The sequence below is a fragment of the Astatotilapia calliptera genome, chromosome 22 (assembly GCF_964374335.1).
Source record: "Astatotilapia calliptera chromosome 22, fAstCal68.1, whole genome shotgun sequence".
Classification (NCBI taxonomy): Eukaryota; Metazoa; Chordata; class Actinopteri; order Cichliformes; family Cichlidae; genus Astatotilapia; species Astatotilapia calliptera.
In genome coordinates, this window is record NC_137442.1 from 11,574,048 (window position 1) to 11,817,385 (window position 243,338).

The 243,338-nt window shown below is 41.8% G+C and overlaps 8 protein-coding genes across 10 annotated transcripts; 4 read left to right on the forward strand and 4 right to left on the reverse strand.

Moving 5' to 3' along the window:
• Window positions 1–3,028: 3,028 nt before the first annotated feature.
• On the forward strand, window positions 3,029–129,577 carry ext1b (exostosin glycosyltransferase 1b). The gene is made up of 12 exons (XM_080296401.1): window positions 3,029–3,180; window positions 3,249–4,197; window positions 91,151–91,244; window positions 94,395–94,502; window positions 96,415–96,534; window positions 103,074–103,206; window positions 107,396–107,514; window positions 113,738–113,833; window positions 123,883–123,972; window positions 126,114–126,274; window positions 126,959–127,130; window positions 128,828–129,577. The coding sequence occupies exons 1-12, from the start codon at window positions 3,162–3,164 to the stop codon at window positions 129,011–129,013; spliced, it is 2,247 nt and encodes a 748-aa protein (XP_080152527.1). The 5' UTR covers window positions 3,029–3,161; the 3' UTR covers window positions 129,014–129,577.
• An 8,826-nt stretch (window positions 129,578–138,403) lies between these two features.
• med30 (mediator complex subunit 30) lies at window positions 138,404–184,431 on the reverse strand. 2 transcript variants are annotated; one of them, XM_080296402.1, is made up of 6 exons: window positions 184,326–184,431; window positions 183,491–183,774; window positions 181,525–181,683; window positions 175,763–175,870; window positions 139,656–139,739; window positions 138,404–138,810 (listed from the first exon to the last, which is right to left on the reverse strand). In XM_080296402.1, the coding sequence occupies exons 2-6, from the start codon at window positions 183,674–183,676 to the stop codon at window positions 138,739–138,741; spliced, it is 609 nt and encodes a 202-aa protein (XP_080152528.1). In that variant the 5' UTR covers window positions 183,677–183,774; window positions 184,326–184,431; the 3' UTR covers window positions 138,404–138,738. The 2 variants fall into 2 exon arrangements, with proteins under 2 accessions (XP_080152528.1, XP_080152529.1); XM_080296403.1 differs by lacking the exon at window positions 184,326–184,431 and adding an exon at window positions 184,059–184,171.
• A 5,090-nt stretch (window positions 184,432–189,521) lies between these two features.
• Window positions 189,522–199,666, reverse strand: slc30a8 (solute carrier family 30 member 8). Its single transcript, XM_080295811.1, has 10 exons — window positions 199,530–199,666; window positions 199,277–199,388; window positions 194,457–194,623; window positions 193,945–194,091; window positions 192,353–192,506; window positions 192,073–192,239; window positions 191,842–191,954; window positions 190,976–191,081; window positions 190,748–190,882; window positions 189,522–190,259 (listed from the first exon to the last, which is right to left on the reverse strand). The coding sequence occupies exons 2-10, from the start codon at window positions 199,348–199,350 to the stop codon at window positions 190,114–190,116; spliced, it is 1,209 nt and encodes a 402-aa protein (XP_080151937.1). The 5' UTR covers window positions 199,351–199,388; window positions 199,530–199,666; the 3' UTR covers window positions 189,522–190,113.
• Window positions 199,667–205,310: 5,644 nt separating this feature from the next.
• LOC145423407 (uncharacterized) lies at window positions 205,311–211,278 on the forward strand. The gene is made up of 2 exons (XM_080295812.1): window positions 205,311–205,763; window positions 209,397–211,278. Exons 1-2 carry the CDS (start codon window positions 205,566–205,568, stop codon window positions 209,682–209,684), a joined length of 486 nt encoding a protein of 161 aa, XP_080151938.1. The 5' UTR covers window positions 205,311–205,565; the 3' UTR covers window positions 209,685–211,278.
• On the reverse strand, window positions 211,276–212,494 carry aard (alanine and arginine rich domain containing protein). The gene is made up of 2 exons (XM_080295813.1): window positions 211,913–212,494; window positions 211,276–211,713 (listed from the first exon to the last, which is right to left on the reverse strand). The coding sequence occupies exons 1-2, from the start codon at window positions 212,135–212,137 to the stop codon at window positions 211,591–211,593; spliced, it is 348 nt and encodes a 115-aa protein (XP_080151939.1). The 5' UTR covers window positions 212,138–212,494; the 3' UTR covers window positions 211,276–211,590.
• Window positions 212,495–217,512: 5,018 nt separating this feature from the next.
• On the forward strand, window positions 217,513–228,061 carry rad21b (RAD21 cohesin complex component b). Of its 2 annotated transcripts, XM_080295819.1 has the most exons (15): window positions 217,620–217,670; window positions 217,915–217,989; window positions 219,840–220,037; window positions 220,851–220,980; window positions 221,151–221,250; window positions 221,485–221,591; window positions 221,747–221,956; window positions 222,084–222,206; window positions 222,357–222,485; window positions 223,295–223,518; window positions 223,613–223,769; window positions 224,229–224,374; window positions 224,456–224,653; window positions 224,793–224,876; window positions 225,885–226,702. In XM_080295819.1, the coding sequence occupies exons 3-15, from the start codon at window positions 219,894–219,896 to the stop codon at window positions 226,074–226,076; spliced, it is 1,944 nt and encodes a 647-aa protein (XP_080151945.1). In that variant the 5' UTR covers window positions 217,620–217,670; window positions 217,915–217,989; window positions 219,840–219,893; the 3' UTR covers window positions 226,077–226,702. The 2 variants fall into 2 exon arrangements, with proteins under 2 accessions (XP_080151943.1, XP_080151945.1); XM_080295817.1 differs by lacking the exon at window positions 217,915–217,989 and having other exon boundaries at window positions 217,513–217,670; window positions 225,885–228,061.
• On the reverse strand, window positions 226,898–229,614 carry utp23 (UTP23 small subunit processome component). Its single transcript, XM_080295827.1, has 3 exons — window positions 229,274–229,614; window positions 228,982–229,156; window positions 226,898–228,577 (listed from the first exon to the last, which is right to left on the reverse strand). Exons 1-3 carry the CDS (start codon window positions 229,459–229,461, stop codon window positions 228,176–228,178), a joined length of 765 nt encoding a protein of 254 aa, XP_080151953.1. The 5' UTR covers window positions 229,462–229,614; the 3' UTR covers window positions 226,898–228,175.
• Window positions 229,615–230,526: 912 nt separating this feature from the next.
• On the forward strand, window positions 230,527–241,046 carry rnf5 (ring finger protein 5). The gene is made up of 6 exons (XM_080295828.1): window positions 230,527–230,881; window positions 237,212–237,230; window positions 237,938–238,050; window positions 238,130–238,187; window positions 238,282–238,393; window positions 239,585–241,046. The coding sequence occupies exons 1-6, from the start codon at window positions 230,673–230,675 to the stop codon at window positions 239,707–239,709; spliced, it is 636 nt and encodes a 211-aa protein (XP_080151954.1). The 5' UTR covers window positions 230,527–230,672; the 3' UTR covers window positions 239,710–241,046.
• The last annotated feature ends 2,292 nt before the right edge of the window (window positions 241,047–243,338 follow it).

Genomic DNA, 243,338 nt, shown 5'->3' on the forward strand with positions numbered 1-243,338 from the left:
TCCAGTGTCATTTAGCAACCAGTGTCATTTAGTCTCATTAGAGTTCCAAGCAATTAAGAGAGAAAAGTCCCCCCAGGCATAAACAAAGGCAAGAGCGGCATTGCAAGTATGGCAACTGTAAGACGCTCTAAGGGTGCAGGAACTGCTGCAAGAAGACACTATTGGAGTTAAACCGGGGGTGCAGAACAACCACATTTTGCATAAAGGAAAATGTGAAGCATTTTTGGACTGCTGGACATCAGATTAAGCGGGACAACTTTGAAGACAAGAGCAGCCCTCTGGAACAGCACCCAGGCCTCTTCATCACCAACATATTCTGACGATGAGCACTGGCCAACCTCAGGATCCTGGCCTGTCTCCCAGCCAGCCCTGCTAATTACTCCCCCTCTTCTGAGCTAATTGGCCGATAAAAAATGAGGATGGCCTCTTCACCCAGCCCAAATGTTGTGCCACCATACGGCAGTAGGGAGGATTATGCGGGCTTATGAGGCATGGTGACACTCGGCGAGAACCACTCCTCTGCTATTAATTTCCCTGTCAAGCGGGTCGCCTCTGCTGTGTCACTTTGGTTTGTAAGCGGATGCGAGAAAACTTTGGCCCGGGGTTGACTTCCGACAACTTCTTCTCATTTAGCGCCCTGGTACAAATGAACAATGAGATCACTCATTTGAGCAGATGTTGAGTCCTGGGTGATATCGGTGTTACAACTTGTTACAGGCAAATTACAAAGGGCTTATCTTACTTGAGTGGATTTTCCTTCTCTTTGCACAGTCAGGACTGCGGGTAGGTGATTTGGGATTTCCATGAAAACCCGTCTAACAATAGACCATGCATCAAGTTAATAGAGCTAATGTTTAAGAAAATAAATGCCTTGGACCGGCTGTCCTGGTGGTCTGGCTGTTGAGACACAACACAATGTGACTGCAGCAGATTTTTTGTTTACAGCCATAAATCTCCATATAATTAGGAGGCTATTTGCTGAGCAATTATGATATTAATTTATTCAAACACAGCTATATTTGTGGACTTTGCAGGTAATATTATTAAGTCTGTGAGAAATACAAATACTGAATAACAAGCCGTGCTCAAAGCCAGCAGCCTGTTAACAGCACTGGCAAAGGTCAGTGTTGGAGGTTGATGAGAACCAGGCGAATATTTGCCTGCAGAGTTGCATTCATGTTCTTGGGGTCTTAGCCCCTAATAATAACCCTACACTTTGGAATCCTGTCCAGCATGTGCAGCCAAACTACTATCAAACAGGATGGAGCAGCTGTGCACAGAGTCACGTCTATCTGTGACTGACTAAATGTGGCCTCTTCTGAAGAAGCATTTCTCAGAGGTGGATGCATTGACGTAAATATCGATAGCATTGAAGCAATCGATACTGGACCGATATTAGTGCAATAGGATCAGTAAGCTCAGTATGTAGCCCACTAAACTTTGCTAAATTAATAATAATTATTATTATTATTACTACTACTACTGGAAATGTAAAAACTATGCATCAAACACTACAAAAAATGTCTGAATCTTTTTGTGCTTACTGTCACGTCTATTTTATTTATATTTTAACAACATAATTTGACCCCCAAAAAGTATCGGTATTAGTATCGGCAATACTGACACTATATTTACTTGGCATCGGATTAATAAAAAATGTGCAGTATCGCACACTGATCAAGCAAAAACCTGGCGGACTTCTCATTAACTTCTTTTGTCAGCTATTAATAATCACAGTTGACAAATGACACACAGACAGTCACAAAAACATCCGTCTCTAAAACGGGAATAATGTCAGAAGAAAGAAGAAGTGAAACTGTATGTAATTTAGCAGGAACTGATTTCAATAATATTTGATTACTGTTGCTTTGTTCAGTTACTGTCTGTCGTTTTCCCTTCAGTCTTTCCCTGTCTACAGCATCAAAGTTGGGCACATTCAGGTTAAAGGATAAACAGGCCACGGAGAATACTGTGGGAGAAATGCAGAAAAGACAACTGAATATAACACGCGCGGGTAAAACAGAAAACGTTTGATCCAGCCGCAAACAGCACGAGCATCTCCGCGAGATTTTGACGGGCCGCTCCTCCCGAACGCTATCAGCTTCTGTTAAACTGAGAGTGTTTTGCTCTCTGGCAAAGCTCCAGTTTCCATATAGGCTTACAATTAGATAATTTGCACATGCGGAAGACTCCGGTTATGAATGGGTGCATTCCGCTAGTCCCGCCTCTTCCGTTCCCACAGTCTGACCAATCGGCGGCGTCTTTGAGCCGATGGGGCGTCGCGTCGGCTGCCGTCGTGTCGGGATTGGAATGTTAGCGACCAACAATCGGAACAACTGAGCACTCGGTAATTGGACACTAGGATCAAGGAATCCCGTCTTTTTGAACATTTTCTCAGCTATTTAGTCAGTCTGAGGTCACCGTTTGTTACCCGCGTGTCTTCCGGATAACTTCGCCTGCCGTGCGGCTCTTCGCCGACGAGCTTTTTATTGAATAAGAGCGCGTATGTGGGGAGGTTGTAATAAATAAGAGAAATGCAGGGATTCGTCAGGTTACAGTTGTGCCGCTGAGCTTCCTCCTGCGCTACGACGAGTCCCCGGTTTTTTTTCTCCGCTTCTCCTCACACGGGACCATGGAGCAATAAAAAGGGGAAAAGGAGGGGGTGTGTGGGAGAATCGGACGAATTCACCCAGAGGTATTTGGATACACGCGTGGTGGCCGTACCGATGTGTTTTTACACTGCCCGGTCAGCGTGTTGCCGAGTTTAACATCCAATCCGGGCTGTACCTTTACGTCTGGGAGAGCCTCGGGGACCCCAGCCGCTGTTTATCCGGGAGGACGGAGTTCCCAGGCGGCTGTCTGACAGTTTTCCATTTCAATAGCCCCCCACCCTCCGTGCAGCCAGGCTGAATGAGGGTGAGAAGAAGTGCAGGAGAGAAGAGTGGCTGCATATGATTGTGTCCGAGAGGGTCCGGTGAGCGCTGATCTTTGTAGGTGCACCAGAGCCCGGCTGCTAGGCGTTGTGCGATATGGTGAAACTCTACAGAAGAGGGAGAAAGGGACAAGACTTCTAAAATCGCCCACATGCACTGGATCAATTGCTGGATTTGGGAACCGAATACGCAGAAGGGGGGTTGGGGATCCTTGGAGGCTGCCGGAGGATGGAGCGGTGTAGTCAGGGTTAGTGAGAGCCTAACTTCGGGCCACTTTACATTTCTTATTCCTGAACAACTCGCCCTTGTTTTCAGGACACATGCAGGCCAAAAAACGTTACCTGATCCTGCTCTCCGCCGGTGCGTGTCTAGTGCTTCTCTTCTACCTCGGAGGGGTTCAACTTCCAGCGGCGAGCAGGAGTCGGCATGACCGCAGCAGAAACGGGCACCGGCCCGAGCAGCCCTGGCCTCACTTCTCGGACCCTTTACATCTTTTCCTGCCCTGGGATCAGACCGACACCGAGGACTACAACCTGCACATATCTCCGAGGCAGAAGAGGGACATCAACACAAGTGTTTACAAAGGCAAAAGGTGTCGCATGGATTCCTGCTTTGACTTTTCTCTGTGTCGAAAGAACGGATTCAAAGTTTATGTTTACCCCCAGCAGAAGGGGGAGAAGATCTCAGAGAGTTACCAGAATATTTTATCGACCATCGAGGGGTCCAGGTTTTACACCTCGGACCCTGGACAGGCATGTTTGTTCGTTCTAAGTTTGGACACTCTGGACCGGGACCAGCTGTCCCCTCAATACGTCCACAACCTGAAGACCAAGGTCCAGAACCTGCCCCTGTGGAACGACGGCAGGAACCACCTTATATTTAACTTGTACTCGGGGACGTGGCCGGACTATACGGAAGATTTGGGCTTCGACATCGGTCAAGCCATGCTGGCCAAAGCCAGCATCAGCACCGAGAACTTCAGGCCCAACTTTGACGTGTCCATCCCCCTCTTCTCCAAGGAGCACCCGCGTACGGGTGGAGAGAGGGGGTACCTCAAGTACAACTCCATCCCGCCTTTCAGAAAATACATGCTGGTGTTCAAGGGGAAGCGCTACCTGACCGGCATCGGCTCGGACACAAGGAATGCCTTATATCACGTTCACAACGCCGAGGACGTGGTGCTGCTCACCACCTGCAAGCACGGCAAAGACTGGCAGAAGCACAAAGACGCACGGTGCGACAAGGACAACGCAGAGTATGACAAGTAAGTTGGAGCAAGTAGAGGGGAAAGTGATTATCTGTTGGTTATTATTTTTAATCAGTGCTTACATTTTTTTTTAAATGTTATTATTTATTTATTTATTTGCGCTGTCATCACTCCAAACTGCGCAGCAGGAGCGCATCATCCACAGTTCTCACGCTGTGGCACAGAGTGAGTGAGTGAGTGAGTGAGTGAGTGAGTGAGTGAGTGAGTGTGTGTGTGTGTGTGTGTGTGTGTGTGTGTGTGTGTGTGTGTGTATACTTCAAATGAACTCATTAAGTGTCCTTCAGAACTGAAAATAGACACTGATCAGCAACATTCACAAGTTTGCTTTCCATTGAATTCATTACCTTTTTAAAACCCGAACCTCTTTGAACCCACCCACCCCTCTAAAACTCCAGGTCATAGTTTATATCTGACTGCTTTACCCCTCCACCCCAGCTCCTTTCTCCCTCTCCTACCTGAGGTAAAAGATCTCCAGCCAGGCTGTTGGCTCTCTGGACACCCCTCCCTCCTCTCCTCCCTCCCCTCACTTCTTCCCTTCCTATGAAGGAATCCCACCACCACCACCACCACCACCTCCCTACTGAAGCCTTTTAAAAGGACATGCATGGGCATGTTTGATTTGCACCCTGTACTTAGTGCAAATTAAGTGAAAGTTGGACCATGGGAGTTTTGGGCTCTGAAATTAGAGGTAAAAATGACCCAGCCATGACAAAAAATACAGCTTCCTACAGTTGAAGGTGCATGCAGTGTAGTTTACGTTGGCTGCCGTGCCTAACATGTTTGGTTGAACGCGAGTGTGAATAAATCAGTCAAAATGGGTTAATTACACTTTCATTTCTGGGAGTTAGTGGCGTGGTTTCCATTTAGCCCCCGGGGACAGTTGATTACCTCTAATTCTGGAGGTATCAGGTTTTGTCGAAGTGGTAATTAATGATTCCCCCTTGGGATCAGCAGCTGTACTCGAGTGTTTGGTATGTTTTAATATAGGGGGCAATGTTTTCTCAGGTTCACATATTTGGATTAAGCGGTGAACTCGACTGCTCAGGTTCACTTGTGTGTGAGTAGCATCTGCTTGATTTGCATTTATCAACCTGTGGATCCTAGCGTTTGCAAAGAATCCAGAGTAAACTCCAGGCGTGTGGTAACACACAGCGTGTGTGTGTGTGTGTGTGTGTGTGTGTGTGTGTGTGTGTGTGTGTGTGTGTGTGTGTGTGTGTACCTGGTGTCAGGGTTAAGGGAAAGAACAGATGGGCAGCATATGGGAAGTTAACACAGACGTATTCGCTTTCTGTTAATCAGAAAGATGGAGAAAAAGGAGCTGCTGGGAAAGATGGCATTTGCTTGGTTGAGAGACAAAGTGACTTTCCTTGAACTTGTAGTGAACTCAGGAACCAGTGTGTATGCACTCAGGAACCTCTTACCAGACGTTTTGGTAATGCAAAAAAAAAGCTCTAACAAAACTTCACAAGCATGCACTTGTCCATCCATTCATCATCCCCTTTTCCTTCTCCTTCCAACATTCCCCTCTTCTCCATCTCCCTGGATGCCTTGGGCTCGGTGTCACCTGGAGAGATATGCCATCCATTATCTGACATTCCAGTCGGCTCTGGACAGCCTACCTCTGCTCCTCTCGTGGCTCTGTTTGCTAAAGGATCAGGCCTCATTCTCGCAAAGGCGGCTTTGCCTCTGGAAGATCTCAGCACCGTAATCGGATGATTGATCCGGCTTGATGGCAGTGGTTCAGGGAAACCTGAGTCTTCACTGCCCATTCTTTCTGCCATAGCGCGTTTCACAGTCGAGTTAATTTTGATCAATATTGCTACATCTCAGTCATTTCATTTCCAGCTGCAATGCTGTATTTGATTTTTGTTCCCACTAAAACTCAATAAATCCAATCACATTTTTACACAGCACATTTACAGTGGAGCTAGATTTGGGCTGTCAATCCGTACATCTCTCTGTGGCTTTAGTCTTCTTTGTTTTTGTTTTGTTTTTTTCCCCAGGTTATCGAAGTTCTCGGGTTTCTAGTTTTCTCTGGTATTTGGCACAAACGAGGCAACGCATAAATTTTGCTCTTGTTGTGATTTAGCAACCTGTTTAAATTTAATCAAACTGATGCCTCCCTCTTAATCAAATTTAAAGCCCTTTGGGTGCCAAAAACCCTGACGTAGCTCTCCAAGGTAAATGGATCTATATGCAGCTGACCCTCTGGTGTTTGCCAGTGCTTCATTTCCAGAGGCTGAGGGCGGACAGGCGATGCCATGCGGGGACGCTGCAGTGCAGGAACTTAGGAATGCACACACGTGTCACAGCAGCTGTTAGCAGCTGAAGCAAGACCGCTGCCAAAGCAGAGTGTCTGCACAGCGCATGTACCTGGATGTACCTGTGAGCAGTACCTGGATGCTTTTAATGTACAGTGTAATTCAAAGTTTGATCCCAAAGAATAAATCATATGATGGAACACAGACTTTAAATAGATGGAGGCAATCAGTGCAATCAAAGCCAGGATAGTGTTGGTTCTAAGTTAGCCAATCACTCGCTTCTCTTTTCCGTGTGACAGGAAGTTGTAAACAACCAAGTCCTATAAAGTCGGACAAGTGCAGTTCGGCAGTATTTAAAAAATGAAAGTGAATGATCGTACATGTGATGCGTCAGAATAAACTGGCACATGACCAGTCATAGCTTCACTTTGCAAACTAATCTGACGTGTTTTAGCAACATTTGAAATCCATTAATCGCACTGAAGAATGCGATTCTTAGTTTTAAATGGCTCTTAAATGCACACGGTATTTTGTGCGGACAGTGGTTGATCCTACACCTGAAGGAAATCGGTCACCGTTCCACATACCTACATGCATACATACACGGTGCCACGGTTGGTGTTGCATCCAAATTCATGTTCTTCTTTTTTTCCGACCTTTGACCTTGCAGCCTTCTAGAGGAATGCTGCTCTACAAAGGTATGCAGCAGGAGGGCAGAGTGGAAGCCGGTATATAAGTACCAAAACTGATTCCCACCCACCCACACTCATCACACGCAGACACAAACGCACCACGCTCCACACATTTATTCAATTGATTTTCTTAGCCGCAATAGCTTTCAATTGGAGTCACTCTGGTCCACTTCCATGGCCAGGCGCTGATGAAAGGAGCCATTCACTGCTACATTATCCACTGAGTTTCAGGGCTGCTGACAATAATCCAGGGAGAGGACAGTGAAAGGCTATTACGGCTCCGCAGTTGAAAAAAGTTGATGTTGGGAGGAATTCTGCAGCAGTGCTTTGCTTTGTAGAGGAATACGTCAAACTGGGGATTATTATTATAATTTTTTTTGTTCTTCGTGACTTGAGGAGTTCAAAATAAAGTTCCCGATTCTGTTAAATGGTAAGCATGTGTCATGCCCAACGGTTTTTCAGGTGTGAGCTTTTTCCGTTGTGTTATGTGACAAAACAAGGGCTGAAGAATCATTTTAACACACCTCATACTTTTGCATTTGTCTCTGTGCAGTAGCATGCATAGTTTGTGTGTGTGTGTGTGTGTAGGCAAGCAGTGAATCAACCGTGTAAGTACTGTAATTGCTCTCTGTTTCACTATCAAGCAGATTATCCTGCAGAAACCAAACGTATAGTCTCATCTAATGTCAGTGGAGTGAATTGCTGAAAGTACATCATTATTATCATTGAGTGTTCCATTAAAGTCTGACTGAGCATGTCCTTTTTTCTTTTTTTATTTATTTTTTCCCCTTCGTTGAAGCCTTTCTCCGGCTAACTGCAGCGTCATCATCCCCCCATTTAATACTTAACCAGCTTTGTTGACTCGTATTGACTTTGTACTTTAGCTACTTCACTGGCAGCTGCCGCTCAAGGTCACCCGGGGGACTTGAAAACCCCGACGAGAGAGGGAGGGCAGCGACGAGGAGAGGTAGAGGGAAAGATTTACAGAACGAGAATGTCAAGAGGAGCTACGGGAAACGCGTCCGTGTTTGCAAATGCCCGTGCTCGAAACGGCGCAAGGGGAAGAAGATGAGCAAGTGGGTGTGATATCGAGTGATAATAATGGCAGCAATGTCGGAATGAAAGAAACGGAGAGTCCAGAAAATTGCGCGTGTAGTGGGATTTTTCCCATTAGGAGTCAATGACGGTAACATCAGCCAGGCACTGTGGCATTTTCATTTCCACAACTGTGTCATCAGCAGAAATTTTTCCCACTTGAGAAAATTATCTTGGAAGCATGAGAGGCTGAGAGGGAGAAATGGGGAGAGAGGCCGGCCTCTGGCCCTCTTGCATCCCCCTCCCCACCCTTGTTGTCTCTGTTTTACTTTCCATTCTTACCTTCTCTCCTTTTACTCTGGTTATCTTCATTTTTCTCTTTCTCCCCCCTCTTCTGCTTCTGTCTTCGAGCAACACTGAACTGAAGCAATGATGTGATTTGTCTCCCTGCCACAGTTTCATTTTCATAGGATATTTTTCCCCTTCTTCGTCTTTTTTTTTTTTTAAAATTCAAAGCAACGTGGCGTCTGACACATTGTTGACAGAGCGCCACAGAGTGAGAGACAGTAGCTGATCTGGGCCAAGTGAAGAAAACCAGCAACATTTCCTTTCCACCTTATCTCGGTTAAACACAGGTTTTTTAAAAAAACAAAAAAACAAAAACGAGAGAACAAAAATTGTGAGTGGGAATAACGACATTCACCTGAATGTCAGCTCGGCGGCGTCGCCTGATAGCGGCCTCCTGTTGGAGAGCGGAGCGAGTAGCAGACACAGTCGTGTTGCTTACCTCGGTGTTTGGCAGGAGAGGGTGTCACACTCCCCGGGTTGCCATTGTTTGTTTTTCTGTAGTCAGATTAATAAATCATGAATATTTCATGATTGCCTGCTCTCTCTTAGATAAAGTACTCGGCTCGTGATGGGGAATGTTAATGATGTGGAGAATAATTAGTCTGAATGTGGTGCAGCTTAATTGGGACTCTTTGATATTTTTTTGTGTGTGCATGTGTGTAAGAGACATATTTAAGCCTATAACTACATAAAACCCTCTGTTTGTTGTGTTGCGTTATCTTATCCGTCTTAAATCCCCTCTACTTTCACTATCTGTCTTTCTCTCCTCTCATTCCAACCATCTTCCTGTGTGTTTGAGTGGATCCAGCCCCTCTTTGGGACACGCAGGGCAAGTCGCTAAAAGAAAAAAGCTCTTTCCAACTTTCCATCTCATGTTTTCTTTGCAGCAAACAGTCAGAAATGTAAAGATATTCATTTTCCAGCAGTATAAACCAGAGGAAGCTAGCACATCCACACAGTTTTGTGATGGAGCACTTGTGAAAACTGTTAGGAGCTGAACCTCTGCTGTCAGACATTACAAGCCTTTGTAATCAGTTGACCAGGTTTTTGAATATGCTAGCTAGACTTGCTACTAATGATCATCCTTTAATCAACCAGTTATTGATCTCAAGTATCCAGTGCCCAAAGCAACAGCTTCAAATGTAGTTTTGTCTAATCAATAGTCAAAACCCCCCCAAATTAAGGCTAATAAAGCTAGAAGATAACTGAGATGAAAGGGTTGAGTTACTCATCATCCTGATTTTCTTTTTTAAAAAGTCTTTACTAAAATAGAAGGTCACCTGTTGTAAAAAGCGTTACCAGTTTACTTCCTCTTTTAACTCAATTAATTCCCTAATCATTTGATTTCTGCTCATCTCCATTTGTGTGTCTTTCACATTCTACTCGTTCTCATCGGTGCAGTTTTGCTGGTGTGTGGCAGCTCATCTATTCACGCCAGTGTGTGCGTGCGCACCCCTTTGGGCCCTTTGTCTGAATGTGTGTGTATTTGCGAGTGCGCACAGGATGGCTGGGGTCACGACCCTGCTGTCTGTCCCCTTGCTGAGTGACGAAGGCAAAGCCCCACTCGCTGACCCACATTCATTGAGGGATTATCAGGGCAGCCAAGCCGCCCCTGGCCTCAGATGAGGTGGCAGGGGTGGAGGGGTGGGAAGCAAGTGAGGGGAAGAATCGAGGGGGGTTGGATGGACATGAACTCGGCACATACACACACACACACACACACACGCACACATCGGATCAGACGGCGCAGTCCAAGTGCAACACCCCGCACCCCCTCCCAGGCCAGCAGCTGGCTAGGTGGTGGAGAGAGATTGATCAGCTGGGCGGGTTCCCCCCCAAAATGAAAATCGATGGGAGAATTAGCACAGCAGTGGGCCAGCCCCTGGCGTCATTTTCTCTATTAAAAACTGCTCACTTCCACTCTGGAGGAAAGAAAGAGGTCCAAGGGCTTGTTGTGCTCGTGGTAACTGTAATTGAAAGAGTGAGAAATAACAAGGCATCAAAACGCCTTCCCTTCCCAGGACTGTCAGGAAGTGTTTAAGAGGAATGAATTAATAAGAGACACAGGCACAGCGGTAAAAGTTAACTCTCTATTCTCCTTCCTGTCACAACTGAAGCGTGCTCAGGCTTAACTAGTGCCGATGCAGTGATGTAAAAAGTTTGCAGGCAGACAGGTAAGTGAGTAGCTGCGCGTCTTTCTGACAAGCCCAGAACAGAAAGGGAAGAGGAGCAAGAGAACGAAGCTGATTGGATCCCTGTGAACTCAATTAAAGTAGACAGGTATGTGACTGGCTGAGGCAAAAAGCGATGATCAGGACAGACGCGTGATTGGCTTCTCATTAAAATCTCCGCAGTGAAGGAATGAAAGGAAGATACGGCTGCTGTCTGCACGTTCGGCTCGCACAACGGAGACTGAGTTCTGACATCTGTCTTTTCTTTTCTCCCCCTTTTTTTTTTTTTTTTTTTTTTGGTCGACTAAGTTTTTGAGAAATTCTCACATCTCGGTTTTCTCTGCGTAGCGTGGGGGCATGCCGAGACAGGACAACTCCGCTGTGAGCGCACACTCCCGTCTCCATCATTCCAACATTCCCACCGTTAGTCGCTGTAGTCTTTCTCGCCACGTGTCCTTGGATTTAAATTTCTCTAACCCATAAATATCTATCATTCGTTGAGTACGTCTGACACACATTTGCTGCACTTTATCGCTAACTGCCAGTTTCTTGCAGCAGTGCATGGGGGTTACATTTATTTAGGGTTGCTTTACGGAGCGTTTTATGAGTGTTTAGGCTGTGGGACTCCCAAGTTTATTGTTAGGATTCAGCGGCATTGCTTTCGTATCAACTGTGGTCATCAAAAAAAGATCTCCTTTAAAGTCACAACTGAACAGAGAGACAGTTATTCCCTCATTCTTCTCTCCTTTTCTTGCTCTAGTCTGGACTAGTTAAGTAGACGCAGGTTTCACTTTGAGTAAGTTAGGCTGTAATTGTAGAGCTGTTATCGTTTTGCTATAAAACTGTATAGGGTGTGTTTGTGTGGAGGTGGCTGGATTTCCGGCAGCCCAGTGATCCTGGGGATTTGCCTTTTGGGCTGAATGACTGCCTGGTTCCCAATCTGTGGATCACCCAACCACTGTTCTATTATCAGTGATCATCAGTGGGCAGAAACCATGACCTTTAGATGCACTCACACAGACCTCTAGTAGAAATATAAACATTTCCTTCCAGGGGGAACCCCCCCCCCCCCCCCCCCCACACTGATTACACCGTAAGTCCATCAATATTTGTTACAGGTTTCCCCTCCTGGGAGCTCTGTGCCTCCCTTGAGACACTACAACAACTCCGCAGGGGAGAGTGGAGGAGGTGGGGTGTTAGCTAGTTTTTATGGCCTTGCAGAATGGCAGCTTTTACGGCCCCGAGAGACTGTTCGGCAAACACCTACTGACGGCACATCAATGGGACAGCGGACTGTTTGACGTCAACTTATACGTTGGCGTCCTTCCTTCACTTCTCTGTCGCAAGAGTAAAAACAAACACTTAACCCTTCTCCTGGTATTCATATTCAAATAGTAATGGCAAAGGGAGGAAATCTGAGTAAGAGCAAAGAGAAGGAGAATGGGGAGGAGGTGGTGATGTTGGAGTGGGGGGAGTTTAAGAGGGCAATAGCTTAAAAAAGCATTATGTCACTGAAGAATGTGTGCATGGCTCAGTGTTTAAGGGGCCAAGGCTTCAAGGAGAGAAAGAAGGTTTTGTTGGAGCAGCTCGGGCTGCCTGGCAGACTGATGGAAGGGCTCTTATCCCTGTTTGGTTCATCTTGCTTTATGACTTCCACTCTTAGGGTGTAAAAGTTGGGGCTGCCCCTAGAGGGGTTCCATTGTGCCGAAGTTTGCTCTCTTTCCAGAGGGAACCCCCGGGCCTCGTTGACACCAATGCCTCCCCTTTCACTCCCTCGTTTTCACAGCTCTCCATTAAGCCTCCCTCTCCCGCCGCGGTGGCCTCTCCTCCTGTCTGCATCTCTTTCCTTTTGGTTTTAAATCCTGGGCGACAACTGGCAACAGCGGCCGCTCGCACAGCTCCAGCCATCGACAACCAGGCTCTGGTTTGGCAGATTTCACAACACTTCACGGTTCAGTGGCTTAGCCAAATCTAACAGGGAGGAGGAGGTGGCTGTGGAGGATGAGAGGATATGGTTACAAGGAAAGAAGGCATCTGGTCTCACCAAGGAGAGTCCCAGTATGCCCAGAGCGTGGGTGTGTGATTGACCGAGAGGAAGGAAGGAATTATGGTGGTTTATCGCTGTTTCTCCCAGTTTCCCTGGCAGCTTGTTTGCCGGTGCTGTTGCGTGGTGTTTATTCATGAGTTTGATAGGGCCTCCTTTTCAGATCAAGCAAAGGAGTGCATGCTTGTCTTTGAGAGGCGATGTAGGACAAAGTGCAGCTGCTGGTGGTAATGCTGGATATTTCAAATTGACACCCACTCGTATTCTCTGCAATTTCTTTCTTCTCCTTCCTCTCTTACGTAGTCATTTCCTCTGTCTCACACTTCCACAGCCTAACAAGCCCACATGGGCAATATTCATGTCTGAATGCGTGCGAAAAGTTAGGAAAATGGATTACTTCTCATGAAGTTTTGGCACTTCAAATAATAAGTGGCTTGGTGAAATTTTTCCACAGGTTGATGTGAAGTTGGTCTGCAGATCAAGTGCAAATTCCTGTAAGTCAGTGCTCTGCTGCTTTATCTGCAGCTCTTTCTGTGGCTGTATTGCCAAGCTGTAGGATGCTTTTTCCTGTTCAGTGGCTTCATTTTTGCCCTGCTGCGTCATGACTGGTGGTGCCTATCCAACTGCATCCTTTCCATACAAGCAGACCTAAAAAAAAAAAAAAAAAAAAAAGTCAGTAAAGGATGGGTAACTCGAGTGGGGAAAGCCAGTGACTCTGAATGTGAGCCACTGAGGTGAAAATAGGAAAGCAGAAAAATGAGGTGTGGGGGGGAAAAGCAAGAAAGTGTGCGGCAGAAAGAACAGCAGAGCATCCTGCTTAGTTTAGCAGCTCGACAAGGTGTGTTTTCCTTGTGGGAGTGAATTGAAGTGCTTATTTCCCCAGAAAGTTGGGACATGGCAGCGCTTTGTTTTCAAAGTGTCTTTTTTTAGGTCGCTTGCAAGTCGTGCCTTTATCTGAAGAGGGACTAATGAGCGGAACTATGGATCCTTCGCCTTATGCAACATTTGGATCCTGTAATAAGATGGGAATGTGGATGGCAGCAGTGAAAACGTTTGGTAAATGGGCCAGTTAGTACTGAGTGTGAAAATCAGGGAACACGATTTGAACAGCAGTATCAGGTATCAGCCCGAGGTGAGATACACTTGACTTGAATACCCGCTGCTCTGCTGGAATCTGTTGAGTGGCCATCAGTTTAAGACTTCCTGTACCTTCGCTGTGCACGTCTACAAATATGTGATTTTTAAGGGAAAGGGCTTAGGAGACAGATGCACTACACGCGCATGAGGTTGAGTTCATGTTGCACATGTTGAGCGGCTGCATACATGGATGTGTTCTTTCCGGCTGTTGGTGGCTTTAGGCTTATTCATCTTTGCCTGCTTAAGGAAAGTATGTAACTGTATGACCTTTTTCCTCATTTTCCCACTCACTTCCCACACACTAATTATGTTTGTTGGAAAAACACAACATCAATTTGAGGTCTTCTACCTTTTCCCACTACCTGGATGCACATTCGGAACTGCCCACTGGGAAGCTCCACCGAGAACTACATACCTTTTAAGGGCTTTTTTTCCTCCTTGCACTTGCATTGCCAAAAGAAATGCAAGTGATATCAAGCTTGGTGTACAAGCTTAGCTTGGGTTGTAATTCCGTTGACATATAGATTCAACAAAGCCTGAACTTCATAGTATGTACATTAGTGTCATGTACAGACTGGCTAACACTTTAGCAGTTTGGCATGTGTGCTATGTATTCAACCAATCAACATGTTCTAATGCCCGGATCATTCACTCTTATATTGGATTTATGCCACTGTTAAACTCTAACCCTGTTGAAACTCTACGCCCTAACCTGATGTTCACCTTTCCCAGAAATGCAACTACATGACACGTCAGCGCAGCCCGTAGAGGTATAAATGCTGGCGGGCGGCAGTGTTGGTCGCTTCAATGCAAATTTGGAAATTACACTTTGGTTAATATTTAGTGTTAGGTACTCAACAAACGAGGACCATTTAGCTATCTTAGAGCAGGAACTAAAAACATCCTACAACGAAGCTCTAAGTTCATTTTAGTTCAAACTGCATCTCAGAGCATCTTCTGTGGAAAGTTACAGAAATAGCCCGACATGATACTCCTTTGACTTTCGAAATGCTAATTTGAACTTGGTTAAATGATCTAAATGTTTTGATGTGAGCTCAGATCTTTTCATATACTTGGAAAAAAAGAACAAAAAAATTGTTTGAAAAGTGCTTTTCCAACACTTTTCAAACATGAGACTCCAGCCTGCAGAGTGTTTTTTCTTTTTTGTATCATTGCCTCTTTATTGAGCTTATAGGCCAAAGTTTGAGGTCCTGCATGTGTGTCTGTGTGAAAGAAAGCACATGTATTAGCTAGTGAGTCCAGTCAGGAGTTTGTGGAGTATCTGGTGACTACAGAGTATTTGCCCATAGCTACATAGCTGACAGTCTATAAATACACAAGTATACTACTGGGATCACTGAGTTTTCAGGAGCTTAAGGAAAGCATGAGCTAGTAAAGTCCGAATATACCTGCTATCTTTCTGTGTATCATGTGGCCTAGACAGCCGAGGATTGCTCACCTCTTGTGAAGTGTTTGCACTGTAGCCCACAAGGGGACAGACAGAAATCCAGACAAGTATGTGCTACGTTTACACTGCAGTCTGAGCTGTATGTGTGTTAAATTGTGTATCTGCATATGCATATGTGCATGGCTGTGTATGCTTCTAGGCCTGTGTGTGTGTGTGTGTGTGTGTGTGTGTGTGTGTGTGTGTGTGTGTGTTTTCCCTTTAGCAAAGTAGTGCTGATTCAATAGTGTCTTTCCATTCCCACTCTTTTTTTCTCCCCCTGCTTTCCTCTGTGAATGTTCTCCTTTTAAGCCTTCAGGCGAACCTCCTGCCCGGCCTCTTCCATCCCTGTCCGCACGCAGACATACAAGCGCACCCCACTCCCACCCTCCCACCCTCCCACGTACTGTGCAGCATCTTGTTTGGCTGAAACCCGGTGCTAACTCTAACTGTGGCCACTCATGTGGAACCCCTAGAAGCTACAAACATGAATAATGTATCAGCAAAGGAGTTTTTATTCATGTTTTTTTTTTTCTTTTTTTTTTCCTTTCCATATTAACTAGCATGTCTGCACAGACACATCCAGTCACACAGCACAGCCCAACCTCCTCGTCTTCTCAAGGGTATGGGCAACCTCTGGATTTCACAAATATTTCCTCTAAGCTGCATGGGGGGGGATCTGACTTCCTGTACACTCTCTTTTGACCAACAAGATAAATTCCATTTAAATTTTACCCACTATCTGAGAGTGACCTTTAAGGTCTTGTAGCCACATAATTCCCTACCAGCCAGTTGTTACCAGGGGTTTGCTGACCAGTCTGCATGACTTTGGCTTAGCAATCAATTTCACAGCGCCTGCTTGCAACCTCACAGAAACGATCTGGTAATGCTAAATGTTCCCTAGCAGCTGGTTGTTGCCATCCAGTTGCCAATCAGTCTCTAGGCCATTGCACAGTTTCAAGCAATGTGCGATACATACAAAGGTTTAGACAGTACTGAGTTAAATTTTAAGTTATGAGGTAGTGAAACCCTAAAGATGATGTAACAAGCATAGACCCTTGTGTTGTTGTATACAGATAACATAGATTTAAGCTAAGCTGCTATGAGCATTGATCATAGTCTCTGCTCTGAGTGTTTTAGCAGGTGCTTGGACACCGAAGAGGAAAAGGCTGCAATCATCTTTATAACATGTTTGAGGAGGTTTGAGGCTTGGTGTTAGGTTTGTATTGTTGATTGTCATTTATGCTTAGAAATATTTACTTATATATGCTTAGAGTTTTGTAATTAGTTGTAGATTGGTAGAGGTTTTGATCCTTGATAGTCTGCAAACTTTGTGTGTATTAGACAGCACTTTGGGAGCATGAGAGGTCATACCGTGTCTTATTGTTTTATGGTAGGATTAACGTAGTTGCGTCTGTTCTAGTCTAAGTGCTCTTTGTTTAGATGAACTGCAGGACTTCCTCACCGTGTTATCTAGGATGAACCATCTAGGGTGAGGGGGAGGCTACCCTCTTCCTGACCAAGGATGTTTGACCCTTTGATCAGCAGTCCACACACACACACACACACACACACACACACACACACACACACACACACACACACACACACACACACACACACACACACACACACACACACACACAGGCAAGGTACTCTTTGTGTGTATGTAGACGTCATATGTTAATGAACTTATGCATATTCATGTAACCTCAATAAAAGAACAGTGGTACGGGAGAACGGACGAGAGCAACTGGGGTCAAGCGAAGGAACGGTGCCGTGCACGAGAAACATGAAGAAGCTTGCCTACTTGTGTCTTGCTTTGCAGTGTAATTATGTTGTCTTCAACGTTCCAGCGGATGGGTTCAAGCTACAAACCTATCACTTGGCCACACTGTAGAAAGCTTCCACGCCTTCTCATTTCACCATTCACTAAACTGTGTGACTCTTCTATTCATCTTTTTTAATCTCACAGTTTAAAACGGAGATCTTTCAGAATTCTTTTAGGTTAAAATTAAATTTTTCTGTTTAATTTTTGTGCCTATTTGCTCTCTTTTTTCTTGCTTTTTCGGAGACTTTAAAACAGTTCAATACCCTGTTGCAGTAATATGGCTAAAAGTTACTGATATACAGTATATTTCAGTTTTTCCATGTCTGTTTGCTCTTTAATGCTGAATGGATGACAAATAGTAACTAAAAGTCCAATGCTGGCCACTTAAAATTTCTGTGCAGCTTAAAAATTTAAGCGTGGTTTGTAAATTTGAGTGAAAGATTAGAAATTCTGTCAAATCCCATCAGATCCTTAATGGATTAATAGATGGAGACAATATTGGTGCCTCATCCTGTCCCGTACTATGGGTGTAACTACCCACTATTTTATCCTTTCATTATGGGCTCATGGAGCAGTAGCAGAGCCAAGTTTGGATTACCTTCGCTTTCCAAGCTAATCAGAGCGCTAGGGTGGGATTAGCATCCACTAGCCATGTTATCTTCTAATCACTTCAAAGCTGTCACCTGCCTCTTTGGTGCCAGCGTATTATACTGTTTAACTCATACATGAACCTTTTGTTAAATAATTTAAGCCTATTTTCAGTTAATTAGCATGTGGGACTTTTGACTTAATGTTTTGTGAAGTGTTTTGTTTTATGTGATGTAAATGCGTGTTTTCAGATTAAATAAACTTCACTCAAAGTATTTAATGTGGAATCCTTCATACTGGATGATCAGCCAGGCACCGGCGCTGGCTAATTTCTAACTTTCCCAGCCCTGACAGGCAACCCAGAGGCCATCCTGCGCCTACGTCCAATTTACAAGGAAGTCCATTTCACACTTGGCTGATGTTTGCACAGTGGCACAAGTAAATGGTCGCGCGCATACTCGCAACCAAACACTAATACGTCATTAGCGTGGAACCTCCTCACAGGTAGTAAAGATCTAAAATTTTCCACAGTGAATTGTGGAGGGACCACCACAAAAAACTTACCTACAAATTATCCTCACCCAGCCAAACATGGACAGAGCTCACAAGCTAGCAGCCTCGGTATGAGCAATGAATCTAACTAGCTACAGGAAAACTATGGAGACAAGTGAAAAAGGAAAAAAATATAATAATAATGCTCTGTTATCAGGTGAGGTACCTGGCATTTATTTTGTTATCTTACTCTGCTGCACCTGCCTTTTGTTTGGTGAGATAAAATATGTCAGCAGGTAATGGAGGGTGTACAGCGGCACATTTTCAGTTAATTATTTGTGCCCGTTTCCAGTGGCAGAGCACTTTGATTTGAGTTGTTTCAGTGAGAGAAAATCCTGTAACTTATGGCAGTTTGAGAGAAATTGTTCAATAATTTCTTTTATTAGGAAATTAATAGATTGCATTAAAAATAGTTTTTTAAATATGCATCAGTTATAGCTCTCAGAAAGAAAATCAGAGCTGATAAAAATCGATATGAGCAGGTCGCATTTAGAAAATCTGAAACTACAGTCTCTTAATCTCTTTTTTTTTTTTTTTAATAGCAGAAATGTTTATTTACTAGTCAGTTAACTTGGAACAAACACTTCAGGGTGATGTATAGATATCGGTGATGTGTGAAAGTGTAATAATAGGTTGTAAATGTTTTCATTCACAAGGAGCCATTGTTTTTTTTTCTTTTCTTTTTTTTCGTTTTCCCGGGTTCTGCACGGTTTAGTTTATGATTTTAGTGTATTTTCACTTTTGTTTCCGGGAGCTTTTTATGATCAGATCCCGAAGCGTTTCTACCCTCTAAGGTCACTCTGGTAGTGCAGCAACTGCACTGTCTAGTTAATAATTGTCAGATTACATTACCCAACATAACCTTATCAAGGCCATAATGTGTCAGGCTGTCACTCCTTATCAGTCTGTTACCGCACGGATGGATGCACATGTGCATACATACAAAATAAACATGGATGTGGAGAGGGGGAAATCTGACCCGCAAACCAATGAGCCAGTTTATTGTACCGAGCTCGGCGGTGAAAGGCGTGCGGGCGGCCACCAACGACCTTTTTTAAGGTGTGTTGTGTTTATAACTCCTCTCTTCTAATTCATGCTCATTTACTGTCATGATGATGTGCAGCCTGAACCGACATAGTAGAGTCAGGATCCGCGAGCATGCATGAACACTGCGCTCACAGGGTTGGGTGTGTTTGGTCACTGAGCCGTGCAGCAGGGAAGGATTATTTTAACTGTATATGAAACACTGCTGTCAGTTTGGAGTAGAGAGCAAATCATATGAAATCCCCTGATGTTGCTAAGAACGTATTCAGAAAGCTTTATGCATGTGTTTTGTTTTTATGGAGGTTTCTTCTGTGGCAAAGTAGCTGCTAGGATCAGAGTGTATTCTGTTAATGGGTCAGTTAATAGCTAGTAGTAGCACATCCGTCATTTCTGAATCAATATGGCTGTAAGAAAGCACATATATCTGTGGTCACTAAGAGCATAAAAGGCCAATGTTCTGTGTTAATTCCCGCCTTGCTGTCCATCTGTGCGCATATGTTAGTTACTGTGTTGGTAAAGCAGAGTCCCTTTAGTCAAAGGAGCTTGCAAAGAAAAGAGTCCCTTTAGCAGCGCAGTGAGGACTGCTATAATCAAAAGACTGTAATAGCATTTGCAGCCATTTCTAATTGATGGTAGAGATCTGTGTGGGTACCTCTCCAGCCTTACTTCCCATGATACAGCAGTAGCAAGACACTTGAGCACAGAGCACGGCACGGCAAACATCAGTAACAGCACACATGATATCGAGGAGATGATAAGATAGGAGCTCGGGCAGAGGTGGGTTGCAAGACAGCAGCCATTGTGAGCAGGCTAAAGTAAAAAGCATGTTCCTTAACTGAAACTAAAGCTAAATTAATCGATTTCATTAACGAAAACTAACATGGAAACAAATAAAAAGGAAACAAAAGCATTGCACTGCATGCCGAGGCTGGTCAGAATTAACGCTGTTCTCACTTGATCATATTAGCATAGACATTAGTTGGGTTATTGATTAGTTAACAGAAAATTTGCTGTCTCCTCTTATTAGAAATTAAACATCTTAGAATTTTGGATCGTTTTGCACATTTTATCCCTTTGTTTCTGACTGGTGGTATTCTGTGGTTTATTATGAATACTCCTTATTCCTTACGTCCCTCAAATTCCCGTTGTTGCTGAAAATGGAAAGTACTATTTAAACTTAAAGTTCAACCTCTTTTGTTTCTCCCAGCATTAGCCGATGAAATGCTAAGGTAACATTATGATAATCAGTTCAGATTGATGATCAGCAATCACCCCCACTCACTGACTATGTAGCCATTGTTGTTTAATGCACTCAAACGGCTTGATTCCTCACAGCGTAATAAGCCTGATGGTGAATTTCATGAATAAGTTATAATTTCTTATGACAGTAGGAGCAGTGACCTTTACTTCAGGGAAGGTGAGACAGGTTGAATGGCAGTATAAAGTTTAAATGCCCCACGATGCTCTCGACAGCGTGTCAGTGATTTACTTTGGCGTAGTCATCAAGACACTCGTGATGGATTTTGAAACTCTTAATGCCAGCGTTAAGTTTCCTCGCCCTGCTTGTCTGTGCTGCATGTCATGGCAGCTTACAACAAGACCCACAAATGTTCCATCTAAAAATAGCACGCAGCCTCAGAAATCCACATCGTTAGAATTTTTTATTCGTATTTCTTGCGAGGAGTTCACAAGATATCTGACTCTGGCAGTCGTACGTCTTTTCCAGCCAATGTGATACGGGTGCGGCTTCAGCTTCTCCCGGTGATGAATGGCTGGGTTTGAGGCGATCTGAACAGGAGGCGCAAAGTGAATGGCCTTCACAGACAATAGGTGTTTGTGGCTGCTGGCAGGAAGGTGAAATCCCAGAGGAGGAGGCGCTGCAGATCTTGCAAACAAAACAGCTTTAACTGTCTGCTGCATTTTCTCGCACGAATCCTGTGATCAAGTGCGGGGAAGTAAACATGAGCTGGACTCATGATGGTTGCCTTTGACATAAGACTTTGGTCTGGAGCTGGAGATCCCATATAAATCACAGAGAAACCTTTTAGTCTGTCAGACTTTAAATGCTGAGGATAGTTGTGGAATTTGAGCTTCTTTATAGAGACTCGTTTTTCAAATCCTTTATACAAGATGTGCATGTTGTTTGACTTTTATAGAGTTATTTTGAGGAAACCCACCTATATGACACCATGGTTGCAGTCTGACAGCAACGAGCAAACTGAAAACCAAAGCAATTTTGATTCATTTTTGGGTATAGTGGCAATCTCAATCTTCTATCAACCTCATCCCACCTTTAACTGGAGCATTACTTGTTGGATGCTCTTGGTCAAGGCGCAATTATGTAACGGGAAAAAAAGAAAGCGAGTTGAGGCTCGGGATAGCTGAATGGTCCTGATGGGCCTGCCGCAGCATGATGGGAGAACATTTGTGGCAGTAATTTAGCACATGGGTGCTTCCGCCGCAGGGGTTATTGCATCCGTCACGCTCGGCTGCGACCACGCCGACCCCTCGTTTATGTTTTCAGGGCCGGCCGGCAACCCCGTAAACTCACTGGCTTCCAACAATAGAGCGCAGAATGAGATGCAGCAGACAGCGAGTTGGGGAAAAGGTGGAAAGGAGAGAAAGCCAGGGAATCCAACAGGCATGAATAAAGCACATAAATACACACAATCCAAAAAACAGACCCCCAAAGAGTGGTTATCTCCGCCGTCCATCCAAATATAAACAGAACTTATTTTGGGGTTATAATCAATACGCTGAAGCTTGGAGAAAAGGAAGTAAGAAATGACTTTAAAAGTACAGCCTGACGGGTGAAGTAAGGCAGGAAAGAAGTTACAGACGATGAGAAATGTTGTGCTCAGATTGCAGATTACGTCGGGCCGGAGCGGCTCAGACCACAGGAAGCCTGAGAGCACAACATAAACAGAGAGCATGTGTGTTGCTGAACCCTACCCGACCACAGACCCGCGACCAAAACAGAGAAACAGACCCGCTCTGTGCGTGCGCGTGTATAAATATGTATGTATATGTACACACGTGTGACAGTGTTTGTTTAAAACCACAACATAACGGAGGCAAACAGCTGCTCCGACCAGTGTGGTCAGCGCTAACCTCTGCTGCGCCCAGAGCTCATTTAACATCATATTTTCAGTCTCTAGGGTGTTTTCTGAGTGGAGGCAGACACCTCTGCTCTGCCCATATTAATTAATGACTTCTCTAAAGAGTATTGTTGACGTAAAGGCCGTGCTGTATGAGTGTGTAGTGTATGTATACACTACTGCCTTCAGCAAGGACGGAGGCAAGGGGAGCGCTTTGCAAGTGGGGTAAAATGCATGTGGATAATCAACTAGGCCATGAGGAGCATAAGTGATAAGAGTAAACTGTGCTGGCTTCAGTTGTGCATCCTCTTTGAAATGTTACTAATGCATCGTGGCCTCAGGATGTGATATATCATCTGCCTTCTCTAGGGTGGAAGTCTAAAGAGGAAATTGAGCTTTATAAAGATACAAATGATTCGATATCAGCAGATCATTCTAAACACGATAAATGCATGCACTGTGCAAAAGTCCCGAGCCACCTCTCATCTGTTTTTTGCATGAACAAAAGGTTTCAATAAATTGATGTGTTAAGTACAAACATACATGAAATACATTATGTAAAAGTCTGTACAGTTCTAATGAGCTTGAAACTAAAATATCTGGCATGGTCACCTTATTCTGTAGTAGAGCCTGAATGCTCAAAGGCATTCTTTTTAAAAATGTATATTTAAGCGCTCCTCAGGAATAGTTCTCCAGGCTTCTTTAAGGACCTTCAAAGCTCCTCTTTGGATGTTGGCTGGCCTTTACTCTGCTCTCTCTCAAGATGTTCCCACACTGAAAAATGAAGCACATTCCAATCAGACTCTTTTCAGATGGTATTGCATCATGGATCATATCTGCATCAGTTTTAACAAGATCAAAGTCATGATTTAGAAAACGCCTATAGATGACTGTAGACACTCGCTGCTCTGCCATGATCTGACTGTACATATTAATGGTAATTTGAACCAAAAATGTCAACTTTTGGCTCTGTTGTCTTTCACCACTCATTTTCAGTCCAGTTCAGGTGTAATTTGGTGTGTTTCCCAGTTTCCCTGCCTTTAAAAATGGATTCTCAGTAGCGACCCTTTGATAGTAGGGCTGTGTGATATGACCAAAATCTCATATCCCGATATAAGAATTCTATCGTCCGATAACGATATAAATCACAAAAATGTAACATTTTCTGTAAATTATGTGAATCTCGGGCAGCTCGACTTGCGGGAAGTGTTTCCAGCTGCGCGTCATGTAGCTGGAGTCCATGAAACTACACATTTTTAGACAAAAGTTGTAAAGGCCGCAGTTTTCTTTGTGAGTATTTATTACACGGCGTGCTGCGGGGAAAAGCCTGTTCTAACGTTTGAGTCTAAGGTTTATTTTCTAGCACCTGGCGGCTCTTTTTTACTTCTCATCCGTAAATAATCTGCTCTTTCACGTGATTCAGTTTATTTTGAAAAGTCTCAACAGGATCTTGAGCTTTATTGTGAAAGGTTTATGTGGAACATAAACAAGCGGACACGCGATGCTGTTACCGTCGTTGTTGCTAACCACAATGCATAAAAACAGGCGCTTGTCCGTCTGTAGTGTGGTTATATTAAATATAAGAGAAAGAGAGAACTTTAAGAAATTAATATAGCCACTACAGTGACCACCAAAACGATGAAAAAATATTGCCGTAAACAGTTTATTTTGCGACACCACGAACGATAGACGTTTTTATATCGTTATATCGAACAGCCTTATTTGATAGAGACCATTTGTGATGAGAGTTCAGTAAACAGTAGATGGATCAGCTGAAGGGCAAGATGCATATCTCAAGTCCTGCCTGTGAAAATGTTTGGGGATGATAAATTTTCAACTTATTCTGATCCCATCATTGTTGTTTTCAGCAACTGGAGGGGAATTTTAGTTTTATCAACACAGTGATGCAACATAATGAAGTAAAATCTGTGTAATCCTGTCCTAATCATTCTTAGATGAAAAGTAATTTCGCTCAAGTAAATGGAAAAAAAAACAACTGTGAAAATGGAAAAAGCTACTTAGCTACAAAACATAGGAGCACCATGAAAGTATATGAAGATAATAATAACATGTTGACTGACTGTTGGAGCAGACGGCACAGAGTAAAAAGAAACCTAGACCGTTTTCATTCAGGCATAAGATGCTGCATCGTTTCATGTGCAGATTAGTTCCATCATCTAATTGCAGAAAGGATAAATAAGTCCTCAGTAAATGAAAGCAAATGTTTTAGTTATGCCAAGCTGCCAGTCTTAATGATGATGAAAAGGGGGAGGGGGAGATGCAGTTTATTTTTTATTTTTTTTAAACCGCCTTGATCTGTTGGTTCCCAGCCTCTTATCCCTCCATCTTTCTGGCGGGGATGAGCAGACAGCCAGGGGTGAACCATGGTGCCAGGGGAAAATTAGTTTGCCGTCTCAAGGGGAAACCCGAGGTGTGGACTTTGCCCCGATTGTTTAGCATTTCAAAGGATGGCCGCTGAGAAAGGAAATGAAGGGTGTGGAGGGATGGTGGGACTGGAGAGCAAGAGTGAAACTGGCCGGGAGAGATGGAGTCTGCCACATCAAGAGCCCTGACCCTGTCCCCAAGTTGGAGCTTTCTCATATCGATTAGTTATGCCATGTCACCGCCATTGTTCCCCGCTTGTCCGGGAATCTATCTCCTCCCGTCTCTGATACAGTACTTCCTGCAAAAGCCCCTGGAGACCGCAGACGAGTCTTAGCCCTTCACATCCCCTCTGTATCACATTGAGAAAAGCTTTATAGCCAACAGTTGCCAAGAAAGAAATGACTTGGTGGCGGTGGGGTAAAAGAAAGGAGTTTGAAAACGAGCATATGCGGTGCCATTTCGACCCCCACCCCCTTCCCTTGTTCCGCTTCTCCCTCCCACGCATACACACACTTACACACAGACACATGCACAATGCCTTTCTGCCATAGTAACCACCCGGCTTTTCCCAGTCCCGACCCTTTTTCGCAGGCCCGTCACTCAGTGTGCCGGAAAATCCGACTTTCTCTTCAGTGAGGGATCAAAGCTCAAAGCTCAGTCCAGCCGGTGTTTGAGAAGTCACATTCTTGGGCTTTCCGCTGATCCACACGGACCTGACTCGCCGCCCGGTAGCGGAAAAATGTTGCAGTCATTTGTCCGGTAGAAAACACATCTCACATTTTGCCTGTTCTTTTATTCCCTTGCCCTCCCTCCCGGCTTCCGTGTAGATCATGAGTCATGCACACGCTGGCACACCTTAGTGGTTTCCAATGTATGCAGAGCCGTGTGTTTGTGTGTCGACAGAAGGATTACTCCTCACAGGATCACACATGGGGTGGGTAAGGATGAACTGAATTTACCTTGACCCCCTTGGCAAGGGACAGAGGGAACTTAGTGGCCTGTAAAAAGACCGAAATAGGAAAAAAGAGACAGTGGAATATGTTGGTCGAGAGGGATTTAATGGGAAGGATGATTAATACGAGGCATTTGTTATGATCCATGCGAGAGGGGATGACTCTTCTTTTCTTGTTCCACAGCCTCTGTTAACTCCAAAGCTGGTGGCATTGATCAAATGTGGGACAGCTGGAGTTGAGTTTCCAAGGTTAAAAGCAAGAAACGGGAAGAAAGAACAAAAAATGAGGGGATGGGGGGGCGGTCATGTCTGAAGTAAATCTTCCTGAACTGTTTGATTTACATGAGAGGCTTTAGTGGCTTAAAGCTTTAAAAACTAACCCCCTAAAAATGCCTTTTTCTGCAACTCTTACTCTGCAATTCAATTCAGCTTTATTAATATGGCGCCAAATCACAACACCAGTTGCCTCAATGCGCTTTATATTGTAAGGTAGGTAACGTAGTAATCATATGACCCCCTATGAGCAAGCACTTTGGTGACAGTGGGAAGAAAAAACTCACCTTTTAACAGGAAGAAAGCTCCGGCAGAGCCGGGCTCAGGGAGGGGCGGACATCTGCTGCAACCAGAGAAATTCCCTTTCCCCTTCCCTTCCTGCTCTTCTCCCCACAGTGACTCAGACTTTCCATCAGACTAACAAGGAAACATTTTTAAATGTCACAAGAAATGAAAATGAAAATCAGGTGCTCCTCCATTAGCGTAGCTGCAAAGAATACATTTTCTTTCCGAATACAAAACACAGCTCCATCAGGAAAAATGAAATCCTTTTTTCATTCCTGCAGTACTTTTCAAAAAAAGTGTAAAAACATTTTAAAACCTGCATGCATGCATGCATGCATCCCACGGCGCCGGTAATTGGCAAGTTCCCAAAAACAGTTTAGGAGGAAGAGAAAGACGACTGAGAGAAGCACCTTGGCTGAGCAAGCGGCGTATTAAACATAAAAATGAAACATACCGGGTATCTTTATGAAACGCGTATCCGTGGCCTTTATCCATTTAAAGCTCCATTTCAAAAATCAATTTGTTAAACGTTATCAGGTTCAGTTATCGATCGGACTACAAGCAGCCGTGGACTCGCTATAATACAGTCAGTGGCTTCCTAAAGCTCAGTGTGGGATATGAGGAATGGTTATGGTGTTTTAGTTCCATTTAGTGTCAGTGTGCGCGCCCGGCGAGCTGTGCTTTAGTGTCACACTGTCCTTTTTGTTGAGTGTCACATTTTATTTTTATTTATTTATTTATTTATTCTTGAATAAAACGGTTTAAGTTTCCTCGATCCTTAAGCCGCTGGGAAATATCTCTCTTTCTCTCGCTCTGTTTTTAATCTTATTTCTCTGATCCACAGCATGACATCCAGAAATAGACCTGGACAAAACAGTCTGCTTGCTAACTGCGTGAGTCAGAGACAGAGACAGAGAGGAGAAAGCGAGACAGAAGCCAGATAGAGAGGGAGGAGTGAAGCGGGAGAGACGCAGCAGGAGAACGTGAGCGAAATAAAGCGAAGGGCAAGCACAACAGAACGAACCTGACCCATCACGATGCACTCGATATCCTCAAGAAGTGCCCGTTAAGCTCATCAGAGTCAGACCTTTACTGCTCGGGGAGGGGAAAAAGAAAGAAAGACCACAGTATTCCCAACTCTCCATCAAGGTAGACTTTATTATCCAATTACCGGCATATTGTTGGAAAGAGAGCGCAGCTAAACATCTTTGCTGTTCAATTCAGGAACGGCCGAGCCAATATTTTCTCATTAAGCTTTTTGCCAGCAGCGGCAAGTCATTCAGCGGTTGCTCCATGTAGTCATCTGCCAGATTTTGGTATGAATGCAATGACGGCGTTTCACATTTGGATTTACGTCGCGAATTTTGGTGCAATGTGCTGCTCTCGTCTGGCTGTCAACATGAATTTTTCCCCATCCAGCTTTTTGGACATTTAAATGTTACTTTTTTTTCTCTCTTTCTTTTAATGCCGGGTTTGCAGCTTCTCAGACACAAAGTAACCTCGAGTTAGAACAACGCCACGGCGTGCATTGATAGGTTGCTCTATTGAGAAAGAGAGAGACAGGAAACCTGATCCAGGAAGTGCATTCATTTGTTGGGGCATGAGTTTCCAGGCTTATCCGATGCTAATAAAGTGTCACAGGATGTTGTAGGTCTGGAAAGTTATCCCAGCAATGGGTACTGTGTTTTAGTTTTGTTTTGTGGGGCGAAGGCTATGAATATAGATGCTCTCAAGGATGCAGAGATTAAATTAGAAAAATAAAACCACAAAATTTGCACAACCAACAAAACAGCAGGTGATGGATTTGAACAAAAGAGGCCATGTGTTTGCGTAGTCACCCCGCCCATATTGCTTATTGCATCATTTGGAAAATCAAGTGTATTTAACGTTGGATGGTGCAGTGCAGGTATCATTGCAGAACGAACAACATGTCGCTTTGCACGTGACAAATAAAAGGCTTGATTAATTGATCATAAGGAGAATCCCGGCAATTTAGCTGCCCCGTGTGAGCGTGCACTTGGCGAGAGTGTGGAGGAAAAGCTCTCTTTTGTTATCAGGAAGAAACCACTGGCAGAACCAGGCTCAGGGTGGGCCAGCCATCTGCCACCACCAGCTGCAGGGATGGTGCAAAAATGCTTGCCAGCAGTGCACTTCAAAAGTCAAAATAAAATAGTAAAAAATGAAATTAGGCAGTTAATTTTAACCACATTGCTTAATTTTAAAATTACAAAAGAGTTGGATGATCAATTCAGGGGGAAAATAGCCAGATATGACATAATTAGTCTTGCTTGAGTTATGGATCATGGATCAACTTAGTCAATGCATTAGTGTAAGCATTGACTCGTATATAAATCACAAAACTACAGTCCAGCATGACTTAAAAGCATTTCCTCAACTTAAGGTGGCTGTGCCTTTTCAACAAGCTAGAGCACTACACGCTATACATGGTAAAACAGCATGTGCATGCTTGTATCATCGCATGCTCACATATGTTCATCCTTTCTAAATTAATGCACGAAGTAATGCGCACGCATGCATACTAACTCGAAAAAACAGTGTGTCCTAAAGTGCATGGCTGCCCGCTTGTTTTTTGCGTTCGCGTGCGTGCGTGCACGAATGCCGGAGCAGCTAGGCCATATGGTCCACGCTGCAGACAATCCGTTCCAGCAGCTCCTAAGAAACGAGAGAGCGAACAGGTCTATCTTCAGTGAGGGAACCAGAGAGCATTCCCACGGAGCCTCATTAGGGAATCTGGCAGAGAGGAGGAGTAGGAGGAAGTGGCCACAAAGGCAGGTGGTGGAGGAGAGCTAGAAGAGGGCGTAGGGGTATTTTACAGGGACAGAGGAACGGTAGAGAAAAATGCGTCTCTGGGGATAATCAAATGATGAGCATCCAGCGCTGCTTTTTGCTGCATTAAAAGCTGCTGGGTTTTGCTGGCCGACTGGGAGAGGGTAACTGGCGGAAGACGGTAAAAGCACACCTCTGGGCCTTCGACACTTTACATTTCGTACATTTTTTAACTCTCCTTTCTCCATTCCTGCCCCATTTGCTGCCTGTGTTCCTGCCGCTCCTCTGTTTTGAAGCCGTGTGATTTGATGGCCTGCTCGGCACTGTGGGATACCGCCTGATGCCCGGGCACTCTGCGAGATCTCACAGCATCTTGCAAGCAGTAGGCCGCCACTCCTCTTAAAGGGGCAGAGGAGATCAAAGTCAAAGCCTGAGAGTACGGTGATTTACTGCTCAAAGTAAGATGGAGACAGAAGTGAGGCTTATAATGATAAGTAGATAGATGGGCCTCGATGTTCACGTGTGGCTGGGCACAGAAAAGACGATGATGTGGAGTCCTCACAGTGTTTGTGGTGAGCGGTACAACTGCTACAAGTTTGGCAAAACCAGACTTTGTCACATTTTTTGTAACCGTGAGGTCTATAAGTTCCCTCCCTCCATATACGCATAGACGCATATTGTTTGTCAAGTTTCTTTTATGATTTGACTCAAATCACGCGTTGTAAAAAAAGAGAAAAAACCCCATCACAGCACTAAACGAGGGAAAAAAGCGGAAATGTTTTTCAGGAGGCAGCACAATCTGCACATTATTTGTAATTTAATAAATTGTTTAGTTATATAAGCAACAAAACAGGAAAAGGTTCTCTGAGGGGATCTGTAATCAGCCGATGACTTCCTCTTCAGCCTTATTAACTGATAGCTGCCTTCATGGAATATGATATCCTGGTATTTCAAACCCTTTGTCCGCCAGTAACAAGAAGTAAGCATTCGAGCTGAATGAAAAGGGCTGTAACGTGATTTCTTATCTGTTTACACATTATGAGAGAGAAAACTACCATTTTAAAAAGGCAAACTCTGTTAGGTTAATAGACTACATGAGGAAATGATCATCTGTGCAGCTTGTTTTTATACAACACCCTCGTGCATGTACTTTCAGCAAGCTGGTGACGAATGCTCCAGGTACAAGTTTGCAGAACTGTCACTTCCTGAGTTTCAAAACTTTGAATAACTTTACCAAAACCTGAAAGTTTTCAGAACAGCCAAAAAAAGGCCCAATTTGATTGATGCAAAGGCTGCATCTTTTTCCCCCCTCTTTTGAACAGCCATTCTGATCATTTCCTGTTTAGGGTGAATTCATACTGCTGCAGTCTCCTCCTCGTTGTCTTACACGCCTTAACCTTTTCAGTGTTAAGTGCTTCTTCACCTTTGGAGATTTCTCCATCCAGAGCCAGAGAGCCTTAGGCAAAATAGATTTATTCTCTCTGTTCGCTCTGGTTTTTGTGCATGTAGAAGCACTTCAGGGAGGACATTGTGTGTTTTAGAGAAACACTAGAGGAAACTGCAGGGAAGCCTATCTCTTAATGTTATGAGAAACTCACTGCCGCCGCTGCTGTTAGCTATTCCTCCTAGACCTGAACAGCATGAGGCCAGATGCCTTGTGTGCGTGCTGTGTATTTCCTAGCGCGTATCTCTGCTACGGAGCTGGTTTGGACTCTGTGGATATTTTTGCTTAGGAAGTCCTGGTGGGCCGAAAAAGGCTGTTTGTGCTTGCGTGCGCCCGTGAAAGTGCACGAAACCAACCACACTTCTATAAAGCGAAGGGAAGCTCTGTGCCTTCCAGCCCATCAACCACTGCCAATTTTTTCAAACACACGTGCACCCATACACACACACTCGGACTAATCCTCTAAAGGCAAAGTGGCCAGCGAGACGCAGTCGGGGAAAACATGGTCAGTATCCTGAAAGGACGCATCCTGGTCTCTGCTTCCTCTCCATCTCCTCCTCTGTACTTTATGCCTCTCTCGCTAGAAACAAAGTAAATGCAATCCCCCCTTTATGTGTAACATCTTTATGAAGCCTGAGCTAAACAGCTCGGGCAATCACCTTATTGTCCAGTCGATAGGAAACCACAGCACAGCACCGCCTGTCTCACGTGGATGTAAACAGAAGGTGCGAGGTTGACAATCACGGTAAAACAATAGGGGAAAGAAAAGCCTCGAGGAAAGAAAAAAAACGTCTACTGAAAAATAAGCAGTCCTAGCGATCCCAGGACTCGTGGCTTTCTTTGAATTGCTTGCTTCAATCTGCAAGTGTTTTCCTGTGGAAAAGGTTGAAAATGTCAGGTTTCAGATTGATTATTTGTGTGGGCGTTGGAGTGAAGGAGAGGATGCAACACATAACAAGAAGACATTTTCTGTTATGCTGCAAAACATGCTTGTTTTGGGAGTGATTTTAATGATTTTACTTCACTTGACGTGTGGGGGAAGAGGGCCACTGTATCGCTGACACACTGACCTCTTTCATAAACCCACCAATGCTAAAATGCAATTTTGCAGATATAAACCACAGTCGTTTATATAAAGCTGTTTACTTTGACATGGCTAGATGTGTTGTCAAAAGAGACCAGTAAAAGCGATGAACTCACAGAACATTACACCCAGTCTTGCAGTTTCACTGAGCCCTGTGATCCATTTTAGTGCCTTACAGCTTTTTGTTTGGCTTTACAGCCTGCAGTTAAGTGTTATGGTTCACTTTAACAGTTACATAACGAACACACATAAAGCCAACTCCCCAACAGAGCTCGGGAATCGTTGCGTCAGCGAGGGTTCAGACTGCAGGATCATCATGTGGTACATGTAGACTTTGGATAGTTCCCGGAAGTGCTTAGTGGAGAATTGGAATATGTGAACACAGAGAGACAGAAGTCCCTTTCCCAGTAATTGGTAATCAATAAAGGCATTGATCTACAGTTGTTTTAATACCACATTGAAGTGGATGCAGCATAAGTAAAATATTTAACGATTAGTGTTAACAGCAGGTGTTATATTTAAGGCTGCTGTTGGTTTGTTTTATTGGTTTTTGTTATTATTGTTATTTTTAATTAATATTGTTGTTTTTTTTCTACCTGCCTTCTTCTTCTGTGTTTTCAGCAATCTCATGATAACTCAGACTGAAATTAATTTTAATAATTCTATTTTTCATTCTATTCTATCGAAACAGGATAGAATGAGTGTGACAGGTGACTATCAATGATGTCAAGTAGCATAATGAGTCAGTACACCAGCACGAGGAGGTGTTTTTCCTGTGCACTGAGGTGTGGTTTTATAAGCCAACTTACATTTATGGAATTTAATTATTTGTTAAAGTTAAAGTATTAGTTACTAGATACTAATAATACTTTAAGTATTTATTATTAGTAGTATTTATTATTTTTCCCCTATACACATACAACATGGGCAGGTAAATACTCGTGCTACATGCTATTCTTGTCATTAGCATAGAGGTCACAGCGAGTATCAACACATCACTGCCTAAGTTGGCCGTGGGAGGAACCACTGCAAACACGTTTTTAATAACAAATCTAATCAGGCACTTAACTCGCCTTCACCGAGCTGAACACGGACATTTTTAAAGAATGTAACAAAGGCAACGTGGCTAAAGCTCAGCGCTTTATGGAGAGTGCAGTAATAAACAAGTGTCAGCATCCTGTTATCTGGTAAAGTGATATACAAAAATGAAAATCTGAATCAGAAAAAAATTGGTTTTGGAAGATCAAACAATATTTCCTCACTAGACCTTTTTTTTTTTATAATGCAAATTATTTTGCGAGAACACAGTTCAGGAGGCGGGTTTATACCTTGCACATTAATAAACTTTAAAGCTTTGCCAAATACAATCATTCTGATTGAACCTGATAACTAAATACCAGTGAACAAATATCCAAATAGGACTGTAATGGAATATATATTACTATTTATTTCTAGCTCTATTGGCACTTGGCAGCAATAATCCTCTAAGCTCGTACACGTCACAAAACTGGTGGTGTCCCAGTTTAAAATGCTATATTGTACTTTTTAGGCGCAGTGGATGAAAGCACATTAAAATTGATGGATGTAAATTAGAGAGAAAGCAAGAAGAATCACTTTTCTCGGAAGCCTCCCCGTTGATTACGTTTATTTTTGTATTCCTGTGTGTGATAATCACGTGTTTGCACATCAGTCCCCATTGTGTCTACACTCTGGAGTGGGTGTGTAGCAAAGCAGCAAAGCTTTTGTATGTAAACCAGTCTCTGCATCACATTTATCTGTGTTTATTCTCATGCCCGCTGACAGCCAACAGCTCCCAAACAGTCGAACAAGGGACTGACTATGAAACACCCCCTTTGATCTCCCCGTGTTCCCCCTCTGAACTCTCTCCCTCTCTGTCTCTCCCCATCCTTTCTGTCCTCCTGCAAATCGGCAGAGCCTCGCCCTTTCATCGCATCGATATTTAAAGCCGTCGTCCGTGGCTGTCGCTCTGTGTTTTTATGTTCGTCTGTGCACGGCAGCACGTGTTGTTAAATGCGTGCATGTGTGTTTATATATCTGCGTCTGAGTTAAGGGCTTTAATATTGGTGCTGACAGGTAGTGTCGGCAAGTCCAAATGTGTTGCCATGCTCGGGTGTCTAATGCAGAGGCTGACAGCCCGGTGACACCAGAGGGACCCTTAGATCTGTGTGAGTTTGTGTGAATGTCAGAAGATTTTTTCTTTTTTATTAAGTTAAAGTCAGTTTGACACCTCTTTGTGTGTTTTTATGTCTCTTTACTTTTCTTCTTGGTTTGTACCTCTGTGGCCCTCAGTCTGCTTTCAGACATTCGTAAAGCGGCCTTAAAGTGACTTGTTGCTTTTTTTATTTCACCTGCTAAATCTCCAAAAGCTCTTTTAAAGCCCCGATCAAAACTCGGTGCACGGTATCAGAATTCAGAATATGGACTCAAACATGCTGTGAGTGTTGAGGCTTTGATGTACTGTGCTGTTAAGAGAGAAATTTTTTTTAAAACATTTTAAACAGCATAGTAATTTAATTTTTTCCCCTCTTGGAAACTAATTCAGTTTTTGAGTATTTCATAGGATGTCAGCCTCAGTCTTTGCTTCTGCCTTTCCTACATCCATATCAGGATACTGTTTATCCAAACCCAACAAGGCTTACTTCACCTTGGTGGTGTTCAACTGCTGAAACCCCAGGTAACTTCACAAAAACGGGTATTTTATAGAGCTCAGCATTGACCACAATAATTGTAATCGTCTGAACAAGTAATCCGCCTGTAATTATGCACAACATGTAGGCGAGAGGCAGGATTTATCGTGCTGGAAGTTTTCTGCTGTCCACTAGTACTCCAAGTAGGGCTGGGCCATATTATACCGTTCACGGTAATACCGGTATAATGTTAGGCAACGATAGGAAAATGAAATATCGCGATAGAATGGGAGTAAAACGCGCATGCGCAGTGCCTTTGTTTTCATACGCACATGGCCGATTGTTGAGTGAAACAGATGAACCAGAATTGGTTTGTAAAAATGGTGCAACTTCAGTGATGTGGAACTGGTTTGGTGTTTGTCCGTCAGATACACGACAAAGCACATTTTTTTGCAGAACATGCAAGCGGCCGTTGTTATTGTCATATTTGTCGGACTAAGATGCTCTTAAATCTGGGAGTAATCTGGGTCCTAAACTCCGTATACTTCAGGTCAAACAACACTGCAGCATCACTTAGAGTTAAAAACTGTCTAAATTCTTTCATCTTTAATAAAACGATCAGCACTGCTGCTTTACCAGGTGTAACTATAAAGTTTAACTTCCAGGCATCCATGAAAACAAAAGTTATTACATTTAACGGAGTTAGAAGTTAGCAGGAAGCTAGCGGAAGTTAGCTCGCTAGTTTCGCTAGTTACCTAAGCATGATATTGCATGTTCTGACTAAGAGATTTCTGAAAAAAATCAAACGTGCAGCTCTGCTATCACTTCCAACATAAATGAAGACAGGAAACTAAACAGCAGTGACGTTTGTAGGGTTACTGAAGTTGGGCTAGCTGGTATATAATGATGTGCTACGTGATCGCTAGCGACACAGCTATGTTAGCATAACATAAACAGTGAAGCTGGAGGACGAACACTAACACTTTTCCACTTATAAAAGTTAACGTGAAGGTTCTTCATGGTTGGAGACAAATGCAATCGCATGGCAGGATACTGTAAACGGACCGAACTTCAGTCAGGAGAACAACTGAGATAATCCATCCACAATACGAGGTTAGTCATTAATATACTGCAACAACATGGGAATAGAGCAGCTGCCAGAGAATTCAACATTAATGAATCAATGGTACAGAAGTGGAGGAAGCAAGAAGAATGAGTTTAATAAAGTTTGATTTATCTGACTGCTTTGTTTCGCTTAATGTGCCTTATAATCCTGTGCACCTTATGGTCCGAAAAATACGTACTGCACACTGCAGTTTAATGTTGCAAAGCACCTCTTTTTAACTTCAGTGGATATTATACATGGTTATGCTCAGGATATGTCAGCCCATTTCTACTGGAAATGCCTTTTGGTTAAACTTTCAGCAAGGAATTTGCATTTGCACTGTTACATTTTTATAAAGCTTTAATGTACATAAAAACCAGCTTCTTGTTTAAGTGAAAATAAATGGAAGGTTGTCTTTTTGCGCTAGTAATGTTGTGGAGTTGTATTTTGTCTCGCATCAATTATATCGTCGGTTATATCGTTATCGCAAATTTTCAAATATATATCGTGATAAATATTTTTGGCCATATCGCCCTGCTCTAACTCCAAGGTCTTGGGTGCAGACCGTGTGGAGAGCAAAAGAGTGATTGCATTTGACATCATAGATAATTTAGCTTTTTATAAATAGCTTTTTATCTGAATTAATAAACGATCACATCGGTACAAAGAGAAGAAAGTCTTGGGGCTGGGTATCAGCTGGCTACACTGATAGCCTATAAGTAATGGATGTTGATGATGACTAACATACTGACCAAAAAGGGGAAAAAAGTTTCTTTATTGTTAATTTTTCTACAGCAACAGGCTATACAGCTCCAAAGCAGCAGCAAGGTAAGAATTTCAGTGTGTTTTGTTGGTGTTTAGAAATAATTCATATATTGCTATTGCATGTAGTTAGCACAGACAGTATAAAAGAGGTTACTGTATACAAATGAGAGGGTGGAGTGTTAATTTAACAGCGAAAGAGGGCAAGCTGCATTCATACACTTTCAAGGTCCAATGCACAGCCATGCATACCGGCTAATTAGTGCTAAGTAAAGGGATCAGACTTTCCACATCCAGGAGTATACTAGGGTCTCCTCAGGTCCAAGCGACTTGAATTTTCTCATCAGACGGTTAGCGACTGAACATTACACAAAACACTGCTCATCTGTTGAAGTGCATGTAAAGCACCACTTTAAATACTGGAAGTATTTAAAGGTGACACAGTTAACATATGTTGAGGTTTAGGCAGAATTCTCAGTAAAGTTAAATGTGAAAGGTAAAGCGCTGCATTTCTGTGCGAAACCTAAATCTTCAAGAGTTTTAAGCATCTCACCTGCAACGAAGCGACCCACAAAAACATCACGTTACACTGGTAAATTAAATCAACCGCACCTTAAGCAGTTTAGCCCATTTTCAAGCACATCTTTTATTTTCCTGCATGCTCGCTGCTTATGTGACTGTGGTCTGACCTTGTTTGAAAGCCTGTTACTCACTGTGGGCCATTGTCAGTCTAATCCCAGTCAGGTTTATTTGTGGGAGCATGTGTATGGCCTCCGTCTAGGCTTAACGTGACTTAATGCCGCCGAGAGCCAAGCCACTTCTCTGCCTTTGATCCATGGTGGGAGAGACTGCACGGTTAAGACACTCAAAGACCACACCGTCATCTTTAGGAAGTCTCCTCCCCCACCCCACCCGCCACATGGTTTAGTCTCCTCTCTTTCCGACAAGGCTTGCATGTTTTAATTCACCGGATAGTAAAAGCCATCCTTCCTAGCTCTCCTTACCCATTTTTTCCATTTCCCTTTCCCTCTTAGGGTTTTTTTTGGGGAGGGGCAGTGACAAAACCTTTCACATGCTGCTAAAGCCATGTCTCAGTGTCTGAGTGCGCTGAACCGTCACGGCTAATGCTATGTGGTCGGGTAGTTTTCATGACATAAGCAGACAGTGACAGAGAGATCTATAATTTTCTCCCTCTTGCGCTCGTTTTTGAGGCTTCCTCTCTGTTTCTATTCGGTCGGCAGAAACTGCAGCCAGGGGCGATGAGGGAATACCCTGTGTTTATCCCCTCCTTTCACAAAGATTGTATTTACTGGTGTTGTCTACGTGCTTCTCCGTGTGCTGAATCGACTCTTTTTTCTTTCTTTTTTTTTAACTTCTCTTTAAGTAACAGCATCATGTTCACAACACACATTCACACCTGTGCAGCTATACATCCACTCGCACAGCTGTTTGCACTCCGTCGAGCATAACATTACAGCCGGGGTCCTTCACTCTCTGGGTCTCTGTTGGAAATGCCAGAACTGAAGTTAGGAAAGGAAGCGCTGTCATCGTCTCAGATTGCACCTCAACTCCGTCTAAAGCAGCACCAGTGCATGCTTTCTCTATTTTCATCTGCATTCCTCTTTAATTTCACCCCCTGCTTCTCATCTTTCCTCTTTCACGTCCACTTGCATGGATGCATACATATGTATAGATGTCATCTGCCATGTATTTGCCTTACCTCATTGCTTTCCCTGTTTTTGCTCTCTGCCACCTGCGCTCAAACAGCCATCCCTTATTTATCTCTGACACTGTCTCGTATTTATATCCTGTTTCTCTTTTCCCATACGCTCCTCATACTTCTTTTTATTTGTCCCTCTGTGCATATATATCTTCAGACTTGGCATGGCACCCATAAAAGCCCTTTTCAGTCTGCTTACTTCAGCCATGCTCTAGAATTTTTTTTCTCCCCCCTTCGGTCACGCTGCCCAGCTTAACCCTCTGCACGATTACTCATTCTGTGTTTTACTGCTCCACGTTTATTTTTAAAAATGCTTCCAAGTTCCCTTCATGCTGGCACTGCCGGCCGCTCTCGCCCATGCCAAGCGGCTGAGGTTAGCACAGGCCAGATGATGTAATGATGCAGATTTTTCCAGCGTTCCTGCCTCGCGAGTTGGTCACATGGGAATGGGTTATGGTAGAAGGAAAAACATACATTCAGAGGCACTCTTCCAGGTTTCAGATTTACACAGGTTGATGGGGTTAAAGGGGTGTTATGTATAGCTACCAGGGACATATCTGGTAGCACAGGACATATCTACATGCACGTAGCGTGTAGCCTGTTTTTATGAGGCTTTTATCCATGAACACACAGGTAGTTACTCAGGTGCTGTTCTTCTGTACTGTGCATATGTGTATTTGCTCCCTCTGTGGAACAGGCGGCTCAGCGTGTGTTGACATGTGCAGTCAGCCTTTAGCTTGTGTGTTTACCCAGGACCACAGAGCATGACTCTATCCATAGGCTGACATGCACATGCAGCTAAAGTTAGATGCATGGGCAAAACAGGGAATGAGTTTGTGAGCTAGTGTTGTTATAACCAGGAGAAAATATGTCTCGTTGCCTCCAATATATATCAATCTTACTCTAGATATTTCCTTCTATGGTTTAATAATCATAGCGTTATTTATTCATATTCATCTCATACTCTAAAATTGTAGTGTGAGATATAAAACATAGATATTGATGGTCACCGCTTGCTTTACCCTCAGTAGCCCCCCAGCTCTTCTTCTATGGAGCCAAAGCTCCCTTGTTTTGGAGTAGCAAGGGTCAAAGGTGAGACCAGGAAGAGGCTCCCAACTCAAGAGTCAGACATTCCAGCATTCCTTTGGTCTAAATCGGAGCGAACACAACCTCTCCCCGAAGATCAATGGGCAACCGTGTTATTAAAATGCAAGGCGACCACGGGGGGGAAGGACTGGATGGCTCGGTGGGTGGGAGGCGGCGCACAACAGCCGCACTTCTGATGGGAGTGACGAGAAGACTGCCTTTTTTATCTTGAAATTTGACCCCTAGCCCACCCCATCCACATAAACTTCCATTTATTTCAGTCCCAACTGATCTTTAAACGGAGCTGATGAATAATTCACTGTTATCCACTTGGCTCCCCATAAAGTCCCAATCAGGCAAATGTAATTCTTAATTCTTTATCTCTCGTTGAGATGGATCTTTAACCCTTCGTATCCATCCCTTCTTGCCTTTAACCGAGATTTTTTTCCATTTTTCCAGCTATTATAGGATTTCCACGGGTTAAAATGAAAAGTCAGTAAGGACAGAGTGAGCATAGGGACTCAAAAGCAGTTGAAAACAAGATCTCAGGAAGCTCATGATCTCGTAAATTACACGTTAAGCCACCTTTTAGACTTAATTTGATGCATTTGATCAGGTCTGTATAAGCACGGCGGTCACTTTTCTGTAAAAGTTGCGATGCCAACACGTAACATTTGTGCATCACTTTTACCACAGGAGTCTGAACTGGTTACAGTTGCAGTAAAGGGTGTGCAGTTGCAAGCTCAATGCTTTTATTTTGCTCTCTTCTCTGTTATTTGCTCGACCACAGGAGCTAATGATGCTAATATAAACTGTGAAGCTCTCCTTTCAAACTGCAGCTGCTGATGAAACTTTAATGCGCATTACTTCACTACAGTGCAGGGTTTTTATAACGTTGGAGCTTTAATGCATATGCTCAACAACAAAAATAACATGAATTAGGTTTATTAAGTCTGAATTTTTATGTAATTAAAAAAAAAACAGGCATAATTTACGTCTAATTTTTGGAATATTATGGATTTTTACTTCAATTGAATGTCGGTCTGTTCGATGTAGGTCGTAGAGCTCTGCAGGGCAGGCTATTTCAGGTCTCATCTCTCTCTTCGAAAATTTTTTTTTTTTTTTTTTTTAACGTTTAGCTTCCGTTACAGTCACATCTTGTTTTCATGCTCGTGGTTCAACATAGTGATGGCAAAGCACTGCAAGGGAAAAAGGAGGAACAGGACTGAGTTGTGTGCACTTGTGTGTCCTCGCGGTGTTTACGTGTGGAGGTCAGAGCAGGAGAAGTGAATGATTTATAAAGATTGATGGCTCGCTGTGCCCAGCTAAAGCAGCCGTGCATCGTTGCTGGAGAATGTCACCTGGTCCTGGAGGACCTTACAGAGCCTGAGCGACCATCCCGTATTTCTGATTTTAGTGCGCGCACGTTGCATATTTTGTGAATTTGACATTGTCCTGTTTGGACTGCTGGTGAATAGAATGTCATGTGGCTCGAAAGCTTTAAAGCAGCTGCTTAATGAACTCAGACTGTTTTGTCAGCTGCTATTGCTGAAGTCAATAGTGACAAAAAAACAACTAGTTATTTTTAGGTGCTGTTCATGCTCCCCGACATAGTTAAAAGCTGCCAGTTCATTAGTTAATTCATTTGGCAGAGTTGCAGAAACGCAAATTTTCTACTGAAGTGAAGTGAGTTTTGTGGTGTTTTTGTTACTTTGTTGTTATCTTTGAATTTTCATAGTGTTGATCAAGGATATTACTTTGCTCTTTAACTCTTCTTTCATTAACTGAGAAAAAATTATCTGCATTAACAAAACTCTAGGATCTGCACAGACCGCGGCACTGAAATGTTTCAAACCACAGAGCTCAAACTCAGGGGCTCTGAAACATTTGATAAACTCAACCAACCAAGACGGGCCATATGTTGCTCCTGCTGTCCTCCACTTGGCTTTATTAGCAATGTTCTTTTGGATGAGTTGCACTGTGAATTTTTGCCCGGGTCCAGACCTTTGAATCGGTCCGCTCCACCGAGTTCACTGATTCATCTGGCATCGTGGCATGAGACATCATTTTCTCGGCTGGAACAGTCCAATGAGCACCGTAGGAAGACCAACTGGGAGCCAATGTGCTTGGAGCATTTTGAAGCTGTATGCAGGAACTAAAGAAGAAGAAGATTGAGGTGGACCACCCAAAAATTGCACCGATCATTGATAAGCTTGACGGCATTGATTCTTACATTATGTTTGCCTGACTCTTAAAGAGCAACAGATATTCCAGATTTGCTAGGACATCTTTTCGTTTGGGATCGGTTAGGAAACATCAGATCCCTCAGAATCGGTACGAGCGGATGTGATGCCCCACCGAAAATAGAATCAGACTCTGAGTTAAGTCTGTCTGTTATCAGGCAAATGAGAATTAAGACAGGATGACACTGCAGTCACTGACAGTTAGTCCCAAACACTTCTGATCACTCGTCCATTTCCAAGAGAAAAACTGTATCTGCATAATTAAAGCAAAATGATAAAATCAGCAGCTCATGTTAATGCATGAAGATTGTGTCTCTAAAGTGACTCTGATCATTAATATTAACAATCGCAGCAATTCACCCCAATTCGAAGAACAGTTGCGCTTTTGCATCAGATATCGGGGATGATTATTTTGACCTACAGCAGGGAAACTTGATATTTCACTCTCAGGCATTCCACATTGTGGAAACTAGTAATGATTAGAGGCAGTTTGCCAAGTGAGCACAAAAACCTGCTGTTTGATAAGAAAGGGAAAAACTGATGAGAAACCACCATATGAAGCTGTATAATGGAGCATGGAAGCAGGAACCAGTGATGAGTGACTTAGTTCCTGCCCATTTGATTTTGTATCTGCTGGCAGGCATTTGGTTGTGTTTTGTTTTTTGTGGGTGTGTGTGTGTATGTGGTGGTAGTGGTTGTTTTATATATTTAGTTTCATGTGGATCCATTCATCTGTTGGCTGTGCTGATGCCGAGTCTGATCATGCTCATGGGGTCTGTGAAGTTGATATGTTGCAGGGCAAGAAGTGGATAGCTCAGCGAGGCATTTCATGTCAGAGAGACTTAATGCAGAGGCATACGGGTGAGGGATGAAATAAGTTTAACAGATAGCGTCTTGCAAACCAGGCATGTAGAACATCTAATTTCAGAAGGAAGGGAGGGAGAAGAGACGGGAGTGTTGAGGAGACAGAAGTTGTGAGAAGTTCATCCTCATCATAAGGCAGGGGTAGGCAACGCCAGGCCTCGAGTGCCGGTGTCCTGCAGGTTTTAGATCGCACCCTGGGTTAACACACCTGAATCAAATGATTAGTTCATTACCAGGCCTCTGGAGAACTTCAAGAAATGCTGAGGAGCCATTTAGCCCTTTAAATCAGCCGTGATGGATCATGGACACATCTAAAACCTCCAGGACACCGGCACTCGAGGCCTGGAGTTACCTACCCCTGTCATAAGGCAAGGCAACACAGGCTGTACTAAACAGTCAAAAGTCCAAATATGTGAATCTCGTGTCCTTCTTCCCCTCACTAAATCTCTGTCTTAACACACACACACACACACACACACACACACACACACACACACACACACACACACACACACACACACACACACACACTGGCACCTTGGGCAATGAAGATGAATGATGAGCACCTTGCTAAGCAGGGCTGCAAGAAGCTTTGGAGATAATGTGGGCACTCACATACACCAACGTTTCCAGCCGTCTTTTGGCGGCAAAGACATTTTGCAAATCTCACAGTGCCTTGTCATGCTTGTCATGCAAAATAGATGTTTGTAGCATTGTAGCATTGCTTTGTGGTCACATTAAACCATTTGGCTCATTACAGCCGGAAGCTTTAAGCGTACTGGCGTCCTGTAGAGAAAGACAACACCGATGCAAAGCTTATTAGACAGGCAGGAGGAGAAGAATCACAGTGGCTGGCAGAGTATAGAGCCATAAACAGTAAGAGCTACTGTAATGTACTCCCTTTCATTAATGTTTACTTGAGCTTTTCCATAAGCCTCTACAGGCACATTCACTTATGCAACAAAGAGGAAACACATGCACAAAATAGCAAGAGCCCAAGAACAAATGCTGGATTTTTGAATTAATTGATATTTGAATTTAAGATCTGATCTTGATGACAGAGAAGTCCTGTGAGTATAAAGGGAACTATAGGAAGTAAGTGGGCGGTGAGTTAAACTACTTAAGATGAATGATTGACGCTGCAACCGATGGGAGCAAAAGATGCTGGTGATTGAGGTGAGCGCAAGATGTAGTCAGTAAATGTGCAGCAGGGTTACCTGTGCAACACAGTCATTGACCAAGTTGTCATATAGCCTTTCAGTTAGCCTGAGCTTAAGGTTATTTAATAGAAACATGTTTTTCTTATAAATACGAGGTGATTAGTGTGTAATTAGATCTTTCAACAAATTGATGCATTTTGTCATAAACTTATATTTAACCCATTAAAAATACATAGAAGTGGACCACCTATGTAGTACACAAAGGCAGAGGAGACTAGTTGTAGGTGTTAGCATGCTGTGGAGGGACATGTCTGTACCTTCAGACTCAAGATATGAAGGCTCATACCTTTGTTTTATCATCAACTCTAAGGAACAAGACAACGCCAGCGGCATCTTAATAAAATCTCGTCCTTTTCCAACCTCACCTCAAGCCTCATCTCCTGAACTGAGATCTTGGCTCTAACACACAAAAATGTGCATTGACATGTTTATTTGTTCCTGATATTGTTACAGTTACTTATAGTTAGCAGGTTAGACATGCAACCCTCCCGTCTCTGGATCAATGCCACCTAAACCACAATAACAACAGCTGGTTTGAAGCTAACGTTATCCCGGCTAATGTTGGGCTCGAGTGTTCACTTTCATTCTGATAAACAATTTGAAGCTGTTTGATAAACAGAAGCCTTCTCACATCGTGTAAGAGTTTATTTACTAAGCTTCAGAGCCCAACAATGTTATATGCACTTTAAGGACAGATTTACTACTGCTGGCTAACAGCAGCTAACAGAGGCAAACAGCAGCACTTACCAACAGGAAAGTTCAGCACAGCAAAGTTCCTCAACAACTCTCATCAGTGTCGCTGTCGCCGGACAGAAGTGAGCTTCACTGACTCGATTTGTATCAGACTTGTTTCACAAAGATTTAAAGCTTCTTTCAGAGCAGAGGCGAACACTCGTCACCTGACATTGACAGCTGAGGTAAACAATGCGCTAACGGCCCTCCAAAATTCGGGGAAAACGCCGCGGTAAGAAAACAGAATTCAGTTGAGTGTAATTTGCAATCTATTGATTTCTGACGGTGAAAATTTTACAAAATGTAGTGTACATTTGAAAATCAAATATAACACAAACACTAATGCTGGCATGAGGAAGACAGGAAAGGTCGATACCAGACTCAATACTCAGACTAATAGGCAGATTGGGGATGAGCTCATTTGTGTGTCACTGTCATAGGAACCTCTTCCCTAATTTTCCCTGTGTAGTAAATTAGGGAGAAAGTGGTGTTGAATGGGTCGGGATATATAATTGGTAACAAAAGATGAAAGGAAAAGTTTGCACATCCCTAAAGGAAAACAAAAAAGACCCAAACATCAAATAATGCACACTGCAGAACTAGTTCAAAAAGATGAACGGTCCTGTATAATCATTGAAATTAAATGAAGTAGTGTTTTGTCTGAGCAAATACATCAACATGATGGAATTGGCGTGCGATATCAGTGTGATCAATGCATCAGGCGGGCTCTAATAAGCTCTCACAAAACACATACGTAATTGCATCATATGTTGTGCGTGCACACAAAAATACACACATGCTCACACACACAAGGGAAGCAAGGCAGTTATTAATCACGTTAGGGGCTTGTTGTACTGACAGAGCTCTGCAGAGAGAAATGCTTCATTAATATCAGCCCTCAAGCCCCGTAGAAGTACTAAACACACACACATTAAGCAGCTATAGACGCACTGTGCATGTATGTAAAGGAACACGCACATTTGGTTTGTTTGGATGTTTGTTTGTTTGTTTTTTTTATCTTATTTGTATATTGATCTTGACCTGACTAGCATATTCCCACTTGTGTATCAATCAAAGATATTTGCACTGATAATCATCTGTCTCTCACACACAAACACACACACACAGAGGCATGAGGGCTCTGTGAATGTGGAAGACTTATTTATTTATTCACCGCTTCCTCTATCCAGGTCAGGTCATCTCCGACAGCTTAATGCACACAAGGCACTGCTTTGAAAACATCAGCCAGCCTCTCCCTCTCTGGGTATTTGAGGACTGACAGCTAAACAGAGAACACGCACACACACACAGCTTCAGGTGGTCGTGGTGGTACTGTCTGTTGCCCCCGCTAAGGCAAAGCTTTGATTTCCTCCCAATTCCTTTCTCGTTGGGGTGGAAGCGCTCCTCCTTCTGACGACAGTTTGTCTGCTGCTGCCGCTTGATGTTTTTATAGCAACTTGCCGTCTCTCCGCGGACTCCCTAAGTGACCCCCTGCAGGATTCAAGCAGCACCCACAGTGACACAAACACACACACTCAAAATTAGGTCTGAAAGGAAGCGCCTTGATTGGAAGAACCACAGGAAGTCTCCAGCTTAGCTTCCTGTTTCCATAGGCTATTGTATTCCAAAATGGCAGCAGTAGCACAATCAGGATGTACGTACACGCAGACATAAACACTTAAACATGCACATGAGATCTGCGTCTCCCTTCTAAGCTCCTGCTCGCAAATAAACAAATATAAATAAGACAATCATTGAGTGCAGTTTATTTCCAACCAGTTGTCTTTTCTAATGGGAGTCAGACATCCAAACATTTGCTTGTTATATTATATTTCAGTTTTTAAAATGCATACAGACAAGTACTGCTAATAAGGGTTTGTTTTTATATTATACTTATATCTTTTTTTATATCTACTGTCTGGTAAAGTCAAACAACAATCAGTTGAAAGTAGCCGAAGATAGACCATGACTAGCTGAGTCTATCTATTTATCCCCTGCCGGTATCAGTTTTATCTACTTCCACCAGTTATCTTAATCTTACAGCTATTTCAAATATCTGTTGATTCTTATGGGTTAGTTGCTGCAGTCATGTGTTGATTGTAACATCTGAAATTTTAACCACTTGCCCATGTTACAAAATGTAACCATTCCCATTGCATTTTAGTGAGTTCTCCAGTGCTTTTAGCTGCAAACATGCTCTTCATTATTTTCTAACGATTTGACTGTTAGTTTTAGTGAAACCTGCCATTCAGCAGTTGCTCTGCATGTCACGATTTCCCCTGCTCTGGTTTCTTTCTGATCGGTTTTCTCAAGAGATTTGTGACATTCAAATGTTACATCTTGCACAATGTGTGGATATTACTGTGACTGTTTTTTGTTTTGTTTTTTCAAATAAAATTGTAATCTCTATTTCTCTAAATGCATGGAGCCGGGCCATAATCCTTCTCCATATCCCCTGCATAAGTGCCCCTTGGATCCATGGGAATCGCTCTCCAACCTGCCCATCAAAGAGCTCGTACAGTAGTTAGTCCTGCTTCTTACCACACTGACTCTGTCTGCCGCTCCCTTATTCACGACTCTGCGATGGCTAACACCTTCACACATGACACAACAGAAATCATGTCTTCACACGTTATATCACCCTAATTTTTTTTTTTTCCATCTGTTAATAATGAAATTATTCTACAGTTACGCGTCTCTAACAGGAACTAGCAAACTTGTGAGGAAGTCAGAACTTCCCCACAAGCGTTACTGCTACAACATCCTCCTTTTGCGGAGGATGTTGTGTTCCTGTGTGTGTGTGTGTGTTTGTTTTTTTTAAAGATCGATTTTCATACTTGGTCTATAGCTTTAACAACTGCTTTCTTGCAGAGAAAATCCAGTAAAAGGTTCAAATGTAGTTAAAAATGAGAATCTGAATGTATGGGACGGCAGTTGTAGTTGTTTTTCTGCCCCAACCTACTTTTTGAGATAAGATGAAAGTATCGGAACCTCTAATGCGGTAATTTCACCCTAGATTTAGATAAAATGAAAAGCAAATCTGCCCCAAGAATGTGCTAACAGGAAGGTGAAAGGGAAAACTAGTTAATTGGCAACCTCATTATTCATGCTGATGCAGATCGCTGTAGATATCAAAGTCATAGTCCATTTGTACAGGCGGACAACAAAAATAAACAAAGGCCCAAAACAAGATTACGTTATGGAAAGTTGTGAAGATTAAACAGAAATGTGCATTTTAGTTGTACAATATAGAACAGTTAGGGGAGAAAATCATTTAAGTTTACCACAATTTGTTGACCACATGCACATATTTAAAGTTCTTTAAAGTTCATTTGATAGCAGTTGCAATTTATTCTATCAGCAAATCTGGCTTGTGCACTTTGTTAAATCCTGCGTGGTGTGTGGTAAACGGATTGGTACTTATATATATATAGTGCCTTTCTATTCAGTGAAGCACTTAAAGTGCTTTCTTACTGCAAGTCTCACTCATGCAGCACTTTTATTTATGCCTTAGGGTTGCCGACACATAACACAGTCCTTGCTCAATAGTACTTTGGCACATAGACTGGTAGGAGTTTTCCCTGGTATCAGTACAACAGCCTAAATGTGTAACATATTAAACAGTCTCTTAGACTGACTGAAGCATACTGCCTCAAAAATGCTGCTCATGGTGCTTTTTTTAAAGAACTATAAAAACTATACCGCACCATATTAAACATTAAATCAAGTTTAATATCTCTTGCGGGAAAACCTGTTAATAACCAACATATAATACTATAAGCTATAGTCTCTTATAAGGGCTCACAAAGCGCACACATCCACACAGACTCTGTAAGATGCTAGGCTCCTGTACGTCTGTCGTATCATTTGTAGCCAAACTACTTAGAAAAAAATCAACTTTTCACGACTCTTCCCAGTATTTCTTCACCACCGAGCATATGCGAAAACACACGTTTTGTGCGTTTTTGTTTTGTTCTCGTTGACATTTCACACAGATGTGTTGCGACCTCATGGCTGAACGAGGCCTGTGATGTTTTACTGCACGCAAAAAAAAGAAACACAACAAAAAAACAGACCGGCAGTGTCGATGAAAGGGCACGAGATTGTGGTTATGATAATTTCATGCTGATGTGCAACTACAGTGAAAAATCCCCATAATCTCACTATAATCTAATTATACAGTGTCACAGTGGCAAAGGGAAAATATTAGGCTAATCTGATAACGCTTGCAATAATTAATTGAAAATGTGCCTAATGGGCCTCTGAGAACACCTGGCAGTGTTTGTGCTTCCACTTGTTCCAGTTTCTGAGAACAGCGCTCTAATCTGGGCATTACTGGGAGGCATGTATGGGAGATGTGTTATTGAGGATTACTTCCCTTCCATCTTTTCTCTCCCTCTCTCTCTCTCTCTCTCTCTCATTCTGCAGCCCACGCAGACTTTTCTCTGCGGTTTGACACCTGAGTGTGTGCAGGTTTCGTGTCTTACATTATCTAAAGAAAGTGGTGGGTGGAAGGAAGCACACAGCAGCACACCAGCTTTTGAACAGGCACATATGAAGCCACACACACACACACACACACACACACACTGGCAGGAACAGACACACTCTCTTCATGCCGAGAAGAAGACAAAATGTCAGGGCTGGTTCTGGGAGACAACTGCTGGTGCTGCTGTCGGCATGGAGACCGCTGTGGTGTAGGGTTGCAGCAGAAGACTGCCGTGCTTAAATTCACTTAAAATGTCAAAACACCTGAGGGGGGTGTGGGCTGTGCCTGGACCTGACAACTATCAACCTTTCTCTGCCTCACGCGCTCTGACAAAAACTGGTTGGAAACCTCAGTGATAACTGTGTAACCTTTCCAGTAAGCACTCTGCCCTTTATTTGTTTTCAAATCATATTCTTTTTTGTTTTGCTTTACACCAACATGAATTTTAGGCGCCGCTTATATTCCCCTTCAGGACACGTGAGGTGATTTGCTGGAGCGCATAGAGCGACTGGTTCACCTCTTTACCTCCGCCTTAACTTACGACCAAAGAGCCTAATAAACACCGCATGTGCATGTTTAAAAAGAGCAAGACTATTACGGATCCCATTAGGGCTGCTTTAGGCTCTCTTCCGTCTAATTTATTCCCTGCATGTTAATTGACACAACCTTGCTTGATATTTAGTGGCCATGAATTTCCTACAATGCGCGCTGTGGCATTTAACAAAGCCTTAAAGGGGAAGGAGAGCGTTGCTGTTCAGCCGTCAGTATTCGGTACAGCTGTTACCGGCTCTGCAAAGATTTATGGGAAGCCTAATCCAGGAGGCTGCTCCACTTGTGTGCAATTTTTGTCTCAGTGGGAATAATGTGCAATTTGTCCTAAGTTTGGTGCTTTGCCAGAAGGGAGATGCCAGCCGTGTGATTTGTCAGGCAAGTGGCCTTCTAGCCAGATGTTGGGCGGTCAGCTGACCAGAAATTAATTCAAAATTTCGACCATGCAGGCAGTAAAACTTCTGGATGTTGGAGCTTAACAAAACAGAAGAAACAGAAGACGCAATTTAGCAAAAAATTTAATGGGCAACCACTTTGATGGATGATTAATTATTTATAAGAACATATTTTATGGTTGAATTTCTCAAATGAGATTTCTATTAAACCTGAGTCTTTGTAGACATTAGAACAGATAGACATCAATCAGTTGAGGTAAAACAAATCTGCTAATAACTGTTACATTCAGCCCTAAACTGCTCATTAATATGGAGATACATTTTTTTTTAACAATCAGCTAATCTTTCTCCTTAATGCACAGTCTGAAAGACTATTCATTGCAACAACTAATATGCAGATTGGGGAAAAAGTACATCCCATGATTCAGTTGTCTGTTGAACCACTTTTAGCAGAAATCACTTTGATTGTTTTCTGTATGACTATCAGTCTCTCACATTGCCAACACATTAGTTTATTGAGGTTTTCAGCCATTCGTTCATGCACAGCTCTCGTAATATCCATAGTATTTTAATAGGTTTGAGGTCTGAGCTTTGACTGGGCCCTTTGCAACGCCTCAGCCAGGTCATTGTACATTTTCTGCTGCTTTTGTTTGGCATCGTTGTCCTGTTGTGTGACCCAGTTTCATTCAAGCTTTAGTCAGCCTTCCATTTGGCTCTATAATATCTTAGTATACCGAGGGTTCATGGTTGACTCAATGACCTCAAGGTGCTCAGGTCCTGTGGCTGCAAAACGAGCCCAAATCATCACCCCTGTGGCTGACAGCTGGTACGAGGTGTTTGTGCTGATATGCTGTGTTTGTTTTTTGCCAAACACGGAGCTGTGCATGATGGCCAAATCTCTCCAAAGGACATTCTTGTTGTTTTTGTTCAAATGAAACTTTGCAAACCTAAGCATACTTGTTCTAATTGGGCTTTCATTAACTTTAGCTATTAACATCAACTTTTGGGCTTTTGTGCCAGGAACTCTGCTGGAAAGATCGTCATCGTGCTAACACTCACCTGTTTTTATAGAAGTGCTCACACTTGCTGATGATCACTTAATCAAGTCCATTTGATTCGCAGCACTTGTTTGGTACTTATATTCTTAATTAAGAGTGCATGTTTTTTCCCAGAACTAGAAAGAGTCCAGTAAAAACATTGTAAATGAGATTAATTTTAATTATCCCTGTGTCTGCTACTCTTTAGCATTTTCCAAAGGCCTAAAAAAACACCCTCAGGTATCTTTAAATTGTTTGTTTCTTTTCAACCAACTCTGCCAACCACAAAGATATTGTAATTACAATGATACAAAGCAGAAACTAGCAAATTCTAGTTTTAGAGTTGACTGCAAATTAGACCCACTTATTATATTTTTGCACATAATTTCTCCCCTGGCTTTAAGTGGAAAGTCATTCCCAGCTTTTGATTGGCTGCTTGCCCAACACTGTACCAACAGTTTTTGCATACAGAAGCCGAAGTGCACTTGGTTTAAATGTACACATACACTCCTGCTGTGTGGCAGCAACTAAAAATGCTGTCTTCTCTGTCATGCCCTGTTGCCTGATGGGTTTGTCGTAAGCCACATGAGGCCATGTTCGCCTCCTCAGCAAGCTGACTTTCTTTCTTTCTTCCTGTTTTAACCGCAGGAAATTTTCCCGTCGCCGCAGGCTGTATGAACAGCTGACTGAATGTCTGACTGAACGGCTGCCTGGCTGACTTAAAAGGGACTTTCAGGCCATAGGCTGCCGTTAAGTGTCCTCAACTTACAGTAATTGGTAGGCTTAGGGCTCATCAGAAAAAAGCTTGTCATGCCAGAACCAGCGCCCAAAAAAACATTCAAGAAATATTTACAGTAAGGAGCGAGTGGTTCCTTGAGCCACTGTTTAGGAGTGCGTGTGGGTGTGGTTGAGAGCAAGCCGGAGCGGTGATGCAGCTCTCTTGCCACTTTAAAACCTGTCAAATAAAACCACAATTATTGTCACACTTGGTTAAAAAACAAAGGGAAATCTTACACAAATGAAGTTTTGCATGCGAGTTTCAACTCTGCATTTCCCATCATCATCAGACTGTTTCACAGGAAATCTGGTACATTGCTTATGACAAAAAAGAGACAATGTCTGCACTGTGTTAGATCAGAGTAATACTAAACTAATATGCCACTCTGCTATTGTTGCACCCATCTGTTTATCTTGTTGAAATGCCCGTGGACTGTTATCAAAAGCAGTGAGGAATCTGTTGTCTTATAATCAGCATAAGCTTATTTAGTGTGATTGCTCGAAAACCACAGTTTACATTAAGCTGCTGCCACTTTAACCCTGTGGATCCTTAAGCGCAGTTTTTGTTTCGCAACTGTATTAAATCCCTTGCTTCATAAACAGTTGGTACTGTAAGATTTAAGCAAATATGTTTTTTGCACTGCTTTGGCTGGGTTCAAAGCCATGCAGCACACTTCCACTTCGAGTTTGCATAGTGCAGCCATGCTTGCGCAGGTTTTCTCCAGACACTCCAGTTTCTCCTGCCACTGTAAAACATTTGATATTTATGCTCCCCAGAGGATAAATTAGAATTGCTTGGTGGTCTGCCAGGAGCTTTGATGATAATATATATAATAATCTTGCAGCAAAATGTACAATTGACCAGAGTGGCTGAATATTATACACTTGGAATTTGTGGTATTTGCACCCTGACTCGTGAACTCAGAACATTACAGACTGAACCATTTTTTTTCTTGTGCTCAAGTGGATGTTTGAATTTCTCAAATAGCTCTAATATATAGCCAGAGTACTTCATTTGATCGGTTTCCCTTAATTACTTGACCCAAAAAAAGGGGGAAAAAAACAGAAGAGGAAATCCAGCTTCCAGCTAACATGTTTCTGAAATCAGGTTACCACTAAAAGCTGGGAATAATGACATTGCTATAGTGCAGATAACCTCACTCTGCTGCTTTGGGCATGTAGCAACATCCTCTTTATAATAGGATGGAACATGCTATACGGGGTAATTCCAGAATTTTATTTCTCTTGGTTACCACCTCAGGATTTTTTAGCTCTGTGCACAGCTTTCCATCCAGCCCATTCCCAATCTACCTTCATATTTGACCTGCGCCTCTAGGTTTCTGATGTCTTTTCCCCAAGGGGTAGTATGAGGAGGAGTGAGTATGTACCACTGTAAGGCTGCAGACAGGAAAGGGAGGAAATAAAATGATGTAACTTGTAGTGAATGGTCACCTTTGTCAAGTGGAGCAGTTGCAAGATGGCCCACCTGCTGGTTTCACTGCTTCTAATTGGGGTTTTCATCAGTTCCTGGCTTCCCACGGGGGGTGTTTCTGTCGGTTTGGTACAAGTGGTAAGAGAGCAGAAAATGGGAGACTGAAAAGCTCGAAGAGAAGAAGGGGTTATAAGCGGAGAAGTCCTGTAGAAGATTAGAGGAGAAAATGAGAGGGTGAAATGGGTGTAGGGTAATTGAAGGTAAGAGGAAAGCAAAGAGGAAGAGGAGAGAATAGCAATGTGAGAAGTGTAGCACTGAAGGAATCAAAAAGGAAGACCTGAATACGGCCTCTTCTCTGTCAAGAAGGGGAACCTGCGAAAAGGAGGCGAATGAGAAAAAGCAGAGGAAAGAGCGTTTCACCCTCAGGAGTGCACGGCGGATTTGTTAAGGCGTACTCTTGGCATCAACCTGTTTGAGCCGAACAAGAGAGAGCAGCTTAACTCGCTGTAGGAGAGGTTACAAGTGTTGAACTCGCACACTAATCAAGCTTTCTCCTTGTGTTTTCTCCCCCCCACCCCCTTCTCTTCTCTCTCCTCTCTCTGCCTCCCTGCACTGCCCGTCATCCACATCGATCTACACCATCTAGGTAAGAAAACTTTTTCTCCTTCTCCTTGTGAGCTTGTGTGTGCATGGCGTGTAAATGTGTGGGAGGCTGGGTGGGGCGTGAGAACTGGCAGGGTGGCAGGGGGAACATGCCCAGCATATTAACGATGCCCGAATTCTGCACGCAAGCAGCTCTCAAACATATAGCTCACGTGTAAATAAGAGGCAGGATTGCTGTCAAAGGGCCAGCTTTGTGGACCGCTTTCAACTGACTGAATAAAGAGACACTTTCTTCTTCTTCTGTTGCCTGCCAGAAAGAGAGATTATCTGCTGAAATGTAATGAAGGAAAGAACAGTAGAAGAAGGGAAACTGGATAAAAAATTCTAAAAGACAAATAGAAACTTGAATTTTGCAGAATTTTTTTTCCTTCTGAAATGGAATTAGTCTTAGCATTGGCTCCAGATTTTTAAAGGTTCTGGCATAGAAGCCAGAAAATCATTGTTAATGACACCCATGGCCTCTATAAGTGAACTGTAGTCACTTTTAGGGATGAAATACATGGCTTAGAATTCATCCACCAGGAGACAAAAACACAGCCTCAGGGGGTCACAAGCTATTGCTGGTCCCAAGCCTGGATAAATGAGAAGGATGTTTCTGTGCCAAATCAAATATGTGGATCCAACCACACTGGCGATCCTTTGGGAAATAAGGGAGCAGTTGACAGTAGCTTAGCAGCCAAGCTAGTGCTTGCTAACGTTAGCCAAAAAAAGCTTGGGTGCAGACTTTTCCTGATATTGATCCTAGTCTAGTTTTGCTATCATTGGTATGAATTTATGTTTAAAGAGGCAGGCGTCTGGGTGCTGGTTTAGCTCCCTGAGTTGAGCCAGTAACCCTTATGGCGCAAAGCTAATGCAGCTGCCCGAGTTAAAATCTGCCCCATGTCCGTTTACTGTGGGGCTTCCCCTGCTCTTCTTTCCACTGTTCTATTAAACAAAGTCTAAAAATCATAAAAAGTACAACTGAAAAGATGAAACTTAGACCAGCTTTAGATGAAACTGGCATTTTCTGGCTAATCTTAGCTAACATTTTTACCTGCGTATCAGCTAGCTGGCTTTCTTAAAGTTGCGTCATCCCTAATGTTATCACTAGCCTGTTTGGGTTTTTTGTCCTTTGCCATTTTGCTGAAGTTATAGGACAAACAGCATAATTGCTAGGCTAATTGGTTGAGCAAATTGCTTCAAATTTGTTGCTTTATCTATACGATGTAATTTCTCCTCGCCTAGCAAACCAGTGATTGAGGATGGCTGCCCCTACTTGATCCTGGTTTTGGCAGAGGTTTCTTCCTGATAAAGAGAGTTTTTCTTTCTCGCTTTAATCAAGGGTTACATGATTGTTGGTTTTTTTTTAATTTTTTTTATCAGTATTTCACCTTACAGTAAAAAGCGCCTTGAGGTGACTGTTGCCAATTGGCGCCAATTTGTATACTTTGTGCACCCGTTCTCCCTGTGATTCCTTGTTTCTATTGGTGTTGCAAATGTATAACACAGAACACCAAAGTTTAGCACAGTTGAACTGGGTGCGGCTGATGCAGGGATAAACTCAATGAGCGGTGTGAGCCATAGGAAACGTGCAGCCATGTTGTCGTGTTGCATTCGAGTGATTACTGGACTCCATTTCTGGCCTAACATTAACTGGCGCCCCTCACTGTTGGCATCACAGGGCAAACATTTCCTCAGGAATAATGCATTATAATCTGTTTTATGCATGTTAAAAAAAATGTCTAAAAACCCATAAATTAACAGTTTTTAGGATTTATTGCCGCAAGCCAACTGTAAATAGGTACTTTAAACTCTAGTGGTTACAAATACTGGGACAAGAAGGTTTTAACTTTTTTTTAGTAAGCTGACAGAACCTCTGTGATTTACTTAATTACATTCTGGTTCTTGTTATTTTTACACTTGCTTCTCTCCCTTCACATTTTATGTATAAAAGAGAAATATCTTGCTCTGCTTGCATGAGAGGGCTCAACTCACAGGTGGGACTAATAGCAAAAAGCACTTATTTGATTCACAGTTCAATCACATTATTTAAACAGTATTACTGTGGCAATTTCAGTATAGCCTTCTGAATCTCACAACTGTCATGACCGCTTCCTCGTACAATGCCGCTCAGCTTGCTCCTGTGAGACTGCGCCCATGTGTCATTCCTCGCACTGTGTGGTAGCTGACAGTTGACTGTCTGAGCTGGCTGCTAGTTCACTGGGTCACTTTCTCTTTTATATATTTTTACTGCTGCAGGGAATTAATAATTCAAAGCAATATTAAAGCTTTTTCTTTGTTTTTCCTTTGCTGTGGGTTTCGAATTGATTGCTGCTGAAAACATGTCAGGCCGCAGCGATGCTCCTGCGATTCGCCGGGAAATCCCAAACCTGAATACGTGCTGAGGGAAACAAAAAGTGTGTGTTTGTGTTTGTTTTTAGCTTGTGTGCTTGTGTGATTTCACCCGTAAATGTGGCTTGTAAATTAAAACCCTTTATAGGTCACACAGTCCACAATTAGCATACACATTTGCTTACATCCCCACACAGTGGTAATAATATATGGTGCATTACTGTGTATTATACTCATGCATGGTTGCCTTACTCCCACTTGTTAGGGTGAACAGGTTTAGTATACATTTGCATATAAACTGAATGCAAAGGGCAACAGTTTCCCTGCCTGGAGTTAAGATTTCAGAGGAGCTACCATAACAGGTCAAAAGATCAAAACACCTCCTTCCTTCTAACATTTCTTACAACCATCCTGTCCTTCCTCCAGAACACTAACTGCCCTTTTTTTCCTCCCTTCCTTCTCCCCTCTCCCGTGTGAGGTCTCTCGGTTGTTTATAGCAGCCGGTGGGAGGGTGTTTGGTCTGCTCTCTGAGGACTGTTTGCAGACAAACAAAGCTTTGAAGTTCTGCTTTACTCTCTCCCACGCCAGTTGCTGGAAACGATGTGGTCACGGTGTCCTCTGTTTTGACTGGAACGGGGTGACTGACCCGAGCACGGAGGGGGAAGAGGAAAGAGGATGTGTGCGTTTGTGGGATATCTTCATGTGTTCGGCTTCCACAGCCAATTAGCATTTTCTTGAACATCTTCCTCACAGAGACGATCAAATGAGCCCACAAGATGAGACACGCGTGTCCGACATGCACCACCAGAGCAATTTAAGCTTGTATTCTAACGAAGGTTATCAGTGAAGAACATTACACAACTGTCCTTTTGGAAAAATCATTACAACTAACCACATGGGCCATTTGCTAAATGGCTTTCAGATTTTTGCAGTTCAGCTGGCACAGTTCAACATCACTGGAATAAACAGATGACAAATCTCATTTTAAATCAATTCTTCAATAATCACTGACCTACAGTGCAGTGTAACCTCTTAATGAGCATTGTAGTATCAGTTCAAACAGCCGGTGCAGCAGCAAAAACAGACAATGTAGTCCTAGCATTCGCACTGGAACCCCGTGCAAGTCATTGAGCTCCTCCTTCACCTGCTCCTCCACCTCTTTCGTTCTTTCCTTTCCTTCTTTCATACTGGAGAATAATGAATTTTTCCCTCATTCTTTATCTCCCGCTCGCACTCTTTCTCCCCCTCCCTGCCCTCCTTCCCTTGCTCTCCTCCACCCCTTCTCAGTCCCTCCTTCCCTGTTCAATAAACTCAGACTTCATTTGCCACAGTGTTGCAGCCGGCTGTTTGGCAGACCTGACGGCCCTGTCGCACAGTGCCGACGGTTGAATGCGGCGCACCGAGCACACTGGCTGCATTGTGCTTTTGATGAGGCCCTACATCTTAGTCCCTCGAGAGCAGGCGTGCGTGACTGTGTGTATGTGTAGCTGATGGCGAGGTCATGCTTGTGTGGCCACATTGCGGACTTTCACACGCACGCAGATGCAAACACACCACATTGTGTACATTCCAACACCTTGGGACTTCAAATTGGCCTCCCGGCAGCTGTCAAAGGGGTGTGGGAATGCTTATTAACAACCAGCACGGTAACATGGTGAATGATAAACGGGAAGAGCCAGGTTCTGATCAATTAGCTACTCTCCGTCTCCATCGTTCCCTCTCACTCTCCGCTGAAAAGCCTTAAATCTTTGGCCACTCTCCACTTGGTATGCCTGCCAAAACTCTCTGCGGAATAACTCTTCTTTCGCCGTTTAATGGTTTAACTACGTTAAAGAAAAGGGCAAGCCTTGCTATTGTCTTTCACTCTTTAATCATATTAAGTGCTGGGCAAGAATGACAGCTTCATTTTTTGATGCACCTTAAAACAAACTTCATATCTCGAGTGCTTGAGTGCCCACTCATCATCCGGTGCCCTGTCGTACAGAAGATGCTCATTGAAGGACTAGTTTTACCTGTAATTTCAGACAGATACACAAGCACTCCTCCTCTTGCATGCCTGCAGTGCATGGACTATGTTCTACATGCTCTTTTATTGTCTCATTTCTCTTTGTAGTTCTCTGTTTCTCTCACACACACCAGCACACACAGAAAACCTTCTTCCCACCTGATTGCTTTCCCATTTTTCTTGCAGGGAGATTTATGGTTAGGGGAATGTTGGAGACAGGCTATTACCATGTCCTGTTTGAACTCATCAGTCAGACGAAGTGGTCGAGGTGGAAGCGGCGACATTCGCGTGCCTTTACCGAGACACACTCCCTCCTTCGCACCTCCCCTGCTCTCGCCTATGTTAACGCTGCTTCAATGGCTGCTCCCACACTCCCTTGTTTTTCATCAACATTAGGCAGCAGCACACGGTCTCAGACACACTTTGTTTTTACTCTAGTTGAGGCTGGATGCAACGCATGGTCTCCCCTGGAGGGACTCACAATTTCACTGATTATTTGAAATAAACATTTTAAGTCTTCAGTCTAATATAGAGTAATAACTTTGGTGGTGTTGACGCTAAGGCATCTTGACAGTTTATGTATGAAAACTCAGAATCCAGCAGCATATTGATTAATTATTAATTTTTTCTATTTTTTTGAAAGAGCATAACTTTAAAATTTTGTGCTGTAAGTAATAACTTCAGGAAGGAGACTAGAGCCGAGATTAATCATTTAAGATCATATAGACCTGGAGATTGTTCTCTCTGGAAAAATTTATAGTCCCCAACTGGTTGCTGAGTGGTTGTTGAAGGTTGCTTCAGTTGCTAAAGCCCTAGGTGAGGGGTTGCTAAAATTTGCTGGCAGTTGCTAGGTAAAAAACCTTCTTGCAATTGCTTTGGTTGCTAGTAGTGTGTGTGAAAGACACACACTACTAGCAGACTTATCTGCAAACACTTGCCAACTGCTTGATGACTGGTAGCAAAACTGATACAAACCAGAAACGGAGACCATTTGCTTTTATAGTAAAAGTTGCGTTTTCTTTTTGTTCCCTAGTGACATCGCTGACGGGTCTCTTATCTTCTGTCACAGATTAGATTTTCGTAGATTTCCTGGTTTGTATATAGGATCTTGTCTAGAAAATATAATTACATTTTAAAAACCTGTCAACAGACACTGGACGGTTTTGCTTTTCTTAATTGAGGAATCAATATTAAGAACAATCCTAATAGAGATCAAGTTCTTAAATAAACCTAAAGCTTGGTAGTTGTAGGTTGGCAAGTTTGTTGTTTTTCCTCTTTTTTTTATATTATTTGAAACTAGAAATTTCCAAATTTTTTTTGATTGAATGTTTATAAATGAATATTTAGTTGTTATTTTTCTTAATCTGGGCAGCTTGAATAGACATGAGTCTGTCAGTGTCAGTGTTAGTACCACATGTATGAGCCAGACCACATATGTAGAGCAGACAGCCATGATGGCTGGGGGGGGAAACACTCACAATTTAATCAAATTTAATTTAGAAAAAAAAACAGCCTACGATAAAAAAGAAACGACTGTGAGGTCTTATTTTTGGCAAAGCTGTCAAAGAGGCCTGAAATTTTAGTGTAGGGGAATAAAAGTGAATTAGAGCCTGAAAGGCCGATGACATTTTGCTTCTACACTTCATTTTTGGCAGCTTTCTTACACCTTTTTTCATTTTCTCCCGTAGGATTATGTACGGCACCTTTTTAGGAGTTGTGGTGGTCTTTTTCCACTTTTCTGAACAGCGTTGGCCTTCATCCCTGTGTCGTGTAGCTCACTTTGAATTCACGAAACCCCCCCAAAACCAGCTTTTCCGTTGTTATTGCAGGATCCTGATGAGGAAAAATGATGCGAGTCCATTGTAAGATGAGTCAGAAAGCCTGAAAGCTTTTCAAATGCTCTGTAAATAAACAGACGATGATTAATTTGTCCCTGTCTCTGGAATTATGCCTATAGTAGAGATGTAATGTCATTACTGTTTCCTGTCGCAGAGACTGAAGAAATAAGGACGAGTCCGTAGCGCTGCTTTAAATGGTTTATTATTTATATAAAGGTACAGAGACCATCTTTCTTTTCTCAGTGTGTCTGAACTTCCTCAGTCAACTCCATTGCTGAGGGACAAGGACTGTCAGATCCTTTCACTTGTGTGTTAATTTGTCTTCTTTCCCACTCTACCACACACACCAACACACACACAGTCTTACATTGTACTGTCAAGCCATTCTATCCTATTCCTATAAATTTAATTAGAAGTGACTGTGCTTTGCTTTCAGATGTATAGAGAGGAGACAGCAGTCAGCGGTGCTCGCCGCATTGTGTTCGGTAGCCGCGGGATATCTCACTAGCGCTGGCACGGCCACTTCAAGTAATGAAGCCCACACAGCTCACTGGGTCATCCTGACATTGTTGAAGCACGTATATTTCATTTGCCTTGTGTAGTTCACAATAGGTGGCTGGTTTTCTGCCCATGCCTGTCATATGAATGTTAATATTGTTTTCATAAGCTTCCATACTCTGTGTGTGCTGGCAGGCTTCAGTTCTGGCCTGCCGTCGGTTATCAGCGCCGGCTCGCCCGAGCTGTAGCCATAGCATCCGTTTCACCTCGGCACGCCTGCCACCAAGCTTGAATTCCACACTTATCTCCAGGCAGCAGAATGGGTCTCACAGGGACAGGAGAGAGTGAGGAATTTACTCCCCAATGCTCAGAAGCTGGCCCCCCTCCCGCCCCACACACAGATGTGTTTAGGGAGTGCAGCATTAGCCGCTGAAGTAGCCATGTATGTTCTTCAGTATATATATCAAAACGTTTCAGAGAGCCTCTTTCCCTGCCTCGTCCTTTCACTCCCCTCATCTTTTCTCTTCAACTTACACTCCTAAGCTCACAGTGCATCGGTGCACGGGCGCTGATAGGGGTGTGTGCCCACTGATAAGTAAACACTCTCAAGGGGCTTATGGAGAAAACGCTGCAGAATATTCCCTCCATTGTATTCTAAAACTAACTCTGGCAAAAACCATCTGTCAGCTGGTCGACGTAAACAGATAACTAAACCAATCCCACGGCCGTGTTGACTGTTAAATAGTCGAGCGCTGTAAGTGGATATTAAGCTCTCCTGTTTAGCAACCATGGCAGAGCTGAAGGCTTGTTTTGCTTCAGTCAACACGAGTGCTGTCTGTCATCCCTTAGGAGGTCTCATCTAAGAATCACGGCTTCCTGACAAGTCGCAGTGACTGAGATAGTGGAAGAAGGGTGGCGAGCGATGCCAGATTGGCTTTCCACTGCTCCTCAAAAAAGCTTGATAAGTACTGCATGGCGACAGAGAGGCTGTTAACAGCAGTGTTACAGGTGTCATTCATTCAAACGGGGGTTCGTTTTCTCTCACAGTGACGCTTCAGAATGCTATTGCAGCTCTAATCCTGTCCTGCTTTGGACCAAAGAAAACCAAGCGTATGAATAGGGGAGTTTATATGAGATGCAGGTGTGCTTTTTTAGAAATTTGGACTTGAATTCATGAAGTGTGAAAGAAGGAACTCTGATATATTTGCTTTTCTAATATTTGTGTCACATAAACACACTAATGTGGTGGTTGTTGGTGCTCTACCAGCTATGTTAATAGCCAGTATTTACTATTTAGTAACCAGAATAATACATGTGAGTTTTGTATTTCAAACAGTTATTCACTTAAGAAATCATGATTTTTATTAATTCAGTATCAGCCTACCAGCCTGCCTGTTGGGGTACAGAAATCTTCTGGTTTGACATTTTTTGTATCTGTAATTGTTTTGATAAATGAAGTGCAGTTCCAGGCTTTTCTAACCAAAAAATGGGTCAGACTGATGGATCCAGCATTCTTCTGCTGATATGGATTCCTTTGCATAGGAACAGATGTTTGACCTCTGGGTTTATGGGTAGCATAAGTACTAGAATGTACAAGTACTATAACTGGGATAGCATATTGAGTCATCTGCCTATTTAGTATAAGTGATGAATGTATGACTGATACCTAAACCTCTTAGGGCAACAGTCCCCAACCTTTTTTGCGCCAGGACCAGTTTATGTCCGACAATATTTTCACGGACCGGCCTTTAAGGTGTCCCGGATAAATACAACAAATAAAACCAGTACCAGTTCCAAAGTAGGGAAGATTTATTCATAACACACGGGAAAGGAGTTACCGATAAAAACGATGAAAAAAATAACGATAAAAACTAGGGCTGGGCGATATGACCCAAAATTCATATCTCGATATTTTTTAGCTGGATGGCGATATAAGATATATATCTCGATTTTTTTTTTTTTAAGCCATAAAGTAAGAACAAAAAGAGAGGTCTTAGTCAAAGCTGTGTCCCAGATGTCATACAGGCACTTTTATTAACATACAGCACAGATGTACATGAAAAATTACTCAAAATTAAATTATGAGCATTCATTAAATAATCATGCTCCATAAATAAAAGAAAACAAGGTTGTTTTTGTGCTAAACAAAGAGCTCACAATTGTGCAGTCAAAATATAAACTAAAAGACGCTGAGCGTAATAACAAAGACAGATTTCACAGCTGCTCTGTTCCCAAGTTTTGCTGTGTGACTGACAGCCTGGAGTTTGAAATCCGCTTCATAACCACGTCTCTTACAGGTGCCATTTATGGTCCTTATACACACACAATACGGTAATATTACGTTGATGCACAGTACGTATCACTCCGCGAAGCTCCTCGGTAGCCGTAATGCGCCGACAACCTATCAAGCGGTGCAGCTCCGTAGCTGACCAAAGTCGTACTCAAACATTTTGACAGATTGCTGAGCGCCGTGTACCACATAAAATCGGTTCGCAGCCATCAAGCACAAGCAGAATTCATACATAAGGCGCGCTATCAACCTTTGAGAGAATGAAAGGATTTTAGGGTTAGCGCTGTTAGCTCGTTAGCGCGGTTAGCTCGTTAGCATGTTTAGCTCGTTAGCACGTTGACGCCGTCCAGCCCCACGCATGGGGCGATGCGCAGTAACTCGTTAACGGAGATTTGCCGTGTCCGTCTTGTCGCTGCCTGCACGTGAAGCGATGGGGTAGGAGGGGGAGTTGTCTTCAGTGAAGGCGAGGCGGAGTAACGTTGCGTAGAGACAAAAGTGGACGAAAGAGAGGCAAACTTGCGGCTCCACAACTATAATTATAACGTAACATAGACTATATCGATATAAAGGATATTGTCACATCTTATATCTCGTATAAAAATATATCGATATGTTTTAAAAACTCGATATATCGCCCAGCTCTAATAAAAACCCTGAAAACCATAAATTTCACACCCGAGCCTCAACTCTTGCAGCCCGGTACCAGATCATGGCCCGGGGGTTGGGGGCCACTGTCTTAGGGTTTTTCTGAGATGCAGTAAATTGGTACGTTCCTACCCACAACATGCCTATTTAAGCCCAGAAGGTGCATTTGAATACAGTTTCTGGTTTCTTTAACGGCTCCATGAACTGAAGATGAGGATGGATGGTCACAGAAACTGTCCAACAAACAGCTCACAAAAATCTTCAACTCTGCATTTCCAGTACCCACAAAAGTACCTTGAATGCAAAGCCATTTTTCCCGCTTTCCTGCACTGCTGGTGTGAAAGTTACCCGATATCGTCACAGGTGATCGTACTCTGTTATTGATAATCCATTCAAGAGTCCCGATGCATTTTTTTTCTTGCACCAGGACCAAATGCATAGCTGCTATTCTTAATCACGTCGTGCCTCCCAGTGAGTACATTGAGATACATGGCACAAATGTCTATAGGATGCAATTAACAAATGTCGAATAGGTCCCCAAGGACCCCATGTTGAGCTTGTGTGTCGGTGTATGTTAATTCGTCTTTGTCCTCTGTTTTCCTCTCTTCCTTGTTTATTCCCCCCTGCTCTCTGCTCTGTGTCCGTCTCCTTGACCGCCCTGCCCGCTCTTTCCTTGTACAAAAGTGTTCATTCGGCCGTTTCCCAGCGGAGGTCTGCGGGCTGAGGAATCCCCTTCAGAGTGGGCCTTTATCTGGAGCTGTGCCAGCGGTAGGAGAGGCTTGATTTAAAAAGGGCCCTCTGTAGACTTGCTGTCAAGCACAGAGCGAGGCAAACCTGATGGATATCTGAGCTTCCAAGAGGGGCTGGCACAGTAGGGCCAACAAAAACCTCCAGCCTCTATCACAGTCTCCCACTCTTATTTATTCATTTCCGCTCCCGGTCTCTCTGATTCCATCTCCCTCACTCATCTGTTTCCTGTTTCTCGCGCTGTGTTGTTCGTGGACTGTACTGTGAATTAACCTGCATGTTTATTTTTAATACATGGGCAGCAGTGATTTAAAAAAAAAAAAAAGAACCCACACGCAAGCCTTGAGCCCTCCCTTTCTACTTTTTAATTTTGAAGGTGATGCAGAAAGTTCCCATGGGTTTACAAGGTTGAGCTAGATGAGGCGATAGAATGAAATCAGTTCTCAGTAATAGGTTTTCCTTTTGGTTTGTGGTCAACGCTGCTGTTCTCAGAATTGCACATGTGGAGCTGAAGGTTATTAGGCCTCTCAAGTGTCTTTGGGGTTCTCTGTCATACAGCAGAGGGGGAATATTTTCTAACAGAGGTGCTTTATACGGTGGCCCTGAGAGGCCAAATGGACTGCAACTTAAGAAGAAACCAGCAATAAGAAAAATGCTGCAAAAGCACACAAAACACAACGGAAATAGGAAAAATGGAAATGGGGAAAAAACACGTTTCCAAAAGCACAAGGGAAGTGTTTCTAGGGAGACAATAACCCGACGGACCACTTGCAGGAACCAAAACATGCTAAGAATTGTGGGAGACACTTAAACAAAGTGGAGGATCTATTGGTTTTGTGAGGAAAGAAAAGATGAGAGGTAAGTGTGTTAGCCTAACTGTTAGCCTAAAAATCCGTCATCAGTATTATATGAAGCATGAGATTAAAACACACTTACCTAACATGTTTTGATTCCTGCAACTGGTGCGTCGGGTTATTGTCTCCCCAGAAACACTTCCCTTGTGCTTTTGGAAATGTGTTTTTTCCTATTTCCTTTTTTTTCTATTTCTGTTTTCTTTTTTCCTATTTCTGTTGTGTTTTGTGTGCTTTTGCGGTATTTTTCTTATTGCTGTTGTTTTCTTAAGTTGCAGTCCGTGGCCTCTCAGGGCCACCGTAGCTTTAGCATTCTGTAGCTCTGGTTAAAACACGAGCAGTATAACAGTCTCCTTGATGACTGCAATATCCTTATCATGTTGTTCTTTTTTTCTTGCTTTGACCCAGATTCAATGTCGCCTTGTTCCAAATCAGAAAAGACACGTCAAGGAAACAGCTCTTCTCTATGTTTTGTTTTTGCTGTTTCAAGCAGCGGAGAAATGACAGGAGTCCTGTCTATTTTAATGTGCGCGGAGTGAGTGTCGGCTGAGTGATGAGCCAATTAAGCCAAGCTGCCAAGGTAGTCTGATTACTGGAGCTTACCGCGACGACACGGCCTAATTCGGCTGTAATGAGCATGGCTGAGGAGACTGGCATTACTCACTTTAAAACCCTCCTTCAAAGATGAGCTCATTCTGTGTACTGTTTTAGGAAAACCTGGGCTTTTCAGATATCTGCCAAGTCCATACAAAGTCATTGTTCATCCCCAAAAGTCGGTGTTATTGTCATAACACGGTGATTCATGAATCCTGCGGCACCCACTGCGTCATGTTCAAAGTACATCTGGAAAAGATGACTAGGGGCTTTGTTTAAGGCGGCGACGGCACACACAGGAAATCGGATGTGTGCCCTCAGATACGGACACTGTCTGTACACGCAAACGCACGCTTGACACAGGTTGGCAACTTTTTTGTGTTATATTAAACAGTAAGTAATGAGTTAATTGTGAAACTTTAAAAAAATGGTATAAAGCTGTTAGATAAAGTGACAATGATAAATAGCTCTGTCCTTCTTAGACTGTGTGTTCTTGTAATCCACTGTACAGAAGCAAAAAGTACCTGGGATGAACCTTTACAAGCCTCTTTATGTAATTTTATTTAGCTCTTAGAGTGTCACTGATGTCACTCTGTGTCTTCTTGTTGCATTTAAGCTGTATTTAAGTTGATTAGTGAGTTAATTAATTCCCAAATAGCATTAGCATGTAATGGAATTACCGTGTAATCTGTTTTATACACGAGAATTTGCACTAATCGCATCCCTTGTTGCTGAGTTACCTTAGATGAACTATATGTTATCTGCTCAACCTTATAAATAGCTGATGCACTTTATTTAAATTAATATTACTGAGACTGTATTTGTTATTGCTGCATTTTTAAAGCTCTGTTTGTTATTTATTATATTCAGTCAAGACTCCAGGCTGTCTGTAAAAAAAGCATCTCATTTCAGATGTTTTTTTTGGTGCTTGGCAATAAACTTGACGGTGAACTACACCGAATCAGCATTAGCCAATATCCTCTACAGCTCCTCAGGTGTCCATATACAACAGAGCTCAGAAGCTTACAAATATTGAAGCACGGATTAATTTCCTTTGCCATTCCTGTATATTCACACTCCAGCCCCATGGTGCCAGTAAGATGAAACTCCCCTGCCTATCAGCAGAGACTCCTTCATTCTATAAAAGACAGCAAACAGATGGTGCTTTTGACAGGGTTAGTGCTCCACGAGCGTCCTGTGACTGATATCAAGTGATGTGTTGCCTTGCCCGAAGTGTTTGGGAGGTGGAATACCTCCTCTGACTTATTAGAGGTGAATCATCGCGGCTCAATCACAGGTTAAAAGTTTGCCCCTTCGGATCTTAAGCAGAGGAGAGGCCCAGTAGCAAGTCTTAAGCATTAATCACAGTCTGTCTGCTAGGCCTTCAGTGGAGAGATAGCAAAGAAGACCTCTGTGCCTCTCGAAGCAGAAGAGGAAAGTGAGGCCTCGTGGGCACCCTGGGGTGTTTTCATGCACCCTAATTAGTCCTGTATTTGCCTGAAATGTTCCCTGACTTTCTCTTCACTCTGGTCCCTGTGGTATCAGCTCCATTCTCCTTCTGCATATTTACCATATATTTTTCCCACGCTCAAGTATCCGAGCGTTCCGAAGGGAATTGGATTTCCAACACAAATAGTCATAAAAAAGATTGATGAGATCTCAGCTTGTCTTTTTTCCTGTCTGATGATCCTCATAGCTAATGTTAGTGCACCTACAGCTAAACAAGGCTTTAATGCCAGTAATCAGATTCAAACCTAACATTACTCCTAGCACAGAGTAAAAGGTAATGTGCAGGGGTGTACTTTTAGCGATGCTTAATGTAACAGTTTACCCGATGCTTCTACTTTAGCTGCTGTTGTGCCTGGAAAAGAATTAATTAATAACTGAACGCTTTCAAAGTTTTTCAAACTCTTTGCTATGCAATCGTTAGCCATTATTTACCCAGCACAAAACTGATACCACATAAACATTATATAATTCACAGCCAATACTTACAATTTTGTCGCCATCTTCAATTCTTTTTGGTTTGTTTTCTCAATTTCTCACACTTTTATGTTTCTGGTCCAATCAAACACATTTTAATGCGAGGCAAAGTTAACCAGAGTATATACAAAATTCAGTTTCTAAATTATGATTTTATTTATAAAGGAAGGAAAGCTATACATAGCACATTTCCCAAAAACCTGACACCCTCCCCGCAAGGGAAATGAGATTATAATTTTAAAACTGTCTTTTGTATTTACTCATTTTGAAACATGAATGTATGACAAATATGAGAGAAATAGGAAATCAGGAAAGGGGTAAGTATTTTTCACAGCACTGTATGTCACATTAAAGGATGGATGGATTCAGTAAATTACCTTAGATGTGTTTCATAGTTGTTGTTGGGGGTTTTTGGGTTTTTTTTTTCAAGGATAAATTCACCCTTAAAGGCTTTAAAGGAGGACATTAACATTTTTTAAATATTTTCTGCAGAGAGGATTGAAACAGTTGCATATGGTAATTATAGCTGCTTAGCTTAGCGTAAAGACAGGAAACAGGAGAAAACAACTAGTGTGGCTCAGCCTAAGCTAACAAAATCTGTAATAAATGCCTCTAACGCTCAAGACATTGTTTAATCTAACAACTTGTTTACATAATAGGCAAAAAACCACCTTGTTTTTATTTTTACCTTAGTGCTAGATTGGGCTAAGGTAAATGTTTAAGCTAGGGCTAATGTAAAGGTTTACGCCAAGCTAAACAAATGGTGTTGTTAAATTTTACTTTTTTTTTAAATTTTACATAAGACTCCTGCTTTCACTGTAAAACACCCGAAGCAGTCAGAAACCTCACTGCTGCTTCCTTGTCTGAGAACATATTAAAATATCAAAGCTAGCATGTGTTTAGCTCACCAGAGTATACTTTATACCCATGTCACACTGCTAGCGGAAACAAAACTAGCAGCTATTAACCGTGCAGTGAGCTGCCATTAATGCTTCATTAATCTGGTTCTCCGTCGCAGGCCATTGTTAGCTTGCGGGTACAGTGCTCAGTGTAGAAACATATTTCTCCCTGTGGCATCTAAATATAAATCCGTGTGACCTTTTTATTTCCCCAGATGTTTCACTGCAAAGTAGATTGCATCAGCTTTCAAACAAAGCACCGCTGCTTTATTTTCTCTCATCTTGTCTAGTAGATTGCTCTTTTCTCTTCAAAAATTAGAGGCGATTTGTGTCCTGCTCTGTATTTTTTACAACCTTTTTTATTATTATTGTTATTATTATTATGTTTTTTCTTTCAGATATAACTTAAAATGCTTGGAGAAATCCTCATAGAGCAGCACTTTTTTCTTTCTTTCTTTTTTTTAGTGAAATTGGTGTTGTTTTTGGAACCTTTTTTGGATTATGATGAAATTGGAAAAAGGAACTTTAACTCTTAAGAGTTAACCTGTTTTATTGTTTTACTAAGCACTTCTATTTATCATTATACTGTGCCACAAACTGCCTTATTTATGTTTTTGAATGTCCTATTTTTCAAGGTTTAAGATTCACAGCTCCTTTGTCATTGCACAATACACTGTACAGTGACATTTATTACACTACTGCTTAAAAAGAAATCCTGCATATGATGTATCCTTCCTGTGAAACCTGAAATTACGCTAGCAGTTATGAGCTTTACAAGAATTTTTAGAAAAATATATAGAATCTATTGATGCATAAAAGAAAGCCTGAGCTACATGATTTCCCAAACTGTTCATTTTTAATGTCACGGTCACAAAATCGCGTCGCAGTATGGCTTTAAAAGAGCTACTCCAAAAAATTCAAATAAAAGGAAAAGAAACCAAGATGTAGTTCATAGTGGAGGCATTCTCCAAAACTAGCAGAAGCCATGTTTCATTGTGAAATGATAGCGAGTTTTGTGAATCTACTCCTTTTATACTCCACTTTTTCATTTTCCAGACTTTTTATAAAAGGAATTTAAATCTCAACCTGAATGTCTGCTTTAGCACTGTAAAAGAGATACAGCTGTTTCTGTGAGCTAAGGAGGGCTCCTTGTGATTAAGCTTCATGTGTAAAACCCCTAGAGTGCCACTCGACGTTAGAAAACCTATTCCTTTCTAATGGTGAGCGCTGCTTCTCGCTTTACCACAAACACCCCCTTGTTGGGAGACCGCACATACTCCACTCATTACCATTAAAGGGTCTAACCTGTTATATTGTGTTTTCATGTACCTACAAGGACCTCTGTATTCTTTATCACCTTCTCTTTGCAGTTCATTAGCGGGAAGCCGGGCACACGGGGCCTCCCGTGCCTTTCAATATTCTCTGTAAGCATATTGCAGCTCCTCTCCAGATAACCTCTCGCTGTCAGAAACATGAAAGACCACCATGTTTGTATATGCGTATAGAAACTCCTGGCCAATGCTGTGTCAAACATGTTGCTGTTGTGTCTTGGCTCAGCAGAAACTTGACAGGGCTGCGTGTTTCAAAGCAAGTGGCTCCATTGTGGCTCACTGTAATCTGAGGAATGAAGGAGGACTTGAGGTTGGCGAGAAGAGAGTGCTCTTACAATGTTCTCTGTGTGTATGTGCGCGTTTGTTTTTAGTGCTACAAGACCTTGGCCCAGACCAGTGTAATTATCAAGCCTGAGGAGAGTGTGTTTGCCCATGTGAAATCTGACATCACCTACGAAACTACCATCAGCCCACACACACAAACGCACATGCACGCGCTCACACACTTGATGTAGTCGCACACATGCTGCACTAGCTGCCTGGTCCAGGGGCGCATCTCTAAGCTGCCAGTAGGAGGGGGCGTGCAGATCCTGTGAGCGCTAATTAAATGTGTTTAACCCAAGGTCATGTACAGAGCTGAGTGAAAGAAATGTACAAGACTCAAAGTCCAGACAGCACAGCGAATCACGGGAGGGAGAGAGAGGGCGATGGAGAAGGGAGGATACACAACAAGCCAAAGAAGCAGACCGAGAGAAGCGGGGGAAGAAAAAGGCTTAACCGTGTTGTAAATGTTTTATTGGGCTTCTTTGAACTACTCCGAGTGTGTGTGCGTGTGCGTGTGTGTGTCTGCGCGCACACGTGTGTCTCAGGAGAGCACCATGCCTCTCCCACAGATGACCCAGTTAACAGCGAGGATGGGAGGTGAGCCAGAGAGATCTAGGCTGAATAAATGACCAGGCAGATATTTCCCGGGGTTACTTTGCTGGTCTTTTTTCCTGTCTGATGATCCTCATTTTTTTTTAACCAAGAATAATTAAAGCATTATTATTAGTATTAGTATTATATGTCATTAAGGCTTTAATCATATAACCTTGTCCCCTGTAATCAGTAGTATTGGTCCAGATTTCTGTTTTTTTGTTTTTTAATTACACTTGTGTTGAAAAAATAAGACTTCAACCATTGCATTTCTTTTGTGTAATTATTACGATATGAATCCTGTAAAGGAATAAGGGACTTGGCAAGTAATAGAAATTATAGGTATTAAAACTACTATGGTATATAATGAGACAATGACTGGCTTTGACTGGAAAAAGAAATAAGTACTGCCATTGGAAAGCTCCACTGATGCATAATTTTTGTGTTACATCTGATTGTTGGAGTTTTTTCGCTGTATTATTGTACAGACTTTACAGTACACTCTAGCGGACAGAAACAGTGCCTTTTTATATGTATGCAAATGCACATTGCAACTTCTTATCTGGTGCGCGTCTTTTATTTTGACAGCGAATGCGCACCCGCAGACCACTTATGTGCACCCCTGGCTATACCACCAAATATAAGTGACTGCAGATGGAAATAACAATCTTTGACTGTACTAGTCCTGACTGAATTGAGAAATTGGAAGATTCACTTTCAAATTTCTTTAATAAAGAACATTTGAACATGAAAGGTGGTGTTGATTCTGAGCTTTTTGACAGGTTTGTATGAGTAAGTCAATTGGAAAACAAAGAAAAACTTAAAACAGCCAGTTCAGCAGCAACAGACAAAGAGAGCCAATGTCTAACTTCTGCATGAACTGGATTGTTTATAGTCAGCAGTTAAAAATCAATTTATTTCTCAGGACATGGGGGGGAAAAAACCCAAAACAACATTTGCCAAAAAGGAATACAAATATTGAACTTTACAATTTTCATGTTGCTCTAAATACACTTCAGAATAAAAGCTTACACTGGTTTCTAACTCCAATAGAGTGTCAGCTGTTGGTTAACACAACGTCTTTATCAAGCAGTATGTCAACATTATGTTTACAGCTTGTTTTACTGCCCTTTGGAATCCCCCCAAAAATCAATAATGAAGTTAAACCGTCATTATTGATTTTTGGACTTTTAAAGAGCAGAATTTGGAAAACGAGATAAAAAAGTAAGTGAGTGAATTTCAAACACGTTTAAGGGCAGAAAGTGATGAGAACGGAGCGATAACGGATTAAATCAGCTGGAGCCGCCTGCTTTATGTGTTTGGGTGTAATTGCGCTGCGCAGTTGCCGAGGCGAACCAAGGACCGTGTCGTAAGTAGTAGTTTTAAACCATGATGCCATTGTTATGATTAGCACTGCCATTAGCGGTTATAGCTTTGGTAATTGGACTCTCAGTTGGAGGTAAATCCATTACTGTGGGATTAAATTTCCCCCCACATCTCCTCAACTGATGTGTGTGTATAATAAATTCCCTATGCATGAAATTATTTACTGCATGAATATACAGTGTTTTAAACCAAGGCAATCTCATAAGAGCCCTATGTGTGCATGCACACTAACGAAATTGCTGCCAGAGCTGAGTCAGTGTGACATGTGTCAAACCTTACTGTGTGTGTGTGTGTGTGTGTGTGTGTGTGTGTGTGTGTGTGTGTGTGTGTGTGTGTGTGTTTCTGACTGGTTTGCCAGACATGGGTCCATTTGTCGCGGATGGTTAATGCAGCAGCAGTGGTGGAATTGTTATGACTTTCAGGAAGTGGAAAGTGTGCCATTGCTGGAGCGGGGTGACTAACAACACAAAGCTGGTACCGCAGCATACCGTTAGAGGGAATTACATGCCTCGTATCGAAGATGACATTCTCTCACCGAGTTAGATCAAAGCAACCAGATTATTCTCCTCGGCTCTGTTCGGTCGGTGGAATAGACGACTTTTGTCGAATTTAAAAGAAGCGACGCCTCTCGGCTTTTTTGTCGTTGTCAGCTCTCACAAAATATCTTGCTTGTGCCCGTCTGCCCCACTGCACTTCAATAATCTCTTCCAAGATGCAAGTTGAGAAAGTCACTTGGTAATTGGCAATAATATTTTATCCCCCGTGCTCCTCTTCCTGCTTTCTGCGCCTGCTTATTTTGTACCTACTTGTCCTCTCTCTCTCCCACCTCACATTACCTTTTAGCATTTCTGTCTTTGAAATGAAGAGGCAGGAATGCTCGGTAACTGAAGGCATGGTTCTGTGGCAACAATATCCCTCTGTTACAGGTACGGGGGGAGAAGGCTGGCTCTCTGCTCCACTGCACTGAAGAAATGCCTGAGATGGCTGCTTCTTGATAGAAAAGAGAATAAGGAGAGGGGGGGAAAAGAAGAAAAAAGAAACGAGGCCGGGGGCCCTTTCGCACCTCGCATTAACATTTGCCTGGTGCCCAGATTGTATCCAGATACGATTAATCTGGCAGCCCATTTTCTGCCTGGCATTAAAAATGTTTCTGCGCCTTCACATTAAGCGTGGCGTGCTCTTTACCTGAGAATGCCACATCTAAAATGAGACAGGAGGAAGGATTTTCCTTTTCTTTCCCCGTAGTCTTCGAAGGGTTTTTCTCGGGCACAATGCACCTATTCAAAGCTGTCAAAAGTTTCCCATGTCTTTTAGTTGTCGTTCACCTCTGTTGTCCTCAGCACATCCTTGACAGACAGACAGATAAAAACACAGCTGCGGAGGAAAATACTCACCCTGAGATTAGAAAAATGCACGTAGTAAGATGGCAAGCAAGAGAGCCGGAGATCACCGAAAAACATCAAGGAATGTCTCAAAGGCATGTATTGTTGAGTTTCGAGTGCTGAGCTAGAGATTCTCACCGAGAACTGCCTCTTCATGTTTTCTCTTGCATCGTTCACTTTTTATTAAAAAGAAGACTTTTGTTAAGAATATTGCTTTTGTTCAAAGGACGTGAACTTTTCTCTACATTACAAAAGCTGCTGGAATTATTTTTATGTGAGAAGCAGAAGGTCTGAGATTATAGTCAAATATCCTGATAATATTAAAAAAAAATGTTTCTTTTAAACTTGGAGCTCGGACAAAATAGCATTTTTTGACGACACAGCTTCAAGCCTAAATCACTGAATAGTGGGGGATGAGTAGCAAGAGCAAGAACTGTTGTGTGGCAGTCCTTTGGTAAGCTTTGACTTCTAAATGTGCACTGCTGACTGGTTGCGAGCCATCTTGACAGTGCTGACCTTTAAGGGAACAGAGAGAATTGCATGGCAACACAAACTTTAATCTGCGCAACTTTAGGCCTTCTCTCTGTGGGCAGAAGTGAAGCGATGTCGGTAAATACGAGGAAAGAAAATTGATACGACTGCAACTCATAGACGCATGCCCACTAAGTTTAACCAAACGCAACCACTAAGAAAAACAGTGGTTAGAGACCGCTTCCTGAACCGCTATTTACAATGACGTGTGCGATCTTTTTTCTTGTGAAACGGTTGCCTTATAGACTGTGACCTAGTGTTTGAGCACTTGCAGACAGTTCATATCAACGAAGCGACTTTAGTGCGTCAAAACGGCAATAAGACAGTCGGCCTGCTGTCAGTTTGTGACTGAATGTGGTCATGTTGGCGTTTACGTGCAATCTTCTTGTGATAATTAGGCAATTAACTGTGATGAATTGGCAGAAATTGCAACTTTATTGCTGTTTACATTAACTACTTACATTTAGAGTCCAGCCACAGCATCATAGATCATTATATCCTCAAAAAATAGTGTAGTTACAACAGGATGGTGATTAAACTGTAAATTGCAGACGAGTCACGCGTATCAGCACAGACGGGCTCAGACTGATTGCAGAGTGTTGGCAATCCGTCTGATTTCCAATATTAAACAGCAGTTATTGCAATTACTTGCAGTCTGTCTGAGACAGGTTGCAGTCACTCCCAGTTAGACTGTTGTAGACCGGTTGCTTTGCACCAGGTAACGACCTGCGCAATTGCTTTACAATTGAATGACATGCATTAGGTTATCCAATCTGCGGTGCATTAAGAGCAGAATTAGTTGGCTTTCTAGAACTTCTTGACATCCTGACAGATAAATCCCAAGTTCACGGAGCCACCTCGACAACAAACATGTCATGACTGTGACACTGCCTGCAGATATGAGACAGCTCAAGGATAACAGCCGCCTCATGCACATCTGTCTTTGTACTGTTCTTGTATAAAGACCTGAGTAAAGGTAAAACCTCTCTGGGTGAAAAAAAGTGACACCTACATCCTGTTTTTGTTTGTGAGTTACTGTCAGCAGCATATACAGTGCTTTTGTGTATTGAAAATACGTGACTATTGCTTATCAGTTACAGGAAATCAGAGCACTGACACGTCAGAGCACCTTCCTCCCAGTGACACCACTGGCTGAAATTAACCCTCTTAAACAACACTTGATGGCTGCCATCTCAAACAGCTCAGTCTCTTATGTCATATGCATGATATGATAGAAAAAGATGCAGACAGAAACAGCACAGGAAACTGCTACTTTCCAGTCTGGCAAGCAATTTGTTATCCGTTACATCTAGTTCAGTCAGTTTACTTCCTATCAAAGCTCACAGTCAAACCACTTGCCATGAAGGTCATCTCTGACACTCATCTCCGAGAACTCGCTTCATTCCGTTTTCTTATCTTTTTCGTCTTTTCCCTCGTTCCTTTATTCAATTTTTTTCCGCCCACGACTGCTTTTAATCTTTTTAGACTTTTAATGATTTTAGGTTCAGTAGCCTCGCAGATGGCAATCGGCAGTGTTTAATTGAGGCTTGCGAGTGAGTGGATGAGAGGATTTTAAGTAGCACCTTGGACCGCTCTCACTCTTTTTTACTTTTTTGGGGGGTTCCACAAAAGCCATAAATTGGCTTTTGGCCTAGTTCCATCTCATGCTCTACTCCCTGGCATTCTTATATAATGTAGGCTGCAAATATTATTCTTGCCTCAGATATTATTCTTTTGCTGAATCTGTCGGGCAGAAGGGATTTACTGTTGGGTTTCAGCATAGATGAGGTGCTTTTTTTTTTTTTTTTTTTTTTTTGTTCTTGGAAATGGTGTACAACAGTTCCAATAGTTTTTCTTGGTGCCACAGAGAGATGAGCCTATTTCTCTCCCGTTGCACAGGGCTTATTAGTTTTCACTGTCAGTCCCCTTCCCTCTGCCACTAGTTTCTCTCTGTTGTAGGAGCTCCGCTCTCAACAGCAGCTCATGATTGTCTGTGCAAAACTGTAAAGTGATTTCTCAGACTTATCACATTATGTGCTGTCCTGAAATAAGCATTATCTCCAACAGTGGGTCTTTATTCGAGTTACTCTGCAATCTTGGCCAGCAGGCTACCAGGAAAGTCAAGTTGTTTATGAGCCTTATAGCCGTGATTAATTTTCTTACAGTTAAGAGCTTTTCTGGGAATGCTAAGTGACTGTGGTTGATGGCTCTGGATCAGCTCGTTGGATAAGAGCCCACTGTCTACGTGTTTCTAATCCCATGTCTCTCTGCAGTGACCTTGTGGCCAAATTATGCCGCGGTCCACGTCGCCTGCTGGTCTCTGTGGCTTTTCCTGCTTCAGAGCACTCCGACACAGAGGGACATATTCTTTTCTCTGGTGTCTTCTCTTCTCGCTGCCATGTGTTCTCTCTTCATTTGGCCATCTCATCTTGTCTCAGCTTGTAAACGCTTCTTTTCCCAGTGAATCTCTTCTCTTCCTCTCTCGTCCTTCCTCTTGCCCCTGATTCTCTTCCCACATTGTTCAAGCCACAGTTCCCACAAGCCCCAGGGCCACAGCTGTAGTTCGTCTGTGTCTCCCCCCTGACCCTCCCCATGTAGTACTGGAGAACAGCTGTTCCATACACACACATACACACACCAACCAGCCAAGTGCAACGCTTCAGGGGAGGCCTGCAGTAGGGGCAGTAGGTTCACTCTTTGGCTTCATCACAGTTACCACACACACAGACGTGCACATACACACACAGATGCACACACACATTTGTTTTCTGACACGAGTGTGAATCTCAGCACTCTGCACTTGGACCACAAGACATAAGCTACAGATCATACGGTAAAAATGTATGCACACACTCCACGCACACTGACAGATTTCGACTATACACACACACACTTTCCCAAGACACACACACACGAACACAATGACCCAGACAGACACCACAACCCCCCCAGTCTAAGCCAACAAGATCCTCACTGAAAGGCTTACTCCTCGCTTTTGTTCCTCAGGGTGGGGACTACTGTGACCTTTGACCCAGGTTTCCTGACCCCACCCAGCTAGAGAGCCTAAGCGCAGTCATATGAGACCAGGTTAGTGCATCAAGATGTCACGACTGAGATGCATCGGTTGTAGCTGCAGGGGCTCTTCTCAGTGGTGACATGACAGAGGTATAAAGGAATGCATACAATGCAGTTGTAATAAAGCATCGGCATTCATTACTATCAGTCATTTTTAATACAGCAACATTGTTTGACTGGACTCTTTTCATCATTTGAATGGAGTTTTTTTATGCTTTGTTCAAAGTTTGCAATTAATGTTTAACATATTTTTTAAAACATGCAGAATTGCTGCACGTTTTAAAAAAGCTGTTCTGAAGGCATTTCTTGTTTTCACTTATTGAATGCCTCCTTGTTTAAACGCACACTATGTGATTTCTGCACCAAGGTATCTCTCAATCAAAACAATGGCTGGGAAACTTGAGGTTTCATGACTTTGCAGAGGTTTTCACAGTTTCAATTTAACTTATTAAGCTGCTGTATCTTTACGCTAGCCTGGATTTTTAGGCAGACTGGCCTTAATTTCCTTCATTTTAGGGCAGAGAACCCTGGACACAACCTTTGGATCTGTGCTATGCTGTAAATTGGGCTGAATCTAGACACTTTTTTTTTTTTTTTAGTCGATCACATTAACTTCATCCCTGCCAGCATCCATGCTCCAGCGGTTGCCACTGATAACTATCTGCCTGTATCAGGAACAAACTGTTCTCATGTTTTGTTCTTTTGGCACAGTGAGCGTGTTCTTCTCGGAGGGAAGTCTTTGGGACAGGTTGTGTTCAGGGCGCGATGGGTCTGCAGTGATGTTTCCTGTTCATTTCCTGAATCTGGATGAGTGAAGGTCCTGAAAGGATTGGAAGCTGGCACCAGTTTTCTCTGCAGCCCCGACTGTCCGTTATAGTCTCTCTGTGTTCGGTGGCCGATCCAATTCAGACAGTGATGGATGAAGAGAGAACGGACTGGATTATTGCAGAGTAGAACTGAATCAGCATTGCCTGAGGCAGGCTGAACTTCCTGAGCTGGTGCAGGATGTACATCCTCAGCTGGGCATGTGCAATGACAGAGTCTATGCAACTTTAAGCACTTGGAGATGGTGCACTCTTAAAACCTGAATTGTACCAATGGTGCTGGTGAGTTTGGTGGTAGAGGCAGTGCTGCAACATTAACCACTAATCACAGTGCAGTTTTGTAGGATTTGGACATAAGCTGCTGAAACTAATAAGGTAAAATATTGATCTGATGATGGAACTAGATGGAAAACAGATGGCTGTGACAGTCAGTTGAAAATGTCATGAGGATCCATTAAGTAGCTCTCAAGACATTTCAGTCTGAGACTGGCTAAGATATAGGAAGCTGTTATGTATTGAAAGCTGCACTCAAGGCTTTATCATATTCCCATTATTTTCATCATAATCGTCTCATTTTAGACTGCGCTTTGTGGCACTTTTGTTGGCCATGAAAAAGGATTTCTACAAAAGCATGCATTCATAAATGCTCAGTACAGACAGACTGCATCAGGTATTGTATTGCCATCTTTTACTGAAGAAAATCCAAACCTCACCAATCCCCCCAGGTCTAATTTTTCGGGCTCGGGCCCAGTTTATGGCATCCATTCACTATTTCCCAGCAGATTTCCTGCCAGGAACACCACAGCAGCATGTGTCAATTGTCATGCACAGACTCAAAGTTGATGGGTCACAGTTCAGCACTAACACACAAAGCTACATAGCAATGCATAGACCGATAAGCAGACTAAGATGAGCTCTCACAGATACACACAGACATATGTAGACATGCCTTTGCTGGTGGAGCCTTGGGGGCGCTGGCTGAATATGAATGTAGACCTCCAGCTGACATCTATCCATGATTAATGAGAGAGTATGGGTTAAGTTTTGGCTCCCTAATGAATACGGCTTGAAAAGTTGAAGAGCCTATCAATATTTGACATGTCTCTTGAATATGTTTGCATAATTGATGCGGGAATCTAAATTGAATCATAATTGCATCATTGTGGATATTTCGTCCTCTTTCTCTTATTATTTTTCTCACCCTTTGTATTCCACTGCCCTCTGTAATTCTCTCAAGGCCAAATATGGCCCCTTCACTCAAACACATGCGGTGCACACACACACACACACACACACACACACACACACACACACACACACACACACACACTCAGATGGGTGCCGACAGACAATCAATGTGATCTCAGGGTGTGACTGACACATGGCACTGATGAACCCACTGGGTAGCGTATCGCTCTGCTTGCCTCTGCGCTGTGATTGACAGCTGTACCTCCTTTCTCACTTTCTCACGCACACACGTGCACACCCTCTGAGCTCCGACTGTCTCAGGCGTCATGCTGCTCTCCAGTGTCATGCAGGGATGACATACTCTGTGTTTGATGCTGATGTCAAACTCACTATCAAATGATTTTGTGTGTGTGTGTGTGTTGAGGGAAAAAAAGAGATCTGTTTTTAATTAAAAATATTGGCTCATATGCAAGAACGAAAAAGCATATATTTTTTACTCTTTACTTTTTTTTGTTTCCTTATGTGGGACATTCACAGTGAACTAACAACAGGGATCGCAAAATCGCTAGCCCGACGTCCTGGAGCTAGTGATATCTCCCGTCAGGCGACCAAAATCTATCTCAGCACTGCCCGTCGGGCTATATGATAACCCGACGGGCGGGGCTGAAATAGTAACATAATATAATGTTTAAAGCAGCGGTCTCCAACCTTTTTGGCGCCACGGACCGGTTTATGCCCGACAATATTTTCACGGACCGGCCTTTAAGGTGTCGCGGATAAATACAACAAAATAAAACTAGTACCGGTACCAGAAAAAGGAGATTTATTCATAACACACGTGAAAAGACCCAGGAAAACAGAGTTAACGATAAAAACGCTAACAAAATAACGCTGAAAACCGATAAAAACCCTGAAAACCATACATTTCACACCTGAGCCTCAACTCTCGCGGCCCGGTACCAAACGACTCACGGACCGGTACCGGTCCGAGGCCCGGGGGTTGGGGACCGCTGGTTTAAAGCACTTCTCAATGTATTGATTAAATCATAGAATACTCACCTCCTTTCGTCAAAATTACATATTTAGAAGTTCTTTCAATGAAAAATATCCATTCGCCACTTGCAAGCTCACACCACTCCACTCTTCCCTTGCGTTTGCGAACCCCAGTTCTCCTACTGCATATAGGGGTTCCATTTGAAGTTCCCAGTCAGAATTTTTAACTGGAACGCCCCCCACACTAAGCAGTAAGTTACACTAACAAAAATGGTGCCAGTCTGCCAAAGTAAATAAGGAGGGCGTGAGAGAGGAGAGGAGATAAAAACCTTTTGTTACCTTTACAGTCAGATAACATATCGTCGTTGGGACGAACTGAGACTCCAGAAGCATTGTCTTAGCTTCACCCGTCTGCTTCACTTCACTCCACCCTGTGAATGCCTGCTTCACAGTGGTACATGGTGGGAAGAGAGCAGTGAAATGGGGAGCAGTCAAAGCAGGAGGAAGGACTCGTACTGCTGAGCTGAAATGAAACAAGCGTGAGCGCAAGCAGATAGCATGACTTCATTGTCGCGGCTAACAATAGGCTGGTAATGCTAGATAAACCTTAGCCCCACACTGAATGTTGACAGGATTAATTTCTTAAGCTGGCGACCTGTCCAGGGTGTATCCCAGCTCTTAGGCCTAACAATAGCTGAGATAGACTTCAGTCCCAACATAAGTGGAGAAGAATGGAGGGATCGATGGTTTTTAGCCTGCTAAAAATCCCAATTTGAACATGAACATTAAAAACGTTATTGTCGTCCCCGAATAGCTGCAACTTTGTAGCTTGGTCAGTTAAATTCCAACATAAACAGTCGGTGATGTCACCGCTGCTTCTCTAAAGTTTTCCAAAGCTGACATTTCAAAGAGGGGCAGACGTGACCGACGACAGCACATCTCTCCGTGTGAGTCCACGTGCAGAGCCGTCCATTTACTCATGGTGATGCTCTGGTGGGGTCTTAGCATTCTATGATTGGCGGTGTTGTGCTGAGGGGACCCAGGTGGCTCCGAGACTGGGTTTAAATTCTGATTTAGAGAAGTCTTCAGAGGGATTGCATTAGGATGTATTTGTAGACAAGAAATTAGGTGTGATTAAATTTCTGCTCACCTATTGGAGGAGAGTCGGACCAGCCTTTGCTGGCAGATGGGACCATGATAATGGTCGATGGCGCTTTGAAAATAAGGGGGTTAGTGTCTGTGTAGTACATGCATATTAACGTGGAGGGAAGAGTGACTGAATGTGTGTGCGAGTAACTCAGTGTGGGTTTTTGTGTGTGTGTAGTCTTTAGGCTCTTCAGGATTTTGGATAATGATTTGCCAGGAAAGAGCCTGCAGCGACCATAATGTGGACTGAAGGAATTGAAATATTTGTCTCCCTCTCTCTCCCCGAGTCTGTGTACGTCAGATGAAAGGACATCTCGGTGAGGGGTAGCTCCAGACTCCTCCGCGCTCCTCACTTTGGCGGCTCTGATGACAAAACGTGTCAGTGTTTTTAAAAAGAGGCCCGCCGCAAAGCACGCGCTGACATGTCTAAATCCAATAGTGTCTCACGCACATAGATCTGCACACATGTACACACAAGCCACCGCGGCACAGCGAGGCATCCCGAGGGCCATCTGGAAGAGCGGAGCGAGGCACAGCTGGTCTCCGGTGAACATCCACGGAGTCCGAGCCCCTCCCTCATCCACGAGATCACACAGCGAAGCGCCGGCCGCTGACGTGAAGCACGTCTGCGTGCAAGTGTGAAGTGCAATTGTTGCGGTCATCTTGCACCCCTCACCCCAGAGCAGCCCTGCGTACGTGTGAGGAGCAGGCATCGCCTAGTTTGAAATCCACCTCACTTCCATCCCCCGGAGAGTTGAGAGTGTGTGCATGCAGTTTGGGACTTTGACTACTGTGCAGACACTAAATGTAACTGAAAAATTGCCTCCATCTGTTGGCAGTGGAAAAAATCTGAGAGGACAAATTGAAAAGATTGCAAGGATAAAGCTGTCATACTGAATTAGTGTCGTGGCAGGAAGACTTCTTGTTATCGGGGTATTTGTAAAATATTCAGGCTTACACGTGCGGTGGGGGTGGAGGGGGGTTTGAAGGGGACCGTAGCTGAAGGGAAAGAACAGACTGCTGACTTGAACTGATTCAGGAGTGCATACCAAGTGTGAGTCTGCATGTATATGAGCCCCGTCTTTATGTGTGGATGTTTTTTTTTGGTTTTTTTTAATGTATTTAGACTAATTTGACACCCAGCACCTACAGCTATACTCACTTCCAAGATCTCATTTGAATAGTGACATGGATCCAGTACAGCTGTGCAAACTAGCATAACATCTTAGAAACTCCTGATGCCTTGTTATGAGTTGAGTTCAAAATTTGGCTGCCTGGAGACATGCTCACACACAGCGAGATGGTCTATGTGAAGCCTGCACACACATTTTATTTATGCATGCAACACAGCATTCGGTAGCTATGAAGAGACGTGTCCAGAAGTGTTTCGGGGGTTGTTTGTGTGACTGTAGGCGCTCTGTATTCACACAGTTTAAGAGGGACGGAGAGATAGAGACAAAAGGAGCAACAGAAATATTACCTTGGATCTGTCGGTCAGCAGTTCCCCCTCAAGAAATAGCTCTTGACGGGTCAGGAAGGCCTGTCACATCGTGGCCCTGCTCAGATCTTCTACATATTCAGGTGAAATCTGCTCAAGATGGACTTTGGTGTCATTTATCAGAATGCACGCTGAGATCGGGGACTTCTTTGTTTTGTTAGCTCCCACATGTGGGCTAACAGATGTCCTCTTGTGATGCAGTCCTCATCTCCCTAATAACAATATTTGCTGTATTACAAACTGGATGTGTTTGTCTGGTTAATTTCTAGTTTAATGGGGTTAAACTCTTGTTGTTAAATATCTTTGATTTTTGGCCCATCGTGCTCCTTTCGTGTCAGTGATTTGTACCGAGGACGTTAGAAATGAGTTTCGTTAAAGCTGGGGTCACTGGACTGACAGGAAACACCGAGACTTCTACATGTTTTCTGGGCTCTGTTTCTAGGCTTTTATTTGTAAATTCAAAATGGACAGTACTGAACGGGCCTATCGCTTCTTTGATATGACCTGTAGTTGCATTTCCAGGGAGCTGCACTTCAGGTTACGGCATAGATCATGTAGGGGTTCAGAGAGGTTTGTGGTTATGACGTAGCTACAGAGCAGATTAACACAAAAGTATGAATCCCTTGTTATTCTGATCTAGTAACACGTTTGATGTTTTTTATCCTTTGTTGGTAGACTGTTACCATGTGTTGCTGGGAAAATTAGATTCTTAAACTCACTGACTGATCATCGATGGTCAGTAAAGTTACAGACGATGGCCAGTAAGTGCTGAAAACCCATTTAAAATCAGAACGACCCCTTTGCACTCTCCTCTTCTTATCTTGTGCCACGGTAGTTCAGCAAAAAAACCTTCAGTCAGTCCATATTACAGCACCAGAACTGCTGGCATTTCAGCCTCAGTGGTTTTTTGGGGGGTTTTCTTTATGCTGCCATATATGTTTGCGTACATCTCTCACGTGTGGCCAGCACTAAATCTGCTGCCCTTGAAGGCGGACCTCACCATCATCATGGTTGGTTGTCCACAGAAAGCTCGTATGTTTGGCCATGCGGACTCTGGGGTCATGCCACGCTAGAAAGCTAATAGGAAGTAGCATAAGCTGGCTAATGAGCTCTAATTAGGCTAATGAATTAGATGCACAGTGTACTGTAGGCGTTAAAAGAGCAGATGAAGGGGAAGATGGGAAAGAATGGACAAGCACAGATCAGGATGCGCACATACAGTTGCTGACACATGCTTTTTCCGTATTGCCACAGGGTAAATAAAAAGCAACGATTAAGAGGGGGAGGACATAACACACGCAGGTGCTCTCAAGCTCATATCTCTCACTATATGCATGTACGCACATTATAATCCTTAACTAAACACACGACATATGTAGATAAACACAGCCAACACACACACACACACTCCCCCTCACCAAACACACTCTATCTCAGTTAGTCAAGAGCCAACAACGTCCCCTTTTCTCCATAAGCTCACTTAGCCTGCACATCTGTCGTATTCTCGTGGGAACACACACCACAATATGCTTCAACTTAGACACTCGCACTTTTACGGGGAGTACGAGGCTCCTGTTTAATTACTGCTGGAATCTGTCCTTAGTCTGTTTGGTAGTTATTTACCAGACAAATGGGCACATCTGTGAGATGGTATTCATAAATCTAAATAACTTTTCATATCCCCTGATTTTTGACTGCTATATTTGGAGGTTCACTTCTATTCTTATGCGCCAAAAGGGGCCAAGTTGCAAGACACCAGAGCTTTTTTTTAATCATGAATTATTAATCAGATGAGTCAGAGGTCTTTATTAGATCATTTTCCCTTTAACAAAACCTCAAGCGCATACTCTCAAACCCGACTACAGTAGAGTAGAAAAAAGAAGGAGAAAAAACTTTCCAGGATTGTGTTCCAGCCATCATCAGACCTCCAGACACCTATTCTTCCACAGACTCTCGCAAGACTCGCACAGAAACCCACTTTGGAAGACAATTAGAAATTATCCAGAGAGTGGCAGAGGGAGACAAGAGAGAGGTCCGGGAGGCTAATGTAACAACAGTCTCAATAAGCAGTAAATTGGATCTCTTTCTCTCTGCTCTTTGCAAGACACTGAGGTTTTGTGTTTTCGTCACCCTGGAGCTCCATGTTTAGGCAGTGGACAGTATAATCGACTGGTGGGTGCCTGCACGGCCACAACGGCAGGAAAATAACCAAGAATGAGTCCACTGTGTGCTCTTATAGATTTGTGGTCGTTGCATAGGCTACTAATACAATCTGGCTGTTGGTAGTGCATCACCCGCAGCATAATACTGTATGGAAGTAAACAGCAAGCAGAAGTCATTTATAAGTCGTTGCGCCGTGGAAGCCAGTGATTTTTGTGAGCAGATGGCAACAATGATGAGGAGAAAAGCAGACGAATTTTTAATTATAGGTGCGTGGATGCGCTGCTATTAGTGCTGGGGTTGTGACAAGCTACTTTCAACTATATCTGTCACTGCCTCTCTGCAAGGCTCTCGCAGCCGGCTCTCAGGTCACACACAGAAAAGTCGTATTCATTTCTCTGACTGTTTCCAGGTTGCAAAAAATACAAACTGCATCTCACTTAGGAAGACACGTGGAAATGAAATGCATGTTTGGATGTTCTTCCTTCATTCATCTTTCACCTTATTTACATACGTAAGATTTCTTTATTAATCTAGCCATATTTTACAAATCCAACTGGCTACATGATTATTTGGGTTACTTAAAAAAAAAGACTACAGCTGTCTGTCCTTAATTTAGTTTAGGCCTGTGGGAAATCCTGCCTTCCTAATTTCTTATGTTTCCCAAATTTATTGGTTAGTTTTCATGCTTAAATTATTTCCCGTCATGTAAGTAAACCATATCGGTTTATTAGACCAACAAGGAGGCATAAATCTGTGCAGGGTTATATTTTAGGCAAAGAATTGATCATCTATTTTGAAATCTGAAGCCGGCATGTGTCCGCTTTATTTGTGAAATTAAATGGCTAATGAGGGTGTCGTGGTAACAAGAAAGGGAAGCTATGGATTTACTGGTCATTATGCCTTAGCCTGTGGCCACCAACTATGAGTAGTGACCTGAAAGAATAACATGGCTGATACAAGCTTGGAATCAGCTTCCTCTGTGGGGTGTTCAGGCTTAGTCTTAGAGACAGGGTGAGGGGTTCGGAGTAGAGCGGCTACTCGGCCACTGCATCTGCCTCCTGGATGCCTCCTGCATGCCTAGGTGAGTTGTTTAGGGCATGCCCTATCAGGAGAAGGCCCAGGGACAGAGATGGGACATGCTGGAGACATTATATGTCCTGGAAGAGCTGGGAAGGTGGAGAGGGAGGTCAGGGCATTACTGCTTAGGCGACTGCCCCCATGACCGAGATAAGAAGCAGAAGATGTTGTACCAGCTGATTATACCTTAGTGGAATGGAGGGGTAAGCAGATTTCAGTTTCCCTCTCCACTTTCACCTTGTACCCCCCATCTGTCTGAAAGACGCACCTTTTCCATGTAATTACGTTGCTACAAATAAAGGCACTTAATGACAGGTTGCCATGGTGAGTGTGTGTAGGCTCTTGACATTGGGGTTGGTGAAGAAATGTTACTTAACTGCTTTACACTTGTTGTACATTGGGGAAAACGCACACACTCAAAAAATCTTGTTTTCTGGACACTTTCTGTTTCCCGCTCCCCGAATTGTTGGCTGCAAATGTGGCGGCTCGCGCAAGTGTCTGAAAAACATAAACACACGATCACAGCCTGCAGGCATGCAGCTAGGAGGTGTTTTTTTTTTTCCCCCACCGCTAACTCAAGGACACAAAGAGGAGAGAGAGCCGGCAAGAAAATAAAAGAGAGACAGAGAGAGCGAGAGGGGGGTGGGATAGAAGGAGATGATGGTAAAGGAAGGCTGTGCAAACAAACAGGACATTTAAAGGAAGGAGGAACGTGGGTTTGTCCACCAGGAACTCGCCTCCTAGAGGTCTCGTCATGAAACCTCATCACATCATCTAAAACCACCAGAACTCTCGTGAAAAGAAAATTATCGGTTTTAGGCACAATCCCAGTCGTACGATTAAGGTGCAGAGCAGGTGGATCATGTGGGAGGGAGCCAGCTGTCACATCCTACCTAAAATCTGCATCCAATAAGCCAGTGATTTCCTCGACACTTTCTTATAGTGGTCTTAAGATATCCCAAAACCTGGTGCTAAAAAAGTTCTTTCCATGTCCGGCTGTGTCGGATAAATGGCAAACATTTGTGTCGCATTAAACATGTGACAAAGAAAAGTGCAATGGCTGGATAAAACATGCTATAGGGCTGTTGCGTGTTAAATCCCACATTGATATTCAGTGCCATCAGCTGCTGGTCTGTTTTGTGGGCTGTTGCGTGCACGCACACACATACGCACACGCGGGGACACACACACAGATTGTCCAGAGAGACAGCTGGTGTGAAAATATGGGCTAATATAGCTTCTTCGTCTCCATCGACAGGTGACGGAACGTCAATGTGAGGGCGTGCAGCTGTCGCTTGTTCTTGCGGCGCGCGCGTCTGCGAGTCTGTGTGTGCGATAACTGTGTTATGTGCTGTGCAGAACGCTGCGCCTGTAGGTGTGAATGAGGGTGGGATTTTTATCACAGGCTGTCATGTCGCCGCACTTTATTAGAGCTCGGCTGGAGAAGGGACAAGGCATCATCAGCAGTCGCCCATCAGTGTGTATGTGTGTGAACAAGAAAGAGGGAGAGAATTGACTGGCTTCTACCTTTGACCTGTCAGCGTGGGCCATAGTCAGAGAAACACACCAAAGGCAGCATCAGCAATCACCTTCACACTTCCTTACGTGCTACAGCACAGCCGCTCTGTTATCAGTAGAGTAGAAGATACATGTAAAAGTAATCATGCAAATGCATTACGGGCACCAGGCTACTGCTAATTAAAATGATCGTGTTTATGCTTTATGCCAGTTTATCTCCTTCTTATCTTCTTAATGCTAAAACACGCTATCAGATCTGTCATTGTTGCAGGAAGATTTAGTTTACATTGTTTTGATTATTGTCTTCATCACATGTGGTGTCATGAAAATATGTCTGAAGATCATTTATGAAGGATGCTTCCTTTCTAATGCGCCACTGGCTGGTAATTTACCTTTGACTATACATTGTCTGGGAGAAAATGCCTTGTTGATGTTAGAGGTCAGAGAAGAATAGCCAAACTGCTTTTAGCTGGTAGGAAGGCAACAGTAACTCAAAGAACCAGTCGCGAAACACCCTCGCTGCAGGAAGGAGCGCTTTCACAGATCATTCATCCCAACAGCAGTTAGACTCTATAACTCCTCAATCACGATGTCATAAGTCACTGGGCATTGTGGACATCCACAGTCACCACTTCATGCATAATGCACCTTCTATGTGTATGGACGTGTGTATGCATATGTATATTTAGTGTGTACCTGTGTGTGTGTACGTGTACATGTCTATACTTATAGATATCTATTACTTACATAGGAATAGTAGTGTCTTGCATATTTCCACAACCATATCCATAATCACATACTTTGTATGCTACCGTTGTATATAGTGTATTATCTTACTTATTTTATATTTGTTTGTATTTTATTTGAGTTTTTGTATTTTCCTTCTGCTATCTGTACCTGAGCTGAGGTAAAGCAAAACTTTCCCATCAATAAAGTCTTATCTTATCTTGTTACAACCAACGCAGAAGAGCGTCTCTGTCAAAACTTGCCACAGATGGGCTACATGTTCGGGTTTTAGGCTCAGAATTTGGCGTAAACAACACAAAAGCATATCAGGCTGCTGGTGGTTGTGTAATGGGGCATATCTTCTTGGAACACCTGTTAGTATTGTTGAACATCTTTTAAACAGCACAGAGTAACCGACTATTATTGTTGACCGTGCCCGTGTCTTTATGACCACAGTTTACCCGTCTTCTGATGGCTGCTTCCAGGCAGATTGTAACATGTCACAAAGCTCAAATAACCTCAAACTGGTTTCTTGAGCATAGCGATGAGTTCACTGCAGTTAGATGGCTTCTACAGTCACCAGATCTCAATCCAATACAGCACTTTTGGGATTTGGTGGAACAGGAGATTCTCATCATTGAAGTGTATTCGACAAATCTGGAGCAACTGTCTGATGCTATCATGTTAATATGGACCAAAATCACTGACGGGTGTTACCAACACCTTGTTGACTCTGCCACAAAGGCAGCTGTGAAGTCAAAATGGGGTCCAACCTGGTGTAACTAACGCATTAACATCAGCATTTCCGTGTCAGGGTCAATTATGGGGACATTATAGCAAAAAAGTCATGAATTACCTCTTATTTTTATTTTATAAAAAGTAATAAATTACTCCTTGAAAGATATAACATTACTTCCGCATTATTGGGCAAGATTGCCTGAAATGCATGATCGCATAATAACCAGCTGACGATGCAAGTCCTAAACTGGGATTATTCTTTCCTGTACTGCTGGTGATGGACTTCACGTGGACTGTTAAAGAAGTACAGCAGTGATGTCTGCTCAAGCTTCAGCTGTCTGTGTCCGTGTCTGCAGCAGAGTTTAATCTAGGCCTTAGAATACGTGCCCACACACTGGAAGAAATCCCTGTCCTAATGAGGCCAGAATAATAACAAGATATTTCTTTTGGAGAGACAGGTATGGGTAGAAATGGAGGCCACAATTCTACAAACCTGACTGCTCATCACAGCTTCTCCTACCCGTTGAAAATCAAGCTTTGGCTCCTTGACTGAGGTCAACATCACTCTGGGTCCAGAGTTCTTCGTTACTGGCTTTGCAGATGCTCAGAAAGAGTTAATGTTGTGTTAGATGCTGCTGTTTCTGGCCCGGAAAGTCATTTGTGCTTCACCATTACATTCTCATCCTTTTTTGCAATAAAGATTAACGTTCATATCTCCATTGCTCAAAAGTTGAAGACGCTTCGTCCTCCTGTTGTGCAGAGAGTTTAAAAACTTACCAGCGTAGCAGTTTGAGTAAGTTTAGTGTGATTATAGAATTACAACCTATTACAGTGTTAAGGAAAAAAGTGTCATTACAGCCAACGCTGGTCTGAACACACAACCTGTCAAAATATGAGAAAGCACCGAGCATGCAAACATGAACGCATAGACTGATGCACAATTTGTCTATTTCTGATGCACACACATGCACGCGCAGAGCCAGCTGTGTGGTGGAAGCAGGTGTCACTCTCAGCTCATTACCCCTGGCTGGGTTGATCACCCTGTTTGGAAAGCAATAAGATACACCTCACTGGAGAAATAGAGGGATGAGCAGGGGAAAGCAGAGAGAGGAAGATGGGGAGGGTGGGAGCTTCGGCCTCCTGCTCCGAGAGATAAAAAGAACCGGGACAGGTAGCAGACAGAAGAGGGGAGGTGTGCACAGGTGGATGTGAATCTTGAGATTGGGGGAAAGAGAAGAAAAAGGAAAAAGATGTAGAAAAGCTGTGAGAAATAAATGACAGGAAGTGGAGGACAACATAGGTGGAAGGAAAAAGCAGAAAAGAGGAGGCTCGGTGGAAAAAGGCAAAAGCAAAATCAGACACTCTGGGGACCTTAAATAATAAAATAATAATAAAATCAACTCGTGGTTTTGTTCTTGCTGTGATTTCGCACATACACCTTGTTTTCCAGGAACAAGGGATTATTAGCCAGCTGCTGACTTGTTAAACCCACTTTACAATACACAAAAAGCAACGCTTTAAATGTGAGAACTCCCCTTTCTCTTGAAATCCCTCAGATAATTATTGTATTTTACCTTGTTAAAAAAGTTGTTTGAGCCCTCCTGATATAACTGTTTGGTTTTTATGTCATTAAATGTGTGGGAGTGTGTGGAAAACTACATGCATAACAGTAGCGCTGCAAAAGAGCAACATTGTGATGCATCATCTTCTTGCAATCATTCAAAATATTGTAATATGAATCAAATTCTGCTTTTTGGCTCTTTAGGACAGTTTTGTTGATGTTGTTAGTTACACAGATTTCATACTCTCATAGATACTAAATAATTGCAGTATGATAATCACTGTGTCATGATAACAGCATTATCATGGGCGATGATTCCAGATAGCATCGTATCCAGAGTCACATCACAATTTCCACCCTAATACCTGTTGTGGCAAAGATTTCATCCCTTCATCAAACAATCAAACAATTGTCTAACTGACTGATGAGAACTAGCTCATACAGCATGCAATCGTCTAATCTGTAAACCGGTGACACGTGACTAGAGACACCACTCTGACTACCACAGGTTGCTAGAGAAAGATGGGCAGTCCCAAACCAGATGGTGAGTGGTTGCTGGCAGTTGCTAGGTGCAACCTTTTCCAATTGCAATTGCGTCTTCTTCGGTCAGTAACAGATGCAGTCGACAGTAATGTGCATGCAAGACGGCGACTTGTCTGATGACGCTCCCCAACAGCTCACTAAGTGGTGGCGGTGAACCTGGAAACGGACGAGTAACAGTTGCACCTTCTGCAGCTTTTTGGTTGCACTGGCAAGGCAACGTGTTCTGTTTCTAACCATTCAGAACCCTTACAGAGAGCTAGTGAAACTGTGGCTACAGGGAGATCTTTAGGTGCAGCTCTCTCTTTGAGACTGATGGTGACAACTGGTTGGGAATACACATTTTCCGTTAGCCTCCCGTGGTTGTCCATGGGAGGATGACTTGTCTCCAGGCCTGTGTGGCTGATGATCACTCACATGTTTTTCTAAGCCCGTTCCTTTAGTGTCATTTTCACATCAGTGAACTCACAACACGTCTGTGTGTGTGTGTGTCCCTGCAGGTACGACTACAAGGAGATGCTCCACAATTCCACTTTCTGTTTGGTGCCCCGCGGCAGACGGCTGGGCTCCTTCCGCTTCCTTGAGGCGCTGCAGGTAAACAAGCAACACACACATCCACAGCACTGCGAGAGAGCATTGCTCACTGCTCTAAATTCAAGCTAACCAGCAAATATCACTATGAAGAAAAATAATCACTACCTACACTCAACCTTCCACTTAGCATTTGTTTTAATGGTGCTACCTCTAGCATTAAAGGATCACTAGATCATTACCACCTTAATTTTCAGACTAATAGTGTAATTAATATAAACAAACGAGACCTTCGCTGAGAGGATTAGCTGCTGCTTCCTGCCTCTAAACACTGATATTCATTTTGCAGATACACTGTTAAATTGTTGCCTGACTTCATGAAAAAAAATAAATAAAGATGGTTTGTTTTTTTTATGCATTTGCATAGACATGCAGAGACCGTTTGCTAGCTTTTTGCTGCCCAGGTTTATATTAAGCTGGATTACGGGTGAAACTGCTGCACATAATAAACATAAGTCATCATAGTAATTTCCTAACACTGGCTCTGGATTCACCTCCAGTTTGCCTCTTCCTGCCTCCTTTTATTTACATGCGCCAATCGTTTTCTTTTTTCCTCCTCTCTGTTCATCCATTTCTGTAACTGCGCAGCACTCTGCATTACTACTGCACTGTCCTTTACCTCTCCTTACCGTACGCCGCTGTCCACAGAGTGCACTCACATAAGTGTGCTTATCTCACTATCAGCTGACACACACACACATGCACGCGCAGAGAACACTTCACTCAGGAGGCAAATTTGCCCTCTCCTCTCCTTTCTCCATTTGTCACACTCACTCCAACCATCGAATTCAAACCGTGACGACAAAGAGAGAGTATTTGCCAGCTTTGGTCTTTGCATGAAAAAGCAATTCTTCATAGAGGTCAGCGTGTGTGTGTGTGTGTGTGTGTGTGTGTGTGTGTGTGTGTGTGTGTGTGTGTGTGTGTGAGACAGCAGCAGCAGAGCCTGAGGGCCAGTTCTGGTTTAGCTGACACCTTTATGACCTGGGAGCGACAGGGCCGTCATTGACATCAAACCACAGACACACACGCACACACCAGCTGTTCCCCTGTACCTCTCCTCTCACCCCTCCATCCTTCTGCCATTCCTTTGCCAAAGGTCATCTGCGGCTTTACTAACTCCCCACCTCTCATATCATTCATATCTGTTTATCCGCGTTCATCTGCCTTTTCATCTTTTATGAATTCCCTTCATCCCTTCATCGTTCCTCGAGCTCACCTCCTTTTGAGTAATTAACACACCCGCTCCTAATGTCATCATTTTTAAACGTTGATGTGAAGACATGAAGTGAATAAAACAGCCAGAGCGGCCTGGTTCCTTTCTTTGATTTTCCAGACTTGTGAATGATTCAGACATTTTCAGAAATCAAATAAACTGAAACAGGGCGAGTAATTAAGGAATTCTTTTTGTGAACGTTTCACCTCTTGTAGTTCTTGTCGCAGCAGTGTGAGAAAATGTTTTTATGAATCTGGCTTTTTAAAATTTTTTCCACACATCTGTGGTTGAGTCTGGACTCCTGTGCTTTCAGTTCATAATGAGATATAGTTGGTAAATGGCCTGTATTTGTATAGCGCTTTACTTAGTCCCTAAGGACCCCAAAGCGCTTTACACCACATCCAGTCATCCACCCATTCACACACACATTCACACACTGGTGATGGCAAGCTACATTGGAGCCACAGCTGCCCTGGGTCGCACTGACAGAGGCGAGGCTGCCGGACACTGGCGCCACCGGACCCTCTGACCACCACCAGTAGGCAGTAGGGTGAAGTGTCTTGCCCAAGGACACAACGACCGAGGCTGTCGGAGCCGGGGCTCGAACCGGCAACTTTTCGATTCCGAGACGAACTCCCAACTCTTGAGCCACGATCGCCCCCCAATAGTTGTCTTGCTGTCTTTGCATATAGCCTGTCTATTAGCATGCAAATCTAGAAATGTTACGTCATACGCTCCTAAGATCCCAACAGGTTCATATTAACCACTTTTGCAACTATGAGCCAGTCAACATGGGTTTAAGTCCAAATGTGTCACATTGTTCTGTCAGAGTGAATGCAAAAGGAAAAAAGGCCGGTCGTGTCCTGTAGGATTTAAGCTGCTCTAATCAATATTAATCAGTATATTAATAGGTCACAGAACAGGTGCTGCACCTGTTGTTAGTAAACCTACATGAGCACCGACTCGCCCAATTAAATGCTTTTGTAAGCCATTTCTTCTTAAGGGCGTTTGGTTGGAATAGCACTTAATGTCACAGACCCTTCACAAGCTGAATGAGGGCAGTGGTGTAGTGAGAGGGTGGAGGGACCCGTTTGAAACTTATTAAAGAATAGCTGGTGTGCACATGGCGTCATTTAGAGGCTCAAGTCAAATAGATAGATTAGCTAGATTTAACATGTCAGATAATCCAGTAAAAAGTAGTCCAAAAGCAGCTGTACGTGCAATATTTGCTGAAACTAAGTAGTCGCCACCTTTCAAGGTGCACAGAGATGTTTAAATAACAACCACATCCACAGGCCTGTGGTTTTCCCCAGAGGAATCCATCATGAGTCATATCTGCAAATTTATAATTGAAAAGATGTTTGCTAAATATTTGAAATTTCCATCAAAAGTGTATTATTTAGAGGAAACTGTGGCTTATTTGTCAGGATTCGTATTTCTCATATCTTGGAAAAAATAAATAGGAGTGAATAAACTCCATGAAAGTTCAGGATCTAGTCTTAAGCTGGTACAGTTGACTGAGCAAAAAAAGGTATGTCTGCTTGGATCGTGGTTTCTTTCCTTCCATTGGTGTTTTTTTATCCACTGTATGTCCAAACCTAAGGGGGGCTTAATGGCTGAATAGTTAGGAATCTACAAGGCTCTTAACCTCCACCTGAACTTTTATTCTTTCTCTCTTCACGTTTCCTTTTCTATTCTTCTACCGGTCACATTGTCAAATAACGGGAAAAACACTAAAAGTAAACTCTTTCAATTCAAAGAAACTCAAACACAGATAATAACAGAGTGATCGATTATTATGAAGTCCAGTTATCACAGCTTTATATAAACAGAGCTGCGTATTGTCGCTGTAATGACGAGGATCAATATCCAGTAAATCAGCCGAGATTAGGCAGGTAGCAATGATTCCAGGCCTCACTCTCTGTATGTGTGTGTCTCAGGCTGCATGTGTACCAGTGATGCTGAGTAACGGCTGGGAGCTGCCTTTCTCCGAGATCATCGACTGGAACACGGCCGCAGTCATCGGCGACGAGAGGCTCCTGCTGCAGGTAACGGCCCGTAGACGCGCTCGCACAACAATCACATGCTCTGTATATCACCTGAAAGTGACACGGCGAAGAGAAACCGCAGCATTCCCACAACTGAAATCAGACTCTCTCTCTGACTCTCGATACCCTCGGCACACGCTTGGTCTTCACCATCTTCACCATGTTTGGTTTTCTAGCGACATGGCTGTTAACTAAACAAAATTCAAGCGGCATACCAAGTCCCAGACTGCTTACAAAGCCCCACATTGTTTTGTGAGAGGGCAAATAAATAAAACCACCAAATGGATTTCGTTGGAACGGCTTGAACTTCATAGGGGGAAAAGTAATTATACGCCCATTAAACCTTAATTTGAATGAAGTGTGTAATAATATTGTTTGACTTTGAGTTTTATAATGCAGGAGCTCCATCTCGGCTTTCTCTGTGCAGCTACAAACAGGTCTGAGACGTCCTGGATTGTTCTCCAGATTTATGTATTTTGCTGCAGTACAATGGGGCAAGGTGCACACAACACCCACTTAATATGTGTGTTTTTCACTAAATGTGAGATGCCTGTACTCTTTATTAGAGGTATTTATCGGAACCACAGAAATATCTAGAAAATATTGCTCGTACAGTGGATCTACCTCTCCAATAAACATGCTAACAGATAGAGGAATGTACTCTTTACTAGAGTGGATAAATACCGTTTATTGGCCATTATCTCCCCTTTACTGTGACAAATGGTCACAACAGAAACTACACATCTATTGGAACAAAGGTGTAAAACTGTCCATTAAATTCCAGCTGAAGCATTTAAAGCTTCTCTCTCGTAATATTGTTTGACTGATAGAGGCCGTTAACTTTATTCCTTCTTTCATGTGCTTTGTTTCCTTCATGAACGGCACATATTTGTCTCCTGTAAATGCTGCCGGTTTAAAACAAAACATTTTTTAAACCTACCTTGAGTTTGTGATGTCTTCCTCCCCTCATTCCCAGCCAGTCACGGCAGATGGTCGCCCCCTCCCTCAGCCTGGTTCTGCTGGAGGTTTCTTCCTGTTTAAAAGGGAGTTTTTCCTTCCCACTGTCACCAAGTGCTTACTCAAAAGGGGTTGTTTGAATATTGGGGTTTTCTGTGTTATCGTAGGGGCTCTATCTTAGAATGGAAAGAATCTTATTTGATGCTTTATGAATAAAACTGAATTGAACTGAGTTACACAAATAGGACTTCATTCTTGATTGGGACTAAATTCTGCCAGGTTAAAAAGAGACAGACAGAAAACACAAATCTTCTGATGTTGCTGCTATTTTTTACTAAAACTTGCTCTGAAGTCTTGAAGTTTTTGAAAAGATCTAAATCCTGGACCTAATCACTAAAAGTTCAGCAGCTCACTGCTCTCTGTGAAGGCAAAGAAAAAGTACACAAAAGAAGAAAACGAACAAAAGGTAGACCTGGGTCACAGGTATCATAACTTACCTCAGGTGACCTCAGCAGGTCACATGACAGGGTGGGGCAAGGTCTCACAGTGGTTTCACTCGTGGTGATGGTAATGATCCAGGCCCCCTTCTTACACCTTGGCTCACATGACAGCTTGCATGAATAATCCGTTGTAGTAGCAGTAGTACTCAGTAGTGGGTCCCAGCAAAGGGGGAAACCCCCACAAGGGTTAAGATTACATATCTGGAACTCCAGTTTTGTTTTTAGAATGAAGGAGACATAATTCCAGCTGCACTTTTTTTCCCCAAGCTCTAAAAGTTAGCATGACCTGGATGACTAAGAACCTACATGTACATGTAGTTCACATCTACATGCATATGTCTATGACTAGACAGTAGAAGCAGGTGCATATCCACAGCAAAACGTTTTCATGCCCAGATCAATCGTTCTTCAACAGCGATGTGCAATACTGATCGAATGCCGTTTGTTCTTTGCAGATTCCCACAACGGTGCGCTCCATCCACCAGGACAAGATCCTGTCCCTCAGACAGCAGACTCAGTTCCTCTGGGAAGCCTACTTCTCCTCTGTGGAAAAGATTGTTCTGACCACCCTGGAGGTGAGGAGTCAAGACGCACATGCACAGTTGTACAAACTCTCCTTCGTCCATTATCAGCCTTTCTCTCCGAGGGCTGCAGTGTCACTGCAGACTCCATAATCGCTGCGCTCTCTGTTTGGTCTGTTTGGTGTGAGGCTAAAAGTAAAAACAGAATTTTTCTGTGTTTTTTGACAGAGAGCAAAGAAAAAATGGAAATTGCGGAACGTGTTCATGTAGAATTTCTCACAGGCCGCTTTTTGTTTTTATTAAATGCTATTTTATGATATATCAATAGTAGTTGCAGCAATTGGCGGGGTAGTACTATTTATAATGCCACCAGTAGAGACAGTTACAGTGGCTTGCAAAAGTATTCGGCCCCCTTGAACTTTTCCACATTTTGTCCCATTACAGCCACAAACATGAATCAGTTTTATTGGAATTCCACGTGAAAGACCAACACAAAGTGGTGCACACGTGAGAAGTGGAACGAAAATCATACATGAGTCCAAACATTTTTTTTACAATCAAATAACTGAAAAGTGGGGTGTGCGTAATTATTCAGCCACCTGAGTCAATACTTTGTAGAACCACCTTTGGTGCAATTACAGCTGCCAGTCTTTTAGGGTATGTCTCTACCAGCTTTGCACATCTACAGACTGAAATCCTTGCCCATTCTTCTTTGCAAAACAGCTCCAGCTCAGTCAGATTAGATGGACAGCGTTTGTGAACAGCAGTTTTCAGATCTTGTCACAGATTCTGTGGGTGAAGTTTCTGAGGTCCTTTTAGGTCCATGGAAAGTTCTCACACATCCCTTTTAGCGTGTTTCACATCAGTGTAGTCTGCATCTGTGTTCAACTCTGAATATGACAAAAAGGCCAGAGGGTGTTTGAAACAATCTAGTTTATACAACATGTCATCCAAACACGTCTAAAAGCAAAAGTGTTTATGGTTGTTTCAAATGACCCCGCTCAAAGGCAAGGCAGTATGCCTGCTGGCAAACGCTGGAGCATGATGCGATGACAGAGGGATTTGGAATAACAGTGTGCTCATCTGAAGTCACTTAAAGTGACTGTAAGACTGTAGCTGTAAATAATTTAAAAATAAGAGCATCAGAGAAGTATTCAAAAGAAACCCTGCATACTTCCGCGTCTCGGCCAGACACAGCTAAATCATTCTCTAGACTGCTTGGTTCAAAAGGTCATAAAATGATGGGACTATGTTGGAAGCTAGAAATAAACAACTTAGGTCTGTAGGTCGTCACGATATTTTGTAGTTGGGAGGCAGAAGTGTGCATATTTATATGAGACGGTGGAAATACTGAGTTATTCTTGTTGGCAAGGTGCATCCTTAAACAAGATTTCACACACACAGATAACTGTTAATTAGTGCTTGTACAGTATATAAATGTCATACTAGAGTTTTACTCACCAGTAAAACCACAGCGCAGACTTCTCAGACGGTCAGTTAATACAAGCGTACAGGAAGCCATGTTATTTATCAGATAGTTAAATATCCTGAGGCACCGACATTACAAACGGCATTGACAGGTCCTCCTAACATGTCATAAGTATACGAGCCTGTGCTGATAACAGAGATGACGTAGAACAAGGATGTACCTTCAAGTTTCAGCTCTGGAAGCTGCTAAAATGAAGCCAGTGCACCTGCATTATTTCCAGTGACCAGCAGGGGGCTACTCTTGTGGTCCTGATGAGATTGTTTTCTAATTTGCTAATTTCTGGTCTTATTAAATAAAATATGAGGTTTGATTTCTACATTCTGATCACCATTAGAGTGCAAAAGGAGCATACATTAAGATGTCAGAGCGTTGCCCCTCGGTTTCTCTAGCAGATCCCTCAGTCTCTTCATGTGTGGTTTTAAAACGGCAAGGTAATGACGTCGACCACAATGCTCAGTTTGTGGATTCAAAACAGGCCTCGGTAAATCAGTGGGTGGCATCACAGTGGCTACAACCGTCTTTTATATGCAGCCACAGCTTTAATTATTCATATCTTTCAGACTTTAATAAAATTTGAATTGGTGAGATATAAAAATCACCCATCATAGTGGTTAAAAACTGGGGAATAGGCTTATTTCTGTAGTAAATTTGGGCATTTTAACATCGGAGTCTACGGGGAGCAGTCGCTTTTCTAAGAACTGCTGTTGTTCAGTTAGATTTTGCTCCTGCTCTTTCTTTTCTTAAAATAACTTAACAAGCAATGCACATAGCTACATGCAGGCTTGATTAGCAGCATGCACATGGATTAGTAAGATGAAAGCAGTATAGGTAGTCATGCTATGGTAGACGTATTAGTCATTTAAGAGGTTTTAAAGGATGGGTTAATAAATCCATGCAATCCAAACCAAACGTCAACCACAGGAGGCACAAAACTGAAAACTACTCAAAAGTGCCAGAGCCTCCTCCCAACCCCATATTATCATGCACATTGACTTTGTTAACAATAACCCAGTTTAAGGAATCTGCGAGTGGAAAAACAATTTATCCACTCAATCCTCCTCCATCCCTTATTATTCATTTTAAACAAATTGTTTATGGATGCAGGGATAACACCGGGGCTTACTGCTAGTTTCATGCTGCGGTTGCAAATGTCTCCTCCTTCCTGCGTGCTCCCTCATTCAAGCACCCCATCACGCTTTTAATTTCCTTTCTTACTGCATTGCTGAAGCAAGATTCCCCTCTCAATGCTACAATCTCACTGACACTATAACCTACCAGATCTTACACACACACACACACACACACACAGTGCACGTAATCTGTCGTGACTTCAGTGTCTAGAGTTGTCTGATTTCAGCTAGCTCTACATCTCTAGTCTGTTTTCTATCTAGCCATGTCTCACTGTGAGCTATTACACACACACACAGACACACACACGCAGTCAGAAACACATCTCCATATGTCAAGATGTGTCAGGCCAGATACACACGGCACCACCCAGGCATAACCTTGCTGACATGTTGTCACTCCACGCTGAAGTGCAAGGTGACACGGCCTGTGACTCAGCGTGCGTCTGTGAGGGTGTGCGCGTAGTTTGCCTGCATGTTTGTGTGTGTGTGTGTGTGTGTGCTGAATGGGGCAGTGGCTAAACGTTTAATCCTGACTGACTGTCCTGTTAAAAGAGCAGAGTGGGGAGAGAAGGGGTGAAGAGGAGTGGGGGTGACATATGTAAATGGCGTTGCAGTGGCAGGCCCCCAGATAACGAGCGACATGGTTTATTCATCCTGTTGGGCCTGCACTTGCACACACACACACCCAACTCTACTGCAGATCTGTAAGGATACACACATGCTCAAAACACATATACACTCTGATATCTTGACAGATTGAATCAGCTTGCGCGCATTTAAAAAACACACTTGCCTGTTTTATTGACTACCTGTGTGTGTGTGTGTGTGTGTGTGTGTGTGTGTGTGTGTGTGTATGCAGCGAGCAAGCAGGAAACACAAGTTCAACCTATCATGCGCTCTTTCCTGTCAGGAAGCAGCCACATTTCGACCAATCACAAGGTCAATATCGCCGGATTCCGTGCTGCTGGTACACCTATTAAACTCACCTATTAAAAGCGAGTTCACAGTGTGCTCCCACGGAGGCAGGATTTATCTATCATGCTCTAATTGGTTGATTGTGGCTGTTCTGAGGTGAGATTGAGTCGTCCATCATGTCCCGACTGAGGGCTGCCGACGGGGGAGGAGCAGCAGCCAAGCGAGCAAAATTGCCCCTCATAAGGTGTAAAGGGCTTGAGGGTGTTAAGGTGGCAGGCAGTGTTTTTATAGAGAAGTTAACGGATTCCGAGTTAATCTGTTTTTCTGAGGCAAATGGTTATCGACTGCCCTCGGGGACAAAGCTCGGAAAAGTAAAAGAGACTCACACGGGGCTGATTTTTTTTTTCTCCCCCTTTCTTTCTTCACATCCCCGCCTCACTATGATGAATTTTTATGCCGCTTTGTCAATATTATTACAGTAAGGCCCTCGAGCTATGTTATTAGCTTTTCTTTTTTTTCTTTTTTTTTACAATTTGAACAGCTATCAGCAGCTCAGCCATCGCCCCACCTGACTCTCTCTACTTCTTTCCATGCTATGTATCCATCCTTTGAGTTGCCAAGCCAAGCAGCCAGCACCTTCCCGCTCAATAGCGGCCATAAAACACGGCCGCAAACCCATGTCTGTTTTACTGAAGCAATTTAGCATGGCTCAAGGGCACAGCAGCAATATCTCTTTCTCCTGTCTGCCTGTTCAGCAGAGGCCCGGTGCGAGCTGCAGCTGGGGGGAAATAGTGCCCATTCTCACGTCCGACCCGTTTGACTGACTGCTCTATTTGGGCGCAGAAAGGATTGGGGCAGGCCTGACTGACTGGTGCTTAGATGCAGCTGATGACTTTGTCCGTGTCCACCGTTTGGCTCTTATACCCACCCTCCCCCCACTGTCTGTGTGACTGACCGGCACAGATGCTTTTTGGCTTGAGGAAAGAAAAAAGAAGGGGAAGGGGAAAAAAACAGTTTGGGTTGTCAGCGGAGAAAATATTGCACAATAACATAGATTTCTTTCAGCTTCGCTTTGTGCCAGTGCGATTCACTCTTGACAGAATCAATGGCTGCTATTGAGGTGATACAAAGCAAACATTTGCAAAGCTCAGCTAGCTTTTTGCTTTCATCTAACGCCCGCAGACTTACTTTTATACCAGTTTTTTTTCTTGCTTTCACCTCTAATACACCGACTGAGTTTTGAATAATACTCGAGTATTATTCAGAGCTGAAAGGAAGGAAGGGGGGGGGTTATTGTAAGTTGGTGCATTAGCCGTGTTGATTCTCATTCACATTTACGACTGTCTTCTTCTTGGCACTTTTTGTGAGAAAACTCATTTCTCAGTGTGAGATATTTTATAGACGTGATTACAAGGCTCATTGATCAAATCCTTCATTCAGCATAATCTGAAAGGCTTACGAATGTTCGCTCATCTACACAAATATTTCTGATTGTTATGAGTCCTTTGTGATCTAAGAAGTGTTATTTAAAGGTAATCTTTGTTGGGTTCATGCTGCTTTTTTTGTGTGTTTCTTCTGAGTTTGAATTAATGAAAAAGCGGCACAAACGACAGAGTGGCCCGAGGTATACATAGACCCTGCTGTAATTAAAGCAGTACAGTTTTAATCCTGTAAAACAGACTCTGGATTCATATGCACTGAAACTTTGAGCGGCCTAGCAAAAAGTCAGAGTAATGTCCAACTGCACTCAAGTGAGAATAGCGAAGGTAATTAACCGTCCCGGTGGATTCGCAGCCAGCGAGGCGATGGCGTGTGTCCCGAGTCCTGTGCGCTCCACAAAGGCCGAGCATTTCCAGTGAGAACATGTCTGAAGTGCATTTGCAAGAGGACATGCCTTGACTTAACTCTCCCAACTCTGTCCAGAGTGAAAGCTGCCGTTCAAAGTCCTCACAGATAAACGCACCATTTTAAGTTCATTACTTTGCAGGTATTTTTGGTATTTTTAACCCTTTAAATTTCGTACAACTTTTAAACTAAGCGCTAGAACCCCGATGATCTATCGTCTATTTTCAAATAAACTGGGATCAGCTTTTATAATAGCTGATAAATTAAAATAAAAAAAAGTAAAGACTATACAGAAGAAACACCCTGAGTGCTGACTGGCAACACATATATGGAACAAAGTTGTTAGGCTTTTAAAAATATATTTTCTAATTAGTTTTTAATTTTCATCTAATTTCTAGCTTTTAATTAGGTTTAGTTTTTGTTAGTTTCCAGATTGGGTTTTCTAGTTTTAGTTTAGTTTGTATTAGTTTCTGGGTTTAATTGTTTTTGATAGATAGATAGATAGAACTGCAGTACTTTTTGAGGGCAGTTAACTCGTTGTCATGTAAACATCTAACAATTCAGTAAACACATCAAAATGTCATCAAGACGACCTGTGATAACAATTTTTTACCAAACTGGCAGAGACATATTTGTATCATTTTTCCTCTACATCTTTACTTTGGTTACTTGAGTCACAAAATCCTTTCAGTTAGCTTTCATTATTTCAGGAATCTAAATTTCATTTTTGTTTTATTTAATTAAAATTGTTTTTTTTCCTTTCACATCTAGTTTTAGTTTAGCTGACTTTTACTTTAATTTTGGTAACCTTGTTTGAAATGCCACAAACAACAACTTGTTGTGATAATAAAACCAGATTCTTTTTAAGCCACATTGTCATATTATCTTAGTAAGAACTTAGATTACATTTTAAATGTGTAGCTATTTCTATTTTTTTATTTGTTGTGTCTGAAAAGAAAAATAATTATATATATATTAGATTGTTAATTCACCAAATATTTGTACTGGTATTGATATCGGCCTTAAAAGCCTAATATTGGCAGGGCTCTACAAAGTCCCCGCAGCAGCACAAAATAAAATTAATTGTGGAAATAAAGATCCATCTCATATCTCTCATATGAGACTTGTCTTAATTTATACAGGCTTTATTTAGGCTTTATTTTGTTTTTTTACGTTGTAATCTAACCTGTGTGTGGTTTTGTTCCTGTGTGCAGATCATTCAGGACCGTGTACTAGAGCACGCCTCCAGGAGTAGCCTGATGTGGAACAGTCACCCTGGGGGCCTGTTCGCTCTGCCGCAGTACTCTGGATACCTGGGAGACTTCCCCTTCTACTACGACACACTGGGTCAGTAGCCTTCACACACACACACACACACTCTCACTGTAAAGTGCTGTTACGCTTCTCCCACCCTGCATAGCCATTAAATTGTCACAGACTTTTTGAATAAAGACAGTAGATTTGTGTGCAGCTGTGGTTGTGGACTTTGCACAAACACTAGAAAAACAGCCTTGGTCTACTGCCCTCCTCGAACGGCTGTGAATAGCAGCAAGTGGAGTGGACGAACAGGCCTTTGACGGATGTTTGTATTAGCGCTGCTGACACATCGCCGCGTCCATCATTGGTTTATGAGTCAGCATTGCTACAGCTTCTGCCGCTGCCCGCTACGGTTCAGCAGTGTTGATTCCCCCCCCCCCCCCCCCCCCCGCAATCCGCGACCCGGGAGCTGCTCCATCCCTCGCTTCTCCACTCCATCATCATCCGCTGCAAACGTCCCCACGTGCACAAAGTCATAGACGCCCAGAAAGCAACAGTGCGAATGCAAAAATGTGTCGATGTAGCACCCGAGGTGGAGCGGATATTAAAATGGATGGGCGCGGTGACAGGCATGGATTACAACACTGGCAAGTTTATTTGTTTGTCAAAGAGGAAGCAATTAAACACGGATGGGTTTTTAGGAGACAAGGTGGCTTGTCGCTGACGGGTAAATGAGTGAAATCAAAGAATGTGAGTTTGCTTCTAAGAGATATTTCTTCTTGTTGTCCAAGAGCCAATAACAAGACACACACAGACTCTTTTTCATGCAGCATATTAACACTCAGACTCACACAGCAGGAGAAGAGTTTGTTTTGATTGCTTTAGCAGAATATTCTTTTTAATAAGAAGCAGAAATAAGTTTGGGTTTTTTTAGGATGATCATAACATACATCTTTAAGAATAGTAATAATAATACCCTGAGTAAAAATACTCATCCATCTCTAAAAATTAAAATATCATTAAAAAAAAGTTTCCTTTTTCATAATTTAACTAAAAAAATGTAATTAAAAAAAAGTAAACTTTCATATGCTCTGTGTTCATATTCAGCACATGTAAAGTGGGTGTTTTTCGTGTTTATTCCAATGACTTTCTTTAAAGAAATCCAGTATCTAATATTATTAGAATGTTTAATTTTGGGTTTAACTAAACTAAATAAACTAAATACTGTTGATCTCTGAGTACATGTAACAACAATCATGGGGAAAAGTTCATTTAAGAATTTGGGAGCTCTTCACAAGGACTGGGTGGATGCTGATGCTGGTGTTGAGTATCGATTAATTTGTGTTAAGACAGAGAGACAATGTCAGATGATCTTACCTGGTCCTCTGTGTTTTATCAGGTCCAAAGTCAATGCAGCCATCTACTGGGATAGTTTAGAGCACTTCCAGCCTCCATCTGCTGACAGGCTTTATGGAGATTTCTTTTTCCAGCAGGAGTCCTGCCCACAGCACCAAAACGATTTACATGTACTTTTTACTCACCATATTACTGCTTTACTGAATTGACACAGCAGAAAGAAAAGCATATTTATTATATTTATTTATTTTTCATTAGCTCACCTATTATAATTTTATTAAGGCTGAGTTCGTCATAGTATCGCCGTTGTGTCCGTTTGCGTATGTATTTGCCTAGGAGAGAGGGATTTTCAGCCAACCGAAACTCCAAAATCCTAACAGGATGTTCCTTCACACGGATGACACTGTGCGTCAGTCTAATGTTGATTTGTATACAAGTGTACTCAAACAGGGGAGGGAGGGGCAGCAGAGTTCACCCAGAATGCAAGAAGTGTAACTGTAACAGTAAAAATAACAAAGTGAATATAAAACATTACCTCAGATACTTTGTTAGAATTGACGCGATTGCGCGAAACCTCAGTCGAGAAAAAAATAGTCACAGTCAATAGTTTTTATCTCTCCAGCTCGCTGCTTTGTCTCTCACTTTGGGTCCGGTAAAACTTCTGTATTGAGACGCACCGAAACACATCAATAATGTTTGAGCATCTCATTCATAAAAATATCAGCAGTAAAATTAAAATGGGCTTTTCTCTTCTGGGAAAGCTTTGGAAAGTGGCTGCAAGGATTTCCTCTCATCAGTATTATTAATGTCAGCCACAGATGTTGGTCTGGCTGTCAACCCTCATGTTTTGGATGGGGTTGAGGTCAGGGCCAAGACTCAGAAGCCAAACCAAAGTGGGACTGATGGGGCTTGACTTTCCACTCTGGGTAACAGGATAAACCTTAAAGTGTCACAAGATGATTGTTGGAGTAATGATAAAATTATGCAACAAAACATTAGTTGTTGTTGTTTTTTATTTGGGCTTTTTCTGTTTTGTTGTGAAATTTTGGCCAGTTTTGCTTTTTATGTCTTCAAATGTTTTATTTTAGTGGTTCTCAACACTTAAAGTGGGACAAAGATGACCACAGTTTGGAGTGAAACTTATGGTCTCAGTCATACAGGCAAGAGACTGGGTGGTGACTGCCTGGCAACCTCCAGTCACTAGTGAAAATGTGTCATCTCTGACCAGCTGGTGTGTGTCTGCCGAGAGCAAACTGAATCAATAACTTCCTGATTTCTTTGGTCGCTTGCAGATTGCCCCCATTGCCTGCATGAAAGACAACTTCAAACATTTGCTAACTAATCAATGTGCGGCACACACTGGAAACTGAGAACATTGCATATTACAGCTGCAACAAACACATTTCAGTAGCAACTTTTAATTTGAAGGGGAGCGATCTCCATTTACGGTTTGTTCAGTTTCACAAACACGAGAAGTTGGTGAGGTTTTACAAACAACGAGCTACCACGGCAACTTATAGTGACCAAAGCTATCGCGATGAGGTTTTCACCTAGCAACAGCCAGCAACCACTTGCCAACCAGTCAGGGAATACACAATTTTTTTGCCAAGTGTCCATAGTTGGGGTTCACAGACCAATCTCTAGGCCTGCTTGACTTGGGAGTAGCACTTGGTTTCGCAGCGACTGCCACAACAACCATCAGCAACCACTCGCAGCTGACCAGAGAATACTGATGGTTGCCAGGTGGTCTCCAACTGGTCTCTGAGTCCCACATGCGATTTATGTAGGAGAAAAACACAAACAAGAGTTTGCAGGAGCAGTCGTCTTGCATTTCTTTTTCTATAACATTCAAGTATATGTATATTTGTTTTTTTGCAAATAAAAGCCAAAGAAATTATGAATTACAGGCCTCATGCTGTTGTATTAAAACAATCCATAATTGGTAATTAGTTTAAAGTCTCGACTCTATCTAGTATACAGTCCATGCAGTATTTCTTAGACGAGGAGGGTCATTGTAAGTAGGAAACTGCCTCAAATTGCTGAATCAGTCTTTAATCTGCCTGGTGTACTGCTTTAAAGTTTTAGCCAAAGAAATGTGTAATGTGCTGATGCCGGATGAGATAAAAGCCACTGAGCATCATGTGCTAAGAGGCAGAAAACAGCATGCACATTCAAAATACAGAATATGCTGCGTGATAATAATCCTGCTCCTTGTTTTCTTCAATGTTTCATGAAAGTCTGTTTATGAGCTTGTTACAGTTTTACATCCCTAGGTGTTAAAAAAGTCGGCAGTCTCTCTACTTTTTATTACAAATCTAAAGGATAGTTTACCAAGTTTGAACTATATTCCTCTTCATAAAAGTTGCTCAGTGGCGGAAAGGAGACTCATCTAATGCTGTCTCCTCCCCGCCATGCTTTGCTGCCTTGGATTAGATTAGATTTAAATTAGGAAAACTTGGACGTCCTCTATGATCCGTCTTGCTCAATATCTTATTTCCTCCTCATTTTCAGCCTCAATTACTCTATCAAGTCAGACTGAATTTAAAGTCACATCAGCAGTTAGCAGTCGTGTGTTTATTGGGTTGCTGATACAGCTGAGGAGTTTTTAAAATGAAATATTCAGTGATCAAAAGATCTGGCATTTTCAAAACACATTAACAATGTTGAATATTTTAAGAGGGGTTTGAAAAACTTCCATCGCTGACAATTATGTAATCTGTGCCACTGAAATGCTGACATACTGGTTTTAAGGAACAGCTTTCACTGAATATAGATATGAGGTGTTTGGAAATGCAGAGCTCTGGTTCTCACTCGGCTTTGCTCTTTTCAAAAGCCTGAAATTGCATTGATGGGTTGACAGTCTGCTCTTTTTGCTGTTTTTGTTCAGAAATACATTGAGTGTTTTCTGTCTGTTGCGTTTCAGGTATTAGACCGTACCCGAAGTTCACAGCTGTCATCCATGCCGTCTCCCCTCTGGTGTCCCAATCCCAGCCCATACTCAAGCTCCTGGCGGCCGTGGCCAAGTCCCAGTACTGTGCACAGGTACACCATTTGTGTGTTTGTGTGTGTGATTGTGTGATTGTTCACTCATTATCTCAAGAATCCTCCACTCGTCTCCACCGCGCATCTGCTAAATTGTGCCGTGTTATGCGGCTCGCTCGTACGGCTATTTTGCAATCGTATTTTCCAACCAGGGCAGCAGCAGAGCTCATCCTCCATCACCGTGTGCTTGTGTGTTAACTCCGGTGGATTGAATTAGAGCAGCAGTTTGTAGCGGTGCTACATCTGTCTCCATGGCAGCCAAACCCCCTTCAGCACAGCTGGAGATGGCATGTATCGATTCCCCTGCTTGCTCCTTACTAAAGCGGGAAATGAAATGGAATTTGCTCCCTGATGGCTGGTTTTTGTGTTTGCCTGAGTGTGTGGGTGTATATATGTGTGTGTGTGTGTGTTTTTTGTTTGTTTCTGCGACCAGCAGAATGTATGACCAAGTGAGTTTGTATTTTGTGTAGGAGGAATGCATTTTGGATAGTAGTACATGTGTTGGTACAGGATTGCAGGGCATGTTAATTGCATCTTTTTGTTTACTTGCCATCTTTAAGGCACTTGTTGTTTGTAATTATAAAGCCCACTTGCATACATGCTGTAGTTAAGGCATGATCTAGCCTGGATCACGGTTATTTTCTCCTGGAAATATCGCTCATCGTGAATCACTCTCTTTCATCTAAACATGTTGATTCTACATCTGACCTTATTCACTGATGCCTTATGGCCATTTTTGCCCGTATCTGTTACTGTGATCACTGCCCCACTGATGGACACAACAGCTTGTCTAAAATAAATAACAGTTTATTAAAATCAGGATTTCTTAGCTTGTCCATCCATCTTCTTATATTTATCCAATTCAGGGTCATGGTGAGACTGGAGTCTATCCCAGCTGTCATAGGGTGAGAGGTGTGATATACCCTGGACAGGTTGCCAGTCTGCTGCAGGGTTAGGGAGGCCATTAAGCTTGCTGTTCTCACCCTGGCAAACGGCACCGTAAAACAAAAGATGTGTCAGATCCATCAGCACAAGCCGGCCGGTAGTGCATCTCTTGATTTTTGAAACCTCACTCGTCGTGCCGCCGCAGCCAGGTTGAAGACGTGAGTGTTTACAGCCGTGTCGGTTTTTACAGCTGTTTTAATGATACATGGGTACAGAAGCTCTGAGTTTGAAACTCTGAGCTTTTGTACCCATGCATCATTAAAACAGAGGAAGATGTCGCACCAGTTTCAAAAGATGAAACTTTTTGGAACAAAGTTTTGAAAGACTTTCAAAATAAGTCTAATTTCTTTTCCTTTGTTTCTCTGCTCTAAATTCCATTTAGCCCACAAAATTGTACAAATATTTTTCTTTAATATTTTTGTAAATGAAAAATACACCTTGAACATATACTGTGAAAAACGTTGATTGTCATGTGTATTTATTTATAGCCTGTACCACAGAAAAATTACAGAAGCTGAGCCCAAGTGCTTAAGAGTCGGGCACGTTTACATTCAAGGTGGCCAAAAAACACAGAATACATGAACAAAAACTCAAAGGTGTCTTTTGTTGTGTTAACTAATTATCATGAAAAGTTAAAATCTCAGTGATGTAGTGCAAAGTGTCCAATTTGCAAACTGGACACTGCTCTCCCCTACATAAGCTGCCTTTATAGGTGAGAAGTATCAGTATTGGCAATATTGGCCCAATATTTGCAGCTGAGCTGACAACCATTCACTCACACATTCACACCTGTGGCTAAGTTAGCTGGAGAACTTGGGGAGAACATGCAGAAAGGCTCTGAAAACACAAGTAGGGCTGTGCGATATGACCAAAATCTCATATCCCGATATAAGAATTCTACCGATATAAATCACAAAAATGTAACATTTTCTGTAAATTCTGTGAATCTCGGGCAGCTCGACTTGCGGGAAGTGCTTCCAGCTGCGCGTCATGTAGCTGGAGTCGAGTGTTTTAACCGATGCATGAAACTACACATTTTTAGACATAAGTTGTAAAGGCCGCCGTTTTCTTTGAGTATTTATTACACGGCGTGCTGCGGGGAAAAGCCTGTTCTAACGTTTGAGTCTAAGGTTTATTTTCTAGCACCTGGCGGCTCTTTTTTACTTCTCATCCGTAAACAATCTGCTCTTTCACGTGATTCAGTTTATTTTGAAAAGTCTCAACAGGATATTGAGCTTTATTGTGAAAGGTTTATGTGGAACATAAACAAGCGGACACGCGATGCTGTTACCGTCTTTGTTGCTAACCACAACGCATAAAAACAGGCGCTTGTCCGTCCTTAGTGTGGTTATATTAAATATAAGAGAAAGAGAGAACTTTAAGAAATTAATATAGCCACTACAGTGACCACCAAAACGATTAAAAAATATTGCCGTAAACAGTTTATTTTGCGACACCACGAAACAAACGATAGCGTAAAAGGAAACGATAGACGTTTTTATATCGTCATCCGATATATATCATTATATCGAACAGCCCTAAACACAAACACTGTTTTATCAAGAAATATACTTTCAACATAAATAACTGAAGGAAAAAAGAATAAACCTTACAAAAAACAATGTTTTATAATACTATAAAATATATATTTAGTGAAAATGCTAGATGAGCCTTGTTTTAATCCAGAGGCATCACTGGTATGACTTCAGACCAAATAATTTAAAAAACCTCCTTCTCTTTCTAAGTCAACATTAATAATTTTTATAATAACAACTACACTGACAGAAGAGAAGTGCCACTAGAAAAGCTTGAAAGTTGGAGACTGTGGTTAATGATATTTAAATGTTGCCCCTGCTGCCTTATGTCAGCAGTGTGGCTTCAACAAATAAGCAAAGTTAAGATTTAGATTTCCAGACTGTGTAACTCAGAGGGGGCGGTATTATTTTTAACGGCACTGAAATGTAAAATTGGTGAAGTCACTTAAAACTGTTGAAAAAGCAAAAGTAAAAAAAATTGACCTGGATTATAAAAAATATTTATGTGTGTTATGAATATTATAAATCTGAGCCCAGCAGTCAATGCTGCCTCTCCTGAACATTTCATTGTTTTAGTGAGAAGAATGGGTGTTTAATATTCAGCCCTTCCTCGGTGTGGTGTAACCCAGCTGCACGTCCTATCGTCGACAAGCTTTCACAGACGCATCCTCTCATAGCAGCTGGCTGAATGAGTAGATGCTCCCCTCCTATTATTTTTATGGAGGTGCTTTTGTGTTTGCGTTCCTCTGGCTGTGCATGCAGAGTGGAGAGCCAGGTACGCAGCCGGAGTATTTTCTTCCACTCTCAGCGTGAGGAGAGAAGGAGAGGAGAGGAAGAGCAGGGCTGCTGGGCTATGAGGGGATGAGCAAAGGGATATAAATAAATGAATGGAGGGGACAGAATGAAAGAACAGAGAGGGTGGAGGAGGCTAAATTGGACACAAGAAAGCTTTTGAAGCACATTCTGACAGCCTCCCGCTGTGTGTGTGTGTGTGAGTGCTCATGTGTGAATGTGTTCACGCACATTCTTGTGGGAAGCGTTTCTTCCTCTCGCGCTGCAGACACACAACAGCTCCTTCACCATTTCTCCTGCAGTCATATAGGCGCACACATACAGAGCCTCCACCAGCACCCCTTGGGAGCTGGTGAGCTGACAGAGACACCATCTGTCTTTCTAATCAAACAGGAATAGAAGGCTGTAACAGCTCAGCTCTGTGTGTGTGCGGGTGCGTGCACATGCATGCAGACTGCATACCTGTTGTTGTTGTCTAACAATGACGGGCATTTTCTCCGTCCAGATTTGGCATCACGAGTGTTTTTGTTCGCTGATAATGTTGAGATGATTTTGCAATTCATCAAACAGCTGAACATCATCTTCTTTCTCTTCACACAGCTGCCGTAGACACATGGAAACACCTTAGCTCAGATATCTGAATAGCTACCAGCGCATAATTTGGCAGGTCCAGTCAGGGTGCAGAGACCCCGAGGGGAACCGCTGCGTGTGACACAGTTAATGTCAGGATAATGTGAAACTTTATTGATCCCTGCAGGGAAATTCTTATGGGTTGCCTCCATCAGGGACGCCTGAGCACGGTGTCAGCCGCAGCTCTGCACACTGGAACTGGGATGGATTAATTTGCTCACTCGTTCAAGGACATTCCAGCAGGGCAGATGTTAGCTGGCACACAGCAACTGGATGTTGATGATGGGGCCCTATCAGTTTCTTCTTTACCAGCTGGGTATTAACTACACACTGCAGGCTATGGTTTCATCATCTTAAAGGGAAAATCTAAAAAACAAAGGATTTAACTTGCAAGTCACAGACAAAAAGTCAATGTCTCTGACGCTTGATGGTGCATGCAAATAAAAGTCTCAAGAGTTCAGAGTACAGGAAAGAGAAACAAGCATCTGCCCCAGGTTCACAGGAAGTTTGATAGATGCTAAATGGACTGATTTTTATATGTATGTATAGCCCTTTTCCTCTCATTCACGCATTCACACGCATATAGGCACTTTTATTTACACCCAAGTGCTTTCTATCTAACATTTACACTCAGATGAACGCGCCAACGCAGAGTTCGGTATCTCGCCCAACGATATTCCGGCATACAGACTGCACCAGCTGGGGGTCGGACCACCAACCTTCCAATTTGTAGATGACCTGCTCCAATTCCTGAGCTACAACCACAACCACCCCTAGACCAAAACAAAATATCTCGAAAAAACCAATCAAAATACAAAGGTTCAGTGCAAACACTGAAAGACAGCATACTATCAAGGAAATTGCTTCCTGTTAAATCAACTGCTGATTTCAGTGTAAACCTTTTAGCTTAAATGATAGCATTTTTTGGAGGCACGAGGACGCGTTTTGTGATGAGAGCGGTGAAGAACCAAGTTGCAGCAAATGCAAACCACATCTACAGAGTGTACTGTGCACTGCACAGACACAGGTTTCTGCTAATTAGCTTTTATATATAAATAATAATAATAATGCTGGAATTGCACTCATTCGTGGCACTCACAGCAGGCTGTACTATTTGCCAAATAATTTTTTTTAATCCTCAAAAGGCACCAACACCAACAATAAAGGTCTCCATTTTCTCCTTGGAGGTTACAGAAGTTGTGCTACTTAACCTTTAACTGCACAACCACTTTACTTGCTTTTGTTGGAAGACACTGACTTGTCTGCAAACACCTCGCCAACTACTCACTAAGCCGTAGTTAAACTGGATAAAGGGTGACGCAAACCACCCTTCAAAGTAAAAGCTGCGCCTTTTAAACACGTTGGCACAAGTTTCACTGCCACGCTGTGGTTAGTTGGCAAGTGTTTGCAAAAAAGATGCAATTTTTTAATGCAACTGCAAGAAACCAAAGCAATGACAAGGAGATTTGTGCTGCACCACCCAGTAACCACACATGATCCGATCAGTCCTCAGTGACTGGAAGTTGCGTGGGGTTAGTATGATTGAAGCCTTAGGCAGCATATGTTGCATCTAGTTTATGCAACAGTTGTAGCTTAGAGCAGAGATGAGCAGGTTGTTCTTTACTCATTTGCTGTTTTGAAATGCAGAGAAAACCTTCCAAAGTCTTTAAGTCCAGAGTAACATAACCATGTTTGGCTTACCGCAGTTCCACGGCACCATCCAAAGTTTGACAGGCACGCCACGTCCAGCTAGAGGAGTTTAGCAAGCTTGTGTCGCCACATTATTCCACATCAAATTTAAGATGCATGAGAAGAATGGTTCGAGATATAGGGATGTAACTGTGTGTGTAAATGTGTGTATAAGGTCAGCTAGGATCGTGTCATATTTGGGTGTGTGTGTATTTTTCATCAAATATTAATGAGGCCCGCCGTCGTCGTGCAGCGAATCGGCTGACCTGCAGGTCATATAAAACATGATGTGACTGTGGCTGGGAACATGACTTTTTAATCTGAAAACATCATCTAAAGGGAGGTGGAGCATCACAGGGATGTAGCATTAAGAAGGACAACCTGATAATGCAACGAGATCGGCTACAGACCGAAATGTAAAAAGCACGCTGGGGACATAATTGGAAATATTTTATCACTTCAGCTGCCCTTTTGTCTCTTAAACGTTTAATCAGCTTGTAATAAGGTGACATTTGCTGGCTGCGGAGCACATAAATGTCGCCTGCTTAGGCCAGTTCATTTTGTTTGGGTTTGAGGAGCTGAATTAGATTCAGCGCACAAATAAAACTTCCTTTGTTTGTTCTCTCTTTCAGATCATCGTCCTGTGGAACTGTGACAAGCCTCTCCCCGCAAAGCACCGCTGGCCCGCCACCTCAGTGCCCGTCATCGTGATAGAGGGAGAGAATAAGGTGAGCCGCGCACGCTCGGCCTCTCGGTTACCTCAAAGCTGTGATCCCGATCATTTCTAATTACCTAGCTCGTCTTACACATATATTCTCTGTAAAGCTACTGAATCTTCAGACATTTTATTCAGTCTGAGAGTTTCGGGGAGTTAATGAGTTTCGATTTGTGTCGCAATGATTCCATTAGAGGACAGTTTGTGTGGTTTTAATTAAAGCTCAGTAATGAGAATAATATACACTGAAAACAGAAGGCCTGAAAGGCTAATGCATATTGTGTATTGGAATGATAAGGTGGTAATAATGGCTAAGTGCACAGGCAGAGTAGCTCTACTTTGATCGGAACCAAATATCCAATTAGCTAAAGAAAGTGACAAAATCATTGCAGAGTAACAATTGAGCCATAATCTGCAACATAAATGCACTTGGAGCATTTACGTTTCTTCATCGTTCATCCATTTAAAACTTTTTAGGACTGTAAATATAGGCTATTTATAAAAGATGGAGCCTGAGTCTGTAAATCTGTATTCTTTTTAGCAGCCAACAGGGGGCAACACCTCTGGTTGCAGCTTTAAATCAGATTGGATACAAATGTATGAGGACATGCTCAACCACTCATTTTATATATGATTAAATATGATCTCAGTAAACATTTCCCTGATGAGTTTGGGTTCTTAATCTCTGGTTTTTAGTGATTGTAATTTTTGAAAGTGCTCTTGAGCAATAGTGCTCTAGTCTTTCTTTGAACATTTGCTGTTTTTTCAGTCCAGTCTCTGTACCTGACCATTTTCTTTGTTTGGTAAGCATTAACATTAACCGGTCAAGCATAAACACGGCACTTAGCACAATGGATAAACCAGCGTTGTGTCCACACATAACAGACAACCTAGCAAAGAGCCTGTCTTAAATTGTATCTTTAGCCACTTTGTTACTTGTAACCTGTCACAATAACACGTTATTTGTCCAGTTTCTTTAGTTATACCATTGAAAAATAACACGCGCCGTTTTGACAGGCATAAATCGTTCCATTTTTGCACCACTGAGGTGATTCCCAAAGAGATATTAGCCAAAAACTTGGCATATCTCTGCACTGCATGCAGGGTGTCCTGAAAAGATTTGAGGAAAGTGCACAAATGGAGAACAAAAGAAGAAGAAACTATAAAAGACCTGACGCAGGACCCAAGAGATGCAACTGGCCCTTCATTCAATCCAGCTACAGTTCACTGAAGCCTCATCAGAAATGTATGGAAGCCCGTTTCTGCCACACAAAAAAAGATCCATAACTCAAAATTTTGAGTTATTTTCTCAAAATTTCGACTTATTAACTCGAAAATTCAATCTATTAACTCAAAATTTCAAGTTAGCGCTGCCAATCAGCAATCTACATGAGTGACGTCATTTCCTTGTTACCCAGAAGCTGAAGCCCTCAGGTACAAATGCTACAGCATTACAGTCAGTATTACAGTCAGTCATGAACACACAGATTGCTGAGTATTTTCAATGTGGCTTCACAAATGATGAAATCCTTGTGCTGTTAGCTGAATCACATGGCGTTACTATCAGCAAACCTACTCTCGAAAGCGTCAATTTGTACATCCCTCTGCGCCATAACCTTCTGGGTAACAAGAAAGAGACGTTATTCACGTAGATTGCTGATTGGCAGCGCTAGCTCGAAATTTCGAGTTACTTCTCTCAAAACTTCAAGTTAATAAGTCAAAATTTCAAGAAAATAACTAGAAGGCAGTGTCCTCGATTTCTCAGTCAGATCAACATCCTCCTCAGGAGTTCTCATTGGATGTGTCCATCATTTATATACAGTATATGACTAAAACTGAAAATGGTTTTTTCGTGATAGATTGAGGTATAGAGATGGTGATTAGAAAATAGGGACAACTGCCTGTAAAAACACTTATATGAAACCATGAAAAGAAACAAACCCTTGCCTCTGATATTTTTCTTGAAAGAAGAATAATCGCCTAAATAAAATATAAAAGATTCTATTTAATCGGTTAAATAAATCAACAGCTCAGTTCCCTTAAATTGACAAGCCGTTAGAAGTGACAAATTTGTTTAATTCTGAAATCTTCTCTTCGAAAATGTTTCCACACAGACAGTAAGAAAAAGCTTTCGACGATGGGTAATGTGCATAAAAGCTATGTTTTCGAGTGGGCGTCAATTTTCTCAGCATGTCAGCTTAGAGACATTTTTCCCTCTGTTATGACTGGCGGTGTCATAAAATGCATGTTTTTCCTGGTTTTTAAGTAAACCCTCCAGCGAGACCCAGAGCATGCCTCAGTGGCATTTATTATGACATCCGCATTAGGCTTTTATGCTGAAGGTACTGTCCTGTGAAAAGCATTGCTATGTTTACCTTAACCTCCCTCTGACCTCTAATTGTACGAGTCAAAGGTCAAACGCGGACATTTGACATTTGAATTGTTTCTTTTTCAAAGAGGGTCCTAGAGGTGTTTTTTGAGAGGGTTAGGGTAAGCGGGATCTGTTGCTCGGCTGTATTCCTGGACATCAGACCCATCCGGAGCCCTCCTTTCCCCTTCTTCATCTGAGGACTTAACTTCAACTGCCAATCAGGGAAAGTGGCTTTCACATCAGTGTCAGTCACTCAGCGGTAGGCTGGGTTTATGGTTTACCTCTCCCCGTGGCTCTGAGTGGTTTCTCCCAAGCTGTCAATCACAGTGGGAAGCCTCTGCGTGTAGCTGTGTTGCTTGTGAAAAGCGAGCAGAACGGGCTTAGTGCACTGCTGTTGTGTGTGTTTATGTGCGTGCGCCAGGCAGCCTGTGGTTTGTTGTGGTTGTGGCGTTTTATGTGTTTACCGTGGCGAGCCAAGCTGTGTTCCTCCACCCCACAGAGCGCGAGCGAGAGAGAGAGTTTGTCATCCCTCTCGCCTTTTCCCTGCCACTTTCCCCCCCTTATCCCATCTCTGCTTCATTCCTTCCCTCACTCACACATCCACTGTTTTTATCATTACTCTTTCTTTTATCTTGCTTTTGCTTCTGTCTATCTCTGCATCTCTTTCTCCCACCTTCTTTTCTCGCTTGTTGTCCCGGATGTTACCAGGAGTGTAGAAATACTGACGTCATGAGTCGTGGTTGGAATAATCGCCAAATTCGCTTCCTTTTTGTGGTTTTTACGTCTTCTCACTTATTTGCGTATGCGTGGATGAATTGTGGCATGTTGTTTTTCTGCAGAAAAGAAATCTAGCAGTTTTAGCAGATCCAATTTTCCCCTCAAAAAATGAGCCACTTTATTAGGTACAGCCTAATAACGTGGACCTTCTTTTGCCCCAATTCCTGCCGGTGCCGCAGACATTCCTCAGACATTTGTTGAGCGTAAACGATGTGAATCTCCTCTTGCACCACATCAATTAGACTTTGATCTGGGCTTGGAGCTTATTTGAGTGCATTGAACTGATTGGTGTGGTTAAGAAACCAGTTTGAGGTCATTTTGAGCTTTGTGACATGGTGAGTTATCCTGCTGAAAGCAGCTATCTGAAGATAGTACACAAAGGATGGGCGGAGACCAAACAGCGGAAAATGTACCAAGAAAATCCCACACCATTACATAACCAGGATGGATCCAGGCTTTAATGTTATCTGCGTCTAATTCTGATCTCACTATTTGAGGTTGCCGTAGAAACGGAGACTCATCAGACCGGGAAACATTGTTCAAATCTTGTGTTGTGCAGTTTTGGTGACCCCGTGTGAACTGTGGCCTTGGGTTCCTGTTTTTAGCTGACACGAAGGTTCAACGTGTTGTGTTTTCAGAGATGCTCTTCTGCATACCTTGGCTGTAGTGAGTGATTATTTGAGTTTTCTTCTTATCAGCTTGAAGCAGTCTGGCCATTTTCCTCTGACCTCTGACATCAACAAGGCGTTTCCTACAGATTAGTGGAAATTTCTTTTCTTTTTAGCGCCAGAGATGCTTTTGTGGGATAATCCCAGTGGATGAGCAGTTTCCGAAACAGACCAGCCCAACCAGTGCCAACAACTATGCCACATTCAGAGTCAATTAAATCACCTTTTCCCCATTCTGATGCTCACCTTGACCTCACCTACATGTCCAAGACAATTAATTTCCTGCCATGTGATTGCACAAAATGAGCAGTTGTACCTAATAGAGTGGCTGTCGAGTCCGCAGTATTTCTCTATTAAATGAGTCCAAACAAACTGTTGTAACTTTCCACTTCTTATTCTGTTGTGGGCAATTAAACTCCTGTTAAACACCATGCAAGACAAGCACAAGCCTCCTAAAGCTGAACAAATCAGCTTACCAAAACTCACTGGAAATGCTTTTCCATCTGAAGAAAAGGGGAAGAGAGAAAATTTTGCTTACTGGCAGCTTTTTCTGTTTACACGTGAGGGCCCGTGGGTCAGCACTTGATAAGGTGAAGATAATTTAAAGTCTGAAGCCCCGAAGAAGAAAATTACAGGATGCACAGTGTGCAGTTTCCATTGCAGTTTAATGAAAACTGTGGATAGGTGCTGCACAAACTAAGTGTAACACCCAGGAAAACAAGGACTACGTTTCTTTTTTCCCCCCCCTTTCTTAGCGCTTCGCCCAGCGCCGCCTCCTCATGCAGTGTCGGTAGTTAAAAGTTAAGTCCAAGAAAAATAAAACAAATGAGTCGATCCTTCTTCAGCTTTGTATTTATTCTTCTATCGGCGGCATTATATAAACACGTCAGTGAATCACACTAATGCACTGGATGGCATGTTTTGGCATTAAAGTGAACACGGCCGCTGCGATAATCCCACACACTCCTGCTGCTGCAAATAAACACCAGAGCCTTGAATAGTTATTAATGCGAGCCGTTCCGAACCGTTCCAAACAAGTCCAGTGCCCAGCTGTTTCAGGAAATTGCTTTTTTCCTTTAATAATATTAAATTATGGATTTGGTATTGTATTTTTTTTTTTTTTAGGGTGTATGCCTTCATTTGAAAGCTTGGCTCTTAGTAACAGACATGTGGTTGCATTGTTGGTTTTGGTTTGTTTGAGGGATTTGTCGACAGCGCGGAAAAAAACACAGAATAATACAGATTTTATCCTTCAACCACATCCTGTCTTTCCCTCCCTCTGTTGTCTTCTCACGGCGGCCAACAAAATCTGGTTTGTGACTGTTGGTTTAGGCCGTGTGAGGATCCCGGCGGCACTTGATATGGTTTACATGCACTGGTGGTCCTCCCTTCCGACGTTCCCTACGTCTCTCTCCTCTGCTGCTGTCCTTTAGAGAGGAGGTGAAGTGCTGCAGGCAGATTCCTGCTGCAAGAGCTCACATTCCTGGAGAGAAGCAGGAAGCCCCAGGCTAATATGTCTCACTTCTAACATTACAAACCATCTGGGGCCTGGAAACATCAGCTTCTCATCCTCTCTTTGTCTCTTTTCGTCTCTTTCAGTATTCGCTGCTTGTCTCACTGTCACTTCCTCACCTCCTGTCTCCTATCCCTGGTCTTTCACCTCTTTTTGGTCTTTTCTGGTATCCTCTATGTGTCTTTCTGGTGGGAAAACAGGTGGGGGGGGCGGAGAGAAGGGGTTGTTTTGTTTCTCGCTTTATGCCCGCAGGACATCATGGCAGTAATGACGACAATGAAATGAGAGGGAGGGTACCGCTTCTCATCTTTCTTCTCATTTTCTCTCCAGCGTTTTTTCATCTTTCGCTGTCACTCACGCACCTCGGCTCTTCCACCCCGTTCGAATGTGAGCGACAGCTGAGATTTTCATCTGCTCTTGTTGCCGCCGCTGGAGTATTTTCGGGAAGACGGGAACACCGCGGCACTTGGCCGGACAGGCCGTTCCCATCTCTGTCGGGCTCCACCGTGTGAGCGGGAGTGTGATGAATTTTAGAATTGCTGTGTGAGCAACATGTGAAGCATTATAAGAATTTAAAGAATCTCAGTTCGCATTCCCATAGGAATAAACACAAATGCTGTGTTTATTCCCATGAGATGTTCTGCCAGGCCTCTACTGCAGCCACCTTCAGTTGCTGCGTGTTTTGGGTCTCTCTGCCTCCAGTTTGGTGTTTAATAACTGAAAAACATGCTCTGAGGTCAAATGACTTAAAAAGCAAAGAATATCTTTGCCTTGAGAAACTCTTGGGTTGCTTTTGGAGTTTGCTTTGGGTTGTGATCCATTTGCAGTGTGAAGCGTTGTCTGCTCAGTTCTGCAGTGTTCGGCTGAAGCTGAGCAGAGAGTATAGCTCAGTTCATCCCGCTGCTTCTATCAGCAGTCACATTATCAATAAAGTGGCCCAGTTCCACTGGCAGCCATACACGTCTATGCCATAACACTACCTCCACCGTGCTTGACAGATGATGTGCTTTGGTTCCTGGGCTGTTTCTGGTTCAAGGTAATATTGGCTTCATCTTATTGTTATGAAATTTAGCAAGGGGTTGATTTTCCTGCAAGCTCACAGGGTAGCAACTCCTGAATCCCAAAGAAGTACATCAGAAGAAACTTTGCTCATTGTCTTTGACTGTAAAAGGGACCACGACTGACAAAAGACCCTAAACCCACCAGGAAGGGCGTTGCTCTAGCTCACCTGGTTTAGCAGGCGGCCCATATGCAACAGGCTCCGAGCATTTCCTGCATGTCCTTCCCACACACTCTGCTTTCCTGTCTGCATATAATAAGCAGGTTTAAGGTATTCCACTTGTCATAACCAGATGCTACATCTGCCTGTGTCTGCGGTTTTAGAGCAGTTTGTTAACAATTTAGATTCCCCTTAGCCTGAAAATGGGGTCATTAACATTATTTTTCTCTACACTCATAAAAATTAACTCATAAAGTTTAAGTCAAGACATCAAGAGTTCAACCACAGACTTGTAATCTTTTCATTACAGCACACCTGCATGTCTTAGCATATATATTTAAAACAAATTCAAATAAAGAGCATATATCAGGTCTTCACTTTTTCGCCTGCAGAAGTGATAAAGACCTGTTGAGAGTGAGGTCAGCAGTGACGCTCGGCAGGCAGACAATGGCAGGTGTTTACAGGGAAACGAGGTCAGCTTTGACCACTCTTAAATGTAAATGTAATGGCTTTTCTGTGCAGGCGGTGCTTTAAAAGAACAAGAATCCTCAGAGAGGCCTGACCTTCAGAGCCGTGCTGAATAACTAAACAACGGTGCGTGAGAGTGTTTACATATATGGGACGTGTATCTCGATATGTCCGCGCGCATTGAAGCTGTGCGTTTCTCTGCAGTTTTCTAATTGCGTGGGAGGCGGTTCGAGTTCGAGCGCACATCCAGATTACGACACGCACGCTCTTTGTCACCGAGAAACCGCTGTTTTCTCATCTGAATGCCTTTCATCACAGCCAAAGACCAAACAAGTCTAAATATCCTCAAGATGTTGATCTTTCCATCCACCCACCAAACCCCCATCCACGAACACTCTCTCTGCCTCCAGTAAATATTCAAGGACCGTCATGCATTATACAGTTGGGTTTCATCCACTGTTAAATATACATATTGTGTTTTCAACACAGATAAAGTAAATTTGGGCCACATGTAAGACACATGACTCACACTAGGTGTCTGACTACATTTGTGTGTTTTTATTGATTTAAAAGAGCGAGTTGACCCTGCAGCAGTAATGGAAACTAGTATCAGCACTCTATCTCTGTAGCAAACGACAGGGTGCAGCCTGCAGTAAAGCGTAGGATATTGGCTTTTCTCTCATTCGCTGTGCACGGCTATTTGTTGATGTCATGGCTTGTTGTCTCCTCTGAATCTCATGAATTTGTGAGGGATCATTAAAAATGCATGTGGCAGATATTGAGAGCAAAAAGGAATTTTTATTCCAAGATTTATCTCAAGGTGAAACTCTGCATTTAGCACTGGGGTCTAGTGAGCCGTGGGTAGCGATTCAGAGTGGGTGGGCTCGTCTGCAGTGCTCCAGGTACACGAGGGGAAACAATGACTGGAGGTTGCACCACGAGCAAAATGATTGCGACTGTTTGTGATAAACTTGGGATGTTGTTGCCCTGGAAGTAGTTGACTTCAAAGATGTGATCACTTGCTGACTTGATGATGATCACATGGCAGTAAGACGGACGTAAAGTTGGCAATTAAGTGCAATCTTTTTGTGGTAGTTAGGTGATTAACTTAACTGTGATATATCTGGGATAAATCGGCAGCAATTGCAAATCTTTTTCCATCTACATGCAAGAAATTCACATTTATTGCTTCCTCTCAGACTCCAGCCAGAACCCACGAGATTTGCAACAGCACTTCAGAAATTCCTCCACAAATAGTGACGTAGATGCTGCAGGATATCAAGTTAACTCCATAATGACATAAGCCCTCAGCAGCCTTAATTGCATGTAAGAATATAACCAGAATCCAACCAGTTGGCAACCAGTTCAGTCCCCTATTGCAAAGAGATACATCGTTGCTTTAACATCAGCACAGACTGATTCTGTTTGAGTGCAACGTGTTGGCAGTTATTTGCCATCAGACAAGTTTCCCACCAGGTGACCTGTGCAGTGGCCTTGCAATCAAACGTGGTCAGCTAGAGGATGTTGCAAACACAGTTGCAAAAGCAAGAAAGTTTAAAGCAATCATCAGGCAAGCACCAATTTATTTATTTAGGTGTTTTTTCTAGTCCCAAGGAGGTTGCCATCCTGTTTTTACTGTATTGTGACTGAGCTATACAGCAGCTATAAGTGCTATTTTTAGAATAATAACTACTTGCATGTAATTTTCATGAGCTCTACTTTCAGCTTTTTAGCAACTTTCAGCAGATTTGGGAGTTACTAGCCTCAATTTTACTGTTTTACTTTAGTGTCAACATGTGCAGTCTCACTTTGAAGCCATTTTCTGCTACAGTAAAACCTCTAATCATCAACTTTAGTCTGATGCTTGTTACTGAGGTTGGTAGCACAAACCAAGCAAATAGCTGCCAGCTTTATCTGTCAGTAAGCAGCTAGCTGGTGAAACAACAAAGCAGCATCTGCCGGGAGTAATCTAACAATCAACTAAACAGAGAATGAATAGTGAACGTGTATTGATCGGGTGGGCAGGAATACACCTCCACCTGTACGCTCTGTGTGTAAATAAGCAGCTGTTTGTTGTCTACTCTGAATCTCATGAAATTATGAGGAATTGTTAAAAATGAACGTGGTAGACTTCAGGAGCAAACGGAGTTGTTATTCTAAAATGTGTCTCTTGTTTTAAGCTCTCCGTTTATGTTTTGTTCTCAGCTCCACTGAGCACTCCTTAGCATCTTTCAGCTCAATTTTCGGGGGGGGGGAGACTCTTGCCTTGATTTAACAATTTTAATTCAGTCTCGACACTCTCACTGCAGCCATTTTCAGCGAGATAAAACGGACAAAAATGCAAATTGTCTGTCTGTTAGTCGGTGAATAACGGAGCATGTAGGAGCTAAAGAGAGACACATTTCTGCCAGGAGTTGATATAAATCTAACAAACAGCTAAAAGGAGAGTGAACAGTGAACTCGCTTTGATCAGGCAGACGGAAACACAATTCCAGCTAAACGCTGTAACACACCAACATAAAAGGGGGGTTGTCATACCGATGTAAAAAGGGGGATATTATCTCATTGTTTATGAAAATTGCTTCCCCAAAGTGCCAAAGAAAACCAGTTACAGCAGGTTTACAGACTGTGCAGGCGGTTCTCCGTTTGTAAATGAAAGTTTTGATCCTGGGAGGTGACCCTAAAGCTGCAGTTTGCCTGGCAAGGGAAAAAAAGACAGCTCGGTTATGCCGTGTTTAAGTTTTCTCGTACCATCAGCGCCAAAAAAGCAGCAGAAACCAGCTCACGTGATTTTGTCTTTAAAGTGCAACAATTCCCTGAAATGCATTATCTCAAAATTGAAAACGTCTTGTTCAGTCAAGTTTGATTAAAACTCTTGTCTGCACGAGTGCTGTTTAATAAGAGCATGAATGTCAGAGAGGTTTACTTTATTATTTCCCGCTGTGCTCGGATCTAGATTTGCTATTAGTGTAGTTTGAAGATGGGATCCCAGCTTATGTCACTCCAATGATTTTTAACCCTCTGTGCTCTGTGTCTCCCCCTGCAGGTGATGAGCAGCCGCTTTTTGCCCTACGAGATCATTGTGACCGACGCTGTCCTCAGCCTGGATGAAGACACAGTTTTGTCCACCACTGAGGTATCCTCTAATAAACACAGCAACTCTCCTTTGTATCGCCGTCTCCTCCACTTGAGTTGTAAAGTTCGACACTCCCTTATTGCATTTCCTTTTTTTAGCTTTTAGCTTCTTTCTGTTTGTCCCTGCTGCTTTCAAGTTGGCCCCCCAAAATTTGTGGCCTGGTTCTTTAATCTTTTAAAGTCTAACTTTCATTCCCGAGGCCTTGCTTGCTTTTCTCTCTTCTCGTGCGCTTTTCTGCCTCTTTTTCCTTCCCTCTCCTTTTCTTCCTATCGCCCACCTCCTGTTTTTGGCTCTACCTCTCCTATCCCCTATTCGACGGCAGCACTGTTATGGGCATTTTTGTTCCACATGCTGGCGGGGCTGTTCCTGTTTTTCTTTTTTTCTTTTCCTGGGGATACGTTTTGGCGCGGCATCATGGGAAGCCAGAACATAGCAGAAAGAAATGAGTTTATGTGGCAGATCAAGATGGCAAGACAGAAGGGAAAATCCATCCCCGACAACTGAATCGACCTGCGTTACTCCCAGGAAGACGGTTGGATCACGAGAGCAAACACTTCTCAAAGGTTCTGAGCTCAGGGAATGTCCATGCCAGGAAACTTGAGAAAAGGGGGGGAAAAAATGAAGGGTAAAATCTCCCCATCCACCCACTCCTTCTTTTAAACAAATGATTCAAAGTGCAGTTTCTGGCCCCGGCGTCTTTGTTTTCTCATTTTTATCCGACTCTCTCCACCCTTAAGTGAAGATGGCGACGACGAGAGCTGTCTTTAACAATGATACTCACTCCTTTGAATATGACTCCCGGTTCAGTCGGAAAGTAGGCAGAATTATGAAAGTCTGTGAAATATTTTCCTTGTGATTGTAACATCATTCAGCTTCCATCTCTTTTATTTTGAACTGCAGGCAGGAGCAGAAGAAAGTCATTATTTTCCTTCAGGGCTTTTTCATATGTACAAATTTTGGCAGGAAGAGCAGATAGATACTGTTTTATGGTGGATTTTAAATTTTTTCTCTTCTTTTTTAATATTCAACAACATAAGCAGCCTCACAGCGTAGTATAGTGATGTGCGGTGTAATGCAGAGCAGGCTGTTTGAGGAGCCGCTGAGACCTTTCTGATGTTTTTGTCTAATTATTTGATTGAGCGCTTTGATCGTCGCTGCAGTCGTTTGCTACAAGCAGCTGCTTAGGAAAGACTGCTTTGTGTTTCATGAGGCTTTGCCTCAGTTGTATTTTCACTCGAGTGCGTTTTGAACGTGTTGTTCCTTTGTTGGGTTTCATTGTAGTCTCTTTCATTTCCTCTTTATCTTTTTTTCCCTCACACAACACACCGTAAATAGATAAATTTTTTACACCTTTGATTAATGAAAACAACAACTTCACTTTATTTGTCTTTTGTAAGAAAATATTTAACACAGCTCATTCCAACAGGGGTTTATAATGACGTTAATGGTGTGAATAATTTTGATGCACTTATCCAACCTTTTTTTAGAGGACCGTTCTGACGCCATTGAAATATTGTTTTGCTGATATCCAAGAATACAAATTGACTGATTTGCTATTTATTGGTAAATAACAAGAAACTGGACCAACATAAGTTAAAAGATTTAGGGTCAACTTTGACCTTGGGCGCTAACAATTGAGGTCAAGATCCATAAAGTTTTTACTGATTTGGTGTGACCTTGACGTCGACCTCCTTGGCGTCCATGCTGGATTTGCTTTACTCCACTAATGATCTAGAAGATGTAGAACAACAAAGAACAAGACTGAAGAGATTGACCCTTGGAACTGGATTACAATCTGATCCAGACATTGGATCGGTGCATCCCGAGTAGCTGGAAAACATCTGCTGAGCTGTGAAAATTCCCCCTTATTTATCCTTCTCTCCCCCAAAAATACCAAAGCAAAAGCAGCTTTTTACAGTACCAGGCTGTCGTGCTTTTTTTTGCACAGTTACATAGTAAGGGTTATTGTATGTGAAAAGTGCTGAACAGTAACTTTTCATTTTGATCAGCTGAAGTTGATTAAAAATAAGAAAAAAATGTGTACATTTTTGCCACAAAGGTGTCCAGAGGGTACTAAATTAGAGTTTGTTATTAGAAATGATTAATGTTCTGATTTTTTAAATGTTTTAATCTCTGTCTAGGTGGACTTTGCCTTCACTGTCTGGCAGAGTTTTCCAGAGCGAATCGTCGGTTACCCCGCCCGCAGCCACTTCTGGGACAGCAACAAGGAGCGCTGGGGCTACACCTCCAAATGGACCAACGACTATTCGATGGTCCTGACTGGGGCTGCCATCTATCACAGGTGCACTTCAGGCTGTTAAACTAAAGCCTCCCTTCTCAAGCAGCTGTTTACCTCCATGTCCTTTGATTCTCCTCACTCCTGCTCCGTTCTCCTTCCGTTACACGAGGCTCGCTGTTGCTCCGCTCTGCTCTCCAGTGTTCGGTTGTCTTTCTTTTGATGCGGCGCTTTGATGCGGTGATCTGTAGATTATGAAAGTAGATGTGATGTTCAGTGTGGCACAGCCTCGGGAAACCAGTGTTTTGACACGGAGTATGTTTTATCCCCAAAAAATGTCAATTTGTCTGCCGCGCAGCCCTCGATAGTTCCCGCGTTTAGTTCGACTACAGTCCTGTCAGCTTCAATATGGCTTCACTCAGCTGTGATGGGAGCAGTCCATTAAGCTTAAGTCAGCCAATCACCGCAGCCGAACGCTTAATCACTTTCAATAAGTCACTCGTTCAATCCATCCAAGAGCTTTAACAGCGATGGTGTGGCCTTTAATGTGAAATATTCACTTTTTATATTTAATTTAAGCTGTCAGCACAACCGGCTTTAAACCTTTGAAGCTCTAACACTGTTTATTTAGAAGTTTTTAAAGCATTACTTTCAAAATAAGAGCTTCAGTAGAATTAAGACTATTAAGGATTTAAGTGCCACTGGTTTCAATCTGGGAGCCTCTAAATACTCTTCTTCCTGTCCTCTCAGGTATTATCACTTCCTGTACACCAACTACTTGCCCACCAGCCTGAAGAGCATGGTGGACCAGTTAGCCAACTGTGAGGACATCCTGATGAACTTCCTGGTCTCTGCTGTCACCAAGCTGCCGCCCATCAAGGTCACACAGAAGAAACAGTACAAGGAGACCATGATGGGACAGGTAAGAGGGCAGCAGCTGTGACCACTACACCACACCGCATGTGGAAGTATGAATACTTATAATGCTTAGATCCATCTCTTTGTTGCACTTGGAGAGCTTATTAGCGTTGGGGTTCTTTTAAAAAGAAGAGGATAACGGCCGGTCGAGAAAACTGGTTTGCATCTCATTACTGGATGTGACTGAGCCCGTAACAATTTACAATGCTGGATACAGAGCAGCCTTATTATACGGACCTCTTTGAATTTGTCCTTCTTTTCATGAGCCGTGATTCATGCTGAAGCCAGTGTTGTTTTCTTCCCTTCATGAGTGTGTCATGGCCTTTCAGCTGGAGCGAAGCCGTGCTGCTTTATGAACAGCATGAATTATTCTCTTTAAAAATCCTCTGGTATGGGCCACGGAAAAAAACAAAGAAAAAAAAAACAGGGCAAGTCATAACGGCACACACACAAAAGCAGGGAAAGGAGTCGTGTCGGTCCCGAAGCCTTGCGTCACGCTTTCTCATCGGGCTCCGGCCTGTCAAATATGGCGGAGCTGACGATTTATTGAGAGAAGTTGACATCAGCCATCGTTCAGTGATGGCTTTCTCTTGTTACTACGATGAAAGTTTGACCATGATTGAGTCAAAGAGCTTCTTTTTGTTTAGTACACGTCTAAAATCCCTGCTTGTTAATGATCGTGGTCCGAATACGCTGACTGAAAAGTGGATTGAAACTAGCATAACATAAGAGTTTCAGTATTGGAGTATTTAGTCAGTTATGGACAGATACTTGGTGCCTTTCTACTCTTTTGGAGCACTCAACACACTTTTAACCTTCACATATTCAAACCCCAGCAAATGAGGATCTGACCCGCCAACCTTCCGACTGGTGGCCAACCACGCTACTTCCTGAGCCACGGCTACCCCAGTTAGCTTTTTACTCTTTTAGCGGTCAATCAAAAAATTTGGGTGGGAAGCTCATCTTGTAACCGGAAGGTTGCCGGTTTGATCCCCAGCTCTGTCTGTCTTAGTCGTTGTGTCCTTCGGCAAGACACTTCACCTACCGCGCTGCATAGTATAAATATAACATGTGCATGTCCACATGAGATTATAATCCCGGCTTTATTCGCCATGCTTGCTATAATGGAATAATGCAGACATAAGAGAAATGCAGCCCTCCTCGGTCATGCTCATGCATATGACATGAACTGTGGCAAAATGAAAAAGTAAAGTAGTTCCTTCTTTCTCTGCCTCACTCATACATCATAGATTTGGTCTCATAAACTCTTGCACACTTGCAAAATATTGTTTTAAAGGGGTCCTACTGCGGTCATTTCCATACTTTTCGTCTTTGCTTGGAATGATTTACAGTTAAAATATTCCACATTTATAGGATTTAGAGGAGTTTGACGTCTATGCTTTTGGCTCACAGGGATTACCCGAACGTATTCTGAGCTCATTATTTGAAAATGTGGCCATGTTTAATATAATTATTCACTGCTGTAACAGGATACATATGACAGAAACTAAGGAAAAGCATCTGAGGCTCTTTTAAGACGTTACCACTGATATTTTATAAAGATCTGCAAAACTGGATTTTGTTCCAAAACACAGTCGACTTGTAATTAGTTTTTTCATGTTCCCCCAGGATCTGCATCTGTTATTGAAAACTCTAACTTTTCTTCTTTTTGTTTTTCCTCCTCTTCTCCATTCCCTCCAGTCTTCAAGGGCTTCTCGCTGGGCTGACCCAGACCACTTCGCCCAGCGGCAGACCTGCATGAACAAGTTCGCCAGCTGGTTTGGCGCCATGCCACTGGTCCATTCCCAGATGAGACTGGACCCCGTCCTGTTTAAGGACCAGGTCTCTATCCTCCGCAAGAAATACAGGGACATCGAGAGGCTCTGACAAGACCGCCGCCCCCTCGGGGGAGACCCTACGCAGGGGGAAAGAGACTCTGTGGAGATTAGGAGTCATCAGAGTACAGGGGGATGGACAGGGAGAGACACAGGTCTGTCTTCCACTCAGCACATTGCCAATGACCAGAGCGCCGCTGCTGGAAAGACTCGATGAGGAAAGGGATAAACGGGAAACGAGCGTAGGCCGTTTGGGTGTGAAAAAAGCAAAGAGAGTACACAAACTGACGGGCTTACCAAACAGTACTGTGTTTCACACATGTGCAAACACGCAGCACGCACTACTGACGACAAGAACTCTTGGATAGAATATTTTTTGTATGACACGGACGAGGACGACATCGTCTTTCCTGCTCTTTCGGCACTCGTGCGGGGGCGATGGTAGAAGACAGGAAGGTGTTTGTGATCTCAAACCTGGCAACCCAACCTGTCATCCCAAGCAACCTTCCCTACTCTGGATCAGGACATAATACTGGACTCATTACCAAACTCCTGCTTTGTAAACCCATGAATATTTTGTTGCCTCAAGTTAAAAAACAAAGATTGTCCAACCTGTCCTTTTTTCTTTTTTTTTTTAGCAGCCATTACTTCCTAATATTCTCAGCAGTTGACAAACACCCCGCGTCTCCTGCCCTTGGCTCGTTCCTTTATGAGTTGATCTGGCTTTTATAATGGTCTATCTGCTCCCGTGTTATCACAAAGATAAGTTAGGAAAACATCTCATTTCATGTCCCATTTTCCTCTCGTACTCGCCACAGCAGTTGTACTTTTCTCATCTTTTTTCCCCACTTACTTTCATCATCTTTTATCCCCTCCCTCCCTTCAGACTCTCTGCTCTCCCTCTTGTCCGTGTGTGTGTTGTGTGTGCAGACCCTTGAAAAGTTGGCTCATCCAACCATAAGCCCGAGCGGAGTACATTTTCCCTCCGTTGGAATGAGCGAAATGAACATTTCTGGATGAAATGGAGCAGAACGTTGCATTCTAACCCAAACTTTTTTTTTTTCTCCTCCCCCTCTTCTCTCTCCCTCCCACCCCTCTTCCTGCATGGTCTCTGAGCACCAACCTTACTGTGGAGGGGGGGGCCATAGCAGGTCTTTGGTGACCAGCATCATTTCAGAGGACAGATTTTTAACGCTGAGCGCATCAGTGCCATTCTGACATCAGGGTCTGCCTTTAAAGTTGTTTATTGCACATCACGTTGCCTACATCCGTTTGAGATGCTCTTGTGTTGAAATATTGTAATCGTCACTTTTATGTGTCTCTCCTGGCGCCCTGATTATTTTTATTTCCCCCCCCCCCCCCCCCCGCTGTGACATATCCAAGGACCTCGGAGCCATTAAATTGACAAAAGGTTTTCTCCTCCATTTGTCAGGCAGAGATACGTTTAGGCTTCAATTAGGTATTTCGTTTGAAGTGCTGTTTTATTCCCAGGGGACACGCTGTTGATGAAACACCGAACATTATGGAGCATAGCGTTTGCGAAAACAGTGACCGGCAAACACTACCTGCTGTCTAATGCGATCCTTGGGATGACAGCTTTTCCCCCCTTGGCACACACTACCTGCATCAGTGTGTGTGTGAGAGAGACGGTGGCCACGCTCGGTGTCTTTTCTACGGCTGACACTTTTTTGCACCTTAAATGATCTTATTGGTATCGGACAACCAGATCAAAATGCTTAAATAACTAGATATCTTGACCTTTAATTGATCATTTTTAAAGACAGGCTGTCAGGGGAAGAAAAAATAAAGGTGGCTGGCTCATAGCTGAGCTGCTATATGCTGTCATTAGGTCTGCATGCAGCGTGCAGGCGGGAGCACAGGCGGTCCAGTCACACATTTAGTTTGCAGACACTTGAATGAAAGCAGCATGCTTTTAGTGGCCTTTTCTGTCAGACAGGCATTCAGCATAATGTCTCAGCCAAAGCTGCTCAGCGTGTTAATCAGTTAGCTGTCACTGACATCGTCAACATCAGTGTCACACATTCAGTGGCTGCTTTAGATTCATTTTTTTTTTTCTTTCTTCACACTTTGTTTTTATTTTCGCTTGACAAAGAGTCGATGTAAAATGTATCGTAAAGCCTTCGCTGTTTCAACAAAGGGGACAGACGTGCTTTGAAGTGCCATATCCAAATGCTACTATAGCAGAGCTGCTCTGTTTCCGCGAGTCATATCAAACCCAGCAGGACTAACTTGTGTTGTTTTGTTTTTTTGTTCGTTTTTTTTGCCCCAATCATGTCACTGTTTTGAATATCGCTGTTTGTGCTTGTACTCTGAAACTTTGAAACTTGGAGTCGTTTCCCGGGAGATTCGTCGTCAGTGTAACAACATCGATACGTTGCGATTCTGGGAAACTCATGCTCTTCGCACGGTCTGCATCTGGCCTCTATTTCATCTTCAAAAGAATCATATTGTTTCAATCCATATCAAGCCTTTTATGTCTGATTGTCAGAGTTACTGTTGTTGATCGTCTCAAGACAACCACATTCCCCAGCTTTGCAGATAATCCACACACACTAAAAAAAAAAAACCACCACCTATTTCAAATCCCTGGTCTCAGCACTGTACATAGACATATTTATTTTTTGAAAAGGAAAAAAAACAAGACTGTGTACGATTTGAGATGACGCGGCGAGAACATTGAGACCGATCCTGCGTCGCTGAGGGGAGTAAGTGGTATTTATTCAGTTTATTTTCTACACGCTGTGCACATTAATCCACACAGATGCCGATATGCAGCTCGTATTATGTCGCACTCTGCATCGGTTTTCCAGGGGAAGCATCTATCACACTCTTTCTAATACAGAGCTCCCCAAGTGAGATAACATTTCCAGAGTCGCCGTAGTGGAGTTTTAACTCCTGGAAAAGATTGCATACACCAGTGATCCAGAATTGGATTGGGCCGCTCCATCTTGGCTCTCTGCGGGAGTGAAATTGTAAAGTCCCAATAAAGACTACGCCAACTGACACGTGGAAAATAATAAGCAGCTGGGGCCCCCCAGCCCTCTCTCTCCTGCACCAGATGGAAACATTTTCACATTCTGCCGCAACATCTTCCCCTCATGCATTACAGTAATGCGTCTGAGGCTGTGACACAGTGGTTTAAATTGTCTTTGTCGCAGCTTGGGGCTCAAGTCGTAGCTCGCAAAACAGAAACGGAAGTGTATCTACAGTCTTTCAATTCCAGAGCTCAGTCAGAGTGTGATGGATGTGAGTCGGGGCCCTCGGAAAAGAAACGGCAACTAAACTTCGTATCCCCTTAAAATGCCTCCGTCATTTGATCAGGGAAACATTATGCAAGTTATCATCTTGAGCTTCAACACAGATGGAAGAAGGTTTACCCAAAACGTGCCAGGCGGTTGGCGTGTGCGCTGGAAACTGGTCTGCTCTCGATTTGATTTGTGCCTTTTTATCAACATGCGAGTTCCTGACATGCTGAGCACTGTCTGTCCCAGACTTGTTATTTCCAGTAGACGGGCAGCAATAGCACCATGTGCGGAGGACTCATATCCCTGCCTTCATACACTGGATGAGTCACAGTTTCCATTCTCTTGTTTTGACGCCCCATTTTCATTGTTGTGTTCGGACACTGTTGCTAAGGCGACAACGCATGACCACTTCCTGTTTCTGATTATTTATCAGTGATTGACTGTATTATGCGAGCAATCAGCAGTAGTGTCTGTTGATCTGTAAGGACTTGGTCAAGCCCAGCTGTCCTGATGCCTTCTCCTCCCTCCTACCTTGTAATTAAGAGAAGACTTTTATAGAGGTCACAGATTAAATAGAATAAATTCCAATTTTGTAAGAATGATTTATAAAAAAATAAACTCATATTTGATGGTAACCGCATCTCTGTGCCTTTATTTTTGTTTCATTTTTAATTTTTCTTTAAAGAACGTGATGATTTGCCTCACATGGACCAGTTCTGTTTTCAAATCTTCACCTGGAAGTGCAACAGGGAAAAGCATACAGTACATGACAGACTAAGCAAATGACATGTACTAAAAGAGAAAAAATGTGTGAGGCTATTAGGAAAAACTGGATATAAGTAGGAAAGTGTTGACAGTTGTCACAATCCGGTAGGTGAAAGAGGCAGCAAACTGAAATGTCAACCAATGCCAACGCCTCCAACAACCATGATGGTTGAACTATCTACTATCACAGAGGGCAAAATGCAACACAATGAGATCCACATACCAGAAACTCAAGCAAGGACAGATAAGGAACTAGAAACTGGCAGTATGGTGGTTCCACTCCCACCAAGGCCACCCAAATCACCAGACTCAACACCAAAACACACAGTGGTGATGAACCCACATGAACCCAGAATTCCAGAGTGGCCACAACCTACAGCAAAGACCAAAATGCAGTGGGCACCAACTAGAAACATAGAAGAAGGCCTCCACCAGAGCCTGAAGCACAAACCAAAACCCAACAGAGGCCAGGCAGCTCATCCTAGACTTCAAGCGAGTGCACAAAATGGTGACAAATTATTTCGAAAAGCCTCCTATGAAGAAGATCTGATAGCTTTGTTATACCGAGGTTCTACTTTTCCAGTTACACGAGGTGCTGACTCCTCCCTACAGGCTCCTTCAAGCAAAGTTGGGGTTAAAAAAGCATCAGTCTTTATCCATGGTATCCAAATGTAACAATAAGGCTTAACTAAGCATAATCCTGTATTTTATACTGGAAGAGTCACTCTGAATCAATACAAAGCTGTTCTGAGTGGTCACCTTTACCCTATGACGAAACACTTCAATCAGCCAGAGAATAGTACATAAAGAAAAAATGTAACTTATAATTTATGGCCTACACAAAAAATATGGGATTATCTTTTGAATTAATGTTCATTGCACCAGTTAAATTCCCGGGACTTGGGAGAAACAATGCCAATACGGCGTGATCCAAAACGTACCACAAAATAGCCGAGTCTAAAGTTGGAGCCACAGATGTGGGCTAACACAAGAAATTCCTCACAAATTTCTTCCAGAGGAATGTATCCCAACTTCTGCTCATTAAGCTAAGCAAAGTTCAGTCTTAAAACATTTTGAAATGTGGGATGGGTCCCCAAAGGCATGACGGAAGAAATGAAATGGCTGTGGATCAGTATCAAATCCACTGAAAATGATATGACATTTTCAGTGATCCTTGACCTTTTTGAGTGGAAGTGGAAAGAAGGAAACGTTGGGTTTTTCTTTAATATGTCATCCATCTGCAGTTGAAAACCCAAATAGAGTCGTGTGCAGTTCTCACAGGACCGTATGCAGTTTAGTTCACTGAGGTTTACTTTTGTTTATGCGCAGCTCTCTAAAGTGCCAACCACAGCATTTCATTCGGGTTGACATCTGGACTTTGGACCATTGCAACTCCTTGATTTTCTTTTTGAGCTGTTCTTTTGTACCCAAAAAGTTGATTCTGTTCATTTTTGGGGGGGATTTCCTTACCTGGATGATTGAGCACATATCAAGACTGTTCTGTTGTAGATTCCATGCTGTGTTTGGGCCCATTGTCCTGTTACATTACACAATTTGGACAAAACTGTCAGGAAAGATTGCCTCAACTTCGACTGTGGATCGCTGTGGGATACAGAGGAGTTCATGGTCGACTCAGTGGCTGTAAAGGTGCCCAGATCATCAGCTCTCCACCTCAGTGCTTCACAGCTTATATGAGGTGTTTGTGCTGATATGTTCTTTGGCTTTAACTACTGACAATGCTGTGCTTTGGGGCCAAACGGCTCCATTTAAGTCTTGTCTTTCCAAATGACATCATTTTAGAGAGAACCCTTCCAAACTAGCCATACTTTTTTGAATTGTACTGTCATGACCTTAGCATCTAACATGTTCACTGAGGCCTGTGGCTTTTGTTGTCTCTCAGCATTGTATGGTCTGACCTTGGGGTGAATTTGCTGCAACCTCCACTGGGAATCCTGTGGTGTTGTGTTAACACACACCTGAATGCTTTAGACCCGCAAACTTCCAAAACTTCTTTTACAGAGGTGCTCACAGTTAGTCAAGTCATTTTGATTAGCAGCACCTTGATGCTTTAATTCCTCTGGAAGACAAAAAGGTTTACTTTTCATCTTCCAGACAGGAAGGACGTAATAAAGGATATTACATGTCCCAGTATCTGAGGATTACTTTTTCCCGAACAGACGCTGCAACAACACTGATGATTTGTTTGTGCTTGCTTTTGTGCACACGTTGTCAACAGCCGAGTGCAACCCTGCACATTTTTTTTTATTAATTTCATCATCTGTGACAGAGTGTGCACGGACAAGTACTCAGCCCCTGACCTCTGCCTCAGCTGAATGTGAACACACTCCATTTGTACAGTAATAATAGTCCCTCAATGCTGCGTTGCCCTCTGCGATATAATAACCACCCCAGTATTAGACCACTGAGGAGGGGTTTATTAGTCACTACTCAGAGCATTGATTTCCCCCCACAATGCTGAAAGCCTTCTCACTGCTCCAAAGCTGCATCTGTCCCTCTGCGTCTCCCTGAGGACAATAGCCTCATAACACATCTAAGATACGACCCCAGCTTTGTTCTGAATTATTAAAAGCACCCATATCAGACACTGATATTCTCATGCATATCTGTGACCTGACAGCAGTGCCGTATTTGTGCGTGTGTGTGTGTGTGTGGATTTGTTGCCACGAACATGTACTCAGATTTAAGCTCATGTTTCATGTTTGGTTGAATAAGGCCCTTTGTGAGTTCTTCTCACTGCTTCTTTCTTTTCTGATCTATAAATGAGGCTTTTTTAAACTGAGGCTGGAATCACAGGACACCAACAGAGACCAAAAAGCTCTGACGAGTTGATCTGGCGCTCCTCTTATCAGAGCAGGGCCTTTATTTATCAAGCATCTCACAGTAAGAAATCACTTCTAATTGGCCGAAGGTTTTTAAGAGTGACGTGCTTTAAGCTTCTAAGAAGAAAAACCCACATTATATGAAATGGCTCTTATCTTCTCTAATATTTATGAGAGATTGAGACATGTGCAAACATGTTTGGAGTCACAAGCAGATGGTGTTCAGGCTGAAACGTGCGTTTGAAGCACATGTCATTAATGACTTAAAGCTTATTAAAATGAGGAATTATTTTATGGACTTTGTGGGAGATTCAGCAGGGTGAATGCAGCTTTGATTCGATTCCAATCACAACCGGTGTTTTTGTTATTTTCCTGGTGCAGCTTTGCGGATATTTTTGTTATTTCCAAACTCTTTGGAGTGAATTAACGAAAAACGAGCTGCATGATTTTTTTAAGAGTGGTGATGTTAAACTTGTTTTACATACAGCTCACTGTGATCTTAAGTGGGCCGGAACAGTGAAACTCCCCTTTCAGTCAGCGTAAAGAAGTTTAACGAAATCAAATTACACTGAGATATTGTAAGAAAAGAAAAAGAAGTGCAATTTCAACTTCACAAAAATGCTGCTCTATTACCAGAATGGGAAAAAAATCTATCAGCACTGTAAGAAATACTGTAATTGAGTTAAAACACTAAAATGTATGCCCTTGTTCGCATTTTCCAAAGATGTGCGCACGTGCAGAGGGCCGGATTGGACTCTTATACGGGCTGATTCTGGTCCCTGGGCCTTTTGTTTGAGACCTCTGGTTTAGAGTTACTGACAGCTGACCTTTACCTAAGATGTAGTTATATTGAGTGACATTTTTCCAACAGTGGGTAGATGAGCTATAATTGGCCTCACCTGTAATAATACACCAGATGATTTGAAATATCAACTGGACTTTTATGAAGAGGAGAAATTCTGTCTTCAATAAAGACACACTCACGCACAGTAAAAGCACGCTGCGGTCCAGTGATTGGACCAGACTGCATATAAAAAGAAGTGATGTAGCCTCCGGGTCTGATAAGTGAAGCAAATGCCTAAGTGCCTTTGGATCTGCATTCCTCCTAATGACAGGCAAAGGATGGAGCGGTTAGCACTGCCGCCTCACAGCAAGAAGGTCCCAAGTTTGATTCCACTGGTCGACCGGGTCATTTCTATGTGCTTAGATGTTCTTCCTGTTTCTGCGTGATTCCCTTTAGTTTCCTCACATGTATGTTAGGTTAACTGGTGAATCTTAATCAGCTGTAGGTGTGAATAATTCCTTTTTCTGTGTTAAACCTTTGATGAACTGGTGACCTAAGAGCTGAGAGTGGTCTCCTGGAAGATCTCATCATACTAAGAGATCTTTGAGATTCAACAGGGTTTGATTATTTAAGACTTTGTATATGATAAGAAGGATTCTAAATTCAATCCTGGATTTAACAGGGAGCCAGTGAAACTGGGCAAAACAGTGCAGATGAAAGAAAGCAGTCTTACATACTTGTTATATATGTATTGAATGACATCTCCTGATTACTGGAGGCAAAGGTAATGCTATCCATAGCAAGCATCTTATTACATACACCATATTTCTAAGGTTTTAGGGCCAAATATAATGACCTCACTCTTGTCTGAACTGTAAAGGTGGTTAGCGCTGTTGCCTCACAGTAAGAAGGTACTGGGTTCAAATCCACCATCTGGCCGGGGCCTTCCTACGTCAAGTTGTCTGTGCTCTGGCTTCCTCACCCAGTTCAAAGACATGCAGTTTGTAGGATTAGGTTAACTGGTGGTTCTAAATTACCTACAGGTGTGAATGGCTGTCTGTCTCTCTGTGACAGCCCTACAGGCAGTGTATCCTGCTTCTTACTCCATGGCAGCTGGGGCTGACTTCAACAATGCACGAAATTAGAGCTCACCCAGGCCTTTAAGAAATGCCTTTAGTTTAACCAACTGATTTGAGTGACTGCATGGATAAATAAAGCTGGGATTCATCTGATTAGCCATGAAAATGGATGTTGTGTTTTGTAATACTACCACTTAAGAGAAGTGTGTACAATATAAAAATTAAAGGTCCCGGCACAGAACCCTGAGGAACTCCATGACTCGCTGTGTGAGAAAGATTCCTCATTTACATCCACAAACTGGTATCAAATGCTGAACTGAGGTCTAGCAGAAGAACACAAATGAATTTACCATCAGAGAGTATAAGGAGGGTCCATTAGTACCCTTCAGTTGTGCTTCCCTCAGTGTTAAAACAGCAACACTGTGGGAAATGCTTAATGAAAATACAGATTAAATAAACCAAAAAAAAAAGAGTGATTCAAAAAATAAAATCACAGGAAGATTTAGTTCAGTTGTTATAGGATTACGGATGTAAATAAGCTGTTTTACTAAAATCTTGTTTGTACACTTGGCATACTAATGTTCTTGAACATGTGTTGTCCCCATTACTTACAAGAAAATGAAAATTGGAACCAGATAATCGGTTGGATTAAAATACAAGCTAACATCCACTTTAAAAAGATCAACATATTCACAATAAGTCTCGTGATTTTGCCACAGTGTTTTTTCTTATTGAAGTTCTCAAGTACAATATACATTTGTAACATAGGCATGTAACAGAATATAAGGATTAAATAGAATATATCAATTTCTCTACAGGCATAAACCCTCTATTGAGCTAGCAGCTACAGACAGATAAAACATTAACTCTTCAGATTAACTGAGAAGGAAAAAAATGCTGATTGTAATGTTGAATGTCGAGGTAGACAGAATATTTTCTGCCATGCTGATGACACCGGTGCCCTCCATCCCCTGGCTCCTCCATGGGATGTCTTGGCCTCATTTGTCTCCTCTCGTGTATCCTCTGTTCTTTAATGTCTTCTTTTAGAAGCCTTTTGATATTGCTAGAGTACCAATTCCTTCTGTGAAGCACTGCTTCAGCCAGTCTGTGGTAACCTGTCATAGATCCAGTTTAAGAACCCATCACCAATCCATTATCTGTAGTCCATGTGTACCTGTGGATGTCCTACATACAAGGTGCAATCAAAAAAAATCTGAGCTTGTGCCTGTTGAGAAAGAATCGACTGAGACATTGATTATGTGAATGTGAACGGGTGATTAAATTAACTTTTGTGAGTCAGGGGTCATTGATATTTTTGTATCCACGTGCAGGTGCACATTTATGCTGTGAAACAGGCACAGTGTCTCAGAGTCTGCAAGCAGATCTATCAACAGACTCCAGAATGAGCCAAAATCTGTCTCGCAGATCATCGATTTTAGTTGGCTGTTTTGCTTTGCCTTAACAACTAAACAGGTTGTTTTTGCAGGAGAAGAACCTAAAGTGCCAAAGCATGAAGTGCAGAACAAAGAGCATGCTTTGCATTGTTTTCTTCAACATTCAGTGTGTGCACTGTGAATTCATCCACAGTGTCAAACTGTCAATGAGGTCTGCAGCAACGTCCTGAGGGAGAAGATTCAACCAACACAAACTTTGGCACGACGGCAGCTCGGTGGTTCGTGGTGACATTGCACAGGTTCTTTGGCCACACTGACACACCCACTACCCACCCTATGCCTCGTGTTGTTGCTGAACAAGTAAGTCCCTACAAGCTGTTTGCTTAGATCATCCTTGCTCACAAAATGAGCTTCATATTAAGCAACAGCTGTTATTTGGAAGCTGTGGATGAGATGCAGCCTGTCGTAAAGACTACTTTACTTTTAAAGATTTTATAGATACCGTCTCTAAACTTTCTGATTGCACCTTGTACACGTGTGTTTGTGTGTGTGGCTCAGCTCCTGACAGCCAGCATGGAGTTGATCTCCCAGATGAGGTTGCGGAGTTGGTCCATGATCTGTTTCAGGTGCTGGTTCTTCTGCTTCAGCTTCTGTAGGAAAAACATAGAAAAGAGATGGGAAAAAGCATGTTTTAGATACAAAAGCAATAAAAACTACAAATGTGAGAGCAGTTTGGTTACTGAAAAAAAAAAAAAAGGCCTGCTTAAACAGTGTAAAACCAACAAAGCAATTATATACACACACAAATAATTACAGATTTGTTTGCAGCTACTACCCACAACAACACAAACGCTGATTCATACCATTTACTATAACACTGTAAATCCTTGTAACATAAATTACTTAACAAACGCTACTGAAGAAAAATAAATTCCAGATGTGATCTCGCTCCTAATGACGCTGCCACTTTGCCGCTCCCATTAGAAAACAAGCAGGTTCTAACCACAAAGTCTGGCTCGACAAATATTTTCAAAATTAGTATTAGTCAGTTATTCTGAAGGCAAATAAAATGTTAAAATACGCACACACACAACTTTTGACTGGGAAAGGCTTTTAGTGGGGACACTGCTGATACTTGGGCTGGTGTCAAAAATCACTGCCAGATTTGGGAGTGGTTTAGAAAAACGTCACGGTAAAAGGCGCAGGATTACGTCACTTATTCCTCCGTTCTACAGGGCTCAATTGTTCCTACAAAATGAGTCACATGGTGGCAATGTGCAGCTTGTTCCTTAATTAAGATAAACAACCCACTTTAACCCTCGAGGGGCTTAGTTTGTATTTAACTGGTTCCTCCAAAAATCTGCACCGTAAGACACAAGCAGGTTGCGGATATAATTTTTTTAAGCACGCCATGCTTCGGTAAACTCAAAATAACATTATCAATAATTTAAATGGTAGAAAGTGAATTTCCAATATTTTATTCATTTTTCAATGAAATAAAGTGTTTTGTTTCTTCAAACTTGGCCTCTGACAAACAAAAGTACAGCTGAGTGCTTTTCTGGTTGTTTGTGTGTGGTGAAACCCTAGAGGGTTAATTCGAGTCAATCGTTCATCCACCATCCTGCTGCTATAAATGATCGGCAAAATAAAAAATGTGCATTTCTCTGCAGCTGAAGATTGTCTCCAACAATGAACCATTTAATCCCAGTCTGTCATAAACTACGGAGCCCCCACCTTTTGGTTAAAAATGATCCTTGCTGTACTTAAACATTTTGGTGGTTTTAATCTTATTGCTAAGAAAAACAGTGCCAATATCTAGCAGGCATCACGTTTACCTTGTTCAACATCTTACTTTACTGTATTAACATGCTCACATTTACTAATTAGCATCAGTTCCTTTGTGAAGCTGAGTGGTGTAGGTAATCAACATCTGATTGTGAGAATTCGTCCTGGATTGTGGAGAAAAATCAGCACTAAATGCAACTGCCTGTTTCCTGAGCTGCGCAGAATAAGAAGCTTGTTTTTCACCTGAAAAGCTGTTAAGTCTGTGGAAACAGAAGAGCTGTGTAGGTGCTGCTCTCTCTAATTCAGACTTTAGATGTACAGCTGCTCAAGTGGTGATTATAACTGTCAGCTGAACAATTCATAATCAACCGCATTAAGTGAAGAATTGAATAAAATACATTAGGAAATGTAAGGTTAGTAGCTGATGTCAAAAAACATATTCAAAATACAAACTGCCCATTGCTTAGACCAGGGGTAGGCAACGCCAGGCCTCGAGTGCCGGTGTCCTGGAGGTTTTAGATGTGTCCATGATACATCACAGCTGATTTAAAGGGCTAAATGACTCCTCAGCATTTCTTGAAGTTCTCCAGAGGCCTGGTAATGAACTAATCATTTGATTCAGGTGTGTTAACCCAGGGTGTGATCTAAAACCTCCAGGACACCGGCACTCGAGGCCTGGAGTTGCCTACCCCTGGCTTAGACCCAGCAGGGCGTCGGTTTAAGCCGAGTGAGCTACCGGGCTGAAAATATACTGGCAGAAAACCTAAGAAAAAATCAAAACTCACAAAATGTCACTTTCATTGAGTGAAACTAAGACTGTGGTCAAGATGAAATCAACAAATAATTCAACAACCATGTAACGGAAGCGAATTCACAAACCAACTTATGTTTAGGACAGGGGTGTCCAACTCCAGGCCTCAAGGGCCGGAGTCCTGCAGGTTTTAGATCTCACCCTGGGTCAAACACACCTGAATCAAATGATTAGTTCATTACCAGGCCTCTGGAGAACTTCAAGACATGTTGAGGAGGTAATTTAGCCATTTAAATCATTTATCTCACTGGCTTGATCTAGAACTCAAATATTCAAAAGGTTTCAACAAAGCTGTGAGGCTGAAAAATGAAGCCAAAAAGTGCAGTCTCTGTAACGGCTGGCTCCAGTCCTCACAGACTCCCATGTTAAAGCTTCCAGCAGTAATGCCATTTCATTTTTGACTTTCTGCTTTTCTTCAGATTAGTTTCCTGTCAGAGGCCAGACTGGAAAATCAACACAGGGTTGGACCATCAGAGGTGGACAAATATTAATAATATTCCCAAGGGGCTACAAGGGAAACTGGGACTCTTGCGGAGGGCCATCCCAACGAACTAAATTCATCTTAATATTAATTTTTATCTCTTTATCTTTTTCTGAACTGCTACTGGTAAATGTTGGAATTAGACCCCAGTTGAGGTCCCTTGAGGAAATTAGCTGCAGAGCGTTGTGGATGGACAGAACATATGAAATGTGTTTTGTTTTCCTCTTTCTGAAATGTGTATGGCAGGAGGCTTAATAAAAGCTTCAAAGCCACATTTAACTCCAGGTATTTCTCTCGCACACAATAAACAAAGTTTCCTCACCTGCCTGCTGACATCTCTCCCAAACACTCCCTGCTTCAGCTCACTTCATCAATCCTCGCCCCACTAATCGCTAAACTAACACGCGCATCTGGCCTGTTTCGGGAGGGTACCGGTACATCACAGAGCAGCAAACAACACAATCTCCCAGTTAGTCACTCAGGGTTTTGTTCGCTGATTGCCTCTAAATGCCGCACCAAGATCTCTAAGTCAACAGCTGCCATGGACTGAAGTGCCTCATTGCCCAAGCTTTATACATAAACAAATAATAGCTCCTGAGCTGCTGTTGCTGGAGAGCCAGAAGAATAAAAGTGAGTACAGCTGCCAAATGTGCCTTTTGAAAAAATAACTCTGCCATTTGGAGGTTTGGGCAAATCAAGCAGCAGCAGTACATCACAGCGACTCGCTCAGCCGCTTCTCCTCTGATAGATATCCAGAGTGAGTGAGGGGGAGAGAAAGAGGAGAGCTCCTTCACTCAGGAGCTACTGTATCTGCAGTGCAGTGAAATCTATTAAGATTAAATCCATCTCACCCTCTCTCGCTAACACTCCTTTAGCCATGACTAATTACCAGCCATTTTTGCAGCGCAGATAACACCTTGAGCAATCGATTTCACACAGCTCTTTTAATATCAACTGTTTAGCTGATTGTCCTTGAAGATATTCCACAGTGGAACATTTGGAAGCCTTCCAGTCTTTCTCCCCCTCACTCTTCCCCTCTCTCTGGGGGGCTCTAAAAGCATCTCAAGCTCTCTTACTCCATCCTACCTTCTATCTCTCCAACTTACACTTTGAGTCTTAAGTGTGTGTGTGTGTGTGTGTGAGAAGATGGCAGTGAGTGTGTATTAAAAGGGATATGCCTCATTAATCTGACAAGCAAGTCTTGAAATAACTCGGTCATTTACGTATTAATGAGACGATACCCAGAGTCTTTGTAATCTTCCTCCAAGAATACAACGTTGCTCCCCTTTTTTTAAAAAAAAGTGAAACACTTTTTGCTCCATGAAGCTTCAAAAAAAGGAGCTGCACTCAGAAATATGTTTTTCATCTTGCTTTTTAAGAATAAAACAGCCACATATGGCTTCAAAGATGCATTTTTTTGTCTTCACTTTTGAATACAGACTCTTCCACAAAATTGTGCCCTATGCTTTTTTTGAAAGCAGGCAATAAAATTATACATTTTTCACAGTGGAAATAAGACTATAGAGGCAGCAAAGCCTTCACAGCACATTTATTATAAAAGGCTCGCTGGCATATCTTGATATATGAATAACAAGACTGCTATTATCACAGTAATGATTCGGCAACCTCAGGGAGATATAATTCCATTCATAACCTCATAATTAGCGGAACTCTAATCCTTCACACCTATAATGCAATATTTGGAGAAAGGGTTTACAATAGAGAACAAAGAACTCTGAACTGTCTCCTCTTTGTCTGAATTACCAGGCGTTTTGCACACACTTCAGGAATCCAGCAAATACGCTCCCTCGTTTCTCTATGTTCGGACCCACAATAATGTTCTGATGTCCTTTCAATCCACAGCAAGAGCACTGACAGGCCATCGCCCACTGCAGGGTGGCCAGTCAACAACTCATGTCTGTCTGAGTCCTGTCTCCGAGGGCCTCCTGCAGACTGGGAGACTTCCTACCTGCTTCGTATAACCTGGAAACGCTGGTAGTAGTCTGCGGTAGAGCTTAAAAGAACAGCGACCTGAGATAGAAACTGTGATTGGCACGCCCAGAAGAGAAGCAGCGAGATGAGGGGAGTGAAAATAATGGTCCAGAACAAGTGTTTAGGTTGTGATGTGTGTGTGTGTGTGTACATGGAAAGGGTGGGAGGATAAGGGTGTGTTTGTGTGCATCAGTCTCTGTCGTGCAGGTGATTTATCCACAGTTTTTACTTTGGACGTTAAAAATCAGAATCAAGACATCTGTGGTTTGCAGAAATCAATGATTCAAAAGGAGAACGCAAGTCACGCTGTTACGTTAAAAAAAAGGCTTTTACTTTATCTGCTGTGCGGACAGAAAGCCACTGCAGCCGCGATCACCGTTTATCACAGAAGCTCGGTGCTGTTTGCAGGTTCTGTATTTGAACATAATAACACTGCAGCCAAAGCCATGTAACAACCGCCTCATCTTACTGCATATAAAGGGGAATATGGCAGAGGTTGACAGGTTTTAGATTTGGAAAAAGAGTGAATCAATACTCAGCAAAGGTCAAATAAATATGATTTTTATAGAGAGAATAAAGTCAGGTCAGTGCATCGCTAGTATGGGTACCCAACTGAGTGAATTTGTTAGTGTGTGTGTGTGTGTGTGTGTGTGTGTGTGTGTGTGTGTGTGTGTGTGTGTGTGTGTGTGTGTGTGTGTGTGTGTGGAATCTGAGAGTAGGAAGAGAAGGTCATGCTAATGTCCAACTGCAGGACGCTCTCAGGTGCACTTGCAGAACATCTGGGCAGAGGACAGGCCGGGGTGAGATGTGTTTTTCAAAGCACAGGCAAGTTGCACGCAGAATGAGCCTTGTAAACAAGTCACATGGACTCACAGAGCTGTTTATCGGACACAGTTTTGGGAACACATCATCTAAAGAGATTAAACATTTTGGCAGCAGTGGGAGAAATCCAATTCCCATCCCTGTAACCTCCACTAAGTATGAAAGACATGTCAGAGTACCTGTCTGTGTTGTACTTTACCTCTGATTTATACACAGTAATAGCAAATTTCTATTTAAAAAAAGAAGAGGAAAAAAACATGCTTATGAAGACGGAGAAACCAGAGCCAAAGAGCAGCGTGACCTTTTTTTTAAATCTTACTTTTTAAAAAAACACGTTATTTTGAAGAAGACAGAACATGCAGCAGAACAAATGAGTAATAAAACCAAAAGAAAGAACAAAAGCAATATTGTATTATATATAATATTAAAGAGTACGACTTTGTGTGTGCAGGAGTGATATATCTATAATGTAGTATATTAACCTTTACAGGACTGAGTGGAGGATATATAATACTATAGATGTTTGCTATTAGGTGTTAGCTGAGCTGTTAAATCATTACACAGGTCATATTATTGTCTCTTTATGTTGTTTTGTGGGTTATTTCTGTTTATGTTGTGTTTTATTGCGTTTTCGCATTTTTCTATTTGCTGGCGTTTCGTTAAGTTCCAATGCGTTTGACCTCCCAGGGCTACTGTATAATACGCTCATGTTCCCTTCTATACTTCAGACACTTCATAAGATTCTCGTGTTGTTCTTTGATATGAAAGTGACACAGATAAGACGAGCAGCTACAGTATCTGTGTCACTGTACGCTGCTGCTCTGTAAAGAAAAGAAAACCATCCTATACATGCTCTGAGCCACACACTGATGAGATCCATCAGTATCTGTAGCTTTTATCCAGACAGTATCTGGTATCTTATTCACCATCAACTTAAAAAAAAACTACCAGTTTGGATCTCATGGAGAAAATGACCATTGATTATTCAGAGGTCGGCTGAATATGTCTGAAAATGATGAGATGTACAAATAAAGGACACGAAATGGAGAGTGGACACATGAGGTCTTGGTTACCGAGCCATATACCAGTTTGTTTAATGGATGAAGGATATTTCTCTGTCTCTTCCATCCCTGTCTGCCTTTCTCTGATTTCCTACATCACGCTCCCCATCCGCCCCACTCGTCCAAACTAGATCAAAGCTGCTGTCCCCGGTAGACAAGTGAAAGACAGAAGTAAAAGGGGAGGAAAAAAATGAATTTTTCATCGAAATCACTACATTAAAATTCAGTTCCACTGAAAGTTTGCCACAAGAGAAGCTCTAACGACTATATCTGTGTGTCATGTCAAGACAGATTCTGACTCAGGCCACCAAAGGACATTCCCTGACCTGAAATCCATTAGTGACAAATATATTCATACATTCACATCAGTGTAGGCCCACTGGAGATTGCTTTCGATTAAAGTGAATAGCTTTGCGCACCTTCAATACGGCATTCATCAACAGTCAGGCGCAACAACTCAGCACAAAACCTAAATCTGTAAACACTCGGGATTTGTCGAATGTAGGCCATCAAACAACAGGGCGTCTCCAGGGTTATCGAGCTTGATAATTGCCATCTCTATATGAATTAATTCTGCTGCATTATTTCTGTGTTAAAGCTGACTGGGGAGGGGTTATTTTTATCCCTTAGACATTACAGAAAAATCGAGCTAATCTGACAATTATATTACTGTGTGAATAGGATGAAGTATTCACCTGCTTTTTAACCATTTACCGTGTTTCATCTGCAATTAAAAACACGACCACCACACTTCTTTGAGCACATTAAAATCTCTTGTGGGCTTTTTGATGAAGGGCTGGAAAGAAAAGACTTCAATTAAAAAAAAATAATACTACACACACACACAGAGGAATGTAGCAAGTGAAGCAAAAACCTGCCTTCACTCAGGATTCTTCTGCTAATCCGGCCTGTCGCCGGCAACTCAAATCACAGCTTTTACTCCAATGGATCTGGCTGGGAATTACAAGTGTAAGTGTCTGTGAGTGAGGAGAAGGGATTAGAGAAGAGAAGAGAAGAGAAGAGAAGAGAAGAGAAGAGAAGAGAAGAGAAGAGAAGATGGGAGACCTTTTTACCCTTTTTTAAACAGTCATATGAATGATTTTTCATGACATATGACCGCTTCTATATCATCATTTGCAACTATTACCATCCACACACTCAAAATCCTTTGATCTTTTTCATCATGCCTGACATCAGCCATTATAAATCATAAAATAAATTAAAACCTTCAAACACTGTCAGTCCAGCGAGAGAGCAGCAGGTATTCATGCTCTTACTCCTTCGAAAAAATAATGCAAAATCACTTTCTGGGGGTTGTTTTATTTGTTTGTTTGTTTAACCAGAACTGGATGATATTCTAATCATAATTTACTCCAAATATATGGTTTTCCACTTGGTTTAAAAAAAAAAGAGACTTGTGCTTCCCATCTGGTTGTGCTAACAATGTACTGAGCTTTCACTGCAGACAGGGCTCAGGCAGCTCCTCCACACACCATGAACCAAGCGAGGTAAAGACACAGAAAGGTTTTAATCAAGACTAAGGTGGTTTGGAAGAATCAGTCCAAATGGAGTTTGTGTCAAAGCAGCACTTCAGAACCAACAAACCTTGTGTTTGACTTAGATCAAAAAACATTCCTCAACAAAAGTGACATTAAATCTAAGCCAAAAGCAGGTATCCTTTTAGGGACCGACTATATAGCTAGGTATGCAGACAAGCATTTCTGAATGTACAACATGTTAACCCAGCAGCAGATGACACACTGTGTGACACTCCAGCCATCTAGAGTAAACTGAGGCTACAATTGACACAAGCCCACCCAAATTAGACAATAGAAGATTAGATAATTATTGCCTGGTCTGATGAGTCTCAATATCTGCTTTGTTCAGATCCCTTAGTACTAACAGAACATCATTCATGTCCATCCCTTTATGACCACAGTGTACCCATCTTCTACCCAACCAGGTAATGTATCAAAGCTCAGGTCATCCCAAACAGCTTTCTTGAACGCAACAGTGACTTCACCGTACTCGAATGGCCTCCACAGGCACCAGATCTCAGTCCCATAAAGCACCTTTGGGATGTGGTGGAACAGCAACTTTGTAAGTCTGTCATGTCAATCTAAAAGTGTTTCTAACCCAGTGCCAACAAGGTGTACCTAATGAAGTGGCCAGCGAGAGCACTGCAAACCTATATAAAGGAAATATAATGATATACCATAATACTGCCAGAATGTTTTTAAAAAAAAATTACCAAGATAACAAAAAATATTTATTTTAAAGCACAGAAAACCAGCAAGTAGGAAGACATAAAGGAAGGGAAAACCATCTACCTACAAGTTGCTAGCTTACCTAGCATGGGCTAGCGTGCTAGCTCAGAAATTCATCAGCAACACTGGTGTGAAGGCAGTTAGACTGGTGCTTTGTTCTACAGTAAAGTAAACTGACCGTGCGGTGTCAGGGCGGTGTCAACTAAAGCTTAACACATTAAAAAGTAAGAAGGCACCACCTTGTGGCTATTCAGTAACTGTGCTTTATAAAGTAATTATTGACAGCGCTGAAGATTACTATAAATTTTAAAATAAAACAACATAAATCATGAGAAAAATGACCCAAATAGTCTAGCTAGCAGTGGGTTTAGCCAGTCATTGATACATATTCGTCTAATCGCCCAACCCACAACTCGAAGTGAACAAAAACAGCTTCTGCCTTTTCCACAAGGTTTGCTAAGGCTAAAGCAAACCCCCTGGCTATCCTCAGACAGCGAGATTGAGATTGGGTGCCTGCGCCGGAGTGAAATTTAATTAAATTTTATTATTCATAACAAGCGTGACAGGAAACATGGAGAAGAGCCACAGCTATGTGTAAAGGTGCTCTTTTTCCCCCAGAATCCAGTGATCCCCTAAATTATGTAGAAATGACTCATTTCCTGAAGGAATTGTAACTCTCGTTCAGGAAGAAGAATTAGGACAAAGCAAACTCATGGGGCCAACACTTTTAGCATCGAGAGTGTCTACAGTAAAAGCTTCCAGGCTCTGTTCTTAAAGTGCTATAATCTCTGTCCATGCAGCCATAACGCTGATGAGCATAAAATCTTTTCGGGACCTTCTACTGATTATTTCGCAACCTAACTTTTGCATATTTATTACAAGTGAATGAAAATGGCTTGGGTAATCAATCATTTAGATTGTTCCACAGAATATGCAGCATGAGTAAAAATAAGCTGCAATGATCTGCAGTCACCAACTCCTTTAAGAACTTAGTTTAAAAGTGGTGCACAGACTAAGTCCACTGGTGATATGTGGCAAACTGCCAGTAACGTGACTGAAAACGTGAGTGTAATAAGGCTATGGGTTGTCCTTTTGATTATATCATTAATCGCTGCTTAACTGAAGCCGCAGATTCCTTACCTCACCTTAGAATGTTTAGTAAGGTGCGAGAATTTCCCTACACTGTTTGATTGCTGATTGCATTTTATGTGCATAAAAATAACAAGTCGAGATATTTATTTGTAAAGCCAACAGGAAATTATTCAAGGACTACTTGAAAAATGATATCTGTATCAAAAATGTAGTTTTTAAGAACAGGGTTGTTCAACTTATTTATCTTTTCATGCTTTGTTCAACATTCCTGTAATATTCAGTCAAATACTTTGTTTGAATTCATTACCTAGTAACACAGTTTCTGTTATAGCTGCTTAAATGTGAGTTATATTATATTTCATTTAGACACAGTTAAGTCAAAAGTTACAGCGATTCTTAATCTGTCTGCATTAATTTATTATTTGTGGTATGGGAAGGTCCCAGCAGCAGGACCCCCAGTCTGGAACAGAGCAGGCATCAGTAATAACAGATAAGGGCTATGCCATATCATCACATTTAATGCGATAAACTGTCACATCACAATATCACTGACATAGAAACACCACGCTTTTATTTTCCCCCAAAACAATGAGGCAAGCCTAGACATGCTGGAAAGCCAGAGCCCATGTCATCACCTACTAAGGATTTTTTTTACCTGTAAAGGGAGCTACAAAAAAACAAGCAGGCAAAAACATAGAATCAAATGCAATAGCTGATAGGTGCACTTCATTTGACAGGTAGAGCAAATAGTGGATGGAAATTACTGACCTTGCTAAAAGAATGGCAACGGAGAGACCAAAAGGTAGAAAATATTTTTCATTAAACATTTTTTATGTGACAATATTGTGGAAGGTTAAGTTACTTTAGTTATTGTTAAACTAAACTATTAAGCAGCTATTTGTAATACTTCTTTTTAAATATTTATGGAAAGCACTACGTGGGCTCATGCTGTATTACAGTGCATAATGCTATAATGCTTCACCTGCTGGCACCTTGTTTCAGTAGATTTATACTTTAAACTCACTGACATCACTAACACTAGCTCACTGATGACGGATGAAAAGCCCTTCATTTATTTGCACTAAGTAAATGCTGCTGCCTGCAAGCGGCACTCACCCAGAAAACATTGGTCAGTATTCATTTTCTATATCATGTTAAATATCATTGCAAATTTCACTGCAAAATTGTGATATAGATTTGAGGCTATAATAAATAGGATATTGATTCAGTGGAGGAGGAGGAGGGGGTGGGCTGGGTGGCAGAGCAGCTTGCAGAGGACACGGCAGAAGTAGGCAGGCTAAAGCTTGAACTTAAAAAGCACACAGTATATGAGATTAGCCAGAGGATGTGCAGGAGGGTATCAGTTGAGCTATCAGCTGTTGTGAACTGGCGCTGAGATCAGCTGTTATCAGCTGATGTGCCAGAATTACAGGCTCGGCTTGACTCCATGCCCGGTTTGTACTAAAGGCAGGCTCACAGTAAAAAAAAAAAAACAACTTTCACATTTTATCAGCTTTTGAAAAAGTGAGACGTTGATTATTTTTGTATGTGCAGACCCTCTCCTACCTTTCCATGTGCATGTATTTTTACCTAAGAAAGCATTCAAGATTCAAAAGCACAGTCTAGTTTCAGGCCACTGTGCATCTCTGCGCCCTAGCCAGAGGCTATCCAGTTGACAGCATTTGGAGAGCAGACAGAATATTCATGATGCAACCTCGATGGTATACGCCAGCACAAACATGACAACACAGAGCATCACAACTGTATCACATGCTGCCAAATAGAAAATATTAACGATGGAAATTTTTACACACAAAACAATATAGTTCATATTGCACCACTAAACTATATGCATGATGTATATATATATGATGTATTTGCTCTCGTATCGCTTTGAGCTCACAAATATTGGACATACACGGTGAGTCAATACGTTGGGCAGACACAGCAGGAAACTCATTGATTTCTGCTGTCCAAATTAGACATCGCAGCTCTTGTTTCACAGTGATTAGCGCCGCTTTAGAAAGTCTGCTGCAGTAAATTCCCCTAAGCTGATTAATGTATACGATTCTGAATGAACAATTTAACATGAATGCTTCCAGATTGCACTTGATGATGTGAGTCCATGTGTATTAAAAATGTTCCACCAAAGTAAAATGTCACTCCCTGATAAAACAAAAACAAATTGCCACTCTACGGGAACTTGTAAAAAGCATAAGTGAGTTGGGGGTAAGTAAGAGGCTTACTGCTCTGCGCCCTGCCTGGGGAACCCCGTGACGCTAAATGGGCCCTGGTTTACCATCTGACAGTATACCCACGGGGAGCGAGGCCAGGCAGCTTTAATTTGCCTGACATCAGTTAAAAAAAAAAGCCTTAATTGACTTTATAAACTTTATGGCTTTTTCCTCAATGGGAAGGTTTAAGTGCGAGTGTGTTTTGTGTTTAGCATGGGCTGTCTCAGGAGAGTAAAGGCCTTTAAAGGGATTCTGAAAGCAGATAAAAGCTTTCTCTTCCAGCAGTGGCAGAAATACAATAGCCATGTTGTCATCCTTGCATACACCTACCAACGGGGTTCTTTCAATACATCCTCAGCATTGAGGTGGAAAGCCTGCAGTGTCAGCCGACTGATGCAGAATGGTTGCAATCGATTCAGTATCTGAGGCTAGTCGCCTCCTCGCTCTCTCCAAAGCATTTGAGTCTCTGCCAGGTAGCCCCATCGATCGGGCTTTCCTCTGTGATTTGGTTCCCAAAAATAATGAATGAGGGCTGAGCGGGTGAAGTGCTGTTGCTTTAAAACTACTGATGGGCAACCATGCAAGCAACTTAACCTCTGGCAAAATTTCACTGAATAATTATTAATTCATTTTCTTTCTTTTTTTTCAAACAAATGCACATGCACGGTACTCTTATATCTTCTCTTGTCATATTTAGCTCATGTGAGCTCCTGAATTGATTGCTAACTGCAGCAGATTGCAGTGTGAAGAGAATGCAAACAGATTAGAAAACAACATAACATTAACAATACATAACAAATGCACGGCTATGAGGGACAATGCCATATTATTTTTAAAACATGATGGTGGGTGATATTAAATTCCACTTAACTGTATTTATATAGTGGCAGAGGCATGCTGGGACGAATGCATTACATTCTGTGTTCTGCTTGGTCTGTGCAACGTTTTTATTTAGAAGCCTGAGCATATTCTTTAGACCGCTCTTTTGTTTGACCTCCTCCCCTGTTCTCCAGCTGTGCTGTGCAGCTTTTCATGACTCACATCAAAAATAGACAAGGTGTATGTTTTTAGTAGAGGAGAGAAAAGCTTTTGGCACGCTTCTAAAACATTCTGCAGAACATAGTAGAAAAACCCAATTACTTCACTTTCTTCTTGTTTGCTTTTAAGCATTTTCCCCCTTTGCAATCATCTTGATAATGTACCTATTAAAGAGGGCTGGTAAGTATACAGAGGCAGAATCCTGTAAGTATAGAGTTATAAATATGAGTTACTCAGTTTTAGCCAAACTGTAGCTGTGAGACAGATGGCCTCACATTTGACCCTCGAATACTTTGATATACAGAGGTCAGGGTCGACTCATTGTCTGCAAAGCACCCAAGTTCTGTGTCTGCAAAATAAGCCCAAATCATCACCCACCATCACCGTGCCTGACAGCTGGGATGAAGTGTTTCTGTTTATATTTAGTTTTCTCCAAGAATGTCGCCGTGCATTATGGTGAATCATCTCCACTTTGGTCTTTTCTGTCCAAGTGTTTGTTACAGAAGGCTTGTGGTTTGTTAAGCTGCATCTTAGCAAAGCAGTGCAGCCATGTTCATTTTAGAGAGAAGATGTTTTCTCCTGGAAATCCTTCCAAACAAGTCAGGCTTGTTCAGTGTTTTTCTAACTGGACTGTCATGAACTTTAACATGTAACATGCTAACTGAGGCTTACAAAGAGTCTTCTGAAAACTCTTTGTCACATGTCTGCATATATTGTACTGCCATTTACTGTATTCACCTTTGTATATATGATATTTTATCTTTTTTCTTTCATAAACTGTCATCAAAACAAAAAAAGGAAGCAACCCGTCCAGCCATTTTATGCTTTCATATTCACAATTCCCATGTTAATATCAATTCCCATAATATTCCCATATTAACAGCAATCAAAAAGACTGACTTGTTTTGACTGATCAATATCAGTTAGGCTCTGCCTGGAGACACAAACGTAAACAGCTACAGTCAGCTGAACCTGTGCTGCTAACTAGCTAGCTTATTGACACGGTCTAAAGAGGAGAGGTGAATGTGGAAGTAGCTTCGGAGAGCTGACACCGGCTCTGCAGGCTTGCTGCAGAGCTGGCTTGTAGCGGATGATGTGCGAGTTTTCTGTTTATTTACCTATTAGTGTTTGTTTGTACCTCTCAAACATATAAATTGCTCATGCTATGTGCACTTAATGGGTTTGTGTGAACATGTGAGAAGTGAGAGCTTGAAGCCAGTATTTGAAGAGCGATACCCCGCCGTCTCAATCTCAGAGCAGACAGGACCTGTTTCTTTCATCTCTCTCAGATGTCTGTCAGGAGCTTATATCATCTGAGGCCAAGCCGAACACCACCTCTCACACTCTAAGTAAACATGATACTTCAAGGGGTTTTAATGGGCAGAAAAGGATTCCTCCGAAATTAAAAAAAAAAAAAAAAAAAAGTTCTTCAGGTGCCAAAAACAGTTCTTCATACATGAAAAGCATCATGTGACGCAGTGATGTGTTAAATTGGCACAATCACTCACATACACTTAAAATCAGCTCTTTTGTGGCACGTCTCCAAAAAGTAATATCGGTTCTAATTAACTCCATCGTTTTAAGAGTGAAAGCAGCAGTGTGGGGAGGGTGAGAAAAAGAGAAAGGCAGGCAGATTTCAGGAAAGATAAAAGAGAGGTAATTTCAATTTAAAGCCTCCAATGCACTCACAGGAGATGCTGTTTACTGAGTGCAGGGAAGAGTTTCAAAAGAGTAACAGCCTGTTACTTGTGCCTCACCCTCATCAAAACTCTAATAGACTCTTCACATACACAGAAAGCAGTTTCTGAAGTTCAAATGTACACATTTCTACCAGCTCCTGAGCAAGCAGCTTTCCCTTTACTAAATAAAAAGTGGAATGGAAAGTGATGACAGGGTTTGACGCAAAACAAAACATAGCAGGCTTTCGGGTGATGTAACATGCCCTTTGGCAGTCACAGCACAGATCCTCAATCAGCTCCTGACAACAAACCCTGACTACAGCTAAATCTGGAAACAAACGCACCTTATCAAACCATTCGCATCCCTTACACAGCACACGGGAGAGGCTGCTGTTGTTTGTAGTCTACTCCTTGATTTCGTGGTTCTGATATTAGCTGCCATATTTTGCTGAGTGCTGAATTGGAAACCCACATGCTCTGAACCGAGCGCACACAAACTGCCCTTTATACTGTAACTCACCCTGTACAGTAGATTGCAAAACAATCAAAAACAAACAACTTCCCAGCCCAGCCAATCCCAGCACACATGCATGGGGGAAATTACATTTGGCTCTTCGGCACCTTATTCTTCATTCTGCTCAACATCGACCTGTTGGACCTCAAATGAGTTGGTGTTCTAATAATTTCAACACCAATAATCTAATCTAGAGAACTGACACGTTTTCTTTGTTTGCAGGGGCCAGGAGGTCACAACCACTCAGCTCCAGAACCAAACATAGCTCTTTTTCCCACCTCCAGCTTTGACAAACCCATAACGTCAGTGACGGACACGTTCATCCATCCAGCTCCTCATCCATCACAATTTACAAGCTATTATTCATAAAGCATCAAATGTAACCTTGAGCAAAATTTAAAGATCCATTAGGGTGTCATTTTGTAATTTTGATTAGCTTTGATCAATATTGTAGGAGGAGTAGCAAGTGTTATGAAAAGTGGAGGGGTGAACAGACAACAGACACCTCACAGAACCTGTGCTTGTTGATTTCTGGAAGGATAAGAAAACAGAACAGTGTCTATTTTTTAAAGTTTTTAAACCTAATTGTCTGTCAGTTTGTTTGCTATACTTATACTTTAGTTGATCTTTTATAGCAGTGGTTAGCATGGATGTATCCACAGTGAGTCCCTTCGAGAAATAAACACTGTAGAGGAAAATAGAGGATTTAAGAGAAATTGATTCCTTTATTCGCTTGATTTGTGGCTAGACAATTTTTGGTTTTACTACTTTAAAAGCTTTTAATCGGTTTTAATTTAATTATTATCAAAGTTATCTAGTTTTAATCTGATTAATTTGCACAAACAGAGATTACAGGAATAGCCTTACAGGAATTATCTCTCAAAGTATTCCTAAAGCTACATTAACCGCTACATTCTATGGATGGAGTCACCACGATGGGTAGCTCTGCATGGTCGATTTGGCCCAGTTTAATGCTGGATGCCCTTCCTGATCCAACCATAAAGAGATTCGCATCTCCTCCCATTCTCAAACTGCCTGTTAAAAAACGCTAATAGATATTTATTTACCTGCACTTCTCAGTTTGGCAGCAATAAAAATAATTTTAAAAACCTGTATTATTGTAGTCAAAATCCACTTAAAACTACTAAATTATCACAAACAACCCACTGCTGCGTAGTCACGAGTAGTTAAAGTATTTGCCCCTAATAATTATGTTGATGGGCTAATTTATACTTTATACTAAATGGCTCTTTTGATAGTAAAGGTTACAAGCCCCTGCCACAGAGCAAGATGCAGAGTTAAACCGATCGATCATTTACCTTTACTTTAAATAACTTTGTCGATTTTGGCCACTAGGACACGTCCAAAGTTGCACTTGTGAATAAAATTTCACAGCCCAATGCAAGATGTAAGAAAACGGCAACCAAAAGCAAAGAGACAAATGAATGGAGAACAAAGATGCACAGATCAAACACAAATAGTAAACAACAACGCATGTTTCTTCAGTGGAAGAGAACAGAAAGTCGAAAAGTGGAGAATGGGAGAGTCACAGAGATGTGGCTGTGTGTTTTTATTTGATTAGTAAGTCATAAGTTTACAGAACAAATTTGTTAAAACTCAAGCACATCTACCATACACCTTAGTTTTAAGTTTTTCTACATAAAACTTTAAACTATGCATGATGCATTCAGCTGGACTACACATTATTGTAAGCTTGGAACTTGGCCTAACGCTGCACCGGAGGAGGAGGAGGTGCATCCCAGGATGTGACTGATACAAAAGCCTCCTCCAGACTTTGGTACAAAGAGAAAAGAAGGGAAGCGCTTGATTCAACAACAACAATCTACAATCCCAACACATCTACATTTACTACACCACATCTACTACTCCTACCACCTCATTAATAAACACCACGTTTCAGCCATTATGTTTCATGCAGTCTCCACTAATATGAAATATGATGAATAGAGAAGATAGACATGATGCACTGTAGGCTGGATTCTGATATATTATGGAGCCTAGAAGCTTGCTAGAATAACTTGACCTCCTCCCACATGTACTTGGAACATTGATTGAAAGCATATATGGCATAAACTGGATGTAATCTTTATTAAAGAATCTATTTTAAACTTGTGCTGTCCTGTTTTTTGCTATTATTTTTGATGCAAACGAGAAGCTAAGAAAAAGTTTCTTTCCTCTGGCCATCAGGATCCTAACCTCTGTCCTCAAACATCTGTATATCCTCAACCTTCTCTTGTACCTTGCTATTATTTATAATCTACACTGAGAAAACCTAGGAGCACACCACCATACAAATAACTTCCTTGACAAAAAAACCCTCAGTCTTTTAAGAGACATGCATTTTTTTTTTACATAAATGCTGTCTGCAACAATCAACAATTCTACAGAAATCTACATTAAAAGAATGGATTTGTTTTTCTTACATTATAAATAAGTTGAAACTTTTACTCAGACTCTTAGTGAAACCCTGGTGACCTGAAAGTGCCCCAGCACTAGTCTCCTTCTTACTAAATTAAAGACATCTCTCTTTACTGACCAGCTTCATCTTTACTGAAACCTCTTTCACACAAATTAACCTCTGACGCGCATCCTACATTTTCCAGTTTATGCTAAAATGAGCTTCAAAAGCATACAAAAAAATATAAAAGGCTTAATGTGGTTTTTTTAGTTAAACAAGTAACCTGTGCAAATTATGTGCACAATACAAGCTGAACAAGGTTTTCCAACTCTCATGGCTGCTCGTCTGAGTAAACAGCAACAAAACAATAGCAGCAAAACTCTGCTTCTCTAATTGCTTACATAGCCCTTAAACAGTGCAACACAAAACAGAAATAATTGGGGTTACATTTGAAACGAAACGCAACAAAATGCTGCAAAATACCCTCCCCAAATAAACGCTCTGATACCACCCCTGCAAGAGCTTTGCGGCTACAATGCCCCTCTGACCCCAGCAAAACAATTAAAAAGCCCTCGGCATACAAAGAGCTAGTAATGGGCCACATATGAGGCTGCTAATAAGACAGAGGTACGGACACCCACTGTGCACAGCGTACTAATTCTGGAGCCTGAACATAGCTGGAGAGCATGGGAATAGAGGGACACAGGGATAGAGGGATAGAAAAGAGAGAGAGAAATAGGTATGAAAAGGAGGGGGAGAAAGTGGAGCACAGCAGGGGGAGTAATGTCTGCGTGAGTGGAAAGGTAGACAAAAAAAGGACAGAGACGGGGAATCGGAGCAAAGCAAAAGAAATTAAAAAAGAAAAACACAGCGAGAACATCTGCCAGCCAAGCAGTATCCCTCTCTCCTGGTCTTATTACAGTGAGGTGGTTGCGTTTGTTTATCATCAGGCCTCGGCAGAATACGCGCCTGCTCTTAGATAAAACTAAGCACCAGTAACACTAGAATTCATTATATACACCGAGCCGGCAGCAAGCTCAGACAGGTCCAGAGAGGAGAGAAGAGCAAAGCCAGACAGTGGATGCCTGTTCTATTTGAAATTACAAACATCCCTTTGCTTTTAATTTCTCCTTTTCTTATTTGAATAAAGAGGACAGACACGGTAATTAACGGGGTATTAAAAAAGCAAAACAGTGTGCAATGAGGGAGGGAGCGAAGGAGGAGGAGGAAGAGGGTGAGGGGGCATGGGAGGCAGCAGCAGCAGAGTGGGAGAGATAGTAACTAAAAGAGGGGAGAGGAAGAGAGGAGCTGTGGAGAATTAATAACAGGCCAGATCTCTCCAAGGCCTCCTTAATGGGCTGTGACAGGAATTTATTCACACTTAGGCTGGTATTAAATCAAACGCAAGGCGAGTGGCAGTGGCAGGCTGCAGCAGTGGAGTGGGGCGGGGGGCAGGGGGTGGGGGGATGGAGTAGAGAAAGCATTGGGTTCTGCCATGTCACAAGGGTCTGGCATTACAGTCCCTCTCTAAGGTGGAGGGTCATCTCCAAGGCCCTTGGGATGGATAGAAGGATGGAGAGATGGCGCAAGGAAGGGTTGTATGAAGAGAAGTAAGGATGAGTGATGTGCCAACGACAAGAGAGCCTGTCCCATGCCCCAGATGGAATGATTATCAAGTAGTCCAGAGAGCCGCAATGAATCATTCTTACTCCATTCTGCAAAATGCACCGTCACTCAGCCAGACAGCCGGCCGGTCCGTCAATCGGTTAGCCAATCAGTCAGTCAGGCGGGCAGAAAGGAGGCTGATTCCCTCAGACTTGGACACCCCTCGCTACAGAAAGCTGGCAAAAGTGAAAGCTACTCAAATCACAAAGCTGTATTTGAATCAGCACTCTGAGAAATGATCTGCTGGCTACTTTATTTCTCATATTCCTAGTTTTCCTCCATTAATTGGCGTGTGACCAGTAATGAATGGCTGCAATTTATGGTCACTTGGGGACGAGATAATTCAGTCCTGTTTTTATTATTATTTTTTTTACTGGAGCAGAAACATGTGGCTGACTGGGGACCCTGAATTGATATGCACAATCACATTCCTTGCTACCAGGGGTCTGCAGCACAGAGATTGAGCAATCGCAACCCATTAGGCTTCAATGAATTATGACGATTGCATCTAAAACATTTATGCAAACACTGTTGACTTCTGCACACGCTCAGATAAACTTTGCTTCTTCTCACAAACATATGCAAAGACTGCAGCTCACTTACACTTGCATGCATGGGAGTGAGCATTAAAAGATAATAAATAGGTTGTATACTTCAACATAAGGCAAAAAGGCACAAATTCATATTCGCACACATGTATAGAAGGGAATGTACACACTCAAAGACACTTAAGTTAAAACACATAGTGTCACACAATGTGCTTCCTAATAAAAACACTTGTGGAGAGTGATGAGAGCGTAACCTCCCCCCTCCACCCATTCCAGCTCTGGGCAGATTGCATCACCATCCGTCAGCCAGACTCCGACAAACAGCAATTACCCCAATCGACAGATAACGAGAGCAAGGCTATCACTCACAGCCAGGACGCCCCATAAAGCAGCCAGACATTACCATGAAGGAGTCATTTATCTGCTTCTCCTCTGCCCATCCCCCTTCTGCTTCCACTGCATCCTACTCTGATCTTTATGTTTACTACCTGTTCACGCCACAAGCTTTAAGGGTGGGCTTTAGGCCCAGCTGAACAGAGGGTAGGATAGAAGTCTGAGGCCAAATGGAAAGTGACAGCTAACCCACAAGGGTCAAGATTACTAACTCAAAATGCAGTTCTTTTAAAGGCATCTACAGGTATTGTTAATATGTGTGTTTCAATCACATATTGTATATGAATAATGGATATGATTTCTGTGTCTTAAATGTGAAGCTAATGCACAAGTACATTAAACTTGCATTCTATCTAATGGCCAACAGGGGGCACCTCCTCTAAATAACCAGGAGCTGATGAGTTAATGATCTCAATCTTTATTTAATGTAAAATGATGGTCGTTTTGTACATTAGGGTCACCTCTGATGTCCATAAGGAGGGTCCCAGCAGTCTCGCTTAGTTTCAGTCACACCCACGCCTCTCTTGTGATGTGCGTTTTCAAAAAGCTAAGATGGTAAAGGCAAAAATTTACCATTTACCATAGGCTATGGTTTCTACCTATTTTTATTTGCCTTTTCACATCAGTTCACCTGTGACGAACTGGCAACATATCCCAGGTGTAACCTGCCTCACACCCTCAGACAGCTCAGGTTCCCGTGACCCTAAGCTGGAGAAGTGGTTAAGAAAAGGGACGGATGATGGGGCAGCCAAGTAGCTCCCAGGCAGTACAGTATATACCCCATGAAGCCCAGATTTTAAAACCACCATAGCTGCATTCACCCTCATCCACCCTTTGTGCTCTACACAGTTCTGTCAAATAAAGGTCTAGAGAGACAGAAATAAAATTTTAAAAACAAAATAGAAATCAATCACAATGGAAACAAAGCGCTTATAATGTTGCATGCTACAAAGAATTGAATGAGGACTTTAGGGGAAACAGAAAACCTGTGACCTCTGGTTCAATCCAGAGAGTCTGTGTGGACATTGTGGAGGACTATAAATATATCCGAGTACACATAGATAAAAAACTGAACTCGGTTAAAAAAAAACACTGCTGCACTCTACACGAAGGGCCAAGAGTCGTCTCTATTTTCTGAGGCGGCGGAGGTCTTTTAACATCTTTCAGACAATGCTCGGGATTTTCTATGAGTCTTTTGTGGCCAGTGCCATCCTCTATGATGTTGCATGCTGGAGCAGCAGGTTGCTAACAGACTCAATAAACTTATCCACAAGGCTAGTAATGTTGTGGGGACGGAGCTGGACTCCCTTATGATGGTGTCGGAGAGGCGGATGTTGTCCAAGATAAGGACAATGCTGGACAATACCACCCACCCACTCCATGGCGTGCTGGCCAGGCACAGAAGCACGTTCAGTGAGAGACTGAGATTACACAATGCACCAACGCACAGGAAATTATTCCTGCCTGTGGCCATCTCCCTGTTCAACTCCTCCATCCAATGCACAGTACATCCAATACACTCTTTTGCACATCCTCTACAGTCAAATAAAATATATTTTAGAATAAAATATCAATCATATTTATTTAATCTCTGTTAATCTATCTATGTTTAATCCATGTTCTGGAGATGACTAATTGAGCTGTTTGTATATAAAAGAACTATTTCTTATATTTTGTAACTTTGTCATATATCGTATTATTTAATTTAGTTCAGTCTGTCACTGTACATATTGTCTTGGAGCAACTGTAACCACATCATTGCCTTAAGCATTTATAAAGAATTCTGATCCTGATAAAAACTGTAACATTTTCCTGAAATACAGTGCAGTGGAACCTGCGTGGGAATTATGTGTCTGCATTATATCTATGCTGTAGGCCTCCATAATATCTGCGTCAAAAACGCATTTTTAGTAGATTTGTCTCTCTACACAACCACAATCAAATATAAATCAAACAATCAACATGTGATTGAAGGGCAGACTTTAAGCTTTAATTCAGGGTTATTGTTTTGTTTCTTTTAAATACCATAAATTGTTTAAGAATTACAGCCATTTTTATACACAGTCCTCCAAAAATAAAGGAAAGAAATAACATTAGAAGTGTTGAGTATGTATTTTATAGCTTTTTTGTGTAATTTTACATAACAAGAGGCAAGTAAGGGAGGCCATCATTAGACTGTAATTCCATATAAACCTGTTAGATAGACAGAAAAAACTTTAGAAAAGGACAAATCAGAAATCTAGTACATTGTTAAAAATAATTAACATAATCTGAGTCAAGAACATTCCTGGAGAGTCGGGTGTATCAAGAATGGAAGTTTGACTGAGGGTTTACAACAATGTTTGAACCACTGATTACACTCAAGAACAATAAGGTCAAATTAGACTTCTACATCTAAAAAACCTGAATAGTTATGTAAAATCAAATAAAATACATCTTGGACAGAAGAAACCAACAGACATTTACCAGAATGATGAGAAAAGTATGAAGAAGGAGAGAAGCAGCTCAGGATCCACATTATCAGTTTAACATGGTGTTATGCCATGGTTATGCACGGCTGCCAGTGACCAGTGCATATGTGGCTGCTGATAGAACTGGCAGGATGAAGTAGGCTGGCTAACAAACCAATGCAAACTGCAAAAAGCAAGCCAAGAGTTTCTCAAGGCAAATAAATGGGAAATTCTTCAATGACCAAGTCGGTCACCTGATCTCAAACCAGTGCAACATGCTTTTCCACAACCTAACCCTGAAAGCAGACAGATTCACAAACGAGCAACTGAAGGCAGTTTGAGTAGAGGTCTAGTAGAGCAACTAAGGGGGGGAAACATTTGCTGATGTCCACGAGCTTAAGATTCCACGCAGTCATTGACTACGAAGGATTTTCATCTAGGTTTACCTCATTAATTTCCAACATCTAAGAATGAGGGACTGTGTATAAAAATGGCTGTAATTCTTAACAGTTCATGCACAATATTAGTAAAACCCCTTGAATTAAAGCTGCACTTTAATCACATGCTGATAAACTTACAATCCCCTGTGGACTAAAAAAAATATCTCTTTGCCACAAACATTATGGAGGGTAGAAGAAGCCCAACAGCTATCATATCTCAATGATGATGGAACCTCTGCATATCACCAGTTTTAACACTGTCCTGGTGGGTTGTTCTATTAAGGGGATGTTAATCCTAAAAGACATGTTTGCATAAACTAATATGTCTCTCAGCTTCACTTGATTGGTTTACCAAAAATGACACCTCTAACCAATTTCAGATCCAATAACCTAAAATAACCAATGTCAGGCTTCACCACATCCCTCATGTGGCTTACACCACAGTAGATATGCCAATATGTTTTATCTGGATTTCCATTTCTGAGCTGACAAGGATTAGTTTGGTATGATTTAGGGTTGTCCCATTTTTTATTTTATTTATTTTGGGGGTGTGGTGGGGGGGGGGGGGGGGGGCTATACTAATATTCAGCAGTGAATAATCAAAGTCTTGCTTGTTTAGCAGGGGGTGGTGGTTGTAGTGGTGGTGGTAGTAGTGGCGGGGGGGGGGTGTCAATAGCTACTCATGTCAAGTTTTTTAACTGCAACAGAATCTCCATGCACAAATGACAGATGATGCCAATGCTGTGATTTCAGTTATTTCGTTTATCCACTGAATGCTGGTGAAAGAGAAACTGCTGGTGTCAGGATGAAACAGTAGGATTTTTGGTATAACTTTTTTTTAACTGAAAAAACTCTGTGGTTACAGCCACAGCATGTACTTAATGTACGGAAATATGCAGTTTTTGTCACTGTTCCTAATTAAAGCCATCCCAAAACTCTGAAGGATTTCCAAATGGCCTGTTATTATTATTATTATTATTATTATTATTATTATTATTATTATTATTATTATTATTATTATTATTATTATTATTATTATTATTATTATTATTACTCAGCTCTATGACAATGAGACCAGTCCTTGATGATTTTATTATATAGAGCAGGGGTGTCAAACTCAAATTCACAGTGGGCCAAAATTCAAAACTGGAACAAGGTCGCGGGCTAACATTAATATTTATTGGAAAAAAATCTTCCTCCAGATTTAAGAATGAATCTCTTCTTATGGACTCAAACAAGTTTTGCTGAAAAACTGAATATGGAACAAGCAAAGCTTAATACTAAACAATATATATATTAGCTGTATAATACCAGTAGGCCAGCTCTAATAATAATTTGGTATGGCTTTGCGGGCCAAATGTAATTAGGCTGCGGGCCAAATTTGGCCCGCGGGCCAGAGTTTGACACCTATGATATAGAGCGATGAACCCCATCTTCAATGAAAGGGATTTAAGACAAACGATATGATCACATGCACTCATACACAAAGGGTCACATTCAAGAAGGTGTGACATGCTCAGTCATAAAAACATCTTGGAACAATTACTAATTAAAACTGAATGACTCTTCTGTATGATGAAGCTTTCTTATTTTCACATTAACAAAATCATGATGATTTTATTATATCATGTTTGATTGAGTCTGCTTTATCCCAATCCTTAATGTCATTGTTTGAATATTTATGGTTTCTGTAAAGAACAAAAAGTCAGATTCTTACATAGTTGGGGAGCCAGAGCTGAACCCAGTGTTCCTAAATCACACTTGCACCAATTCGTTGGCACCCTTTCCACAGCGAGTTTCAGTGTCTTCCTTATGGACGAAGGCTCGTGTCCCTTGAAAGCGCAGCAACACTGTGTAAAAACAGCTTGTTCTAGCAGCAATCACCCAGATGAACATGACGCATGATTTATCTCTTCATTATGTTGTTGTCTGTTATTTGTGTGTGTTTTGGAAATGTGCATGAGAGGATGGGTGACTCATCGACTGCAGACCAGATCTACCTACGGGTACAAACAAAGTAATCTCAACCCGAACCTGCCAAGAGGGCTTGGAAAATGGCTAAATTTAGTAACAAAATTACTACCTTAGCAATTTTGGTGAAATGAAGCGTGATGATCGCTGCTGTGAGGGAGAGGGACGTTGGCTGGAAAAATAAACTTACATATTAAAGAAAAAACACAAACGAATTTTAGCAAAAAATCCAAACTCCAAATTAAAAAACTGAATATCTACCTAGTGAACAAACATCTGGATAGTCAACTATATGGCTAAAAAGGCAACAAGAAAGTAAACACTCTTGAAATTCTAAGGTTTTACATTTCTTTTCATTAAAATGAGGTAAACACAACTTTCAGTGAGCAACAGCACATAACATATTATACCGTGTCATCATTTATTTAACAAAAACTAACCCCAAAATGCAGAAGGAGTGTGTGAAAAATTAAGTACACTTTTATTGCTCAATTTAGAGGGAAAGTAGTTGCCAGCCGCTGCTGTTCAAACACATTTGATTAATTGATCATCAGCCAGAATGAGCACCTCTATAAAAGTTCACGTTTTGTCAGTTTGTTGGTCTGGTGCATTCAGGTGTGTGTTAATAGGAGGAAAGACATCAGCAATGATCTTAAAAAGTAATTGCTGCTGCCTATCAATCTGATAAGGGTTATTTGGCCAAACACATTTAGGGACAAGATTTGCAAGAGTTGCTAGTCTTCCAGAACATTCCAGCAAATTCATGCCAAGGTCAGACATCTCAGGCTACAGCCCTCATTTAGCATGTAAGATGTTAAAATTCATGCAAGAACAATTTTTTTTTAAAAAAGACTGAAAACTTGCTTGCTTGTTTGGAGGAAGCCTCTTGCAAAACTGCATCTGAACAAACCACAAGACCTATGGAATAATGCCCCTTGCACAGACGAGAGCAAAGCTATGTAATGCACAGCATATACTCCTCATACCAACTGTCGAGCATGGTGGTGGAGCGGTGATGATTTGAGCTTGTTTTGCAGCCATAGGAGTTGGACATCTTGCAATCATTGAGTCCACTATTAACCCCTCTGAATAACAAAGTATTCTAGAATCAAATCTGAGGTCATCTGTTCGTCAGCTAAAGTCTGGCTGAAATAGGGTCACGAAACAGAACAGTGATCCCAAGCAAAACAGCAACAACTGAAATGCTGTGGCTGGACCTCAAAGGAGCTGTGCATATGTGCAAATTCTCAAAAACTTCAATGAATTAGTGCAACGATGGGAAAGAGAGCGAACCCACTGAGAAAATTATCTAGAAAATGATTTTTTTCAAGTCATTGCTGCTAAACGTGGTTCTTTTTGTTTAATGAATGATGATGTGGAGTAATACTAGAATGGCTCATCTCAGGTTGTATTTACCTAATTTCAGGAACTTATGCAACACCTCAGATTTTACTTTCTTTTAACCATGACTGTGTGTCCTTACTTTCCATTCTTTCCTTTTGTATAAAACAAAACGCACTTCAACGGCCTCCCTCAGATCACTCCCTTTTGTCGAGCTGTAACCATTATAGTTTCTGCTCTGAGATTAGCTCACTGAGAGCAGAGCATGCAAAAAAAACCATCCATGGATTCAGAACTCTGTTAGGCCGCCATCCTATCATCCCATGACAATACATTACGCCATTGTTCATTATTTACAGCAGTGAGTGAATTTAAAGTTTGATAGATGCCATCTTTTCTACAAAGAAAAAAAAAATCTTCTTTTGGCATTTCTGTGGGGGACTATGAAGCTAAACCACTGTGACATATCAGTCAGAGAGTCTGCAGCAAGCTTGGACTTATCTTTTCACTTATGCATCAATCTTCCCCCTGTGTCGGCATCCTGCTACAAGAAGGCCTCCTTTTTTCAACGCTGCAGCTTAGTTTCATCAGTTTTCTGTTATTCCTTTTGAAGACACTATCTGAATGGCAGCGGCTTAGCTCTGACAATTCACAGCTGTCTACACATCTATCAATCCATCCTTTTATCCATCTTTTACCTGTTTCTACCTTTCTGTACATCAAGGAGTCCCTGATTCGTTGCTACTGTTGTATACCATTTGATCCATCACAAATGCAACGCAGGAATGCTTTTATTTCTTGCACTTTGCTACATGTTTGCTTTGTTTTGTGTCCCTCCCCCCTCTCGGTTGTCTTCCTCTGTCTCCCTCTGCTTCACACATCTATCCTCAACATGACAAAATGGCTATCTGTCTGGTGATCCATCTTCAAACACCTTTCCCACCTGAGCGGTCCATTTCATTCTCTTCTTTTCCTCCAGAGAAAGCTTTGCTCCCAGACTTTTCTTTTATTTCTTTATCACAAATCTTTCATCTTTCACTTCTTCATCCTTTTCATAATATCTCGCTGCCTGCCATTTAGCCCTCTCTCTCCCATCTCTTCTCTCTCTCTGTTTTTCTTTTATCTCTCTCTGCTTGCTGATATCGCACCCTCCTCCTCCCCCTCTCATCCAGAACTATCCTATCTGGCTGGAGTGAGTGCAGCAGATGTAGCCAGGCTGCAAACATCTGCTTCCCCCTGTCCTGCTGCGTCTCTACTCTGCTGATCAGGCTAACTGCTCTAACTCCCCAAAGCTTGGTGTCCTTACTGCTGCCTTAACGCACAGCTGGGCACCCTGGGCAGAATCACAGCTAAACACGATTTTTTCCAAACACATGAGGCATACACCAGAAATCCAAGAGCCAGATTGGAAATGTCTGAAAAGTTCAAGTTTAAAAAACTTCATCGTGGTAGAAAACTTCTTCAATAATAGAACTAAAAAAATTACAATAAAAAACAGAAAGGATCACAAGCAAACAACTGTTATACATCTCAGTACAGACAGAAAAAAAATAACATGAGAGCAAACACAAGTACTGTACTGTGCAAAAGCCTCGAGCCACCTCTCATTTCTTTATATTTTGATAGGAAATGGGAAGCAGGAGTGGAAATGTTCAAAAATATGTACAAATTTACATGAAAATAAAGCAGAAAAGGCAAAAAAACAGAGTCTACAGAACCCTCACAAGCTTTAAAGTCAATATTTGGTATGACTACCCTTATTCTTCCCTAAGAATCTCATAGGCAAGATTTCTTGTAATTTTTTTAAGTATTCTTTAGGAATAGTGCTCCAGGTTTCTTGAAGGACACCCAAAGCTCCTATTTGGATGTTTGCTGCCTTTTATTCTGTTCTGTCAAGATGATCTCACACTGCTTCATTAATGTTGAGATTCAAGCTCCAGGGAGGTCAATCCACGACTGGTGGTGTCTGTGTTTTTATCCAGCTATGCTTTTACTGTATTAGCAATGTATCTGGGAAAAACGAAGCTGTTGCTGTCTGTGTTCATAATTCCATCAATGCTGTCAAGATCCCCCAAACCACGACAGAGCCTCCACCATGTTTGACAGATGGCTGTAGACACCCACTGTTAAACCTCTCTCCTGACCATTTTGGAATATCTTGACAATTTGAACCAAACACTTGAAATTTGGATTTGTTGCTCTATAAGACCTGTTGCTTTTGTCCTTTGTCCGCTGACAGAAGGGTGGAGCTGTATTGGACAGCTTGTAATACACTGACATAAACCCTGCATGCCACAGAGCATCCAAAGCACACATGGTCTATGGTTTATAACTCATTATTTAAATATATTCAGTTGTTGGGTGTTTTTCAGCTTCTGAAGTAGGAAAGTCAAAGCATAAAAGGTATTATTTCTAACAACTAGTAATGCCATGTGGGTGTCTACTTTGCTTGCCGATGACGTGATATACATTCTTGCCAGTGGTTTCGCATTTTTAGTTGATCCACAGGGGACGGTAAAGCTCAGAGATATGCAGCAATGCACCAACACATGCAAGAAAAGGGAAGACTATTAGACTTGTAAACAATACAGGTTTCAAGCTTCTATGGAAATCAGGTTTTCAAATATTTCACAAAGCAAACACACACACACACAGCAAGTTTGTTATGATTGAAGGTTACTCATAAGAGTTTGGTAAGAAGCGCTTTATGTAAACAAAAGTTTTACTTGTCCACATGAAAACAACAGGAGGCGCCTGCAAAGGAACGATGAATTAAAATCTCAATTATGCTTTAAATAAGCCCACTTATTAAGTCAACAACAAGCCCTAAACTAAAAAAATAAGTATGAAATAACATATCTTTTGTACAGTGTAAAGAGCGTTTTTAATTTACATTCCATAATAACGTCTTGCTAGTGTTGAGGATTGCAGAATGTGAAAAAAGCTTTCCCAGAGCGCATTAGGACAGCTTGTCTTCCCAATCTGTATATACTCGGATCACTTGACAGAAATCAATTTGCATGCTAATGCTTTGCATAAGAGGAAGGTCACGTCACAAATAAGGCTATCACTTCGATACAAAGGTGTCTAAACTTTATTCACTTTCAGCTCTTGTGTTTAATGTGAGAGAAACACACAGATCTGATACTTTTTTCCCCTTCCTTTTTTGCATTACTCCAGAATTGTAAGGATTGGATTAAGCACTTGCTCCGGCAGGCTTCTAATGTTCTTTTTGTGGGTGTGGTAGCGTTGTGTGCAAAGGTGAAGAGACTGAGTGCAGTCGAGTAGAAGGCTCGCTGCAATGTTTCACTGTAGTGTTAACATTTAAAAAGCAGCCAGGGGAGCTCTGCTCATCTCTTCTGCTGACACTTCTGACCTTGGACTATTATCATTGCAGCAAACGCAGACAGAGTGGCATGTTCAATCTGTACAGAGCCAGTACAATGCACGTACAAAGAGAAGAAACAGAGAAGAGCAGGGCGTCAAGACAGCACACACACACACACACACACTGGAAACACGAGTAAAGCAAACTCGATCTCTTCTCACTGAAGAAAGAACTAAGAGCTCTTTGTCTCACTCAGTACACACACACACACTCTCTGTATATATAAACAAAGCAAATCCCCTACTGACGAGGGGAAATAAAAAGTCATCCTAAATAACGCACAGTGTGCTTTACCTAAATCTATGCCATACTCCACTGTTAATAACCACTATGCTCACTTGAGATATGGGAGATATTCTGTGTGGCTGCTGCCTGCGTACTCTAACTCCCTGGTATAGGTTTCATCGACCCAGGGCGGATATTTGCATGTAGTGCTTTGCTGTCGTCATGATGGGCCTGCTTCCCAGGGAGAGATTAAACCTAATCCAGGACTCAAAATAATCTATTATGACAAATGTCAAAACATCACAGAGCAGGGTTTGTCAGTGTTTAGAGAACCTACTTCATATCGCATCGCCCAGTTCAAACAAACGCCATGTAAAAGCACCTATTCCTTTCAAACCAACAACCCATTTACCCTCGTCAACCTTAATAATACAGACGTTTTTCTCGCCCTACCCCTTTTGTTTTGTTTTGCAGCACAAGTAGTTATTCAACTGTTTGGTAATTTCCTAACCTTGAATTTCACTTCATGGATCTAGGTGGTATTTTGGTAGTAAGTACAGACCACATGGAAGGAGAAGAAGTGCAAAAACGTGGGAGTTCCATTCAAGTGAGGCTTTGTTGGAATTTTAGTAAAAAATGTGCCTGAAATTCCAGGCTCTAAAAAAAGAAAAGGAAAAAAGATTCCAAACACCGGCTTCTGCCATAACATTACAGACAAAACTCGAACTGAAAATGAAGCTCCAGATTCAAAGATCGCAAAGCAGTTCAACATGGCACAGATGCCACGGCAACTTGATCTGTGGTTGTAAGCACTGATTCTATCCTCCCCGCCCCGCAGCCACGATCGCTCCAATCGTGGCTGCGGGGCGATCGTGGCTCAAGAGTTGGCAGTTCGTCTTGTAACCGGAAGGTTGCCGGTTCGAGCCCCGGCTCGGACAGTCTGGGTCGTTGTGTCCTTGGGCAAGACACTACACCTACCGCCTACTGGTGATGCCCAGAGGGGCCGATGGCGCTTCTGTCAGTCTGCCCCAGGGCAGCTGTGGCTACAACTGTAGCTGCCTCCACCAGTGTGTGAATGTGAGAGTGAATGAATAGTGGAATTGTAAAGCGCTTTGAGGGCCCCGAAAAGCGCTATATAAATCCAATCCATTATTATTTATTTATTTATTTAACTGAATCAATGATTAATTGTGTTACGTTTTCCTAAAACGATCCAGGGGACATGGGAGAGTAAAAAAAACATGTCAGAGTTGAAAAAGGAGACATGGAGGCAAATTTGACAAAGGTTTACACTGAAAGAAACGGACAAGCCTCTACCACCTTTGAAAGAAAAGAATCATACCAAAACCCAAGCAAGAGGTACACTGTCCACACACCAATTTGGGTATTAATTCATGAACCAATTGGTGAGATCTCCTCTCACTTTCTGTTTGACGTCTTAAAAACCGGATTCAATTGGCAATGACGGACTCTCGCTTTCTGTATAAATTTTGTGATGTTTCCTGGACCCGTGGAGCTGAAAAATAAAACTATTTGGAAGTGTTAAAAAGCTGCAGTTCTTCATGCAGCCACTAGAGGCTAGCTCCAAAAGGGAGTCAATCCCCTTAGACTACCATGTTAACATGCCCAACTTTACAGGGGAAACAAGCATGTTTAGAACCTGTTACCAAAAGTGTTTTGGCCTCTACGTATAGTTTTCACCAATAAAAACTCTGAGTAGGATGAAGTTATTTGTTGTTTTTTGTCTGTAGTTGTTTAGCCAGTTCTTTGTCAGCTGAGACGGGAGGGTCACATGTCTAAAAAGCTGACAATAAGTATTTGTAACAATATCGGGAATAAATCCTGATTTGAGTTCAGGAGATGACGTTTGAGGCGAGGAGGAAGAGATTGAGATTATTCTAATGTTAAATGGTTATATATAGTTTAAAGGTCACAAATGGGACTTATATAAGGCATACTACATATTTGGCCTGTTTCTAGCCACATACACAAAACACGACAGGGGGCAAGATAGCGGTTTCCACAAACCAGCAACCCCTTCACAAGACTTTTTAATGGATTCACTCTTTATTTTTTTGCTTTAAGTTTATGACAATGCATTAATTTGTTGGAAGGCATGATTACACACTAATCAAGGCACATTTATGAGTTCACCATTCTTTTTCTTTTAAATAAACTCAAAAACAGTACTTACCGTACCTTTAATTGTATGCAAATGACAGCATGATGTCGCAAAGTAGCCCTACTCAAAACTGGAAGACACGCGTTCATTATGACTGTGTGTAGATATGCGACTTTTATCCCAACACAAAATAAAAGTGAAGCTATAATGCTCTTAGCTTTGCCAACATTTTGTATTATTTATCACTATCATTATTGAACATGCCTGACAAAAAGCCAAACCATCTGCGTCTGGTTTTCAGACTGCTAGAAGCCTGCTGTCACTTGTTGATCTGCTCTTGTCATGCAGTCTGATTGGTACAGCTGCTTTAGCGCAATGAAATCAGTGATGTGACTGACTGGAAGTTCATTAACCACCACAGCCTCCAGCTTCATCCTCCTCTTTTACATGCTGATCTACATACACCAAAATAGCAAGTGCACCTGGAGACGCCCACACAGTCCACTCTGACATCTCGCTGTGCTTGTGCAATTAAAATATGGAGCTACAAATCCTTAAGACTAAAATCACACCCTGTTTTTATACTAGCCTAAATTTTCTGAAGTAGCTACAGAGATTTCACTCATAGCGATGGGGTCTATTTTCCCCCGCTGAATGAAGTATCATCACTTTAAATCTTTGATAAAGTGGGTCCAATACAGCCAACATTTCCTGCTATTGCTTCAGAAAAAAAATGTATTTGAAACACACCATTATGAACCTGTCACAGAAATTTTAGTGCATCTATCCACAAGGTCAAAACCAATCTATACATTTGTCTGCAAAATGTGACATGAGTGTAATACTTCTTGGCATTTTTGACAGTGCAATTGCTGTTACCAAAGAAACCACAGGCCTTACTAAATCAATCAGGATGGGTCTTTATTTTAAGAATAAGATGACACTAAAAAGCCTTTTCCCTCTCAAAGCTTCATCCACAACATTTCCTATTGTGCAATTTGTTTAATTAACATATAAGGGCCCACATTTCCATGTAACTGACTTCTCATACTCAACTCGTTTGTTTAGGTCGTGACTTGGGATCTAATCTACCTTCAACATTTCAGTCCTGACTGACGCTGGCATGTCAGTCCGAAGAAAAGCTGCACTGCACTTCAGATCGCTAGAAAATAGCCGCTCTATCACAGCTGAGCGAAAACTTATCTGACAGTGAATAAATTTTAAAAAAGCTCTTAGGTGTGTTTGATGTCTGACAATTGAAACCAAACGTGAACACCTTACACAAGATATGGGGAAAAAAAATCAAGTCATCTCTTCTTTCTTCTTGTTAATATTTAAAACACCTCCAGCTACTATTTTTTCCCCACACAGCTCTTTGTAGTTGAAGGTCAGCTCAGCTCAGTCTGTTACTGCGATCTAAAATGTATTTATATACTACAGAGGTGTCTAAAAAGCTGATAAGCATTTTCGCTGCTTTTTGATTTATTACCGCCATTAGTTTTAATTATTTTTCATATGTTGCAAACACCTTAGCAATGTCAGTGTTCATGACCGTAGATGAACACTGAGACCAAAACACAACAAATCCAAATATCACCACTATGACTGGATGTGCAGAGCTTTGCTAATGAATCCCTAAGCTGGAGCAGAGGCCAAGATCCCTCCACAGATCGAACAACCTGTTTATGTTACTTTGGTCACAAACCGTTTGGCTAGGATGATCACATAAAATGGCTTTTTTTGGCTTACATTACCAAATGTTAACATACCTGCTAACACAGACAAACTTCTACCCACCCAACATAGCAGCTAGTGTCCAACCTTACTTTGCTTCCTTGCTAACGCTGTCAGTAGCAAAATACAAATTAAATTGTCTCTGGAGTTTGTGTTGCAGTCAGTGATGCACTGAGAACAAGTAGCCATTAGTGAACTCTATTGCTAAGCTAACATTAGCTAGTGTTACTCACTGCTTTGCACTGTGGGGGAGCAGCAAAGAGTGACTGAGGCACAGCCAAGTAGCAAACTCTGGGGTTTAAGAAGCAGCAAGCACAGAAAACTGCAGCTCCCAGTGCAGCTGCTTGAGGCTGCCTTGAAAAGCAGTCAATGCCCCATAGACTCCCATGTTAAAATGTCAAACTGCACAGGATTAAAAAGTATATTTACAGCTTAGCACAAAAAAGCCCAAAACATTTTGGCCTCTATGGATAGTTTCCTCCTCCATAAAACCAGTACAGGGGGCAGATTTTTATTATAACTCATCCATCTGAGGAATAAGGCTTAAAGTTATGGCATATGGCTGATAAGGCCAAACAGGAAGCTGTAGCTGACAGCTGCTTTTCAGATCTCACCTTTGCTAATTTCATATACTCATTTGGATGTTTTCACCGCCTTTGATGTATGAGCATTTTTAATGGATTTTACAAAAAAAATAGTGCAGTTTGCTGTGCTTTCTGGCTCAAATAAACTAAATTAATCAGCATAGCGAGGTTTTAAAATGATAGTCCAGTAACCAGTGTTTACATCCATCTTTGAGGTACAGTCTATGGGTAAGGCACACGGTAGCATGTCTTTTAACATACAGGTGAGTTCACAGGAAGTTGCAACTCAGCCAAGGTCTCATTTAAATAAGTTACTGTATAATCAACTCCCAGATTGGCAAAAATTACATGGAAAATGCAATTAAACAGAACTACATTGTCAGCAAAACTCAGGGATGCCCCCTGGAAGACATCATGTGTTATTCAATTTCCCTGCCACTGGCAACAAAGACAACAAACTTATTATTAATATGATGATTATATAAGAATCACATGCCTGTAGGTCTATATCAGCACTCCAATGTTTCACAAATACTCCCAAAAGTCCCTGTATTTCCTTGGAAGGCTGAGGTTGGAATTACATCCGCCTCTTCATTAAATATGGTAAGAATCAGTCAGCCAGTCCAGGTGCTGCACTCAAACTAATATTAAACACTTTTATGCAGACAGACAAACATCGAACACGACTCTCAGACACCCGAGGTGCAACACGACTACAAAGCCTTTTCAAAAACGTAGGAATTAGGAATTAAGTTAGACAACTTCAAATTAATTTTTAAAAGCCCAATAATAATAATAATAACAATAATAATTACTACAATAAAATATGTATACCACACTGTGCTGGATTAAATGTGGAGGTGATGCTTGAGTGGTGCGCATTAAAACAGAATCAGCTGCACAACATATCAAATTGAGTTCATTTTGAATCAGTCACAACATAATATCTGCTCGGTTCAATAAGATCAACAGTAAACCTCATATGAGATGAGTCTCCTTCATTTTAACCGTACGCTCCTCCTGCACAGTTGGAAAAATGTCATTAGGTTCAAATATTGGGTCTTCAAACTGCTCCTCAGGTTCCCTGACTGACCAGGAGATTCAGGTTTTGATAAAAATTAAACTAAAAAAAAAAAAAGATAGCTGAGGATGAATCTAGTCCCCAGGAAAATGTTGTAAAATGCATTTGTGGTTAATAGGATTTCCCAGTCGTATCATGACCTCCTTTAAACACACAACCACTATCATCAGACAAAGTTTATCAAGTGTGGCCTCTTAATTTTGTTTTTGCACAAACCTTCTGTACAACCTGGATGGTTGCAATTCAAATAAGAGCAAACCTGCAATTAAAAATTCGGGTTAATGATGTTGAGTAAAATTATTCATCTGGAATAAATTGCACGCCTAATTATCATGTCTTGTCTGTACAATGATACTGAAACATCACTGAAATAACACCATGTTTATAGCTGAAATAAAAAGAGACTGAGATATCACTGTGAGCCTTTTCAAACCTTTCCCATTTTTTCTCTAATAAGCTTCTCCTCGTGTTGTTACAGGCTGGAAATCAAACCTGTAAGCCTGTCAGTGTTGTGCTGTTCATCCAGAACACCATACCTTGTTGACCTCCAGGATTTCTCTCCTTTCCTCACTGGCAGAGCGGCTCTGTCCACCTGATCGGTCTTCATGTTTGGAGCCGTCATCTTCCACAAAGGGTATCAGTTGCTGGAAGGGACAGCAAACAAAAAAATGTGGCTGTATTACTTACTGTAAGCAAGACAAGCGTAAGAGGATCGCTCCCAAAATGCTGACTTATTCAGATAACTGGATTGTGTTTCCCTGCTTGGAGTCGCACAGTAAGATCCATATCGTAGTTTTTTCAATAAAATCTGTTTAAAGATTCACCTCCTGATGCAATTATTCTCTTTCCTACTTCTATGTTTTTCCCCAATCTAACGTCTAAGGTCCAAATAAATTAAAAGCACTGTGCTGCCTAGTCACATCTTTCCTATACGCCCACTGAGCGCAGTTATAGGCCACATTTACATGTGTATGGGAAATCTCAACTAAGCTATATTCAACATATCTCTATGCCTTCTCGCACGATTGTTCCCACAAAGTGGTGAAAATGGGGATTGTGTGCAAGTTCTCGAACACTCTCTTCAACGTGGAAAGACAGGGACAGGAAAAGAGTGAGAGGGAAAAGCGAGTGGGAGATTAATTCATTTTTAAACACTCTGTGTGCTTGACCTTGTCTGCTTGACACTAGAGTGAGGCTGATGTGCAAGAGCCTTCAGGCGAGGCAGCGTTCCCGAGAGCCGACAGGGTCACTGCCTGCTGCTTTGCGTCACACTGCCCCCTAGTGGGCACCTCGGTGTGGGTAGGGGAGCAGGAGGCTTGCTGCAGTCACACATCAAGTAATCTATGAATGTCTTGAGAACACACTGTTCCTCATAACACACAGACAGCAAGGATATAAAAGACCTGCACTGACAATGTGTGATTGATGTTATGCTATCTTTGCAGAGCGACTGCACAAAATTGAATTTTGTCAACAACAAAATAATAGACTGTAAAGCACACGCAGTGAAAATGGAGTCAAACCTGAGTTTCATATTCTCAAAAGACAGCAACAGTTTTATATAGCATGACATTTTATGGGTTTTAATAAAGGCTGTGGACGACTCTGCTATGGTTTGTAATACTGGAAGCAAGAAGTTCCTGTTACAAAAAAACATCTAGAAAAACATTGTTTTCCTTTCCAAAACAATACTGCCATACCAGACAAGATCACAAACATAGATTAGGTAGGACAGTCTCCAAGCAACATTAGCTAATAAAAAAAATATCCCATATGGTGGAATAGCAAACCTTCCTCCAATAATGACTTGGCAAAGCAGTAAATTATGACTGACTACAGATTTTGGCCCGTGTTGTGCAGCTGGAGCAGAGGCCCTGCAGACAGTCGACGGCTGATTTAAGTAACCTGATTCATCTGGAAGCAATGACTGACTAGTGTATGAGTAGAGTTGGAGCCAGACAATATCAAGACAAGCACAAAGGAAGTTATAAAAAAATAAAATAAAATACAGACAGAGAGAGGAGACTAATAGAGTAGGATAGCACTGAAGAGGGCAAGAGTCGTGGGAAAAGAGCCAGAGAGAGGTGAGAACAGAAAATGGGCACGGGAAAAAGAAAGGCAGACAAAGAAGAAAATAAAGAATGACAAAAAGACATAAAAGTCTGGAAAAAGTTTCTTTACTCCTGTCAGTTTCCAGGCTTAGCTCTGCGCCAAACTGTAAACTCTGACTCTTGGAGGGAGAAAAGACAGCAAGGACATGTGCAGGATATTATACCAGACAAACTATGAGCTCGCCTTCAACTTTGAGCAGGAAAAGATGAAAGTTTTTTCATTAGATAATTTGAGGCCGAAGCCAACGACATATCACATTTTAAAGGTGGTGGGCTCAGTTTGGCAGCCCGCGGGGGGAAAATGAAATGTGCTGAGTAGGTTGGGAGAGATGGATGGAGAGTGTATTTTGTGTGTGTGTGTGTGTGTGTGTGTGTGTACATGTAGCTATGCAGCACGTGCACGTCAAAGTGTGAGTCATAACCCCTGCCTCTTCCACAGAAAGATGGATGTGGTTTCCTGGCTGACAGAGAAGAATGGCCTAATGAAGTTCTCCAGGTTGCCTCAGTGAGACAAAAAGAAAAGGGTAAAAAAAGACTGGAAAAAAAAAACAGCAGGGTGAATGTGTAAGAGGAGAGGGAAATGAAATGGCATAGCTGTTCACTGCAGGAAATGACAAGAGGAGAGCAAGACTTGGGACCACAGGGAAAGAACAACATGGGAAAAGCAGAAAAAGACAGAGAGACAAAGCCAACAAGGACAAACAGACCGGCCCGAGAGAAAGAAGGAAATGAGCAGAGATCCAATATCTAGCAGATATCAGAGAAAAGAAGATGAAAGTGGTAGAAAATGTGGGGAGGAGGAAGAAAAATGCATCTAAAAAGGAAGAAAGCAGATTAAAGTCTGAGAAGGGGCAAGCAAAAAGCTGCAACGAACGACAAGTGGAAAGAAAAAGGGGCGAAAGCGCTGACGTGTGCAGTTGGTCCAGCTGTTCATTAAACGGGTCTGCTGCTAATTAGGCTGAGATGAGGTCACGCTGCCCGAGTCATTGATTCCACTTCCTGTTTCAGGCAGCCAATAGTGAGCGGCTGTCAGGCAGCCACCTGAATTCTCTAGGATGATAAATGGCATGCATGCTGGGGCCAAAATCAACAACCCCTCAGCCCCAGACAAACATGGTGAGAGGAGCTATTGGCTGGTCAGCACCGGACTGGGTCTCAGCCTCGGGGGGAAATGAATAAACATTTAAATAAGGTGGAATGAGCAGGGGAAGGAAAAAAAATAGCCAGATGGTGTAATGACTCAATGAAGGAACGGCAAAAGGAAAATGTCAAAGAAAACCCGTCACCGGCTTTGATTTAAGGGCACAACTGCACACGAGAGTCACTTTGAACAGATCGTTCAAAATCCCTCTCGCTGACTGTACTCCTCAATGCAGAAAATGTACGTGGTGGCAGCCATCACAAATTTGTTCCAATTTAAGACTGGTCTCCTCCCACATCCTCCTTTATCCTCAGTAGGAGCCTGGTGAGAAAGATTAGCTCCGAGCCAATCTGTAGAAATTGGGAAGGGACTGCCGCAGTCATAAATCCAATCAAACAGTAGTGGATAGCCGTGCCGGAGCCCCGCATGGTGCCTCACAGAGTGCACCCCCAGCGAGCCAGTGCGTGTGGAATTGCACATGTGGCGAAAACATGCTATTGTGCCAAGTTACACTGCACCACTTGCATTTCTATGTTGTACATTTATGTGTGTGTCGGGGGGGGGGATACAATTGTGCAATCATTCTGTGAAGGCAGGCACGGAAGGAGCGGGGCTAAGAGGCAAAGTGGTGTTGTTGCTCCTGAAGGTGGATGGTGACTGTAACCAGCAGTAAAGAGGCTCTGGAGACTCACCTGAAACGACCAATGAATCTGCTGCAGGCAGAGAAAAGACAGACCTAGAGGGAGTAGGTGAGATAAGAGTTCCCCAGGGTAAATATGTGTGTGTTTGTGTGAGCAGCTTTGTGAGAGGGTGTGTGTGTGCATGAGCAAGGGGATATGGAAGTTACAATGGCCTACTTCCTTTAAACCAACAGCTTCCTAATTTAGCAGACAGCTTTTACGAAAAGCCGGACTATGTGAGGCGACGGCTGAAAGCACAAAAAAAAAAAAATCCTGACAAGCATATAAAGCATTTGTTGACGTTCACATCTAAAAAGATCAATCAGTCAACTTAAAATGTAGTATCAGCACTTCCCCGCTTACAGCCTCATCATGTAAAACCTAAATGCAGTTGCAGGTGTGCTTTATATAATAAAAGCATGACCTAATTTGAGGTAAGACAGCATCTTGAAAGTAATAACAAATGGACAAAATATGTAAAATACAAAGTATAATACAATGTGTTTTATCAGGTAACAACTATATTAAGCTGGGAGTAATGTGTATTTCATTTAATCTCCTTTCAGCATGTAATACCTAACCAAATCCAAAGCAGAATGTTTGTAGCATGATCCGGGCCTGCTTACCCACTAATTTTATTTGTTTGTTTCATTAATCTTTTGTGAAGAGGGGGAGAGTGTTGTTCATGAGTGAATGGAAGACGGATTGAGAGGTGGACCAGCAGATTGGTATGGTTTGAGCAGAAATATAGGCGTTGTACTGGACTGCCATGATTAAGAGAGAGCTGAACTTTACAAGTCAACCTACAAATCCAACCTTTACCTATAATTATGAGTCCTGGGTAATGACCAAAAGAGTAAGGCCACGAATACAAGAGGCCAAAATGAGTTTCCTTTATAGGTTGGCCGGGCTCAGCCTTTAAGGTGGGGAGAGGAGTTATTTCTAAGGCTGAGCATGGCTGGGTGGACTCTGGACTCCGGACAGTATGTCAGCAACACACAAAATCCACAATCAACATGTCTCACTACTGCAAATACTTTATTTCCTTTTGGTGAGGGCGGTGCCTGTATAGAGCCTGCAGGAAGCCGGACACATTACACTCGCTCACTCAGGGTGAATTAATCAGATCATAGCCTGATATCACATATCACACTGACTTTGTAATATGGAGCTAATGACTTAAAAACAATTTATTGTCCAACTGAGTCTGACATTTATGTCCTCACACACATCCATGCTGGCAATGCATTGGAAAGTTCAGTGCATCAGTACATGTGTGTAATCAGACAGAGCTCTTCGGCTAACTTTACCTTACCTTTACCCGAGTGCACTGACATGCATCAACCCATGATTAAATCTCAGTGTTCCCAGGTGCACGCCAATCTTTTGTATACTTAAATCAACTTGCACCAATGTCATCACCTCTCCTCCACATCACAGCCAACAAATCCCAACTGCTTCTTTTGTCTGCGTTATGCAACCAGTGCGTGCCGCCACTGTAGACGTGCGTCATATTGCTTCAGTCTCTGCAACAGCACCGGCGTGTGCAGCAAATACGGATCAAAGAAATGTTAGAAGCCCTTTTGGAAAGTTCAAAGTTTTCCATTTTTTATGTTTCAGGCTCATCTTAAGATTAATTTTCCCTCCTCGTCAATCCTTTTATGATTTATAAGTGCACTCTGTTGTCCCCTAACCAACCAGCCAATGTAAGAACCTGCTAACTGTTCCCACCTCACACTTAAAAGACTGAAGGCGGCTGAGCGTTAGCTGTTAGAGCTCCTCTGTTATGTAACAAACTGCTGCCATTTCCTTTTAGACCTCTTTTAAAGATTTAAATATATCGGCAAGCTTTCTTATAACTTTTTACTTTTCTTTTAAACCTTTAAGGCTTTTTTATTTTATTGTTAACTACTGAGTTGCACTGTATTTTCATTCTTGATGCTGCACTTTCATGACTCTGTTTTATATTAATACACCAACTGTTCAATCATTTGGAGCTTACATTTATGCTTTTCTAATCTTCTTTAATTTTTTCCCCCCGTTTGTATGACTGTATTTTGACACATTCTTCATTATTACATGTTTCTTCTGAAATATTTTGTATTGATGAATGTTGCAAAAACATTTCATTAATAAACTTCACAACTTTATTTTTAATAATTATGGAAAGTGCACCACTGGTGGTATAAAATAACTGATATAACTGTGTGTATATATGTGACAGGAAATGGGGAAAAAGCACAACGGGTTGGAAATGGAAGGAAGTTTCACAAATGTGACTATTTTACCAACTTTTAACAGAAATTCAATAACGTCAGTAAGAGAAAGCTGTGATTAGCATATTTCTTAGTGTTGTCGTGTCTCACCTCTGGAGGTATGGGGTCGAGGCCGGCACAGTTTTCGTTGCATTTATCGTAGACGAGGCGCAGCTTGCGGAAGAGCACAGAAAGCGTTCGTAGATGCTCCTGGAGTTTCCCCAGCCTGTCCTGGTGGGTGTTGGGGTGGTAAGTGACTCCATTAGGCAGCTAAGAAGAACCAACGGGGAAACTCTGTGTTAAATAAAGTACTAGAATTTTCTTAGTGCTAATAAAAAAGCTAAACTTATTGATCCTCACTGACTGCCAAAGCATCACGAAGCCTCTGTTGTTCCCCAGCTGATAAGAAAGCATTAGGAAATCCTCTGATAAAAAAGTGATAGTGTTCTTTCTACTTAAGAACGGGAGCCATCAGTCTGAAAAGACGCTTTAAAATGTGTTTAACACGTTTGTGATCCTGCAACAATATGGCATGTGGTTTTAATAATCACAATTTAAAGCACCAAACATAAACTGCGCAGCATCAAAAGATAAACAGCTTCAGCTCAAGCACTTTGAATGGTTTCTTTTTTCCCCACTCACTCCCATACTGAGGCTGCAAAACTGGCTTTCAACAACAATGGGTGTTAAAGAGCAGCATGACATGTTTTTTATTGAGAGGATCGACAAGCCTCTGGAGCAGCACTGTCTGATTATAAACATCCTGCATAGCATGAAACAAGCCTGCCTTGAGGGCAAGCAAAGAGAGAAGCAGAAGGGAGACAGACAGAGAGAGACGGAAGGAGTGGAGGGAGGAGAAGACACATGAGGAATTTTTACAAGTATAAAGGCGGCCTGTGATCTAAAAAAACAAGTCACAACAATGCTGTTTGTGCATTCTGCGGCTGAGGTCGCGCTCGCTCGGCCCATCTCGCTGGCTGTGATCTTAACAAGGTGCGGGAGCGGCGTCTCGGAGGAGCAGGCAGACATCCACGATAAACTCATTCCAGTTGCATCTTTAAGATGAGGTCAAAGCTGAACTACATGTGAACTGCAGACCAAGCTAATGCACAAATAAATGATCTCAAGGAATAATAACAAGCATCCGCTGGCACTTAAATGCAGTAAAGACTGATGCACTGTTTGGAAATAAAAGAAAACATTTGGAAGGAAAGTGCACTAACACATCTGACATAAAAGCAATACGTTCAGCTCAATGATATATGTAGGATGACTTCATGAGTCTTATCTACGAGCGCTCCTTCTTTGTTATGACAACATAAACAAAGCCCTGCAAACACAGGAGGAAACCACACAAAGGCAACATCCTTGCTTAGCCAGTGTTGGATTTATCGCAATCACTTTGACAATGGTTGTCATATCACATTGCTGCATGGAAAAATGCACTTAAATTTTTTTTAAGTGATATTAATTTAACTTCAGTTTTATGCTGTGGTTCCTGTCCCCAGATTTAAGAGGCACTGCCTTATGCTAATATGTATTTTCCCTGCCTTAATGATTGAAGGCATAAAAAAGGGTCTGTACTTTTCCTGCTCCTAGTTGTCAAAATGTAATTTGTGAAAAAGGCATATTTGGAGCCTAGACACTGATTAAAAGCTTCCTTACATCTTTGTACTTTCTGCCAAATTCTTTCAGAATACAATCTACATGCCACATTATTTTAATGAACCTTAAACTGCCTCTGCAGGCTTCTCAAATCAAGTGATTTTGGCCTTTTAACTGCACTGCGCTTCTTGCTGGCTGTGGTCGTCTCCCATTTACCATCAAGACTGCAGGCATCCTGTTGTTTTTAAATCCTGCATCAAAATGTGTTGATAAAGAACTGCCATCCTGACTGGCATTTGCTTTGTTATTAGAATAATAGTCATCATGTTATGTTAGTATCTCTTTTTTTCCCCCCCTTACATCTTTTGGCTGGTCTGTTTTCATGACAGCGTGTCCAAACCTTTAATTTTACTCATCTTGTGTCATACTTAAGAGTCTCACATTGGTTCTAGAGCTACAAACGTGACCATACCTGCATGTTTCTGAGGAGCTGGAAGATCTCCATGGTCCTGAGGACGATGTCTTGGACCGTCTCCTGACCGATGCGACACAGCGAGGCCGTGTTGACGTCCCGTGCTGCCTGAGCCTGCTGCTGCTGTTGCTGCTGCTGAGGTGGCGGCTGCCCGCCAAAAGGTGACACGAGAGGAGGGGTCGTCATGGACACTGCAGGTGACGATGCTGCTGGAGAGGATGGATTGGAGGGAGGTTCACGTGTTTCCCTGTCAGGTTATTCCACACCAGGAGACATTTACATGCCTTTAGGGAGCAATTTAAAGAGGATAAAGAGAAGGAAATTTAGAGAAGTTAAAGGAAGTCTTGGTCATTGCGCTTGCTTTGTGAATACTCAACAGCATAGAGTTTAGCAATATCAGCTTAGCTTTTAGCTAGGCTAAAGTTTGATAAAAACATATTTTCAGCTATATAAAAACTCCACAAGTGCTAAAAAGTAACAAAAACAACGCGTTAGTCTCTGTGCTAACGCCATAGCCTTTAAAATAAGTTATCTACGCGGATTTGAATCTATTTAAACGATAACTCACATCAGTACAAGTCTCTCAAATGCCACCCCGAGCTTTGAAAGACACACCCAGATACATGAAATAGAGTAACGGGTTAATCATCGCTCATGTAAAAGTACAGTGATTGTCACAAAAGCTAAGTGGACAGTCACACCATACGACACTCTCGCTTTCTCTACGTTTATCTTTTGTGGGTTTTTTTATATATATATATAATTTTTCTACCACATCAACTCACAGAGAGTATTCATGTTTGCTCACCGGCACAATTACAACATGTTAGGTTACCTGTGTGGTGATAATTTATCTCTTTTGTTGACATGTCAAATCCCTCTGCTTCAGGGATCTCAGCTGCTGCTGCAACTATCGCGAGAAGTCTTAAGTTGACGCCGTTATTTTGGGTTGTAAACAATGTAATAGAAGCGAAACGTGAAAATGTGTGTGTGTGTGTGTGTGTGTGTGTGTGTGTGTGTGTGTGTGTGTGTGTGTGTGTGTGTGTGTGTGTGTGTGTGTGTGTGTGTGTATTTATTTATTTTTTAATTTGGTATAACTTTAACGAGAATAAGATGTTATAACGGACATGTACTAATATCAAATATGCCTTTGGTCAACTACTGCTTCCCTCTGAATGCTTCTAAGGCATGAAAACATTACGGTAAAGCAACGCGCACACCAAAATGTGCTCGGGCTACTTGGGGTAAGAGCGACACATACTGGCTCATTTTTTTTATAACAGCATCACTACCACACATCTGAGTTCATCAGCCCCCAGGCCAATTTACGCCACATGATTGCTTCTCATGGGTCATTCTCTTTCCCTTACTCTGTGTTAAATTAAATCCCTCAGTGCATCTACCCATCCATTATTTATAGTCTACTGTACAGTTGTGCTTGGATTGTTTTTTGAGCCATCAGAATTATAATTAATTTGAAATACAAGAGGTGTCACGAACAGACAGCAAGCTGTCCAAGGTTGCTTCCTCAGCATGTGCTGCAGAATTACTGCCCTACTAGTGACTTACAGACACTAGAAATAAGAGTTTTATTTATTTCTTTTTTTAAAAGAAGGGGGGGGGGGGAAAGGAAAGGTTTTACCTTTAGGCTTGAATGAGGCTGAAAAAAGTAGATTAGGATGCTATTACTTAATATACACCATTCACTGAAATTTAGGGCCATGGGCTGGATTTCAATTTTCTTTTATCAGTAACACACTTTATGTAATGGTAACCCAGAGTCTTTTTTCCCACTCTTTTTAGCAGCAACATGCAATACTGATGCGAAAAACACTGAGTTCACTTGACTGCCCACAACTTCTTAATTGCAGACAGAGTGCTGGTTAGCTTGCCAGGATGAATGAGTGTTACTCTCACAATTCCCATCTGCTGTAGCGCCAGACTAACTGAGGCATGCCTTTTGGAAATAAGTTCCTCCATAATCATCCAGCATGTCTTGGTGAGCTTAATTGGAAAGAGGAAGCAGCGATGGTGAGTGGGTGGAGGCAGGTAGCGAGATGAATACGTTTTCCCATATTGCTATGTTGCTGATTAACGATGCAACTTTAGGAGAAGGATGGAAAATATAAAAGTTTGAGTGAGTGTGCAAAACCCTTGAGTCGGCCCCTACTTCTTTATATTTTGCTTCAGAGGAGACAGATTTTTTGTTTGCTTGTTTTGTTTGTCTTAAAAATACGTCATTTGTTCTTATTTCTTCAGTTGAATCAACAAAAATTCAAAAAGAAGAAGTGGCAGAACCCAGATCTCAACATTATTGAAGCAGTGTGAGAGCATCCCACCACAGAACAGAACAAAAGGCAGCCGACATCCAAATATGAGCTTTAAAAATCCTTCAAAAAGCCTGAAGACTGCTTAAAGAAATGACAAGAAAGCTTGCCTAATAGAGTTCAGGCTGTATTGAAGAATATAGATGGTCACGCCAAATATTGAACTTCAACCTTTCCATGTATGTTTGACTGTGACTGCTGCAGCTCCTTCCCACTTTCCTGGCAAAATACAAAAAATAAGGGTGCCTTGAGACTTTTGCACAGTATTGTATAACGTAAATGTGTCCCAAATCCTAAAGAAGACAGCTGTCTCCAGGCCCTGATCAACCAAGAGCTCATCTGTCCTCACTGTTCAAAGTGAATAGAGAAACAGCAGAATGTATTGATCACATCAAAACGAGCTGATGAAAAACGTATTGATTCCAAAGGGCCCACTCTTGTTGATGTAATCAAACCTCATTGCAACAAAATAAAAATATAAAAGACCTTCATTCATCATAAGGCATGGCTCTCAGAAATCTTAACAACTTCGTATTTGCTCAACTGTGTGTTTGTTTGAACAGTTCCAACCGTCACTGATGAGCAGCAGGACGAAAACTCACGGAAAACACAACTGAGACTGATTACATGCAACAGCACACAATCAAGCAGCACAGATTACCATGAAAGTGACGACAGGCTTGCAGTACCGCATCATGTAGTCAGTTCTGCAGGAGCCTGATGAGAATGCACGACAGAAAGATGGAGACAGATAGAGTGGAGAGGAAGGCCAACAGGCGACCTGATCACCCCTTATAGGGAAATAGAAACAGTGTAATAATTATGAGCGGAGGGGGTATCGTAACTAAAATGGATTATCTATCCACCTAGTGCATTACCTATGCTTTAATTAAATGCACACTGATCTGATCCCTGCAGGGCTAAGTTCAGATGGAGAGCAGGGAGTACAATGGCTTGCTCTGAAAGCAGCAGCATGTAAAGTCCACTCAGCTGTTCTCAGAAAATTCACTTACAAAGAATGAGATCAGCACACCCGGCGCTACAAGAGCAGAGAGGCAGGACACTTTATGGGTGTGAGTGAGGTTGCCAAAGCAGGCAGGCATGTTAGAAGCACTCCACTCAGCAGCTATAGTCTTATTACCTGACATTTCAATGTCATTTCATTAGGTATTACAATACCTGTGGCTAAGGAGGCAGAGTAGGTTATGTGTCAATGACATGGTTGGTGACTCTTTCAGAAACACTCTGAATCCCAAACTGCTACCATGAGGCTGATTGAGACACATCACAAAGAGCCTTGAGTAAACACAATCTAAAGGGGTACTCTCGTTTCCATCTAAATATATATTTTTTGGATTCTGCCATAATAGTTTTGATGATTTAGAGTTCAAAATAATAATCCTTTAATCAATCATTGTTAGGCCACCCTCCCTTTAAGGCTGTTTTCATTTGATTGGCTGCCTCTTGGAAGCAAAATATTTAAACAGTGATAGTGCTAACAGTAAGCAGGTTTTACTGCCAGAGCTATGTGCCTGAAATGAGCTGATCTGGAGTATCTCATCTCAGTGGCATCATACAGAGCCAAGACCAGAAAATAAAAAAGCAACGTAAGGAGAAGAGAGGACCCAAATGCAGTACACTGAGGCGTAAGACATTAGAAAAAATGATCACTTGATTGAGCTGCAAACGTCCTAAAATGACTAAAAAGACCCAGGAGCCTTGGAGCATAGGGGAAGATAGAAACACAAACTATCATGGACCTGGGGTTTTGTGGCTGTTGTCTAAGGGGTTTCTATTAATATGTAGGTCCTGGGATGAGTTTCATTGTTCTTAGTTGTGCTTCCTTTCTAGGCGAGTGTAGACTCCTGTGCTCATTACGTTTTGAGTTTTGAATGATGTTTTTTCGGGTAGATATTTCCGGTATAATTTCCTTAATTGTTTTCTCAGTTTACTCTTTACGTTTCTTAGTTTTGGTACCTTTTTTTAAAGTAAGACTGTTGCGGTTAGAGATGTAGTTTATTTTCCGTTTTTACTGGTACCCCCATGTTCCCTTGTATCTTGTCTTTGTGGTACTTGTTTCTATGTCATGCTGGTTCCTGTGCTGTTTTGATAGTCTTTTGTGCTTTATAGTTAGTTTTACCTCTCTTGTCCCATTGCCTTTGATTAGTTTCAGCTCTTCATTTTTCACATGTTTCCACTCCGATTTGTCCACGTAGTATCTGTGTGTATACACCCCAGGTCTCCCTTGTCTTTTCAGTGTCTTTTAACCTACTCTTGTTTTTATCTGCAAGTGAGTGTGTTTTGTGTCTTGGGATTCGGTCTTGGCACTCCTCCTAGTTTGTGTGTCTGTGAGTCCTGCAGTCCTAGAGGAATTTCCTGCTCTGTTTCACAAGCTGCAAACAGATAAAAACAAAAGGGAGGGTATACACTTACGAGCCACCTTATGAGGTGCATTTGCTCAACTCCTTGTTAATGCAAATGTCTAATCGGCCAGTCGCATGGCAGCAACTCAATACATCAATACTTAGACATGCAGACATGATGAAGATGATCTCCTGAAGTTCAAACTGAGCATCAGAAATGAAAGGAAAGGTGATTTAGGTGATTTTGAATGTGGCATGGTTGTTGGCGGCATTTGGGTTGGTCTGAAACTGCTGATCTGATGGGATTTTTCCATAACCATCTCTAGGGAAAAAATATCCAGTGAGCAGCAGTTCTTGATGTCAGAGGAAAATGGCCAGACTGCTTCAGGCTGATAGGAAGGTAACAGTAACTCAAATAACCACTTGTTACAAACATGAGAATGCAGTCCACTAAACCATTACATCAGTGTTCCCATTCAGAGATTTTAATTTGTTTAGGTTCTATTTCAGGCTGCAATTTATCACCTCTGTTATTATTTTTCTGATTTGCATGTTTAGTCACCATTTAAGACTCAAGAGTTTAAAAAGCACAATAAAGTAAAAAACAAAAAAAACAAAAAAAACCCAACCTAAAAGTCTGAACTGTGAGCTGCTTTTTTCTTCCTCTTCGACTGTATAATGATCATTTAGTTTGATCTAAAAAGAAAGTAACAACCTTGATGAGAACACCTCAGAGGCCTACTGAGCTGTCCTTCTAAAAATAATGGACAGGTGGTGTCATCCGTGTCCGAGTGGGGGCTGTAGTTTTTGCTTAAGCATGACTGGACTTGAAATGTGCTCGTTTATGTGTCTTTGGTTGTGGAAAACGTGAAAACAGATTTACAAAACTTGAATCAAGCGATGAGCAAGTAGCTAGTCAACCAAAAAAAAAAAAAAAAGGAGTTTTATCTTATTAGCATGTTTATTAATGCTTTATTTAATACAATAAATAATATGTCCATTAAAAATATAAAATGAATGATTTAGCTGGCACCAGCCAGCCACACGTCAGTTGTTATTAATGATTACCTTGTCCACGCCACTGAAGCTCAGGACACCTGCAGCTCACACTGCAGGACACAGGTGGATAGACGAAGGTCAAACTCACACAAGCCATTAATATCTGATTGTCTGCAGCATGCCAGAGGCTGGTGGTACAACGAAACAGCCCCCGAGGTTTACTGAAAACTGCAAATTGGCTCAAGGTCAAAAAGGTGGGGGTTAGTTATGGTGGAAATCAACCCCTCCCCCCAAGATGCATTTCTTATTCCACTGACACAGAGCAAAACTCAGAATACAGAGTATTTGAAAAACATGAATATTTTATTGAGTTTTTCCACCTTACTTATGCAAAGTTTGAAGAAGTGTTGACATCATGTATGAAACTACACTCAGGAGTCTGGTATAACAGTCAGTGTATAGAAAAACATACTATGATAGAATGTGCAAATGATGGTTTGTATCAGATGTCTGAGGTCAATAAAGTGAATAATTGCTTAATCACACAAAACCACAACACCCTGTATCACTGACACGAGACTTTTGAACTGCAGTTTTGCATAGACCCCTCAGTGATTTCAGTTTCACAATGAACACTTTTAAAAGCAGAAATTGATCATGAAAACTATACCTACGAATGGATAAAACTTCCCAAAGGAGGGGGGACATTAGTGTTTCCCGTAAAATCGTTTGCATTCAAAAGCCACCCTCATTGCTCTTTTAAACATTTCTTTAGGTCTGTCAATACAAAGGCACTCTAGACACAGTCGTGCAAGTTTGTCACTAAGCCCTCAAGGTCCCCAGCAGCAGCGCCGACTGCCATCAACACATGCGCCACAGCAGACAAATCTTGGCTTTGTTTCGCTGGGATCAGATGAAGATTTACGGCGGGTTCCTACTTCTTAGGGTCCTCACACAGTGTGCACCCAGGCTTCAGGTCGGCCTGCCTCTCCATCTGAATCGTAACGGAGTGGAATTTGTAGGAGGCAAAACAAGCCTGTGTCATTTCCCTGAGGACAGTCTGAGCATCCACTGACTCATCTGTGGAGGAGAGAGGAAAACAAAGGGATTGGTGATAAACCAAATGTTAGTCACCTTTTGTATTTATATTGCATCTATGAGCTTTATTTTTTGGTCAAGGATGACCAGGAAGAACAAAAGGCTGAGACATAGTAGCAACCTATCTAACTAAAATTTGCTTTTATTCCAGACTATGTTGTTCCAGTCTTGCACTTACTATTTTGAGTGCACAAGTACATTCATACCATCAAGTACAGCTATTTAAAGTCCTCTACAAGTACCCAGATGGTGTATCCATATTACTTAAAAAGCTGAGCGTGGAATAGTGCATATGTCTCACCCTAAGTGGTTGCCATCTTGGCAGAATAGTGTATGTCCTCTTATACCATCCATTGTCTTCCCCGTAGACTACATCATAGACGATGGATGTGATTACTAACGATATTATTAATCACATCCAGATTAATAAAGAACCCATCAAGTAGCATTCCCCCCCAATTCTTTCTTACCTATGGCTACATGTGCCGATAACATAGCCTGGTTCACGGTGAGGGCCCAGATGTGAAGGTTGTGGACCGCTGTAACACCTTTCACCGCTAACAAGCCGTCTCGCACCTCACTGTATTTCACCCCCGACGGAGTACCTGAGGCATGGATAGAAAAGACAAATCAGACTCTGATTCCAATGAAAACATTAGCACTGCACTGCAGTGTTGATTTAGTAATTTTAGCCTCACCTTCCATCAGGACAAGAAGGATGTCTCTCAGGATGGTGAAGGTGGTACATAAGACCAGGATGGAGAACACGAACGTGCAGATGGGGTCAGCCATCTTATATTCTGGCTGAAAGAGAAGCACGGAGAAAATGAGTTATAGCAGAAATATTTAATTAAACAAATTCATTTATATTAGTGAATTCACTTCGGTTTACATAGCTCATTTAAAACCAGCAGGAGTTGACCCAAAGTGCTTTCCAATTGAGGCAGACAGTAACACCATTAATGGTGCTGTCAGTTTTCCAAGCTGAAAAACACCGTCTGCTATACAACTGCTATTTATGAAAAAGTTCTGTTTATTAGAGCTCAGTTTCTCAGTGTAAAAATCTGCACCAGTTACAGAGGAAAAAAGGCCCCAACTGCTTCTCATTAAAGAACACGGGACAGTGGTAATTAATTACATCTTATATAAGAGGAGGCCTTAATTTGGCAGTAATGACAGTCTGGGGAAAAGAACTACAACACACTGGGCTCACTGAGGACTCACTGAGGACTCTGCAGAAAGGCACGAAATGACTGAACAGCACGTGAACAGTGAACATGGTACCATCTTTCCTGTTGGAAACAGCCCCGGCTTTGTGCTGCTTGACATTTCTCAGGGGGGAATGTGTTTTTAGTGCTGAGAATATTGAGCGTTGGAAGCTAAAAATAATGCAGGAATTGTTACATCAAAGCCACTGTACGCTGCACGCGACTAGCTACTGGGTGTATGAACATTTCGGACTAATAATTATCAAAATAACATCCACAACTTCAGTAGTAACTTTTAAATTGTTTTAAACTGTTGGGTCACACTGTGTGTGCAAACAGAAAGAGAGAGGCCTTACCTTGAAGAAGATGATGATGGCGCTGACGAGCACGCTGATGCTCTGGAGAAGATCTCCCAACACGTGCACAAAAGCTGCTCGCACACTTGCATTGGCCTGCTGAGCTCTCCGTCCTGGCAGAAGAAGAATAACAATAAAATCAATTACAGAAAGCATTTTTCTTCCATTTTAATATGAGGATATTGACCTATAATATTAAAATGGCATAAAAAAAACCGTTATTTTACTTACCGTGATCACCATGATTTTGCTCTACATCCGTACAGTCATCACTCGAGTGTGTGCTGTTTGAGATCTGATTCTTGTCTCCTCCTTTCTTGTGACTGTGACCATGCCCATGAAAGCTGAGCCCACCATGACTGTGGCCGTGGCCGGACTGATTAAGGGCGACCGCCATGCTGTTGAGAGAAGGACCATTCTTCAAGAGTTCAAGAAAAGTGCTGCCTTCCTTTCTGCAATGGCTTTAATTAAATCACAAACTCCAAAACAAACAAGCCTTCACTTTACTCACATGATATTGGCCACCACAGCACAACCGGAGGTAATGAGCATGATATCTCCCTCGATGGTGTAGTCATCACTGATGAGGCGCTCCACGGCCAGGTAAACCAACACTCCTGTTACCAGCCAGATGGTGAAAACAGACAGCAGCGCACCCAGGATCTCTGCATTAATAAGAAACAAGGAGAGAGACAGGATCTGCAGTCATGCACACTGCTGGAAACAACAAGAAACAGCAAATTGCTCAAATTTCAATATGCAGTTAGAGAAGATGACTTGATAAAAATACACACAGTAAGACCTGATCTAGACGGGAAAATAGAAACAAATAAAATACAGATACTCTTTTCCCTCACGGGTCCCCGCTTTTTGTTGTAGCCAGTTTGTTTTTTCCCCAGAGGTAAAGATATTTGTGCCTCAAGTTATTCCACTTCTTTCTATATTCCCTCACCTCCATATTCCGATAGCTTCAGCAACCTCCCTCCAGGAATTTGGTGGCATTTGTGAGTTCTTGATTGAGGAACTGGTCCAGCTCCACTTTTAAGTATACTAGAGCAGCGGTCCCCAACCCCCGGGCCTCGGACCGGTACCGGTCCGTGAAACGTTTGGTACCGGGCCGCGAGAGTTGAGGCTCAGGTGTGAAATGTATGGTTTTCAGGGTTTTTAGCGTTATTTTGTTATCGTTTTTATCGTTAACTCGGTTTTCCTGGGTCTTTTCACGTGTGTTATGAATAAATCTTCTTTTTTTCGGTACCAGTACTGGTTTTATTTTGTTGTATTTATCCGCGACACCTTAAAGGCCGGTCCGTAAAAATATTGTCGGGCAAAACCGGTCCATGGCGCAAAAAAGGTTGGAGACCGCTGTACTAGAGCAGGTTTTAATACACTCCACTGACTCAGTTTTGCACTATATTGTTCATATATTTTTTCCACATTTTTATATTGTTATTTATTTTGGGTTTATGCTGCTAAACCATTTTTCATTGTTTCTGCAACAGTCACAATTAAAAGCATCTTTTGCAGCTTACATCGATGCTATGATTATTAGTCTTTATATTGAGATGATGATGGTTATTCTCTCCCTGATAAATTTAAAAACTGCAGAGAAAACGTAGCCGAAAATGTGCAGGAGGAATCAATGGTACTAAACAGCTAAATCACAAGTTGCTACAGGCACAGCTTACCCAAAAGAATGTTTTGGGGGTAAGCTGTGTTCCTGAAACTGGTCAGGAACTGACGAATTTAAAAGAAACTGAACCTTTTGTGGCTTTTAATGATTTTATGTTTACGACATTACATAAACATAAAAACACAAAATGTAAAACAAACAATATAAAAAGGTATCAAAGTATAATCTATCAAGTTGAAAAAAATCTTTTAGTTTGAGACTATGATGTGATCTTTTATAAATATATCTGTGATGTGTGGATGCAGGATGTAACTCCTAGCATATGGCACTGAAAGCTCTGCTATTTTGCAGTGACATCCACTTATTTTGCATGCCATGTTGGTGAAAATTAAGTTGCAAAGGAATGAATAAAATAAAGAAAAGCTCAAATAAATTACATACTAACTGGAAGACGCATCCTGTAATGAATGTACCTGCACGATGCCAGCCGTAGCTGAGTTTGTGTGTAGCTGGTCTGGAGGAGAGCCAAAGGGATAACAGGCTGATGATGAAGCTGGTTAAGTCCACCAGCAGGTGGGCAGCGTCTGTCATCACCGCAAGGCTGCCTGCGAAATACCCACCTGCAGAAGGACAGAACCAGGACAGTTAGTGAAATGGATTAACTACTTGGTATATTAGTGCAGCAATGTCAGATTTACACTTGTAGGGATACAGAATGTATATATAATTCAAGAAAAATAAGTAAGGTGGCCACAAGTAGGTGTGAGAGAGCTGGCTGAGGACAGACAAGTGAGAGGAAAGAGAAGTACGAGGAGTGAAGGAAGACAGAGATGGTCAGAGGTTACAGAAAATAACAGAAATGGCAGCGTGTATTGTTGACTTACAAACAATACGCAAATATCAGCTGTCATCATGGGATACGCACCGAGAAAATGAGAACAAAAAAATCATCACAAAATAAAAGCAGAAAACGACCGTGACTCACCGAGGATTTCACCAATCATGAAAATCAGGCAGATGACAGAAACCAGGTAGAGCCTCTTCCTGGCAACTTTCCTCTCCGTCTCTCGATCCTCCTGAGCACGGCTGTTGTCATGGCAGTGCTTAATGTTACCCGTGCCATCTTTCTGTAAGATGTTGTGGTTTGGCACACTGGATACACAAAAACAGAGTGAATGCAATGAGTTGTGGACAAAATTTTTAACCCTTAACATTAACAAAAACTTCTAGAGGTAGATAAGTTACAATTAGGCAATAAAAATGTAAAATAGTTATAGTGAAAATGCCAACATTTCCCAAAACAATTAATTAGCACATCCTCATTTAGGTTTGACAGCATCTGCTGTAGATAATGGCAGATGGCTTGAATATGAATTGAGGCTGTGGTTTGGGGAAGGCCTCAGAGGGGACTGATGGTGGCTCCTGGGCCGAGCACATCCCCACGTTCTAATGAGTAGTAGATGGATAGAAAAAGAGAGGGTGGGGTATGAAAACAAGAAAGAACAGCTTATAGTGCAGCGGGATTCATATATAGATAAAGAACTGGAAAGGGAGTGTATGGCGGTGTGGTCCTGCTCCTGAAATGCAGATAAATTATCTCCAATTCTGAGGAAAAATGTGGATGTTTTGGAAAATTTTCAAGACTTTTAACTTTATGTGCTAATAGCAATGGCACATTGCTATTCTGCTTGTGTTTTAATTATGTCGTTGGCAGCTTTTGCGTTATTTTCTCTTGTTCAATGAAATAAATCTAGCCTGCTTTATGTTTGAATATTACAGTCAAGTTCAGAATCTGAGGTGGAAACGCGAAGTTTAATCACATTAACAGCAAATGCAAGATCTGCCTTTCGTGTAGCATCTGAGAGCTCTGAAATGTCGTTGAGTTTCCTCTAACTGTCAAATTTTTGCTCTTAGGTCCTATACTCTTTTTAGCACTTTGCCCTGATTGAAGCCGCTTGACAGCTATGTCACCATGTTCAGTCTCGTGATCCTCCAAGTCCTGCGATTCAGTGCTCTTACCCTAACGAAATTATTTTAGTTAAAACATCAACAACATGGTTATTTTTAGCACTAACGTACACACTTTCTGATGTATAATACAGTGCAAAATTTCTGTGTTCATTTCAGTAGCTTTATCTTGTATCCATTTCAAAAGTCATTTTTTCCTGTCAGATTTAGACAGCCATGGGTTGTAATACCTGACAGTTTTATCCAGTTCTATTAGCCTATCCACATATGCAGTTACCTCGATGAACAAATCGCATACATTTTAATCCTATTTTCCCGTTGACTGCATGCAGGTCAGTCAGGTACAGTCAGGACTAGATGTACCCTAAGTCTGATTTAAAGGAAGACATTCATACTTGTACAGTCAGGGAATCACTTAAAGGGATGCCTTTCACTAAAGAATAGCTATTAAAAGGGGTGAGAGTTCTGGTTGAACTGGGGAACAAAAACTTTGTTTCGAGAATGTTTGTCAGGCTCTTTTATGCCTAGAGTGTCTGACTGAGGGTAGGAGGTAGAACAAGTGCCACCCAAGGTGGAAAAGTTTAATTATTTTCCTTGACTTCCTGAGACACTGAGAGCTGGAGATGTCCTTCAAGCAGAGCAGTGGGAAGTCACTTGATTCCTGGGCAGTGTTGACGACCATCTGCAAAGGTTTATTCTCCAGAGTACCACACTGATGTAGTACACTTACAATGACTGAGGGGTAGAAGGCCACCAACAGCTTTTCCTCTATGTGACTGCTCTGCATAAACTATCAGGAAATGTATTCTCTATGTGGATTTTTTTTGTTTCTTTTACCATTTCTGCTGTCTTGGCAGACCTCTAAGTGCCTCTGCAGTATGAGTTTTCAGGAACTTAAAGCCATAATCTGTTGCTTTAGTGGAGGGTTGGGCCTTACTTTTTATCATCTCTTTGGTTTTACTGGTGTTGAGTTTGAGGTTGTTTGCAGAGGACCACACAGACAGTTTCTGAACCTCATCTATGTCAAGTTAAGTATCCAGCAACACAAGTGTCATCTACAAATTTAATAAGGGTGTTGGTGGGGTCCACTGGATTGCAGTCACGTTTGTACAAAACAAAAAGCAAAGCATAAAGGACAGGACTTAGCACACAGCCCTGACGAAAGCCAGCGTTAAGTATGAGGTTAGAGGAGCAGTGGGGGTGATTGTGTTAAAGAGACTTCCTGGGTGGTTCAGTGTGGTGAGGAGGGCTGTGGCTTTGGTATCCTGTGTACATTTGTTTGCTCAATAAGCAAACTGATGTGGATCAGAGTTAAGAGGGACGCAGCCTTTGATGTGCAGTAATTCAAGTCTACGTTAACATTTCATGACTACTGATGTCATTGACTATGACAAACAGGTGGGAAAATCATGGCAAATTGGGACTGTTGTGGAAGGTCACACCAATAACCTATACAAAGATGACCATTTTCTCCTACACATGCTTGACATTCTAGCTTTGGAACCATGTTTGGGATTTGGCAGGTGGAGAAACCCTAAGATTGGGTGAAGCAGCGCAATAGGAGGAAAAGAGGTACTCAAAAAAAAAACCCCCCAAAAAAACAAAACACAAGCATAATTTCATTTGTGAACTGTGAACATCTTTGTGTACAGTCTGTGACCAGCTGACCTGTGCTGCTACATTAATGTTCACTGCTTTTTGTATATTTAGGACTGGAGATTAAGCAAATCTTTGACAAGCCGTATGGTAATGTACTAGTACATTTCTCGTATAAAAAGTAGAATTAGGTCAGAAAGCTGAGGACAGGAAAGTTGGGAAGTTGCAAAAAATGTAAATAAAAACAGAGTGCAGTCATTTAAAAATCTCATAATTCATAGTTTATTCATAGTATAACAGAAAACATTTCAAGTGATTTAACTGAGAAAGACTTTGAATGTCTCCTCATCTACAGTAAGTAGCATTTAAAAAAAATAAAAAATATCAGAGAATCTGGAGAAACCTCTGTGTGTAAGCGATAAGGCCGAAAATCTGTGAAAATGTATGATTTTTTTAGGCCCTCGAGCAGTATTGCTTCAAAAACAGGGCTTTAACGCGGAAATCACTGCATGGGCTCAGGAACACTTGTTGTGCAAAGAAGGAGCCATACAACAACATGATCCGGTAACAGTGTTGTTTTCTCTGGACCAAAGCTGATTAAAAATGGACTGAGGTTAAGTGAAACACTTTTTTGTGGTCAGACGAGTTGAAATTTGTAACCTGGAAAGGCACCATCAATGCTGAAAGGTATATACAGCTGTTAGAGGAACATGAGCTCCCATCTATGGAAGGCTTTTGATATTTTAGCAAAGAAATATTAAATTATACCCTGCAGCTTTGGGGGTTGTAATCAAAACCATCACCTTAAATATAATAATTCATCACGTATTATTAATCATTATATTATTATCAAGTTATTTCTGCTAACTGGCCATGAACAGTCAGCTCTGCATCAATCCAGCCACAGAGAATCAGTGATAACTTCACCAGTCTATGTTGTAATAGTAATTTTACAATGTATGTTGAAGGGATATTACTGCCCTCTGTTGGTGTGTTTGTGCATTACATGCAATAAAAGGCACAGTCTAACCGGCTGTGCCTGGTAAATGGCCTATATTTGTATAGTGCCTATATTTGTATAGTGCCTGTATTTGTATAGTGCCTATATTTGTATAGTGCCTATATTTGTATAGCGCTTTTATGAATTCTCGAACCGGCAACCTTCCGATTACAAGGCGAACTCCCAACTCTTGAGCCACGATCGCTCGCAATGTGAATGCATCACAGGGATGAGAAGGAGAAAGCGCTTGGGAAGTCATTATTTTCTTATTAATGAGCAAGTACCTACACACCAAGCTGCAGTCCACAAATAAATAACAAATTCGACAACAATGTGCATAAACTATCTTTACAGAGCTGTTATGTTACATTGTTATATGTCAGTGTGCGTTTTACCTGGATTAAATAAACGATATGTAAAAGTCACTTTACCAAAAGCTGCTTGCTCATTCTACTTCATAACGGTACTTCTTTCTGGCTCAGATCTGACTTGATATCATCCATGACAGGTGTGCTTGACAGATTATAGATCACCAAGTCCTTGGCAGCGGTTTAAATACCGCTAATCTTTTTTTTTTTGGGCAAATACCGGTGCTCCAGGTTAACTAGTTAATCCGCATGACACACTGGCAGAGAAGACCACTCGATGAAAATGATCAATCTGTAAACAAATCTAACCAATTAGCATAAAAGCAGTTAATCTGGAACACCGGAAATCACTTTTTGGCACGACTATTGTTACACCTCATTGTAACCCCCCGACTAAAACTGACTTGGTCTTGTAACCTAATAAATAATAGGGCCAATAACAATATTAACATCAGAGGACACCAAACAAACAATCGCTGATTAACGAGTGTTTAAAAGTGGGTCTATGCGCTGCTGCTGCACTCTGTGCACACTTCCCTATTAAGCAGAAGTAGAGCCGGCTAAATGATCCGAGTCAGACACACATTTGCACACAGCTAATCTCATCAGACCCCCAGACCAGTCCAGTCCCGTGTGGAAAACCAGTAGGTCACAGAGGAACGTGAGCAGACACTCCCCCAAAGCACTTTGTAAAACTTTGAAACTACCCTTTTCTGTTTCTTTTGATTTAAAATACAATTTAACACCAAACCTTCAAGCACAATGAATATTTTTAAGCTTGTTTTTATTCACCTGTTTATTGTTGGAAACAGGGAATCACATGTTCCTCTACTCTAATCTGAAACACTATTAAGACAAACTTTAATCGTTTACCTTTCCGGTGTGCTGTATCTCTTCTTCTCTTCTGACACCAGGTGAAAATTCTCTGGATCCTTGCTTTTAAACATGACTGCTGTCTTCTCAGACAGTCGGAAAAATACTCAGACTAAAAACAAAAAAAAAAAACGTATTTAAACAAACATAAAAAAGAAGTAAAAACAATAATTATAATATATATATATATATATATATATATATATATATATATATATATATATATATATATATTAATGTTCAGTTATCTCACTTAAAATCTTTGTTTTCTTCTCTGATCTTGAGTTGTGCCTTCTTGAGACGTCTTTCAGCGGCCGCTGGATGTCTTCTCTAACGAATTGGGGTGCAAGGCGCAAAGACTTTGATGCAATCTTGTGACTAACGCTTTGCACCGTGTGCAAACGCAGAGCCGGCCGGCCCGAAGGACGGCGGGGGAGGTGATGGCACACATGGGGTCCAAAACAGACACACTTCTGTAATAAATGTAACATATTAAAGGGAAATAATTTGGGGCGAAGCTGAATTTCCTAAAGCTAATGAATATTTTGTGTTTAAAACCCAAATTCAGCTTTGATTATTAATTCACTAATCGGGAGAGGATTTCACTGTTTCACACATCCCAAACTACCGCTCGAGTTCTTCGGGGTCCGCCCACCTCCTCTGATCAGCCGGCACTCACTGATTACATAATCAAACCACACGGGCCGTGCGCCCTTTCCTCTTGCGTTATCACTTAGCCATTATTTCCAAATTCAGCAAAACTCGTCTCCGATGAAAGCAGTCTTACTTAACACCCCGATTTTAACCCCCGAAAGATTCCCAAGCACCTACACGTACAGTGGAATTAACTTATCAATGAGATACTTTATTTTTCACTTTGAATGGAAACAGCCACTCACACTGAGTCTTTATTGGCAGTGTGGAGCATATTATTAGTTCAACCTGAACAGCTTTGACTGAGTTGCAGAAACAGAAAAAAAGGAAGAAATATTCGCGTGGAGCTGACAGGTAAAGAAAAGAAAAACGACACTAATTTTCAATCTGTGGGTGGATTAAACAGCAGCTATGTCGGTGATGTTTTTTATTTTGTTTATTCTTTATTTGGATCGGTAATGAGCCAATAACAGCCCCGGGGGAGTTTCAAGATAGTGGATGGGTAGCAAGTCTTTCTAAAAAACTTAGTCTCGCTTTTGTTTTGGCGACTGATTCAAAAAAAAAAAAAAAAACCAGAAGATGGCGACAAGGATCCACTTAAACAGACCTACATGTCTACACTTCATTAATTTAGATCTATGTTTCTATTTTTAAAGTGTGTCTTCATTCGCTTTAGTTATCAAAATGATGTTAAAAGAAAAACTCGGACTCGGATGAAATGTTTGAAAGAATAACTGGCATTAAAAGCGTTAGCCCTGCTGAGTAAATGCTGATACGTTATCAGTTGGCAGTAACAGTGTTTTTAATCTGATCGATCATAGAGATTGCTTTTTTTTTTTTTTTAATGATTTTGAATAGCTGATCTGCTGGGATAAGAAGGTGATAATAGATGAAGAGAACGGTGGTAAAGAGAGTGGAGGAGGCGAGGTCAGGGGAAGGAAATGGAAGAAGATGGAGAAGTTGGCTTCCCTTTGAGGAGGTGGTGGGATGAGTACAGATTGGAGCAATCACAGGGCAAACATTAGTATTTTTTTTCTTTCTTTTGATTGAATTAAACCTTTAATTCAAAATTAAGCTTCCTACAAGGTGGTGATCAATCGCAATGATAATTTATTTATACAGTACATTCCTTTAAGATAAACCAGTGTAGGTCTGCGAAGTGTTAAGGCAATAAAAACACAAACAAAACAAACTTTATGAAAACATAAAATAGAAGTTAACACACACATATATAAAGTTTTGAACAGTAAGCCTGTGAGAATAAAAAGGTTTTGAGTTTGTTCCAGTTGACCTCAGATCAGCGTTCGGATGGTTCCAAAGAGCAGGACCACAACTTAGACATTCACATTACTCACACTCTCATTACACATACATATAGGATCTTGGGGGTGGGCACGATACACGGAATCCAAATTACCATCAGGGTGTACACCCCACCCCTGGCATCGTTGCCCACCTCTCAATTTTAAATACACGTAGACATTGAGGGCTAGCAGGAGGGACCATGCGCTTACCTGCTGCTCTCTGGCAGGTAGCTCCATGCCCTCCTGGGTTTTAAATGCACCTTAGAACACACATGCATCAACACTACAATGAGCGGGTGGAGGGAGGTTTGGAGTCTTCTCTCACCCCCATTCTCTGCGACCTGCTGGAGCGGGGGGGGCTAGGAGGAGGAGTTGGCCGTCCGACTGCGGTCTGGAGTGTGGGGCCTTCCTGCTGCTGCGGAGTCGGGGCGGTCTGCCTCCCCCCACCGCAGGGAAAAGGGTAACACCACCTGGGTCTGGGTGCAGTTCCCCCCTCCAGGGGCAAGGGTACCTAGACCCGGTTTGTAGAGTACGCTTGGGGAGTGTGATCGTGTGTACAGCGTCTCTTTATGTCTGTCTCCACGTTGGTTGAGTGTGGAGTAAGTGCATATGAGAGCATGAGGGTGGGAATGGATGTTTGTATCTGTGTGTGCCTGTATGTCTGTGTCTATATGTCAGGTTGGGTGTCAGGCGCCACCTCTCTGGGGACATCTCAGGCCCTCCAAGGTTTGGAGGCCTATCTCCCCCTACCACCACTTCCCCTGCCAGTGGCGGACCCCCTCAGACATCGGTGCGTTGGTGGTTCTTTGTGTCCGGGGATGGGCGTCCAGGTACACACCGGCTCACTCCTTGGCGGCCGCTTATCGGGGCCTGGAGCCTGGGGCTCGCTCGGGCCACTTCGGAGGTGGGGTGCCCCCGGCCTCTCGGCCTGGGGCTCGGTCACTCAGGCACGGCTGGCTGCCGGCGGAGCTCACGGGCGCGTCACTGCAACTCCCCCTGGCTTCTGCTCCGCGGCTGCTGAGTGAGCCCTCATCTGGGACTCTCCTCAGCTCTTTCTGGGACAGTGGCGCGGCTGCCCCTCTGTTGGTCTTCCTTGGTCTCTTGTGTTCTGGGGGCCTCTGGATGTCTGGAGTTTTGATCTCCTCCATACCTGCTTCATGCCCTGGAGGACGGGGCTGTGGCCCCCCCACACCCTCTAGCAGATCATTACATGAAGGAACCTTTTAAAAAACAAAAAACAAGCGCGTCCATGCTCACAGGTGTGCACACGGGTGATCACACCCACAAACTACACCCTTTTTGGCTCCTACCTCAAAGCACACTGTGTTCTGTTGATCTTATGTGCTGCACAATAATGTTTAATATTTAGTATTTACTGTCATATTCCCATATATCATTGTGATGTTGTTTATTCTATTACTCTTGTTCTCTTCTGCTTGTTTTCTTTTTTCTTTCTCAGCAGGTGATCCAGGTGATTGATATATGCATTTTTTTCTTCTCTGCCCGTTCTGTTGGTTTTTGTCTTTTGCCCTTCTCCCCCGTCCCTCTTCTCAGCTGTTTCTCTTTCCCTCTTTCTTTCTCCCCTTCTTTCCCCCAGTCAAGTCTGTCCCGTATTCAGTAAGTGAAAATAAAAGAAACAATAAAAGGTGAATCAAATGGACCATTATGGCAAGGCTGGGATGGTCAATTTGGTAAAGTAAATCCGTTGGGCATCTTTCTTTGCCTTTAGACAATAATTCTGAGGGCAAAAGAGCCAAACGGGACAGGCCAAAAAAAACCAAAACAAAAACAAAGAGCAGGACCACAAAAACTGAAAGCAACCTCAGCACAGTTAAATCTAATTCTAGGGACAGTTAAAGGATCTGCACCTGACGACCTGAGAGGTCTAATTTGGTTATTGACGCTGAGGAAGTCAGAGATCCACTGGGAGGCCAAACTATTAAGAGCTTTATGAACTAACAGAAGGATTTTAAAGGTTAGCCTGTGTTGAGCTGGGGGCCAGTGGAGAGACTTGGATACTGGGGTAATATGTTCACATTTCCATGCACTACTGGCTACTACTGCATTGAGTTGAAGTCATTTTAATGATGATTTGGATAATCCTGCATGGATTAATCCATTTACTGCATCAATTTCTTAGTCACTTTAATATAATAACTTGTTGACTTTTTATATACTTTTTAAGTCGTAGACGTCAGTTTTGGTAATCATATTGATGTGTTTATCAAACTGAGGTGACCGTCCAAAATAATGCCAAGGCTCTTGATTTGTTTGCTGTGTGTTTCAGAGAAGGGCATGATAAATATGAACAAATTCTCTGTCTCTGACTTTTTGAGTCAAGAATAAATATTTTTATTGTTTCTGTTCAGTTACAAGAAGCTTCTACATATCCAGCAGTTCATTTCCTCAGTGCAACTTACTAGTTTGTGAACAGGAGATAGATAATATGAGGAAAATGATAGGTACAACCGAATGTCATCTGCAAAAGAATGAGATATTATAGCTATGATATGATTCTTTATGAAAGTACCAAATGGGAGCATGTAAAGGTTGAACAATAATGGTCCAAGGACAGACCCCTGAGGAACCCCTGATTGATTTTTTGTTTTTAAGCGGACCTAAAACTACTACTTGAAGCATAAAAACTCTACCAGAAAATCCCATGGGAGAATGTGCAGCCATTTGTTCCCCAAAGATCAAGCACACTTGGGCTATGCAGCAGGATTTTCCACAAGACATCACATCAGTGATTAAAATCAATGGAGGGTTTGAAGGGTTTGGAGTGGTCTAGTCAAAGTCTGAACTTACATTTGATTGAGATGGGTTTTTTTCACAACCGTAAACAGACCATTAATGCTGAAAAACCCTAAAAAAAGGGTGGGACAAAATTTCTCCACAGCAATGACTAACTCAGCAAGTGCTTGATTGTAGTTCTTGCTGCCAAGAGTGACACAACCCGTCATTAGGTTCAGGCTGCAATTGCTTTTCCACACACACCCAGGTAGATTCTCAATCCCCTTTTCCCTTGATAAATGAAATCATAATTTAAAAACTGCATTTTGTGTTTCCTCAGATTTATCTAAAAGTTGTTTTACAATCTGAAACATTTAACTCTGACAAATATGGCAAAAAATAAAAAAAACAAAGGAGGTCTGAAGGGGGGCAATACTTTTTAACAGCACTTCTATGTGCAAGAGTACAGCAACATGATTGGTTCACACCATCTCTGCTGTTAGAAATGATTGTCCCATAGATTTCTTGTGCTATGTTTTTTTTTCCAGGGATACCAAAACCATGACGCTTACCCCAGTTTTAAATCGATCTTACATTCAACCGCCGACAGGCTGAGACAAAGTGCCTTTTGCAGAAATATAATTGAGAGTTTCACCCAATGCAGTGTGTGACGTTAAAACACTTACATCAGCTCTTTTCATTCCTTTTGAAAGCAGTAGTGGGAACATGACACACTTGCACAATGAGACTTGAAGACTTTTTTAACTCCTTTTGAGAGGGGTGACGTTTGCTTTCTTAAACAAGTCTAAAAGTGGAGTCAGTTTAACTCTAAAAATAGTGTGTTGGGGCTATTTTGGTCGATGCAGGCTCCGTACAGCCGGCCTGTGTTTGGTTTACCAAAGCGTGTGAATAGATGAGGAGTGGGTTGCCAGGGGCTACAGAGTGAAGGGAAAATGGCATGAGAAGGGTTAGTTACACATGGCTGTTCACACTGTTCTTTAGATCCTGACCCTGACGTAGGCCACTCAGGGCAGTGAGCTCCACGTACACCATAGGACTTAATGTTTATGCCTCTGTCAGCATCATCACCTTCCATCATCTTTTAACAGACCAAAACTCACTGAAGCTGTGTGAGTTTACACAACAGGACCCTTGTGTCATCTTCAAGACAACCACCGGGCTAATTCCCTCATCTCCTTCCTAATGATCTCTGTGTTTGTGTGTCTGATTTTAAAAAAAAATAAAACAAAACAAAAAACCAAACAGCTCCACATCAGGCATCTGGACAATTCACTGACGTCATACCAGCTCAGTGGCATTCGCCAGACCAGTGCTACCAGTTCACTCTGCCAAGCAGTTGGGGGCTAATGTTTGCGAAACAGACGGCAAGAAAAAGGAGGAGAGCAGAGGGAGGGAGGAAGGAGCATGTTTGAAAGATGAGAACGGGAGAGAGAGAGAGCTCCTCTTAAGTCCTCCGAGCTGGCAGGGCTCATAACAGAAGACGAGGCTGTTTGCAGCTGCATTACGGCCGAAAACAGGCAAGACGCAGCAGAGGGTGTAGAAGAGACTCCGGTTAGAAGAACTATCACTGACCTAACATGATGGAGGTGGTCCTAACAAGACTGCGGGACTTCTCCTGCAAGACCTCCACCTTTGATGACTGCAAGGGAGCACAAGAGAGCACAAGCAGGGACCCTGAGGCCAGAACCAACCATGTCAAGGAAGGGTGCACATCTGGTGGAGAAGCAAACAAACTGGACATAGAGAGTGCACTGGCCTGGCTGCGAAGGGAACTGGTAAGACTGGGACTCTGATCGAGCCTGTAAGGGAAACGGTGTATCCCTAATAAATTTTGTCTTGCTATACGTATATAACACCTGCAGATTCCTGTTTCCTGTTACAACTATATTAAAGCCCTCTTTAGTTTTATTGTGGCAGCTCATGTTAGAGTTGTACAAAACTATGCGTTCTGGGAATAGGGGGTGTTTATTTACACAATAAAGATTTAAAAAATATTATTTGTCTGTACTAAAAGCTGCATGCAAAAAAATATAATCTTGTGCATGTAAAATGAAATTTAAAACACTTTCAGAACTTTGGGTCAGTGCGATTCAAAGTTCTGTGTAAGTCAGAGTCAATCATTGTTGATGAAGAAATAACTATTTCGTATATAATTTCCTTAAATCTAGTAAAATGTTGCAGTACAATAGTACAATGTTGTTGTAGTAAATGTTCTAGTTAAACAAATTGATTTTGTTGGACTTGCTTAATCTGCTGACCAAATTCATGAATTTATTTAGCAGTTTTAGCCAAATGATGGAATATGACAAACATTACTGAGTTAGTTCACTAAGATTAGAAATCTTGTCCCATAGTTTTGCATTTTTCTTTTTCAGACAGTCAGAGTGGCCACTGTTCAGCAAATATTTCATAGATAGGGCCACATTGGCTATATTGCTTCAGGAAACAGTCTAAATACTTCCTTCACCACTGATGTGTGTTATTTTCTGATCTGCACAGGTAAGAGTAGACTTTGAAATTTCGGGGTTAAAATGACCCTTTTATTTCCAAAGTGAATTGTGAAATGAGTTGAATTCAACAGATAAACAAAGCATGAATTGTTGTTTTGAAAGCATTTTATTTTTCTAAATTCAAACTGAGGTGAATATAAAATATAAATTTTGCTCATTTACTAAATAGCAACAAAATCTATGACCTGTAAATTCTTCTGCGTGGCCCTTTTGTGACGTCTGTGGGAAGTCTAAAAACATTTTTATTGTCTGTTGTGATAAAGATCAAGTCATTTGTCCCACCATCAGAACGACTTCTATGGTCAGCCCTGATGTTTTTGTGTGTGAGGCCCAAGTTATTGCCTTCTTTGTTCCTCCGGCTCCATGTAAGTCGTGTTCTTACAACGTCACTCCCTTTTAAACCACCGTCACCATGCAAAGAGGCTGTGTGTGCATGTGCTTGTGTGTCTGCGACTGCAAGGCTCATTGTCACGGCTTGATTTATCGCTTGGCATTTATTGCGACTGCTCGTCATGGTAACCGAGTGTCCTGAGCACACAGAGAAGAAAACAGTCTGAGCGGGAGCCGGACAGAAGAGCAACAAGGAGAAACAGAGACATCCTGGAAACAGGCCTCAGAGGAGCAGCAGTGAATGAGATCCTTAAATTGTCTGTTTCACCTTCCTTCAGATAGTTTAAGGGAGGTGCTCAGGCTAAAACCTTTAACCTTTAAATTCCAGAAATAATCCTCAAGTCTATTTATTAGATGATGTCAAGCTTTTGGCTCACATTGCATTTTTTTTTTTATGAGCAGGACGAGCTTTGCATGTAAAAATACAAAATTAGACAGTCTCCGTTTTTTTGTCGCACTTTTGCCTCCTTAAATAAAATAAATTCAGATTTTCAGAGTTTTCTGTTTATTTATACATATGGTAACACTTCATAATACAGTCAATGACAAAGTATGTAATTCTCCTGTTATCAAATAGAATTTTATGTGTTTTATTTAAAATGACAATGTAATTATATTTACCTGCAAATACTTAAAGATAACCAATACAATAAAGGGGAAACAAATCAGGTTTTTACAGGAAATGCAGAAAAAGCTATAATGTAAATAAATTACACATTAATTATAAATAAATAAAAGTAGTGAATAAATCATTTTAAATAAATATACTTTATACACCATGGCCAGGCCATATTATGGAGTGGATTCATCTTGCCTGTTTACTTTTTTTTTGTTTTGTTTTGTTTTGTTCCATTACTCAACTGTCCTTTTATCAATTTAGAAAAAATAAGTACCATCAAAAATTGCAGGCTTATGTGACCTTATCGTGATGGGGTCAAGTCAACTTAATGTTCTTTTCTTTTACAATCACTATTCAAAGAAGACTTTTAAAAGGACCTCCTTTCCTTTAAAATACCTGGAAGCCAAGGTCAAGCCACTCCATAGTGCTCCATGGTACTAGTGCATAGTACCATGAAAAGTACAGTGTACTTAATCATTTGTGTTTCCTTTCTTGTAAAATACATGAAGTTATGCAATACTTGAAATTACTTGCGCATTACTTAAAATGACTTATAGAGTACTTGAATTTGTTTACAGTACAATTATTGTAAAACCTGGCTTTTTACCCTCTTTTTAGTGTACTTACCTTTAAGTATTATAGGCAAATATAATCACATGGCAATTTTGAATAGAGCACATCTGTAGATGTGATTATTTAATGCATACAACAATCCAAAGATCTTTATTCACTCTGGAAAATGTTTTGCTTCTACTCATCTTAAGGTTGATTTGTGGCTTTTCTAGAGCTTTTGATCAAAATGCATTAGGGGGAGAAAACAACTAAACTAAAGTCGAACTAGACTAATAAATCTATTGTTTTCTATGTTATTTACTTCATTAGTTTCTAAACTTAACATCTTGTTTAAATCGCCTAAGGAGATTTTTTTTATCCGTCTCATCAATATTTTATAACGATTTATTAACTTTCTTTTAGCCTCATTCAAAGTAATCTTTATCATAACCTTATATTTAAAGACATTTGAATTTACAATATGATCATTTCCCCCAACCCATAGCTGTTCCACTTTTTGTGTTCATGAGATGAATTTAATGACACGGATGCCTCTATGGTATTATTCTCCCACACTTAAACGAAGATAATTAAGGATAGAAAAAAGAAGGAAAATGAAACAGACACACCAAAGACAGAAGATGCATTAAGTATCGCTTATAATTCATAAGCAAAATGTGATAAAATATCACCAAAAAGTCCCAAAGCTTTGTGCTGAGGCTGAGGTTGTTTTTTTCTGTGGTTAGCATACTCCCTGGAAAAAAAAAACTCATCTACAGACAGAAGCTGATTTGAGAAGCCTCTACATTATTTGAAAAGGACTAGTGTTTGTCATAATGAGGTGAAGCCCAAGATGGCTTGATCTCAAAGAAGAAAAAAAGAAAATCACGGTTTTCTCTTAATTAAGTGTTGACAAAGGAAATACAACCAGAATCTTTTATGCACCGCCTCAGCCTCAGTTTGAGCCTTGTGCTGTAATTAACCGAGAAAAGAAATGCAGATCGGCCCGCATTCCTGAGTGCTTTGCACAGACTTGGACACTAGATGGAATTCTGAATATCTTATTTTACAATGCCAGTAGTTGGACAGCCTCTCATAAAAAAAGGAAAAGAAAGGGAATGACAGAAAGATCCATTTGCATTTGAAAGAGGGCAACACTCAAATGAAATGGCTTACGGTTTCAAAGCGAGCACAACCTGCTCAGCTTCATTGAGATGGAAAGAAACTCTCTGAAGTTCGCTTCACAATTCTTTCATTCACAGTTTGGTATTTGGTCCTATTTGTCTGTTTGCTCTGTGCTTCTGTGAAATCTAAACAGATGTGTCCTCCGTGTGTAGATGGAGATGCGTTCTCAGGATCAAGCCCTGATTCGACAGCTGATGGAGCTTCACTCGGGCATCCAGGAGCTCAAGCAGGAGCTGTATGAGGAGGAGCAAGAGGAGGAGACGTATGAGGAAGAAGAGGAGGGGAGCTACTGGGACTCTGAGAGTGAACAAGGAAGCGGCAGTCTCTACTCCAGCTCAGTGGAGGGGGGCTTTTCCATTTCCTGCCTAAAGATGCCTCAGCAGCTTTATTCGGGCACTTTATCGAGGAGGATGTTCTGCAGGAGAAGCTCTGTGCCTTAAAAAGTCAGACAAATTTTTCAAAAATGTGCCTTTTAAGGCAGTTAACATAGACAAGGTGGAGTACGGTGACCCCATTTTCCACCGCTTCACTTAAGAAAAAACAAAGCTTAAAGTCATTTTAACTTACGGCTGCATACAAATTAGCCAACAATGTCATGGCTTATACTTTATTTTTATTTTCATAACACGAATATGACATTGTAAATGAAAAAAGGCACCTTAGACAAAAACAAATGTTTTTTTGTTTTTTTGCAAAACAGGCTAATTAGTAGTTGTGGGGCACAACAGCCATGTTGTTTTTTTGTTTACTTGTTTGTTTTTAGTGTCAAAACGTTGAGTATATCCATAAAAAATACATGCTGGTGAGTTATAACACAAGTCATCCACCTTCCAGCTCGATTAATATTCATAATAAACACGTGTTTGTTTGATTTTTCTGTACCAAGACGTAAGCTGGGAGTTTTTACATTGGAGTCTAACAGGATGAACTACTTTTGGAGTCACCCTCAAGTGGCCATTAGAGGAACTGCTGTTTTTGACAGTTCTGTTTTGCCTATATTTTTCAGCCATGAATAAATTATCATTTTATTTGCATATTACTTTTCAAAATAAACGTCACAAAGTGCTTGACAACAAAAAGGATAGAACATCAAAACAAAAACAAAACAAAAGACAGCAAATGGAGTTTAAAAAGATGAGTTTTTAGCTGTATTTTAAGTCCGCACATATCAGAGTCTGGAGTACACTGTCTCCTTTAATTCTCAGCCTTTTATGATGCACAGCCAGCAGGTACTGATCACATGACCCCAGGCACCTGTTGGGTTGTATGCATGTAAAAGTTTACTGGTATACTCTGGTGAGTGTCCATGCAGAGCTCTAAAAGTTAAAACAAGAATCTTAAAGTGGAGTGTGAAGTTGATGGAACTAAATTAACAGTGTGACATGTGAGAAAAGAGTACACCCAGGTTTACTGAAGTCATAGTTATGTGAGTGGTTTTCCTACAGACTACTACAGATTAAATAAAAAAATATTTTTTTAAAGAGTATGATGTAGCAGGAAAAGTAGGATTCATGATTCATGCTGTCTGGAGTATTTTATTAGCCAAACTAACCCATCAATGGCTGTAGCATCATACAGTATATACATTTCCAGTATGTATATATTGTTACTTTATATTTTAGTATCTGTATTAAACAATGACCTAAAGGCAGTCTTTTGAAGCACTGTGTTAAGCGTTTTCTCTGTCTAGACAAATATTAACATGTACTGTACAAACATGTGAACATGTCAGTAACTGAAAGCCTGAAAAGTCACTGATATTTATTCTGTCTGACCAGAAATGTAATTCAGTAGGTCAGGAGGTTGTTTATTTTATATCTCCATGTGTTCATTGTAACTGCAGATAACTATTCTGATTTGACATATGAGTTTTTAAAATGCTCTTACATGTAGATAAAGATGGGCTTTTTTGTTCTTGTTTGGGAGTGACACTTGAATGTATTTATTAACCATTCCTGAATTTTATAGCACTTTTTAAAACAGGTACTGCAGTGGTTACAGTATGCCAGCTAAATAAAGACGCAAAGACGGTGACATTGTACATTTTATTTCTCTTACATTCACACATTTATGTCTTTTTTTTCTTTCCACTTTGTTTATCACAACTTTGTGTAAGTGCAAATTTTCTTCAAAAAAGAAAAGAGCAGGATCAAAGACAATTCAACATATTACAACCTTCTTTTTTTTCACTGAAGGTATTTTACATGCAACTGCTAACTAAGTTCCTTTACAGTGATACAACTTATTATCATAAGCAAGTGCATTTGAATCTTTGCATCACAGTCCTTACTTTCTCCACTATTCATTCCAGTAAAAAAAAAAAAAATAGACTTTTGCTGGAGCCAGTTACTGGTGGTTACCCCCTTCTACCTCCACACATCCAAAACTCTCCCTCCTTAGTCTCTGGATCTCTGTGTTGAGCCCCAGCAGTGTCTGAGCCAGCTGGAGGTCCTGGGAGCGCATTTCCAACTGCATGACAACAATGAAAGAAAATAATTAGCATAACCAAGCTACACATAAAATTACTAGTCCTTTGCTTTGATTTTTCATATGCATGAATGAACTTGGTTAAAAATAATAGATGAATAAAATACCCATGACTGTTAATACCACCTGTTGAAGGCTAAAGATAAATAGCAAACAAAGTCAGATTTTTAAGATGACCTACCAGTTCAGACCTCAGCCAGGTTATCGCTCCATCTATCTGTGCCCGCCGCAGCTCTTCGTTTGCTTGATAACTCCTGCCCACGCTGACCGGTCTGACTGTGGAACCAGAGTCCTGGAGATCTTCTCGGGACTCTCCTGTCACTCTGAAGGCATCAATTAATTTGTTCTTTATGTTCTCCAGAACCATAGTTGACAAAGTGTCCTCACTGTGACTGTCTCGATCCATGCTCGGAGGATACAGATGTGCTGGCTGCTATGATAATGTTCCTCCCAGCGCTTTCTTTGACTGACTGATAAACACTTTGTCATAAAGCTTTCGGAAATGCTGCCTGCCTCGTTGTCTTCTTTACACAACACTGCCCCCCTTTTACAGATCCTCACCAAACTGGTCTTCCTCCTTTCCTTCTGTGGACAGGGCTCTACTCCACAGGTTTGTGTGTGCCTCCTCAGCAGCTCCAATAACCTTTTTGCCTGCTTGGTGTTGAACTGGCCTGTTTTGTCATTGTTACTATGGAGAAACACCCTCCGCCTGCGTGGCCACCTCCCTCCTCCTGCTTCTCCTCCTTCTTTCGGTAACCCTTATAAGAATAGTGGAAGATCTTGGACAAAGACTATTGTTGCCTCCAAAAAGAACTGAAAAGACCCCTCCAACCGGTGCCACCACACCCTCCCCCCCCTTTCTCTACTTCTTTTTCTCTGCAAATCCTGCCCCCATACAATTCCAGTGTGAGAAATGTGCTGTGAGTGAGCTCTCATTTGGACAAAGTGCCAATGTGTAAACCTGTGTGTGTGCGCCCCCGTGTACGCCACACACAAAATCCATGAAATCCCGGTGGACTTTTTCAGTGCTTCTCCCTAAATAAGACTTGCTTGTCAGCTTAGGAGACAGACAGGTTGTGCGAGGAGCAGACACAGCCTCAGTGTTGCCTGATTCAGAGGCACAAAGGCCATCCTACGGTGAAATATAACCAGGGCCTTTGTGCCCAAGTTAAGTCCATTCCCAGTGGGGTTTGTGGGATGGTTTTTGGCAAGAGTAAGCAGTTTTTTTCTCCTGACTTCTATATTGAGATGAGACAGGGGTCCGGTGTATTTCCCAGCCTAACTTATGAGCCTGGCTGTGAAAAGTGAGAGGCCACATTTGGAGGCGACATCACTATCAGTCAGTGCTTTCAAAGTGCACAGCTTTTTCTCAAAGTAATTCTTTACTCTGACAAAAGTGTTTATGTGCGTGAAACCGAATGAGACCTTGTGATGTCAGCCACTCGGCCAAGTTCTTCTGCATGCAATCGCCATTAAATAAATGGCTTTGATTTGTAATTCACTCATAAAATGATCTGCAAAGATGGATGTGAGAGTGTCTTGAAGAACTGGATGGAGCGGATCACTTGTCAAGGCTCGTAAGGTGTGAGCTATGACTCCATTTGTGCAGAGGTCTGTGGAGCAAATGAAGGGGTTGGAAAGATTGAGTCATCAGTCTTGAAGGTCAAGAAAGCAGGGCGCATGCAGGACAGAAATGACAAGGAAAAACAAGCTGCCAAACACACAGACTGAGCCTCAGGTGGTGAAGAAAGGAGCGGCACTGATCTCTGTCTCTAATTGAGCCTTACCTCATTGAGTTTGCTTATACAAGTGGGCAGGGATTGCTCAGTAGGTAGAGTGGTGGCCCCGTGATCGGAAGGTCAGGGGTTTGATTCCCCTGAACAGCTACCCTGAGGTACCCCTGAGCAAGGTACCGTCCTTACACACTGCTCCCCGGGCGCCCAATGGCTGCCCACTGCTTCACTGAGTGAATGGGTTAAATGCAGAGAGGAATTTCCCCACGGGATCAATAAAGTACTTTTGTTCTTTCTTTCAAATGGTTGGCCAGCACAATGGCAATTCTTGGGGAATCAGAAAAATACTCCCAAAATGTTGTCTTTACCGCATTCTCACTTTCACACTGTTGTCAGATTGAGATTAGACACTTTGGTTGACAAAAGTAAGGTCATACAAACATAAACAGCTATATGTGACCATGGAAGTATATAATCTTAAAGAAATAGGTCTGCAAATTAAAGAAAATGCCTAATCAAATTTTTAGTTACTTCTGAAAATTACTCCACAGTGCCAACAAAAGCCGATAGTCAAGAAAAGCAATTTAATTCAGCCTAGCAGCAAGCAGATTATAAGCCAAGCTTTAGCCTTGAATATCTCGGATGAGCCCCCAATTGTTACAACCGTGCCTCGGGAGATGAAAACATAAAACACAACACAAACAAAACTTTTATATTTATTAAAAAAGTTAGATTAAAAGAAACAATGTGAGAGAATTTCCGCTGACTGTATCTTGTATATTAATTCAAAATAAAGATACAAGAGTTCCTCGTTCTGAACCAGGTGGCTCCACAGGATTAGTAAGTCCACATATGAAAAAATGTTTGATTACCATTTAAAAAATAGATTATTTATTATTTACTTATTGTTTATTGTTACAAAAAACTAAATCATTCATAGGGAAATAAGGTTATTTTTATGGGAAGAAAGCAGTTGGGGCAGGATTTACAGCCTGGAAGGCCCAGGGGAGCACATGTCAGCCAATTGTTCCTTAAGACTGGATGGGCTGCTTCCAGTAGTTTGGAGTAAGAATGCAACACTGAAGTTGCTGAGAGACCTGACTTGGGTTGAGATCTGCCAATAAAACCTTTGGTTAAAAGAATAAGTCCACACCTTTCTTCTTAAAAGACTGGACTATTACACACTTCCTGTGCAAGCTACAAAACACCAAAAATTTTATTTTTTTTGTGTGTGTAAAAATGTATTTCAAGATGATGCTCCCAGTCAAGTTTCCCTTTGTACTTTCTTTTCATCGTATATTTGTATTGATATATTCTGTTTTAAAGGGCTAACCAGCACTACATTGATTGTATTCTGTTTAAATAAATCAAGTTAATATGTATCATTCCTGGTGCATAATCAAATAAAAGAAAATAAAAATTAAAAATACAAATACATTATGTTGTGCAACGTTTAACTACAGCATACGTTTTACTATCCACATGCAGTACATTGGCTTTTATTGCCAATCATGTTTCCTTTTAATCCATGGGATAAAACTTTTATTTGTGGAGTAATTAATATAAACAGATATCAAGAAAATAAAGAGGTGGACTATTAAATATCATTTCATTCATCAGTTAACAAAGAGGTAAAGCAGACATTGTCTAGTACAAGTGCAAAGACTAGGATTACATTTTTTTGTGAGCATTATTTATCATGATCAACCATACTAGGCAAATTCTTTTCCTCACTGATCTTGTGAGTATTCTAATTTCAGATTTAGCTTGAAGCACAAATTCCCCCACCATGGATTCAAAACACAAAAACGCCTTTATTTCCACTTGACTAGGCAGAACATTAAGTTTTAAGGATATCCATCAAAAATAGATAAATCGTTGTAATGAATTGAAAAACTTAAGTCATCCTGTGCAGACTGTTTAACTGTGATTTCACAGATGGAAAATAAGTATGATTTAAGTGTCATTTAAACACTAAGATATCTAGACAATTTTCCATAAAATTTAAATCTGAATTTTTCAGACAGCTCAAAGGAGTTGGATTTGGACCATTTCTTTTAAAAGATATGGCATTATTATTACTGAAATTATTAAAGCAAACACACTGCTTTATTGTTACTTCATTAGCTGTATTCTGCACAGTCAGGTGATCTTTTCTGCTTCTGAAAAACTGCAACATTTACAAGTAAAAATCTGCCTTAATCTTTCAGCTACTGCCTCCTGCTGGTACCTTCAGCTATTTGCAGAAAGTCACATGACAAACTTGAAAGAAAAAAGGACACACACAGAAGCTAAATCCCTGTATTTGTAAACTGATCTTAAACTAACTCTGATTCATGTGCCTGACCTGAGACAACATGTGACTAACTCATTTTCCTTTTCCCCGATATGTGTGATCGAGCATGCTGCAGCAGCCCGAGGGAGTGCAGAGCTCACATCTGCTGTCAGCTGAGCTGTCCAAGTGTCACAAGAGCAAAATTACTGCAGCCCTAACGGGACCGCTGTATGAGTGTGGAGCAAAGCAGCTCTTAATGTAACAAAGCGCTTTAAAACACAGTGAAAGAAAGAAATCATACTCTTTTTCAACATGTTGTCAGTGTAGATCATGTGTGTGTCATTCTGTCTGTAAACATGATAGCTCAGAAAGTTTTGAATGAATTCTAATAAAACATTGTAGGGTTTTATTAGTGGGATCATGTTAACAATTAGTTAAAATTAGGCAGGTAAAATTCACTGAGGACTTCAAGGCCAACTTAACGATTTATTGGTCAAAAATTGACAAAACATCTTATGAATGAGAAAATATTATTCTTACAAGTGTGATGTGCATAATTATTAACATATAGAGCATAGCTTATGAAGATTTAACATACAATGTCACATTTGAACTTTAACCTCGCCTTCAAGATCAATAAATTGCACTGATGGTTGATAATAATGATGATAATAGTTGATAATAATGCTACATAGACCAATTTAAAATGATAATGAAATGTTCACATGGGATGCTTTTCAAGTATGTTACAGTTACAGATATGTATATATGAAAACAAAAGGAGTACTTTTCTATGGCGTGGTGTGCTGGGGGAGCAGCACAGCAAAGAAGGACTCATCCAGGCTGGAGAAACTAATCAGGAAGGCGGGCTCTGTGGTCGGCATGAAGCTGGACACTCTGGTGACAGGGGCAGAGAAGAGGACCTTAAAGAAACTGATGGACATTATGAACAATGCCGGGCATCCTCTGCACACAGTCGTAAACAATCAGAGGAGCCTATTCAGCGACAGGCTGCTTCTCCCAAAGTCAAAAACCAACAGACTTAAAAACTCCTTTGTCCCACACGCCATCAAACTGTTTAACTCCTCACTGGACGGGGGAGGGAGGAGAAACAGGGGGACAAGGGAGGGCGGGAACAACTGAGCTGTAGGTGCTTTTCTACACTGTGCAATATTTGCAATATTTGTTTTTTGTTTTGTCTTTATTGCTTATATTCGACTGTGCAATAATCACTGTGCAATATACTCACTCAAATGTGCAATCCTATTTATCCATATTGTATATTCTGTATCTATATATGTGTATATGTGGTGTATTTATGCTTATATCCTTACTCTCATTCCCCTTAATGTATCTGTAAAATGCAACTTCTTTTGGTGCTTTGCTACTGGAAACTGAATTTCCCGGAGGAACCCACCTGAGGGATTAATAAAGTTTCATCTAATCTCTAATCTAAAATCAACTTTTTTTTCACTTGTTATTTTAAAAAGACCAGAGAAAACAAAAATGATTAAACACAAAACCCAATACTATTTCCTTAAAAGTAAATATGGAGAGTGAGCTTCTTATTAATGATGGAAATGTCTTAGTAAAGACAGAAAAAGTTTAATGTTCTTGTGTTGTTATTGACGAAAAAGAATCATTACAAGTTTGATGATGTTTTATAAACATCATATAGGATGTAAAGGATCTGAATGCGGCACACAGATAACGGAGCATCTCCCTCCCTCCCTCTCTTTGCCCTCATCAGCACCACCGTCTGCATCCTGCTGAGCTCTCAGAGCGTCCTGCCTCTCCGACGGGGACGGGACGCCATCTTGTTTGTTTTAGTGGAAGAGGAGGCGGAGGGGTACCGGGGAAAAAAATAACCCCCAACCAACGGCAGCGACGGCACGGCCGGCAAAAACAGAAACGCGCCAGACGGCTAACCGGTGAGTATTTTATGTCTAGCGTAAGCAGAAGATTAGATTTGTGTGGATAATTAAAAAAATAAAATAAATAAATAAAAGAGAGAAAACGGGGCTAGCGTCGCGGTGCTTTTGAAAGACAGCTGCTAATACTAGCTTATCTGCAGCATCACCTGTTGGGATGCAGGGAGCGTCAACGATGTAACGGACATCTCATTTAAAACGGTCAAATAAAACCTGCCCGGTCTTCTTCTGTCTGCGGTTACAGGGTCGCTGTGTTTCCCGGTAATAACAGTATAACATCTGCATTTGGGCCAGCACATTGATTGGAGTCATCCTGCAGGTGCTGCATGTTGTTTCTATTATTAAATCATTACATCCTTCAGTATCATGACTGTCCTGGCTAACGGTGTAGCTGCAGGTCATTTCTACAGTATCCACGGTAAAGTGCGGGTATACACCTAACAGGCTATATAATTAGCCATAAATAAAAGGGGCCAATTAGGATAAATAACACTACTGCTCCTTTGTTAAAATGTTGCGTTTACTGTAAAATTATCTGCGATGACACATTGCCCAGACATAAAGTAACAAAGTGATTTCTGATATTTGTCCAAAAATATTTTCTTGTATTTAAACTGTTGTAAATGAGCTGTTAGCCTATAATATGTCCCAATTTTGGCCTACTATGTAAAATGAAATTGACATCCTTTATATTACAGATCCTTAATAATTATAGAGTCCCAATCGCTCGAGTGGCTATCACTGTTTTGTTTGTTTATTATTACAAATTAGTAATTAATATAAAAGACATTAAATAAAAGTTTACAGTTTTCCCTCAGCAGTGACAAATATTTTTGCTAGTTGAGTTGATCCAAATGAGGGATTTTGCTAAAATAATTCACTAAATTCATGGAAATGATTTGATAAATATCTTATCAAATTTTAAACATGTAAAATAAGGTTCTACTGTTGTTTGTGTCCAAGTATTACCTATTACTTAAAATATACACACACATAAGTAAAATATTTAGGAGAAACCAGTGTTAAAGTATGAATATTATTGTTTATATTATTATACAATATTAAATTATTGCACAGATCAGTGCATTTCTTTAATTTGACTGTACTGTAAAGTCTTATGTTGAAAGTTTACTCTCTCACCCAGCTCCTTAGTGTAGTCCAAGGAGCAGCCCTCAACAAAGCCAGGGCTCCTCACAAGTTTTTTTTTAGTCTTTTTTCTCTGAGTTCCTCCATCCCCAGCAGACCACAGCATAGAAGATTAAAGAGCTACCACAGTGTCCCAGAAGGTCCTTAACGGCATCCTGAACACAACAAAGGGCCTAAGACGATTTTAGCCTTTCTTATACAGGACATCTATATTATGTGACCAATCCACTTCGCTATTAAGATTAACATGCAAGTATTTGTAAGCTGACACAGTCTTAATCTCCAGGCCTTGAATGTTTACTGGTGTAAACTGTATCACCTTGCAGAGGAAGTCAGTCACCATTGTCTTGCTGGAGTTTATTCAAAAACAGTTTTTTTTGCACACCATTCAGTGAAATTGGTAATAACCTCCCTGTATTCCAAGTTGTCCCCTTCTGATATATACCCAACAACAACAACAACTGTCCATGTTGTATCTGAAGTCCAGTTTGTAAAGGATTAAAAGGAACAGGGAAAGTACTCTACATTGTGGAGCCCCAGTGTTGTATACCACTACATTAGACACACTGTCACAAAGTTGAAAGCAGTGTGGTTTTTTTGTGAGATAGTCTCTGATCTATGCAGTCAGGTGGCAGCAGGCTATCGGGTTCAGGCTTTTTCCCCTGAACTAATATTAGCAAAACTTAACTAACAGAAGAAAAACTGTCTGGCTGATGGATGTAAATGAGAGCGATAAAATGAGCAGCTCATTCTCTGCCTTCTCTGGATTTTATGCATGCAGGTTAGATGATATGCCTCTGCAGTCTGTATCTGCACTCTGTGTGACACTGGGACTGCTCCAATCACAGGCGGTGGTTTCAAAAAGTCTCAGTTAATCAGTTTGCACCTTGTTATATGCTTATCACGATAACCCAATCAGTTGTTTTCTTTTCAACATCCCCACATAGTTTACCCCTTCATAGTGGTGATTTCAGTCATGTGCACTGTACTGTTTCTCTCTTTGTTTTTTTTCTTTCTCTCTAGGCCTGACGCATCCCCCACTTCCCCTTTCCCTTGTGGTGAGAAGGCATCGAGACGATGTTTTACGCACACTTTGTCCTCAGCAAACGTGGGCCGCTGGCTAAAATCTGGCTGGCGGCCCACTGGGACAAGAAGCTGACCAAGGCACATGTTTTTGAGTGCAATTTGGAGAGCAGCGTGGAGAGCATCATCTCACCCAAGGTTATTTCTCAGGCTACCACAGCTAACTCCAACAGACTTTGATTACTGTACACTAGGGATTTTCCATTTTTTAACACAGTTTCCACTAAAATCTGTCAGTCTGAAGCAGCTACAGTGAATTAAAGAAACAGAGTTCAGGCAGCAGAAATTGCTGAAGTTGTGCTCTTTCCTTAGTGACAAGTTTCCTTATTACTCTAAAAATCCTGAATAATAAACTTTGTTGCAGTGACATGCAATTAATTTCTATATATAGTATTTGATATTACTATTTGGCACTGGGGCACCTATCAATTAACCTTACAGTAGCTGCTCTGCCATTGAAAACCATGCCATGAAGTTCCTGGTACACAGTTTTTGTGTGTTTTTTTTCTAACCGCTCCCATGTGATAAAGTGATTACCCCATTACTGCATGTAAATAGAACCTGCAACACTCTTTATTAGTTCCATAAATTGGTTATCGGTCTCCTTGATTGCTAATAGTTGGTATTAGCCCTGAAAAAGCCACATTGGTCAATCCCTGCTGTAAAATGTGGCTGTTTCTTATTAGGTTTCAGTGTCTACCTTCATGTAGTCATCCTATAATTACATTGTAGGCCCTTATTGGGTTTTTTTTTTTTTTTTAATATATTATTCTGGTTTAATTTTCTCTCAGGATTTCTTTATAGTACAGACTTGTTAATTTCATTTATATAGAACTCATCGGTTGTGAGACAGACTGCTTTTTTGCTTCCCACATGTGGAAGAAGTGACACAGTTTATGTAGAAGACAGAAGTTACTGTATTACTAAATGTATGTCTTTGTTTTTTTACAGGTAAAAATGGCTTTACGGACTTCAGGGCATCTGCTGCTGGGGGTGGTGCGAATCTACCACAGGAAGGCCAAATACCTGCTGGCAGACTGTAATGAGGCCTTCATCAAGATCAAGATGGCATTTAGACCAGGTTGGGAACAGCAGATAAATCAAAACTAGGCTTTCCAAAAACCATATTAAATACATACTCATACAGCAGCAGTTAGGGCCCTGAAAGAGCCTCTGTTACTTTAGATGCACATGCTAACTACGCATGTGTCACATACACTAAAGCTGCTTTTCTACCTCGTGTTGTTTCAGGTGTGGTGGATCTTCCAGAGGAGAACAGAGAAGCAGCGTACAACGCTATCACTCTGCCCGAGGAGTTTCATGATTTTGACCAGCCACTGCCAGACTTAGAGTGAGTCCTACAGTCTTCCTGAGAGAGCACAATGCAGAATAAGACTACAAAGAACAAAGTTGTTGTACAAAATAAACTGTGCAGATCACAGCCATTAAATAAAAATGGTGTCGCGTAAGGTAGCGTAAACTTGTTGTCTGTATTGTACACGGCCCACATGCTTAGCCACCCCCTCAGAGTCCCAAAATATATTAACAACAGCATTTAAATGACAGTGTGTTGTGTTTTGCACAGTGACATTGATGTAGCTCAGCAGTTCAACTTGAACCAGAGCAGAGTGGAGGAGATCACCATGAGAGAGGAGGTGGGCAACCTCAACCTGCTGCAGGACAATGATTTCGGTACTTTGTTTTTTGGGTTTTTTTTTTATCTTTATGTAGGATTTGATCAATTAAACACCAACATCCAAACACCAATGTAAAACCACATTTCAGTATTTTAGTGACACTTTGTTTCAAGGCTGATTCCTTGACTTCCTCACTGTTTTTTCATGCAGCCGACTTTGGGATGGATGACCGGGAAATGATGCGAGAGGAGAGCGCGTTTGAGGTAGACATTATGGGAGCATCAGCTTCGAACTTGCTACTGGAGGCTGAGGGTGGTGCTAACCAGATGGCCGATAAGTCCAACCATTTGGAATATGATGACCAGTACAAGGATGACTTTGGAGACAACCCCATGGAGAGCAATGAGGGAGGAATGCTGGGTAAGAGCTAACACTAAATTTAAAAACAGATTATTTTATTTACTCAATGACATCTGTAGATGACGCTGTTTTCGTCTGGCTAGTGGATGAAAAAGTGTACTTTTTCTTTTCTTGTATTTCTGTGTAGTGGACAAGCTGCTGAGTAACGAGGATGGAGGCGGCATCTTTGACGACCCTCCTGCCATCACAGAGAGTGTGATGATGCCTCAGGACCATGGAGACGATGACGATGACTTTGATGCTCTCTCAGGTCAGTTTCACAAATTCCTCAGGGCTAAAATATAATATTTTTTAGTCTTTAGCTAGAGTGTGGTATGTTACAGAGAGTTAAAATTACAATGTAGTTGTGTCATTATCATGAAATGCAGATCTAATATGATGTGTATGTGTGTGGTGTTAGCGGGAGCCCCAGATAGTCCGGACTCAGGCCCAACAGAGCCCCTACCAGCTATGACTGACCAGGCAGAGCAAACTACTCTGGTCCACAACGAGGAAGAAACCTTCGCCCTGGAGCCCATCGACATCACAGGTAATCCAGCTAATTTTGTTTTTGTTTTGTTTCTAATTACTCAGCAGCTCTCTCGCTCTCTGTAACAGAAAAAATAACTAATGAAGATGGAACGTAAGAAAGATGAAAGCCGTGCTAATGAGCATGATTCTGTTGTGCTGTGATCTAGAAAATGAGCGGTTATACATGTCAGAGTCAGCCGGCATTTAACCAGTTGACCGGAGCAAAGCGTGACCACATTCCAGTTATTCACACTCAGCAGACTAATCTGTCATGACGTGTGTGATGTTAGGCACGGTGCAAAGTGCCTCACATGTCAGCAACATTAAAAATGTGATTTGATTTCAAATGGTTCATGTTGTTTTGGACAGTATCTTAAATTTTGCTTCTGACAAATAGCCTTCATATTATAATAATTAAAAAGAGTAAAGCTAACACTCAAACGAATGAAAACTAAACTGAAATACACTTATCTATTTTGGCAACTAACTTAAAACTGATTTTAAAACAAAAACTCAAATGCTCTGAAATGCACCAGATCAGCAAGATAATAAAACTCCTGTTTCTACAATGAAATGGTAAATGGACCGGTTGTTATATAGCACCTTTCTCTATCTGAGCACTTTGCACAACTTGCCTCATTCACATTCACACACATTCATAGCTCCAATGGATGCATCTGTGAGCAGTTAGTTAGTATCTTGCACAAGGATATTTGGCATGCAGACTGGAGCAGCTAGGGATCGAACCACCAACCTTCCAATTAGCAGATGACTTGCTCTACCTGAGGTTAAGCACTAAAAATGAGCCCTTGTCTTCCTGATCTACAGTGAAGGAGACCAAGGCAAAGCGTAAGAGGAAGCTGATTGTAGACAGCGTGAAGGAGTTGGATAGTAAAACTATTCGTGCACAGCTTTCTGATTACTCCGACATTGTCACAACCCTGGATCTGGCTCCGCCCACAAAGAAACTGATGATGTGGAAGGAGACGGGAGGAGTTGAGAAGCTTTTCTCCCTTCCAGCTCAACCTCTATGGAACGCCAGACTGCTCAAGGTAACGGATGTCATTCAGGGACATTTGTGCACAGTGTTTTAGTGGTCACGGCGACACACATTACAAACACTGACTCTATGTTTACCCTCACTAGATGTTTACAAGATGCCTGACACCATTAGTCCCAGATGAACTGAGGAAGAGGAGGAAAGGTGGAGAAGCCGACAGTCTGGATGAGTTTCTCAAAGATCTGGAGAACCCAGAAGTGCCAAGAGAGGAAACAACAGGCCACCAACAGAGAGACATCATGGGTAAGAAACAGACTCCATATAAAAGATAGAATAGCTTCAAAATTCTGAAAAATGAAGTAAACATAATGTGCCTCAAACTGAAATTAATTTAGTAAATTATGGTCTCTATTTGCAGTTTTATTTAAATATTATTTCTCACATACATACATTGCAAAGTGTTTTAAGAAAACAAATGTAAAATAAGACAGGCGGTAAAGACTAATGTGAAATGCAAGCGTTTAATAACAAAATTTATACAAATGCATGAACAAGACATCTAGAACAAAGATAAGAGCTCTATAGAAATAAGCTAAACTGAAACATGTTCCACAGTAAGATCTGCCCCATCATTCATTACATCTTATATTTGGACTATGTTACATTCATCTTTTACATACAGTCTGTGAAAATATTTTCCCACTGGTTTTCCCACCAGTGTTCATTTGAGGTAGCACAAAATATGTTCTTGATTTTTTCCAGACCAGACCATCATGGAAGAGGCCAGCGTGCTGCAGACTTCAGCTGTAGAGGGGAGCAGGACAACCCTGGATGAGTCGGTCATGCCACCTCCATCCTCCCAACGAGGCCTGAAACGCAAGGCCCAGGACACAGAGCCAGCCCTCCCTGTGAGTACATGTTTTTCAGAGTTTGTCACATTGTGCTTTCTCTGTCTCTCTGATGTGTCCTCTGACCCCTCCTCACTCCAGATGGGGGCCTTGGACCAACAGCAGCAGCAACAGCAACAGCAGGGGTCCAGACCATCTAATGCACCCCAACAGCTCGAGGCATCCACTGTGGAGGTACCCCCGGAGGAAACAACCACCACCAACATCAGCCAGCTGATAGAACTGGACCTGCTCACCGACAAGGACAAGAAGAAGAATGATGAGGACTCTGATGAAGAGGTGAGATAAAGATTCCCAAACCTTGCTTCTTCACTTTTCGCACACCTTTTTCATTTATTCAGAGTAAATAAGCAACCTCATTTTTATGTAGTTTATTTATCTGTAAGTTGGTATAAGGATTTATGTGTATTTATGTCAGGAGGAGGAGGCGCAGGGAGGAGACCAGGACCAGGAGGAGAGGAGGTGGAATAAAAGAACCCAGCAAATGCTTCATGGTCTCCAGGTATGTATGTCATCTCATCTTACCAGATAAGAAAACAGCAGAGTGATAAGTTGTTGGTACAACTTATAGAAATATCTGAACTCAGATCCACACACTGAGACACCCTGGATGTTTCTGCGTGCTTTAAGAAGGGAGACTGACATCTCGTTGTATGAAGAAACAACTTATGTGCTTTTATTTTACCTTTTTTCCCCAAAATATACTCATGTGCAGTAGAAAACCATATGAATCCTCTCTGAAGTGGAATTGTTTCTAGTCTAATGGTGTCAAGTTTGTTTTTTTAGATTTAAAATTAAGATGTAAAACATGACACAGTCCAACTAAACTCACAAGGAGTTAACATGAAACATCTTAAAGTGCATAACATAAAATAAAAATTCATTTCACAGATTCAGTTTGATTATTATGTCAAAAGACCACCAATACAAGTTTTTATGACTTATTTTGTTTAAATCAGCCACAGCTGTGATTTTACAGATGACTTAGAGAATTTAGGATTGTGGCCATAGACACAATCAGGATGCTATCCTGTTGGATTTTTGAAATCTACATTGTGAAACTTTAACTTTAGGGTTTTTTTCCCCATATTTGGATGAGAGGATGGGATGCTGGTTAATTGGTTTGGTTATAAATACAGACACACTAATACAATAATAAAGTTTTTCATACAGAACTGAAGTCTGTGCCAAACTGCAACGTGAGTGTGAGGTCAGGCCTGTGAGTCTGACCTCAGGCAGAGCTCAGTTGAGATTTTGGGTTATTATCTTATATTATAAAACTTTTAGGTAATAGCCCGACAGTTTCGCTTGTGGATAGCATTTTTTATGCCAGAGGCAAGCTCCACACTCAATATATTTGCAGATTTCCACAGCATCAGGTAATATTAAGACTACCGACTGGCATCGGATAAGTAGATGTACCTTGCATAAGCTTAAAATCCATTTCCATATCAAAGTATGCAAAATGACAGGCTTCCTCTTGCTCACACTCTTTGTCACTGCATCACAGAGGGTGATGGCTAAAACCGGTGCCCAGTCGGTCAGCCTGCTGGATCTGTGCAGGAACAACAACAGGAAGCAGGCAGCTGCCAAGTTCTACAGCTTTCTGGTCTTGAAGAAGCAGCAGGCAGTGGAGCTTGTCCAGGAGGAGCCTTACAGTGATATCATCGCTACGCCGGGTCCTCGCTTCCACATCGTCTAAAAAACCCATTCCTTTTAATCTTTTAAAGAAAAAAACTGCTCGGAGGTCAGTACTTTTAGTCAGCAGCACTATCTGTTAGTTTAACACAAGTCTTATTTAAGTATGCTGAGATTGTTTTGTTTGTGAAATGGTTTCATTTTTGCATCATTTAGATGTGAAGCAGTGGTGGTTCAGTGGAAGTGGGTCTGACTAACGTAGTTGGAACTCAAACAATGAACATATTTATTATTTACTCACTTTATATCCCAATCACTGTAAAGGATCACCTGCATCTCATTGTTTGCTGCCGTCTCACCAAAGTGAAGGAGTCCAGTGTAATGATTTGTTTACAATCAGTCAAACATGTTACTTCCATTTTTCTCACTACTGCAGGTGAAGGTTTACTTCTGAAGTCTCTCACCATCATATTAGGAAGGAGCATGCACTGTTTCCAAGAGTACATTTAAACAGTTATTATAGTAGTTCTCTACAGACTCAACCAGCAGCTAATCATTATACAGCTGTAGAGTAGCACTTTAAGTATTACAGACTCTAAGTTGTTGTTGCTGTTGCTGTCAGTAAAAAAAAAAAAAAATAGACATGACCCAAATCCACACAACATACTAATTTCTAAGCAGGATTCGAGGATTGTGCAAACTTAAAAATAGTGATGGCTATCAGCCTCCTGACACAAATCCTCTGGAAGGATTTGTGTCAGGAGGGTCATGACGGAAACATTAAAAGTGAGCATAATTTATGCACCGTTAATTTATGGCTGTTCTCTTACTCAAGGTGTGTTCTTACCGGCATTGGGAAAGACAGTAAAAGTGACAAAACAGTGATTAAACTTCATTGTTTATTGTCAAAGGTCTATTTAAACAATTTAAATTGTGTTAATTTTCAGTAAATTTCACCAAAATTCTAACTTTTTTTTAGTAAAGAAATCTGTGGCATCAATTTGAAAATCTTATATCGCCTTTTTCTCATGTTCACGCTGTCTGAGGCCCGCCTGCCTGACCAGGGGATAACAAAACCCCATCAACCTTCAGGTTAAGGGGTAAAAATCACCTGTTTTTTCAGCGCATCGTGATTATGCACACTTTTCCTGATTCAGATTTAAAATTCTGATAAAACAGTTCTGGGAACACCTTTAACAACTCCTGCTGCTTCCTCTCTAAACTTGGAAGGAATTAAGTTTTCTCCATCATTGCCTGTTAGTATAAAATATGAAATATTGAGACTTTTCATCACGTTGTCTTGGACCTTGTTACTATGTGCTGTGGATTTGGGACACAGTTTAATAAAACCTAGCTTCGGGACCTCAGCCTATAGATAAAAACATGAGTGGTCTGCTATACTTGCATGCTATCCTGAAATATTTGAATCAAGTCCAATTTGTGTGAAATTTCTTTTCATTGCCATGTTACTTTTTTTCAAATCCTTAAAATAACTTGAGGTCAGATTCACTTTACTCAGTGTCCTTATTGTATATGGATACAGTGATGCACTGTCTTGTTTATTAAGACAATTAAGTTGTTGTGCTCTGTGTCACTTTTGATAGTATTAATTTATTGTTGTATTGCTGTATAGCAGCTAAAGAGAATGAATTGTTTTTTCATTTAAAAGCAGATTTCATTATTAATCTCTAGAATGGCTGGATGACAGGATCAGATGGAAACTGGATGGACTTTTGTTGCTGCAAGTCATCGTGGTATGAGAAAATACTGCAGCTTAAATTTAATCTGCACGAAATATCAACAGTGGAAACAAGTTAGTGTGTCCAGAGACAGCTAAATGCATTGTTTTTGATATCCCCTTCCATCTAAAAAAAAGAAAAAGGGTAAACTGTTTAATGTCTGAGTGCATCTTATATTTTAAACTATGTGCCTGTAACGAAACCTGCTTTTTTGATTTTGTATAAAAGAAATCATAAAGATGTTGTCTGAGAACAGTTTCATTCCCTTACCTGTAAGGTTTTTCAAAATAAAACAAATAACACTACAAAATGGCATTTTTAAAATATTATGTAATAAACTTTTTTTTCCTCTGCAGTCATATCAAAAAGTAAACCTATAAATCAGGTGAATGGAGAAGGTTGAAGTCTCTGTCTTCCTGCTGTTTTATGTATTAGCAGCTGCTGGGGCAGCTGTGCCATCTCCTGCCTCCACTTTTCGTTTCTTGTGTCGGCTTCTCTTCCTCTTCCCCTCCTGCTCTGTCTTCTTCAGCGGAGGTGTCGGGACTCCTTTCTTCTTTTTCTTCAGGCAGCTCAGCGGGTTGGGGTTGGACTGTTTCCTCTTCCTCTTCTTCCCACGCCTTTCTCCATCCTTCTGGCCAATTCCCTGCTCCTCCTTCAGGGTCCGGATACTCTGTTGCTGGGCCGGGCTGACCAGCTCTCCCAGCTGGACGGCCTGGACGTGGTTGAGGGACGCCTGGCTGGGCTTGTCCAGCACAATGGTGTTGAGGATGATGTAAAGCAGAGGAACTCCTGGAATTTTCTTCAGCCCCGTGGTGACTGTGTGGTCCTGAAGACACAATGAGACCAAGGAGATATTTGTAACTTATCTGTCATCTGCTCCACTGAGCAGTTATAATCCCAAATCAGACAAGAATGAAAACAAGTTTTCAGCAGCCCATCTCCTCGGTACCCAGATGTTTACAGGCTGTTGTCAAAAGAACAGGGCATGATACACACAAAACATGTCCCTGTAAAAATTTTTGAGACTTGTTGCTGCCATCAAATTCGAAATAAGCCAATATGTTTTCACAAAAGAGTAAAAGGAATCAATTTAAGCATTTTCTACGTTTTCTATGTTCAACTCTGGGTAGAAAATGCAAATCGCTCCATTGTTTTTTTGGGAATCGAGTTTATCGGAGCACCCAAAGCTGGCTTTCAAAAATATTTTCCCACTTTCATCTCATTATTTACCTGTGTGGCAACGAAGTAGTGGTGCGAGTTGGTCTCTTCCAGCATGGACAGCAGACACTCTGATGCTGAGACCGGCTCCTTGAAATGCGGACACTTCCTGACCTGAAACCTCTGCAGGATGATCTTGGCCCCGTACAGCTGTTTTCCAAGCGTCTCGAGCTCCTTCAGCGCACAGCTGAACGTGAACACGTGGACATATTATTAAAAGGTGTATGATGACGGTGTTGTGCCAAAAAGTGACCGGGGGTAGTGGGTGGGGAGGAGGGGGGTGCTCAGAGGTGAATACACTCACCTGGTGGTGCACAACTGCACCTCTCCCATTAGGTATTTGGGCATCTGCTCTTTGATCTGAATCTTGTTCTTCAAGGCCGCTTGACAGAAAGTTCCATCGATGAGGATTTGGAAGGGTTCCCTGAAGCCGAAGTTGTATTTGTAGAAACTGATCGTCTTCTTGGCTTGTTTCTGCCGCTTAATCTTCATGGCGGCGGGCCAGTGATGAAAGAGCGCGTATTAAAACACAAACAACCGTCAGTGACGCGCGTTAACCGTGAAAATACTGTTAACGTTAGAATTATCAAACACAGCATGTGCGCTGTACACAACACGCTTACGGTCGGTGCCCCTCAACTGTCCGACTGGAAACAACATGTAGGACTAATGTTCCCGCTTTCTTTCTTTCTTTCTTTCTTTCTTTCTTTCCTTCTTTCTTTCTTTCTTTCTTGTATGTTGTTAGTGTAAAACATTTGCTTTAAATTATAGAAGACCTCCAGCCTGTCGCTATTAATTATTTTTCTCTGAGCAGCAAATATTCTTCCTATTTTCATGAAGTTCATTAAACAGTAAAAGTGAATAAATAATGTTTTTGTTGTTGTGGCGTTAGAGTTTACATTTTTTATGCTGTGCAACAGTCTCGAGTCACTACTCATATCTTTATATTTTACTTCTATGGAGCCAGACTTTCTTGTGATTTTTAAAGTGGTGTAAGCAGCTGTTTATTTATTTATTTTTTAATTTCAGTCCTTACCTGACTATTTTCAGAGGAACGTTTTCTGTGAGTTAAGCCACTTAACACTGAGCTATGAATCATTCAAGGATAAAAAAGGATGAACCAGTGTTGTGCCTACATATAACGTTGCTATTCACAGCCCAACAAAGTTTATTACAATTTCCTTAGCCGAGTCTATGAAAAATGCCAAAAATAAGAGTTTGACGGAAATAAAATGGCATTTTTGCCAGAATGTTGTGTTTCCCAAAGAGCTATTAAGCGATTCTTTTTGTTTGTTTTTGTCATGTTTCAATAAATCGCTTCTATTTTCCTACCACAAACGAAATGAGGATTGGCTAGAGACGAAGGTGTACGTGTCAGTAATTCTTCTTCTTCTTCTTCTTCTTCTTCTTCTTCTTCTTCTTCTTCTTCTTCTTCTTCTTATTATTATTATTATTATTATTATTATTATTATTATTATTATTATTATTATTATTATTATTATTGTGGCGGTGGTGTTTAAATTAGGCCCGCCCCACGCGTCCTGTTTCTTCCGGAAACGGAAGTCGTCTCTCGGGCAGAGACAGCAGCCTCGGCTCGGTCGGTGACAGCAGCAACCGTTACCGCTGATAGCTAACGTTAGCTCGGGTCTGGCCGCTGCGGGTTGGCTCGCTTCGTTTCTTTCTTCGTTTGGAAAATAAACACTATGGCGGCCGCGGATCACCGGTTCTCGAGTGACGGCGGGCCGGCCAGCAGAGGAGGGTTCCCGGCCGGGGAGAGCAGCAACGACCGCGACGGTTCGGGTGGCGGCAGCGGGGAGAGCGAACGGGAGCGGGATCGAGCCACCTTCGAGTGCAACATTTGCTTGGACACTGCCAGGGACGCCGTCATCAGTCTGTGCGGACACCTGTTCTGGTACGTGCTGGTTTCATTTGTTTCGCAAACACGGACTTAGTGTGGTTTGTTTAGCCGCCTGTTAGGCCTTCTTTTGGGTTGTTTCTAACGGCGGAATCACGCCCCTCGACGCTCCGGTAATCAGTCGGTTGTGAACGGGATAAGAGACTATTAGATAACTCTGTGAAGGGTGTTTGTCTTCATTATGTAGCTGAACTTTATTTAACCCGTGAACTAAGCCGCCTTTTTAATGCCTTAAAGAGTGATCTCATGTCTTTTAAGGGAATAAAGTTTCTGGAATCAGCAGATGTACACCACCACAGTGGATTTCAAATTAATCAGTCTGGGATTGAAGCGCAGACTCTCGGCTGATGAGCAGTTTCATAGCTGGATTATTATCAGTTCTCAGTGTTTCATGTCTGATTTAACAGACCAAGATAATTGCGTACTGTGAAACCACACGAGTCGTTAAAAAAAGTCTGTGATGCAAGTTTTTGGTCAGACCACCCAGCCCTAGTCAGAGGTCACAGCTGCAGTTGGCGCCTGGTTTGATCGGTGACACATCAACTTCTGTGTTCCACCTCCCTGCTGATCATGGGCAGCTTTCAGATCAGGTTCACAATATGCTGAATGCACATAATGGGCAGTGAAAACGCCTTGTAGCTATGGCCTCGCTGAGCCAGAATCCTGAGATTAGAAAACAACATAGCTGACAAGTTTTATCAAAGACTGAAAGTAGGTGTTGGGTAACAGCTGTAATTCTAGTTTGTTTCATCACTGTTGGCTCTGGCTTTGCACAAGGCTCAACCTTCAGTCCACTCTGTGTTGAATATTTACACACGCTCAGTGATGTGGTGGCTTCATTCATGAGTTGTGACTCTTGGCTGAGGTTAATGTGGGATTAGGGCCAATCCGAAGGTCATCCTAATCGTTTCCAGCAGAACTGTAGCTGATGTCAAAGCGTAGAGGGCACCTGTTTGTAGTTTTAAGTCACAAAGGCTGGATGAGTGTGTTTTGGCAACAGAGACCTGTGTGGGCTTACACAGTGACATGTTTGTGATGTTTGTTTTCTCGGTTTCACAGGTGAGGCGTTTGCTGGGTGGAGAAAAGCTCAGCAGCAAACATGAAAATAAAAACAGACGTGTTTTAACTGTCCAAGATCCATCATATCATCTCATCCGCAGGATGGGAGCAACCTGTAATTTAACTTTTTATTTTGTCTTTTATTTGAAATGAAAATTCTGATAGGGTTGCAAAATCTAAGCAGGCAAGAACTAGAGCAGACCAGCTACCACTGGCTTCTCCAGTCTGCAGGTGACTGAACCAGAAACCCTGATAAACCTAAAGGCATAGAATGAAACATTGCATGTGTGGGGAGGAGGGTAAATGTGGCTTGTAGTTTTAAAAAGGCCTTTAAGAGCTCATTTAGACTACAAACCCCAGCTAAGCGTACATACTTGCATACATACATATTGTATAGACTTCAAGCACTTTATCTACGACTCCTCCATGGCCACATGCATGTTTTTTGGACTGTAGGAGGAAGCCGAACCTACCCAAACACAGGAAGAACGTGCAGATTCAACACAGGAAGGCTCCGGCTGCCAGTGGATTCAAACCTAGAACCTTCTTGCTGTGAGGCGACAGTGTTTCGCACAAATTGCATGATGTGAAATACAAGAACCTTACTAATCATTACACAATTCTGGTGCGGGTTTGTCTATTTTGGTCCTTCCAAAAGGACCAAACTCACTCTTCGCCCGGCTTTGTCAGGCTTAATTTAGTTTGGTTGAACTTTTTTTTGTTTATCAGTAACCTTTTCTGTTAATCAGTAGAAACAACCCTACAGTTAGGGGCACAGTTGCCTTACAGCGTTGTGTTTAGGCTCCCTCGTTACGTGCTGATGTAATTTAGTTGCCGTGTTACTCGTGTCTCCCTCTGCTCTCTGAAGTCCTGATGAAACGGCGATGATGAAACCGTCAGCAAGGATAGAAGAACACCTTTAGATTAAAGTTGCATCAGCGCTGCAAGCCTACATCTAATCTTTTTTAACCACACGAAACTCCCAGCCTTTCACCTGATCAGCCGAGCATTCATTCTGACTGTGTGTGGCCGATTCTCCATCGGTAGACTCCTGCTAGTTTATACATTGTGCAGCTTCCAGATTTATGTGTGAGAGATGTTAATTTCCTTTTAACACTTCAAGGTTAATGAGCGTGTGACATCTTTACAGTCCCAGAGTGAGCGCACACTCGAGCATACTTGTCGTCCACACAGGCTGCAGAGCAAATGAATTTGCTCCTCCAGGATGAGAGCTCATCAAGTTAGAATTAGAAATGTATCAAAAAAATAAATATGCTCATTAATATTATCCAGTAAGCCTCTGAAAAGAATCCCGCGTTTCAGTTGAGATATTTAAAACCTTAAAGAGTTTGACATAAAGGTATGATTATAAAATAGTTACATTTAGGTTTTCCTTAATCTGACTGGAGACATCCCAAACCCTCTTTTGGGAACCACCAACTTTTAATCACTACATAAATCTACACTCATTGGTTACTTTTAGGAGTTGGACCCCTTTTTGCCTTCAGATCTGTCTTAATTCTTCGTGGCATATATCGAACAATGTGCTGCTCCATATTGATATGATAGCATCACACAGTTCCTGCTCATATTATGATGAGAGTCTCCTGTTCCATCACATCTCAAAGGTGCTCTGAGATCTGATGACTGTGGAGTCCATTTGAGTGCAGTGAGCTAATTGTTATGTTCAAGAAATCAGTTTAAGATGATCTGAGGTTTGTGACATGGTGTGTTAAACTGCTGGAAGCAGCCATCAGAAAATGGTGCACTGTAGTCATAAATGGTTGGACATGGTCAGTAACTATACTCAGGTAGACAGGGGTGTTTAAATGATGCTCAGTTGATACCAAGCGTACCAATAAAATATCCTCCACTCCATCAAACCACCAGGAGCTTAAACTGTTGATGCAAAGCAAGATGGATCCTTGCTTTCATGCTACACCTAACTCTGACTATCATCCAAATACTGAAATGAACACTCGTTAGACTAAAGGTTTGACCTGCGTGTATTCAGAGATTCTCTTCTGCATCAGGTATTATTTTCACTTCCTCGATCATGTCATGCAACAAGTGGTTCTTAGGATTTTTTTTGGTCGCCTGTATCTTGAGATGTTTGTGGACAGTCTTATTCTTTGCGATGAAAACCAGTGCATCATCCATCTCTGGGGGCTGAAATGAGGCTGTTTTTAAATCGGTGTGTTTGTGGTTTGTTGCACACTCCCAGCAGTAAACGTGACTTTGAAATGTTTTCCGGGAATAGGCTAATGTGCTGTAAAGCAGTGCTGGATCTTTTGAAAATAGTTATATATTGTAGATATTGATATTTTACAGTTACTGCTTAGAAAGTGATTGATGATCTTTTATCAACAGCAGTGCAATTATTGATTCTGCTTATAGGTCACATTGTTCAGTGTAAACAGTGTAGAAATGAAGCATAAAAACAAAAGCTTGCATGCAAATCAGGTGTGCAGTATAATATGGCAGGATTGATAAAAGATGTTGGTTAGGTTGGAGCCTGACAGATATGGAAGCAGTTCTCTATTTGATGTTTCTGCTGTGTTTGATTATTCAGGCTCACTAATGTGATGTGACTCATGTGGATAACATAACTGTCCTATGCTTTCTTTATTGACGCTTATGGTTAACTTAAAAGTGGTTAATGACAAGCATAGATCAGACTCGAACACGTTCTTAACAAGAGAGCAGAAATTTCTGGCTTTATCTGGTGAGGTGTGGACAAGGTTTCGCAAGAGTCTTTACAAAAACAACGCTACTATGAAAAATCAGAGCCTCAGGATTAGTTGGTTTACTTGCTGTTCAGCCTGACACAGTTTTCTATTGAGATAAGATGGAAACGTCTTCCAAATTAAGTTAATTTTACATGGAATGAGCCGTACGGATTATTGGATTATTATTAATCTCTGGCTCTTTTCCACAGTGCGTTTTTTGTCCTGTCCCGCTCCCCTCAGCCCAGCCTGGTTCTGGTCAGCCTGGTTCTGACAGAGGTTTTTTCCTGTTGAAAGGTTTTTCCTTCCCGCTGTCACAAAGTAGGGTTTTTGTTTTGTTAATTGCTGCATTCTTGTTTTAATGTTATAAAATGACTCAAGTGACGTCACTTGAGTCTGTGGTACCGTAAGGAGGCATATAGTCTGCATTCTGGCTTCATTGCCACTTACTGGATATTAAGCAGCTAGTTTCAGGTTGTCTAAACGTGTGCCCACATGCTTAGTCAGAGCTGATAGGTTTGTTTTATTAACTTTGGCTTTGCACTTTGTTCAGCTGTTGGTATCCACGAGAAAGCCATTCTCAGCAGCAATCTGATAGCTGGTATTAAAGCAATGTACACACTGAGACGTGCTGTGAAAGTCTGAGCATGTGTGTAAAGATTTGCAGATTAACACAGGGTTTTGTGTTATGGATTGGCTCTGCTGGTTGTTAGTTTGTTCACATTAAGTTGTGGACTTGGGCTCACCTGATGCGGTGAATGTTACGTAATTGTTATGGTGTCAAAAACAAGCCCTGCCTGTTCCCCTGCATGACTGGGGTTAGAGTAGAAAAGAATTATATAAGTACTACTGCACTAGTTACTTAACGTTATCAGTTTATCTGACAAAGAATCTCTGGCGTTTAGAAAGGATTTACAAACAGAAAACAGTTGAGGCACTTAGAGGAAACTTTAACCACAGAAATTTGTTTTCACCTTTCTAGCACACTTAAGGTACAGTTAAATCTGTTGATTGTGTTTTCTTTATAAATATTGCCAGTGGAAAAATGTTCTGCTCACTTCAAGGAGAAATTTTAAGTTTTATACTTTTTATTCTTGAAATCTTTAAACCAACTAATCTAAGTTTCTTCTGATTGGCTACCTCTGACAAACAGAAGGTTAAAACAGTAGATGAATGGGGTTAGAGGAATGCGAGTGCTGTTCCAGCAGGGCAAGCAAGGAAAGCACTGCTTGCACAGTGAAGTGAAACTGATCTCCCTCTTTTCATCTCAAACAGCATCTCTCATTGCTGTTTGCAACATCCTTTAAATCTGGCATCTTGTGGCCACAGTTTCCTGTTGTCTCTGGAAGCGGGTTTAACTTTGCTTCAAGTGGAATCTGAAGCACCTCTTCATTTCACAGGCTTGTCCATGTCATTGTAAAAATAGTTTAAGTTTGTCAAGCTGAGAGCCCAGCAGCTTTTCTTACGGTTTGCTTCTGTCCTTTGTGGATAAACCTGTGTGATCTGTAACAGTAATGGGAAACCATTACTGGACAATCTCCTGTTCATTTTCTCAGCTTGCGTTTCAGTAAAAGTCACAGCACAACACTGACCTCGTTATTTTAACCTTTGCCCATGTTTAATATGAACATCCACCACTGTGACAGTAAATAAGAAAATGAACAATAGGTTTAATATTTGTCTGCGGTGTGCTCACATGAATTAGGCCAGAAAGAAACCCAAAAAACACAGTTATGGGCTTTGTGTAGTTTTGATAACTGCAGTTTGGTGCATTGAAAGTTGAAAATCAGACTTTTAGTAATTTGTTTTTGTTTTTAAATCTTTAATGGTATAATATGTTGATCAGGTCACAAACAGCTGGTCAATATTTTAAACAACTTTTTTAATTTATCAGCTGAATAAGTTTCAAGTAAGAACTCACGCTATTAACTTAAATATATTGACTGTGATTTAATGTAAGTGCACCAGGACTCTTATCTTTGCTGAGGTCTGCTGTGGGTAGTTTGGTCTATTTATAGGGGGGGTTTTTTGTTTTGTTTTTTTTGGTATCCAATGAGACAGAATGTCAGTGGTGCAGATCATATATAAAAGATGGATGCATAAGCCAAAAGTTACTGTATTTGCACATCCACCTCTGTCAGCAGCCACCAACTAGTTTTTTGTACCAGGCTGTAAATATGTTTTTTCTTATTCAAGGTTGGTCACTTTGTGTGGATGACACAAAGTGACAAAAACGGTTTCTGTTGTTTGCCTTGAAGTAGCTATAAGCTGTTAATATGAAGAAATATTCAGCACTTGAGAACTGTTTGTCTTGAAAATACCTCAGTGTTGGGGCATCTCCCCAAACCTGCATCCTGCCCTCCCACAATGCAGCAGCAGGTTGGCCTGGCCCGCAGTCTTGAAAACAGATGAAGCCAATTAATGCAAACAATAGGGAGCATTTTAATCAGCCACCTTTGAGGAGCAGGTTTGTCTGTTATTTTAACTGAAAGATGCTGTTGTGAGAATGTAAATTAATCTTTTCTTTTCTCGCTCTTTACAGCTGGCCCTGTCTTCATCAGGTGAGTGTTTCATACTTCCTGTAGTGTGTTTTTACAGGGTTTTTAGAGACTTGATTAAGCAGTTCAAGGTCATTTAATTTCAATATTGAAAATTGTGATATTTGTTTTTAAAGTGTACCTGACTCACAGCTCAAAATTATGATTATTTATATTATACTGGAACTTGACGAGGCTCCTCAGCTTTCTTAAATAAGCTGATTTCCATTTAAGTAAACTTCTTTTTGATTGGCTGCCCCCCACAAGGTTCAGACAGCAGGTGGGTGGGGCTTTTTGTGCTGAAGCAGTCTGTAAGGGCTCCTAGCATTTAGCTCAGGATTATTATTGGCTTCATTTTAAGGGGGTCAAACTAACAGCACAGCGAGGAAGACCTCAGTGAAGGTCCACAGTCCTGAGAGGAGGCCTGTAATCAGCACAATCAGTTCAGGGTGATGATGTAAGCTCAGTGTGGAAGCTGCACCTGTCGGTTGATTTAATGCAGCTTAAAGATGCTAATGTACTTAATGCCTCCTCTTACTGCCACTTCCTTCACCGCTCACCACTGTAAACATGTTGTGCTTCACATCTCTTGCTGTAAATAAAGTTTTAGAAAATGCAGTGGGTAGCGTCACTTAGGTTCCACTCTTGATTCGGCAAATAAAGATCGGTTTGTGTGACGTGTATTGCAATCATTTTGACATCCTTCTCCTTGCTCTGCTCCTCCTCATCAGTGGTTGGAGACGCGGCCAAGCCGACAGCAGTGTCCCGTGTGCAAGGCGGGCATCAGCAGAGAGAAGGTAATCCCACTGTACGGCAGAGGGAGCTCCAGCCAGGAGGACCCCAGGTGAGCAGAGTCTTCGGTGTGTGTGTGTCTTTTTTGGTTGTTAGCTTCTGTCTGTTTGTGACTGTTTCTGCTGTTTCAGGTTGAAAACTCCACCCCGGCCTCAGGGGCAGAGAACAGAGCCTGAGAGCAGAGGCGGGGTGAGTTGGTTTATATTTTCACACTGGTTTTTAAATAAAAAGCTGAGTTTAGCTTATATTAAAGCTTCTTTGCCGGGTTTCTCTCTTCGCTCAGATGTTCCGCGGTTTCGGGGACACCGGCTTCCACATGTCTTTCGGCATCGGAGCGTTCCCCTTCGGCTTCTTCACGACAGTCTTCAACGCCAATGACCCCTTCCACAGAGCAGGTAAACAAAGGAAATAAAGTCTTCTGCTATTACAGCTGAACCCCAGAAAATATCAGCCTAGAGATATAAATAAAAATAATATAAAGTTTTGTCGTTAACAGATATTAATTATTGTGCTTTTGTATTCATTCAAACTGAGTGTATAACAAGGCTCTCTGTGTGCCTGTAGGAGCCTGTGTGTTTAGTAAAAGTCCAGCTCAAAAGAATTTTAGCAAATCCAAAAATGATGTTTGGATTTTCTTCCTTGGATTTACACATGAATGCGTATGATAGTTGTAGGACATGCAAACATTAGCAAATCCGTAGTCAGGCCTGAATAAATTGACTCATCAGTGTGAATAATTACAAGACTGCGAGTCTGAAGCCCTCAGGTTATCAGTGTGCTAAATGATTGGTTTTAAGCAGCATTAATCCCCTAAGCCACGATTAAAACCCTAAAAGTTTCTTCCTTGTTATTTCTCCACGTTTCACTGCTGGACCTGTTTAATTGGTCTTTAATTTTCCATCTTAGATTTAGTATAGTTTCATTTTAAAGCACGTGTTTTCTCCGTCACTCATCTCCAGATACTTGTAATAGATTCTATTTTAAATTTAAATTGACCAGCATTATAGTGAAAACTGTTTCCCATCAGTCTCTCTTTGCTGGGGGTCAGCACAGTCTCTCTTGTGCTGATGTATGGAAGGTCGTTTCTACCACAGGAGCAAAAAGAATACAAATGAACACTTTTTTTCTTTTTTCAGAAGTTGGAGTTAGAAAGCTATACATTTATTTATTTTTAGTGGCAAAATCTTCCACTAAGGAGTTTGTACCATGAATGTGAAATTTGCTGTGTGAGCATGCAGTAACACTGCCCTCTAGAGGTCAAAATGTTCCAGTGCACATCGCGTTTTATCAATGGGAAAACTGCATCAGTCTACAACCCCCCCGCCCCCCAAAAAAACAAAAAAAACAAAAAAAAAACTAAAACTCAGATCAGGCCGTTAAAATAGATCTAGAACGGAGAAGAAAACGACTAAAGACATGTGGGCTCAGAGTCAGTTTGGCACAGGAAATGATCAGAGCAGGAGCAACCTGAAAATTGCTCCAGAACTGGATGCAATCCAGAGGTGCACAAGGAAAATTCCCCAAGGAACAAACTATGAACACTCACAGCTATACTAAACTTCACAATCCTTCTCCTCTTCCTGTAGATCAGTACGTCGGTGACCACCAGGGCAACGGCAACGGCAATGGCAACAACGGCAATAACAACTGGCAAGACTCTCTATTCCTGTTCGTCGCCATCTTCTTCTTCTTCTGGCTGCTAAGCGTGTGACGCAGACCTGGTGGCGGACACACAAGTGATTATTGATGTCTGAGAGGGAGGGGCGCATTAAACAAAAAAACAAAACGGCAAACACAACTCGCACACTTAACTCGAGCCACAGACACACACTCGCGTTCCATTTTCTAACCGGAGGGGGTAGAGGGAGGTTTGTGTTTGAGACCATGAATACAGAAGTTTGATTTTTCTCTTCCTCACTATATCAGATCACTTCAGGACCCCTCTCCTCCACCTGCTCTTTATTTATGCAAGAAGTTCACTGGAAAGTAGTGCAGCGCCTGTCCCCCAAGGCGAGTAAGCCCTCCCAGTGTGCACACAGCTGTAGATGGATGCACAGAGAGCATAAAGAGGCAGTATTACATGATCAGGGTGAGCTACGTCGCGAGATCTTATTCGTCTTTTGGTGTCCAGTGTTGCAGAAGAAGAAAGCTGGGTGGAGCAGTCTTTAGGAAAGTGGGTTTTCCTGAAGCACAGAGAGGAAGGGTGTGAGAGGGGTTAGAATACAGGGAGGAGACGTTGTCGTAGAATTGGCGACAGACAGAAGCGGCCCTGTGGGATGCTTTTGTGTTTTGTTGGGTTTTTTTCTTCTTCTTCTAAACATTTGTCTTAACAAAAACTGCCTTCGCACTGTGAAGCTGTCTGTAGTCGGAGCTGCCCTACACCTTGGGGCGCGTGCCGTTGTCGGACCACTTGTTCCTTGTAGTTCCCTGTGTGTTTGGGGGAAAATGGGCCGGTTAGGTTGTTTTTCATGCCCACATCAGCTACTTTAAAGAGTGTGAGGTGCACGGTTAACAAAAGGGGGCAGAATAAATCAATATGCAGGATTGAAAAGCAGCAGTTTGGTCTCCTCACACATGATTTAAAAAAAAAAAAAAAAACAGATCTAAATTACGTCCTTTGATTTTTCCTGACTGTATGTGTCTGAGTGCGTGTGTATACATTCTGTATTTGTACATATGGATATTGTAAATGCTGTTTTTATGTATTTCTGACTGGAGGACCAGCCGTGGAGAGCAAAAGAGAACAAGATGTGGGTCTTGAGATGCTTCTTGCTTTTCGGAGCTCGTTTGATTTAAAAAGTTAATAATCCCCCTCCTGAGAAAGCAGAATTTTGTTGCCCCGCTAATGTGATGATTTGACAAGGCTTGTAGTTCTTTTGACTGTACAGCAGAGTAACTGACACAAATTCATTTTAATGTGTTTAAAAATGTGAAGTGCAAAGTGTTAAGTGACCCCTGAGTTTTTTTTTGTTTGTTTTTTTGTTTTGTTTTTTTTCTTCTTGAATATTCTAGTCAAACATGGGCCAAAATAAATGAATCGGAGTCATAGCGCTTTATGCTTCATGTTTTCCCACATCAGAATCTCCCCCAGTTATGCAGAAATCAACTGCACTCAAGTGTGAGTTACTAGGAGTCTGATGAGCACTTCTTCCTCTTATAATTTTTCCCCTCTTCAGACACACTTCACACTGAAAGGTGAGCTCTGCCTGGGAATCCAGAATGACTCAAGCAGAGCTCCGCTGATTTGCATCCAGGTCTTTAGCACTTCAACAATCATATCGGGGTCAGAGATGAATGCGGGTCCTCTATAGTTGCCCAGGGCTCATCCTCTCTCAATACTTGATGTTGTGAGGCTTATGTGACACTAAAACGAGTGATGGAAGTCTTTGGAGAAACATGGAGACGTAGTGCAAAACCAAAAATGAACTAAGATTAAAACATGGTCTCGTTCTGTGTTGTCTTTTTTTTATTTTTTTTTTATTTTATTTTATTGAAGTGGGCAATTAAACAACTGAGTTAACTTACAGAAAATGATCAAGTTATTTATTGAAAGCTTCTCAGATGTGATCATTTGCTACATTAAAAGCTGACCTGTTGTGATTTTTCATTATTTTTCTGTCATATATTTATGCAGTCAGAGGTAAAATGGGTGTTGTGCTAAAAACTGGGACTTTTCCTTTGTAACAGGAATGCTGTTTGTGGCTTAATATCATTCACAAGGGATTCATTTGACATGTTTCACATATTATAGGCCAGGGATCCCCAATCCCAGTCCACGAGGGCCAGTGTCCCTGCAGGTTTTAGATGTGTCCTTGATCCAACACAGCTGATTTAAATGGATAAATTATCTTCTCAACATGTCCTGAAGTTCTCCAGAGGCCTGGTAATGAACTAATCATGTGATTCAGGTGTGTTGACCCAAGGTGAGATCTAAAACCTGCAGGGACACCAGCCCTCGTGGACTGGGATTAAGGACCCCTGTTATAGGCCAACAAGTTATTTAAAGCAGTTTAAATACAGAAAATCACTTTTTCGCACAATACTGGCTCTATGTGGACTGATAGCTCTACAGCAACCCCAGCACCCTTCCCTGGTTGTATTAACCAGGGAATGGTGCTCTGTTTTATGGGGGCTCAGCTCCTAGTCATAATGTCATGCATGCCAGTGCCTTGTGATTAATATTAATAGAATACGATGTTTTCACATTTGCAAAGCTCAAATCAAACTGGATAAACATTACAATGTTACATTCAAGAGCAGCTTAATTAATTGGATGAGCTATTGTAGTTTCTAAGAGTAATTTGAAGTAAATAATCAGAGATTTCAATCTAATCCACACATTTTAGGGTGGAGCTTTTAGTTGGATGAGATAAGAAACATGCACAACATTATTTTAGTCTCCTAAGAGTTCAACTGATCATCAAGCACTTAACCTTCCTCTTGTGTTAGGGTAACAATTAGAAGAAACAATTAAATCCTTAGACAAAGCCTATGTTTTCTCCCAGGAACAGGAAATGCTGAGCTTAATACACAAGGCAAAACTAAAATCAAATGAAATTATTGATTTAAAACAAACCAAAAAAAAGAATGAAACAGAACTCGATTGTTAGGACAAAGACGGCACTTGCCAAATTTTGAACATGGGAACAAATCAGGTTGATTTCTAGCTAACCAGTTAAAAAAAGAAAACCCATATGTGCTCGGAACACAGTACTGGAGCCTCAAAGAATAAAAACTTTCAGGGACTTTTATTCAGACTGGAAAATTAAATATTCATAAAATATATTTAATGAAAATAATTGAGGAATAAAATAATTCTAGGTAAAACTATGTAAAAATAGAGATTTCAGTGCTACCATTCAGTAGCTGAAACATCAAATGACACGTATGCTTTAAAAGCATTAATATTGGCTCATCTATGACAGCATGGTGGGAGTTTTTAAAAATCTTCAGTCTTCATTAATCCCATGCATACACCCATCTGGAACAACCCCGAAGCCTGACAAAACAATAACATGATAAACTTCCTAGATTGCAGTTGTAAAGGAATTAAAATGCTCCAAACATATATTTATTTAGAAATAGACTTCATTCCATCTGACAGATTAGAATTACAATAAGGGATTAATGTGAATACATTTTTAGACCATCATCAAATTAATTCTACAGTGAAAAAAGAAATTTAAGCCTAATCAGGTCAAATTATAAACACTATCAATTGTGGTGCTATCCATAATCTCAAAACCCCCAAACTACTGACTATAATAATATACAAGGCACTCTCCAAAATCAGATCAGTGAATAAATCAATATCTCTTCCTATTGTGAAATGGGGCAGAT

Bases quoted from the DNA above. Each gene is read 5' to 3' on its own strand.
- ext1b (XM_080296401.1), top strand. The intron at 107,515-113,737 runs GTACACCATTTG...TCTCTCTTTCAG, and splicing joins AGTCCCAGTACTGTGCACAG to ATCATCGTCCTGTGGAACTG. The intron at 127,131-128,827 runs GTAAGAGGGCAG...CATTCCCTCCAG, and splicing joins AGGAGACCATGATGGGACAG to TCTTCAAGGGCTTCTCGCTG.
- med30 (XM_080296402.1), bottom strand. From the start codon at position 183,676: ATGACGACCCCTCCTCTCGTGTCACCTTTTGGCGGGCAGCCGCCACCT. The intron at 139,740-175,762 runs GTATGGTGTTCT...TTTTTCCTACAG, and splicing joins AAATCCTGGAGGTCAACAAG to AAGCTGAAGCAGAAGAACCA. The intron at 138,811-139,655 runs GTCAGGAGCTGA...GATCTATGACAG, and splicing joins AGATCAACTCCATGCTGGCT to GTTACCACAGACTGGCTGAA.
- slc30a8 (XM_080295811.1), bottom strand. From the start codon at position 199,350: ATGTTTAAAAGCAAGGATCCAGAGAATTTTCACCTGGTGTCAGAAGAG. The intron at 194,092-194,456 runs GTGAGTCACGGT...GTCCTTCTGCAG, and splicing joins CATGATTGGTGAAATCCTCG to GTGGGTATTTCGCAGGCAGC. The intron at 190,260-190,747 runs GTAAGAAAGAAT...TCTCCTCCACAG, and splicing joins ATCGGCACATGTAGCCATAG to ATGAGTCAGTGGATGCTCAG.
- LOC145423407 (XM_080295812.1), top strand. From the start codon at position 205,566: ATGATGGAGGTGGTCCTAACAAGACTGCGGGACTTCTCCTGCAAGACC. The intron at 205,764-209,396 runs GTAAGACTGGGA...CTCCGTGTGTAG, and splicing joins CCTGGCTGCGAAGGGAACTG to ATGGAGATGCGTTCTCAGGA.
- aard (XM_080295813.1), bottom strand. From the start codon at position 212,137: ATGGATCGAGACAGTCACAGTGAGGACACTTTGTCAACTATGGTTCTG. The intron at 211,714-211,912 runs GTAGGTCATCTT...GTTGTCATGCAG, and splicing joins CCTGGCTGAGGTCTGAACTG to TTGGAAATGCGCTCCCAGGA.
- rad21b (XM_080295817.1), top strand. From the start codon at position 219,894: ATGTTTTACGCACACTTTGTCCTCAGCAAACGTGGGCCGCTGGCTAAA. The intron at 220,038-220,850 runs GTTATTTCTCAG...GTTTTTTTACAG, and splicing joins AGAGCATCATCTCACCCAAG to GTAAAAATGGCTTTACGGAC. The intron at 223,519-223,612 runs GTAACGGATGTC...TACCCTCACTAG, and splicing joins GGAACGCCAGACTGCTCAAG to ATGTTTACAAGATGCCTGAC.
- utp23 (XM_080295827.1), bottom strand. From the start codon at position 229,461: ATGAAGATTAAGCGGCAGAAACAAGCCAAGAAGACGATCAGTTTCTAC. The intron at 229,157-229,273 runs GTGAGTGTATTC...GTTCACGTTCAG, and splicing joins GTGCAGTTGTGCACCACCAG to CTGTGCGCTGAAGGAGCTCG. The intron at 228,578-228,981 runs GTAAATAATGAG...TTGTGTCTTCAG, and splicing joins ACTACTTCGTTGCCACACAG to GACCACACAGTCACCACGGG.
- rnf5 (XM_080295828.1), top strand. From the start codon at position 230,673: ATGGCGGCCGCGGATCACCGGTTCTCGAGTGACGGCGGGCCGGCCAGC. The intron at 238,051-238,129 runs GTGAGCAGAGTC...CTGCTGTTTCAG, and splicing joins TCCAGCCAGGAGGACCCCAG to GTTGAAAACTCCACCCCGGC. The intron at 238,394-239,584 runs GTAAACAAAGGA...CTCTTCCTGTAG, and splicing joins TGACCCCTTCCACAGAGCAG to ATCAGTACGTCGGTGACCAC.